This window comes from Scyliorhinus canicula, chromosome 20, assembly GCF_902713615.1.
Source record: "Scyliorhinus canicula chromosome 20, sScyCan1.1, whole genome shotgun sequence".
NCBI lineage: Eukaryota > Metazoa > Chordata > Chondrichthyes > Carcharhiniformes > Scyliorhinidae > Scyliorhinus > Scyliorhinus canicula.
Window position 1 is genome coordinate 42,960,422 of NC_052165.1, and position 268,999 is coordinate 43,229,420.

Consider the following 268,999-nt stretch of genomic DNA (forward strand, 5'->3'; position numbering starts at 1 on the left):
TGATTTCTAACGGCCAAGCACCTGAATGTAACAGCGACTAGCGGATTTTCACAGTAACTTTATTGCAGTGTTAATGTAAGTGGCACGCAGCACAGTGGTTAGCACTGTTCCTTCACAGAGCCAGGTTCGATTCCTAGCTTGAGTCACTGACTGTGTGGAGTCTGGACATTCTCCCAGTGTCTGCATGGGTTTCCTCAGGGTGCTCCTGTTTCCTCCCACAAGTCCCGAAAGACATATTATAAGGTAATTTGGACTTTCTGAATTCTCCCTGTGTACCTGAACAGGCGCCGGAATGTGGCGACTAGGGGCTTTTCACAGTAACTTCATTGCAGTGTTAATGTAAGCCTACTTGTGAAAATAAAGATCATTTTTATCATACTTGTGATACTGATAAAAATTATTATTGTTATTATCATTACTGTCAGAGATTCAGTAATCAGGGCATCCTGCGCTGTCAGAGGGGCAGTATTGAGGGAGTGCTGCACTGTCAGAGAGTCAGTACTGAGGGAGTGCTGCACTGTCAGAAACTCAGTACTGAGGGAGTGCTGCACTGTCAGAGGGTCAGTACTGAGGGAGTGCTGCACTGTCAGAGGGGCAGTACTGAGGGAGTGCTGCACTGTCAGAGGGGCAGTATTGAGGGAGTGCTGCACTGTCAGAGGGTCAGGACTGAGGGAGTGCTGCACTGTCAGAGGGGCAGTATTGAAGGAGTGCTGCACTGTCAGAGGGTCAGGACTGAGGGAGTGCTGCACTGTCAGAGAGTCAGTACTGAGGGAGCACTGCACTGTCAGAGGGTCAGTACTGAGGGAGTGCTGCACTGTCAGAGGGTCAGTACTGAGGGAGTGCTGCACTGTCAGAGAGTCAGTACTGAGGGAGTGCTACATGTCAGAATGTCAGTACTTGGGTACCTGGTTGGCACTGCTGAGTTGAAAGCTGGCATTTATTGTGTCCTGGTCAGGGGTGGTCGGGCCTGGGGTGCCCTGTGCAGGTGTTGGCTTGTCCAGTTATCCCTCATAATGCATTGGGGTTTGGGGGGTCACGTCGGGGGCCTCGCCATGCCAATCTCTCGCTACACTGAGGATTTCCGCCGAGCGGAGCTCCACGGTGTAGAAAACGGGGCTATGTACAGCCTCGGTCACGCATTCCTTGCTGAGGCCCCATATGTAATGTGATTGGCTGTGAGTACCAGAAAACACATGGCTAAACGCGCTCGCTATGGACTTTGTTCCCATTTAGTTGAATTGTGCCCATGGTGTAATTTGTTGATGGTTGTGATTGGCGGGGTGTTTCTCGACAGCTGCATTGGCAATATCATGCCCCGTATTTAACAGCACTTAGTTCCTGGAATGTGCCCCCATGAGCTTCTCGCCATTATTGGCTGTCTCTCCGTCTGATTCACCAGACTCGCACCTCAGTGGGGAACTGCTTTTAAACACTCCCTCAACACTCACTCCAGTCAACACACACGCAAGCAGCACGCAGGCCTGCTCCTCACTTTAGCAATGCCAACCTGGCCAGGTTTCTTGGCACTGTCAATGTGAGACGTGACATCCAGGTCCCCAAGATCACAGTCTAATGTAGGAAGTAGTCTATCGACCTGCACCAAGCTGTAAGGGTAAGGTATCACCTCTCTCCTAGCGCCAGCTCTGCCTGCCACCCCTCAGCCCCTCCCCCCAAATCACTGGTTGACATCTCATATCATCTCCGCATCTGATCTTCGTGCTTGCTCCTCAGAACCCAATGGCACCAACCAGCACAACCTCTTAATGCCCAGGTGCGGTTCCCAGACATGCCACCTGCTATAGAGCCTTCCCCGACCCATCCAGCGTGTGGCTCACAATGCCCTCTCTTTGTCCTTGCAGGAGAATATAGCCCATAATAAGCAGGAAGAGGTCAAGGCATGGGGGAGCGGAGTACCAAAGATTCAAGTTCTCAGCCATTATGAGGAACGGGAGGAAGAACTGGAGGCCAACTCAGGGCCTGCCCACAAGGAGACGACGGCAGTCTCCAGTTTGTCCGAATCGCCCCCTCCTGACACCAGAAAGTCAGCCGGGGCCCTCCGGCTGCAGGCCCTCAGAGGACATCCACCAAGGGCCTCAAATGCCACAGGGCGCGGAAAGCAGCAGACTGCCACCACCTCTGATGTACATCCTGGGGACACACCTAGACGTAGCACCAGATCATGCAAGATCAAGAACATTGACAATTACTCAGTGGGCAATGGGGTTCGGGAGAACTATCAGTTGCTAGGGGGAATGGAAATGTCAAATGTTCACAATTGAAACATGTTACACCTGATACATGTGCAGCCTCAGTCAGGTTATCCTGCACAGTGGGCCTGCCTGCACCCTCACCCCTGTTGCCCTCCGCTTCCCTAACCCCCCGCTCCCTGGTCACAGTGGTCCAAGATCAAATGCCCCGATGCAAAGTACGCTTTCAGCACAGAACCAAGAGCAGGGCTCTGTCCTGAATTGGATTGGATGGGATTTGTTTATTGTCACGTGTACTAAGGTACAGTGAAAACTATTCTTCTGCGTGCAGCTCAGACAGATCATTCCGTACACAAAGAAAATACATAATAGGGCAAACATAAAATACACAATGTAAATACATAGACACAGGCTTTGGGTGAAGCATACAGGAGTGTAGTACTACTCGGTAGAGAAGATGCGTGAAGAGATCAGATCAGTGCATAAGAGGGTCGTTTAGGACACAGATAACAGCGGAGGAAGAAGCTGTTTTTGAATATGTTAGTGCGTGTTCTCAGACTTCTATATCTCCTGCCCGATTGAAGACGTTGGAAAGCCTCAGCTGTAGTTGCCCCTGTTAAGGGTATCCACAATATTTAAAGATGGATTGCAGACCAAATGCCCCTCACCCCTCACCCCCACCCCCATCACCCCAGCCCAGGGCCATCCCTTGAACGTTTCAGCCCTTCCAGTCCAACCAAGCTTAACCACCTGAACGGTCCCCCACCCCCCTCCCCGAGCACTGGGGCAGCAACTGCAGTGCCCTGGAGCTGCATACTGGAAAATGCAAATGGCGACTAACCTCCTCAGATCCCCTCAGGAGTACTAAACGGGTGTGATGTCCAGCAGGGGAGGGCGGCTAATTCCCAGGAGACCGTTACGTTCGACTTCAATCTCGCTAATGAGATGGAAATTAATGCAAATGAGGGTTAATAGTATGGTCGCCATATTTGGGAGTGATCTGGAACTTGGCATCCCCGAATGGGCCGGTTAGATAGCAAACTGACCCGCGCCTAGCACGAATCTCGATTTTGACCTTTCCTGCTACTAAACCAACGAGCACAGATCCATGCCGGGCACGATGCCATGGTTAAATCACACCCATGGTTGGCACCAAAATTTGGTGATTTCACAAAATTAGCTAGGAAAGTAAGTTGTGAGGAGGATATAAAGGCTACGAGTGGAGAGTGGGCAAAGGTCTGGTAAATGAACTAATGTGGGTAATTGTGAAATTGTCCATTTTGGCAGGAATAATAGCAAAGAAGCTTATTACCTTAATGGTGAGAGATTGCAGAGCTCTGAGATTCAGAGGGATCTGGGTGGCCTAGTTCATGAATCACCAAAGGCTGGTAAACAGGAACAGCAAGTAATTGGAAAAGCGAAAGGAATGTTCTTTATTCTGAGGGGAATTAAATATAAAAATAGGGAGGTCATACTTCAATTCCACAGGGCATTAGTGAGATGGCATCGAGAGTACTGTGTCCAGCATTGGTCTCCTTATTTAAGAAAGGATATAAATACATTGGAGCAGTTCAGAGAACGTTCACAAGACTAAATCTGGAATGGGTTTATAAGGTTGTCTTCTGAGGAAAGATTGGTTAGACTAGGCTTATATCCGCTGGAGTTTAGAAGCTCCTGAGGGGTGTTGACAGGTTGGATGTGGAGAGGATGTTCCTCTTGAAGGAGACTCTAGAACTAGAGGTTACTGATTAGAAAGAAGTTGCGAGATAGATTTCTGATAAACAAGGGAGTTAAAGGTTACGGGGATAGGTGGGCGCGTGAAGTCTGATCAACCGTGATCTTACAGATTGTGGTAGTCACCACTGTTGTATATATCGCATATGAGGTGCATTACGGAAAGGCTCCTGTACTACAGGTAAGGGGGTAGATCCCTGCCTGCTGGCTCCGCCCAGTAGGCGGAGTATAAATGTGTGTGCTCACCGAGCTGCAGCCATTTCGGCAGCAGCTGCAGGGGGCTACACATCTCTGCTTAATAAAGCCTCAATTACACTGTACTCTCGCCTCGTCGTAATTGATATCCATCAATTTATTACGCAGAGAATTTCAACGATGGATCTCCGCATCAAACTTGATCGCCTGCAGCTTCCCCCTCAAGCAGACAACGCCAAGTCGGCCTTCGCACATTGGCTAGCTTGCTTTGAAGCCGACATCGGATCTGCGACAGAACCACCCTCAGAGGCACAGAAGCTCCCGATGCTGTATACAGGGCTGAGCTCCGATATCTTTCCCCTCATCCGGGGCGCGCCTACCTACGCTGAGGCCATGGCACTACTCAAGGAGAACTACACTCAGCAGACCAACAAACTCTATTCCAGGCACCTCCTCTCCATGCGGCATCAACTCCCCGGTGAGTCTGTGGAAGATTTCTGGCATGCCCTGCACACCCTGGCGAGGAACTGCGATTGCCAGGCCGTTTCGGCCGTTGAACATTCTGAACTCCTAATTAGGGATGCTTTCGTTACAGGCACAGGGTCGGTGTACATCTGCCAGCGCCTCTTAGAAGGGGCTACCCTTGACCTCGCGCCGACCAAGAAACTCGTGATCTCACTCACAGTCGCCTCCCACAATGTACAGGCGTATGCTCCCGACCGCACGCCCCCCCCCCCCCCCCACCGGACATCATGGACCCCACCAGCGAACACCCTATCGTGGACACCACCGGCAACCGGCCCCAGCCAACCCCAAGCCTGCGCCACACGGCAGACAACCAACCCCAGGGGACCCATGTGCTACTTCTGCGGACAGACAAAACAGCCCCGGCAACGCTGCCAGGTGTGGAGCGCGCTCTGCAAGGCCTGCGGCAAGAAAGGACATTTTACTGCTGTGTGCCAGGCCCGCTCGATCGCTGCTGTAACCAGACCCATTGTACCTGCACCCCCCCCCCCGTGCGACCTGTGGGCGCCACCATCTTCCTCGCCCCAGACCTCGTGCGGCCCATGGGCTTCGCCAACTTGCTCACCTCAGAACACGTGCAGCCCGTGGGCGCCGCCATCTTGCTCGTCTCAGGACACGAGCGCCCCGCGGGCGCCGCCATCTTTAACACCGCCCGCCACGTGCACCCCGTGGGCATGCCATCTTCCCCGCCTCAGGACCCCTGCTTGTCAGGCACCTCATCGGGCCGCTCATCATCTGCCCCCACTGCCGACCAGCCAGGGGCCTTCCAAAACCAGCCCTGTCTCCATAACGATCGACCAGTCCCGACAGCACAACCTCGCGAACTTTCGACCACAGTGAAGGTCGATGGGCACAAGACATCATGCCGTCTGGACTCTGGGAGCACTGAGAGCTTCATCCACCCCAATACGGTAAGGCGCTGCTCCCTCATGGTACACCCCATTAACAGAAAATCTCCCTAGCCTTCGGATCCCACTCCGTGGCAATCGGGGGGTACTGCACCGCCACGCTCACCATCCAGGGCGTAGAGTTCAGCCGCATCTGGCTCTACGTTCTCCCCAATCTCTGCGCTGCCTTGCTACTCGGCCTGGACTTCCAGGCAACCCCCAGAATCTAACCCTGAAATTTGGTGGGCCACTACCCCCCTTACTGTCTGCGGTCTCATGACCCTTAAGGTCGACCTGCCTTCTCTGTTTGCAAACCTCACCCCGGATTGCAAACCCGTCGCCACCAGGAGCAGGCAGTACAGAGCCGAGGATAGGACCTTCATCAGGTCTAAGGTCCAGCAGCTGCTATGGGAAGGTATTATCGAGGCCAGCAACAGCCCCTGGAGAGCCCAAGTGGTAGTTGTGAAAACTGGGGAGAAAAACAGGATGTTCGTTGACTACAGTCAGACCGTCAATCGGTACACGCAGCTCGACACATACCCCCTCCCACGCATGTCTGATATGGTCAATCAGATTGCACAGTACCGGGTCTTCTCGACAGTGGACCTTAAATCTGCCTACCACCAGCTCCCCATCCGCAAGGCGGAACGCCCATACATGGCGTTCGAAGCAGACGGCCGCCGTTACCATTTCCTTAGGGTTCCCTTTGGCATCACTAACGGGGTTTCGGTCTTCCAACGAGACCTAATGGTTGACCGGTACGGACTGTGGGCCACCTTCCCGTACCTGGATAATGTCACCATCTGCGACCACGACCAGCATGACCACGACGCTAACCTTTCCAAATTTCTCCACACCGCCAAACACCTCAACCTAACTTACAACAAGGAGAAGTGCGTGTTCAGCACTAACCGATTAGCCATCCTCGGCTATGTGGTTCAAAATGGAGTTCTTGAGCCCGACCCTGATCGCATGCATCCCCTCATGGAACTCCCCCTTCCCCATTGCCCCAAGGTCCTCATACAATTCCTGGGGTTCTTCTCGTACTACGCCCAGTGGGTCCCTAACTATGCGGACAAGACCCGCCCACTCACTCACTCCACCGTTTTCCCACTGACGGCCGAGGCTCACCAGACCTTCAACCGTATCAAGGCCAACATCGCCAAGGCCGCGATGCACACGGTCAATGAGACGCTCCCCTTCCAAGTCGACCAGGCAGGCAGACTCGTAGCATTCTTTTCACGTACCCTCCATGTCTCTGAAATTCGGGACTCCTCCATCGAGAAGGAGACCCAAGCCATAGTAGAAGCTGTGCGACATTGGAGGCATTACCTGGCCGGCAGGAGATTCACTCTCCTCACTGACCAACGGTCGGTTGCCTTCATGTTCAATAACACACAGCAGGGCAAGATCAAAAATCATAAGATCTTGAGGTGGAGGATCAAGTTCTCCACCTACAATTACGAGATTTTGTATCGCCCTGGTAAGCTCAACGAGCCCCCCGATGCCCTATCCCGAGATACATGTGCCAGCGCGCAAGTGGACCAACTCCAGACCCTGCACGACGATCTCTGTCACCCATTTCTATCACTTCATAAAGGCCCACAATCTGCCCTACTCCATCGAGAAGGTCAGGGCTATCACCAGAGACTGCTATGTTTGCGCGGAGTGTAAACCACACTTCTACCGGCCAGACCTAGCGCACCTGGTGAAGGCCTTCCGCCCGTTTGAACGCCTCAGCATGGATTTCAAAGAACCCCTCCCCTCCACCGACTGAAACACGTACATTCTTAACGTGGTCAATGAATACTCCAGATTCCCCTTCGTCCCATGCATCGATATGACGACCGGGGATCCTCATTCATGAGCGATGAACTACGCCAGTACCTGCTCAACAAAGGCATCGCCTCGAGCAGAACGACCAACTACAACCCCTGGGGAAACAGACAGGTTGAGCGGGAAAATGGAGGATCAAGTTCTCCACCTACAATTCTGAGATTTTGTATCGCCCCGGTAAGCTCAGCAGGAGAATGGGGCGGTCTGGAAGGCCGTCCAGCTGGCCCTACGGTCCAGGAATCTCCCGGCCTCCCGCAGGCAGGAGGCCCTCCCCAATGCCCTTCACTCCATTCGGTCGCCCCTTTGCATTGCGACTAATGAAACCCCCCATGAACGTCTCTTTGCCTTCCCCAGGAAGTCCACCTCCGGGGTTTCACTCCCAACATGGCTGGCAGCCCCAGGACCTGTTCTCCTCCGCATGCACGTGCGGCTCCACAAGGCGGACCCGTTGGTCGAGAGGGTACAGCTGCTCCATGTGAACCCGCAGTATGCCTACGTGGCGTACCCCGACGGCTGCCATGATACAGTCTCCCTCAGGGACCTGGCACCAGCTGGGTCCCCACACCCGCCCCCCCCCCCGCCCCGGTACCATTCTTCCTTCCCCCCCAGTGCACCTCACCACAGCCCCTGTTCCAGGACAATCCGTCCTCCCCTTAGTCCCACCCGGGGATGAAGATGAGGTTGACACGCTCCCGGAGTCACCAGCGACCGAACCGATGCATGCATCGCCATCAGGACTGCGGCGCTCGGAACGAAGGATCAAGGCGCCCGATCATCTGAATTTGTAAACGTTTCCTAAAATGTTAACATATGCATGTAAATAGTCTTCCACCACCCCCGCTGGAGTCTTTTTTTTAGCAGGGGGTGAATGTGGTAGTCACCACTCTTGTATATATTGCATATGAGGTGTAATACGGTAAGGCTCCTGTACTACAGGTACGGGGGTAGATCCCTGCCTGCTGGCTCCGCCCAGTAGGCAGTGTATAAATGTGTCGGCTCTCTGAGCTGCAGCCATTTTGCACCAGCTGCGGGAGGCTACACATCTCTGCGTAATAAAGCCACATAATTGATAGTGCATCACAGAATGGCAGAGCAAGCTCGAAAGGCCAAGTGGCCTCCCCCTGTTCCTATCTCGTATGTTGATATAGAGGCAATTTGATATAGATGAGATGTTAAACCAAGTCCCTTTCAGCCCTCTCAGGTAGAACAGGAGCATTCTCTGGTGTCCTAGCCAATATTTCTTCTTCAGCCAAAGCACTGGAATACAAATTATCTGATTATCACATCATAGAATTTTTTCATAGAATTTACAGTGCAGAAGGAGTTTCCGGCCCATCGAGTCTCCATCGGCTCTTGGAAAGAGCACCCTACCCAAGGTCAACATCTCCACCCTATCCCCATAACCCAGTAATCCCACCCAATACTAAGGGCAATTTTGGACACCAAGGGCAATTTATCATTGCCAATCCACCTAACCCGCACATCTTTGGACTGTGGGAGGAAACCGGAGCACCCGGAGGAAACCCACGCACACACGGGGAGGATGTGCAGACTCCGCACAGACAGTGACCCAAGCCGGAATCGAACCGGGGACCCTAGAGCTGTGAAGCAATTGTGATACCCATAATGCTACAGTGCTGCCCTTAACATTGTTGTCTCGGGAGCCTGCTGTGCATAAAATGGTTGCCATGTGTTACAAACCTCCCCCCCCTTTCCCCTTCCAGTGAACCATCCAGTTCCACGTGAACTCTACCCAGTACAAACTCCCCTGGTAACGGTCTTCCCCTTTAACAAGGAGAACCTGTGCGGTATAAAATCCATGACCTGGGTGAAGGTCTGAGCAGGAGAACCCATCAGGTAGTGGAGTAGTTTAATGTACATGATAATAAACCTGTATTGTTGCATTCTACCCTTGATTCCTTGTGATCATTCTGTGCGGATTCTACGCCATGTTTCCTACATTCCAACAGTGATTGCTCTTTAATGAGTAGTTCATTGGGTGAAATCCTGAGGTTGTGAATTACAGTGTTTCAATGCAAGCCCAATACCAAGGCAGGCAATAAACCATTTTGAGTTAGAAGACAAGAATATAAGAAATAGGAACCATTCAGCCCTTTACTAAGTTCTTCAGGATGGTGTCCTAGGTCCAACCAGCTGCTTCATTAATGACCTTTCTTTCAGCATAAAGTTGGAAGTGGGGATATTCCTGATGATTGCACAATGCTCATTCATGACCTCAGATACTGAAGTAGTTCATGTCCAAATGCACCAAGGTCAGGACAATATCAAGGCTTCAGCAATCACCATCTCCAACAAGAGAGAATCTAACCATCGCACCTTGACATTCAATGGCATTACCATCACTGAATCCCCCACTATCAAAATCCTGGATGTTACTATTGATCAGAAACTGAACAGGACCAGCCATATTAATACTGCGGCAAAAGAGCAGGTCAGAGGCTAGGAATCCTACACCGTGTAACTCACCTTCACATCTAAAAGGCACAAGTCAGGATGATGATGGATTACTCATCCCCTTACCTAAGTGAGTGTAGCTCCAACAACACTCAAGAAATTTGACACCATCTCGGACAAAGCAGTCCACTTGATTGCCACCCAATCCATCAACATGCACTCTCTTCACCATAAATGCCCAGTAGCAGCTGTGTGTACCATCTACAAGATGCACTGCAGGAACTCACCAAGGCACCTTCCAAATAGCATTACTATCTAGAATGATAAGGGCAGCAGATATGTGGGAAAACCACAACCTGGAAATTCCTCTTCAAGCCACACACATAGAACATAGAACATAGAACATAGAACAGTACAGCACAGAACAGGCCCTTCGGCCCTCGATGTTGTGCCGAGCAATGATCACCCTACTTAAACCCACGTAACCCGTATACCCGTAACCCAACAATCCCCCCATTAACCTTACACTACGGGCAATTTAGCATGGCCAATCCACCTAACCCGCACATCTTTGGACTGTGGGAGGAAACCGGAGCACCCGGAGGAAACCCACGCACACACGGGGAGGACATGCAGACTCCGCACAGACAGTGACCCAGCCGGGAATCGAACCTGGGACCCTGGAGCTGTGAAGCATTGATGCTAACCACCATGCTACCGTGCGGCCCCGAATGCTACCGTGCGGCCCCATCCTCACTTGGAAATATATCATTGTTCCTTCACTGTCGCTGGGCCAATATCCTGGAATTTCTTCCCTAACAGTACTGTGGGTGTACACCGCCACCTTCTCAAGGGCAACATGGGATGGGCAATAAGTGATAGCCTAGCCAGCAAAGCCCATATCCCTTGAATTAATATAAAAAGCTATCTCCATATCTATAACGCTTGCATTAAGAGAGATTGGATAAAATTTAGCAAGATTGTGTTAGATCTTTGTGCAGGGCGAGTGCTGGTGTCTGTTGCCTATAAATGTAATTGGGTTACCTAAACAAGTACCCATTGAACACATGGACTTGAAAACTAAAGTGACATCATCAACGATGCAACTGGAGACCAGGTGTTATAGCAACGAACTGACCTAAATAATAAGTCAGGTTCTCTGACCCTATTAAAGGAAACAGAAGCTTTCGTACTAATTAACTGAAGATAAGCAATGAAAAGAATTGCTTATCTCCTGCTTATATTACCTGAAGTGTGCCTTTGACTTTATTTTGTTCCCTCTAATTCAGCTGCCGTTGTATTCATGTGGCACTGTCTTCACACAGAATATTTCATTTTATTCTTTCTTGCTCTGTGACACAGTAAGTAGCAGCACTCTCCTCTCTGACTCTGAAGCCGCTGGGCTCAAGACCTGCTGCAAAGACTAGATTGATTTCTGGGCGAGGAGGCCTAACTATCAGAAGAGGTTGAACGGACTCACTCTACATTCACCGGAGATTAGAAAAATGAAAGGCGATCTTGTTGAAATGCGTAAAATTCTTCCAAAGGTTTAACAGAGCTAATGCCAAGAGCCAACGTGCCCCGGCTGGTGAGTCTAGGGGCGTGATTATCCGGAAACATTTCTAAGTATGGTAGCGAGCGGGAATTTCTGTGAGCTTCCCGGCGCTTGGCCCAGTGAGGCCGGAAACGCAATTCAATGTTAATTGGCCATTTAATGAGGCTTCACGGTTTCGCACTGCAAATGAAAGCGCGCCAGCTCATTTGCCGGGTCCGTGCTCGCCAGCCCCTCACTAACAAGGTTGAGCAGCACTTAAGCTGTACTTGCTCAGCCAACACCAGCCAGTTCGCAATAATGGTGCTGAGGAGGCCAGCCCCCAAGGTTTGGGGACGCAGTTCTGGGAAGGTTGCTAGTCGCCATGAAGTTCAGGAGGGATGGCCTGTTCCCCGAGGTCCTGGAGAGTCATCCACAAGGCAGCCAGTGCTCCCTGGGATGGCAGCTGTGGCAGCTGTGAGCTCGGGGAGTGTGACCAGGAGAACTGGCCTAGAGTGCCGAAAAAGGTCAATGACCTAAACTGGGCTGCACGAGTGGGTAAACACCAATGCCCCCACCCCAGGCAAGGGAACAACCACCCCCCAACTCTCCATGCAATCCCCTCCCTTCGAACGCCCCTTCGCACCACTGTGAACCACGCATGTGGCTAAAGGTGTCATCTCTATGTCTCCTCAGGAAAAGCTTGGGAGAGGGCTCAGACTGGCTGAGGGGCACCGGACTTAAGAATCCTCACCTCCTTCAAGGAGCGTGCCTGAGATGGACAAGAACACATCGGTCACCCACGTGGAGGCTAGCGGACGCTGCAGAGGTGAGGAACCACCGAGAGGAGTTGTCAAACATGAATAGTGGTTGCTTTACTGACTGACCCATCCCTCCCATTGACCACATGTACATTCTCCCGCAGGTCCACCAGCCAATTGCGGTGGCCCATCCCGGGCGTTCCCCTCTCCTGCCGTCCAGGAGAGCACCTTGGAGGAAAGCTCCGAGGATGCTAACATTATAGTCATGACACAGCTGCCATCCCCACCCTCCACCAGCACAAGTACACACCTCAGTGGGACATGTTGGTGGACAGGCTTCAGGGACACACTGCTGATGATGCACATCAGGTGGAGACAGGAACCTTCAGGCGAGACAGCAGTCGGAGGGCCTCGAGACGTGGCCTCATCAGAGGAGTGGAACTCGCATGTCCCAGGCTGATGATGAGCCTCTGGAAGTGGGTTACCCAAAGCTGATGGAAGCGATAGGGTGCAACCAGTACATTCAGAGGGAGATCTCAACGTCACTGCAGCAGGTCCATAGCCGATTGGAGGAGTCCAGAGGCTATGGACGTATATGTCGCTGGCAATGCATGACACCGAGGCCAACAGTGCTAGGGTGGCTACCAAGTGGAGATCCTGATGCACGACGTCGGCACCATTAGTGAAGATTTTGCGCAGTCAATGACAGCAATGGCTGAGGGTCCAAGCAGAATGTCTGGCTCGCTGGGGAATGTCAGCCAGTAACAGGCTGAGCTTGATAAGGTTCTGCAGCACATGACGAGTTCCACTCCTCTGATGAGCCTGTGACTCGAAGTCATCACACGGAACAGGGTCAGCACCATCGGGAGTGAGGCCATGTATTACGCATTAAATATCCTTGTGTACGACAAGTCTGATGCCTCTCTCACTTTCTTCCACAATGCGGCCCGACCGCCGAACCCTTTGCCCATCTCGCCTGGCATCTCTCTCTCCCTTTGGCACCCATCCCAACCTCTTGCCATGGACATATCCCCGGAGCTGTGTCCCATCCCCTGAGTGTTCAGATGTTGGCTGCTTTTTGGCAAATTTTTGGCAAATTTTCTTCCCTCAAGGACATTAGTGAACCACATGAGTTTTATGACAATAGCTTTTTGATTCCAGATTATTAATTGAATTCAAATTCTGCCAGTGATGGGATCTGAACACTTGCCCCCAGAGCATTAGCCTTGGCCTCTGGAGTATTAGTCCAGTGACATTATCACTGCACAACTATTTTACCCCATAATTTGCTTCTAGATTCTCACTGTTGCTTCACTATTGCTTTGCCAAACCCCTGGAAACAGCTCTGTGGGTGTACTGACAGTGCTTGGATTGCAGTGGTTCAAGGTGACGGTGTTCTCATGGGCAAATAGGGATGGGCAATAGATGTTCCTGGGAAAGAATAAAAAATAATAGTACTAAGTTACTAATAATTCCTCCTTCTCTGCATCACGTAATTTCAGAATTGTCCCAGTGTATGACACATTGCTTGTTTATTGTTATAATCACACCAAGATCAATAAATCCATATTTGCTCACATCAAAGTTCAATCAGCTTAACATCAATAATGGAATGTAAGGGCTTTACAGACACAGGTGGTACTGCAAGCCAATCAGAACACAAACTGTGATAATGTGCTGTCAACGTTAACATTACAGAATTCACTCCTGAAGTGAAGTAGTAACCTGCCTCCATTCTGAAGAGTCCCACTTGATTGCCCCACATTGCCAATTGTTGGTTTAAGCACAGTCAGTTTTGGGAACTGGTTTTGATATGGGCAAAGTCCGCCTGTTTTATTCACGTCTCTGGGTCATATATGACAACTTTGTAGCACAATATTTTTACAGGCCTGCATGGTCGTCTGCATTCAGGGTAGAGAGTGGCCTCATAGAGGTCTTTAAAGCCATGAAATGGTTTGATGTTAAAAATATGTTCCCACTTGAGGGCAAAACCAAAACTAGGGTCCATAAATATCATACAGTCACAATAGGGAATTCAGGAGAAATTTCTTTATCCAGAGGGTGGTGAAAATTTGGAACTCAATTCTGCACGAAGTTGTTGAGGAGAATAACATAGAGGCATTTCAGGGGAAGTTAGATAAATACGTGAGGAAGGAAAAATTAGAAAGATCTGTTGATCGGATACGATTAAATAGCAGTGGGAGGAGGCTGATGAGGAGCATGAATATTGGCACAGACCAGTTGGGCTGAGTGGCCTGTTTCTGAGCAGAATAATTTATGTGATGGAGCTTCCATCCAGGGCCAATTTATTTTATAATGTTTATAGTCACCAATAACGAATTGCACAATTTGAGAGAAGGCCATTTCTACCACTGCAATCTTTAAAAAAGGCCAACAATTTTTATGAAGTTGTTAAATGTAACATTTATAAGCCTTGAACCTTGATATTTAGTCACAGCATGTTGTCCAGATCACGTGATCTCATTGTGACTTATCTCGATAGTCTCCATTTTCACAATGATAACTGTTCTGATCTTCTAGCAATTCTTCATGTGCTTTTCCCCTTTTCTTCTTCCAGCTCTCTTTTCGGGCTCCATTGATTTGGCTTGTAGCACCATAGGACATCTTTTTCTTTGGACTGATGTAGCTTTCGTCATTAAGTTCTGTCTCCTCGGCCAGTTCGTCTTGGCTAATGATGCCACACTTGTCTTCACTTGTGTCCTCAGGGTCAGCCCAGTCCTGCTTCTCACCCGAAGCAAAGATTCCGTAGAAGATGACCCCACTGTAATGGACCACCGAGGCGATCACAAACACATTCTGCCACTCTTCACGGGTCTGAAGGCAATTAAAAATACATAAGAAAAACTTGATGGCATTAAATCAATTCAGAAAGAAAGAAGCTTTCTCAACCTCCCAAATCACTTCATAGGCAACAATGTTTTCATTGTAGTGTAGGGAAAGGAGCAGCCAGATTGAACATAGCATGCTCGCACAAACAACAATTTAATAAATCATTTGTTTATAGTTGTTCATTTAGGGTTAATTATTGGCCAGAGCTCCAGGGAGAACACCCTTGCTCTTCTTTGACCTTGATACCCAGCAGTGGGGACAAATGGGGGCCTGGATTTATCATTTTATTGAGAGGCTCAGCTCCACTGACAGTGTAACACTCCTGCACTGCATTGGCCATGTCAACCCAGATTTTGACTTAAGACTATGGAGTTGGGCCTGAACCCAAAAATTTCTGACATGGAAGCGAAAGTACTGCTAACTCAGCCAAGGCCATGTGAATGTGTGAAACAGAAAAGGATACTATGGCCCATGCAACTTGGATCAACTGTTCATTTCATATTTTAAAATTAAATTAAGATAACACATCAATAACGCGAAATCCCATTTAGCTGCCATGTTATCGCATCCATACGTCCGACTCTTCAGCCTCTTTAACCAAACAATAAAAGAATCAGCAGCAACGCTCTGCCTAATTAGTTTATTGAATCATAGGAGGCCATTCAGGCCATCGTGTCTGTGTCAGCTCTTTGGCAGCACTCCCCTCCTCTTTCCCCAAAGCCCAACAGATTTTATCTTTTCATTCATTTGTCCAATTCCATTTGAAAGTTACTAATGAACTTTCTTTTACCATCATTTCAGGCAGTGCATTCCAGATCACAATAACTTGCTGTGTAAGACAGTTTCTCCTCCTTTTCTTTTGGTTATTAAGCCCAATGGGAACAGTTTATCCCTATCTACTCTACCAAAATCCCTTAAAATGTTACAAGCCCTATTAAATCTCCCCTTAGCCTTCTCGTTTTTTGAAGGAGAACAACCCCAGTTTCTGCACTCTCTCCATGTCACTGAAATTTCTCATTCCCCCGCTACCATTCTTAGAAATCCAACATGGACTGCAACGGTTCAAGAAGGCTGCTCACCACCACCTTCTCAAGGAATCGGCAATAAATACTGGCCATACTATGTACACACCCCATGGAAGAAAGAATAAAAAGAGAAATCCCCTCCACACTCTCTCCTAGGCCTTTGATATTCTCCCTATGGGTGGGTGCCCAGACGGTGACATGACACTCCAGCTGAGAAATTAAAGAAAATTGTCATTCAGAAACAGACGGAATGTTTGGTTCTACCTTATTTATTGTCAATGCTCCAACGATTAATGGACAAATCATTCCTGACAGTGTTCCCACACCATTGGATATTCCCATCAGAATGCTGGCATAACGAGGGGCGATGTCCAAGTGATTTACATTGAACCCTGAATTTGACAACAATAGGATACAATCATAATCAGATAGGGATGGACTGTAGAGACATTTCATCATCATAGGTAACACAACAGGAGGTCTTGTGGTGAAGTGGTTAGCTCTCCTGCCTCTGAACCAGAAGCTCTGTGTTCGAGTCCCACCCCAGGACCTTGAGGAAGATGTGTTGACAAACGGCCAAATAGGTTAAGTATCAACTTGTAAATCCTTCCAACAATGGTACGAATGGGCAATATTCATGGACAGCCATGTGATGCAAAGACAATTGGAGCCTCTACCATCACTGGTAGTAGCTCCAGACTACAACATGTTTCCACAGCAACTCAAGCTCCTTGGATGGCTGGTGTGAATCAGGTTGGTTCCAACAGTGGAGGGTTCAAACCTGGTTCTGGGTGGGGTGGATTCAGGATCTGTCTCCTTGCCCTACCCATGGTGAAGGTTGTGACACTGTGGATTAGACCTGCCTGTAGGCAGAGAACTGAAGAAAATAGGCTTCCATTTGCTTCCCAGGATACCTGAACCTGCATTAACATTAACTCGCACCCATTTAACACCTTTAATTAAGTGAAATGTCCTATTTGATCTATTGATGATATTAGGACAGGTGACCAAAGCTTGGGCTAAAGGTAAGTTTTTAAGGAGCATCTTAAAGGAGGGGAGAGAGAAAGATGGGAAGTTTAAGAAAGGAATTTCAGAGCTCAGGACCGAGGCAGCTTGGATGCGATACTGTCACTTTGTGAGTCTGATTTCTGGGCAGAGTGCTGATGTTGCCAATATCTGACTATCCATGAGAACAAAGTGACAAAGTGGAGTGATTCAGCAATCCCAGCCAAGAGTGGAAATTTCAAAGAAATCTCAGATATGCCATCCTTAATTTTTTATCAGCCATGGATGGCAGTGGGAGGGGGTTCGGGGTAGCTGTCCCTGGGAGGACATGGCCGCAGAATCACCTGTGGTTTTCTCAGTCTATGTCCTGGTCCCCTCACTGTGTTGCAAAGCATGTCTGCGTTTCGGTGAGCAGGATGTCCTCAATTTCACATGTCCACTGAAGATGTTCCAAAATGCAATCTTAAGGGTTCTTGTTCACCCTCATACCTGTTCTTTCCTGCACCTCATTTGTTGCCTAAAATCAGAGAATGATGCAGCCCAGAAGGAAGCCATTCGGCCTATCATGCCTGTGTCTGGCTCATGCAACAGATAACCAATTGACCCCTCTCCCTGTACTCTTTCCCCACAGCCCAGCAAGTTTAATCCTTTCAAATATTTGTCCAATTGATTTTTGAATGTTGTTGCTGAATCTGCTTCCACCACCCTTTCAGGCAGCGCATTCCAAATCATAACAATTTGCTGTGCAAAGAAATTCTCAAAGTCAAGACTGGTTTTTCAGCCCTGCAGTCCTGGTACAGATTTGCAATCGCACAGGGTGCAGGTGCAAACAATTTGGCTGCACTGCCTGACTTGTCTCCATCACTGACCCATGCTTCATTCCAGTATGACTTTTCCACTGGGAGCCTTACAATTACTCTGTCAATCATGTGATTCATGTCACAGCCTCAGTTATTATGCACATTTCTGCCACTGTCCCAACACTGCTAAAACATGAGAAGTCATTTGGTTCATTACAGCACAGAAACAAACCATTTGGCCCATCCTTCTTGTGTCAGGTCTTTGTGAGATCTGGCCAATTATCTCCATTTCCCCACTCCACTTTTGCTCCATTGTCCTGCAGTTTCTTTTCCTTTTTCAGGTTTATGTCTCATTTGTTTTTAAAAGTTATTCTTGAGTCTGCTTCCTTTAGGCAGTACTCTCCAGAGGAAAGACCCTCAACCATCCTGCCCTGATTTGAGAAATTATGCAAAATTTGAGAGCACATCTAAGAAAAATGGTGTTACTACTGAAGCCACATACAGTACAAAAGAAGCCCTTCGGAATTTCGAGTCTCATGTCTTGCTTCCAGGGCAAGGCAGTGAGTACGTGGCTGTCACAATATTTGCATCATTGCATCCATAAAGAGGAGAGGGTGGATGGTGTTAATGTCACTGGGTAATCAAGAGGCCCAAGCTAATGCCCTGGGGGCATGGCTTCAAATTCCACTGTTGCCGCTGCTGGAATATAAATTGGATTAATTGATTTAAAAATCTGGAATATAAAGAGGTTCCAGTAACGGTGACCACAAAACCATCATTGATTGTTGCAAAAACCTATCCTGCCCTTCAGGGGAGGAAATCTGCCATTCTTACCCTGTCTGACCTACATGTGACTCCAGACCCACAGCAATGTGGTTGACTCATAACTGCCCCTCTGAAATGGCCGAGCAAACAAGACAGTCAGTTCAAGTCCAATTAGGGATGGGCTGCTACAAATGTTGGATTTGCCATTGGTGACCACGTCCCATGAAAAAAATGAAATAAAATCCAACTTCCTATCTGGCAGAGCCAAGGTGGTTAATTGGAGTTAGATACAGATCTAAATATGATCTAACTGAAGGTAGAAATAGGTTCAAAGAGCTAGATAGCCTCTTCCTGTTCCAATGTTCCTACACCAATCCTACTTACCAAGGGAAAACATGCCAAAGCAACCAGCCTATAAGAGAATCCAAGGGAGAAGCACACATCAAGCAATAAGAAACAATTAAGTTGATTGGAGGCAGATGATTATAATACAAGATAACCTACCAGAAATCGCAAATCCGCTAAATCCAACAGCAAGGACCAAGAAAGAGATTGCAACCCCTCTGGTGTGAGAATAACCAACAATTAGCAACAGGGTAGCCTCCATGCCGAAGCCTTTGGAAAATAAAACTTTACATTAGTGACTGGAATCATCATTTCAACTGATATCCAGAATTCTGCTGTGCATAGAGAGCTGTGGCATAATTGCATTATCACTAGACTAATAATCCACAGACTCAGGGTAATCCTCTGGATTCCCGGGTTCAAATCCCACTATAGTTGATGATAAAATTTGAATTCAATAAAACTAAATCTGGCATTAAGAAATGATGACTGTGAGTTGATTGTTGTAAAAATCCATCTGGTTCAGTAAGGAAATCTGCCATCCTTACCTGGTCTGGCCCACATGTGATTCCAGATCCAGAATAATGTGGTTGACTGTTAAATGCCGTCTGAACTGGCCTAGCAAGCAAACCACTCCCTGCAAGGGCAATTAGGCGTGGGCAAAAGTTGCTGGCCCAGCCAGCAACGCCCACATCCTGTGAACGTATAGAAAATAAATCCAAGTCTCATTCACCAAGCACTCCTGTGCTGCCAAAATTTAAAGTCTCATCCTTATCTTCAAATCCCTCCATTGCCGTACCTCTCCCTATCTCGCTGATCTCTGCCAGCCCTACAATCTTCCAGGATCTCTGCATCTCTGTGCTCCTCATATTCTGACCTCTTATATGTCTCCAATTTTAATCACTCCAACATTGCTGGCCATGCCTTCAGCTGCATGTGCCTGAAGCTCTGGAACTCCCTTCCGAAACCTCTCCATCTCTCTACCCCTCTTTCCTTCTTTAAAACGCGCCTAGAAAGCTGCCTCTCTGGTCAGGCTTTGTTCACTCCTCCGAATAGTTCCCAATGTTATTCTGTGTCAAACTTTGCTTGGGGTTGGATTTTAACCTCCACTCTTTCTTGCCCAACCTCGACCTGTTTCCCATAATATGGGGGTGGGGGTGGATAGGTCATCCACCAGGCCACCCACCCTTCGGCCTGTTGAGGCCCTTAACTGCCCTATTTATTGGCAATTAAGAGCCTCAATCCATTTTCACTTTCATAAAGCGCAGGGTAATGGCAAGTGGACCATTTTTGAATGGCTTCTTTGAAAAGGCAGAAAGGAAGGGGGACACATCAATCCGGAGGGTGAGGGGGGGGGGTTCCCTGAGTGCATCACCACCCCCAAGATGTCACACCACCCCCACTCTCCATTCCGACCCGCCTATCCACCAAAATCCACTCCCCGTCCCCTTTCCACTTTTCCAAGACTCCTCACTGTACCCTAAAAGCCTGTAACGCTGGTGGCCATCGTCCCTCTTCCTGCAACTATCTGCAGCCTGGGAAGCATCCATTACTGAGCCAAGGTGTGGCTGGGACTGCAGGAGCTGGCAGCCAAGCTCTCGACGTCGGGACTTGTTCCAGTACCAGTGTGGTATTACTTTTTAAAAGTCGATCCATTTGGTACTGACTTTCCTTCTGTAAGTTATCAACTTCGAACAGTCACAGATTCAAGACAATTGGAAAAGGAATCTGAGATGAGATTGCAAGAAAATAGAACCATAGAATTCCTACAATGCAGAGGAGGCAATTTGGCCCATTGAGTCTGCACCGACTCTCTGAAAGAGCTCCCAACCTAGGTCCCCACCCTATCCCTGTATCCCATAACCCCAACTACCCTGTGCATCTTTGGACACTGAGGGTCGACTTAGCATGGCCAATCCACCTAACCTGCACATCTTTGGACTGTGGGAGGAAACTGGAGCACCCAGAGGTAACCCATGCACACACGGGGAGAACGTGCAGACTCCGCACAGACAGTGGCCCGGGTCCTTGCACTGTGAGGCAGCAGTGCTAATCACTATGCCACCATGCTGCCAATGTTTTAAATCGTTAAAATCTTTAAGCGTAGCGGGTTGCTGTGATCTGCAATGCCCTGCCTGAAAGGGCGATCGTAGCAGAGACCTAATAACTTGCAAAAATGAATTACATAAATATTTGCTGGGTAAATAGCAGGGAAATGGGACTAATTGAATAGCTTTCTTAAAGAACTGATATAGACTGGATGGGCTGAATGGTCTTCTCCTGTTCTGAAAGAACTTTCAAATCTGCACTGTTGAACAAAGATGACAATACGATGACGTTGAATGCACAAAGTTGTAAAGGTCAATCCTCTCAGCATCAGATTGTCAGTGGTTGTCATGGTGAAGGCTGCCACAGTCATTGCCTTGTCAAAAGACTGTAGACATTTAACTATGGCTCAGGAATACTTAGCAGACCATTGCTGAGGGTAACTCAGAGATCTGAATGTCAGAGGGAGAATTTTACAAAGCTTCACTTCCAAGCTGACTCAGGAAGAGCGTGCATTGATGCATTTGGGGTAGGTCAACCCAGGGTACGGGTTGGGCAGGAAGAAACCCCGCTCCTGGTGAAATATCTGTCACATGATTGTATGGATTCAGCAGAATAGGCACGTGGAGAAGATATCGCCACATGGGGGCTGTCCAAAACTCAGGGCCAAACATATAAGAGAGTCACTACTAAATTCATTTTAGAATTCAGGAGAAACCTCTTTACCCAGAGAGTGGTAGGATTGTGGAACTCACTCCAACACGGGCTTATGTTGTGAGGAAAGTATGGATAGGTTGGGCTGAAACCCATTGGAGTTTAGAGGAATATGCGGTGGTCTTATTGAAACATATAAGATCCCGCGGGTAATTGATAGGGTAGACACTGGATGTATGTTTCCTTTTGTGCCGAAGACTAGAACTAGGAGACAGAATTTAAGAATAAGAGGTCTCCCTTATAAGACCGAGATGAGGAGAATGATTATCTCTCAGATGGTTGTTTAGTCTTTGGAATTCTCTTCCCCAGAGCACAGTGGCGGCTGAGTCGTTTGATTTATCCAAGGCCGAATTAGAGAGAATTTTGATGGACAACAGAGTCAAGGGTTATGGGGAGCAGACAGGAAAGTGGAATTAAGACCACAATCAGGTCAGCCATTCAAATGGCAGAGCAGGCTTGAAGGGCCAAATGGCCTCCTCCTGCTCCTAAGCCCTATGTCTCTATAAGGAGTACAGTAAGAAGTCTTACAACACCAGGTTAAGGAGTTAACCACTCTATAAGGAGTGGCTGAACTAAATAGCAGAGATGCTTTTAAGGGTAGGCTGGATAAACACACAAGGGAAGAAGGAATAGATGAATATGTTGCTCGGGTTTAATGAAGAAGGCTGGAAAGAGGCTCATGTGGAGCATAAGCACCAGCACTGACCAGTTGGGCAGAATGGCCTGTTTCTGTGCTGTAATTACAATGTAATTCAAATTGAATTGCACCCTCCTCTTCCAAATTCACTGGTCAGGAAAAGAGGGAAAGTGAAAACCCACTCACTGACCCATGGTAGCTCTACTCCAGTTTACATTTGTTGCCTTTCCAATGTTCCAACAAGGTGAGTAGTGTCTAAATGTAAACCCTGGAAGGCTGTATTGGGTGGGGTTGGTGGAGGTGGGATGGGCGGGATGTGGGGTGGGGGTGGGATGCGACTCTGGGGGATTGTGGCTCGGCTGATGTCAAGTCCATTGGAGAAACTCAGCTTTTGGAAAGTGCCAGAGTGGTTAGAAGTGTGCCTAATGTTCTGGAATGTTGTTGATGGCCCAGGAGAAGCAGGCAGCCTCTCTATTCAGAACAGCAGAAGAAATCCTCCCAACCTTCCCCATCCTCATTTTCTCGTCCCAATTCGATTCCTCTAGTCCCAGTTCCCACTCTCGTCCCAATTCGATTGCTCCAGTCCCAATTCCCACTCTCGTCCCAATTCAATTCCTCCAGCCCAATTTCCACTCTAGCCACACTTCAATTCCATTCCTCCAGTCCCAATTGCCAATCTCATCCCAATTCAATTCCTCAAGTCCCAGTTCCCACTCTCGTCCCAATTCGATTCCTCCAGTCCCAATTCACAATCTCATCCCAATTCAATTCCTCCAGCCCAATTCCCACTCTAGCCACACTTCAATTCCATTCCTCCAGTCCCAATCTCATCCCAATTCGATTCCTCAAGTCCCAATTCCCACTCTCGTACCAATTCGATTCCTCCAGTCCCAGTTCCCACTCTCGCCCCAATTTGATTCCTCCCTCAGAATTCACAGGGTTAGTCTATGTGGTGCCTTAACCAATCTTCCTAATCAGGTCCTGATTTCATTTCAGTGTTGAGGATGAACTGCATTCCCTCATCATTTGATAGAAGTATCTTTCACCCTGGGCGGTTATAGAGTTTCGACCTGTTTCTGTTTCCTTGTCTCCATTTGGATCTAAGTGGTATGTCCAAGGTTCCACTGGTTTCCTTCCCAATGGTACCATGTCTCTTTGATTATTTTTGATATTTCCCAGGTCCGTCTCAATTCTGTAAGATCCTGGCTGTGGAGCTCTTTCTATTCCAATGCCTCCTTTCTGTTGATCTCATATCCACACTCTCTGGGCTGCAACATTTACAAGTCTTATGCTATCTGTCTGAAGTTGAAATTAGGAGCTGACTGTCTCTTTGTTGCTCCACACGTTTCCTAACTTTCTCATAATCATCTGAGGTAATGTTAGGTGGTAGCGTTTGTTGTAGAGCCAGAAATCGTGATCACTGCTGCCTTCCCATCAAAAGTTCTGATGATGAGGATTTTTTTTACGGAGGTTCTGCAGTTAAGAAGGGTTAAGTTAATTTATCTTTGTTCCTTTTCATCAATTCCTTGATTGTTCAAACTTCTCCGACCCATGTTCCAACACTACTTTTGACCTTGCCTCAACAGCTGTCGTAATGACTTGTTGATTTCCACCAAGTTTGGTTAAAATTTGCCTACTTCATTGATCATCACCAGGAATCTTTGTAATTTTGTGATCGCTCTCGGATGTGGGAACTCTCTAATCACCTTGGGCGCGATTCTCCGACCCCCACGCCGAGTGGGAGAATCGCGGGAGTGCCGGGCGATTCCCGCCACACTGCCCCGGTACCCCGCCCGCGATTCTCCCACCCCCCACAAAACGGCGTGCCGCGTTTTACGAATGGCCGCTCGGAGAATCGCCACTTTCTAACAGGCGAGCGGTGATTCTCCGGCCCGGATGGGCCGAGCAGCCTGCCCAATCCGACGGGTTCACGCCAGTGCCAACCACACCTGGTCGCTGCTGGCGTGAACAGCGCGCGAACGCTGCGTGTGCGGCCTGTGGGGGGGGGGAAGGAAGGATCAGGCACCAGGGTGGTGCTCAGTAGGGGTCTGGCCCGCGATCAGTGCCCACCGATCAGCGAGCCGGCGTCTTTAAAGGACACACTCTTTTTCCTCCACGGCCCTGCAAGATCAATCCTCCATGTCTTGCGGGACGCCCGCGGGGAGGACGTCACCCGTGCATGCGCAGGTTGGCGCCGGCCAACCTGCGCATGCTCGGGTGACGTAATTTAAGCGCCGCCGGCCACGTCATTTACACGGCGCTGCTTTGACGCACCACCAAGGCCTGGCGTCCTAGCCCCCTGGGGGTGGGAGAATAGGGGGCGAGGAGTAGCGTCCAATGCCGGAGTGAAACACTCCAGTTTTCACTCCACCATCGGCACTTTGTCTCCCATTTGGAAAATTTTGCCCCTTGTTTTCTGTGGATGGGCTGTAAGTCCCCAGGTTTGCCTAAGAAATTTATCATAGGCTTTGAAAATTTGCATTTGTCATTCCATGTCAAATCTGCTTCTTGTAGAACTTTGAAGGCTGTTTCACCCAATGGTCATGTTCTTCCTTTGATAGACCCTGTACGAGAATGTCATCCAAATGGCATATCACTCTTTCCATACCTTCCAGTGTCTGGGACATCATACTTTGCAATTCTGAATGGTAACCTGTTAAAACAATAGTGACCAAATGGGATGCTAAAAGTAGTTAACTATCTGAATTCTTTTTCCAAAGGGAACCTCCAAAAGCTTTTTTATATCCAATTTTGTAAAAAGGGCGCTGTTTGCTAATTTGACAAGACTTTCATTCACTTCTGGCGGATCTCATGTGCTACTGACTTGTTTAATTGAGTCAAAATCACATAGTTTACGGAAGCACGTTAGCACAGTGGTTAGCACAGTTGCTTCACACTCCAAGGTCTCATGTTCGATTCCTGCTTTGGGTCACTGTCTGTACTGAATCTGCACATTCTCCCATGGGTTTCCTCCGGGTGCTCCGGTTTCCTCCCACAGTCCAAAAGATGTACAGGTAAGGTGGATTTGCCATGATAGTGTCCGAAAAGGTTAGGTGGGGTTACTCGGTTACAGGGATAGGGTGGAGGCATGGACTTAAGTGTGGTGTTCTTTCAAAGGGCTGGTGCAGACTCGATGGGCCGAATGGCCTCCTTCTGCACTGTAAATTCTATGATTTATGATCTATGATAGTTTCTAACTGAACCATTAGACTTTGGTACTGTGACCATTCCAGAACACCTCATCGTTGGTATCGTAGCTGGAGAGATGACTCCTTGTGTTATTTTTTTTTAATTGTATTTTTTCAATTAAGGGGCAGTTTAGCATGGCCAATCCACCTACCCTGCACATCTTTTGGGTTGTGGGGGTGAGACTCATGCAGATACAGGGAGAATGTGCAAACTCCACACGGATAGTGACCCGGGCCTTCGGTGCTGTGAAGCAACAGTGCTAGAGGTGACATCTTGTTATAACATGTACTCAATCTCACTTTGTCCAAGAATGGTTGAGGGATCTATCTCGCTGTGAAGAGATAAATGAGCTCGGCATCCACCCTTAAGGTTATATAATATTATCATTTCAGCTTTCCAAGGTCTGAAAATGGGGTGGAAATTAATCTCTGAATTCACTACTGTACTGCCTATCAAAAATGTCAACAACCTCGTAAATCAGCCCCAACCACAAGCATGATATCTGCTCAATAGTGATGGCTACTGATTCCGTATAACATACAGGAATTCAATCATTTGTTTATCCATATACCTTAATCTAAGATCTGGATCTGGACCTGCGTCAGCAGTTTGGCTTGTAGATTTTGATCTATACGCACTACAACTTGGATTCTAGGTCTGCATCCACTGCACCCAAGATGCTCCATTCTCAGGTGAGTCTTCAATTCTGTTTTTCCCTTCTTAACCTTTTTCCAAGGATTTGGAGGTCTTTCAGGTCTGCAGTATTCACCTGGAGTTTTTCTGTTTCTTTATGCTCTATCCACTGCCATCATATTTCGTCTTGCATTTGGCATCTGGATGGGGCTTCTTTAGGATGTGCCGGTTACCCCAAGAAGGCTCTTATAGACTATTATTTGTTTATTTACAGATCAATGCACACCTCAGTACTCTACACGAGGTAGTATTTCTGCTTCCCATCAGATCTCAGTTACTTAATCATGTTGTGACGAATGTAAGAAATTGGTATATATATATATTGCATTGTATGTATCTGGTGCAGTAAGTGTTTTAAACGCCTGAGTTAGGGTGTGTATGTATCTGCTGCAGTAATATCTGGTTTAAAAATAAGACAGACACTGGCTGCAGTAGGTACAATTAAGATGTCATAAAAGTGCAACCATCATTATTTCAAACCATGCTTATGTTTACAAGGAAAGGCCTAAAAGGTTTTTGTTATGATTTCTGGGGAGTAGACAATTAGAAACATTGGGTGGGATTCTCTGTCCCACCACGCCCATTTTCTGATGCGGTGCACCCACGCCGGCAGTGGGATTCTCCATCCCGGCAGCCAGCCGATAGGGTTTCCCATTGTGGGAACGCCTACGCCGTCGTAAAATCCACGGGCGTGAATGCGCTGCCTGCGAAACAGAGGATCCTGTCGACAGAGAATCCAGCCCCTTGTATTTAAATTTAAGTAATTAGGTCATGGGACTTGAGTGGGATTAATATAATGCAATTAATAGGAGGGGCTAGGTCTGTACCAGATCTCTGGGAATCAGTTTTGAGTTAGTGTTGGTGAAAGCTTTGAGCTGAACAACACTTTCTACAAAAGGCTGTTAGGTGAAGCAGTAGTCTGACACAGTCAAGTGTCTGCAGGCTGCTCCACACCAGATCTCGCTCTCTGACCCCCTGCACCCCCTCCTCCAAACCAGGACGGCCACTACGGCCCCGGGTCTGAGCTCCCACTGGGTGAAACCATGTTAGATCCACGCCGGCGGGAACTCGGCCTGTCACCCACGGAGAATTGTCGTGGGCGCGTTTCTCATTGGCCCCTGACTGGCACGGCGTCGACTGCACGCGTGCAGCTGACACTGATTCTCCAGTCGCCGGAGATTCACGTCCCGCCATTGGACTGGCGGCGGGGGCCGTCTCTGCGTAATCTCTGATTCTCCGAGCCGGCGCGGGCTTCGAGAATTCCGTCCCACGTGTTTGTTAACTTTACTTTGACCTGTGATGGTTTTGTTGCTTGATTGTAGATAAAGAAGGTCGCAGTTAGGAGTTCAAAGTGTTTCATTTTATTGTTAAGCATTGTTTAACAGGTAGTTTAATACTCTGTTAATAATAATGTTTTTTTTTAAAGCTATATCCCTATTTGTGCATGGAGGCACTCCTTTACAAATTAAAAAAAAGTGATTGGCGTTCATGTCCAGTATTCTGGCAAAATTTGGGGTCTGGTCCAGGATCGTAATAATGTGACATTGCATCATAGTTGCATCACCAGTTACATCAGCATCAGGTGCTTGTGTTGTTAACCCTTCACACTTAACAGCCTCAATGTCCTTCCTCTGGGTGCATAGATACCTCGGTTTGAGGCACATTACGTTTTATGAATGTCATCTTCTATACAACTCTTGTGATAAACCTAAGATTCTGTGAGTTCTTTATTTTTTAGGCAGCCTCATATTTAAAAACACACATTGAACATACACAATACTGAAACAAACAATTAGCTGACATCCTGTAAAAGCAAACGCTAAGAATTTGATGACCAAGTTACCTCCGCAATTCATGACTTTTCGGACAGTTGTTGTGGATAGAATATTTCTGCTCCTCAGGAAATCGGCTAGCTGTCCTCCAATTGGCACAACAATGGTCATCACCATGTGAGGCACAGCCGACAGTATACCCACCTGCCAGGAAGAAGGTTTAACATTGCAGTGATGTAATTTAAGAGATATAAATATTTAATGAAACTGGTGAGTTTGGTAAGACTAACTGTAACACCACCTGTTGTTACTTATTCTGCATGGATGTCACTGTTATACCTTGGGCACGATTCTCCGCTCCCCACGCTGGGTGGGAGAATCGCGGGAGGGGCCCCCAACTAATTTCACAACCCCCTGGCACCCCCCGCGATTCTCCCACCCCCCGCTCGGATGAATCGCCGATCGCCGCTCCGACCAGGATGGGCCGAATGGCCTGCCGTTCGCGACCGTTTCACGACGTCGGCAACCACACCTGGTCGTTGCCGTCGTGAAATCGGCATGAGATGCCCGTTTTGGGGCTTGTAGGGGCTTGAGACGTCGGGCCGGCGTCTCAATCGGAAGCACTATTTCCCCTCCGCCGCCCCGCAAGATCAAGCCGCCACATCTTGCAGGGCGGCTGAGGGGAAAGACGGCCACGTTCGAGCTGTCAGCCGTTGTGACATTAGCCGCGCATGCGCGGGTTGGAGCCGGCCAACCTGCGCATGCGCGGCTGACGTCACATAGGCGCCGCAGTTGCGTCACTCTTGGCGCGCCGCCCGGCGGCCGAGAGTTACGGAGCGCCACTCATAGCCCCACCGGGAGGGGAGAATAGGGGGCGAGGAGCGGCCTCCGGGGTAGTCGTGAAACTCAGCCGAGTTCACGACGGCCCTCCCGATATTTCCCGGGAGCGGAGAATTCCGCCCCTTGATTTCTAACCCTCCATTAACACCCTTTACTCCTTATTTCATCCGTTAATTACAGTTATGACTCCATGCTCTTTATTCTGGGCTTGGTGGAAAGGTTTGTTCTCATCTAGCCTATCACTGACGCACACAGCACAACAGCAGGCCATTCGAGCCATCATTCACTTTGAAGGAACAATGCAATTTGTTTCATTTCTTTGCTCAGTCCTTTGTGCCCTTCAAAATCTCTCCCCTTCAGTTCTCCTTTTGAAAGTTACGAGTGAATCTGCTTTCACTGCCATTTCGGGTAGTACTTCCCAGACAACAACTCGCTACAAAAAAAAATTCTCAACTCCCCTCCCGGGTCTTCTGCCAGCTAATTTAAATTCCTGTCCTTTAGTTATTGCACCCCCCCCCCCCCCCTTCCCCACCCCTCCACATCAGTTTCTCCTGATCTACCTGATAATTTTGAACACCTCTATTAAATCTCTACTATTGAACTTGCTTCTCATTTTAAAGATCTCTCTTTTAAAGTGAGGATATAAAAAAACAATCAACCCCTTTATATGCAAATTTCAACAAGCCGGTGGCATACTTTAATAAAAGAAAATTACTGCGGATGCTGGAATCGGAAACCAAAAAGAAAATGCTGGAAAATCTCAGCAGGTCTGGCAGCATCTGTAGGGAGAGAAAAGAGCTAATTTTGAGAGTCCAGATGACCCTTTGTCAAAGCTCCTTGGCATACTTTACTTGCCTCATAACCAGCGCCGGCCCTAGGGTTGCTGGCGCCCCGGGCAAGCAACTGGAATGTGCTGCCTGCGAGTGTGGTGGAGGCAGATTTAATTGAGGCTTTCAAGAGGGAGTTGGATTGTTATCTGAAAGCAGTAAGAGGCAGGACTACGGGGAGTAGGCAAGGGAATGGCACAAGGTGAATTGCCCCTTCGGAGAGCCAGCACACACAATCCGGGCTGAATGGTCTCTTTTTGTTGCCGTAACTATTCTGCGATTCATTCTCTGAGGTTCTGTAACCGAATTTTAACCCACAATTTGCCATGAGCACTACGTCTCCCACTCACTGAAACCATAATGTTAAATTCAGGAGTGAGTTGCAGTTGGCTGCAAGAAAGGGAGCTAATATTCAGATCCCGTACATCATCCTTGAGTATTCTAGTCAGGTTAGGTAAGTAACTGAAATTAAAGTAATGAAAGTTTTCAACTCATATCTGATTGAAGCATGGTCCAAGTGAACTATTTCATGAAAGCACTGTCCATTATTAGAACACCACCTGGCGCTTGTCTGATGGCGATATGAAGATGATGTTATCATGGACAAGGAGACAGGATATCTGCTAGAAATGTAATTAGTCAGGATGCTATGAAGCATGTAATGAAGGCCTGAAAAGAAGTGTCTTAGCAAATAATTTAGAGACAGTGAAAAATCAATGATAATAATGAGATCCGAGTTGAGGGACCATTGAAAGAGGAAAGTTAATTAATGCAGGAAAAAAGTGAGTAAATGGAGGGAAAATTTCTTAAAGTGAGGAGTAAGGAGTATATCGCTTGAAATGAAAGCAGAAAATGCTGAACAAACACAGCAGGTCAGACAGCATCTGTGAAGCGAGAAACAGAGTTGACCTTTCAGGTCAATGGCCTTTCAAAACTGGAAAAGCTGGAAAAACGTTAGAGATGTAAAAGTAAACAGAGACTCAAGGAGAGGGAGGAGGGGAAGGAAAGAACAAAAGGGATGGTTTATGGGGTAGAAGACAGGAGAGATTAAATGAAAAATGAAGATGCTGTAAGGCAATCATCTGCGAATATCCCCACTTCTGACCTTATGATGGAAGGAAGGTCATTGATGAAGCAGATGAAGATGGCTGGGCCTAGGACACTACCCTGAGGAACCCCTGCAGTGATGACCTGGAGCTGACATGATTGACCTCCAACCAACACAATCATCTTCCTTTGTGCCAGGTTTCACTCCAACCAGCGGAGAGTTTCCCCCTTGATTCCCATTGACTCCAGTTTTGCTGGGGCTCTTTGATGCCACACTCAGTCAAATGCTGCCTTGATGTCAAGGGCAGTCACTCTCACTCCACCTCTGAAGTTCAGGTTTTTGTCCATGTTTGAACCAAGGCTATAACGAGACTGGTGGAATCCAAACTGAGTGTCAGTGAGAAGGTTATTGTTAAGGAAGTGCCACTTGATAACACTGTTGATTACCCCTTCCATTGCTTTACTGGTGATCGAGGATAGACTGATAGGGCGGTAATTGGCTGGGTTGGAATTGTCCTGCTTTTTGTAGACAGGACATACTTGGGCAATTTTCCACATTGCCGGGTAGATGCCACTGTTGCAGCTATACTGGAACAGCTTGGCGAGAGGCGTAGCTCGTTCTGGAATATTGGCAGGGACAATAATCTTTGCAGTATCCAGTGCTTTCAGCTATTTCTTTATTTCATGTGGAGTGAATCAAAATAGCTAAAGACTGGCATTTATGATACTAAGGACCTCAAGAGGAGGCTGAGATGGATCATCTACTTGGCACGACTGGCTGAAGATTGTTGCAAATGCTTTTGCTTTAGCTTTATCTTTTGCACTGATGAAATGGGCTCCCCTGACATTGAGGATGGGGATATTTGTGGAGCCTCCTGCTCCAGTGAGTTGTTTGATTGTCCACAACCATTCATGGCTGGATGTGACACGACTAAAGATCATGGCCGGGATTCTCCGAGCCTGCGCCGGCTTGGAGAATCAGAGTTGACGCCGAGATGGCCCGCGACTCCGATCCGACGCTGGGCAGCGATTCTCCGGTGGCCAGAGAATCGCCGCCAGCCACGTGCGTGCACGTGGTTGACGCAGCGCCAGTCAGGAGCTGTTGAGAGAGGCCCCCGCGGCGATTCTCCGCATTCAACCAGCCGAGTTCCCACCAACATGGCTCTAGCATGGTTCCACCCGGCGGGAGCTCGGACCGCGGCCGCGCTGGCCATCCTGGTTTGGGGGGGGGGGGGGGGGGGGGGGGGGGCGGGATGATCAGACTCGGGGGGTGGCCTCCAAGACGGCCAGGCCCGCGATCAGGGGCCACCGATTCGCGGGCACGCACCTTCCGGGGGGGGGGGGGGCTACCTTCTTCCGCACCAACCCTCTGTGTGGCTCCGCCATGTTGCGTGGACCTGGTGCGGAGGTAGCCGCCACGCGCATGCATGGACCGCCTTTGGACACCGCTCGCATGCGTGGACCCGTGGCAGTGCAGGGCCGCGTATCGGCACCGCCGCAGCACTCTAGCGCCATGCTGGCCTCCTGTGCGCTGCGGAATCGCTGGGCCAGGAGGCCTGTTGATGCCGGCGTGAAACACTCCGGTGATTACGCCAACGTCAACATTTATGAGTTTCTCCACGATTTTTGGTTTTTCTTATTAATCTCACAGAAGCACAACTCTGGGAGAAATAATGAAAAATCATGCCGTATTAAAGAAACTTCTTCGAATAGTTTAATTTTTTAGTTATGAAGTATTAAAAACAGGGAAAAGAATTCTGTTTGACGCACAGTTGACTAGCATCTAAAGGGACTATTCATTTTCAAATTAGCCATAGGAAGGCAGGGGCTCTAGGATGGACATGCCCGGTGGTGGGACCAGGTTGCTGGAGACTTGAGGGAATCACAGGATTAAAATCTCCTGGAATATGCAAAACCAGAGTTGGCAGCACTAGGGTGGTGGTAAGATTGGACAAAGGAGAAAGAGGATTTCCCACTGTGATGCCGCCATGACCTTAATCAATTACTGAGATTGTCACTGGTCTCCTGGCCAATTCCCACCACCAAGAGGGAGAGTGTCAGAGATTTGTCATCCCAATACAGCATGCCCTGGGACAAAATGACATTTCAAACCCCAACATTTTAAGCGTTGTTCTGCGTCTATCGTAGAATTTACATGTAATTATCATGCAACCTGATCTCACTCCTGGGTAGGAGAGGTAGAAACATATCAGGCAATGTGATGGATTAGCATCTGGTTGGAAATGTGGGACACAATTCTTCCAAAACATTTCTAAGTATAGTTTCCAGCGGGAAAGGCAGTGTAATTTCTGCCGGCTGGGTCAGGGTGATCCAGATCGCAATCCACCCACACTTAGAAATTTCTTTGGGGAGGGGGGCATGTTTTGCACCATCAATGAGAGGGCGATGCTGAATCACACCAGCAAGTCTGGCTCCTTAGAGATCGGGGTTCCCTTTAAATAACGCCAAAGCGCTCCCTCCTTCTTGCCGGCACTGACCAGTCCCATCCCCCCCCCCCCCCACACCCATCGCCGGCAAAAATCCCTCCCCCCCCAATTGTTAGCAACAGGTTCACCCGCCAATAGCCAGTACCAGCGCCCCCTTCCCCCCAGGTGAGCGACCCCACTATCGGTTTGCCAAATTCCCAGCCCCCTTCAGGCCATGCCCCATGGCAGTGCCCTTTGACACTTGCCCATGGCACCCTGATTGGAACTGCCAGGGTGCCGGGGCAGTGATCGGCATGTCAGCGAACTCGCTGGGACTACAATGGCCCCTGATCACCATGGCATGGTCATCACATCAGGGGCTCAATTCAGCGATCCTGTTGCGCCCGGCTCAGATCTAGGGTGCTCAGGTGGCACTGCCAGGGTTTGGGCAAGGGAGGGGCCTTGCCAATTGGAGGGGGTGTGTGAGGGGGGGGGGGGGTTTCCCAAGGGCCTCAATGAGCTTGGGGGGTGTGAGGGGGTGGGTCGATAAAGTGCGGGGGTGGGGGTTCGGTCTGAAGGGGGGGAGCATTGGGGTTGCCGATCAAAATGGTGTCCCAATCTGCGAATAGCCACACTCCCCAGCAGGAAATCACTGTATGGGGACGAACACTCCGAGGCCCAGAAAAATGGCAAATTGCCGTTGAATAGCGGGTGTTTCTTGGCGCTGCAGCCGCCTAGAAATGTTCCCCTAAATACGGTCAAAAGCGGACTTTAACATGTGTCCGCTGAATTGCACCCGTGGTCTTCGTTTGTAAAGACTAGTAATGATTCGCGCCAGCAGGAGACGGAGAAGTTGCCTAAAAATTGGTCCTGCATTATTAAATGAAGATTTAAATATGCTAATTTGGTGCACGTCCAGCGAGGCCGTGGACCAGATTACATCCACTGGGGGGGGCCGGGAGAATCAGCAGCTGTTTAGCGCCCAGTCTGGTGGTATAACTAGGAGGTTTACGGTACCTATCTGCCATTGGTGCAGAGCACTCGCTGCCCATTGGCTCAGGTCGGTCATGTGCCTCTCTGCTGATTGGTTGAAGCTAGTCATGTGACTGCTCACCCATTGGCTGAGAGGCAAGTAGTCCCGCCTATGAGGCGGGGTATAAGAACCCATAGGACCCGGCAGTCGGCCTTTCTCTGTAAGCCGACTGCTGGGCACACAACTAGTTGATTAAAGCCTGATATACGGAACTTCTTCACAACTCGAGTCCAATTGATGGTACATCACCCGGCACAAATCCTGTTATTGGCCTCTCCCAGAATTCCCCCGACATAGCGGGAATTGCACTGGGCGCAACGTGGCCGAAGAATTGCCCCAGCTTCCAACAGTAAATTAATTCTAAATAGGGACAGGAAATGAGAAGTGCCTCTTATCTGATGCTCTCACTTACCTTGCTGATTGGGAAACCAAAAACCTCCTCAAAGTAGGCAGGCTGGCTGATGAGCAGTAGGTAGAAGGTCCAACTTCTGCAGAAATTGGCCACAATGATGGCATAAACAGGCATGGAGGTGAAGAACTTCAACCAGGGGGTCCTGAATTTCTGGGAGAGAACCAGAATGGGTGCAGTCAGTCTCAACAAATCAGGAAACATGAGAAACCAACGTTGGTACTCTGGCACCGAAGTTTCAATAGAACAAGAATAGCTTCCATTTAATAGGAAAAACACTGGAAAACAAAGAAAACTAATGGCTATAATCTTCAGACATAATGCATGGATTTTACAGGAACGCTCCATATGCGAGTTCCACCCAGTTTGATTATGCATCATGGATTGAAGCTCTAAATTATTCTGCCCTACGCAATCCATTTCAAAGGGTAGAAATGATCACGATCCACAACTGAAGCACTACTCCACACTTCAATCGCACAAAGTACTGAAGTACTTATAAATAATCTTTGTTAGTGTCACAAGTAGGCTTACATTAACACTGCATGTAGTTACTATGAAAATCCTCCAGGCGCCTATTCGGGTATACTGAGGGAAAATTCAGAATGTGCAATTCACCTAACGAGCACGTCTTTTGGGACTTATGGGAGGAAACCGGACCACCCAGAGGGAACCCACGCAGACACGGGGAGAACGTGCAGACTCCACACAGACAGTGAACCAAGCCGGGGATCAAACCTGGATCCCTGCTGCTGCAAGCAACAGTGCTAACCACTGTGCTACTTTGCCGCCCACTTGCTTATTTACAAACACATTATTACTTACATTGGGTTTTACAGTTACTTTGTGATATAGAACTTGAATCTTGTTGAAAAGGAGACATGTTGTTGAAGCTTTTCATCTTGCACTCATCAGGAGAAATGCAACAATTTCAAATGATGTCACAAATTTAAAGTGCAAATGGATGCTGATTAGCGCACTCCAGATTATTTGTAGGATGACACCAGCTACACTCAATGGGCAAGAGTCTCTAGCCTTCCCACGGCGTGTTTGTCGGCAGCGGGAGGCAGCCCGCATTTGGCCGGCGGTGGGATCTTCTGTAAGTGGGATTTCCCAAAAAATCCACCCATGTTGTTGGGATACCTACTGCAGAGGTGCGCTGTCAGCGGGACTGGAAGATCGTGCCTGCGTGAACAGCCGGAAGACCTCGCCCGTTGGATGTACCAGGATGGCAGCATTCTGAGCAAGGCACAAGACGCAACATATAACAAGCTTTTGCATTACTGCAGGTCTTGTGGCTCAAAAGGTAGTATACGTGCCTCTGAGCCGGATGTCCTGGGTTCAAGCCCCACTGGATGGCTTGTTGGTTATGAAAGCAGCATTCATGATGTGGAGAAAACAAATTGATACTCGACCTGCTAATCATTCCAACACTTCTGTACAATTCTCCAAAGGGGGATAAAGTGTGTATGAAGTTACAACACAGATAGTATTGCATGGAAGTGCCTACCTAGATTATAGGGGGAGACTTGGGCACGACTTCTCAGGTCCATGAGCCATAGGTGCAAATACCGTTATGGTTGTTAAATCTTGCCCATGGGCCATAACGAGATTTGGGCGGGAGAGGATCTCGGTTTGATATCTTCAGGCGCGAACCTGATATTCATAAATTTACATGCATGTAAATATCATTTATCGGCTTTACACCATAGCGTCCGGCCCCATGGAATGTTCCCTCCCTGGCAGCATGACGTCTCACCGGCACGAATATCTACTGGTTTCAAAAATGAAAACCAGTCGTGAAGACCACCCTGGGGGTGCAGAGCTTCCTGTAGGCCACAGGTTGAGAGTTGAGGCTGGGCATTGCCCCATGGCACCCTGGCAGCACCTTCTGACAGTGCCAGTGTCCATTTGGCACATTGACCAAAGTTAAAATCACCCTCAGAAACTTCTGGCCCAGAGGTCAGTGTTAAAACTGAGAAAAACTGTAACTGAGTTCTTCCGCCGCACTAATCTTCTCAATCTCTATTACCTCCTCCAGCAGCTCTTACAATTACCCAACATATCCCCACACCTCTAATTCTGGCCTCTTGAGAATTTCTGGTTTCCACCGCTCTATCATTGGCGGCCATGCCTTTAGTATCTGGGCCCTAAGCTCTGAAATACCCTCCCTAAATCTCTCCACTTCTCCGCCTTTAACTGCTTTTAAGATGCCCCTAAAACCTACCACTTTGACTGGGAATTTGGTCATGTGCCTTAACATCTCGATGTGCAGCTCTGCATCAAAGTTTGTCTGATTTACACTCCTGTGAAATGTCTTTGAGCATTTTACCATAGTAAAGGTACGATATAAATTATTATGGTTCATCCCAGGATGGTCATGACTGAGATTTTGTTGGCCGTGTCAGCTCAACTGGTTTGTACTTACTAGAGAGGCCCTTTCCCCAATACTGGACTCGATGTATGTTTTCTCTTCAATTGTTATTGTCGGGTGCTTTGCTGGACTCTCATAGGCAAAGAGCACCCAAAATATGTACCATATCATTCCAAACATACCTGCAAGATTGGAAAAGAGAAGTTACTGCATCACATTAGGCCAACTGCCTGCGAGGTTATATTTCCGCTTCACAATTTAAGTCAGCACAGACAACCCATACAGCCAGGTGTCAGTCATTGCTCAGCTCATGGCACTTTTACCTCTTAGCCAGAAGGTTGTAAGTGCAAGTCTCACTGCACTGACTTGTGTATTAAATTCAGGCTGGTATGTCTACTATAGGAATGCTGCACTGCCCTATATCAGATGAAGATCCAGTTTACCCTCATGGATGGCAGGATTTGAATTCACCTTTGGGTTACTGGTGTCAGCTGTCAGCAAGGTCTGAGAAGTAAACCTGGCATCCCTACACAGTCTGGCCCACCGATATCTCCAGGCCATTAATGAATCCAGATGGTGGCGCATACAGGTCGAGGTGCTGTTGTTGAAGAGGATCTGGTGAGTTACTGTTTTGCACCCTAACCCTAATCCCAGAGTGGGTGACAGAATGGGCCCATTTGTTAGTAGCAATTGCAACACAAGCTCTTGTTCTAGCGAAGCTCAACACCAGAGGGCAGGTCTTATAACGTTGGCCCCCTTTCTATTTATTCTTTCATGGGATGTGTTCATCACTAGCAAGGCCAGCATTTGTTGCCTATCCCTAATTGCCCTTGAACTGAGTGGCCATTTGAGCCATTTCAGAGGACAGTTATGAGTCAGCCTCATTGTTGTGGGTCTGGAGTCACATGTAGGCCAGACCAGGTAAGGATGGTAGATTTCCTTCCTTAGTAAACCAGATGTTTTTTCACGGCAATTGACAATGGTTTCATGGTAACCAGACTACATTTAGTTCCAATTTATTAATTGAATTCAAATTCCACAATCTGCCGTGATGGGATTTGAACCCATGCCCCGAGAGCATTAGCATGGACCTCTGGATAACTAGCTGAGTGATAATATCACTACACCACCACCTTCCCTTTGAACCCAAAGATAGGAGGCAGAATTCTCCGTTCCCCGTCACTAAGGTTGGGAAACCTGATGGCGCAGAGAATCCCGTATTGGCCCAAAAACATGTTCAGCAGAGGGCAACAGACCCGTCCTCAGTTTCCAGTCCATACCACCCGTGATAGCGGGATTCCCACCCTGCATCGGCAGGAACATGCAAACAGTCATATGCATGTATTTGAATGCAATTAACTGGCTGGTAGCCCAAATGTCCACCCCTCCGTTATGCACCAACCCTGCCAGTGGGAACTACACAAGGCTGTCCTGGTGTGATGGACCTTGAGGGGTCAAGGGGATCGGCCCATTTCTCATGGGTCCCTCTTTCACTGCTAGGTTGGAGAGGGGGGGTTCCCTTAAGCATCCTGCCAGTTGCATGGGCTCAGGCTGTGGTTAAGGGGTTAGTCCTGAGACCCCATCCCCTGGATTGGGGTCCCTTGTCTGCACTGCCCCTTCCAGCACTTCCTTCACTCTTAGCATGGTGATCTCAGGCAGCATGGTGATCTCATAGTGATCTCAGGATGTTCATCATCATCCTTGTCTGACCTGTTTAAACTTTGAAGTGGCCTTCCAACACTGAACTGCTCTGCTTGACAGCCAGTGAGCCGATCAGACAATTGATTGAAGATTCAAGCCATGACGACTTTCCCTTTCCTCACATCTGCCCCTTTTGCCCTATGCTTTTCAAAATGCTAGCTTTTCAAGTGTCAGAGTCTTCTTAGAACACCCACAACACTTGCAAAACTTTAAAATTCTCTGAGATAATTTGAAATGCTTCGCGTCCATTCAATTTCATAGTGCAGTGCCTTTAACTAGTCTTTGATTGGCGGCTTAATAGTTTAAACAGAGTAGGCAGGAGATTTACATAGTTAAATTTCCCCTCATGCTTGAATACATCTGATCCTAAGCAATGTTTATAAACATCATAAATGCTAAGGGCTTTTATTTCCTCTTTTCTAATGACAGAAAGCACTTAGCATTGTTGAAGTGGCCAGCAGCTGTCAATCAGAATAAGGATGTCAGAGAGTGGGGCCTGAACAGGGAGCCAGGGGGTAGGGGGATACTGAAGAGGATGGCTGAGGGGGGCTGGGGAAGTTCAGTTGTGAGGGATCATGTCACCCTCTCATGCGTGCATGGTGTAGGTGGGTGACTCTTTATTCCCGTGGTGGGGGTGCAACCCCTGTCAGTGGGGGAGGGGGAATGGTTCACAGTTGCATCGTGGGGGAAGGCGAAGTCTGTCTCTGCACGCATCGGATTGGGATACCATTTCAAAATGGTGACCCGAGAGATGTCCAGGGAAATCAGCATGCTCACCGCTATGCATAATTTAGCCTAGTAAAGATATGTGAATACCACCTGGGTGATGTTCCTCGCACCAGCAGGACACAGTCCTGATTCTCCACTGGAGGGAGCACTTAGTTTTGAAACCGAAGAATCATGCCCAGCGTCTTTATGTGTCCCAACACCCAGTTTGGGTAGCACAGTAGCACAGTGGTTAGCACAGTTGCTTCCCAGCTCCAGTGTCCCAGTTTCTATTCACGGCTGGGTCACTGTCTTTGTGGAGTCTGCACATTCTCCCCGTGTCTGCGTACGTTTCCCCTGGGTGCTCCGGTTTCCTCCCACAGTCCAAAGATGTACGGGTTAGGTGGGTTGGCCATGCTAAGTTGCCCTTAGTGTCCAAAAAGGTTAAGTGGGGGTTACTGGGTTATGGGGATAAGGTAGATACATGGGACTGAGTAGGATGCTCTTTGTAAGAGCTGGTGCAGATTCAATGGACCGAATGGCCTCCTTCTGCACTATAAATTCTATGATCTTGATCTATCTGAATATGGAGCCACCTTTATACCCTGCCTCACTACCTACTGAGGGTAAATTCCTTAACAATGGTACCTTGAAAATTGTAACATCTTGATTTACCTGGGTTCTTTGAAGGGGACTCACCATAAACATAGAAAACAGAAGACCAGCCTTTGTACTGGACCAACAATCCTGCGAGTGGCATTGCCACAACAGCCCCTGCGTAAGAACCTGTGTAGAACATAAAATTGGACAATGAGAGTCAGTCAGCTAGAACTCAGAGGCACAAACTTTGCACAATGTGACCAATTACCAGAGGAGAAATTGTTTCCACTGATGGAAGAATCGGGGAATACAGGTCTGAGATAATTGACAAAAGAATCAAAGCAAGACAATTTGTCTTTATAAATGCAGTGAGGTGAAACTGTGCTACACCTAAGATATCTTTCCATGAATGCTGGGTGCGATTCAACTAAAAGGGAACAAAGTCCCATAGTGAGTGATCATAACACATGGCTATACAACGCCACTCAGGTTAAATAAGGGGCTTCAGCATGTTTTCTACACCGAGGGGCTCTGCTCACCAGAACTCTCATGACCCTAAGAGCGGGGCCGCAGGAAACACTAGAGGAATGACGGCAAAAGCCCGCGACCCCCTGAATGATGCCAGAATGACACCCGAATGACGCCGCTCCACGTTGTAAAAGGGCGTGAATGACCAAAACAAGTGAGGGCCTCAAAATGACGGAGCCACGGAGGGCCGCCCTGAGGTTCGGGGAGACTCAATGAGGTGGAGCAACGGAGGGGCATCATCTGCCCTAGAAGAGGGCGTCGCCATCCTTCCAGCGTTGTGCGACGGGCCTGGCGTGAGGTGGGCACGGCAGTGAGTGCTGTGGGGCAGACCCCTCGGTCTGGGGAGCAGTGCCGGAAGAAGCTACACGACCTCACCAGGGCTGCCAGGGTAAGTGCCAAGAGGGTGCCCCCGGGTCACAAAAATCCCCCCCCCCCAATATCCCACATCACCCACATCCCCCCGGGCACGAGGGGGAGGGGGGGGCCTGAGTGAGTGGAGGGTGGTTAACAAAGTTGGCACAGACGCACATGAGTGCTGCGACCCCCTGGAGAGATGCCATGGTGTAGCTGCAACTGTCCCCCCAACCTGTGCCAATATCTGAACGCCCTGATGCTCCCTGCCGAATTGTGATGATCTATCCATGCCCCCCCCCCCACCCCCCGCAACAGGACAAAGCTGCTCACAACAACCGGAAGCGGAACAGGACCGGAGGGGGTCACCCGTTATGCACCCCCTGACAGTGTTCAAGCAGAGGGCACTGGACCTTGCTGGGGGACCTGGCACCCGGGAGGTTGCGCAATGCGAGGTTTGAGGTGCAGAACCAAGTGAGACACCCCTGCATGACAACCGCCCCCCCCCCCCCCCCCTTCCCCAGCCCATCCTCTGTCCCCTCACTCTACCCACTGGAACCCTATCTGTCCCCTCACACTCTACCCACTGGAACCCTATCCTCTGTCCCCTCACTCTACCCACTGGAACCCTATCCTCTGTCCCCTCACACTCTACCCACTGGAACCCTATCCTCTGTCCCCTTACACTCTACGCACTGGACCCCCCATCCTCTGTACCCTCACACTACCCACTGGACCCCCCATCCTCTGTCCCCTCACACTACCCACTGGACCCCCCCCATCCTCTGTCCCCTCACACTCTACCCACTGGACCATCCTACGCCCGGCCGAGCGTGTCTAACTTACCCCGTATTATTCTGTTCCCTAGGGCATGGTGACGAACGTCCAAGGCCGTCTGCTGCCACACACAGGCGCCCATCTGCCATGGCCACCGCACCCAGGGCACCACGCCAGAGGGTGGCAGGAGGTCAGCCAGGAGTGCCATCCTCCCAAACCCAGACCCTCGAGCAGGACGCACACAGGACGGTGACACACTCAACAGAGTCACCTGAGGGAGAACCAGACTTGGGCCGCATGCAGCCTGCGCTCGATTATGACTGGGATGAGGATTCTGCTGGTTTTATGACTGACGAGGACCTAGAGCTTGCGGCACTGCTGTCTCCCACACTATCCACCATCCCAGAGACACTCACCTCGGTTGGGCAATTAAGTGATGAGGCTCCTGCATCACGGTCTGGTGTGCACCACACAGCTGAGCCGGTACAGCAGTTGGAGGTCGGAGCAGCCGAGGGGCTGGACGGTCGGAGAGCAGCCCAGGCCCGGCATCCAGCTGCCGCCCAGACGTTTCCCGGGTTCCTGGATTTACTCGACCCACGTGGACAGTCGATGCATTTCGAAACCCAGGGACACAATGACGGGATGAGGACCGTCTTCCAGCAGCTGCAGACGCAGTTAGAGGAGTCAAACCGCGTCCAGGAGTAGGGAGTGGTGCCGCTCATGGCAGCCACCCAGGCCGACATCGCACGGGTGGCGGCCGCGATCGAGGCAACGGGTGAAACGGTTTCGGCCATGGGGCAGGTTCTGCAAGGCATAGGGCTTAATTTGCATGGCCCTGGACAGGGCTGCCCTCTCACAGGTAGCAAAGCGCCAGAGCCAAAACGACATTGCCGGCGCGCTACGGGCCCTGGCCCAGTCTCAATAAGGTCATGGCCCAGTCCCAGCAGGCCATGGCCCAGTCCCAGCAGGCCATGGCACAGTCCCAGCAGGCCATGGCCCAGTCCCAGCAGTCAGTCGCGGAGAGCATCGACCACCTGCCGCACGTGCTGGATTGCGTCGCGCACTCAGAGGTTGAGGTCGCACAGTCCCTGGCGGGAATGTCTCTGCTGACGCGTGGCCAGCCTAACCCCTGGTCACTTTCTGCGTCCAACGGGCAGTTAACAACACGTCCTCCTCACCGGTGCGTCAGTGGGCTGTGCCCATCAGCCACAGGGCAACCAGCGGCAGTGTCCTCGTTACCGTCTTGCCATGGCAGGGCGGCTGACATGTTGTATCGGGGGTGGACGACCCACTCCACTCCACTCACTCCCCCTCCCCCTCACCCCCCCCCCACTATTCGCTCTCCGCCTCCGCACTACTCGCTCTCCCCCCCCACTTCTCCCTCTCTCCCCCCACTACTTGCTCTCCCCCCCATTACTCGCTCTCCGTCCCCCCCACCTCCCTCTGCCCCCCACCTCCCTCTCCTCCCCCACTTCTCCCTCTCTCCCCCCCCCCCACTACTCGCTCTCCACCCTCCCCTCCCGCTCCTACTTTTCCCTCTCCCCCCCTCCCACTGGCAGCTGCGTTGCCGAGACTCCGGGACGGTCCGCTCACCTCCTCGCTCCTCGTCAGCCAGCATGACTGGCTAGCGACTTTAAAAACCAGGTGTGAACGGCGACGTCGGGACTTCGGCCCATCCGGGCCGGGGAATAGCGGGGGTGCCGGAGAATCGCCTTTTTGGCTGCAGCGGGCGAATTTCCGTGTTTTTGCGCGCGAAACACGATTACAAAAATTCGGCCGGTTGGCAGAATAGCGGGAGCGCATCGGACCGGTGTCGCGGGAAAAAACGGCGCGGCACGCTATTCTCCCAACCGGCGTGACATCGGAGAATCGCGCCCTCTGTTCCTCCACATTCCTCAGAACCCTGCCGTTGATCCTGTAATCCGCATTCAAAGTTTTTTCGACGAAAATGGATCACCTCGCGCTTATGAACTCCATCTGCCATTTGAGAGAACAACTGAGAATCTACGACTGGAGTCACATATACTCCCAGACTGGGTAAGGTTAGCATACTTGTTTCCGCTAAAGGACATTAGAGATCTCATTAGATTTTTCTGCAAACTGGCAGATTCATGATCGCTTTCACCCAGATCAGCCTTTTATCTGCACCTTTTAAAAATTAATTTAAAATTTCAATCTCCTGTGGTGGGATAAGGCCCCAGTCCGGAACACTACAAGACCCCATTTTTCACATGTTCCTCCGAACAGAATAACTAAGTAAATCTTCAATCTGATAGCATAAATTAGTACAATTGTTCATTATTATCCCACTATTCAACATAAATGAACTGGTTTACTGTTACAATCACGGAACAGTGGTTAGCACTGTTGCCTCACAGCACCAGGAACCTGGGTTCAATTCAAGACTTGGATGGATGTCTGTGTGGAGAATGTACGTTCTCCCCAGGTGGGCGTTGGTTTCCGCTGGGTGCTCCAGTTTCCTCTCACAGTCCAAAAATGTGCAGGTTAATTGGATTGACCATTCTAAATTGCCAATTAGTGTCCACGGGTGTCCAGGTGGGGTTACAGGGATGCGGCAGGGTGGGTGGGGGAGTGGATCTGTGCAGAGTGTTCTTTCGGAGGGTCAGCGCAGACTCGATAGGCTGAATGGACTCCTTCTGCACTATCGGGATTTTATGATCTAATACAACAAAGGAGGCATGGAGGCACGGAATGGTGGCACAGTGGTTAGCAATGTCTCAGCGCCAGGGACCCGGGTCAATACCGGCCTTGGGTGACGGTGTGGAGTTTTCACATTCTCCACGTGTCTGTGTTGGTTTCTTCCAGGTACTCTGGTTTCCTCCCACATTCCAAAGATGTACAGGTTAGGTGGATTGGCCATGATAAATTGCCCCTTCAGCTGTGTAGATTAGGTTAAGGGGTTATTGGGATGGGGTGGGAGAGTGGGCTTGGGTTGTGAGCTCTTTCACAGGCTTGGTGCAGACTTGATGGCCAAATGGCCTCCTTCTGCAGTGTAGGGATTCTATGGGTGCTATGGCTTATATGGATGCCATTCAGACTATTGTGGCTGTACCAACTCCTTGATAAAATTTCCCAATTAGCCCCGCTCACGCATCTTTCCCCATAGTCCTGCTATAATTTCCACTGAAGTATTTAGAAAGGTCCAACTGGATCTGCTTCCATCGCCCTTACAGGCAGAGTCTTCCGATCACAACTCTATGTTAAAAAACGCTCCCTCATGTCAACACAGGTTCCTTTCTCAATCATCTTAAATGGAATGCAGAGTACTGGGCTAATGGCAAGATTCTTGGTAGTGTAGATGAACAGAGATCTCGGCATCCAGGTACATAAATCCCTGAAAGTTGCCACCCAGGTTAATAGGGCTGTTAAGAAGGCATATGGTGTGCTAGCCTTTAGCAGCAGGGGGATTGAGTTTCGGAGCCACAAGGTCATGCTGCAGCTGTACATAACTCTGGTGCGGCCACACTTGGAGTACTGTGTGCAGTTCTGGTCACCATATTATAGGAAGGACGTGGAAGCTTTGGAAAGGGTTCAGAGGAGATTTACTAGGATGTTGCCTGGTATGGAGGGAAGGTCTTACGAGGAAAGGCTCAGGGACTTGAGGTTGTTTTCGTTAGAGAGGAGAAGGCTGAGAGGTGACTTAATAGAGACATATAAGATAGTCAGAGGGTTAGATAGGGTGGACAGTGAGAGTCTTTTTCCTCGGATGGTGATGACCAACACGAGGGGACATAGCTTTAAATTGAGGGGTGGTAGATATAGGACAGATGTCAGAGGCAGTTTCTTTACTTAGAGAGTAGTAGGGGTGTGGAACGCCCTGCCTGCAACAGTAGTAGACTCGCCACATTTAAGGGCATTTAAGTGGTCACTGGATAGACATATGGATGAAAATGGAATAGTGTAGGTCAGATAGGCTTCAGATGGTTTCACGGGTCGGCGCAACATCGAGGGCCGAAGGGCCCGTACTGCGCTGTAATGTTCTATGTTCTATGTTCTAAATCTCTATCCTCTGGGTTAGGACCCTTCTGCGACTGGAACAGTTTCTCCTCATTGGTTTTTATCAAAATCATTCAGAATGTTTAACACCTCTATAAAACTTCTTCTCAACTTTCTCTGATCTAGGGAAGAACAATCTCAGCTTCTTCAGTCTGTCCACACAACTGAAGTCTCTCATCCCGGCCCCTCAATATTGTTGGTGGAAATATGTGTCTTTGCCTCCGATGTTTGCCAAGCTTTGTGCAGTCTGTATATCCATCAGAGTCCTTTTCAAAATTGCACTGGAGAATATTAAATGTTTAAATTTGGTAGCTCATAACATCAGAATACTTTCATTGTTGTCTAATCTGACCAAGATGATTATATTGGAAGTTGCTCCTTGTTGAATGTGCAGGTCTATATTAAAAACTTCCGTTATGAGGCAACATTAATATGTTACCATAGCAACAGGCGTTCTTTCCCATCAGATATCAGTTACTAAATGAACATTTACCACATGTCTCTGCATTGTCTACAAAGAGCAATTAATTGTGCAGTCCCAACCTACCGTCAAATTGCTGCTTTGGGAGTGACAGAGCTGATAACATCATCAGCTTGCTGGTTTATTTGCCTCACAGCTCAGCAACCAAAATCTTCTATTCATGGGTTACATGAGATCATTCCCAGGGAGTCCTAGGTAAAGTTTGAATGCCCATTCTAATAAATTTCCACAATTATATCAAAACTGTTTGTACAGACGGATGTTCTGGTTCATCATTTTGGTGTCCGCTGTGTCTCAATGGGTACAGCACTCCCACTCAACTCTGAGTCAGAACCATAGAACCATAGAATGTACAGTGCAGAAAGAGGCCATTCGGCCCATCGAGTCTGCAGCGGCCCTTGGAAAGAGCACCGTACTTAAGCCCACACCTCCACCCTATCCCCGTAACCCAGTAACCCCACCTAACCTTTTGGACACTAAGGGGCAATTTAGCATGGCCAATCCACCTACCTGCACATCTTTGGAATGCGAAAGGAAACTGGAACACCGGAGGAAACCCAGGCAGAAACAGGGAGGAAGTGCACACTCCACACAGACAGTCACCCAAGGCTGGAATTGAACCCAGGTTCCTGGAGCTGTGAGGAAGCAGTGCTAACCACTGTGCCACCGTGCCACCGAAGACGGTGGGTTTTAGTTATACCCCAGAGACTCGAGCACAACACAACATCTAGGCTGACACACCTAGTGCAGTGCGGAGGGAGTGCAGCACTGTCAAAGGTGCTGTGTTTTGGGTGAGATGTTCAAATTGGTAAATCCTCCCAGGTGGGAGCAAAGGACCCCTCGCCACCATTTGGAAGAACAAGGGAGTTTGCCCCAGATTATCTCATTGTTGTTTGCTGGAGCTTGCTGTGTGCAAATTGACTGCCACATTTCCTAGATGACAACATTGACCATACTTCAAAAGTAGTTCAGTGATTGTAAAACATTTTGGAACATCTGGGGTGGGATTCTCCCGCAACAGGCTGGATGGCCTGAAGTCGGCGCCAAGAGCGCGGTGAACCACTGCGGCGTCGGACCGTCCGGCAGGTGCGGAATCCTCCGCACTTTCGGGGGCAAGGCCAGCAGCGGAGGGGTTGGCGCCGTGCCAACCGGTGCCGAAGGGCCAGCGCAAGTTGGCGCATGCACAGAACCGCCAGTGTGGTTCCACGCATGTGCCGACCGGCTGGCGTGTTTCCTGTGCATGCGCAGGGGGGTTCTTCTCCGCGCCGGCCATGGCGAAGCCCTATAGAGACCGGCGCGGAAGGAAAGAGTGCCCCCACGGCACAGGCCGGCCCACAGATTGGTGGGCCCCGATCCTTGGGGGCCCCCCCGGGGCCAGATCACCCTGCCCCCCCCCCCCCCCCCCCGGCACCCCCCGAGGACTCACCTAGCCAGTCTCCAAGCCAGATCCCACCGTGATGGACCTTGTCCATTTCACACCGGCGGAACTGGCCAGGAAACAACGGCTGCTCGGGCCATCGGGGCCCGGAGAATTGCCAGGGGGCCGCTGCCAACAGCCCCCGACAGGTGTGGCGTAAACCACGCCCCCGCCCAAAAACTAGCGCCGGAGAATATGGCAGCCAGTGTCGGAGCGGCGGGGCGGGATTCATGACCCGGGGTGGGGGGGGGGGGGTGGATTGGAGAATCCCGCCCCTGGAGTTTATGAGGCATGCGATGTTAATGCCTTTCTTCCAAGCCAAGGAGTTTCCCAACAATGAGGTAACATTGTCAAAAGTAAATGTCCAGGCCCTGGTAAATATTCAAAGCAACAAGGACAAAGTAAAATTTTTAAAATTACATTGTGGGCGTAATTCTCCTGTTTCGAGTCTAAGTACTCCCGCCAGTGTGGAATTAGGATTGATTCTCCCTGGCACTGGGAGCAATGTTGACGTGCTATTCAATGGCTCTTTGAAATTGCTGGCAAGCCCCCCTCAATTGCTGACAAGCAGCCACCCAAGAAAGCAACACCTCTTTATGGGCTCACCAAATATCCTCTTCTGAGCCCCCTCCCTCAGTCCCCTTAGGTCCCCTCCTTCCTCAGTCCTCCCTCAGGCCCTACCCTTGCACTCCAAGAGATGGAATGGAGATGAATACCATCCCTAAACTTGCCTCCATGATGCTGAGGAATGGTTGGGCTGGGCTGCAGGGGCTCAGGTTAGGGGTTTTTCCTGGGATGGGGGTTGTTTGGCAGGTCTTCCCACCTTTAAGCCTTGAAAATCATTGAACTGTCTTTCAGCATGTCAATATTAATGATCCATAAGAAGAAAGTGAAAGTGTTCTCGCTGCATACAGATGCTCTGTCTAAGTGCTGCCCCAGTACTTGGTCTTTCTAGGAACCTCTTCAGAACAAATACACAGCCTCTTTTAAAAAACTGTGGTTAGACATAATACCTGTTCAAAAAAGGAAGCACCAGAGTTATTGGACCACTCTAGATCTGTATAAATAAACAACGATTCTCCTTCCTTTGAAAGTGCTTGGACTTATCAATCAAGAGGCATGTGAAAGGCAATAGACGGTGAAATTGAATGTAAACAATGCAGTCCAAAGCTTTTTTTGCTTCTAAGCATGAAAAAGTTAAAGGGCAATGTGATAAAACAACTTCAAAGGTTTCTACCACATTAAAGAGAAGACTTTCACCTTCTTCACAGATCATTGATAATCACATGCTGAGAGATTCTAACACATCAGGTAGCAGCCCCGAAGAATTCTCCACTGTACCTTCCAAATCTTCAAGAAGATCTGATGCACCTCATAACCGTTGAATGTTTTTTCAAATGCAGTTAGACTGACACATGTTGGTAAGTAGGGTGTAAGTGCAACAATTTCTTGACACTATGAACCTCATTAAAAGCGTTGGTTTTGGGCACACCTTTGTCTCAATATGAATTTGAATGTTTACATTCCCAATGGGAAATCTCACCTGACATTAAAGTTTGCAATGAAAAATCCAAAAACCACTTAAGGTCACTAACTCTGGATATTCCTTGAGGCTTCATCAGAGATTACTCTGACCTCCAATTCCACAGCTCCCCAATCCTTTGCTTCCCTTATTGGATATGCCCAATACCTGTGCCTCGTCTAATGGGAAAAATCTCTTAATTATCCCATCAGATGAAACACAACTCTCAGTCAATCAGCTTATTTTCCCATATTCAATATTTTTACAACTAATAAACAGGAAAGTTCAAAGAAAATTAAGAAGAAACATTGGGCTGGATTCTCCAATTCTGGGGCTATGTCCCCACGCCGGCGTGGGAACGGCAGGAAAATTGGTGAAAACGGCCATCGATTTCCCGTTTTGCTGGGGGCTAGCAGGGAGGCAACATAGAGCGCCCAGCTCCAGCTGCCGGCACGGTCTGGAGAATTGCTTGGTCTGTGGCTGCGCATGCGCACAGCAGAGGCCTTCAGTGGCCGCCCCGTGCTTCATGGCGGAGGCCGCTCGCGGCCTGCAAAATAGTCTCTCCCATCGACCGGCTTGTGCGCCATGGACTGCCCCACCACAGTGCTCCTAGCCCCGAATATGTCCCCCTCTGCCTCCCCCGACTGTGGTGGCGCTGGACTGAGTTAGCAGCCGCCACACTGGGTTCCCGACGGATGAGACCACACGTGACCTGCGCCGTCGGGAACTCGGCCGTTCGGTGTGGAGCATCGGGGACATCAGCAAATGCCCTGAGGCTGGCGCTATGTTAAGCTGCGTACTCACAGGAGCGCCGCCCCGTTTCGCCGGAAATTTGGATTCTCTGGCCGTTTGTCGAAAACGATTTCGGCGTCAGCAACCGGAGAATCCAGCCCATTATTTTTATATCCCTTTATGGCTTTTCTCCTGGATATGAGCAGTGATTAACTCAGCAGGGTAGGCCTATATTCTCAGAATTTTAGAAAATTGAGATGTATTCTCAAGGAAACACTTAAAATTTGCGATGGCTTGAAAGGGCAGATGCTGTTTCCCCAGGGTGGAGAGAGATCTATTGGCCACATTGCTCCCAAGAAGCAGCACAGCGTAGATGCTGCAAGATCCCACATCCAGGATCCACCCGGCAAGCCACACCTCTCGAGAACTAATGCGATCTCATGAGACATTGCAATATGAATGGGCGGGGTTACATTCTGGCAATTCTGCATATTACAGTGAGACCGCTAGTTCCCAAGATATAACCAAAGCATGGGATCAAACGCCCTTCCTTAGAGGCCTTGGGCAAGCACCGTTCAGTGCTGGTCCCACAAATGGGAACTAATGGAACTGTACTCGTGACGGGTCTCCCATGGGGATTAGAGGCCCTCAGGTGCTTGCCTTCTGGGCAGGGTAGCATCCTGACACTGCTGGTCCCACCTGGGCACCATGGCACTACCTGCCTGACACCCTGGCAGTGCCATCTGGGTGCCAGCCTGGCAGTGCTAAGGTGCCACGGTGTCACTGCCAGCTAGCAGGAACACTGCAAAGGGACCAGGCTGGCATTTTTTGCGCGGCGAGGATCAGGCCGATTGTGCCCTGCGTGGGTGAGGGGGAGTGCGAGGAACCCCTTGCACATGAGTTGGGGCTTGGGATTTGGGGGTCACAAGGCCAATCTCTTTCTGCACAGGGGTTCCGGCGAGCAGAGCTTCTCAATGCAGGGAACAGGGCTAAGTGCAGCCTGGGCTGCGTGTTCCCTGCTAATGCCCCCCCGATCTACCTGGATGGATGTTAGATATCAGTGTGTTTCTCGACGCTCCGAACGCCAGGAAACAACTGGCTAATTGCGCGAAAAGACTCTGTCCCCAATCGGGTAGTTCGTGACCATAGTTTCAGCTTAAGTAATTGGCCATTTAGGACTGAGCTGAGGTGAAACCTCTTCACTCATTGAGTTGCAAATCTTTGGAATTCTCTACCCCAGAGAGTTGTGCATACTGAATCATTGAGTATATTCGGGACAGGGATAGGTAGATTTTTGGTCATTAAGGGAATCAAAGGAAATGGGAACACTGTAGGAAAGTGGAGTTATGTCAGCTGCTCAGCTATGACTTTATTGAATGGTGGAGCAGGCTCGGATTTCAGTAGGGTTATATTCCTTTTGCCAATCATTACCCAAACTCCACATCCAGGATAAAATATCACAATGTTTTATACTCTTTAATAAAAAAATCATTCTTTTCTCCATTAAGAACTCAGCGTATTCCAGTTCATAACTAATGGAAAACCTCAGATGACCAAAATCCTTCTAATCCACTCTTCCACCATTGGTTACCATATGTTACACTCAGTACATCATTGTTGATGAGGAGTTAATGGCTAGGCGTCCTACAAAAAAGATAGGTAGAATGCAGACACTAACCACAGAAAGATGTAGTAGCCAATCGACTCCTTTCAAGTGGTGGGGCCCACATGCTCCAGAGCCCATGGCATGCTGGGTAGGTGACACCCTGCAGGAAAGCAATGGTAATTTTTATTCACTTTTGAAATGGAGCACAACGAAATTAGAATTCACAACAGCAGGAAGTCACACAGCATCCAGACTTCGACATAAATTTACCATTCCTTCATTGTCACTGGGCCACAATCCTGGAACTCCCTCTCCACGTTCTTTTTGGATGTGAACGGCGCTGGTTAGACCAGCATTTATTGCCCATCCCGCGTTGGCCTTCGGAAGGTGGTGATGAGCTGCCATCTTGAACCAGTGCAGTCCCTGAGGTGTAGGTACACCCACGATGCTGTTAAGGAGAGTGTTCCAGTATTTTGACCCCGTGACAGTGTAGGAATGGCGATATATTTCCAACTCAGGATGGTGAGTGACTTAGAGAGGAACATCCAAGGGGTGGTGTTTCCAGGTATCAGCTGCCTTTTGTCCTTCTAGATGGTAGCGGTCGTAGGTTTCGAAGGTGCTGCTTAAGGAGTCTTGATGAGTTACTACAGTGCATCTTGTAGATGATACACACTGCTGACACAGTGAATTGGGGTGGAGGGATTGAATGTTTGTGGTTAGGGTAGCAGTCAAGCAGGCTGCTTCATTCTGGGTGGCATTGAGCTTCTTGAGTTTTGTTGGAGTTGCACTTGTTCAGACAAGTGGAGAATGTTCCACCACACTCCTGACTTGTGCCTTGTACAGGGCCGGTGCTAGGAATTGCAGGCCCAATTAGAAAAGTGATGGCGGGGCCCCTACTCTACAAAAGTAAAAATTTATGTATGTTTATATTTCGTGTAGTATGCTCGTCTTTAACCAAAAAAAAACATTAAATGCTTGATATACTAAAATGTTGAAACTTACTTACCCGGGCGGAAGGATTTGGCGGCGCAGGGCTGAAGGATTTGTCGACGGTAATGCGGTGCGTTCCCCAAAAGTAAAAACTACCCTATAGTTCCTCTTAGAATACAGAAAAGGCTTCAAATGGTAACTCTGTCGCCGCTGGCGCGGGGCCCCCTTAAGGTGCGGGGCCCAATTTGATGAAATTGGTCAAATAGGCTTAAAACCGGCCCTGGCCTTGTAGATGGTGGACAGACTTTGGGGCGTCAGGAGATGAGTCAATCACCAAAGGATTCCTAGCCTTTGACATGCTCTTGTAGCTACAGTATGGTTAGCCCAGTTCAGTTTCTGGTCAATGGTAATGTCCAGGATGTTAATAGTGGGGGATTCAGCAATGGTAAGGCATTGAATATCAAGGGGCAATGGTTACACCCTCTCTTCTTGGAGATTGTCATTGCCTGGCACATGTCTGGCAAGAATGTTACTTGTCAATTGTCAGCCCAAGCCTTCAAATTGTCCAACTCTTACTGCAGCCGGACAAGGAGTGCCTCAGTGTCTGAGGAGTTGTGAATGGTGCTAAACAGTGTGCAATCATCACTGAATTTCTCCACTTCTGACCTTATGATGGATGGAAGGTCATTGATGAAGCACCTGAAGGTGGTTGGGCCTAGGATGCTAACCTGAGGAACTCCTGGACTGATGACAGGGAGCTGAGACGATTGACCTCCAACCACCACAACTATCTTGCTTTGTGCCAGGTATTTTTGTTTTATAAATTTAGAGTATCCAATTCATTTTTTCCAATTAAGGGGCAATTTAGTGCGGCCAATTCACCAGCCTGCACATCTTTGGGTTGTGGGGGCAAAACCCACTCAATCACGGGGAGAATGTGCAAACTCCACATGGACAGTGACCCAGTGCCGGGATTGAACCTGGGACCTCGGCGCCGTGAGGCAGCAATGCTAACCACTGCACCACCATGCTGCCCTCCTTTCTGGCAGGTATGACTCCAACCAGCGGAGGGTTTTCCCCTTGATTCTCATCAACTCCAGTTTTGCTCAGGCTCCTTTATGCCATACTTGGTGAAATGCTGCCTTGATGTCAAGGGCAATCACTCTCACCTCACTTCTAGAGTTCAGCTCTTTTGTCCATGTTTGAACCAAGACTGTAATGAGGTCAGGAGCTGTGTGGACTTGTTGGAACGCAAACGTTCATGTGCAAGTTACTGCTGAGAAAGTGCTGTTTGATAGCGCTGTTGATGACCCCTTTCATCACTTTACTGATGAGCAAGTGTAGAATGATGGGGCAGTAATTGACCAGGCTGACCTTTTCTTGTGTATGGGACATACCTGAACAATTTTCCACATTGCTGGATAGATGCCGGCACTAGAACAACTTAATTCGTGGCATGGCACGTTCCGCAGCATAAGTTTTCAGTATTATTGCCGGAATATTGTCAAGGCCCATAGCCTTTGCCGTATCTAGTGCCTTCAGTCATTTCTTGTTTTTCATAAATTTAAAGTACCCAATTAATTTTTTTCCAATTAAGGGACAATTTAGCGTAGCCGATTCACCTATCTTGCACCTCTTTTTGGGTGTGGGGGTGAGACCCACGCAGACACAGGGGGAATGGGCAAACTCCACATGGACAGTAACCCGGGGCCGGGGTTGAAGCCCGGTCCTCAGCGCCGTGAGGCAGCAGTGCTAACCACTATGCCACCATGCTGCCCCCTTCAGCCATTTCTTGATATGATATGGAGTGAATCGAATGGCTGAAGACTGCCATCTAGGGACCTCGGATGAGGCGGATGTGGATCTTTCACTCAGCATTTCTGACTGAAGATTATTGTACATGATTCAGCCTTATCTTTGGCACTGATGTGATGGGTTCGTCCATCATTGAGGATGTGTGTATTTGTGGAGCCTCCTTATCCAGTGAGTTGTTTAATTGTCCACCATTCATGGTTGGATGTGGTAGGACTGCAGAATTTAAATCTGATCGGTTGGTTGTGGAATTACTTACTGCTTATGCTGTTTGGCACTGTGTTGTAGCTTGCCCGAGTTGCCACCTCATTTTTCGGTACACCTGGTGCTGGTCTTGGTATGCCCTCCTGATCTCTTCATTGAACCAGGGTTGGTCCCCTAACTTGGTGGTAATGATAGAGTGGGGGATATGCTGGGCCATGAGGTTACACATTGTGGTTGAGTATAGCTATGCTGCTGCTGATGGCCCACTGTGTCTCATGGATGCGCAGTATTGAGTTCCTAGATCTGTTTGAAATCTACCCCATTTAGCACGGTGGTGGTGCCACACAACACAATGGAAGGTATCCTCAATGCGAAGACAGGAATTTGTCTCCACAAGGACTGTGTGGTGGACGCTTCTACAATACTGTCATGGACAGATGCATTTGCTGCAGCCAGGTTGGTAAGGATGAGGTCAAGTATGTTTTTCCCTCGTGTTTGTTCCCTCACCACCTGCTGCAGTCCCAGTCCAGCAGCTATATTCTCAGTATAGCACTCTGACCGTTCCTGCAGCACGCGGACTGCAATGGTTCACGAAAACAGCTCGCCACCAGCTTCCAAAGGACAATTCAGGATTGGCAACAAATGCTGGGCCTGCCAACAATGTCCACATCCCAAGAGTGAATAGTATTTTTTAAGACCGGAGGTCGTTTTTACTACGCAGTAATATACACAATTGGCTCTTAATGTAAGAAAGGAAAGTGGTCACTTGTACTTCCTCTTGTACTTCAGATATTCCAAGTCAAGGAAAAACTTTCAAATGTAGTCATTGTTGTTGTACAGGCAACCAACTCCACAGAATCACACAGACGGAGGCCATGAGGCCCAGTGAGTCTCTTCCAGCTCTTCAAAAGAACATTCCAGTTATTCCCACATACCTGCTCTTGCCCCATAGCCTTGTAATTTGGGCATAGCAAGATCCCACAGAGAGTCTTGAACTGAAGGTGGTGGTGTACTGGTTTTGTGAACTGTTGCAGTCCACGTGCTTCAGGTGCACCTACAGTGTGTTGGAAGAAGTTCCAGAATTGTGAAGTGCAGTGGAACTTGCACATTTTCATGGATCCTGCATTTGCTTCAGGGAGCCACACTAAAGGGATGCGAGATTCAGTAAACTGGTGTTAAGAAATCGCAGTCTTGTCAGTTTATGCACGGACGGGAAAGTCAGTGAACTTACATTTAAATCTCAGGCCCAGTGGGAGGCCACTCAGTCCTTTGTGCTTGCGCTAACTCTTAGGACATATTCCAGATAGTCCCTGCACTCAACTACACTCTCCCCATAGCCTTGCAAATGTTCTCCCTTCAAGAAGATCTCAACAAGAATTTACTGATATCAGTTCTCAGTTTGACTTTTACGAGTTTGATCCTCCCTGTCATATTTTCACAAACTAGTTTAAATTAATATTCCAGATGTATCTCTCCTCCTACCTTTAATTGTGCATTTACCTCTATAAGATTGTCCCTCAGGCTGAGAAGCCCAATAACATGTCTCAGCACATTAGAACAGAGAGGCCCAAAGCGCCCCAAATTGTAGGGCCTTCTTCAAATACTCCAGGCAAGCTATCAGCCTCTGTGGAGCCTCCAGAGACAGCACCTCTATGCTTCAGGAGAACTTAACTTTGAATTATATCTTCCACTAGAATTCCTCACTCCTTCCCTCCCGTCACACACACCCCTCCCCCACCTTATAGGCATAATAATAGCCTACTCTCCTCTCCCTTTCCAGAGCTAGGTTAAAGACCCAGCACAAAGGAAGTAAGGAAGTTGGCTGTGGTTGTTGGAGGTTAATCATCTCAGCTCCCGGACATGACTACAGGAGTTCCTCAGGGCAGCGTCCTGGGCCCAATCATCTTCAACTGCCTCATCAATGACCTTCCCTCTGTCAGATAGTGAGAAGTGGGGATGTTCGCTAATGATTGTACAATGTTCTGCATCATTTATGACTCCTCAGATACTGACGCAGTCCATGTCCAAATGCAGCAACTCGTGGACAACATTTAAGTTTCACTAAGTGGAAAATAATGTTCGCAGCACACATGTGTCAGGCAATGGCCATATCCAAAAAAAGAGAATCTAATCAGGTCCCCTTGACATTCAACGACATTACCATCACTGACTCCCCTAGGATCAACTGCTGGTGGTTGCCAATGTCCAACAACTGAATTGGATCAGCCATATAAATACTGTAGCTACAAGAGCAGGTCTCAGAGGCTGGGAATCCTGCTGTGAATAATTCACCTTCTGGCTCCCAAAATCCTGTCCACCATCCCAAAGGCACAATTCAGGAGTGCAATGGAGTACTCTCCACTTGCTTGGTTAAGTGCAGCTCCAACAACACCATTCAGGACAAAGCAGCCTGTTTGATTGGCAACCCATCCACCACTTTCAGTATCCACTTTCTCCACCATCGACACACAGTAGCAACAGTGAGTACCATCTACAAGATGCACTACAGCAACTCACCAAGGCTCCTTTGATAGCACCTTCCAAACCGACAACCACTACTTAGAAGGACAAGGGCAGCAAATACACAGAAACACCACCAGCTGCAAGTTCCCCTCCAAGTCACACACCATCCTGACTTGGAAATGTACCACCGTTCCTTCACTGTCAAGAAGTCAACATCCTGGCACTTTCTTCCGAACAGCACAGTGGGTGTGCCTACACCACATGGATTGCAACAGTTCAAGAAGGCATCTCACCACCACCTTCTCAAGGGAAATTAGGGATGGGCAATAAATGTTGGCCAGCCAGCAACGCCCACAGCCCATGAACAAATAAAACAAATTCCAGCCATTAAATGAATGAGATTATGACATACAATTACCTGAATCAGATTACCCCAGAATTTGCAGCAGCAACTGATAACGAGACTGAGAAGAAGATAGTGAATGTTACCGTATCAAGCATTTTATTTTAGTGCATTTGGCAAGAACGCACATTTCGCTTTCCATTGCTTGTTGCTGCAGCCACTTCACATTCAGTTTAAACAGCCCCTAAACTTTACACAGTTTAACAATGATCTCAAAATAGAACACGGGACATTCCAGCCCTTCCCGTCAGTGGGAACATCCAGTCCTGCCGAAGGCAACCCTGCCGCGCTGGGTTCGCCGGCAGCAGGATGGGTCAGCCACACAAAACGGTGTAGACATCGGCGGAACCAGAATTTCCCACCAGCGGCCAATGGCGAATCGCTTCCGCTGCCAGAAAACACGCCATAGCGGCCTGGAGAGGGGGGGGGGGGGAGCAGGGAGCGCGAGAGAGAGGGGGGGGGGGGGGGGGGCTGCAGAAAATCCTGCCATTAATATGAGTTGTTTAATTTTTTTTAATTCATTTATTTGACCCAACTATAGTGAAGGAATGGGAGGTGAATTGGCCACTATATTTGACCCAACTACAGTGAAGGAATTGGTAGGTGAAGGTAAGTAAATTGGCCACGCTAAATTGGCCCTTTATTGGAACAAAATAATTGGGTACTCTAAATTTATTTTTAAAATAAGAATGATGTGTGCCTTGTGGAGGAACATGCAGGGGATGGTGTTCGCACAAGTCTCCACACATGTCCTTCTGGGTGGTTGAGGTCGTTGATTTGGAAGATGCTGTCAAAGGAGCCTTGCTGAGTTGCTGCACTGCATCTTGTAGATGATACACACTGCTGCTACTGTGTGTCTGTGGTGGAGGGGTGGATGGGTGCCAATCAAGCGCGTTGCTTTGTCCTGGATGGTGTCGAGCTTCTTGAGTGTTGTTAGAGCTACATCTCGGCAAATGGTGAGTATTCCATTACACTCCTGCCTCCTGGAAACATTAAGTTGATTATATTGCAAGGGAAATGCAACAAATTCAGCATTCATTTTGTCAAATCCAGTTATATTTCCCAAACCTCAGAATGTAAGTATAAAGGTGCTTGTATAATTCTTTCACTTCACCTCTTCACTTAAAAGGAAGTGAAAACAAGTCCACTTTGTTGTTTATCCAGGTATCTGCAACTCTATCATTAAGGTTATAACACACATGGCGGCCATTCCGCCCATTGCACTGTGCTAGTTCTCTGATGGACATATTATTTTATTGTTATTCCAGTTTCACTATTCTTTCACCATTTGACCCATTGCCCCTGTGCTATCACGCTGAATGGTCGATGGTTGTTGTCCCAGTCCCCTGCACTTTTATGTAGATTTAAAACATACCTCCACAAGGCCTTGAAGTATCCTTACAAACAAAACACAGCCAAAATGTATTCTTGCTGCTGATGGGATGAGCATGTTCAGTGTTGAGGTCAAAAATATAGCAACTCCAAAAACTCTAGGGTTAAAAGAGCACAAAGAAACTTGAAAAGTAACAGTAGGTAGATTGTCATTAACTTTGTTCATGACGAGTATGATCTTCACCAACAACTGTGCTGAATATAAAGCATCATTTTAATATTATCTTGTTCATTATGTTTTTCACTTTATTATTTGGACTGTTGTTTGAACAGTTGAAAGCTGATGACATTCTCAGCGCTACTAAGTCAGCTTGAGAGAGTGTCACCTTTTCTCCTTGTGTTAATTCAACTTCCTTACACTTGTTTTCGGTAAGTCTTTGCAAGCTAGTATCCTGATGATGTCAACCAGGTTTGGTGAAAAGAAAGGAGATTTGATCACTCTACTCATTGTTTTAATTTCACAGTGTGCGTCTGGTTGGTTTAGGTGGTTTAGCTCACTGGGCTAAATAGTTGGCTTTTAAATCAGACCAAGCAGGCCGGCAGCACGGTTCAATTCCCGTACCAGCCTCCCCGGACAGGTTCCGGAATGTGGCGACTAGGGGCTTTTCACAGTAACTTCATTGAAACCTACTCGTGACAATAAGCGATTTTCATTTCATTTTTTGCTGCAGCTGGCCTCCCACACTCAATGGTTGGGGAATGCTTCAGAGAGGTTGCAGTCCAGAAGCACGTAGGGAGCCTGCAGCCATATTAGTGGTATTGAGGGGTATGGAGGTGGGTCCAGATGTTGGGAGAGTAGTCACCAATCCCAGTGAATGTCTGATCTGCAATGCCAAGGGTAGGGCTGCAATCAGTCTTTGGATTCTAGGGTAAGGGGTGCTCATTGGGAAATAGAGAAGATGGGTCGGGGTGGATGGGGGTGGGTGCAGCAATCCTGCTTCTCCTGACCCACAAACAGTCCCGCAAAGACACTGTTTCCCTATTCCTTGCAATAGTAATTGCCTCCCTTCAGCCCACAGGCTTACCAATCCCTGGGAAAAGCACTTGCCAGGGATAAAGCTGGAAGGTAGGTCAAATATTCAAATTGCCAACCCGTCAGCTGAGAGAGGATTTGAGACTCAGTGCGTGACAATAGGCCAGGATTTCAGGAAGTAAACATTCTCAATCCCAGAATGCAGTCAACTGGAAAAACACACAAACAAGATAAGGGAATTCAGCGCCTCAAGCCTGTTCTATCATTCAGTCAGATAATAACTGATCTTAACTTCAACTCTATTTTCCTACCGTTGCTATATATGCCTGATACTCCCAAAAAGCTACCAATCACAGTTTTGAAAGCTCCAATTAACTGAGAGCATCCTCTTACAAGAAAGTAAGCATGGACATGAGGCCATCATGAGGCATTGTATAGATATGTGAAGATGCATAGAGATATCTAAAGGAAGTAGGTGATGCCCTTAATATAATCTCCTGAGTTCTCTCAATTTGGGAATTACTCCTATAGGTAAGAAAATTGTACATGTCAGCCTGCTATTTGACAAAGGCAAGAGCAAAGCAAGGAATTGTAGGCCTGTCATCAGGCAATTACTAGAGTCTATAATTAAGGTGAGAGTGAACACATTTGCATTTTTCAGCTGGTCAGAGAGAGCGAGCATGGATTTGTAAAGGTCTCTGGCAAAGCTGATTGAATTGTTTGAAGAGCTGACTCAAGTAGTGTACAGTAGTGGTGAATGTCTATGGATCGAATTTACATGGACTTCTAGAAGGCATTAGATAATGTCCCTCAGGAGGGACTGTCAGCTCAAGTTAAAACTCATGGAATTGAAAGCAATATGTTGAGTGTCAGGAAACAGAGAGTAGGGGGAATGGCAGGTATACTAATTGGCAGGATATGACTAGTGGTGTCCCACAAGGATCTCTATTGGGGCCTCAACTATTCTGCACATTCATTGACAACTTAATTAATGGTGTACAAACCAAACTTAGCAAGATTCCAATTCATCAATGGCACAAAGAGTAGCGGCATTCTAAATAGAGGAGAAGGAAGCATAAAATTGCAAAGAAATGTTGATAGATTAAGTGAATGGGAAAACTGTGGCAAATGGATGTCAAGGTTGCCAAATGTGAGGTCATCCACTCTAGACCAAAGGGGACTTTCTAAATGGTAAGTGCTAGAAACAGTAGAGGTCCAAAGAAACATGGGAGCCCAGGATCAGAGATCATTGAAGGCCAGAATTTTACAGCCGTTCACACCGGTGGGATTTTCTGGTCCCGGCGACAGCAGACCCCCATCGTGGGTTTCCCAGTGACGAGGGGTGAATTCATAGGAAACCCTATTGACAAAGGCCGAACCAGAGCCATGCCGAATCCGCCACCATTTTTTTTCCTAAAATTTAGAGTACCCAATTCATTATTTCCAATTAAGGGACAATTTAGCATGGCCAATCCAGCTAGCTTGTGGGGCGAAACCCATGCAAACACGGGGAGAATGTGCAAACTCCACACGGACAATGACCAAGAGCCGGGATCGAACCTGGGACCTCAGCGCCGTGAGGCCGCAGTGCCCGCCTCCGCCACCATGAAACACATGGCGGGTTGCAAGGAAAATCGCACCCCAAATGTTATGAATGGGCACAGAACATAATTTAAAAGACTAATGGACTTCTAGATGACTAGAATACAATGGGGTAGAAGTCATGCTGCAGCTATACAAAGCCCTGGTTAGACTGCACTTGGGAATTACTGTACACAGTCCTGTGCACCTCATTTCAAGTAGAATATACTGACTTGTATATGAATGCGATGTAGATTTAAAAATAATAGTACTTGGACTCTATTGGTTAAATTAATAGAAGCGTTGAAAGAATCTAGGATCTATTCATTAGAATTTGGAAGATTAAGGGGTTATTTGATCAAAGTTTTCAAGACATTACGGGGAACAGGGTAAACTAGCAAAAACATTTCCCCTGGTTGGCGAGCCTTTGGCCATGGGTCAATGTCTAAAAATTACAGCCAGTCCTTTCAGAATTGAAATCAGGAAGCACTTGGACACACGAAGGGGAGTAGAAGTTTGGAACTCTCTTTCGCAGATGGGAGCTGATTGATTGAAAGATTTCTATTAGCCAACAATATTAAGGAATATGGAGCACAGGCAGATATATGGAGTTAGGTCACAGAACCTCCATGATCTCATTTAATGGCAGAGCAGGCTTAGTTGAGGGGTTAAATTACCTCATCTTGTTCCTATGTTCACCCAGCTTCACAACACTGGGTTTGGTATGTCTCCCAAGTTATTTTCAACAGCAAGTGGGAAGCAAACTGTTAAAATAGTTTAGTCTAGTGATAACAAAGGCATGAATGAAGCTGTAATGGTATTGCCACCGGATTAGTAATCCAGGCGATGGTGTAATGGTATTGTCACCGGACTAGTAATCCAGGCGATGGTGTAATGGTATTGTCACCGGACTAGTAATCCAGGCGATGGTGTAATGGTATTGTCACCGGACTAGTAATCCAGGCGATGGTGTAATGGTATTGTCACCGGACTAGTAATCCAGGGGATGGTGTAATGGTATTGTCACCAGACTAGTAATCCAGGCGATGGTGTAATGGCATTGTCACCAGACTAGTAATCCAGGTGATGGTGTAATGGTATTGTCACCGGACTAGTAATCTAGGGGATGGTGTAATGGTATTGTCAACGGACTAGTAATCCAGGCGATGGTGTAATGGTATTGTCAACAGACTAGTAATCCAGGCAATGGTGTAATGGTATTGTCAACAGACTAGTAATCCAGGCAATGGTGTAATGGTATTGTCACCGGACTAGTAATCCAGGCGATGGTGTAATGGTATTGTCACCGGACTAGTAATCCAGGCGATGGTATATTGGTATTGTCACCGGACTAGTAATCCAGGCGATGGTGTAATGGTATTGTCACCGGACTAGTAATCCAGGCGATGGTGTAACGGTATTGTCACCAGACTAGTAATCCAGGCAATGGTGTAATGGCATTGTCACCAGACTAGTAATCCAGGTGATGGTGTAATGGTATTGTCACCGGACTAGTAATCCAGGCGATGGTGTAATGGCATTGTCACCAGACTAGTAATCCAGGCGATGGTGTAATGGCATTGTCACCGGACTAGTAATCCAGGTGATGGTGTAATGGTATTGTCACCGGACTAGTAATCCAGGCGATGGTGTAATGGCATTGTCACCAAACTATTAATCCAGGTGATGGTGTAATGGCATTGTCACCGGACTAGTAATCCAGGTGATGGTGTAATGGTATTGTCACCGGACTAGTAATCCAGGCGATGGTGTAATGGCATTGTCACCAAACTATTAATCCAGGTGATGGTGTAATGGTATTGTCACCGGACTAGTAATCCAGGCGATGGTGTAATGGTATTGTCACCGGACTAGTATTCCAGGCGATGGTGTAATGGTATTGTCACCGGACTAGTAATCCAGGCGATGGTGTAATGGTATTGTTACTGGACTAGTAATCCAGGGGATGGTGTAATGGCATTGTCACCGGACTAGTAATCCAGGGGATGGTGTAATGGCATTGTCACCGGACTAGTAATCTAGGGGATGGTGTAATGGTATTGTTACTGGACTAGTAATCCAGGCGATGGTGTAATGGTATTGTCACCGGACTAGTAATCCAGGCGATGGTGTAATGGTATTGTCACCGGATTAGTAATCCAGGTGATGGTGTAATGGTATTGTCACCAAACTAGTAATCCAGGTGATGGTGTAATGGTATTGTCACCGGACTAGTAATCCAGGCGATGGTGTAATGGTATTGTCACCAGACTAGTAATCCAGGGGATGGTGTAATGGTATTGTCACCGGACTAGTAATTCAGGCGATGGTGTAATGGTATTGTCACCGGACTAGTAATCCAGGCGATGGTGTAATGGCATTGTCACCGGACTAGTAATCCAGGCGATGGTGTAATGGCATTGTCACCGGACTAGTAATCCAGGCGATGGTGTAATGGTATTGTCACCGGACTAGTAATCCAGGGGATGGTGTAATGGTATTGTCACCGGACTAGTAATCCAGGCGATGGTGTAATGGTATTGTCACCGGACTAGTAATCCAGGCGATGGTGTAATAGTATTGTCACCAGACTAGTAATCCAGGGGATGGTGTAATGGTATTGTCACCAGACTAGTAATCCAGGCAATGGTGTAATGGCATTGTCACCAGACTAGTAATCCAGGTGATGGTGTAATGGTATTGTCACCGGACTAGTAATCCAGGCGATGGTGTAATGGTATTGTCACCGGACTAGTAATCCAGGCGATGGTGTAATAATATTGTTACTGGACTAGTAATCCAGGCGATGGTGTAATGGTATTGTCACCGGACTAGTAATCCAGGCGATGGTGTAATGGTATTGTCACCGGACTAGTAATCCAGGCGATGGTGTAATAATATTGTTACTGGACTAGTAATCCAGGCGATGGAGTAATGGTATTGTCACCGGACTAGTAATCCAGGCGATGGAGTAATGGTATTGTTACTGGACTAGTAATCCAGGCGATGGAGTAATGGTATTGTTACTGGACTAGTAATCCAGGCGATGGAGTAATGGTATTGTTACTGGACTAGTAATCCAGGCGATGGAGTAATGGTATTGTTACTGGACTAGTAATCCAGGCGATGGTGTAATGGTATTGTCACCGGACTAGTAATCCAGGCGATGGAGTAATGGTATTGTTACTGGACTAGTAATCCAGGCGATGGAGTAATGGTATTGTTACTGGACTAGTAATCCAGGCGATGGAGTAATGGTATTGTTACTGGACTAGTAATCCAGGCGATGGAGTAATGGTATTGTCACCGGACTAGTAATCCAGGCGATGGAGTAATGGCATTGTCACCGGACTAGTAATCCAGGCGATGGTGTAATGGTATTGTCACCGGACTAGTAATCCAGGGGATGGTGTAATGGTATTGTCACCGGACTAGTAATCCAGGCGATGGTGTAATGGTATTGTCACCGGACTAGTAATCCAGGCGATGGTGTAATAGTATTGTCACCAGACTAGTAATCCAGGGGATGGTGTAATGGTATTGTCACCAGACTAGTAATCCAGGCAATGGTGTAATGGCATTGTCACCAGACTAGTAATCCAGGTGATGGTGTAATGGTATTGTCACCGGACTAGTAATCCAGGCGATGGTGTAATGGTATTGTCACCGGACTAGTAATCCAGGCGATGGTGTAATGGTATTGTCACCGGACTAGTAATCCAGGCGATGGTGTAATAATATTGTTACTGGACTAGTAATCCAGGCGATGGTGTAATGGTATTGTCACCGGACTAGTAATCCAGGCGATGGTGTAATGGTATTGTCACCGGACTAGTAATCCAGGCGATGGTGTAATAATATTGTTACTGGACTAGTAATCCAGGCGATGGAGTAATGGTATTGTCACCGGACTAGTAATCCAGGCGATGGAGTAATGGCATTGTCACCGGACTAGTAATCCAGGCGATGGTGTAATGGTATTGTCACCGGACTAGTAATCCAGGGGATGGTGTAATGGTATTGTCACCGGACTAGTAATCCAGGCGATGGTGTAATGGTATTGTCACCGGACTAGTAATCCAGGCGATGGTGTAATAGTATTGTCACCAGACTAGTAATCCAGGGGATGGTGTAATGGTATTGTCACCAGACTAGTAATCCAGGCAATGGTGTAATGGCATTGTCACCAGACTAGTAATCCAGGTGATGGTGTAATGGTATTGTCACCGGACTAGTAATCCAGGCGATGGTGTAATGGTATTGTCACCGGACTAGTAATCCAGGCGATGGTGTAATGGTATTGTCACCGGACTAGTAATCCAGGCGATGGTGTAATAATATTGTTACTGGACTAGTAATCCAGGCGATGGTGTAATGGTATTGTCACCGGACTAGTAATCCAGGCGATGGTGTAATGGTATTGTCACCGGACTAGTAATCCAGGCGATGGTGTAATAATATTGTTACTGGACTAGTAATCCAGGCGATGGAGTAATGGTATTGTCACCGGACTAGTAATCCAGGCGATGGAGTAATGGTATTGTCACCGGACTAGTAATCCAGGCGATGGAGTAATGGTATTGTTACTGGACTAGTAATCCAGGCGATGGAGTAATGGTATTGTTACTGGACTAGTAATCCAGGCGATGGAGTAATGGTATTGTTACTGGACTAGTAATCCAGGCGATGGAGTAATGGTATTGTTACTGGACTAGTAATCCAGGCGATGGAGTAATGGTATTGTTACTGGACTAGTAATCCAGGCGATGGTGTAATGGTATTGTCACCGGACTAGTAATCCAGGCGATGGAGTAATGGTATTGTTACTGGACTAGTAATCCAGGCGATGGAGTAATGGTATTGTTACTGGACTAGTAATCCAGGCGATGGAGTAATGGTATTGTTACTGGACTAGTAATCCAGGCGATGGTGTAATGGTATTGTCACCGGACTAGTAATCCAGGCGATGGTGTAATGGTATTGTCACCGGACTAGTAATCCAGGCGATGGTGTAATAATATTGTTACTGGACTAGTAATCCAGCGATGTGAATGATATGTCACCGGACTAGTAATGTTATTGTCACCAGGACTAGTAATCCAGGCGATGGTTTAATAATATTGTTACTGGACTAGTAATCCCGGCGATGGAGAAATGTTATTGTTTACTGTACAGGATCCAGCGATGGGTAACTGGTATTGTTACTTGCTAGTAATCCAGGCGACGGAGTAATGGTATTGTCACCGTACTATAATCCTGCGAGGTGTAATAATTTGTTACTGGACTAGGATCCAGGGCGATGGAGTATTGTATTAGTCAAACGGGACTATAATACACCGGCATGGAGTATGGTATGTTACTGGACTATAATCCAGGTGATGGAGTTAATGGTATTGTCACCCCGCGGACTAGTAATCCAGGCGCTGGATTAATGGTATTTTTACTGACTATAATCCAGCGATGGAGTAATGGTATTGTTACTGTACTAGTAATCCAGGCGATGGTAATATATTGTTTACTGGACTAGTAATCCAGGCGATGGAGTAATGTATTGTTTACTGGACTAGTAATCCAGGCGATGTGTTTATAAATGTTACTGGACTAGTAATCCAGCGATGGTGTAATACTATTGGTACTGGACTAGTACCAGGCGATGGAGTAAATGGTATTGTCACCGGACTAGTATCCAGGCGAGAGTAATGGTATTGTTACTGACTAATAATCCAGTGCGATGGAGTAATGGTAATTGGTCACCGGACTGTATCCAAGACCCACTAGTTCAAATTTATGATAAATTTGAAATCCATAAAAAAATCTGTAATTAAAAGTATAATGATGACCTAAAACTGTTACAATTGCCATAAAAACCCATCTGGCACATGAATGTCCTTCAGGGAAGGAAATGTGCCATTGTTACCCGGTCTGGCCTACATGTGACTCTCAATCCACAGCAATGCAGTTGACTCTCATGTGCCCGCTGAAATGGAGGGCAGTTAGGCAATCAATACTGTCCCTACCAGCGACGCACACATCTAATGATGTACTCAGCTCAGTGTTGTTCCTGTGCAGCTATTGAACGAGTTCACAGTCAATCACCATCAATATAAAGCTGCACAGGATTAAATACCAGTGAGAAATTCAGTGCATGAAGCTAAATATCTGGTGGAGAGTGGAAAGAGTCTCTTCAAAAATGTTGAACTTATGAATTCCAAATTTCATTTCCAGCAGTTTTCAAATGTTGCCTTTGGGTGAGATAAAGGGAGAGAAAGTAATATTTACCAACCCTCTAACCTACATCAACCATTAGGATTTTCAGAACCCAGTAGCACTGGGCTATTTACTCCATTGCTGAAACATCCTAATAGAGAATATCGAATTAATGGGTTTTGAGTGAGTTACAATCAAGCCCAACGTGTCTGTTTATCTCTCATCTCCTGTCAAACATTGATATATTTATGCCCGCTTCTTACATTACTCAGTGAATAAGAGACTCGTACATTATTCTGAACATATTTCCTCATCAAACATAAACAGTAATGGATTTCTCAGTCAATAAATATTCCTGCTGACAAGCGGACTTCAGAAGAGATGGAAATTCAAAATTACATGCTGGGGAGATCATTAAATGGTTCAATTGATTGCTGATCATTGACTCGGCATCAGATATAAAACCAGAACTGAGAGATTATAATGACCAAGAAAGATTGAACAGGCTCGGGCTCCATTCTCTGGAAAATAGAGGGCTGGGGTCTTTAAAATAATGAGAGGTTTTGATTTGTTTGATGCAGAGAAGATATTTCAACTTGTAGGGGGAGTCAAAAGCTAAGATACATAAACATAAGGCAGTCACTAATTAACCCAGCAGGGAATTCAAGAGTCTTTACCCAGAAGTTGGTAAGGAAGTAGAACACATTTCCACTTGGAAAGGTTGAGGTGCATAGCATAGAGACATTTAACTAGAAACTGGCTAATCACAGCAGGGAGAAAGGAATGGATGTAATGAGGGGGCGAGCTGAAGAAGAGTGGGAGGAGGCCCATGTGGAACATAAACACCGGTATGGACTGGTTGGGGAAAGTGAGAGAAATTTCCTGCACTCCAACTGGTGCCATGGGACAAAAAATGTGCATCAAAATATGCAGACAGCACCTTGGTTTAACATCTCATCTGACGGTGCAATACTCTCTGTATCCTTGAATTTGGACAGAAATGGTGCCCTTAATGAATCGACCCAACCCAGTCTGGTCTCAGTCCAGGTTAGCCCTCATAACTAATCTATCAAAGCGACACGGCAACATAAGCAAAATCTAACTCATTAAAAATATTCCTGTGTTCATTTACTGTTCCTCCCAGGGTGTGAGCTGTTTAACATCCTTCTCAATAAATGTGACTTCAAAGACTCTGTTTAGCCCATTTACTGTGCATTCTCTAGACTTTCTCTGTTAACAGTACCATCTAGTGGGTATAATAAGATATGCTTCACCACATTCCAGGGTTTATTGCAAGCAAAAATGAATGGCCTCAACCAGTTGAAATGGCCAGTGTGACTGAGTTTGTTGGAAAGTGCCAGACAGCAAGGACACTGTTGCTGAATTCTGTACATTTGGCAATAAAGAATAGCAACTGTTTTCATTTATATAGCACCTTCGGCACAAGATAATATCTCAAGGTATTTCACAGCAGGATCATCAAACAATATTTGACACTGAGCCTCATGAAGAGATATTGGGATACGTTAACAACATCTTGGTGAGAGGTGGATTTTAAAGAGTTAAAGGAAAAGGGGGACATAGAGGTTTTGGGAGGGCATTACAGAAGTTAGGGCCTTGGCAGCTGAAGACATGGGTGCCAATGGGGGAACAATTAAAATTGTAGCTACGTAGAAGGCCAGAATTGAAGGAGCGTAGATATCTTGCAAGGGTTAATGGACTGGAGGAGATCACAGAGTTAGAGAGGAGGCAAGGCCTTTGAGGAATTCGAAAATAAGGATTAGAGTTTTAAAATTAAGCTGTTGTTTAACTGGGAGCATATGTGAGTCAGTCAGCATGGGGTAATAGTGAACTGAGAATTGGGCCAACAAAAGATAATCAGTCTCTTATTTTTCAGTAGCACAATCTTGGCATGAGGTGCGGGTACATGACCATTATTAAGAAACTAGAAACGATTGCACCTACATGAGATTACTGAGATAAACCTTAAATGTCTTTAAAGGTGGGGAACAGATTAACAATAAGGCAAATGGGATCTTTGGATTTGTAAGTAGATGCACAGATCCAAAATCAGAAAGTCACACTATAGAGGACACTAGTTCAGCCCAAGGTTAAGTATTCTGTCCAATTCTGGTCAAGGTGCTTTAGGAAGGATGTGAGGGCTTTGAAGAGGGTACAGAAGAGATTTGCTGGAACGGTTCAGGGCAGCAGGGTGGTACAGTGGTTAGCATGGCTGCCTCACAGCGTCAGGAACCCGGGTTTGATCCCAGCCTTGGGTGACTGTCTGTGTGGAGTTTGCACATTCTTCCAGTGTCTGCATGGGTTTTCTCCGGGAGCTCCGGTTTCCTCCCACAGTCCAAAGATTAGGTGGACTGGCCATGCTACATTACCCCTATGTGGGGTTGCAGGGATAGAGTGGTGGATTGGGCCTAGGCGAGGCCTAATACAGACTCAATGGGTTGAATGGCCTCCTTCTGCACTGTAGGGATTCTATGATTCTAAGAGGGATTATAGTTACATGGATAGAAACTGGGGTTGTTATCCTTACAGCAGAGAGAGCTATGAGGAAATTTGATAAATTTGTTCGAAATCATGAAGCGTTTTAACTTGAGTCAATAAACAGAAACTGTTTCCAATGCTTAACGGTTCGATAACCATAGGGCACAGATTTAAGGTAAGTGCCAATAAAAAAAACAACAGAAAAGCTTTTGTAGGCAATGCATGGTTATAATTTGGAATACACTATCTGATAGGGTGGTGAATAGAGGTTTTCAAAAGGGAATTGGAGAAATACTTGACAGAGAAAGAGTGGGGAAATAGGGCCATTCAGATTGCTCTTTGAAAGAGCCAGCATAGACTTGATGGACTGAATGGCCTCCCTCTGGGGTGTACTATCCTATGATTCTATGATTTGATGTCAGCTGGAATGTCCAAATCCCGACTGAGATAGTACATGGAGACTCAGATAGAATGACAAAAGAAGTACATACTGAAGGTTGAAGTTTGTCAGCCATTCCTTCAGAGAGAAAGAGGAATGAATTTCAGAATTGCTTGCTGTGCAAGTCTACAAATTATTGAAAACCAGTGGACAGCTGGTATTAGTAATCAAAAAGGCTAATGGAATGTTGGCCTTTATCTCAAGGGGTGTAGGTTTTAAAGAAAGGGTGGAATGAGGACGGTGGGGGTGAGGGGGGGGGGGACGATGAGGCTTCCAACTGTAGTTGAATGTAAGCCTGGAGATTTAATCACTTGACTTGCTCACACATTTCAGCCATTATTTGTTCAACACAACCATCCTTGTGACACATTGCCTTCCTACACCAATTGAAGAGCAAAAAGATTAATTGCCTAATTGGATAACGCTTGAGATCAGCAAACAAGCTTTTTTTCTCCCAGTTTCAATATTTTTAGATCTGGTGAAATGTCCAAAGAAAATGACAAAATAAATCCTTTTTTATGTCCAGATGATTTCTCTTCAAGGTTGAGCAGCAGCATCCTTGAGATTGATCTTCAATTCCTGGAGACGCCAGGCCAATTCTGGAGGGTTGACAGCCCTGGGGAGGTTGGGGGACGGCGAGCACAGCGGAGGGGAGTGATGCTTCCATATGCGAACACAGAGGAGGGAGTGATGCTTCAGTTGTATAAAACCCGAGTTAAACCCCGTGTGGAGCAATGTTGGGTTTTGGAAACCACATCTCAGAAAGGATATATTGGTCTTGGAAGGGGTGCAATGAAGATTCATCAGAATGATACCAAAGAGGTTGAGCAATGAGAACAGGTTGCATAGGCTAGGCCGTTACGCCCTTGAACACCAAAGATCGAATGGTGATTTAACCCCCAGTGCTTAAAATGTTTAAAGGGGGCGATAATGTCAACACAGATAAATTATTTCCTCTAGAACAAAGTTTCTCATAATCCAGTAATCCAGAGGCCCAGGCTAATGCTCCGGGAACATGGGTTTAAATCAATAAATCTGGAATTGAATGTTAGTCTCAGTAATGGCGACCATGAAACTATCATCGATTGTGGTAAAAAAACATCAGTTCACTGATGCTCTTTAGGGAAGGAAATCTGCTGTCCATACCTGGTCTGGCCTCCTTCTAACTCTAAACCCATAGCAATGTGGTTGACTCTTATCTGTCCTCTGAAATAGTCACTAAATTAGGGATGGGCAACAATTACTGACCCAGCCAGCAACACGCACATCCCATGAAAGAATAAAGGAAAAGAAATTAGAGCTAGCTCATTCAGAAATGAAACCAGGAAGCACTGCTTCACAGGAACAGCAGTAGAAATCTGCAAGTCTTGCTCCCAAAAGGCTGTGGATGCCAAGGGTTAATTAGAATTTTCAAGAGTGACATTGATCATTTTTGTTTGAGAAGACTATCAAGAGATATGGGGCCAAGGTGGATAAAGAGAGTTGAGATATAGGTCAGACATTCTCTACTCGAATCATATAACAGGCTTGAAGGGCTGAATGGTCTCCTCCTGCTTCTAATGTTGTAATTTTACTGTCGGCAATAACTGAACTTGCTGAGAAGTGAAATGAGTTTAAAGGATAGGAACTGCACAAATCTGGAAAGTATGTGAGACTAATCCCCAAAAATATCCTTATCGCATTTCTCGCTTTCAATGGTAGCTAATTAGCCAGAGATCGATTTTCTGACAGATAACTATCCCTTACCAAAGTGTAATGTGCTCTTATCAAATTTCTCCCTGCTCTTTATCGGGATATTAACCCTTAACAGCAAACATCAGAATATTTAGGAATACGCAGCAGGTCAGGCAACATTTGTGGAGAAAAACAGAGTTAACGATTCAGGAGAGTGTTTTCTCATCAGGACTGAGGAACATTAGCGATGTGATAGGTTTTGGGCAAATGAAAGAAGGAGAGACGAACAAAAGGAAGATTTGTGGCCGGTTGAGAGCAGGAGGTTTCATGGTACAAAAGCCAAAGGGACTGGTAATGGGTAAAAGATGTGTCCAGGTGAGATATGAACAGCTGGATAGGAGCCGTCCAAATGCAAAGCTAAGAAAAAGAAAGAAGAAATAAAATGAACCAGCTGGAACAAAACACAAAACATAATGGAAACAGAGGGTTTTGTAAATTGTTGAACTCAATGTTGTGTCCAGAAGGCTGAAGAGTACCAATTGGAAATGTGAGGTGCTGCTCTGCAGTTTGTGTGGAGCCTCATTTGAACACTGTTACAGGACAAGGACGGAAAGGTCAGGGTGGTCAAGAACCACATTAAGTAGCACGCATAAACATCAGGTAGAAAATACTGGATAAAGGATTATTAATAATACAGCATGTCTCCACTCCCCTCAGGGTCTCTCCCTTTGACCTGCACCCAGGTTGGGATTTTTGTACAAGTGACGGCTCTCCTTGTTAAGGGAAAGCCCCGCCCCATTACCAGGAAGTTCATATTCAGTGGAGGTTACAAGAAACTGGATGATCCTTATCCCTTGACCTCCATGGGGGTTATAACCAGTGGGAACAAGAGCAAAGTGGAGAATTGACAGGACAAGCAACAGGAAACTCAGGATCTTGCTTGTGGACTGAATGGAGGTGTCCTGGAAAGTGGTAACCAGGCCTGCGTTTACTCCCGTTTTTCTCTCCACAGATTCCGGTTGACTTGCTGAGTACTTCCAGCCTTTTCTGATTTTATTTCAGATTTTCAGCATCACAGTATTTTGCTCTTGAATCAGATCTACCTCTGTCCGTGTAAAGCTTTAGGAATGCTTTGAGAATGGTTGTAATATAGTGTGAAGTTTATCTGCATATTCTCTTTTTTATAAAGCAACCTTGAATGGCGGCTGCATATTCACAGTATAATCTGATATTGTGAGTACAGATCAAACAGCATTAATAATTAACTGCACTGACTGCATCCTTTGCTCTCTTTGAGATCCCGTTACAACAGACGTATCATTTGACAAAGAAAACCATTGCTAATAAATTATCTCTGTGCACATGGGCAGATATTTCCTGTCCTCTTCCTGTGTGGGCAGAAAAACGTGCGTTTAAAATTTAATCAGTTTACCAACAATAGCTTGCTCGGTGAAAGACTGAAAAGCTAATAACAGTGCTTTCCCAGTCCATGTACACACCAGGATCTAAAATAAGCAATGTGATATATTTTACTCTAACATAAGAGATCAAATGCAAAAGGCTTTCATATTTTCACAGATCTCTTTATTAGATTGCAAACAAAAAGATACCATTCTCAGACAATGGATGCAAGAATATTTCCTTCGTATATATTACGCAAAAGCTTGAGTTTGAGCGCAAGCTCATATGAGTTTTAGAAGCTGTGGTTATTGCTTTTATAGAAAACTTATATATGTCGAAATAGGTGACATTTCCATTCTGACTGCAGCACTCCAAAGAGCAATGTAGCTGACGCTTCATCACACTACTGAGGCAGCACAGTAGCATAGCGGTTAGCACAATTGCTTCACAGCTCCAGGGTCCCAGGTTCGATTCCTGGCTTGGATCACTGTCTGTGCGGAGTTTGCACGTTCTCCCCGTGTGTGCGTGGGTTTCCTCCGGGTGCTCCGGTTTCCTCCCACAATCCAAAGATGTGCAGGTTAGGTGGATTGGCCTTGCTAAATTGCCCTTAGTGTCCAAAATTGCCCTTAGTGTTGGGTGGGGTTACTGGGTTATGGCGTGAAAAACGGCGAGCGGCGATTCTTCCGAGCGGGGGGTGGGAGAAACGCGGGGGGCGCCAGGGGGGCGTGTCGTGAGTCGTCTGGCACGCCCGCGATTCTCCCACCCGGCGTGGGGAGCGGAGAATCGCGCCCTAAGTGTTGACACCGGGGCAGGATTTGTGGACTTCCACGACAGCAAAACTGACGCCATACCTTGACCAATTCAGCAAGGGGTTAGCACCGGAGCTACATGGAACACATGGAACACAAATGATTCCAATGAGAAAAGGTGCTGGATTCGCCGGATTCGCAATTGACACTCAGGAGGCCGACAAGCTGCAGCCACATATACACACTTCATTCCCCACACATACCATCCCAGCCAACAAGATGGCACTGGTTGTGCTGGAGCACGCACATATGGCTGATGGGTCAGCTGGAGCCAGAGGGCACCTCGGGGTGTGGCCTATATGACCTATGGCCCTAAGTTCAGAGTGGGTTGTTAGCAGTGGGCCTGCTAATGATATACCAACGACATTTACTGTACGTGCGTTCAGGAACGCATTGAAGCTGGTGCTTAGGTGACAGAGAATTGCGATTTGCCGTGAAATCACTGTGATTTTGGCGTTGGAACCAATTCTCCGCTCAATCACGTTTCTCGATTCCAGGTCAGCCAACAGAGAATCCCGCCCCAGGTGTTCTGTCTGTCTTTTGATGCCTAGCAATGAGTGCAAAATGACTGAATCCATACAATGACAGAAAAGGGAAAGACTGGCTCCTCCACAAAGCCTAGTCCCATAAGCATGATGGTTAGGACATTGTGACTTGACACCTCCTATCCTTCAACTTTCTTCCCAACTCCAGTAGCCATGTAATCCACACAAGAGACGAAATCTTAAGAGTGAAATAACTCCAGAAAATTCTCCTCAGATCCCAACAGAAACCACACAACAGACCACACTCCATGTTATCTGTTCTGATATCTCTGATGTAATCTCTACCCATTCATTCACAAACATTCATTGACTTGTGCTTTCAATATGCTCAATACGACAGATGGCAAGGCAAAAGGCGACAGACAAATGGAGCTGCAAATGCATGTGCTGGAACATCTTGGCCGGGATTCTCCCCTACCTGGCAGGGTGGGGGGGGGGGGGGGGGGGGGGGGGTCCCAGCGTACCGGAGTGGCGAGAACCACTCCGGCGTCGGGCCTCCCCAAAGGTGCGGAATTCTCCGCACCTTGAGGGGCTAGGCCCGCGCTGGAGTGGCTCCCGCTCCGCCGACTGGTGCCAACGGCCTTTGGCGCCCCGCCAACCAGCTGGTCGGGGCTGGGCGAAAGGCCTTCGCTGGTCGGTGTGCATCCACGCATGCGCCGGAGCATCAGCAGCCGCTGACGTCACCACCGGCGCATGCGCGGTGGAGGGGGTCTCTTCCGCCTCCGCCATGGTGGAGGCCGTGGCGGCGGCAGAAGAAAAAGAGTGCCCCCACAGCACAGGCCAGCCCGCCGATCGGTGGGCCCCGATCGCGGGCCAGGCAACCGTGGGGCACCTCCCCGGGGTCCGATCGCCCTGCGCCCCCCCCCCCCCCCCCCCAGGACCCCAGGGCCCGCTCGCGCCGCCGGCTCCCGCCGGCACCAGAGGTGGTTTAAGCCACGTCGGCAGGAGAGGCCTGACAGCGGCGGGACTTCGGCCCATCGCGGGCCGGAGAATCGCCGCGAGGGGGGCCCGCCGACAGGCGCGGGGGGCCCGCCAACCGGCGGGGCGCAATTCCCCGCCGATTCCCAGGTGGCAGAGAATTCTGGCCACGGCGAGGCGGGATTTACAAAGGCCCCAGGTAATTCCCTGACCCTACTGGGGGTCGGAGAATTCCGCCCCTTGATAGTGAATATTGGACTGATGGTGTGCCATCATCAGAGAGAGAGACCTTGCATTTATGTACATATAAACATCCAAATTAAGAGCAGCAATAGGCCACTTGGCCCCACGAGCCTGCTCCGCCATTGAATAAGATCATGGCTGATCTGATTGTAACCTCAACTCCACATTCCCGCCTACCCTAATTACCTTTCATCCCCTTGCCTATAAAGAATCTATTCAGCTCTGCCTTAAAAATGTTCAATGACTCTGTTTTCACTACCTTTTGAGGAAGAAACTTCCAAAGACTCACCACCCTCTAATAGAAAATCATTCTCGTCGTCTCTGCCCAAAATGGACGACCTCTTATTTTAACGTCACCCCCCTAGTTCTAAAAGCTTGTAGCACCTTGACATCCTCGAGAGATCCCAACCCGTTTCACAGCCAATGAAGCCTCTGCTACCAAGTCTCATTCCGAATTCTCCATCAGTATACCCGGACAGGCGCTGGAGTATGTTGACTAGAGGATTTTCACAGTAACTTCATTGCAGTGTTACTGTGAGCCTACTTGTGACACTAAGGATTATTATAATACAGGAGTCAATGCACAGCAAGATTCCACAGCTACAATGAGATAGATGATTGGATAATCTGCTTTAGTGATGAGATTAGCATTGGCCAGGATACCCGGGAGAACACTTCATTCCCTGTGAGCTTGAATCCATGAATCAAATTAAAACTAAAATACAATCTAAGATATCAATTGAAAAAGGAGTTTTTGTAAGGGCAATGAAGAGTCCACACCAAGTAGTTCAAAACATACAAAACCTACTTTATTTTACAATTACTATTATATGCAGCTCCAGTTGTTCCCTATTGGGTCTTCTCTCTCTAGCTGGTGACTAAACTGGCCGGTTTTATATTTGGTAGAACTGTATATTATTTACAGGTACCCCACTCATTTAATGGGGGAGCTCGTATTCAGCAAGGGGCACAGGAAAGTTAATTGTTCCCACCCGCAGGCTGCTTGCGGGCTATAAATCCCTCCCCCGCCAAAGTCCAAAGAATTCCCTAACATCTGCGGGGGAGGAGGGCGGCGGATTCAATTTACATTCGGCTGGGTGTCAAACACCCAAAGCACCCGGTCAGATGGCGTGAATTTCGAAGACGAATGATGCTTTTACTTGGAACGACACGGCAACTGTTCCGCTGGTGGTGGCTGTACTATGAGCTCATGAGACTTCGATGCTTGTGTTTCCATCTGTGTCCACGACCTCAGATATCTCAGCGTCCTGACTCCCTTGGGATCCCGTCACGGGTAGCTGCGGTATCAGAGGTGGCTGGATGAAAACTTTCTGCTCATGAAGACATTTTCAAAGAAGCAGTCACCTGGACCGAAGGTGGTCAAGGCGCTCCTGTATAACACCACCGTGGACTTCCCTGATAATAAACCGGCCCTGTCTTGCGAAGGATAATGCCGGAGATCCACTGGGCACCATCAGCAAAATTTCAAACAAACACCAAGTCACCTGGTACAAAGTGCCTGAAATGTCAACCTTGAGTGGGGCAACGCCCTTGCTGCTCCTGGCTGTGACACACTTTCACACCTATGTCTGGCAAAACCATGCTAAGGTGGGTATGAAGTCTTCGATCCATCAGGAGTTCTGAGGGGGCTACCACAGTCACTCTGGTGGAGTGGTCCTGTAGCAAAGCAAGAAACTAGCCAGCCTAGCATCCATAGATCCCGAAGATTGTTCCGTGAGGCCCTGTTTAAATGTTTGCACCGCTCACTCCGCATGGCTGGCAAGTGTTTCTGATGTTCTTGGCAAATGGAGCATTGTTGGACCATTGTCTCAATATCCATGTTTAGGCCCTGCCACCATATGTAACTGCTTGCCAGCATTTTAATCTTGAACATGCTTGGATGACTGTAGTGGAGTTCTTTCAAGATCAACTCTTGTGCTTTGTCTGGGACGACTACCCGAGTGCCCACAGCAGGATACCGCCCTCCACACTGAACTCAGACAGCTTGGAGGAAAATGCCCTGAACTCGCCTGGGTGCTGTCGATTCTGTCCACACGCAGAGCTTTTGATAGGATTGGATCCACCGTCACAGGCACAGTGTCCGTGAACTTCAGTGTCGCGACTACCTCAACATTCTTGGAGTCTATAAGGGGCCATTCGACAAAGGTGACCAGCTCAGTATGTTGGCATTTGTAATTTGAGTCCCCGGCCTGTGTTCAAAAGAATACCCGTAGGCAGATAGTAATGAGGCCCAGTGCTGAATTCGCATGAAAGCAATAGACAGAATTGCCTTATCCCTTTGAAAACCCCAAGCAGAGGCTTATGATCCGTAACAATAATGAAGTATCAGCCGTGGATGTATTGATGAAAATATTTCACTGAGAATACCACCACTAGACCTTCCTTCTCCAACTGCGCGTACTTCCTTTCTGCTGCTGCCAACGTACAGGATGCGAAAGCGATCGACCGTTCCCTTCCATTCTCCATCTCGTGGGACAGGATGGCCCCGATACCATAGAGGGAAGCATCATATGTGATGAGCAAGGGCTTAGAGGGATCTAAATGGTTCAGTAACCCCGGAAGACGACAACTGCTTCTACGCCCGCCGGAAAACCTTTTCCTGTAGCTGGCTCCAGGTCCATACATGATTTTTTTTTTAGAAGAAGGTGAAGGGGCCCAATGTGGTCACAAGGTTCGAGAGAAACTTTCTGTAATTTTATTTTTCAATATTTTTATTCCGATTTTTCATTTTATATAATCTAAAATAACAAAACAGAACAAAACAATGGAGGGAACATAATACCCCCAAAACATCACCTACCTCACTCCCCCTTTCCTTTTCCCCCCTCCCCTTAACAACAAGCATTGACCAACTCCTCAAAATAAACAATGAACGGCTGCCACGTTTGGTAAAACCCCTCAATTGCTCCCCTCACGGGCTACTTGACTTTCTTGAGGTACAGAAACTCCCATCAGATCTCCCGACCACACTGAGGCACTGGGTGGAGAAGCAAGGTGAATGCCAGGACATCAACCCCATCCCTGTCTGCATCTCCGCTGAGTCTGATACCCCATATATGGCCACTAAGAGATACGGCTCCAGCTCAATTTTCAGAATCGCTGACACGGTGCTAAAGAAAAAGACCCAGAAATCCACAAGCTTGGGGCAAGACCAGAACACGTGCATGTGGTTGGCTGGACCCCTTGAGCAGTGCCCAGACAGTTTCAAAGTGCTCAAGGCCGTCGCTAATGCCCTCAGACCAGACCCTCTACATGACTTCAATTCCATCTGCTGCCACGTGACTCGCATCACAACACCAACCCAACACCTTCTCCGCATTAGCTGTAATGCCAAAGTTGGGCAACGCCAAGCCCCCTGACTGTCTATCCCTTTAAAAGGCTGCCCTACGAATCCTTGCTGTCTTGCCCACCCACACAAAGGATGTAATTAACTTTTAAACTTTCCAAAAAAAGATTTAGGGAGAAAGACCGGAAAACACTGGAACAAATACAAAAATCTTAGCAAAACGTTCATCTTGATTGACTGAACCCTATCTGCCAAAGACCGGGGACAATTGTCCCACCTTTGCTGATTGGCCTTGATGCTGCCTAAAAGCTTGTATAGTGCAGTTTATGGAGATAGGCCCAATCCCGAGCTCCTTGAACCCCTAAATACCTAAAGCTAGAACCAGTCATACGAAAAGGTAGATTAACTCCCCTCCACTGGGGATTAACTATGAGCACTCACTTTTTCCCAAGTTTAACTTGTACCTTGAAAAGAGCAAAGCGTCTCAGCAGCTCCATTATATCGATCACATGGGGACCTGGTATGTCACATAAAGTAAGAGATTATCAGCATACAGGACACCCAACACGACACGTCTTATCTGAAGCCCTCAAGGCAATGGCCAATGCTCTGTTGCCAATGCAAAGAAAAGAGGACATAGGGCAAACCTGCCCTGTTTCCCTTTTTAATTGGAGGTGTTGTGTTTGGTCCTTTGTACTTCACAGAGGGTAACAATACTTATCAAAGTGCTTCATCACTTCATCAAATTTCTTGAGATCCTCCTCATTATCAAACACAAACGAGTTGTACAGTTCGAGCACTTGTGGACCTGCCACTGTTAGCAGCAATGCAATTTGCCTTTCATCAGGCTGGCCTGTAGGCCAATGGCCGCAACTTAAAGTTGGAAGAGCTGTTTGAACAGCTGCCAGTTCTCACCTATGTTACCGGACATCTGAAGCTGTTGGGGGACTCTCAGTCCATTCATCTCAAGCTTCATCATTCTCTTACGTGTTGGGCCGCCTCAGGCTGCAGTTCACCAGACTGGTCTTCAAGCTGAATGCCTGACATTATCACTGCCGTTGGTATCTTTAAATCTTCAGCACTTGTGGTACCATGTTGATGGAACCATCAATTCACCAGACACGTGTTTCCGATATGAATCTAGGCTTTAATCGACTTATTTCAGAGCCAGCCTGTTACCCGTTGATGAACTCTTAGTGAACTCAGGCTGACTCTGGACAAGGGTATTTATACAGCAGCACTAGGGGGAGGAGTCGTGGGCGGAGCCAAGGGTGGAGCCCAGTACAAGTTCGTGAGTACTCCCAGAGCTACACCCCTAGTGGTAGGATAGCGCTACTGCCCTTACAAAGACAGTGTGAATTATCATATATATATATATATATAATTACATTCACCACATTCACCCCTGCAAAAATGTCAAGTCCGGCAGGGGTGGTGGCCTACAACGCAGTCTGTCCGGTGGTCGAACTGTCCGGTGTGATCTGCGGCGCACCGGGGTTGCAGCCTCTTGCGGTGGCTGGACGGGTGCTGTGTGCTGGGGTACGATGGCGGACTCCAGGGAGGGTTGTATCCGAGCTTCATACTCTCCTGGTTCGACCGGGGACTGGGGGCGCTGGGGGCTGGCCGGCGCGGGTGCGCGGAACTGGTGGAGCGAGCTCGTGGGCTCGGGAGCGCGAGAGGGCGGCAGCATGGGGTATAGGGTGAGAGGTCCTTCTGTGGGGGTAGAGGGGGCGCTGGATCTGGCAGGTGCCAGATCCCAGAGAGATACCGTGTCCTGACGGCCGTCAGGGAACTCGACGAATGCGTACTGGGGGTTGGAGTGGAGCAGGCACACCTTTTCAACAAGGGGGTCGGTTTTGTGCACCCTGACGTGCTTCCTCAGCAGTACGGGGCCCGCATCCTCAGCCATGCCGGAAGTGAGACCCCCGTGGTAGTGCCCCTGGAAAAAATGAAGAGCCTCTCGTGAGGGGTCTGATTGGTCGCCGTGCACAAAAGGGACCTAATAGCGTGGAGTACGTCTGGGAGGACTTCCTGCCACTGGGAGACTTGGAGCTTTCTAGACCGGAGGGTCAGTAGGACGGTCTTCCAGACCGTCGTGTTCTCCTTTTCCATCTGCCCGTTTCCCCTGGGGTTGTAGCTGATAGTCCTGCTCGAGGCAATGCCCTTGTCGAGCAGGTACTGACGCAGCTCGTCGCTCATGAAGGACGAACCCTGGTCGCTGTGTACGTAGCTGGGGAAACCAAACAGGGTGAAGATGCTATGCAGGGCCCTAATGACTGTGTGGGAGGTCATGTTGGGGCACGGGATAACGAATGGGAAACGGGAGAACTCCTGTTTATATGGGAGTCACAGGTCATATGACATTGATCCAGAGACCGCATGGTGTGACTGTATCACCACCTGCTGGTTGGAAGTTGCATACCATCCACCTATGAAATAGCCCATAGGCATATCACCACAGGAAATAACCCAAGTTCATGGTATTGGTTTGAGAACTAGCTATTGGGACCTTGTACAACAGTCGTATCCACGACACAAATGTGGGACCCAACCCAAACTTCTCCAAGACCACAACAGATACCCCCATTCTACCCTATTGTATGCGTTCTCAGTATCTAATGTAACGATTACCTCTGGAACAGGTCCCTCTGATGGGGAAAGCACCATATTTAGCAATCACAGCATGTTTGACGACTACTGCCAGCCTTTGACAAAGCCCATCTGATCTTTCCCAATAACTTGAGGAAGACTAGGGCTGAGATTCTCCCCTACCCGGCGGGGCGGGGGGTCCCAGCGTATTGGAGTGGCGTCAACCACTCCGGCGTCGGGCCTCCCCAAAGGCGCGGACGTTCGCGCATGCGCCGATGCGTCAGTGGCTGCTGACGTCATACCGGTGCATGTGCAGGGAGGGGGTCTCTTCTGCCCCCGCCATGGTGAAGGCCATGGCGGGGCGGAAGAAAAAGAGTGCCCCCACGGCACAGGCTCACCCGCCGATCGGTGGGCCCCGATCGTGGGCCAGGGCACCGTGGGGGCACCCCCTGGGGTCACATCGCCCCTGCGCCACCGCCCCAGGACCCCGGATCCTGCCCTCGCTGCCAATCCCGCTGGCAGCAAGATGTTTTGATTATCGCCGGCCGGAAAGGCCTGTCAGCGGCAGGACTTCGGCCCATCGCAGGCCGGAGAATCGCCGCAGCGGGCCTCCGACCGGCGGGGTGCGAGTCCCGCCCCCGCCGATTCTCGGGGGCGGAGAAATCGGGACATAGCGGGGACGGGATTGACGCCGGCCCCGGGCAATTCTCCGACCCCCCGGAGGTCTGAGAATTCCGCCCATTGTTCCAGTCAGTGCTAACACTTTGACCAATATCTTGCCGTCTACATTAAGTAGAGAAATAGGGCAGTACGACCCACATTCCATGGGGTCCTTATCCTTTTTTAGTAGAAGTGAAATGGAAGCTTACATCAACGTCTCAGGCAAGGAACCCCATGTTACGAAGTCCTTGAACATCTCCACTTATAATGGTACCAACTGTCCCGCAAACATCTTGTAAAATTCTACCGGGAACCCATCTGACCTCGGGGCTTTACTTATCTACATCCGCCCGATTGCTGCCCAACAGCCCCACAAACTCTTCACACTCTTTCTCTCCCACATCAAGGACTCTGAGGTGGGGAGGAAGATTCTGCTTCTATGTCTTCTGGTCTTCTGGTCTCAGGAAACTTTGAGCCCTCCAAACACGCTAACATATCCAGAGGGTCTGACCTGTGAAGGTTGTTATGGAACATTTCAAATGCTCCGTTAACTTTGTCAGGAACGGATACCAGCCCGCTAGCAGAGTCTCTGATCTGGATAGTCATCACGGGAGGCTGCCTGTCACCTCACTGGCAAGCCAGGAGATGACTGGCCTTCTCCCCATACTCACACATATCCCACCTCGAGCTGATGCACTGCCTTATCCATAGATAACAGGTCAAACTGCATCTGCTTCCTGCTAGCCAGGTGCTCTAGGGTTGGATCTTTCGAGTGCCTGCGGTCTGCCTCTAAGATGTCCTTGACCAACATTTGATGTTCCTCCCTTGCCTCCCTAGCCATGTGCGCTTTATGCAAAATTATCTCCCCTCTAATCACTGCTTTCAGGCCCTCCCACAGAACGGAGGGCGAGACCGACCCGTTCCCTTTAAACCCCACATACTTGTCTATAGCTCTCGATATCCATCCATAGAACCCCAAATCTGCCAATAACCCCACATCCAGCCTCCATGCTGGACGCTAAACCAAATCTATTTTTAATACCAAATCTACTAGATGTGGCGCATTGTCTGAGATGACTATCGCTGAGTATTCAGCTTTCCTCACCAGAGGCAGCAGAAACTTTCCTATCATTAAAAATATATATATCCTCGAGTATACTTTACATACTGGGGAGAAAAAAGAAAATTCCTTACCCCAGAGTGCACAGCCATGGATCTGTTCCTCCAGGGCCCTACTATTGAGGCCCAAGTGAAACACCTGGCTCACCCAGCCCTTTTGGAGCCTAGACTGATCCCTCACCTGCAGGTAGTTCTCCTGTAGAAGCACCACATCAGCCCTTAAATTCTTCAGCTGAGAGAAAACTCTCAATGGTTTTAGCAGGCCTCCCAAACTACTCACGTTCCACGTGACAAGTCTGATTGGCGGTCTCTCACCCCCCTCCCTCTCAAGTCAGCCATTTCCAGCGCGAGGGACTATCCCCTCCTTCTTCCAAGTTCCTAGAATCGAGGCCCAAGATGGCTGCTAACCCCACCATGAATGACACCAAAAAAAATCCTGGTCACTGTAAGCAATCTACTCGCCCACCCGCACCCCCCCAACCCCATCCTGACCCTGAAACCTGCCAGCTATCTCCCAACAAACAATGTTTACCATCCCCTTCCCCCTACCAAACAAATCCTCTAGGCTCATCGAATCCCTGTCCAAAACTTGTTCAACAGGCCACAGCTCCTTCCCCCCTTAATCCCGCTCACTGGGTAAGATCTAACTGCCAGTGAGGTAGCCCCCTCCCCTTCCAGGGTGCACACCCCAAGAACAAAAAAAAGTGACAGGAACTTCCTCACCCCCAGTAAAAAGGAATAATCGAGACCTAAGCCTTTACGTTTCTCAACCTTCTATCTTGGGCCATATAGTATCTACATTACTGCCTTCATCATTACCCCCATCTTCTTTGTCCCGCCCCAATCACTCCCCAACAAAATATACACTCCAATACAGAACAATAAACTCCAGTTAATCAAACATATATACAAAAATGTTAAAACATCCCCAAAGAAACCCATCCATCAACACGCATTGAAGTCCTACTCAAAGCCACTCAGTTCAGTCCAAATCCTTGCTCTTTGATGAAAGCCTCCGGCTCCTCCTCTGTCTCGAAGAAATAAGTTATGTGTGACTCTCAATCTCACTGGGTACACCACACCAAAATGCACACTGCTCTTGTACAATGCTGACTTAGCCTTATTAAAGGCCGCATGATTCCTGGCAAGCTCTGCCCCGACATTCTAATAAATTTCAATGCTGCTGCCTTTCCACCTCGCATCCTGTTTTTGGAGCGGGAGAGGGGAATCCAGTTGTTGTGATCTATATTGGGAAAAACAACACAGGCAAGACAAGGAAAGAGGACCTGTTTGGGGATTATCAGAAACTAGGAACAAAATTAAAAATCAGGTCCTCAAGGTTTATAATCTCTGGATTATGACCCGAGCCACATGCAAATTGGCATATGGATGAGAAAATTAGGGAAGTAAACACGTGGCTAAAGGAGTGGTGTGGGAAAGAGCGGTTCCATTTCAAGGGCATTGGCATCAGTATTGAAGCAGGAGGGATCTGTATCGTTGGAACGGTCTCCATCTGAACTGATCTGGGACCAATGTTCTAGCGGAAAGGATAAATAGGGTGGTCACAGGGACTTTAAATCACAAAATGGGGAAAAGGAAGGGTAAAACTACAAGAAGTATAATAGTTAATGGGAACCATAGCAACAGGTCAGCATGTGAGAAGAATGTAGAGGTTAATAGGATGAACAGGCATGGCCATTCTAACGACTATGGAGGGGAAAGGAAACATAAAAAATCAAAATGTAAGATGACTGTGTGTGTGAATGTTGGGGCTAAGTGTTCTCAGAGATTTAAAAAGGTCAGAAAGTGTAGTGCACAAGAAAATCCTGCAAGGGAAAGACAGATCAGTAGGACATATTTAAAAACCATGTACCTAGGGTGGCACAGTGGCGCAGTTGTTAGCACTGGTGCCTATGGCACTGAGGGCCCGGGTTTGATCCTGGCCCCGGGTCACTGTGTGGAGATATCACATTCTCCCCGTGTCTGTGTGGGTTTCACCCCCATAACCCAGATAAACATGTGCAGGTTAGGATTGCCCCTTAATTGGAAAAAAATAATTGGGTACTCTATTTTTTTTTAAACCTTGTACCTAAATGCACATAGCATTTGGAATAAGGTCAATGAGCTCATGGCACAAATAGAGATAAATGAATATGATTTGGTGGGGATCACTGAAACATGGTGGCAGGGGGAGCAGGACTGGGAGTTGAATGTCCAAGGGTACTCCGTATTCAGAAAGGATAGACAGGATGGAACAGGAGGTGGAGTTGCTTTATTGGTTAAAGATGACATCAAGTCTATATTAAGAAATTATATTGGCACTAAGGGCAAAATGTTGAATTCATCTGGGTGGAAATAAAAACAAGGGGAAAAACTGCTTGGTCGGAGTAATTTACAGGCCCCTGAGCAATACTCCCAAAGTGGGGCAAGGCACAAACTAAGAAATAATGAAAGCTTGTGAGAAGGGCACAATGATAATCATTTGTGATTTTAACATGCATATTGACTGGATTAATCAAATTGGCAAGGGAAGCCTCGAAGGAGATTTTGTAAAGTGTATGATGGATTGTTTCTTGGAGCAAATGGTCGGCAGCAAGGTAGCGTGGTGGTTAGCATAAATGCTTCACAGCTCCAGGGTCCCAGGTTCGATTCCCGGCCGGGTCACTGTCTGTGCGGAGTCTGCACGTCCTCCCCGTGTGTGCATGGGTTTCCTCCGGGTGCTCCGGTTTCCTCCCACAGTCCAAAGATGTGCGGGTTAGGTGGATTGGCCATGATAAATTGCCCGTAGTGTCCTAAAAAGTAAGGTTAAGGGGGGGGTTGTTGGGTTACGGGTATAGGGTGGATACGTGGGTTTGAGTAGGGTGATCATTGCTCGGCACAACATCGAGGGCCGAAGGGCCTGTTCTGTGCTGTACTGTTCTATGTTCTATCTATGTTCTAAATGTTATGGAGCCAATCAGGGAGCAGGCTATTTTGCATTTAATATTATGTAACGAAGAAGGATTGATAAATAATCTTGTCATTAAGGATCCTCTTGGAAGGAGTGATCACAGCACGCTAGAATTTTAAATTCAGATTGAGCGAGAGGAGATAGGGTGCCATACTAGAGTTTTACTGTTGGGCAGAGATAATTATACAAGCCTGAGGAAAGAGTTGACCCAAGTAGACTGGGGGCAAATAATTGAGGGTAGGACAGTTGAAGAGCAATGGTGGATGTTCAGGGAGATATTAAATACCTCTCAATTAAAGTACATTCCTGAGAGGAAGAGGAATTGTAAAAGGGAGAAAAGCGTCCCATGGCTAAAAAGGAAGTCAAGGAAGGCATAAAGGCAAAAACTAAGGCATATCGTACTGCATAAGCTAGTAGAAAGCTGGATGATTGGGAGAACTTTAAGGCTCAGCAAAGGGGTACTAATCAAAAGAGCAAAGATGAACTACAAGAAGAAACTATCAGAAAACATAAACACTGATATCAAAAGCTTCTATAAGTATGTAAAGAGGAAGGGAATAGCTAAAGTAAATGTTGGCCCTTTAGAGGACCATACTGGTGAGTTAATAATGGGGAACACAGAGAGGGGAGGCACTGAACCAATATTTTGCTTCTGTTTTCACGGCAGAGGATAATTTAAAAATTCTAAAAACTGCAGTTAATGCAGAGGCACTTGGTGCAATAAACATCACTCGGGAGACAGTATTGAATAAACAATTGGGATTAAAGGCAGATAGGTCTCCGGGACTTGATGGCCTGCATCCTAGAGTATTAAGGGAGGTTGCAGCAGAGATAGTAGATGCTGGTTATGATAGTGGATATTGGTTATGATACCTCAGAATTCCCTGGATTTTGGAAGAGCCCTGGTTCATTGGAAACGTGCTAATGTGATACCCCTATTCGAAAAGGGAGAGAGGCAAAATGTAAGAAACTATAGACCTGTTAGCTTGACGTCTGTGGTGGGGAGGTTGCTGGAATCAATCATTAAGGAGAAGATGACACAACATTTGGAAAGACAGAGCTCAATCCACCATTGTCAACATGGTTTTATGAGGGGAAAGTCATGCTTGACAAACTTGTTTGAGTTCTTCGGGGATGTAACCAGCAAGCTGGTTAATGGGGAACCTATGGATGTGGTATATCTAGACTTCCAAAAGGGGTTTGACAAGGTGCCGTATAAAAGACTGATCCAGAAGGTGAGATCACAGTGGATTGGGGGGTCAAGTACTAGGCTGGATTGAGGATTGGCTGATTGACAGAAAGCAGAGGGTCGGGATAAATGGGTTCTTCTCTGACTGACGAACTGTAACCAGCGGGGTGCCGCAGGGGTCAGTCCTCGGACCTCGACAGTTTACAATCTATATAAATGATTTGCAAGCAGGGACAGAGTGTAACAAAGCAAAATGTGCGGATGATATTAAAATAGGTGGAAAAGCAGGCAGTAAAGAGGAGATACAGATTTTACAGATAGATATAGATAGGCTAGGAAATTGGGCAAAATTTGGCAGATGGAGTTTAATGTGGATAAGTGTGAGGTTATCTATTTTGGCCTAAAAAATAGAAAGGCAAATTATTATCTCAATGGAAAGTAGATTCAAAATGCATTTGGGCAGAGGGATCTGGGTGTTTTTATTCATGAATCTCAGAACATTGTATGCAGGTACAGCATGTAATTAAAAAGTTAGATGGAATGTTAGCGTTTGTTGTAAAAGGACTGGAGTATAAAAGTAGAGAAGGTTTGGTGTAAATGTATAGGGTGTTAGTGAGACCACATCTGGAGTATTGTGTCCAGTTTTGGTCTCTTTATTTCAGGAACAATGTGGTAGCATTGGAAACAGTTCAGAGGAGGTTCACCAGATTGATTCCGGGGATGAAAGGGTTGACATATGAGGAGAGATTAAACAGTTTGGACTTATACTCGCTGGAGTTTAGGAGGATGGGATCTGATTGAGATGTATAAAATACTAAAAGGGATTGATAAAGTAATTGTAAACCAAATGTTCTCCCTTGTAGAGCAATCTAGAACAAGAGATCAGAAATATTGGGATATACGTTGAGAAGTGGTAGATTTAGAACTGAGGTGAGGAGGAACTACTTCTCACAGAGGGTGGTGAATTTGTGGAACTCACTGCCCCATAGTGCGGTGGAGGCCGTATCATTAATTGGTTTCAAAAAGCAGATAGATATATTTCTGATGAATAAGGGTTAAAGGGATAAGCGGAACAGGTAGGGAGGTGAATTTGAGACCAGAAAGAGATCAGCCATGATCTGATTGAATGGCGAAGCAGCCTCACGGGCTGAATTGTCTACTTCTGCTCCTAATTCCTGTGTTCCTATATTTCCCCCGGGAACCGGGCTAAAAGGACCGGAAAACAAGGACTGGTGGCAGTTAGCTTATTAGTGGCCTTCTCCTATATGCCACCACCAGAAGTCCCAACTTCCCATAACAGTTAACAAGGTCAAGGAAAGAGCAAATTTCTGAGGTGTCAGTCGGGCCAGAGGCCTGCTGGATGGCATGCACCTTCTCTGCAATGGGGTGTAAGTTGTGGTCCACCCAATAGTCAAGGTAGACTATCTCCTTTGCACGAAATATGCAACTTGCTCGCTGCAGGCGGACACCAGCCTCAGAGAACCGCTTTCCACTTTAATACAGCCTTCAGGTTTCCACATGTTCTTGCTCAGAGACTCCCATGACCAGCACAACATCTAAATAAACAGTGATGCACTATCAATTACGACGAGACGAGAGTAGAGAGTAATCGAGGCTTTATTAAGCAGAGATGTGTAGCCTCTTGCAGCTGCTGCCGAAATAGCTGCAGCTTGGTGAGCACACACATTTATACTCCGCCTACTGGGTGGAGACAGCAGGCAGGGATCTACCCCCGTACCTGCAGTACAGGAGCCTTACCGTATTACATCTCGTATGTGATATGTACAACAGTGGTGATTACCACATTCACCCCCTGTTTAAAAAAAGAGTCCAGCGGGGATGGTGGAAAAACTATTTACATGCATTTTAAGGTTAACATTTTGGAGAAAGTTCACAAATTCAGCTGATCGGGTGCCTTGATCCTGTTGTGAGCGCCACAGTCCCGGTGGCGAGGCAGGCGTCGGCTCGGTCGCCGGTGACTCCGGGAGCGTGTAGACCTCATCTTCATCCCCGGATAGGACCAAGGGGAGGACGGATCGTCCTGGAGCGGGGGCTGTGGTGAGGTGCGCTGGGAGGAGGAAGGGTGGCACCGGTGCAGAGGGGTGGTGGGGAACCAGCTGGTGCCAGGTCCCTGAGGGAGACTGTGTCTTGGCGGCCGTCGGGGTACTGCGGGTTTGAATGGAGCAGCTGTACCCTCTCAGCCAAGGGGTCCGCCTTGTGGAGCCGCACGTGCTTGCGGAGGAGAACGCGTCCTGGAGCTCCCAACCACGTTGGGAGCGAAACCCCGGAGGTGGACTTCATGGAGAAAGCAAGGAAACGTTCATGGGGGGTTGCATTAGTCGCAGTGCAAAGTAGCGATCGGATGGTGAAGGGCATCGCGGAGGATCTCCTGCCAGCGGGAGGCCGGGAGATTCCTGGACCGTAGGGCCAGCTGCACGACCTTCCAGATCGTCCCATTCTCCCGCTCCACCTGCCCGTTTCCCCGGGGGTTGTAGCTGGTCGTCCTGCTCGAGGTGATGCGCTTGCTGAGCAGGTACTGACGCAGCTCATCACTCTTAAAGGAGGATCCCCGGTCGCTGTGGATGTAGGTGGGGAAACCGAACAGGATGAAGATGGTGTTGAGGGCTTTGATGACTGTGGCAGACGTCATATCGGGGCATGGGACGACGAAGGGGAAGTATTCGTCGACTACGTTAAGGAAGTACGTGTTTCGGTCGATGGAGGGTAGGGGCCCTTTGAAATCCACGCTGAGGCGTTCAAAGGGGCGGGAGGACTTCACTAGATGCGCACGGTCTGGCCGGTAGAAGTGCGGTTTGCACTCCGCGCAGAACTGGCAGTCTCTGGTGATAGCCCTGACCTCCTGGATGGAGTAGGGCAGATTGCGGGCCTTTATGAAGTGAAAAAACCGGGTGATCCCTGGGTGACAGAGATCATCGTGCAGGGTCCGGAGTCGGTCCACTTGTGCGCTGGCACATATACCTCGGGATAGGGCGTCGGGGGGGCCCGTTGAGCCCCCCCGACGTGGCGATACAAAATCTCATAATTGTAGGTGGAGAGCTCGATCCTCCACCTCAACATTTTATTATTTTTGATCTTGCCCCGCTGTATGTTATTGAAAATGAAGGAAACCGACCATTGGTCAGTGAGGAGTGTGAATCTCCTGCCGGCCAGGTAATGCTTCCAATGCCGCACAGCTTCTACGATGGCTTGGACCTCCTTCTCGACGGAGGAGTGCCGAATTTCGGAGGCATGGAGGGTGCGTGAAAAGAATGCCACAGGCCTGCCTGCCTGGTTGAGGGTGGCGACCAGAGCAGCATGTGATGCACCGCTCTCAACTTGGAAGGGGAGCGTCTTATCGACCGCGTGCATCGCCGCCTTGGCGATGTCTGCCTTGATACGGTTGAAGACCTGGTGAGCCTCGGCCGTCAGGGGAAAGCGGTGGGTGAATGTGTGGGGCGGGCCTTGTCTGCATAGTTAGGGACCTTACCTTACTGTATCGGGGTGGATGAAACTCTCTGTGCCCCCGGAGTCAAGAAGGCTTGTGCTCATCGACCTTTACCGTCGTCAACGCGGTTGCGAGGTTGTGCGGCCAGGACTGGTTGATCGTGATGGAGGCGAGCTGTGCCTGGTGTTGGAAGGCCCCTGGCTGGTCGGCGGTGGTTGCAGGTGATGAGCGGCCCAATGAGGTGCCTGACAAGCAGGGGTCCTGAGGCGGGGAAGATGGCACGCCCACGGGGCGCACGTGACGGCCTGCGTTAAAGATGGTGGCACCCACTGGCCACATGAGGCCTGATGGCGGTGCCCATGGGCCACACGTGTTCTGAGGGTCGCACATGGGGCGGTGCAGGAACAATGGGTCTGGTTACAGCGGCGATCGAGCGAGCCTGGCACACAGCATCGAAATGTCCTTTCTTCCAGCAGGCCTTGCAGAGTGCGCTCTGCGCCAGGCAGCGCTGCCAGGGGTGCTTTGTCTGTCTGCAGAAGTAGCACCTGGGTCCCCCGGGGTTGGCAGGCTGCCGCGCGGCGCAGGCTTGGGGTTGGCTGCGGGCGGTTGCCGGTGGGGTCCACTATAGGGTGTTCGCTAGCGGGGTCCATGATGTCCGGGGGGGGGCATGCGGGAGCGTACGTTTGTACATTACGGGAGGCAACCGTTAGTGAGATCGCGAGTTTCTTGGTCGCCGCGAGGTCGAGGGTAGCCCCTTCTAAGAGGCGCTCCGGACGTACGCCGATCCTTTGCCCGTAACAAAAACGTCCCTGATTAGGAGTTTGGAATGTTCAACGGCCGAAACGGCCTGGCAATCGCAGTCCGTTGCCAGGGCGCGCAGGGCATGCCAGAAATCTTCCACAGACTCACCGGGGAGTTGATGCCGTGTGGACAGGAGGTGCCTAGCGTAGAGTTTGTTGGTCTGCTGGGTGTAGTTCTCTTTCAGAAGCGCCATGGCCTCAGCATAGGTGGGCACGTCCCGGATGAAGGGAAAGATATCGGAGCTCAGCCGTGTTTACAGGACCTGGAGTTTCTGTGCCTCTGAGGGTGGTTCTGTCGCAGATCCGATGTAGGCTTCAAAGCAAACTAGCCAGTGGGCGAAGGCCGACTTGGCGTTGTCTGCTTGAGGGTGCAGCTGCAGACGATCTGGCTTGATGCGGAGATCCATCGTTGTAAAATCTCTGCTTAATAAATTGATGCACTATCAATTACGACGAGACGAGAGTAGAGTGTAATCGAGGCTTTATTCAGCAGTGATGTGTAGCCTCCTGCAGCTGCTGCCGAAATGGCTGCAGTTCGGTGAGCACACACATTTATACTCTGCCTACTGGGCGGAGCCAGCAGACAGGGATCTACCCCCGTACCTGTAGTACAGGAGCCTTACCGTATTACATCTCGTATGTGATATATACAACAGTGGTGACTACCACAAACAGCTACATGTGACAGCCCTCGCAGGATGTTCATTACGTGCTGATAAATAGCACAGGCGGAGGACACTCCAAAAGGCAGCCGCATATCCTCATACAGGCCCCGGTCTATATTGATGGTTACAGGAGGCAGGATTCAACTAGAGCTGCAAATAGGCGTGGCGATAAATTGTTTAGAGGTTCCCCGCCCCCTTAACGGAGGAGATCGTATTCTGCAAAGGCCACGGGGACGTTAATTGTTCCCACCCTGTAGGCTACTAGTGGGTTATAACAGAAGTGTACTATTATAGTTCAAAAAGTTCCAACCTGCTGTCCAGTACCACTCTGCTTGATTCTAATTCATAATGGGCTATTAAGCACAACCGTCCCAAAATCTTAACCATTATTTTGAACAGAATTGAACTTTCCCACTGACCTGACCAACATTTCTGCCTTGAAATACCATCATAAAACAATTTAATGGCTCACATTCATCCAGTTGTCATTTGGAGGACTATGTTGGTGTTAACCTACGTAACATTCTGGTATTTTTAATTCATTGCATGTGAAATACTTCATGATGTTTCTGAGTGATGCGATTTAATTTCATTGGGTAAAATGATGGTAAAAGTTGCCACCATGACATTTTCCAGTAGGGGAGCACACATTGCAAATCCACACACTCCCAGTCCATAGTTTCCTGATCCACTGTTATGTGCCAAGTCCATACCAAAAGAACACAGTCAAAAATGCAACCAATTGAGTCTAGCACTCTAGTATAATGCTGAGGGATTCCTGCACTGTCAGAGCTACCTGACGGAATCCCCCCCCCCCCTCCCCCCGCCCCCCGCATAGTGTTTTCATACAGTTTGCCATTGGCTGCCGACAGCATCTTCCGGTCCTACTGATGTTTAGGGAATTTTGTGTGCCTCACCCCTCTCACCGTGGCAAAACTCGCCGCAGAGGATGACCTTTGGCGGGGCTGCATGATCCCGCCGGTGGGAATGGCCATAAAAGTCCACCCATGGGCGGACTCCTACGGCCCAATCGTAGCAGGAGCGGGACCATAACATGCAGCGAGTCATTCAAAAGTCCATTGACCTGGACATGACCGGAAAACCCCACCAATGTCCGGTAGGAGGAATCATACAATCCCGTCCACTGTCTTAAGGATGAGACATTAGAAACAGACCCCATCTGTCCTTTCAGGTGGATGTTAAAGATCCCATGGCACTGTTTTGAAGATGAACGGTGGAATTCTCCCTGGTGTCCTTTCCAATGTTTGTCCAACATCACTAAAACAGATAATCTGGTCATTATCACAATGCTAACGGTTGGAGGTTGCTGTGTGCATTTTGGCAGCTGGGTTTCCTACATTCCAACAACTTTGACACTTCCAAAGTATGTTCCTGGTGGTTAACGTCTTGGGTCATCCTGAGGTCAATTTCTGCATCGGATTAATGTCAATCTTTTTTCTTGCTTTAATTATCCATGTGCTAGAAATCACTGAAACATTGATAACATCGAGTTGTTTTCAGCCCAGCTTCAACCACCCATTGAGATACAATTAGAGAACATTACTGCACAGAAGGCGGCCGTTCAGCCCCATGTGGGTTGCCAGATTTTTGAAAGAGTAATCCAATTAATCCCACTCATTGAGTTTCACAAACTAACTGTTTAGGACTGAAATTAAAAGAAATTTCTCCACTCAAAGGGCTGTGAATCGTTGAAATTCTTTACCACATGGGGATGTGGATGCTCCATTATTTAGGATATTCAAGCCTGAGATCGATGGATTTTGGATACCAGGGGCAGGATTTTCTGGCCTAGACAAGATGGGTTCCCTTTTGACAGTGCACAAGTGTTCAAATATCTGTTGACTTTGGTGGGACCAGAAGATGCTGCCAATGAGAAGGGCTGGAAATCCTGCTCCAAGAAAATCAAAGGATACGGGAACAGGACGGGGAAGTGCAGCCGAGGTAGGTGGTCAGTATCAGATCTTAAAGAATGGCAGAGCAGGATTGAAGGGCTGAATGGCCTCCTCCATCTTCTATTTCTTACGTTCTAATGTTCTTAGCGTTCTTACCTGTTTGCAGCAAACTTGTTGGAGATAAATCCCCCTGGGATTTGAGTTACAATATAGCCCCAGAAAAAGGACCCATGAATCAACCCTACAGTCTCAGGGTTCCAGTTGAATTGAGGTTTCTGGGGAGAAAAAGAGAAAGGGACAGAACTACTGTGGCTCTTGTCATATCTGCTCACAATGTTATTATGTTTAATGAGATCTTTGTTTGAAGCACTGTTATTGATATAATGTACAGCATTACCAAAGAGCTTCATCTACACATCAAACAGCTGCTCGCTCACCCACAACTCCAGTTAAAACACAGCAACTCCCAACAGGCAGCCTTTAGTTCCTATAGCATTTCAGCAAATCTTATTAAAGCTAAAGTAAATGAATTAAAGATTCAGTGAAATTGAGAGTCACTGCCCAATCCCCGCTCTTGCGTTGTATTTTTTACAAACACACACTTGCACACTTAGATACACAAATGATTGGGATACTCGGGGTTTTTCATTAACTCCTCTCACGGGCTGCCAACTTGCAATGAGATTATTGCCTTTTTTCATATTTGGCAGATGACAGAGTCAACTTTTTGAAATCTCTATTACATTGCACAAATTAGATTGTGTGAATCACTTCCTACACATGTTACATTCAAAATGAGTTCAGATTTCCTCCAGGAACAGCCTGTCAGAGACGCATAATACATTTTGTTGTCCATTATGGGGATGTGGGCGTCACTGGCAAAGCTAACATTTAGCACCCATCCCAATTTGCCCTTGAGAAAGGGTAGTGAGCTGCTGCAGTCTGTGGTGGAGGCACATCCCCAATGCTGTTAGGAAGGGAGTTAGGAAGAGGAGACGGTGACATAGTGGTAATTGTCACTTGCCTAGTAATCCAGAGGTGTGAGAAAATGGGGGAGGAAATAAAACTTCACCCCGCCACTTTATGTCCCTCCACTTTTCCTACCCACTTTGAGAGGTTGGGTGCTACTTCTATTCAGCCACCCTCACTACATCTTATTTTGTGGCAGCACATTTGGTGCAAATTTGTGGGTTCTCTTATATGACCCCAGGAAAGTTGACAGGGGCATTACACAGATGGCAAAGCATTTACAGCATGGAACCAGGCTACTTGCCCCAGCTGGACTACGCCAATATTGACCCTTCATGCAGGTTTCCCCAACATTATGTAATCTCACTCTCATTTGCTTCTCCCTTATGTGTTTATCCAACTTCCTCCAAAATGTGTCTATGATGATGGGAGCCACTGGAATCTCAGTCATGCTGAGAGAAGAATTTGGTTCTATTGTGGGGCCCAGATTGGGGTCGAACAGTGAACGACTCTTTGACCTCTGTGACCCGTACAACTTCTTGCTCTTCACTCAGGAGTTGTTCGTCAGTGAAATATGGAACAGGCAGCAAAGCAGCTGGTTTAATGACACCTCGAGTTTTCAACTGACTTCATTTTGGGGTCACATTGGCGCCAATTGAAGTTAATGCTCTTTTACATGAGAATACGGCTAAATGTTACACCCAGAAAACAATGCATTATGCATTCCCTATTTTTTCTGCCCTTCTCTCTTTGTTGGATGACCATCTGTAAGTTCACTCGTGTGAAAGACACCTACCTCAATCTCTGCCTTGCCATTCACATAGACGGTGTTGTTGTTGACCATTTCAACTATTGCCACGCCCAAGTTGCACCTGATGCCGAAGGAGATGCAGAATCCAAGTCCACTCATGATGGCAATCATGTAACGCTTGGGCATCCCAAAGCAGTGACAATCACATAATGGCTGCTTCAATACTGCCGTCTTCACCGGCTGACCATCTTCATTCAACTCAATTTCCTCCTCCTCCTCCGTGTTTGTGCCATCCACAGCTCTGTGGGGGGGTTTGCGGGTGGGGGGGGGGGGGGGGGGGGGGGGTGACAGCAATCGTAAAGGATCAAAGAGCAAATCATGGAAAGTTTGACATTGTCACAATTAGAACCAGGCATAAAATCAAGGTCATTCTGTGTATGAAGCAATGAGACACAATTTGCAAAGGAAATTTGCATTTGTATCCACAGCTTGCTTAAGCTGGTCATTCCATTCATTCTAATTCAATTAATCATTTAGCAGTCCAATAGGATATGGGATACAGTCCTTAGGATGTGACTTTGGAAACTGTGATGACACAGGAACCTAAAGTAGGCTTATAACAAGTGCTGCAGAGTTTCCGAGACAATGTAAGGGAGATTTATTGGCCACTGCTGTTCCTTGACAAATATATCATTTACACTAGATCCGACCGCAACCATTTCAGTACAGTCAGGTTAATGGCTGCATTGGAAAAGCTCAGAGTGAGATTTTGCAAGAACGCTTGAAGCGATGGTAGGCGAACGGTGATGGTTGGAAATAATCTCTATCATTGTCTATAGAAAGAATAGAAAAACAGAAAATAGTATACTATTTACATGGAGAGAGTTTGCAGAACCCAGTGGTTACAGCAGAACCTGAGTATTCTGTTACATGAATCACAAAACGTTAGTCTGCAGGTACAGCAAAATGATTAGGAAGGCAAATGGAATGTTGGTGTTCATTGCTAAGGGAATGGAATATATGTAGGAAGGGTTTACTGCAGCTGTACAGGGACTTGGTGAGACCACATCTGGAATACTGTGTCCAGTTTTGGACTCTTTTTTGAAAATTAGTATAATTGCATTAGAAGCAGTTCAGGTAGGTCCGCTCGACTCATTCCTGGGAGGAGAAGCTTATCTTATGAGGAAAGATTGAATATGCTGTAAGAGTAAGACTAAGGTAAGAGTAGGGCCAGTCAAGAACAGTAGTGGGAAGTTGTGCGTAGAGTCCGAGGAGATAGGAGAGGTGCTAAATGAGTATTTTTCGTCAGTATTCACACAGGAAAAAGACAAAGTTGTCGAGGAGAATACTGAGATACAGGCTACTGGACTAGAAGGGCTTAAGGTTCATAAGGAGGAGGTGTTAGCAATTCTGGAAAGTGTGAAAATAGATAAGTCCTCTGGACCAGATGGGATTTATCCTAGGATTCTCTGGGGAGCTAGGGAGGAGATTGCTGAGCCTTTGGCTTTGATCTTTAAGTCATCTTTGTCTACAGGAATAGTGCCAGAGGACTGGAGGATAGCAAATGTTGTCCCCTTGTACAAGAAGGGGAGTAGAGATAACCCCGGTAACTATAGACCAGTGAGCCTTACTTCTGTTGTGGGAAAAGTCTTGGAAAGGTTTATAAGAGATAGGATGTATAATCATCTGGAAAGGAATAATTTGATTAGAGATAGTCAACATGGTTGTGTGAAGGGTAGGTCGTGCCTCACAAACCTCATTGAGTTCTTCGAGAAGGTGACCAAACAGGTGGATGAGGGTAAAGCAGTTGATGTGGTGTATATGGATTTCAGTAACGCGTTTGATAAGGTTCCCCATGGTAGGCTATTGCAGAAAATACAGAGGCATGGGATTCAGAGTGATTTAGCAGTTTGGATCAGAAATTGGCTAGCTGATAGAAGACAAAGAGTGGTGGTAGATGGGAAATGCTCTGACTGGTGTCCAGTTACTAGTGGTGTGCCACAAGGATCTGTTTTGGGGCCGTTGCGGTTTGTCATTTTTATAAATGACCTGGAGGTGGGCGTAGAAGGATGGGTGAGTAAATTTGCAGATGACACTAAAGTCGGTGGAGTTGTGGACAGTGCAGAAGGATGTTACAAGTTACAGAGGGACATAGATAAGCTGCAGAGCTGGGCTGACAGGTGGCAAATGGAGTTTAATGCAGAAAAGTGTGAGGTGATTCATTTTGGAAGGAATAACAGGAAGGCAGAGTACTGGGCTAATGGTAAGATTCTTGGTAGTGTGGACGAGCAGAGAGATCTCGGTGTCCATGTCCAGAGATCCCTGAAAGTTGCCACCCAGGTTGAGAGGGTTGTTAAGAAGGCATACGGTGTGTTAGCTTTTATTGGTAGAGGAATTGAGTTTCGGAGCCATGAGGTCATGTTGCAGTTGTACAAAACTCTGGTGCGGCCGCATTTGGAGTATTGTGTGCAGTTCTGGTTGCCACATTATAGGAAGGATGTGGAAGCATTGGAAAGGGTACAGAGGAGATTTACACGAATGTTGCCTGGTATGGAGGGAAGATCATATGAGGAAAGGCTGAAGGACTTGAGGCTGTTTTCGTTAGAGAGAAGAAGGTTAAGAGGGGACTTAATTGAGGCATACAAGATGATCAGAGGATTAGATAGGGTGGACATCGAGAGCCTTTTTCCTTGGATGGTGATGTCCAGCACGAGGGGACATAGCTTTAAATTGAGGGGAGATAGATATAGGACAGATGTCAGAGGTAGGTTCTTTACTCAGAGTAGTAAGGGCGTGGAATGCCCTGCCTGCAACAGTAGTGGACTCGCCAACACTAAACGCATTCAAATGGTCATTGGATAGGCATATGGACGATAAGGGAATAGTGTAGAGGGACTTTAGAAGGGTATCACAGGACGGTGCAACATCGTGGGCCGAAGGGCCTGTACTGCGCTGTAATGTTCTATGTTCTATGCTGAGCCTGGACCAATTGGTGTTTAAAATAATGAAAGATGATCTTATTGAAACATATACGGTCCTGAGGGGACTGGATAGGGTAAATATCAGGAGGATGTTTCCTCTAGGCCAGAGCCAGGGGGATCAGTTTAAGAATAAGAAGTGTCCCTTTCAAGACAAAGGTGAGAAGAATATTGGGGCCTATGGGTTGTTAGTCTGTGTGATTGCCTTCCCCAGAGAGCAGTGGAGGCTGCATCATTGAATTTATTCAAGGAAACGTTAGACAGATTTTTGATTGACGATGGAGTCAATGGTTAAGGGGGTTAGACAGATAAGTAGAGTTGAGCCCACAACCAAATCAGCCATGATCTTATGAAATGGCTGAACAAGCTCAAAGGGTCAAATAGCCTACTCCTGCTCCAAGTTCCATATTCCTATAGAACATAGAACAGTACAGCACAGAACAGGCCCTTCGGCCCTCGATGTTGTGCCGAGCAATGATCACCCTACTCAAACCCACGTATCCACCCTATACCCGTAACCCAACAACCCCCCGCCCCCCCCCGCCCTTAACCTTACTTTTAGGACACTACGGGCAATTTAGCATGGCCAATCCACCTAACCCGCACATCTTTGGACTGTGGGAGGAAACCGGAGCACCCGGAGGAAACCCACGCACACACGGGAGGACGTGCAGACTCCGCACAGACAGTGACCCAGCCGGGAACTGAACCTGGGACCCTGGAGCTGTGAAGCATTTATGCTAACCACCATGCTACCGTGCTATCCTATGTTTCTCTCAGAATCTATTTCTGCCTCCAGCTTCCCGATCTATCTTTTGTCTGGATCTCCAAAACTATCTCTACCAATCTCCATCTATTTCTCTCTACCCAAGTCTATTCATCACTCTATCTAAAATTCTATCAGTATCCATTTTGAATTCCCTGTCCGAAACCATTCCTACTTCTAGTTCCTTCATCACTCTATCTAAAATTCTACCAGTATCCATTTCTAACTCTGTCTGAAACTATTCTGACTTCTAGTTCCTTCCAGAGATGACTTATTGCTCTTCACTAAGCAACATCAGATCAGAAAGCTCTTTGATTATATCAACTGAAGCATCATGAGGTAATATAGAAAAGTACAAGCAAGCACAGAGTAAGTAAACACTGTACAGCCTAATGTTGAGATATAGATCAGCCATAATCTCAAAGAAGTGAGGTGCAGACTGATGCCCTCCTGCTCCTCAGTCTGTTTCTTCCAAAGGAGATTTGGAATCTTTCCTCTAAAAAAAACTTTGTATGACCACCTGAGGGAATGCTCCCAAGATTTCTCTTAGGATATATTTAAAACCCAGGAATGCTAATCTCATCTCCCAATAGTGTCCTATATCTCAGAGGTTTGCTGGAACAATATCCGTGAGTTTTCAGTTTGCACCATTGGCGAGAGAGATCCCAAAGCTACCAACGCATGTTTGGAAAACCCTCAGTGCTGTTGTTAGCGTTGTTGCAATCTTACACGGAAACTGACACTGGAGAGAACCAACAAGGCTCCAGAAAGAAGCTCTGTTCAGGATGTTCCATGAAGTACAGTTTCCCAGCAGGTGTACAACATGGTCCAGGAAATCCTTTGGAACTCCTCAGTGCATTTCACACTAGCTGTTAATATTTGGATTGTTAGTGGGAAGATACTCCGTGCAGTATCTTTCTATGATTCTATGATTCACTCTGTTCCTCCACTCAGTTTTCCCACCAGCTGTCTTTAGGAGGTTTGCAATGATAACAGAGATGAAAATTATGGGGAACTTCATCTACCTTATCGTAGGTTGGGATAAGGCCACATTTCAGCAGAAAACAGGAGCAACTCCTTAGAATTCATCCAAGACAGTTTTCTTAATCAATATCTGGGTTGATTGGTTGAGTGCAAGTTGTTGAGAAACAATTCAGGTGATGTAGGAGCTTTTGAAAGGATAAGTACTGAACCGGGTTAATTTGCAGGGCTGTGGACCAAAACTGGGGTGTGAGACAAAATTGGACAGCTCTTTCAAGGAGCGAGCATAAGCAGGGAAGGCTGAATAGCCTCCTTCTGTGCCATAAGGTTCCGATTTAATGCTGCAATTACTGAACTGTAAAGCCCTTCTGGATGGCCCCGAAATTAGGAGTGGCCGAGCAGGCTATTCAATTCAAGGGCAATTAGGGATGGGCAACAAATGCTGACATAGTCAATGTCCTCCACATTCCCTCAATGAATAAAAAAAAATGTACAAAATTGTACCCTGGATATTGTATAGTCACCAGAACAGGCAGACAAGACCGCCCTTTAACACCTCAACTGAAAGCTGTTGGTGCGGTCTAATGGAAAGGTTTCAAAGAGTGCTATTCAACTAATTGGGAACAAAGTCCCATAGCAAACCCATTTAGCTGCATGTTTCCCGGCACTATTCAACATGGCTATTCAACGCGACTTGTGTTGTATAAGGGGCCTCAGTGGGAATGTGCGGCCAAGGATTTTTAAATGCCATCTCGATCTCTTGGCAGTGCCAACCTGGCAATGCCCATGCTAGATGGCAGTGCCACCTGGACACCTTGGCAGCCCTAGGCTGACACTGCCAGGGTGCCAAGCTGGCACCAACAGCACCGGACACTATCCTGCCCAAAGGGCATGCAGTTCAGGGCCTCCAATCCCCTGGAGTGTCGTTCCATCTGGTCCACGCTTGTGGGGACCAGTGCTGAACGGCACACACCCAAGGTCTCTGATCGAAGGGGATGAATCCCAAAGCCTCAGGTACCTCAGTTCTCTGCACATTAGAGTGAAGCTAGCTGTCTCACTCTAATGTGCTGATTTGCCAAAAAGTGATCCCACCCACAATGGGTGGGATTTAAATTGCATTGTCTCACGAGATTGCGTAGGATCTCGCCAGGTGTTGCAAGCTGGGTAGATCGCGGGAGCAGGGTTTACCAGCTTTTATTGGCCCTGCTGTGCTGGGGCAAGATGCTTTTCGGATGGAGCATGGCCGTTGGATCACGCCCTTAGTATCATTTATGGCGGATTTTGCTGGGAGTTTTTCCCCGGCTCTGTCGCCGAGTTCCCCACTGCTATCTAACCAAACGTAGTCATCTTTTGGGGGAGTTTCTCTCCGGGCTAATCCATAGAATTATTTTCGTCACTGGGGAGCTGATTCACTGGCCAGACTGGCTCCTCAGAGATTGGGCCATCATTTTGAAAGGGTGTCCCGATCTCTAATTGGACTTGTGGGTCGCCCATACTGCCCACCCATGGGCAGTGCTGCCCCCACACACATGAGCATTACCCCACTGCCCCCAAGTTTTAATATCCCTCTATGGGGTCGCTGAGGGCCCTCCGTTTTCAGGCCTTCCTGTGCCCCCTTTCAGTAGCTCCCCATTTCCAGGAACCCCACCCTTCACCCCTCCAATTGTCCAGAGTCCCCTTCATACCTGCCCTACACCCCCCTCAACCTTCATACTCCCCCTCCACCCTCCTTGCATGGCCATGGACCCCCCTCAGGCCCTGACCTTTGGCTGTGCCAGCCTCGCACCCGGACACTCTGGCACTGCCACTCTGATACCCTGGCAATGCTCCTGCTGACTTTGCAGTGCCATCCGAACACATTGGCAACACCAGGGTGGCAGTGTCATGGTGCCAGATTGGCAGTGCCAAGGTGCCAGATCAAAGGGAAGTGCCAGGGGGCCACGCTGCCCTGTCTCTGACCATCCAGGTTCCTCCGATGGCCCAGGAGACCATCCACTTGGGCCACATTTGTGTGGACCCGAGTAGGCAGGTAGATGCCAGCCCAGATATATCCTGGGTCAGCATGCCCAAGTGGGTTTTAATCCTACTCAGGCATGCGAGGCTTGGTTTCACCAATTGTTGGCGGGATCCTGATCACGACGCCTCAGAAGAACTGGGTAGATATCGTGAGGCACCCTGGCTGTCAGGAAGCCAACGGGAGACCTCTCCTGGCATCTACCGACCGTGTTGCACTCCCGTTTGCGGGCAACATAGCTGGTAGATCAAGCCTGATATCTAAGACACTGCAGCACTCCCTCAGGACCAGACTCAAGTGTCAGCCTAAATTGTCTGCTTTGCTGTGGTATATATAGCAATTCAGAGATATAAAAACAAGGAAACATTTCAAAAAGTTAGTCCAACTTGTGTTTATCCTTCACATGTGTAGCATCATAATCCCATGTGCAATTTAATCCAATACCACTTCATTCCTCTTGCATTAAATCATTTATTCTTAAATGTTGGCATGGACATTGCTTCAATATCTAACTCAATCATGGAGGCCATGAATTCGACAGCCACAGAACCTGGAGTGAAAATGTTTCTTCTGCTCTCTTTCCTAAATTGTTTACATTCAGTTTTACCCTTTGCAACCTCCACCATTGGTAGGGAAAGGAGGCCGGTCCTGGGGTGGGGGGGGTGTCAGTTAGCTGGGCACCAATCTGATCCAGACCTGCAGCCCAGCTAACTGACACCTCCCCCCTCTTTCCCCCCCCCCCCCCCCCAAGGAGTCCACGTTGCTGTGGTAACATATCCCCTTTACAAGCATATTGCAGTCCTGGCATTTGTGTCTTGATGGGTGAGGCTCCAGTTTATTTGGATCACCTGGATGAATGGGAATCTCTCTCACTCTTACTGCCTGATATTGCTGCATGTTGGAGCTCCGGTGGCAGCTATGAGGTGAACAGTCACATAAGCGGTGGCTCCCCCCTGGGGATTTGGTTTTTTTGGCCCTTCCTGCCTAGATACCAGGTGTTTTGATGAAGAAATAGGAGCAGTATGTTGGAATAAGCTCCACTCTTTCAAGTGATGTCTGGTGGATATAACACAAGGGAGATGTCAGGCAAGGGATCCTCCTCAGATTCAGAAGGTCCTCGAGCCTCTTGTGACGAGAAAATGGCTTGGGCCTCTGTGGCGTTGTTGCCCCCTTTGTGGACGACCGAGAAGTTGGTAGACTTCTTAACAGGTGAATTTTAGAAGCAGTGGCAGGCGGTTGCTGAGGATCTGCCAAAGGTGATTGAGGGGTCCTCGGCACCTACTCAGGTATCCTTTACAATTTGGAACAGCGGATAGAGGTATGGGGTAATGATCAAAACATTTGGCCTATTGAGTTTGCATAGGATCTAATGAAGTGTAAACCAAATTTGACTCACACCTTATCCCAACCTTTTCCCTACAGTCCCATATTGTTTATCTCCTTCAAGCATTTATCCAATTCCCTTTTGAAACTTGCTGTTGAATCTGTATCCACCATCCTATCATTAGATTGGATTTGTTGGATTGGATTTGTTTATTGTCACGTATACTGAGGTACAGTGAAAAATATTTTTCTGCGAGCAGCTCAAACAGATCATTTAGTACATGAAAATAATATAAAAGAAAAATAAAATACATAATAAGGCAACACAAGGTACACAATGTAAATACATAGACACCGGCATCGGGTGAAGCATGCAGGATTGTAGTATTCCTTGTGTTACCTCAAGTTGTTTTGTTAATCACTATAAATCTCTATCTTCTGCTTATGACCCTTCAGTCATCCAAAGCAATTTATTCTTATTTACTCTGTCAAAACCCTTCACGACGGAAACACTTCTATCATAACTCCTCTTAACCTTCTCTGTTCCAAGGAGAACAATCCCAATTTGCCCAGTCTATCCATATAGCTGTAATCCTTCATCCCTGGAATAATTCCAGTGAATCTCTCCTAACTCTCTCCAAATCTTTCAGTCCTTCCGAACATGTGGTGTCCACAATGGGACACAATCTGTTATTTCAGTATTTTGGGACCAAATTAGTATTTTGTGTTAAGTTCAGCATAATCTCCTTGCCTTTGAATAGGGCTCCAGGACTCTGGGAGAACTTATCTGCTCTTTTTCAAAATTGTGTCAGGGGATCTTTTACATCCACCTGATAGGACAGCTAGGGTCTCCGTTTAATGTCTTAGCCTAAAAAAGGGCCTCTAAGGGCAGCACGGTGGCCTAGTGGCTAGCACAACCGCCTCACGGCGCTGAGGTCCCAGGTTCAATCCCAGCTCTGGGTCACTGTCCGTGTGGAGTTTGCGCATTCTCCCCGTGTCTGCGTGGGTTTCGCCCCCACAACCCGAAAATGTGCAGAGTAAGTGGATTGGCCACGCTAAATTGCCCCTTAATTGGAAAAAATAATTGGGTAATCTAAAAAATATTTTTAAAAAAGGGCCTCTAACAATGCAGCACTCCCTCAATACTGCCACTGGGAGGTAAACCTGGCTGGAGTGGGGCTGTTGACTCAGAAACCAGACTGGTAAACACTGATCCACTGCTGACACCTTATCCAGCTATGAATTATCAATAATATAGTTAGAAGTAGGTCTCAAGAATGTAACACATTCACAGGTTTGGATACCATTGATAGAATTGCCGCAGTTTTATCTCAGCAAGTCAGTCACTTGACATATTAGTTTTTCCATAAAACATCTGTTGCTAAGAACAGCAATTTGAATTTAAATAACGCCTTGAATGTAGCAAGGCTGCCCCAAGATGTTTCAAAGGAGCGTTATCAAACACAAACATACGAATTAGGAGCACAATTAGGCCATTCAGCCCTTCGAGCCTGCTTGACCATTTGATGAGAGAAAGTATACTGCACGTGACATTCCCAGTATTAACCAAGTCTGAATCTGTTTAGTTTCTAAGATCAGGCATTTGCAGATTAGCAGTGCCACAGACAGGCACATCCAACGACGAAATCTCAGTCAAAGATTAGGGTTACAAGGAGCCTCTGCAAGGAAGTGAGAGGAGTAGAAAGCCAGAGAGGGCTGGGAGGGAATTCCAGAGCTTGGGATGCAGGCAGCTGAAGACACTGCCACCAATAGTGGAACAATTAAAATCAGCCATGCTTAAGATTTGGAGGGTGGCGGGGCTGGGCATAAATGACAGAGATAGGAAACGGGAGAAGAAGCCTTGGAACGATTTGTAAAGAAAGATAAGAATTTATTTTTAAAAATCCAGGTTGGTCTGTGAGCACAGGAAGTGATGGGTGAATAGGATTTGGTGTGAGCTGAGACATGATGGGAAGTAGTCATGGGCTAGAGGTTAATACCAACAGAGTAGGAGGAACAACAGTCGAAAATATCTAAATAACAGAACCCATTTAAAAATAAGCAATCACTTCACTTTTACGAATCGATTTGCCATTAATTCATTTAAAAACACCTGTAAGATCGCCTTACAATTGCACATTTATCTTAGTACTGCACAGTTCGCGATGCATCAGACTGCGCAGTATTTAGATAAATCAATGTGTAGAAGCAACATTTAATTTACTAACTATAAACTCTCGAGAGAGAGACTGATAGTGGACAACAATGGCAAAAAAAAACTAAGTTTCGTATCATGGCCAAGAGCAAATCCCCGGTAAATCATTGCAAATGAGGGATTCCTTTTTCTATTTATAGGCTTGCGATGCCATCTCATTATAAACGGCACTGGAAGTGCATTCCATTTATATCAATTAACAAGGCGACACCAATTGATTTGCAGTCACTGACAGCGCAAGGGAGTTTTAAGTGGAGTTGATGGCATGGTTTCTGAATGGGATTGCAATGGGTCTTTCAAACTAATCACATTAAAATCAGGGGAATGACTGCTATTGAAACCTTTCAGTTAAACAATACATTATGAACGCTGCTGCATAATAATGAACATAGTCACAATGGGATGAAAAATACTATGTGTAGCATCTTAATAATAATCATCTCGAGTAATATTACTTCTGAAACAAAAAGGGAAAATGCTTGACAATCTCAGCAGGTCTGACAGCATCTGTGGAGAGAGAAGGGAGCTAACGTTTGGAGTCTGGATGACTCTTTCATAAAGTCCTTCACAGACACTTCATTAATGCCTGTTTGTGTAGGTAGGACATACCCTGACATATAATAAAAAATATCATTCGCGCGGGATATAATCCAGCCCTTATCATCTCATTGAAGAGATCACGGTCCAACCAAACTGTTGACTTTTTTTAAATGACTTCCTTTAATTGAGAAAAATCTGAGCCAAGATAAATTGAGCGACATCAAATAATCTACATTTGACGACGTAAAAAGGTTCGGGGGCTCTGTGCAGATTAGGTTACTTAATTAGAGAGAAAGAAAAATAGCATTTGTGGGAAGGTTTTCTTTGATTTTGGTCGAGATTGCTGAACAACATGGTCTTGGACAGACATCTTTAAAAGCAAGATAGGTAAGGGTTATTAACCTGTAACATTCCTACCTTTTTGTCTCAGTGTTCTAGTTTTTTTAAATGTTGTTAAATTTATGACAAACACTCGCAATCACATTGTAACCTAGCCAAGTCTTGTCCCTGCATCATCCCCTAATCTGCCATCTCTACAATAGACACTCTACACTGTATTCTATAGCTGAGTGGAGCGACTGCTAACTCCTCTGCAGAAACTTCCAATATTAGGATACTTGTGAAAATTTTACAATATATATCTTTCTCTCCCTCTGTACCTTCGGATATGACCCAGTGAGTCTCCCACCGCGTACTTGGCTTCCTCTTTGGCCGGTTTGAAGAATGTGTCCTTCATGGTGGCAAATCCTTCGAAAGGCATCTTTGCTGGAGAGGACTTTACTCGCCTCTATCTCCTTCCCAGTTACAAGTTAGACTCTTATCAGTATCTATTACACCAGGGACACCGCTGTCCTCGCATTGTCTTCCATGGCCACTCTGAGAGGACGCTGCTGCGGGAGATAGTTTGTTCTGAGGTGAGGTGTTTTGTTTTAGTCCCTCTCCACCTGGCTCGCTCTCTGTCTCTCTCTCTCTCTGCTTCCAACCAGTTGCTGCGAAAGTTGCGAGGCAGAACCCCAGGACTCTCTGGCGATCTAGAGAAGACACCAAGTGCAGGTTTTGCCATCCATGACACACTCCCTGCTGCTCCTTGGAGGCGTGTTCCTGTTCTCGAACAGAGAATAGATTTCCACCGCCCACTCCCTCCCACCAAAATATCAAAGAGTCGGTGACATTGCAACCATCACTCACAATCCGGCATTCACTTGAGCTGCGGGCAGTTCTCGCTACCTGGTCACCTCCCCTTCAAATGGTTCACAAACCTCTGTCACAACGCAAGAGGCAGTGCATGGAGAGAGAGAGAGAGAGAGGAGGGAGAATTAGTTTATTAAAAATTGACAGCTTCAGTCTGAATGACGCAGACTGTAGTCCAATGCTAGCAACCCTGGCCTTATTGCAACTGTTAACTGATAGTGAGGATAGAAGCTCATTGTTCAGAACTCTGCACCCCGTTAGATAGAAGATGCATGAATCTTTTGGAACTTAGAACACCTCATCCTGTAGCTTCCCTCAGCAATTATTCATTCCACTCCTTTTATTTATGCAACATTTATTTTCAGAACCAACGCAGCCTCTGATGAAGATTCATTTACATACATTACATTATTAATATCTTCCATTCTTTGGAAAAACGTGTGAAACAAAAGGTTTCTCAGCGAATGGGAAATAAGGCGAAGTCTTATTTCCGAGCCTGTATTTAATATTTAAGGCAGTCAGCAATCCATTGGAATTCAAACACAGCTGGTGAATTTAACAATGCTAGCATTATTTGATTTTTCTGAGTGATTGTTGCAAGATACACTTAAGTTAAGGAAAGGAAATGCAAATTAAATCGAGGATTTTCGCTGTCTCTTTCCTGAGATCTAACCTGACATTTTTTCGGAGTGCATATTCCAAAGAAACCTTACATTTCTATAGTGCCTTTCCAATTACCAAACATCCCAAACTCCCTCACAGGAGAATAACCTAGCATCAAGTTCCAAAAGGAGATATTAGTTCAGGTGACCAAAAGCTTGGTCAAAGAGGACAGGTTTTAAAGACTGTCTTTAAAGGGGATGGGCTTAGGGAGTGAATTGCAGAGTTGAGGGACTGGACAGTTGAAGAGGCCACCACCAGTGGTTGTGTGATTCAAATCAGTGATGGGCAAGAGCCTAGAATTAGATGAGCTCCGGGGCACAGTGGTTAGCATGGCTGACTGGCAGCATTAGGGACCCGGGTTCAATTCTGGTCTGTGCGGAGTTTGCACGTTCTCCCCGTGTCTACGTGGGTTTCCTCCATGTGCTCCGTTTTCTTCCCATGATTCAAAGATGTGCAGGTTAGGTGGGGTTACAGGGTTATGGGGATATGACAGGAGAGTGGGCCGAGGTGGAGTGCTCTTTTGGAAGGTCCATGCAAACCTGATGGGCTGAATGGTGTACTGCACTTTCAGGATTCTATGATCTGGGTAGGTTGTGCAGCTGCAGGTAATGCGACATGGAGGGGTGGGCTTTACAAAATAGTGAATAATTCTGTCAATTTTTCCCATACAATATAACCAACACAATCCTGTACCCATGAAATGGTATCACGTGTTAGTAAAAGGTAATACTGAAGATTAACACAGTAATTAAACTGTTCATTTCTGATTTTCACACCCAGCTTCTGATGGTTATTTTTGTCCAGTTTGGTCCAATCTGTCTCCTGCTCTTCTTTGCTGCCCCCTTGTGGTCCATAAGGTACCTTACACCAGGAGCTTTTAAACTTATCTGACCCTGTAATGAATCGATCTTTGGCAGGATATACAGGTAACTCCTTCAGCTTCCGCAATGCTGCTCCCAATAGCTGTTGCAAGGCTGGATATCTGGCAAACAGTTTAACAGGAAGATGCTGTGTAGGGGGTCAAGAGAGGTGATGGAGAAGAGGTGGGGTGGTTTTGAAGTTGTTTTTTAATATTAGAGTTTTATAATTTTTTTCAAGTAATGCAGCAGAATTTTCAAGAGCTAATGGTACAGTACAGAACAAATTTTCTGCAAATGTTGGAACAAGCAAGGCAGGAAACATTCAGAACTGCGGTGCTTTAAGAACTAATGCCTCCAATGGAAGAGAATCCCGCTGAGGATTTCTGCTGAGCCCAAACAATTTTTTTCAATTTAATGTTTTAAAATAAATTTAGAGTACCCAGTTCATTCTTTCCAATTAAGGGGCAATTTAGCGTGGCAAATCCACCTCCCCTGCACATCTTTGGGTTGTGGGGTGATACCCACGCAGACATGGGGAGAATGTGCACACTCCACACCGATAGTGACCTGGGGCTGGGATTCTCAGTGCCGCACTCCCAGTGCTAACCACTGTGCCACCATGCTGCCCCAGGAGCCTGAACAATTAATGAGCAAGTTTTATTTTTGTTTTCATAAATTTAGAGTACCCAATTATTTTTTTCCAAATTAAGGGGCAATTTAGCATGTAAAATCTACCTAACCCACACATCTTTGGGTTGTGGGGCGAAACCCACGCAGACATGGGGAGAATATGCAAACTCCACACGGACAGTGACCCAGGGCTGGGATTCAAACCCGGGTCCTCAGCGCCGTTGTCCCAGTGCTAACCACTGCGCTACGTGCCGCCCATGAGCAAGTTTTATGATAACCTGTATAAATCATAGTCATTGAATCATACAGCACAGAAAAGGCCCTTCGGCCCATCGCATCTGCACTGTTGAAAAACAACCACCTAACCACTCTAGTCCCATTTTCCAGCACTTGGCCCATAGCCTTATATGTCCTGCAATCGCAAGTGCACATCTAAATACTTCTTCAATGTTATGAGGGTGTTTGCCTTCACCACCCTTTCAGGCAGCAAGTTCCAGACTCCTACCACCCTCTCAGCAAAAATGTTTTTCCTCACATCCCCTCTAAACCTCCTGCCCTTTCCCCAACATCTATGCCGTCTGGTCATTGACCCCTCCACCAAGGAGAAAGATTTGTTCCTGTATATTTTATCTATGCCCCTCATAATTTTTTACGTCTACACTAATAATAATAATCTTTATTATTGTCAAAAGTAGGCTTACATTAACACTGTTAATGTGTTACTGTGAAAAGTCTTTAGCCGTCATATTGCAGCGCCTGTTCGGGTACACTGAGGGAGCATTCAGAATGTCCAATTCACCTAACAGCGCGTCTTTCGGGACTTGTGGGAGGAAACTGGAGCACCTGGAGTAAACCCACACAGACACGGGAAGAACGTGCAAACTCCGACAGACAGTGACCCAAGCAGGAATCGAACCTGGGACCCTGGCGCTGTGGAGCAACAGTGCTAACCACTGTGTTCCAGTGCAGTCCATTTTCATTCATCTATTACGCCTAGAATGAGGCACCAAAGGGATAGCAACAGTATCCGCAACCCTTCTTGTTCAAAAAAGCCAAGTATTTACTTGGCTTATTCCCAAACTCATACAATTTTTGCTTTGCGAACTCTAGACTCCTCCCAGTGTCAGCGGGGAATCAAGGATTGCCCTAGCTGCATTAACTTTCCTCAACAACTACCTGCCAGGAACCCTCCTTTATTCCTCTTTGACTATAGACAATCTAACCTCCAAGCGATGCTGATTTTCCAGCATTCTCCACCTTTTGTTGACTGCATAAGAAATAACCAACACCCGACCATAAGCTTTTCAGGCCTTCCCCAGAGTAGAGGGGGTAGCATCCGAAGGGGAATGAACCAAGTATAACACCTCAAACTCCTTCTTAAAATACATAGTAATTTATGCCCAAGCAGGGGAGGTATTGAAACATCATGACTTAGATTGAGGGGGCAGGACCACAGTGCTCCCTATGGAGCAGGAGGACACCAAATGTAGGATTGCCTTGGGCACAAATAAAATAGTAAATTCTAGTATAACACTAATGAGAGGCTGAGCAAAATGTAAATTCTTTATCTTTAAGATGTAAGATGCTCCACACATCCAGGTATCCCACCTCCCCACATACTGATGTGAACGCCCTGACTTGTAGAGTGGGAGGATTTCTAGTTACTGGGAGCTTGTCCATCAAGGGGTTCAGAAGACAATTAAAGTCTCCACCCACAAAAGAATTGGCCTGAAGCCAACTCTGCAGAGTCCATAAAGACTTTAGTGACAAACTCCAGGGAGTAATTCGGCAAGCTATATACATTCATCATGTACAAGGCCCTTAACAATCACATCAATAAGTAGTTTTTCACCAGTAAGGGAACTGTGGGAATAAGGCAGGAAAGTGGAGTTGAAGATTATAACATCAGATCAGTTATGATCTCATTGAATGGCAGAGCAGACTCAATGAGCTGAATGGCCTACATCTTATGGTCTCATGGAGGTAAAGCCAGGAGTTAGCATGTAAGTACGTAGTTAGCCCTATGTTAATATTAAAGGAGTGTGAGGGTAGAGAGTCCTGGGGATGTGTATGCACAATCTTTGAAAGTGACAGGACAGGTTTACAAAGTAATTAATAAAGTACATGGGATCCTGAGCTTTATAAGTAGAGGAGTAGAATACAAAAGTCATGAGGTTATGCTGAACTAACATAAAATACTAGTTTGGCCACAGTTGGAGTATTGTGCCTCATCCTGGGCACTACATATTAGAAAGAACGTGAGGGTTTTGGAGACGGTACAGCAGTGATTTACGAGAAAGGTTCCAGGATGAGGGATGGTTGTTTGGCAGTTACATGGAGAAACTGCAGAAGCTGGAATTGTTCTCCTTAGGACATAAAAGATAAAGAGGTGATGTGATGGTAGCTTTTTAATTTATACTGCCCCAATGGCTAATTTAAAGAGATTGTTAAAAGAACCAGAGGCAGCATTAGAACAAACTCCATTACACAATGTGTGCTTCCTATATTAAGCTCTGCCTGATAGGCGAATGGATACGGATTCAATTTGAAAGGAATTCATTCATGGGAAGTGGGTATCACTGGCTGGACCAGCGTTTCTTGCTTTGATAGGCCACAAACGAGTTTGAACCAAGTTGGTCAGAAGAAAACTTGGTTTATTGCAGAGCAATTATATATCAGATCCCAGCTGGGTCTGCTTTGTCATTTCCATACCTGGCTGACTTTATACAAATCTCAATCATGGGGCCCTTGGGCTCCACGAGTGGGAGCTCGTATTTGGCGAGACTCATGGGGAGACTGATTGTTCCAACTCCGTAGGTCTCGTGTGGGTTATTACATCCCCCCATCAAAGTCTGAAGACTCTTCTGATAACTGAGGAGTAAGAGAGCATTGGACTCTCTTCGCCCAAGGCTGTGCTTCCTGCACTTGCAGGGCTGGATCAGAGAATCCCGCCCATTATCTCTACACCATAACGGATGGTTTAGGTTTGAAGAGTTGTCCCACTAGGGTCACCAATTGTTCAAAAGCTCTAGTGTCCAGAGCTGCAGGATGTGCCAGGCTTTATATCACTCCATAAGTATGCAATCCACAGGCAGTCAGTAATATCAGTGTCTTGTCAGTCAACATCTGTGATAGTGAACACACGGAAAAAGTAACACATGCGTTCTGCATACTGTGTCCAATCTTCTCAGCTTGTATCAAATACGCCCAATCTTCTGAACAAAGGCATATCTGCAATAGAAAAGAAAGTCTCCAACCTTAGTCCAGCGGTGGAAAGGAAGTGGCTGTTCACTATACGGTGAATCGCAGCATCGACAGTAATCCAGTGTTATCCTCATCGCCAATTTAGTAGGCTACAAACGAGTCGGTCAAAAGAAAGCTTGGTTCATTGCAAAGCAATTATATGTACAATACATGGAAGGAGATCATATTACCATTCCCTGGCCATAGGCCAGAGTGCTATACAGACAACTTATATTATGGTGACTACATTCACCACATTCACCCCCTGTTATAAAATGAAGTCTAGCGGGGGTGAAGTGGGGTCATCATATGTTCAGTCTGTCTGGAGGCTGGATAGTTCTTTTGGACCTCCTTAGCTCTGCGGTGCGGTGGGTGCGGACGTTGTAATTGTTGACTCCGAGAGGGTGTTGACATGGGAACTAGGTCTCGGAGGGAGACCGTATCTTGCCGTCCGTCTTGGTGCGCGACGTAGGCATATTAGGGGTTGGCGTGTAGCAGCTGGACCCTCTCGGCCAGGGGGTCGGTCTTATGGCTCCTCGTATGCTTCCGGAGAAGGACAGGTCCGGAGTTGTCAGCCAGGATGGAAGCGAGACCCCGGAGATGGACTTCCTAGGGAAGAGAAACAAACGGTCATGAGGGGTATCGTTCGTGGCTGTGCAGAGGAGCGATCTAATGGAGTGGAGCGCGTCAGGGAGGACCTCCTGCCAGTGGGGGGGGGGGGGGGGGGGGGGGGGGGGGGGTCAGTAAACTTCTAGACCGGAGGGCCAGACGGACAGCCTTCCATAACGTCGCATTCACCCTCTCCACCTGCCCGTTTCCCTGCGGGTTATAACTCATAGTGCTGCTTGAGGCGATACCCTTACTGAGCAGGTACTGACACAACTCATCGCTCATGAAAGAGGTGCCCCGGTCACTGTGGACGTATGCAGGGAAACCAAACAGGGTGAAAATGCTGTGCACTGCCTTTATAACAGTGGCTGAGTTCATGTCGGGACATGGGATAGTGAAGGGGAAGTGGGAGTACTCGTCAATGACGGTCAGGAAGTATATATTATGGTAGGTGGAAGGGAGGGGCCCTTTGAAGTCAATGCTGAGGCACTCAAAGGGCCGGGAGGCCTTTACCATGTGGGCCTTGTCTGGCTGGTAGAAATGCGGTTTCCACTCCGCACAGACTTGGCAATCCCTGGTCATGGCCCTGACCTCCTCGATGGAGTAGGGCAGGTTGCGGGTCTTAATAAAGTGGATAAGCCGAGGGACCCCCGGGTGACAGAGGTCATTTTGGATAGCCTGAAGTCGGTCGGCTTGCGCGCTGGCACATGTGCCGCAGGACAGGGCATCTGAGGGCTCTTTCAGCTCCCCAGGACGATACTTGATATCGTAGGTATAGGTGGAGAGTTCGATTCTCCACCTCATGATTTTGTGGTTTTTAATTTTGCCCCGTTGTGCGTTGTCGAACATAAAGGCTACCAACCGTTGGTCGGTGACGAGGGTGAACCTCCTACTGGTTAGGTAGTGCCTCCATTGCCGCACAGCTTCCACAATGGCTTGCGCTTCCTTCTCGACAGCGGAGTGTCGAATCTCGGAGGCGTGAAGCGTTCTAGAAAAGAAGGCTACTGGCCTGCCCGCCAGGTTGAGGGTGGGCGGCCAGGGCGATGTCTGGCGCATCGCTCTCTACTTGGAACGGGATGGACCCATCCACCGCATGCATCGTGGCTTTGGCAATATCTGCCTTGATGCGGCTGAAGGCCGCGCAGGCCTCAGCCGTCAGGGGGAAGATAGTGGCCTTGGTAAGTGGGTGGGCTTTGTCCGCATAGTTGGGGACCCACTGGGCATAGTAGGAGAATAGCCCCAGGCAGCATTTGAGGGCCTTGAGGCTGTGCGGAGGGGGAAGTTCTTTGAGGGGGCGCATGCGGTCGGGGTCCGGCCCGAGAACCCCGTTTTCCACGACATAGCCGAGGATGGCTAGCTGGGTTGTGCGGAAAATGCATTTCTCTTTGATATATGTGAGGTTGAGGGATTGGGCGGCCTGGAGGAACCTCTGGAGGTTGGCGTCGTGGTCCTGCTGATCATGGCCGCAGATGGTAACATTGTCCAAGTGCGGGTATGTAGCCCGCAGCCCGTACCGGTCCACCATTCGGTCTATCGTTCTCTGGAAAACCGAGACCCCATTAGTGACGCCAAAGGGGACCCTGAGGAAGTGGAAGAGTTGGCCGGCTGCTTCAAAAACAGTGTAGTGGTGATCTTCCGGGTGGATCGGGAGCTGGTGATAGGCAGACTTCAGATCTACCGTGGAGAACACCCGGTACTGTGCAATCTGGTTGACTATCTCCGCTATGCGGGGGGTGGGCATACGCATCAAGTTGCGTGACCCGGTTAATGGTCTGGCTATAGTCCACAACCGTCCGATTCTTTTCCCCGGTCCTGACAACCACCACTTGTGCCCTCCAGGGGCTGTTGCTGGCCTCGATGACGCCCTCCCTCAAGAGTCGGTGGACCTCCGACTTGATAAAAGCCATGTCTTGTGCACTGTACCACCTGCTCCTGGTGGCAACGGGCTTACAGTCAGGGGTGAGATTCGCAAAGAGGGAAGGGGGGGTGACCTTAAGGGACGCGAGGCTACATATTGAGGGGGGGTAGGGGTCTGCCGAATTTTAGGGTCAGGCTTCGGTGACTGCATTGGAAGTCGAGTCCAAGCAGTAGAGGGGTGCAGAGGTGAGGGAGGTCATACAGTTTAAAATGGGCGTACTCAGCGCCCTCTATCATGAGGTTCGCAACACAGCACCCCCGGATCGGTACCGAATGGGATCCGGAGGCAAGGGGGATTGTCTGGTCCACGGGATAGATGTGGAGGAAGCAGCGCCTTACTCCCGGAGTCGAAAAGACAGGGGATCTCGTGCCCATTGACCCGGATGGCCATCATCAAATTCTTTAGATGTTTTGGCCGCGACTGGTCAAGGGTAGTCTGCGTGGTCGGAGGTATCGGGTTTGCAAGAAGGCGGCTCCCAAGTGTCGCACGTGTCGGGCCGGGTTGAAGATGGTGACCAAGATGGCCGCCCCCATCGGTCGCACGTGTTGGTTGGTGCTGAAGGTGGTGGCCAATATGGTCGCCCTCAGGTCGCACGTGTTGGGCTGAGTTAAAGATGGCGGCCCCCACGAGCTGCACAAGGCGGATGACGCGTCTGAAGGGCGTGGTGCCGGCAGGCACGCAGCCACATTGTGGGGTCTGTGGGCCTTTGAGTCCGTGGATCGGGCCTGGTATGCTTTTGACTTTGGGACTTTGGATCGGGCCAGACAGACTCTGGCGAAATGTCCCTTTTTGCCGCAGTCGCTGCATGTCACGGTGCGGGCTGAGCAACGCTGTCGGGGGGTGTTGGCCCTGCCCACAGAAGTAGCAAAATGGTCCCCCGGGCTGCACAGGCAGCTGCGCAACACAGGCCTGAGACGTAGTCGGGTCTGGTGAAGGCCGTGTCTGTGGTGCCCACAAGGGTTTCACTGGGTCTGGCGGGAACACACGGAGGCTCTGGTAGGCCACCTCTAGGCCACCATGTCCTGTAGATCAGTGGCCCCATTTTCCAGCAGTCGCTGCCGGATGTAGTTAGACCGGACCCCAGCCACGTAAATGTCCTAGATCATCAGGTTCATGTGCTCATCGGCCTTCACATCCCTGTAGTTGCAGTTGCGGGCGAATAGAGTCAGGTTCTCTAGATATTCGTCCAGCGATTCCCCGGCGCATTGTCGGCGGGTAGTGAGGAGATGCCGCATGAACACTTCGTTCACAGGCTTCACGAACTGTTTCTTTAGAATCGCGACCGCTGCTTCATACGTGGCTGCGTCCTCAATCGTTCCCGAGATTCGGTGGCTCACCCGGGCGTGGAGGAGGCGCAGCTTGCTGGCGTCGGAGGGAGGCATTTCAAAGGAGTCGAGGTAGGTCTCAAAACAGCGGAGCCAGTGGGAGAAAATTTCTTTAGCTTCTGCTGCTCGTGCGTCGAGTTCCAGTTTATCAGGCTTCAGAGCGGCCTCCATAGTGATGTCATAGAACATAGAACAGTGCAGCACAGAACAGGCCCTTCGGCCCTCGATGTTGTGCCGAGCAATGATCACCCTACTTAAACCCACGTAACCCGTATACCCGTAACCCAACAATCCCCCCCATTAACCTTACACTACGGGCAATTTAGCATGGCCAATCCACCTAACCCGCACATCTTTGGACATCGTTGGATAATAAATTGGTGTACCATCAATTCACTACAAGACGATGAGAGCGAGTGAACATAGGCTTTATTATCCAAGAACTTGCCTGCCTGTGACAGCTGTAACAACTGAGCGCCGCCCCTAGGCGGCCAGACTATATACCGTCCGGGGGGGGGGGGGGGGGGGGGGGGGGGGGGGGGGGGCCACCAGGGTTCCACTACAATACATGGAAAGAGATCACATTACCATTCCCTGGCCATAGGCCACAGTGCTATACAGAAAACTTATATTATGGTGAATACATTCACCACATTCAACTTCCAGAGTACCGTTTCTGTGTTAGCTGCCTCTTTAGGAGGACGGAGAAAAATGTCTCTCTGGAGCAGATGCCCCTGCAAAAAGGCAGCTTTTATATCTATAGATTTGCATTCCCATGCCTTTGTGGCCAATAGAGCCAAGAAGATCTTTAAAATAACCTTTCCTGCCATAGGTGAACCCTTAAATCCTGATCTTCTAAGTTTTCTTCAAATCCCCTTGCCACAAGCCTGGCCTTTGCCTTATAAGTTCCATCAGGAAGAACCTTTTCTGTGCAAATCCATCTGTGGGATAGAGCTCTTTGTTCCCTATCTGGTACTTCTGTGTATACCCTAAATTCACTCCCACTATGCAGTTCTTGCTGTTTGGCATCTTTGATAACTTTTTCATCTAACTTTTTAGAAGCCACCAAAATCTCACGTGCTTGCAGGCTTCTACTCCTATTAGTACACTCATGTTCTGAGATCTTGATAAACTACATCCCCTCTCGTTCTGTACTGCTACTGCTTGATCATTCCCTTCTGCTGTGAGATGTCCATTCAATAGTTCTCAACCTTTTCCTGCGGACCTATTCACTATCCAATGTACTATCCAAACTGGCACTGCGTTTCTGCGCCCTCCATTTTTGAACTTCGTGTTCCCAATCCATTGTCTTGACTCCTTCCCCTGAATGTTGTACATTCAACCAATGTTTGTACTTTCCAGTGGCCTTCCCTGCTCTGCTAATAATAGTTGTATCCTTCCATTGACTAGACGCTTCAGGCAGGTATGTCACTTTTGTACCAACTTTTGGCAGTTTTCCTTTCAGAAAAATGGCCTGTTCTAATTCATCAGAAGTGTTGTGTTCCTCTAACTATCTATATCAGTTAACTGGTCCTCATAGTTCTGTAACATGTGCGTACCAGATGACTCTGGTTCCTCGTCCTGTCTGTCTGCTCTGTCTAAATTTGAAAATTTGTAATCTGTACCCATTATCCTTGACGAATGAACCCTAACAGTTTGATTGCCATGTTACAAAATAATTGTTTTGCCATCTATGCCTATCATCTTCCCTGGGCCTTTCCATTCATTAGAATTGTCTCTCTTATAGTATACTATGTCTCCTTGCTGAAAAACGGTATTTGATGGCCGTACATTATGTCTTAAAGCTTTGCGAATTCTTTGAGACTTCTGCTTCCAAAACAGCTTTTCTACTGATATGTAATGCATTTAAATGCTCGGCAAAGGCAGATCTAATTGTAGTCCCTTCGGCCCTCGATGTTGTGCCGAGCAATGATCACCCTACTCAAACCCACGTATCCACCCTATACCCGTAACCCAACAACCCCACCCCCCCTCAACCTTACTTTTTAGGACACTACGGGCAATTTAGCATGACCAATCCACCTAACCCACACATCTTTGGACTGTGGGAGGAAACTGGAGCACCCGGAGGAAACCCACGCACACACGGGGAGGACGTGCAGACTCCGCACAGACAGTGACCCAGCCGGGAACTGAACCTGGGACCCTGGAGCTGTGAAGCATTTATGCTAACCACCATGCTACCGTGCTGCCCTTACCTTAGTGTATAGACAATGAAGACATTCTAAGTGTCCTGTCGCAAATGGGGGCCACGTGCTCAATTGTAAAATTGCCAAATTTCAAATTTGACATCCATTCCCTTAAAGATCTGACATCACCAAAAAAAAATACATAGTCGGTGGCAAAGAGTTTAATATCTTGAGTTGTCTTTCAAATGTTGCTGAAATTGTGAATTTTAGCTAAAATGTAAATAAAAGTAAAAAGCTTGTGAAACTTAATATTTCAAAATAATTTAATGACTCACATAAAACAATTAAGATTCAAGATTTGGGAGCCAGGAAAGAGGCCATCTGTAGATTACCTGGGGCACAGTGGATTGGAACTTGAACCCTGTGGCTCAGGGGAGAGAGAGAGAGGAAGAGTGTGAGTATGTCCTCTCCACTCTTCAACATTTGAAACTCAGATATAGTGTGCAAAATGAAACCTTTGTCGGAAACACAAATGGTTTGGAACGGTTTCATCTGATACTCAGTGGAGCATACATCGCAGAGTAATGCGGGTGTTTATTGGGTTTAAAAATTACACTTGCATCTATACACTAAGGTAAGACAGCTTGCCTCTTGAAGGAGATTTGTCATCCTGTAGACAGCTTTAAGTGTGATTGTGCCTGGAAAGACCCCATTGCATAATGGTTCTGGACGACCGTCACCTTGATGGCCACCAGGAGCAGGTGTCCTCCCCCATTCCCCCACGGTGCCAGGTGCGCCATGATCTGGTAGATATGTCACACTGTCTCCATGCTCAGCCGGAGTCTCGACAGCATGCCAGGACCGGCAGGTCTCAAATAATAGGCGCTGCTGGTACATGCGAGGCCTCATGCGGTGCATCCTTTTCACCTCCTCCCCTCGGCCTATTGGGTGGCCTGCTCTCCATCCTGGACCACTGCCTCTTGTTCCACTGCTGCAGCTTCCTCTTCCTCAAGCAGCTCCCAGGGCAGCGGTGACTAGCAGTAAGGCCACCATTGCTGGTTGAATTCCAATACTGAAACTGGGAACAAAGCAGTATAAAAATTATTTCTTGAGGTGTGGTTTTGTTAATTGTGCCAATGCAAATCAAAATTCAAAGTTACATGCGGGGACGTACAGACAAATGAAAGTTTAAATCCCTGAAAACTTCAAAGGCATTTGAAGACTAAGCATGGCAGGTTCAAGTACAAACCTCTTAATGTTTGCAAAGGATGCAAGAAGAACTTAAATTATCAGCTGAAGTCCTTAGCAGAAATGTAACATTGAATGACAAAGCAAGTGAGATCATGAGAACCAATCAGGCTCACATGTCGCATTAAAGGTAAGAAAAGGTGGGTCGCAAAGGTCAGCTGGATTGGGTCCCAAAGGTTGACCAGTTAGAATCATAGAATTTACAATGCAGAAGGAGGTCATTCGGCCTATCGAGTCTGCAATGTCCCTTGGAAAGAGCACCTGACTTAAGCCCATGCCTCCACCCTATCCCCACAACCCCACTTAACCTTTTGGACACTAAGGGGCAATTTAGCATGACCAATCCATCTAACCTGCACATCTTTGGACTGTGGGAGGAAACCCACGCAGACACGGGGAGAACGTGCAGACTCCGCACAGGCAGTGACCCAAGCCGGGAATCGAACCCGAGACCCTGGAGCTGTGAAGCAACTGTGCTAATCACTGTGCTACTGTGATGCCCAGTTGGTAAAAGTGGGTCGGGGGGAAAAAAGTTTGAAAAACACTGCTCCAAACCTCTCACTTTGAAGGCCAATGTACTATTTGACTTCTTTGCCACCTACTGCATTTGCATGTTGACCTTCAATGACTGGCATACAAGGCCAATCATGTCTCATTGCACATTTCCCTCTCTCAATTTATAGCCATCCAGATAATAATCTGCCTTCCTGTTTTTGCTACAAAAGTAGATTACCTCGCATTTCTACGTTTTATACTATACTGCATCAGCCATGCATCTGCCTACTCACTCAACTTGTCCAAATCACATCAAAGCATCTCTGCATTCTACTCACAGTTCACCCTCCCACATAGCATTGTGTCGTCTGCAAAATTGGGGATATTATATTTAGTAGTAGTAGCAGTAGATAACGGGGAGCCGATGGATGTGGTATACCTGGATTTCCAGAAAGCCTTTGACAAGGTGCCACACAAAAGGTTGCTGCATAAGATAAAGATGCATGGCATTAAGGGTAAAGTAGTAGCATGGATAGAGGATTGGTTAATTAATAGAAAGCAAAGAGTTGGGATAAATGGGTGTTTCTCTGGTTGGCAATCAGTAGCTAGTGGTGTCCCTCAGGGATCCGTGTTGGGCCCACAATTGTTCACAATTTACATTGATGATTTGGAGTTGGGGAACAAGGGCAATGTGTCCAAGTTTGCAGATGACACTAAGATGAGTGGTAAAGCGAAAAGTGCAGAGGATACTGGAAGTCTGCAGAGGGATTTGCATAGGTTAAGTGAATGGGCTCGGGTCTGGCAGATGGAATACAATGTTGACAAATGTGAGGTTATCCATTTTTGTAGGAATAACAGCAAACGGGATTATTATTTAAACGATAAAATATTAAAGCATGCCGCTGTTCAGAGAGACTTGGGTGTGCTAGTGCATGAGTCACAGAAGGTTGGTTTACAAGTGCAACAGGTGATTAAGAAGGCAAATGGAATTTTGTCCTTCATTGCTAGAGGGATGGAGTTTAAGACTAGGGAGGTTATGTTGCAATTGTATAAGGTGTTAGTGCGGCCACACCTGGAGTATTGTGTTCAGTTTTGGTCTCCTTACTTGAGAAAGGACGTACTGGCACTGGAGGGTGTGCAGAGGAGATTCACTAGGTTAATCCCAGAGCTGAAGGGGTTGGATTATGAGGAGAGGTTGAGTAGACTGGGACTGTACTCGTTGGAATTTAGAAGGATGAGGGGGGATCTTATAGAAACATTTAAAATTATGAAGGGAATAGATAGGATAGATGCGGGCAGGTTGTTTCCACTGGCGGGTGACAGCAGAACTAGGGGGCATAGCCTCAAAATAAGGGGAAGTAGATTTAGGACTGGGTTTAGGAGGAACTTCTTCACCCAAAGGGTTGTGAATCTATGGAATTCCTTGCCCAGTGAAGCAGTTGAGGCTCCTTCATTACATGTTTTTAAGGTAAAGATAGATAGTTTTTTGAAGAATAAAGGGATTAAGGGTTATGGTGTTCGGGCCGAAAAGTGGAGCTGAGTCCACAAAAGATCAGCCATGATCTAATTGAATGGCGGAGCAGGCTCGAGGGGCCAGATGGCCTACTCCTGCTCCTAGTTCTTATGTTCTTATGTTCCCTCATCTAAATAATTAATACATATTGTAATAGCTGGAGTGCAAGCACCAACCCCACTAGTCACTGCCTGCCATTTGGAAAAAGTGTCGCTTATTCCTACACTTTGTTTCCTGTCTGCCAAACAGTTTTCTATGCATCTGAATACTCTACCCCCAATCCCAAATGCTTTACTTTTACACATTAATTGCTTATGTGGGACTTTGTCGAAAGCCTTCTAAAAGTCCAAATAAATTACCTACCCTGGCTCTCCTCATCAACTATACTTGTTACACTTTTGAAGAATTCCAGTAGATTTGTCAAGCATGAATTATCTTTCACAAATCCATGCTGACTCTGTCTGATTTTGCCACTGTTTTCCAAGTGCTCTGCTGTCAAATCTTTTATAATGGACTTTAGAATTTTGCCCAGCACTGATGTCAGGCTAACTAGTCTATAATTGCCTGTTTTCTCTCTACCTCCCTTTTTAAATAGTGGGGTTACATTAGCTACCCTCCAATCTGTAGGAACTATTCCATTATCTATAGAATCATGGAGGATGACCACCAACGCATCCCCTATTTCTAGCGCCACTTCCTTAAATACTTTGAGATGGAGATTAATAGGCCCTGGAGATCTATTGACCTGCAATCCCATCAATTTCCCCAAAACAGCATTTCCTTACTAGTACTGATTTCATCCAGTTCTTCCCTCTCACTAAACCCTGGGTTCCTCAACATTTCTGGTATTTTATTCATGTCCTTCCTTGTGAAGGCAGAGCCAAAGTGTCTATTTAGTTGATCTGCAATTTCTTCGTTCATCATTATCAACTCCCCTGTTTCTTACTGTAAGGAACTTACATTTGTCTTAACCAATCTTTTTCTCTTCATATACCTATAGAAACTTTTACAGTTAGTTTTTATGTCCTCATAAGCTTACTCTCATACTCTATTTTCCCTTCATAATCAATCTTTGGTTTTTTTCTTTGCTGAATTTTAAACTGCTCCCAATCCTCAGGTCTACTGTTTTTCCTGCTCAATTTGTAAGCCTCTTCTGTACTATCTCTAATTTCCCTTTTAAGCCATGGTTTGGCTACTTTTCCACCAGACAGGAATAAACAATTGTTGCAGTTCATTGGTTTATCCACCATCATTCGCTATCCATCATAACAAATTTGTGCCTTTTACCATTCTCGTATTATGATTCAGGACCCAAGTCTCAGACTCAACTACTTCACTCTCCATGTTGATGAAGGCTTGCATCATATTATGGTCACTCATCCCCAAGTGGCCTCGCACAAATTGATTGCTACTTATTTCTTTCCCATTACACAGTACCCAATCTAGGGTGACCTGTTCTCTTGTTGGTTCCTCAATGTTTTGGTCCAAAAAATCATCCCGTATACACTCCAGGAATTGCTCCTCTGCGGTATTGTTATTAATTTAATTTGCCCAATTTATAGCTGATTAAAGGCAATCAAAATTACAGATGTTCCTTTATCGCATGCATCTCTAATTTCCTGTTTAATGCCATTCCCAACATCACCACTACAGTTTGGGGGTCTATATACAACCACCACTGAAAGGTTTTGTCCCTTAGTGTTTCTCAGCTCTACCCATACAGATTGCACATTGTCAGAGCGAATATCCTTCCTTCATTAATTTCCTCTTTAACCAGCAAAACAACTTCACCACCTTTTCCTTTCTGACTGTTCTGCCTAAATACTGAATACCCCTGGGTGTTCAGTCCCCATCCCTGGTCAAGTTGCAGCCATGTCTCCGTAATCCTGACTATATCATACCCATTTACATCTATTTTCTCCATTAATTCATCCACTTTATCGTTCACATCACAGCAGTAATGCGCTGGTGCAATCATGTGAATTTAGACAGCTAAAAGGTTATCTGATTAAAGATAGATTGATCCGAGGAGATACCACAGTGAGAGCAACTCTACTGAAAGATGAGAATTGATGCTAAAGAAAGCAATACAAAAAAATTGTGAAACATCAGCGCTGGAGTATACGTATGGGAAGACCAGGAGATATATTATGCTGAGAGACAGTGCAGGCCAAAAGAGCTTAGAAAACACAGGCAGGATGCAAATGCTGTGGAACGCAGCATGCACGAGAATAGAAGGATTGTCCAGCATGGGGAAAGCAGTGTTTCAACTGCAAGAAGCAGAATTATTTCACACACAAATGCTTTGTCAGCAAAAAAGAAAAACGTGCCAAAACAGGCAGCCACAGGAGAACTATCAACAGATTAGTCTGATTAAGAGTTACACACATTATAACAGTCTGGTCCAGTCAAGCCCAGACAACAAATGGTAAGTGACTGTCACCATAAGGACGCAGAAGGCTATATGAACAGAAAGTGTCAGATAGACATTGGTGAGTCACGCAATACTTTCACCAATCTGTGGGAAGTGGCTCAATCTGGCGATACAAAAATGAAGCCTTTGAAATTAAGATTCAGGCTAAATTATAGCATAAAAATAATAGCGAGAGGATGGGTTCATCTGACAGCCTAACGTAATGGCAAGGACGATTTTGGCAGAAATTTTCCAGCCCCTCACACCAGTGGGATCTTGGGCTGGAGTGGGGGAGGGGGTGGTGGTTGGGGGCTGGCAAAGTTGGGAAATTCCAGCCCTCAAGTTCCACATCATAGATGTGATGAAATGCCCACTCATCCTTGCTGTAATAAGCATAAAGCTTGGGCTGGTAACCCAGAACATGCCAACAGAGGAAGGACAGAGAAAAACCCCAGAGAAAGGGAGACAATATTCAAACAACCACAACATGGCTGCCAACCGCATCAGTGCAATGAGCCAAAGTTTTTAAATGTCGGCAGGAAAATATTCACATCAGAGCTGGGCAAGATTCCAGCTGAGTATGAACCTTTGAAAATGCACAATGAACTAGAGTCTTCAATGACCCAAGATGTGCGAGATCTGATCAAACAAATTACAGGGACAACACAAGATGCCAGAAGGAAAGAATGTCACCCAATTCTATAGGAGGCAACTCAAAAAGCAGGAGTTGAAAATACTTAACCAGATATACAGGCGAAAACCCCAGGAATATGCACTGACTGAACTAGTGAAACTACTCTTTCACAGAAATTAGGCAGTCAAGAAGAGATCTCACCAGCTGCACTGAGTACAGAACTACCATCAATCCCAGAGGTCCATTCCCACAGGAACAACAGTCACCAAAGCAACAAGAGCCATAGGAACGACACTGTCTGGACAAGGGACATCACCCAGACATATAGCCAATGCCAACACGCACAAGGACCATTAAGAGACCTGTATGATTTAAAGACTAAGGATGCAATGTGTAATAAGCCCACAGAGGCAGATGTCCCTTCAGAATCCCTTTTATTAAAAAAAACCAACAGCAGTATTCATGGAACCATCAATTCACTAGACACGTGCTTTAAGATATGAACAGTGGTTTTAATCTACTTACAACAGAGCCAGCCTGTTCCGCATTGAACTCTCGATGAACTGAACGACTGGCTCTGAGCATTGGTATTTATACAGCAGTCCAGGGGGAGGAGTCGTGGGCGGAACCAAGGGTGGAGCCCTGTACAAACTCCTAAGCATTCCCAGCGCTACTCCCCCTAGTGGTCGGGCAACGCAACTGCGCTTACAAATGCATGGTCTCATGTATATACAATAGTGTGAATTACGGAGTTACATTCACCACAAGTATAACCATGTACATTCCATTTGCTAACTGGGAGTACAGAGGATCTGACACTACCTATTATATACAATAAGAAGTCTTACAACACCAGGTTAAAGTCCAACAGGTTTGATTCACACACGAGCTTTCGGAGCACAGCTCCTTCCTCAGGTGAAGGAAGGAGCTGAGGAAGGAGCTGCGCTCCGAAAGCTCGTGTTTGAATCAAACCTGTTGGACTTTAACCTGGTGTTGTAAGACTTCTTACTGTGCTCACCCCAGTCCAATGCCGGCATCTCCACATCATAATATATACAAAGAAGAGGTTCCCTGATTGGCCCACTAACCAGGGAACTCGTATTCCAATTGGCCAATCTCAAAAACCTGGTCTCGATCATTACGCAATGCATGTGCGTTAACTGGCTAGCAGAACAAATGGCGTTAATGCATGAAAACAGTGGGTGTTGAGTGGGAATGTTGGGTCAATCAGTCGCACAGCATTGTGCATGCAAATGTATCTTTTTTGTTCGCAAGGTTAAAGATGTCTGTATCTTTAGTTCAAATGAAAGGCGGATGTTTGCGCTTTGAAATGCAACCAGTCTGATTGAGCACCTCAGGCTTTCTGCAGTCAGGTGGCTATGCCATGTGTCTGACTCTGACCATGATGTGGAGATGCCGGCGTTGGACTGGGGTGAGCACAGTAAGAAGTCTTACAACACCAGGTTAAAGTCCAACAGGTTTGTTTCAAACACGAGCTTTCGGAGCACGGCTCCTTCTTCACCTGAAGAAGGAGCCGTGCTCCGAAAGCTCGTGTTTGAAACAAACCTGTTGGACTTTAACCTGGTGTTGTAAGACTTCTATCTGACTCTGACAGCAGACCTCTTAAGATCAGTTGAATAAAGCCCCTCGCAGAAACACACAGAAATGAAGACGGCTGTCCTTATACTTGCAGCAAATATATTGATGTTGGGTTAAGAGTGGAAGGAGGCTTGTGTGGGACATGAAGACCCATCTGGACGGTAGGCTTGAACTGTTTCTTTATCGGATCACTGGGAATATAGGAGCAGAGACCATTTAGCCCCTTGAGCCTGTAGTGCAATTCAATGAGATCATCACTGATCTGCTCCATAATTTCAACGCAAACAACATTGCTCCGGTCTCCTGAACTTCTATTCCAGTTCCCGCCACTAACCCGCAGGTCACAGCGCCACCTCTGGCCCAGAAGGAAAAATCCTCGAGCCTCGCGCACGCGCACCGTAAGGAACAACAACACCCGGCGATCACCACGCAGTGCCGTGGGGAGGCGGCTCGCTGCGTTTCCGGTTCCGGGTAAAGGCTGTCGTGAGCTTCATGGAAGTGGCCGCCAAATGAGGTGAGCCCGGCGGCAGAGCGGGTTTCGCGGGGGGGAAGAGAGCGGGGCGGGAGGGAGATGCCAACTCAGGACACCACCCGCCGGGGTCCGGAGCGAAAATGGCGCCTCGGTTGAAGATGGCGCCACACGGGGTGTCCCGGGCTGCGGTGCAGGGAGACCGGGGCCAGAGGGTGCCGGAGCCCCCCGCCCGCCCTGGAATTCGCCCCATCCTCCTGGGACACATCCCCCCCCCCCCCCCCCGACTCCTATTTCCCCGGGAGCCGCAATACCCAGGGCTGCCCAGGAACCTACAGTACAGAAGGAGGCCATTCGGCCCATTGAGTGTATACTGACCCTCTGAAGGAACACCCTACCTAGGCCCACTCCTTCACCGTAACCCTGCACATTGATCATACCCAATCCACCTAACCTGCACATCTTTGGACTGGAAGGGATTGGAGCACCCAGAGGGAACCCACGCAGACACTGGGAGAAAGTCCAACCTCCGCACAGTCACCCGAGGTCGAAATTGAACCCGGGTCTCTGGCTCTGAGGCAGCAGTGCTAACTGCTGCCCAATACCCTCCCCTACCCCCTTCCCAATCCCTACCCCCTCCCCCCCCAATCCCTACCCCCCTCCCCCCCCAATCCCTACCCCCTCCCCCCCCAATCCCTACCCCCTCCCCCCCCAATCCCTACCCCCTCCCCCCCAATCCCTACCCCCCTCCCCCCCAATCCCTACCCCCTCCCCCCCAATCCCTACCCCCTCCCCCCCAATCCCTACCCCCTCCCCCCCAATCCCTACCCCCTTCCCCCCCAATCCCTACCCCCTTCCCCCCCAATCCCTACCCCCTTCCCCCCCAATCCCTACCCCCTTCCCCCCAATCCCTACCCCCTTCCCCCCCCAATCCCTACCCCCTTCCCCCCCAATCCTACCCCTCCCCCCCAATCCCTACCCCCTTCCCCCCCAATCCCTACCCCCTTCCCCCCCAATCCCTACCCCCTTCCCCCCCAATCCCTACCCCCTTCCCCCCCAATCCCTACCCCCTTCCCCCCCCAATCCCTACCCCCTTCCCCCCCAATCCCTACCCCCTTCCCCCCCAATCCCTACCCCCTTCCCCCCCAATCCCTACCCCCTTCCCCCCCAATCCCTACCCCCTTCCCCCCCAATCCCTACCCCCTTCCCCCCAATCCCTACCCCCTTCCCCCCAATCCCTACCCCCTTCCCCCCAATCCCTACCCCCTTCCCCCCAATCCCTACCCCCTTCCCCCCCAATCCCTACCCCCTTCCCCCCCAATCCCTACCCCCTTCCCCCCAATCCCTACCCCCCTTCCCCCCAATCCCTACCCCCTTCCCCCCCAATCCCTACCCCCTTCCCCCCCAATCCCTACCCCCTTCCCCCCCAATCCCTACCCCTTCCCCCCAATCCCTACCCCCTTCCCCCAATCCCTACCCCCTTCCCCCCAATCCCTACCCCCTTCCCCCCAATCCCTACCCCCTTCCCCCCAATCCCTACCCCCTTCCCCCCCAATCCCTACCCCCTTCCCCCCAATCCCTTCCCCCCCAATCCCTTCCCCCCAATCCCTACCCCCTTCCCCCAATCCCTACCCCCTTCCCCCCAATCCCTACCCCCTTCCCCCCAATCCCTACCCCCTTCCCCCCCCAATCCCTACCCCCTTCCCCCCAATCCCTACCCCCTTCCCCCCAATCCCTACCCCCTTCCCCCCATCCCTAACCCCTTCCCCCCAATCCCTACCCCTCCACCCAATCACTACCCCCTTCCCCCCAATCCCTACCCCCTTCCCCCCCCCAATCCCTACCCCCTTCCCCCCAGCCCTCCCCAATCCCTACCCCCCTTCCCCCCCCAATCCCTACCCCCTTCCCCCCCCAATCCCTACCCCCTTCCCCCCCAATCCCTACCCCCTTCCCCCCCCCAAATCCCTACCCCCTTCCCCCCCCCAATCCCTACCCCCCCTCCCCCCCAATCCCTACCCCCTTCCCCCCAAGCCCTACCCCCTTCCCCCCAATCCCTACCCCCTTCCCCCCAATCCCTTCCCCCTTCCCCCCAATCCCTACCCCCTTCCCCCCCAATCCCTACCCCTTCCCCCCCAATCCCTACCCTCCCCCCCAATCCCTTCCCCCCCAATCCTTCCCCCCCAATCCCCACCCCCTTCCCCCCCAATCCCTACCCCCTTCCCCCCCAATCCCTACCCCCTTCCCCCCCAATCCCTACCCCCTCCCCCCCAATCCCTACCCCCTTCCCCCCAATCCCTACCCCCTTCCCCCCCAATCCCTACCCCCTTCCCCCCCAATCCCTACCCCCTTCCCCCCAAGCCTACCCCTTCCCCCCAATCCCTACCCCCTTCCCCCCCAACCCCTACCCCCTTCCCCCCAATCCCTACCCCCTTCCCCCCCAATCCCTACCCCCTCCCCCCAATCCCTACCCCCTTCCCCCCCAATCCCTACCCCCTTCCCCCCAATCCCTACCCCCTTCCCCCCCAATCCCTACCCCCTTCCCCCCAATCCCTACCACCCCTTCCCCCCCAATCCCTACCCCCTTCCCCCCAATCCCTACACCCTTCCCCCCCAATCCCTACCCCCTTCCCCCCCAATCCCTACCCCCCTTCCCCCCCAATCCCTATCCCCTTCCCCCCCCAATCCTACCCCCTTCCCCCCAATCCCTACCCCCTTCCCCCCAATCCCTACCCCCTTCCCCCCAATCCCTTCCCCCAATCCCTACCCCCTTCCCCCAATCCCTACCCCCTTCCCCCCCAATCCCTACCCCCTTCCCCCCCAATCCCTACCCCCTTCCCCCCCAATCCCTACCCCCTTCCCCCGCCATCCCTACCTCCTTCCCTCCATCCCTACCTCCTTCCCTCCATCCCTACCTCCTTCCCTCCATCCCTACCTCCTTCCCTCCATCCCTACCTCCTTCCCTCCATCCCTTCCCCCCCAATCCCTACCCCCTTCCCCCCCCCAATCCCTACCCCCAATCCCTTCCCCCCAATCCCTTCCCCCCAATCCCTTCCCCCCCATCCCTACCCCCTTCCCCCCATCCCTACCCCCCTTCCCCCCATCCCTACCCCCTTCCCCCCCCATCCCTACCCCCCTTCCCCCCCCATCCCTACCCCCTTCCCCCCCATCCCTACCCCCTTCCCCCCAATCCCTAACCCCTTCCCCCCAATCCCTACCCCCTTCCCCCCAATCCCTACCCCCTTCCCCCCAATCCCTACCCCCTTCCCCCCAATCCCTACCCCCTTCCCCCCAATCCCTACCCCCTTCCCCCCAATCCCTACCCCCTTCCCCCCAATCCCTACCCCATTCCCCCCATCCCTACCCCCTTCCCCCATCCCTACCTCCCCAATCCCTTCCCCCAATCCCTACCCCCTTCCCCCCAATCCCTACCCCCTTCCCCCCAATCCCTACCCCCTTCCCCCCAATCCCTACCCCCTTCCCCCCAATCCCTACCCCCTTCCCCCAATCCCTACCCCCTTCCCCCCAATCCCTACCCCCTTCCCCCCAATCCCTACCCCCTTCCCCCCCAATCCCTACCCCCTTCCCCCCAATCCCTACCCCCTTCCCCCCCAATCCCTACCCCTTCCCCCCCAATCCCTACCCCCTTCCCCCCCAATCCCTACCCCCTTCCCCCCCAATCCCTACCCCCTTCCCCCCCAATCCCTACCCCCTTCCCCCCAATCCCACCCCCCTCCCCCAATCCCTACCCCCCTCCCCCCCAATCCCTACCCCCCTCCCCCCCAACCCCAATCCTCCCCCCCCCCCCCCTCCCCAGAGCAGCTGATAGTGACCAACTCCTTAAAGTAAAGAATAAAGTAATCCTCATCTCTTAAGGAACCACTCAATCAACCCTCCTCAAGTTGAACTTAACCTTCTTAAGTTACAATGTGGAGATGCCGGCGTTGGACTGGGGTGAGCACAGTAAGAAGTCTTACAACACCAGGTTAAAGTCCAACCTGTTGGACTTTAACCTGGTGTTGTAAGACTTCTTACTGTTCTTAAGTTACAGTAACACCATCCGATCCCCCAGCCACACTGAGCAGCAGGGTAGAGAAGTTGACCTCCACCCCAACAGGACCTATCTGTGAGCACTCAGCGAGGTGAGCATTGGCAATATTTTGCTTGTCACATTTATAATGGGTGGAGGGAGCTCGGTGACCCACGGGCTCAGGTGGGGGCAAGACCTCAGCTAAATGAGGGCTTGGGTGGACAAGTGTGGGGGTTCAGTTGGATGAGTGGGCTGGGTGGGGGGCCCAGCGGGGGTGGCAGGTGAACAAGTGGGTGGGGGAGGCAGGAGAGGGGGTGGGGGCCCCGGAGGGTGAGAGAAAGGTTGGGGGCGCCTGGAGGCTGGAATTAGACCCAGGTCCCTGGTGCTGTGAGGCAATAGTGTTAACCACTGTGTCACCTCCTGCTCACCTGAGCCACCCCTTCACCCAGCCCACACCCCTTGACCTGGACACACTCCTACAACCTTCCGCATGTGGCCTCTGCACTCACCCAAATTCACTCCCCACCCAAATGAAAGTAGGAGATGCGATCAATAAGTTTGCAGATGACACGGAAATAGCAAAGAGGAAAAGCCTTAGATTACAGGACAATACTGTGAGGTTCGTCCAATGGGCAGAACAGTGGCAAATGGAATTTAACCCTAAAAATTGGGAGGTGATGCATTTGGGAAGGGCTAAGAAAGCCATAGAATGCACAATGAACAGTAGGACGCTTGGAAGTACAGAGGACCTGAAGGACCTTGGGGTGCATTTCCAAAGATCCCTGAAGGCAGCAGGACAGGTTGATATGGTGGTTAAGGAGGGATCATTGCCTCTTATGAGCCGAGGCATAGAATACAAGAGCAGATAGGTCATGATGGAGCTGTAAAACTATATAGGCCATACTGGAGTACTGTGCAGTTCACCAGGAAGGTGGTGATTGCCCTCGAGATGGTGCAGAGGTGGGCTGGTGCATTTCAGCTATGAAGAGAGGCTGGTTAGGCTGAGGTTGCTTTCCTTAGAGCAGGGTAGGCTGAGGGGGTCCTGAAGAAGCTGTACAAAATTGAGGGATACAGATCGGTTAAATAGGAAAGGTAAATAAACAGGAAAAATTTACGATGAGGGGCGAAGACTTGAGGAATAACTTTTTTATCCAGAAGGTGGTGGGAATCTGGCACTCAGCCTGAAAGATTGGTAGAAGTGGGAACCCTCACAACATTTGAGATGCATTTAGATGAGCACTTGAAATGCCATAACATTCATGGCCAGGGACATGGTGCTGAAATAATGGATGAGAATGGATCGGTTCTTGATGGCTGGTGCAGACCTGATGGACCATAGAGCCTCTTTTTGTGCTGTAAAACGCAATGACTATGGTTTAATGAACCTCACTGGAACTCCTTGCCCGAGACCCCAGTCCCTTGGCAAAGCATCGCCCAGACAAAAACCCTCTTCTTCCAGTGCCCCAACCCCCTGCAGCCTGGCCCCCTTGTCTGCCCAGCTCATCCCCATTCTCCCCCACTCCCCCCCCCCCCCCCCCCAAACGCACGTCCGGGCACACCCTCCATCCTTGCTGACCTGGGCCCACCCACTACCTCGTCCACCCAGGATCGCCCAAGCCCAATTGACTTGCCTGTTCGGCCCCCCAGCCCTTTTGGCCCGCCCTGGCAACGAAAGGAAGAAATAAAGGGTCGCACACTGTTCCCGTGCGTGTGTCGTACCTTTTCCTCTTGGAAGGCGCGAATCGGTTGCACCTAGGTTGCAAATCTAGTTGAACCCGGTACCTGATGCCCTGTCAGGAGGAAAGCCGCATACCCCCCCCCCCCCCCGTCAGACTCCCGCCCGCCCAGGCCCCTCCCTTTTCAACCCCCCTATCCCCACTTTCGCCCGCTGAGGCCACCACTTTTCATTACTTGCCCGAGGCCAAAATCCACAGGGCCTAGCCCTGATCTTTGGCAGCCCAACTCCTGCCTGCCTGGGCACTTCCCTTGCTGGCCTGGGCATCCCTGTCCACTCAGCCCGGGTTTAATTCCGACCTCGGGTAACTGTCTGTGCGGAGTTTGGACTTTCTCCGTGTGTCTGCATGGTTTTCTCTGGGTGCTCCAACTCTTTTCCCCTCCCACCTTTTCGCCCACCCGGCCATTCCGCCCTCGCCATTTTCACTCCCCAGCTGGCCGCAGCCCCTGCTTTTCGCAAAACCGCTCTCGCCTGCTGTGGGGCCTCTCGCCTGCTTACTCCCATTTACCCTCCAGGGCCCCCAACCTGTCTGTCAGCCTCTGAGGCCCCCCTCTTGCCCCCCCTCCCCTGCTCTCTTGCCCCCCCCTCCCCTGCTCTCTTGCCCCCCTCCCCTGCTCTCTTGCCCCCCCTCCCCTGCTCTCTTGCCCCCCCTCCCCTGCTCTCTTGCCCCCCCTCCCCTGCTCTCTTGCCCCCCCTCCCCTGCTCTCTTGCCCCCCCTCCCCTGCTCTCTTGCCCCCCCCTCCCCTGCTCTCTTGCCCCCCCTCCCCTGCTCTCTTGCCCCCCTCCCCTGCTCTCTTGCCCCCCCTCCCCTGCTCTCTTGCCCCCCCTCCCCTGCTCTCTTGCCCCCCTCCCCTGCTCTCTTGCCCCCCCTCCCCTGCTCTCTTGCCCCCCCTCCCCTGCTCTCTTGCCCCCCCCTCCCCTGCTCTCTTGCCCCCCCTCCCCTGCTCTCTTGCCCCCCCTCCCCTGCTCTCTTGCCCCCCCTCCCCTGCTCTCTTGCCCCCCCTCCCCTGCTCTCTTGCCCCCCCTCCCCTGCTCTCTTGCCCCCCCTCCCCTGCTCTCTTGCCCCCCCTCCCCTGCTCTCTTGCCCCCCCTCCCCTGCTCTCTTGCCCCCCCTCCCCTGCTCTCTTGCCCCCCCTCCCCTGCTCTCTTGCCCCCCCTCCCTGCTCTCTTGCCCCCCCTCCCCTGCTCTCTTGCCCCCGCTCCCCTGCTCTCTTGCCCCCGCTCTCTTGCCCCCTGCTCTCTTGCCCCCCCCTTCCCCTCCCACCAAAGCGCCCCATCCAGCCCACTCGTCCAACTGAGGCCCCCCCCCCCCCGGCTGAGCTCTTGCCCCCGCCTGAGCCTCTGGGTCCCCGAACCCCCTCCACCCATCGTATGCACTTGCAACTTGTTATAAATATGACACAAGCAAAATATTGCTAATGCTCACCTCGCTGACTGTTTACAAGCTGGGGTGGTCAGCTTCTCTGCCCTGCGCTTCAGTGTGGCTGGGGGATCCGATGGTATTTCTGTATCTTGAGAAGATTAAGTTCACCTTGAGGAGGGGCGATTGAAGTATTCCATAAGAGATGGGGGTCTCTTTATTCTTCACTTTAAAAAGTTGGTCACCGTTAGTTGCTAAGGGGAGGAGGGGGCTTGGGAGGGGCTTTAGGGATGAGGGGGTGGTTATTGGGTGGCACAGTGGCAGTGGTTAGCACTACTGCCTCAGAGCCCGAGACTTGGGTTCAATTCCGACCTCGAGTGACTATGTGCGGAGTTTGGACTTTCTCCCTGTGTCTGCGTGGGTTTCCTCTCGTTGCTCCAGTTTCCTCCCACAGACCAGAGGTGCAGGTTAGGTGGATTGGGTATACTAAATTGCTCCTAGGTGGGGCTACAGGGGATAGGGTGGGGAATTGGGCTTGGGTAGGGTGCTCTTTCCGAGGGCCTGTGCAGATTCGATGGTCTGAATAGCCTCCTTCTGCACAGTAAGGATTCTATGATTCTATTTTGTGAGTCATATGTATGGGCTGGTACAGTGGATGGGGTGCTTTCTTTTGTTATTCATTTTTCTTTGTGTTTTGTTTTATGTATAAAATATTTAATACCGAATAACACAATTTTCAAAAAACAATATTGCCAATGCTGGGATTCTGAAAGGAAACCAAAGTGCTGGAAATACTCAGCAGGTTAGGCAGCATCTTTGGAGAGACAGGTCCATGACCTTTTATTAGTTTGTGAATGGTTTGTGAATCACTGCTGCTGCAGATCTAGTGCAAAACAGCAGCTGTCTTAGCCGTTTAAATGACAACACGGTTTAATTGGAACACAAAATTAGGTCAGTGCTGCAAAACGTGTTATTAAAATGTGTGGATGTTTGCAACCACCCTCTCTTTTCTCTTCCCCCCCCCCCCCAATCCAAAGTTTAAAAAAACTTATTTTGGTTCAATCATTCTCTGAAGCAATTGAAGGATATACTTTCATCGCAATCTTGCCTGTTTATGCTGCCATCATTGAGACCCTTGCCTGCAAGTGCACTGGGTTCAAACACTTGGTCAAAGCCTACTGCTCCAATGCAGTATTGAGAAGGTGCTGCGTCATCAGAGGATCTCTCCATTGAAATAACCAAAGACCCCATCTGACTGTTTTATGGTTATGGTACTCTTTAAAGATCCTGTTTTATAACCGAAATTTCACATGCGACCAACTCTACTGAAAACTGACCAGTTCACCCAGTGAGACCTTGCCTTGCATGAGGCTGATTCCCATGCTTACCTATACAACACAACTACACATAAACTCAATGTGATCTTTATACTTAAAAAGGAACGTTTGCAGGGACATGGGAGAGAATTGGACTAATTAGAGAGATTTTTCAAGGCTCGGCAGACAAGATGTGGTGAATTTACTCCCTCTGTGCTCTTTAATTTTACACTCCAAAGCAATCTGTTATTCTTGCAGTGTTTTGGCATCTTCACTGAATTGCAAGCAAAGGTCCCCATTAAAGCCATCTTTCCTTTTGCAGAAATGAGTTGTACTATAGAAAAGGTTCTGGCTGATGCAAAAGCGCTGGTGGAACGGCTGAAAGAACATGACAGTGCAGCAGAAGCTCTCATTGAACAGACCACTGCCCTTAACAAAAGGGTGGAGGCCATGAAACAGGTGAGTGATGAACAGCAGACACTCTGCAATCATGTTCATCTCCCACTTCCACTTTTCGTCTTTGGAAAGAAATTAACTTTATTAAATGCAAACGGCAAAATTAAAAGTACCTCCTTAAAAATATTTTTAAAGGGAACTGTACCGGTCGGAGCCAACGGGGGAGAGGAGGGGAATGAAGAGATTCCTTGACAGGCTTTCTTTCCCGAAGGTGCAGGAGGAAAAGGTGGAGGGGCTGGGTGCGCCGATTGAGCTGGAGGAGCTAGTTAAGGGGATCGGGCAGATGCAGTCAGGGAAGGCACCGGGGCCGGATGGGTTCCCGGTGGAATTTTATAAAAAGTTTGTGGACCTAGTGGGCCCCTTGCTGGTGCGGACACTCAACGAAGCGTGGGAAGGGGGGACTTTGCCCCCGACGATGTCACGAGTGCTGATCTCGTTAATTTTAAAGAAGGACAAGGACCCCCAGCAGTGTGGTTCATACAGGCCCATATCTCTCCTCAACGTGGATGCTAAGGTGCTGGCAAAAATCCTGGCCACCAGGATAGAGGACTGTGTGCCAGGGGTTGTGCATGAGGACCAGACAGGTTTTGTGAAGGGAAGGCAGCTGAACACGAATGTGTGGAGATTGCTGAATGTCATTATGATGCCGACGATTGAGGGGGAGGCAGAGATAGTGGTGGCGCTGGATGCGGAGAAGGCCTTCGATAGAGTGGAGTGGGGGTACCTATGGGAGGTGTTGGGGAGGTTTGGATTTGGTGAAGGGTTCATTAGATGGGTAAGGCTGCTATATGAGGCCCCGATGGCGTGAGTGGCCACGAATAGGAGGAGGTCGGAGTACTTCCGGCTTTACCGAGGGACCAGGCAGGGTTGCCCCTTGTCCCCCTTGTTGTTTGCACTGGCAATCGAGCCGCTGGCGATGGCATTGAGAGATTCAGAGAGGTGGAGAGGCTTGGTGCGAGGTGGAGAGGAACATAGGGTGTCGTTGTATGCCGACGACCTGTTACTGTATGTGGCGGACCCGGTGGGAGGGATGCCGGGAGTGATGGAGTTACTAGCCGAGTTTGGGACCTTCTCAGGTTATAAATTAAACTTAGGCAAGAGCGAGGTGTTTGTGGTGCACCCTGGAGACCAGGAGGAAGGAATTGGTAGGCTCCCGCTTAGGCGGGCAGGGGAGAGCTTTAGGTACCTGGGGGTGCAAGTGGCCAGGGACTGGGGGACTCTCCACAAGAATAACTTTACCAGACTGGTAGATCAGATGGAGGAGGAGTTTAGGAGGTGGGACATGCTGCCATTGTCGTTGGCGGGGAGGGTGCAGTCCGTCAAAATGACAGTGCTTCCAAGGTTCTTGTTCCTTTTTCAGTGCCTGCCCATATTTATCCCCAGGGCCTTCTTTAGGAGAGTGACCGGCAGTATTCTGAGCTTTGTGTGGGCACATGGGACTCCGAGAGTGAGGAGGGTGTTCCTGGAGCGAGGAAGGGATAGAGGCGGGCTGGCGCTGCCCAACCTTCTGGGGTACTATTGGGCAGCCAATGTGTCAATGGTGCGTAAATGGGTGATGGAGGGGGGAGGGGCGGTGTGGAAAAGAATGGAGATGGCGTCATGTAGAGGTACGAGCCTGGGTGCCATGGTAACGGCACCGTTGCCGCTCTCCCCTAAGAGGTTTACCACGAGCCCGGTGGTGGCGGCGACCCTAAAATCTGGGGACAGTGGAGATGGCATCGGGGGGAACAGGGGGCTCGATGGGGGCCCCACTGGGTGGCAACCATCGGTTCATCCCGGGGAACACGGATGGGGGATTCAGGGGGTGGCAAAGGGCGGGCATCAGCAAATTGAGGGACCTGTTTATTGGCGGGAGGTTTGCGGGCCTGGGGGAACTGGAAGATAAATTTGGCCTTCCCCAGGGGAACATGTTCAGATACCTGCAGGTAAAGGCGTTTGCTAGGCGACAGGTAGAGGGATTCCCTTTGCTGCCCTCGCAGGGGACGATGGACAGAGTGCTTTCGGGGGTGTGGGTAGGAGAGGGGAAGGTGTCTGATATCTATAAGGTAATGCAGGAGGTGGAGGAGTCGTCAGTGGAGGAGCTGAAGGCTAAATGGGAGGAGGAACTCAGGGAGCAGATAGAGGACGGGACTTGGGCGGAGGCCTTAGAGAGTCAACTCTACCTCCTCATGTGCGAGGCTTAGTCTCATCCAATTTAAGGTGCTGCACCGGGCCCACATGTCCGGGACTAGGATGAGTAGGTTCTTCGGGGGTGAGGACAGGTGCACCAGATGTTCGGGGAGTCCTGCGAACCACGCCCATATGTTCTGGGCATGCCCAGCACTGGAAGAATTCTGAAGGGGGTGGCGAGGACGGTGTCGAGGGTGGCTGGATCCAGGGTCAAACCAGGGTGGGGACTCGCGATTTTTGGAGTTGCGGTAGAGCCGGGAGTGCAGGAGGCGAAAGAGGCCGGTGTCCTGGCCTTTGCGTCCCTAGTAGCCCGTCGAAGGATTCTGTTACAATGGAAGGATGCAAGGCCCCCAAGCGTGGAGACCTGGATCAGTGACATGGCGGGATTTATAAAATTGGAAAAGGTCAAATTTGCCCTGAGAGGATCAATACAAGGGTTCTATAAACGATGGCAGCCTTTTCTGGACTTCCTGGCTCAGAGATAGGTAACTGGGTCAATAGCAGCAGCAACCCGGGGGGGGTGCATTATTGTAGTGTTTATTCTGTAACTTTATAGTGTTAATTTGCGTTGTTGTTAAAATGCTGGGTTGTTCATGGGGATGGGGCGAATGTATATGATTGTTAATATTATTGTTATTTTCGGTATTTTACTAAGGTGCGTCAATGTTGTATAAAATCAAAATTTCTCAATAAAAATTATTTTTTAAAAAATATATTTTTAAAAACATAACATGATAAAGTTATTTGCTGATGCTTGCTGACCCAGATTAGAAAATTGTTCAGATTTGCAGTTCATGGATCCTGGTTACTGAATTGCCCTATTGTATGTGCCGTGGAGGCCAACACAGCATTGTAATTTTGTCCTTTTCCATAGGACTGCGCCATACAATGTTAATTCCTTGTGGAATTTTGAGCAGACCATGCAGCTGAGGCCATATATATTTTCCAATCCTGCTACACTGAGAAGGTGGCATTGGACCTTCAACGTCTGCAGTCTGTATGATGATCCCCCAATATTTTGTTAGAATTGTAATCAAGCAGTGATGATGTTATGTCCGGAGTGGTCTACAACTTTGTGGAGATGGGATAATTAGGGAAACTGGATGCTCCCATGATTCTGCAGCTCATGTGTTCTCTGCTAGAGGTTACAAGGGCTGGGAATGCTGTTCGTAAGTTTAATGAATTTCTGTAGCACATCCTGTAGATAACGCACTGCAACCACAGTCTGCTGGTTTTGAGGATGGAGAATGTGTCTATTAATTCAATCTCAGCCTGTGACTAAATTCATACTCTATACATGTTACAATACTTAGTATTTACTGGGTTATAAAGCTCATGATGATCAGAACCCATTTATTCTTTACCTTGTCTGCACTCTGGCTCTCAATTTGGTTTTGTCCTGCACCATTGGCTTTACTCTCTTTGGTTTCTCAGTTAAAATATGATATTGCTTATCATTATAAAAGTTATGGGGGAAATTTCTTTCATCCAGAGGGTGTTTGCAGTTTAGAATTAATTTCCTGAGAGGGTGGGGGAGACGGTTTGATTGAGGTATTTAGAAAGGAATTGAATTGGATTGCTATCTGAAAAGTAAGAATGTGCAAGGTTACAGGGATAAGGTAGGAGAGTGGGACTAGGTAGGATTCTCCTTCAGAGATCCAGTGCCAACGTGAGGGCCAAATGGCCTCCTGCACTCTAAAGATTCTGTGATTATATCTGGTACATTGTAAGCGATATGTTCTGGGTAATGGAAAGTGTGTTGATAGAAGTTTTACCACTTGGGTGTGAGATCTAAACTGGCACCATTAGTCTTTGCATTTCTTGAATCTTAATTTGGAGTGTGGCTTTCTTTAGGAAATCTCACTTGCCTAATTTACTAATCATGGGCGGGATTCTCCAATAATGGGGCTATGTCCCCATGCCGGCGTGAAAACCGGCACCAACCACCGTCGTCAACAGCCCCCCGAAAGTGAGGAATTCTCCCCTTTCTAGCGGGCTAGGTTGCCGCCGGAGTGGTTCCCGCAGCTCCAGCCAGTGCCGAACGACCTGCGCATGTTTGCGAAACGGCCGCCGTATTTCCGCACATGTGCGGGGGTTCATTCTCCGTGCCGGTCCCAGGGCAATATGGCGGAGCCCTACAGGGCCCAGCGCGGAGTAAAGTAGCTCCCACAGAACCAGCCCGCCCACGATCGGGAGGCCCCGATCATGGGAGCAGGCCACCGTGGGCCCCTCCCCCCGGGTCAGATTCCCCCCCGCCCCCCCCCCCCCCCCACCAGGACGGCCTACGAACACTTACCTTCCAGGTCCCGCCGTGTGGGAGGTGAGTAATCCATGCCGGCGGGACTCGGCTAAACTTGTCAGCCCATCTGGGCCCGGAGAATTGGTGGGGGGGGGGCTGTCAACGGCCCCCGACAGGCGCGGCGAGAGTCCCGCCGGGCCCGAAAAACGGCGCCGGATAGGAAAGCCGGATAGGTTTTGCGCCTGCCCCCTCGGGATTCTCCGACCCGGTGCAGGGTCGGAGAGTCCCAGCCCATGTCTGTTTGAGTGGATGAAGTTTAGTGAAGTGATAAGTAGCATTATGTGAAGCAGATTAGCATAAGGAACTCGGAAAACTTTGAACAGCTGCCATTATGAGACACATAAAAGGAAAAGTATTCCTGCCTTGCTGCAAATAATTGCAAGGGTTTACTGTTTTAGTATGAGTGTGCTTTAAATAATAAACATTCAGAATTTGTTTAGTGCATATGGTGAGTTGAATGGAATCTATCTTAGAATCCTAGAATAGAGTTGTTATATAAAATAGTCTTAATGTGGAATTACTTCCACAAATCTGCCCACGTTCACTGTCATTACTGCATTCAAAATGACAGATCAATTCAGGAAGTTGTTGCTAGTATATTAGCAAAGAATAGTGGTGAACATTTGAAATGTTCAAACTGTTTACACTCAGTGTAGAACAGTGTATGTATATACATTTAACTCTTTGATCGCGAGTGTATTTTGAGCAGCAAAACAGTGGTAAAATAGAACATTGAACATACAGTGCAGAAGGAGGCCATTCGCCCCATCGAGTCTGCACCGACCCACATTAAGCCCTCACTTCCGCCCTATCCCCGTAACCCAATAACCCGCCCTAATGCTCAGGGGAAGAAGCTTCTAACAGCTGCTGATAATGGGAGCATTCAGATAATAGATTAAAAGGAAAGGAATAACTTGCACAGTAACTTATGTCTCTTGGTAATAACCAAAGCACTTCATAACCTGTAATTTATTTTCATTCCAATCACTTCTATTATGCAGGCAAAAACAGCAGCCATTTTGTGCATAGCAAGATCCCAAAGTCAGTAAGGAGGTAACTGACTAGTTAATTTGTATTAGTATCAATACAGTAAACTCAGTGTCAATGTTGCACATGGTTATCACAAGTTGATGTTCTTTATTGAAATATTGTGAAGACCAAAGCTGTTCTTTTTGGTCCTCACTCCAAATTCCCTTCCCTTCCCAACTTCCTCCCTCTACTTGACAGAACTTTGAGATTAAATCAATCTGTTCACAACCTTGCTGTCACATCTGATCCTAAGATAACCTTCCAACGTCATTCGTGCCATCACTAAGTTTGCCTATTTCCACTTGCAGAACATTGCCCAACTTTGCTCCTGTCTCAGTTCATCTGCTGCTGATATCTGTGCTCCACTAATTCTGGACTCTTGTATATTCCCAGTTATAATCACTCCATCATTGGTGGCTGTGACTTAGGTTGCCTAGATCCCAAGCTCTGGAATTCCCTCACTAAACCTCTCTACCGTCTCTCGTCATTGAAACTTACTTGTTGATTACGATTTTGGACTTCTGACCTACAGGACGCGATTCAACAGACTCGAGTTAAAGTTTGCTGAACAGAGTGTTTAGCGGAGAAAGATCCGACTATTCAATGGCACTTTGTGGGTGTTTTTTGGGCTCGGTGAGGAACTCCCCGTTGAGGTCACTCGTTAAGACTACTTTTTTTTTTTATAAATGTTTTTATTCAGTTTTCGTATTTTATATTGAACAAATTACAAATTGTTAGGAGAGAGAAAAAAAAAACAAACAAACACGCAAAAATTAACATACATATTTACAGTTAAGCATCTTCGTAGTAGTAACTGCGCCCCCCCCCCCCCCCCCCCTCCCCCCCTCAACATGTTTATTTAGCTTGGTTTTGGGCCTTAGCTAGCCATCGAACCCCCGTAACGAACCTGTAGCCCCCCCCCCCCCCCTCCCGCTACCTTCCCCCGACTATTCTTCCTCTTGTACATTGGCCACAAATAGGTCCCGGAACAGTTGCATGAATGGCTCCCACGTTCTGTGGAAGCCGTCGTCCGACCCTCGGATGGCAAATTTGATTTTCTCCATTTGGAGAGATTCCGAGAGGTCGGACAGCCAGTCCGCAGCTCTGGGCGGTGCTGCTGACCGCCAGCCAAACAGGATTCTACGGCGGGCGATCAGGGAGGCAAAGGCAAGGGCATCCGCCCTCCTCCCCAGGAATAGATCTGGCTGTTCTGAAACCCCGAAGACCGCCACTATCGGGCATGGCTCCACCCTCACTCCCACCACTTTGGACATTACCTCGAAGAAGGCTGTCCAGTACTCCACGAGTCTGGGGCAGGACCAGAACATGTGGGCGTGGTTGGCCGGGCCTCTTTGGCACCGTTCACATCTGTCTTCCACCTCCGGGAAGAACCTACTCATATGGGTTCTTGTTAAGTGGGCTCTATGTACCACTTTTAGTTGCGTCAGGCTGAGCCTTGCGCACGTGGAGGTGGAGTTGACCCTATGCAGTGCTTCGCTCCAGAGTCCCCACCCGATCTCCATCCCCAGGTCGTCCTCCCATTTCCTCCTTGTTGCGTCCAGTACGGTGTCGTCCCTATCTACCAGTCGGTCATACATGTCACTACAGTTCCCTTTCTCTAGGATACTTGCGTCCAGTAGGTCTTCCAGTAGTGTCTGTCGTGGCGGTTGTGGGTACGTCCTTGTCTCCTTTCGTAGGAAGTTTTTGAGCTGCAGGTACCGTAGCTCGTTCCCCCCAGCTAGCTGAAATTTCTCTGTCAGTTCGTCCAGTGTTGCGATCCTGTCGTCCGTGTATAGGTCCCTGACTGTCAGTGTCCCCCCGTCCTGCCTCCACCTTTTGAAGGTGGCGTCGGTCAGTGCTGGTTTGAACCTATGGTTGTTGCAGATGGGAGCCCTGTTCGACATTTTGGTCAGGCCAAGTTGCTGCCGCAGTTGGTTCCAGGATTGGAGGGTGGCTGTCACCACTGGGCTGCTGGAGTGTTTTTTGGGTGGGGATGGGAGTGCTGCCGTGGCGAGGGCCCGGAGGGAGGTTCCCATGCAGGAGGCCTCCTCCGCACGCACCCACTCAGCTTCTGGCTCCTGGATCCATCCCCTTACTCGCTCGGCTGTTGCTGCCCAGTGGTAGAATTGTAGATTCGGGAGGGCTAACCCTCCCCTGGTTTTTGTTTTTTGTAAGACCTTCTTTGGGATCCTAGCATTTTTACCCCCCCCATACGAACGCCATGATGAGTTTGTCCAGCGCTTTGAAAAAGGCCTTGGGGATGTAGATCGGAATGGATCTAAACAGGAAGAGGAACCTGGGCAGTACGTTCATTTTGATCGTCTGAACTCTCCCCGCGAGGGAGAGCGGGAGTGTGTTCCATCTTTGCAGGTCCTTTTTAACTTCCTCCGTCAGGCTGGTGAGGTTCCATTTGTGGATCCCTTTCCAGTCATGGGCTATTTGGATCCCCAGGTAGCGGAATTTTTGTCGGGCTTGTTTGAACGGCAGCCCCTTTAGTGCTGCCCCCCCCCCCCCCCCCCTTGCGGGTGTAATGGGAAGATCTCACTTTTGCTCATGTTGAGTTTGTAGCCCGAGAAGGCTCCAAACTCTTTCAGGAGCGCGATGATTCCGTCCATGCTGCTTTGTGGGTCCGAGATATAGAGGAGCAGATCATCCGCATAGAGTGAGACTCTGTGCTCTCTACCTCCCTTCGGATCCCCCTCCAATTTTTTGCTGCCCTGAGCGCGATTGCTAGCGGTTCGATTGCTAGTGCGAACAGCAGCGGGGACAGTGGGCATCCTTGTCTGGTGCCCCTGTGCAGCTGGAAGTATTGGGAGTTGGTATTGTTGGTCTGTACACTCGCCATGGGAGCGTTGTACAGGAGCTTTACCCAAGCTGTGAACCCTGTTCCAAGCCCGAACCGCTCCAGTACCTCTATGAGGTATATCCATTCGACTCTGTCGAAGGCCTTTTCTGCGTCCAGGGAGACGATCACCTCTTGTGTTCTCTCCCCGGAGGGGGTCATTATCACGTTCAGCAGGCGCCTGATGTTCGCGGTCAGCTGTCTACCTTTGACAAAGCCCGTCTGGTCCTCTGTGACCACCTCAGGTACACAGTCTTCTAGCCTTTTGGCTAGGATTTTGGCCAGTATTTTGGCGTCTGCATTCAGCAGAGATATGGGTCTGTATGACCCACATTCCGTTGGGTCTTTGTCTTTCTTAGGTATCAGCGAGATTGAGGCCTGTGCTAACGTGGGTGGCAACGTGCCCCTAGCTAGCGAGTCTGTGAACATCTCCCGCATGTGCGGGGCCAGCGCTGTCGCAAATTTTTTGTAGAAGTCCGCCGGGAATCCGTCCGGTCCCGGCGCCTTCCCCGCCTGCATGGAGCTAATGCTCTCCATGATCTCTCCCAGTGCTAGTGGTGCTTCCAGATCCCGTTTTCTGCCCTCTCCCACAACTGGTATGTTCAGTCCGTCAAGAAACCGGTTCATCCCAGCCTTCCCCGTTGGGGCTCTGAGGTGTACAGCTCTTGGTAGAAGGCCTTGAAGGTTTTGTTAATCTTCTCTGGTTCTGTTTCCAACGTGCCTCTGGTATCTCTGATTTGCGCAATTTCTCTGCTGGCTGCCTGCTTTCTCAGCTGGTGGGCCAACAGGCGGCTGGCTTTGTCTCCGTGTTCGTATAGGGCCCCGCGTGCCTGGCGGAGTTGGTGTACTGCTTTCCTGGTGGAGAGCAGGTCAAAGTTCCTTTGTAATTCTTTTCTCTCCGCCAGGAGTTCTACAGTCGGGGCCTCGGAGTATTTATGGTCTACCTCCAGTATGGAGTCGACCAGCTTCTGCCTAGCCACCCTTTCCTCCCTATCTCTTTGCGCTTTGTAGGCTATGATTTCCCCTCTTAGTACGGCCTTAAGCGCTTCCCAGAACGTGGAGGGTGAGACCTCCCCGTTTTGGTTGATCTCAGTGTACTCCGCTATGGCCTGCGCTATCCTTTCGCTGAAGGCCTTGTCAGCTAGTAAGGCACCGTCCGTTAAGACTACTTGTGGATTGGGGTGCCATTTGTAAAGGCAGCCCCGATCTTCCGACACCCCCTCTGCATTCCCCACTGCGACCTCAGGACTCTTCTTCCCCCCACTTCACCCACTTACCTCTTCCGGGGTTCTGAACCTCTTTTCTTCCCCACAGCTTCACCCCACCTCTTGTGGGCAAGGCCCCCCAGGCCGAACCACTGGCATGGGCAACCTGGGCACCCTGATGGTGCCAGGCTGGCAGTGTCACACTGACAATGCAAAGGTGCCACCTTGTCCTGTCCCCGACAACCCAGCAGCCTCAATTCCCCAGTGAGACACCCCCCTGTTCTCCCACCCCAGAGTGCCATCACAACTTTGTGAATCAGTACGGTGCTTGGTTGAGGTCTCGCTGGCAAGGCCGGTGAATCCTGGACCCCAGGTGAATTGGTTGAGCGCATATTTAAATGAGCCTAATGGATTTATTTATAATGGAAATGTTTAAATATTCCAGAGAATATAGGCTCATTTTTCCCAATGTAAACGGGAGTCTAAGCTATACAGACTGGGAATATACTATGTTCCACTCCAGCCCATGTGGTGTTGGATAGTCTTTGCTGGGCAGCTGATATGGATTCTATAATTGACTTTGGTCTACCTGGGATAGGGAGGAATGAATTATCCCTTCAATTTGTTCAAACTCAACTAGCCAAGGGGTACAGAAGAGAGCTGGAGCCAAGACTTTGTACACTTTTATTTACAGAGCTGCACATTGCCTTTGTGCTTCACCAATCCAGTAACCAGTGTCATATATAATCCCAATTAATGTCCCACCATTTGAATAGATCTAAACACTACTATGTGCAATTTATTTCCTTATTTACCTTGTGTCTTTGCATAAATTCGGGATAGAATGTTCATTTAACTTTCTTTGATTCATATTATCTTAAAATGGAAATATCCTTTTTAATATGTTATTTATTCAGCAGTACTAGCTGTGCCTCTTGGCTCTCAGCAAGTGTGATCCTTGTTGGCAATGCTGGAAGGTTTCAATGTTCTCCCACTGTCTGAAGGGGAGAATTTATTTGAGAACAAATCATTGGAGAGAGGAGCAAAAAGAGTGCAGGATTGGCTGGAGGTAGAAAGTATATCCATCCTCATTAAGAAGTGTTAACGGCAGTTTACAATTGTAAATTTAGGTCAGAAATTTGTCAAAATCTATTACTTTGATACTTGTGAATTTTGCGATGACCTGATAGATATCTTTAAAATTATGAATGCAATTATGAATCCAAAACCAAGGGGCATAAAAATACGATAAGTTACAAATACATCCAATAGGGAATTGAAGAGAAATTTCTTTACCCAGGGAGTGATTAAAATGTGGAGCGTGTTACCACAGTAGGTGGTTGACACAAACAGCTTAGATAATCTAGGAAATAGGGCCACAATTTGGCAGATGGAGTTTGATGTGGCTAAGTACGAGGTTATCCATTTTGGCTGAAATAATTGTCAGGCAAATTATTATCTAAATGAAAAGCAGATTGAAAATGAGTCTGGGAAGAGGGGCCTGGCTGTCTTTGTTCATGAATCGCAGAAAGTCTGTATGCAGGTACAAAACGTAATAAGAAAGGCAAATGGAATGTTAGTGTTTATTGCAAAAGGATTGGAGTATAAAAGTAGAGAAGTATTGTTGCAATTGTATAGGGTGTTGGTGAGACCACATCTGGAATATTGTGTCCAATTTTGGTCCCCATATTTGAGGACCTGTAAAGATGCTACCTTATGTGGTAGCATTGGAAACAGTTCAGAGGAGCTTCACCAGATTGATTCTGAGGGGTGAAAGGGTTGTCGTATGAGAAGAGATTAAACAGTTTGGGCTTTTGTTCGCTGAAGTTTAGAAGTTTGAGAGGGGATCTGATCGAGGTATATAAAATACTAAAAGGGATTTATAAAGTAATGTAGACCAGCATTTTAGATTGTGGCGTAATCTAGGACAAGAGGTCACAGATATAGTTTGAGAGGCTGAGATAAGGAGGAGCTACTTCTTGTAGAGGGTGGTGAATTTGTGGAACTCGCTGCCCCATAGTGCGGTGGAGTCCGAATCATTAAATGGTTTCAAGAGGGAGATAGATATATATTTCTGATTTTTTTTTTTTTTAAACTGTTAAAGGGATATGGGGAAAAGGTAGGGAGGTGGCTTTGAGACCAGGAAGCAATCAGCCATGACCTGATTGAATGATGGAGCAGGCTCAAAGGGCTGAATTGCCTACTTCTGCTCCTAATTCCTATGTTCCAATGTTATCAGAAGGAAATTAAACAAGTCATATGAGAGAGAAGGGAAAGGAGGTAGGTGGAATGGGAAAGACTCATCTGGTTCATAAACACCAGCACAGACTCGCTGGGCCAAATGGTCTCTTTCTATGCTACAGATTCTGTAAGAAAAAGTTGTTAGTTAGAAGCCTACTGTTTAGAGTTATGTCCAGTTAAATGTCAAGAGTTCCATCAGATGATAGATGAGACTATCTTTGCCCTCTGAGGGGATGGGCAATAAATGCTGGCCCAGGCAGCCTACATTCTGTGAATGAATAGGGGAAAAAACTACATTGGGAGAACACAAGTTCTGTTGCGTCTTTACAGGGATTCACATGTTTACAGCAGAGACCAGTAGAATTGAATTTAAATATCATCACTATCTAAATGATTTGTGTTTTAGTTACAACTATCACCTCTATTTCTTTGATTGCAAATAACAGTCCAACATACTCTGCTCTGCAAAAAGACTGGGATGGTCTGTTAAGAGACATCTCTAAGATCATTATTAACTCCTCTCAGTCATCAATCAGCAGGAAACGTGACCTTGATAAAGCAAGATCATACCAGTTGTTCCTTGCAAGATATCACACTTTTCTCTTTCTCTTACTATCCTACTTCCTACTGAGAGAAGCAGACCGCACAACTCTTAACTTGCTGTTTCAGACTCTTACTCAACTGCTAACTAGCTTTTGGAGCACTGCTCCTTCCTCGGGTGAATGAAGAGGTATGTTCCAAAAACATATATGTAGACAAAGTCAAAGATGCAAGACAATGCTTTGAATGTGAGCATTGGCAGGTAATTAAGTCTTTACAGATCCCGAGATAGGGGTAACCCCAGGTTAAAGAGGTGTGAATTGTCTCAAGCCAGGACATTTGGTAGGATTTCGCAAGCCCAGGCCAGATGGTGGGGGATGAATGTAATGCGCATGAATCCAAGGTCCCGGTTGAGGCCGTACTCGAGTGTGCGGAACTTGGCTATGAGTTTCTGCTTGGTAATTTTGCGTTGTTGCGCGTCCTGAAGGCCGCCTTGGAGAACGCTTACCAGGAGATCAGAGGGAAAGCCCTTGACTGCTGAAGTGTGCCCCGACTGGAAGGGAACAGTTCTGCCTGATGATTGTCGCGTGATGTCCGGTCATCCGTTTTTGCAGTGTCTGCATGGTCTTGCCAATGTACCACGCTTCGGCACATCCTTTCCTGCAGCGTATGCGGTAGACAACGTTGGCCAAGTCGCACGAGTATGTACTGCGTACCTGGCGGGTGGTGTTCTCACATGTAATGGTGGTACCCACGTTGATGATCTGGCATATCTTGCAGAGATTGCCATGGCAGGGTTGTGTGATGTCGTGGTCGCTGTTCTGAAGGCTGGGAAACTACAGCCTTCAGAACAACAACTACGACACCACACAACCCTGCTATGGCAATCTCTGCAAGACGTGCCAGATCATCAACATGGGTACCAAAATTACACGTGAGAACACCACCCACCAGGTATGCGATACATACTTGTGTAACTCGGCCAATGTTGTCTACCTCATAGGAAAGGATGTCCCGAAGCGTGGTACATTGGCAAGACCATACAGACGCTGCGACAACAGATGAACGGACATCGCGCGACAATCGCCAGGCAGGAAAGTGCCCTTCCAGTCAGGGAACACTTCAGCAGTGAAGGGCATTCGGCCTCTGATCTCCGGGTAAGCGTTCTCCAAGGTGAGCTTCAGGACATGCAACAACGCAAAATCACAGAGCAGAAATTTATAGCCAAGCTCCGCGCACATGAGTACGGCCTCAACGGGGACCTTGGATTCATGTCGCATTACATTCATCCCCCACCATCTGGGCTTGCGAATTCCTACCAACTGTCTGGCTTATTCGGGCCCAGAGGGTGACTGTCCAAAGGCTGTCAGCCGTCCAGTGTCAGGTGCGCAGGGTGCACGAGACGCTCTGTAGCGGGGTGCGGGTCTCACTCGTGCCTGACACTATGTCGCCCCTCACCCCCTCTGGGGAAACTCCCGGAACCTGACACATCATAATTGAAGGTTCTTTTGTTTTTCTGCCTCTGTAGATAGTTCAGGTAGTGCCCTATTGGGCCCCCCTCTTCACCAACACTCCGACTCCCTCCCTCCCCACCACCCGCCTTTCCCCTCTCTCCCCACCAACTCCCTTCCTTTCCCTTCTGTTGATACAGAGGCGAGGGTATCTGATCTGGTCTCTCCAGCGCAAAGGTTACTATTTGTACCATTTGTTTTTTTTTGTTGAAACGTGTTGTGATCTCCCCCCCCCCCCCCCCCCCCCCCCCGTACATCGGTACTGAAGGGAGGGTACACTGTTTCTCCAACACAAAATTAATGTTTGTATCGTTTGGCCTTGTATATATTTTTTACTGTTTTAATAAAAAGATATGAGACAATTCACACCTCTTTAACCTGGGGTTACCCCTATTTCTGGATCTGTAAAGACTTAATTATCTGCAAATGCTCGTATTCAAAGCATTGTCTTGCATCTTTGACTTTGTCCATCTATATATATATGTTTCTGGAACATACCTCTTCATTTGCCTGAGGAAGGAGCAGTGCTCTGAAAGCTAGTGATTTGAAATAAACCTGTTGGACTTTAACCTGGTGTTGTAAGACTTCTTACTGTGCTCACCCCAGTCCAACGCACCCGGTATCTCCACATAAACTGCTAACGTAAGATGGTGACCTATTTCTGTGTACAGGGTAATCAGAACAAAATACTGTGGATTTGTTCCTGCTTTTTGTTATTCTTTCTGAGGAGAATTGCAATCCTTCTGTTATTCAGTATCAGGAAGACATTCAGGAATTAAATGAAGTGGCCAGGCACCGACCCCGCTCCACCCTTGTGATGGGAATCCAACAAGAGAACAGGCAAATCCGAGACCTACAGCAAGAAAATAAAGGTAAATCTTCATTGTGTCTATTAATGAAATTAATTGAGAGGCACACACTGAATGTGCAGGTTCTCTCCCTTCAAATCATTTGTGATTGAGACAATTTAATGAATTCATTTTAGTTCTGCGCATCAAAACTCTTGTAATCAAAATATTGAAAATGCTGATGCAATTTGCATTCACAGAAAGAAATGTATTTTATCTGGTGGGGAACAGGTAACGATCTTAAAATCAAAGCTAAGCTATTTAGTGTCAAAATTCTTATAGCGAGTTGGTGAAGGCAGAGACCAGAAGTCAATCTTTACTCAGTTTTCGATTTATTCACAAAGTGACACATTATCGATGTATATCTCCTCTTTAACTTTTGAACCAAATAAAATAAAGCAGTTAACAGTGGTGACAGCCAGTTAAAAGGACCAAGTGTCTCTCTACATGTGCAAAAGTCATTATCTAATGAGTAACCCACCACACCTGTAAACACCTAATATTAATTTATGCCATTAACATTCAGGAGTGAAAGGAGGAAGCATTTTTTAGAAAAACGGTAGTGGAAGTCTGGAATTCTTCTTCACCACTTTGCCTCATTCCTTTTTCCTCAACCCCGCCCCTCACGAAAGACCTGATGGTGGAGGACAATTGACATTTTTAAGACTGCAATCGATGGATTTTTGTTGAAAAGATATAAATTAAAGAGATAAGCCACTAAGATTGAATTCTGGAACAGGCTGAAAGCTGCCTCCTCTAGGCGTCTCTCCTTTGGTCTAAATGTGCAAAACATGGTAACAGAAGCTAGGGCACTTAAATATTCAGTTTAGTCTGTTAATTCTTTTGCTAATAGTAATACTAAAATAAAATGAGACTTTGTCGAGTTTTCCCAATCCTGTTTCCGAATACAAAAAGGAGCAATCTGCATTGAACAGGATTTGTTTGAAATATCTTAATATCTGAGTTTTATAAGCTGCCCCAAGACAAAGCTGTTGGAACATTGTTAAGGAATCTGTGGTCAATTTACGCTGTCCAGGTTTAAGCGATGTGAAGCCACAGCCACCTTCCACTGACACTAAACTTGTACATGCAACTATTTTTTTGACTATTGACCTATTGATGAATTGTACGCTTCCTAAAGGTTTTGCCATTTTCTTTTCCTGTTGAAATGTTTGCACTCCTAACTACCACAGCAAATTAAATACACAAATGCTTTATTGGAATTTTGCCTGTCATTCATAAAGCAGACAGCTGGTAACTCATGTCCGCCTTTCTTCAATCTGTCAATTCTGAAAATCCAGCCAGTTGGCGCCAAATTGCTTTACTGTATTTTGTCTGTACACAAGTATTAAATTCATCAGTGTAGTACGTTAGAACATTCTGTATTCTCATCGCATGTTTCAGTGTATTCCAATAATCTAGGTTAGGAACATAGGCCGGCTCCCTAGTGCAGTACTGATGGAACACTCTATTGCTGGAAGTCGTTAAACTGAGATCCCATGTTGCTGATATGGTTGGACATTGTGTCCCATATCTAATTGAAGAATGGGGAATTCTCGGCTGTTTGCAGTTGATGTTTCCTCTCAGCCAACAGGTTTTTTGGAATCCTGCTATGCACAAAATGGTTGCCTTTGTCACAACAACTCATGCAGTTCTAAAACAATCCATTGTGAAACACTGTGGAACATTTCCGAGGGTCCTCTTGGGGTAGTTTCTAATTGCAAGGCTTTTCATGTTCAATCACTTAGAAAACCTTGTCTTAAATAAAGCTAAAACCTGTACAATAACACCTGTGTGTCTTAGCCAAAAGGTTTAGTTAAGGAATCCTATACTATGTGAAATTCCATGGAATCCCTCTTTCCCTCCCACCATGCATATTATAAAATAAAACTGAACACAAACTAAAACAGTATTGAATGATTATTTTTCATTCAATGCAAGAACAATCTATTTTGAAAAAGTTGGTACAATTTTAAATGACCTTAAAATTGCACGGAACCTTTTAGGGATGCTCAGGGAATCCTGCTTGAGAAACCCTGGTCGAAGTCCATTGTGGCTACATATTCAGAAGCCCATCCTGCTACCACATATTGCGCTTGCAGGTCCAATTTGATTCAGGCTTTGCATTTGTTTTGTGAGCGTTGCTCTTAATGTTAGTATTGCATAGAATCTTAGTGAAACCTTTTGATAAGACAGTGCAAAGCATTTTCAAGAAACATTGGCAATGAGTTGTTATTGGAATCTCTTTATATCCCTAGAACTACGGACATCACTAGAAGAACACCAATCTGCATTGGAGCTCATAATGAGTAAGTACAGGGAGCAGATGTTCCGCCTGCTGATGGCCAGCAAAAAAGATGATCCTTTGATGATTACAAAATTAAAGGAACAGCATTCCCAGGTTAGTGACCGGATCTCCTCCTCCTTCTTTCATTGTGTTCTGTGTGTTACGGCTTCCTTGTATAATGAACATGATGCACCAAGGAGGAATTTACTCTTGGATTACACCAAAATAGAATCGTAGATCATAGAATTTACAGTGCAGAAGGTGGCCATTTGGCCCATCGAGTCTGCAACTGCCCTTGGAAAGCGCATCCTACTTAAGCCCACACCTCCACCATATTCCCAGTAACTCCACCCAGTCTTTTTGGACACAAAGGGCAATTTAGCATGGCCAATCCACCTAACCTACACATCTTTGGACTGGTCACATATTGTATTAAAAGCTCCTGAGCCACTTCAAGGATTACATTTTTTTTTTTACAATTTTTTAATTAAAGTCTATTAAACAATTTTTTTTTATGTTGGCAGTTATGATGATCTAGAATGCGCTGCCCGAAATGGTAGTGGAAGCCGATTAAATTGCAACTTGTAAAATGATTTGGAAAATTACATGGAAAGGAAAGATTTTCAGGAGCTTGGGGAAAGAATAGAGGGCGTGAGACTAACTTGGAAAGCTCTGTCAAAGATCTGGCACAGGCATGACGAGAGTCAGATATATTGTAGTGCCACTTACCTCTTTCAAAAGGACATGTAAATGCTCATTTTAAAACTGCAATACTATAGGCAGAATTGTTATTTATAATATGTTGGATTTGTTTTAAAACTCAATGCTCCAGTATTGCAGTGGCATTTGATTCAGTCCGCTGGCAAAAACAGGAGAGTAATAATTATACATCAAAACAGGTGAATTGGGATTGTTGAGCCTTGCAAAGGACTAGTGCATAACCTATACTTTCAGCAGTTTGGAACTGACTCCAGCCTGATGTGACTGCCGTGGTCCCAGAGTAAATTAATTTTAATAGGGTTGCCTTGTTTGCGCTACAGAAAATTCACACTGGTGCATTCCTGGTGCTAGATAGAAGTCTTCATTAAAGGAAATCTCGAGGGTCATCTTGGGTCTGGAGCACAGTTGCACTGTTTAATTATTATAGACCTTTAAAAGCACTGGCGTAAACAAGCAAATTTCAAAAATTATAACAAGCAAAATACAGTGGATGCTGGAATCCAAAACAACCGAATAGCGGGAAAACTCAGCAGGGAGAGAGAGAAACAGTTAATATTTTGAGTCCGTTTGGCTCTTCATCAGAACAGAGAGGAAATATTCTTATTATGCTGTAGCTAGAAGAGATTGCAACTAAAGTGTAGCAAGCCTAAGAACTAGAGATTGATGACCACGGGTGGGGTTAGGAGTGTTTTTGCATTGATACAATATTTGGGAAATAAAAAAGTTTAAGATGGAGGAGAAAAGTCACAGTCTAAAGTTGTTGAATTTGATGTTGAGTCCTGAGCCGGGTTCAATTCCGGCCTCGAGTGACTGTCCGTGTGAAGTTTGCACTTTCTCCCTGTGTCTGCATGGTTTCCTCCAGGTGCTCTGCATTCCTCCCACAATCCAAAGATGTGTAGGTTAGGTGGATTAGCCATGCTAAATTGTCCCTTGGTGTCCAAAAGGTTATGTCGAGTTACTGGTTTACGGGGATAGGGTGGCGGCGTGGTCTTAAGTAGGATGCTCTTTCCCAGGGTAGTTGCGGGTGGCCTCCCTCTGGACTTTAAATTTTGTGTAAATTCTGTGTGACGTACCTAATCAGAAACTGAGATGCTGCTCCTCCAGCTTGCATCAGGCTTCATTGGAGCATTGCAGCAGGCCAAGAACAGACGTGTGAGTATAAGAACAAGGCGCTGAGTTAAAATGGTGAGCAACAGGCAGGTTTGGGGTCATACTTGCAGACTGAATGAAGATATCTGCAAAGCGGTCATCCAGTCTGCATTTAGTCTCCCCAATGTAGAGAAGACCGCATTGGGAGCAGCAAATACAATAAACCAAATTGAAGGTGGTGCAAGTGAAACTCTGCTTAACCTGAAAGTAGTGTTTGGGGCCTTGATTAGTGAGGAGGGAGGAGTTAAAGGGGCAGGTCTTGCACATTCTAAGATTGCAAGGCAAAGTGCTGTGGGAATGGATGGGAAGTTGGGTGTGATGGAGGAGTAGACCAGGGTATCGCGGAGGGAATGGTTCCTGCAGAATGCTGGCAGACTGAGGGTAAGATGTGTTTTGTGGTGGCATCATGCTGGAGTTAGTGGAAATAGCGGAGGATGATCCTTTGGAAGCAGAGGCTGGTGGAGTAGAAATTGAGGACAAGTGACTCTGTCATGGTTCTGGGAGAGAGGGGAAATGGTAATGGCAGAAGTGTGGGAAATGGGTTGAACGTGGTTGAGTGTCCTGTCACTCACTGTGGGAGAGATACCATGGCTAAGGAAAAATGCAGCCATGTCAGAAGCGTCATTGTCAAAGGTGGCATCATTGGAACAGATGCGACGGAGGAGGAGAAACTAGAAGAACAGGATGGAGTCCTTGCAGGAAGTAGGGTCTGAGGCGCTATAGTCGAGGGAACTGAGAGAGCCCGTAGCTAGTAATGAATATTGGTGGTCAGGCTATCACTGGAAATGGAGACAGAGGTCAAGAAAGTGAAGTAGCAGAGATGGACCATATGAAGGAGAGAGAATTGGAAGCAAAATCGATTATTTTTTTTTTAAATTCCAGCTCCAGACGAGAGCATGAAGTGGCACCAATACAGTCATTGATATAACAGAAAGAGAGTTGTGGTTACAGTCCAAGTAGGACTAGAACAAGGGATGTTCCACATATGTCACAAAACGGCAGGTGTAACTGGTACCCATGCAGGTACCCATGACTGCATCTTTTATTTACAAGTGAGACGGGTTAAAGGAGAAATTGAATGACAGAACTTGTTCATCCAGGAGGAGGAGAAAGGTAGTGGATGCGATTGTTCGGGCCTCCGCTCGGCAAGATGCGGAAAGCCCTCAGACCCTCCTGGTGGGGAAGAGAGAAGAGAGGTGTAGAGGGATTGGATATCCATAGTGAAGAGGCAGCGGTTAGGCCAGTAACTGGAAGTTATTGATTTGAGATAAGGTATCCGAGGAATTACGAATGGGAAGAGACTGGACAAGGGGAGAGAGAATGGAGTTAAGATAGGAAGAGATGAGCTCTGTGGTGCAGGATATGGTAGATCTACCAGAGCAGCCCCGTTTGTGGATTTTGGGAAGGAGGTAGAAGTGGGTTGTGCAGGCTTGGGGGACTGTGGAGGGCAATGAGGTCAGTGACTGCACTCAAAACTGGTTTTATGTTCGGTGGTGGGGTTATGGTCCAGGGAAGGTAGGAAAAAGTAAAAGTTTTAACTGCTGATTAACCTCAGTTTATAAAAACAATAATTGTAACTTTGTAAATTTCAGACTCCAGGGCAGCACGGTGGCGCAGTGGTAGCACTGCTGTCTCACGGTGCCAAGGTCCCAGGTTCGATCCCGGCTGTGGGTCACTGTCCGTGTGGAGTTTGCACATTCTCCCCGTGTTTGCTTGGGTTTCGCCCCCACAGCCCAAAGATGTGCAGGCTAGGTGGATTGAACATGCTAAATTGCCCCTTAATTGGAAAAAATGAATTGGATACTCTAAATTTATTTTTAAAAATAAAACATTTTGGACTCCCTGTTATCCCGGTTAGTGACATTTTGAATAACAATGTTTTGCACCTGCTGTGCTGGATCTGTGATCTCTATTTAACAAAACTGGTATCACGTTTTTGAAATGTGTCTGAAAGGTTTTTAACATGCACAAACAATCTCTGTTTCTGGGCAAAAAAAAAACCCACGGTCGTTCATAACTTAATCATTTAATAATTCATAAATTAGTGCACCGCACAAAACAGTTTAGATGGAGAACACTTTTTTTTAAAAAACAATACATGAAAACAATTTGGGCTGCATTTTGTGGTAGGCGTAATGGTGAGGCTCGGTGCTCATTACTCTTAAAACTAATTGGTCAACAACTTCCAACAACCATCCATGTAGAGTTGAACATGAAAATCCGGCAGTTGCTGTCCAATTTGCCTTGCATCTTTAGAAGCTGCACTGTACTGGTATCTCATTGAGGGATTTGGCAGTGAAACACATGGAACAGTGCACCTGTGTGTTGATAGCCATTGTAATTATCTCCAGAAAAGGTTATGGCTTCTTTGTTCTTGCATAAGTTTTTTTTAAAATAATTTTTATTGGAATTTTTTACAGAAAATATAAAAATATAACAACAAGTATAGCAACAAGCAGTAATATGCAACTAACAGCCCCATAACACCCACAATTCCCCCCAAACCGTAACATCACATGTATCATACTCCCTCCCCCCCCCCCCCCCAACAAGAGAACTTAACCATAAATTAAAATTAAATAAATCAAATTTAAATAAAATAAGCAAACATAATCAACGTTTCCCCGCCCCCCCCCCCCCCCCCCCCCCCCCCCCCCCCCCCCCCCCCCCCCCCCCCCCCAGGTTGCTGCTTCTACTGTCCCAGTACCCTATCGTTGAGCCAGAAAGTCGAGGAAAGGTTGCCACTGTTTAAAGAACACTTGCACCGATCCTCTCAGGGCGAATTTGACCTTCTCAAGCTTAATGAAGCCCGCCATGTCATTGATCCAGGTCTCCACGCTTGGGGGCCTCGCGTCCTTCCGTTGTAGCAAAATCCTTCGCCGGGCTACTAGGGATGCAAAGGCCAGCACACCGGCCTCTTTCGCCTCCTGCACTCCCGGCTCTACCCCAACCCCAAAGATCGCGAGTCCCCATCCTGGCTCGACCCTGGATCCCACCACCCTTGACACCGTCCTCGCCACCCCCTTCCAGAACTCCTCCAATGCCGGGCATGCCCAGAACATATGGGCATGGTTCGCTGGACTCCCCGAGCACCTGACACACCTATCTTCACCCCCAAAGAACCTACTCATCCTTGTCCTAGTCATGTGGGCCCTATGCAGCACCTTGAATTGAATGAGGCTAAGCCGCGCACACGAGGAGGAAGAATTTACCCTCTTCAGGGCATCAGCCCATGTCCCGTCTTCGATCTGTTCCCCCTTCCACTTCGTTTTCAGCTCCTCTACTGACGCCTCTTCCACCTCCTGCATAAGCTTGTAGATATCGGATATCTTCCCCTCCCCGACCCAGACCCCCGAGAGCACCCTGTCACTCACCCCCCTCCCTCCACCTGCCGCCTAGCAAATGCCTTTACCTGCAGATATCTAAACATGTTTCCCGGCGGGAGCCCAAATTTCTCCTCCAACTCCCCCAGGCTCGCAAACCTTCCGTCGATAAACAGGTCCCTCAGCTGTCTAATGCCCGCTCTATACCATCCCTGAAATCCCCCATCCATGTTCCCCGGGACGAACCTATGGTTCCCCTTTACCGGAGCCTCCATCGAGCCCCCCACTTCTCCCCTATGTCGCCTCCACTGCCCCCAAATCTTGAGGGTAGCCGCCACCACCGGACTCGTGGTATACCTCGTGGGAGGGAGCGGCCATGGCGCCGTTACCAGGGCCCCCAGGCTTGTATCCCCACAGGACGCGCTCTCCATCCGTTTCCATGCTGCCCCCTCCCCCTCCATCACCCACTTATGCACCATCGACACGTTGGCCGCCCAGTAGTACCCCGAGAGGTTGGGCAACGCCAGCCCCCCCCCCATCTCTACTCCGCTCCAAGAAGACCCTCTTCACCCTCGGGGTGCCATGCGCCCAAACAAATCCCATGATGCTGCTGGTCACCCTTTTAAAAAAGGCCCTAGGGCTAAAGATGGGCAAGCACTGGAAGAGGAACAAGAACCTCGGGAGAACCGTAATTTTGACGGATTGAACTCTGCCCGCCAGCGATAGCGGCACCATGTCCCACCTTTTAAATTCCTCCTCCATCTGTTCCACTAGTCTAGTGAAGTTAAGCTTGTGAAGAGCCCCCCCAACTCCTGGCCACCTGCACCCCCAGGTACCTGAAACTCTTCACTGCCCTCCTGAAGGGGAGCCTCCCAATTCCCTCCTCCTGATCTCCCGGGTGCACTACAAATGCCTCGCTCTTTCCTAAGTTTAGCTCTGGACCTCTGGGTCCGCCACATATAACAGCAGGTCATCCGCATAGAGCGATACCCGGTGCTCCTCCCCACCCCGCACCAGACCCCTCCATTTCCCTGACTCCCTCAACGCCATGGCCAGCGGTTCAATCGCCAGTGCAAAGAGCAGGGGGGACAGGGGACACCCCTGCCTGGTCCCACGATAGAGCCTAAAATACTCTGATCTCCTTCCATTTGTGACTACACTTGCCATCGGCGCCGCGTAAAGCAGCCTCACCCATTTGATGAATCCCTCCCCAAATCCAAACCTCTCCAGCACCTCCCCCAGGTACCCCCACTCAACTCTATCAAACGCTTTCTCTGCGTCCAGCGCCACCACTATCTCCGCCTCCCCCTCCACTGCCGGCATCATGATAACATTGAGCAGTCTCCGCACATTCGTGTTGAGCTGCCACCCCTTGACAAATCATGTCTGATCTTCATGAATTACCTCTGGCACACAATCCTCTATCCTGGTAGCCAGGATCTTCGCCAGCAACTTAGCGTCTACGTTAAGGAGCGAGATAGATCTATATGATCTATCTTCTTACTGCCATAAGTTTTTTAATGGCATGCTGAGTCTTTATTGCTACCAAACAACGTCCATGTACTGAAAATTAACGTCAACAGATGTGGAGTTAAATTCCATCAGATTTTAATTAATTGTTTGAGATTAACAAAGTTTTTCCTTTTATCTCTTTTAATCCCATCTTTCTTTCCATCTCTTATTTTGCTTTCTGTCCCTGATCTGACATTAAATTATTCTACCTGACACTTCCTAGTTCAGAGTCTGCAGTGCTCATTAACAATTCGTCACTTTGGTTAAGGAGACACAGTTGTTGCCCTGTTCATAAATGTCCCCCCTCTTGGGAAACACCCTACCATTTTGATTGTCTGAAAACAGCCTCCAATGCAAAATCTATGGGCAAGCATAACCAATGGCTGATGTCATTTGCTGACTGCAAAATCCTGTGTGTGTCACTGAATCGGCAAATGTGCAGAAATGGAGTGGTACAATAGAATTCTGTGGTTGGTTAAGAGTCAATTATGATCATTCAGGAGCAGTGGTTGCTCTATGGTGCAGAATTTATTTGTTGACACTGTTCCCTACAGGAACTGCAGGTCCATGTGGATAAGATTAATGAAATGGCCACAGTGATGAAAAAAGCAATTGAGATAGACGAGCAACGCCTGTTCAAGGAGCAAGAAAGAATTGTCCAATTAGAAGTGAGTAGAATACAAGAATGAAAATATAATTGGTCACCTTGTTATTGAAGGTTACTTAACATTAAAATGTTCGGCTTTACCCTAGTAATTACATTGTTTAATTCAAATAAATGTAATTCTCTACATTAAAAATGAAATATCCAGTCATCAGGAGGAGGCTATATCAGAGACCTGGCGTGGCTTAATGTCTGTTGTTTCATAGCTTCTGCATATATAGTCCTGTTTACAGTTTGAAATACTATTTGAAAAATTAGCATGCTTATTCTCCATGAAATGGATGCACGGTGCACAACAGGTTCAGCAAGCATAGCCTTTTTACAGAACCTTTCAGAGCTGACATAGACTTCGCCTCCTTTACCTTTGCAGATGTGGGGAGATTTAATTTCTGACATTTTGAATACCTGTTTCTAATTTTTGTTTAGTAGTATTACACTGATCTGTTTGAACAATTGCATGCCCATTTTCAGGTTAATATGACCAACAAAAATCAGCATTCTGCCATGTATAATTGCAATGTTTCTGACAAGGGAGCTATGGAACATTTTTAATTCTGCTATAGTTTAAGCTGACCTGTTTGCATTCATCCCTCTGTTTGGTGGCATTGTCAAGGCTGCTCAGTTGTATCAAAGCTCTAATTGTTTCTTTTGCAGTTTGAAAATAAAGGCTTGAGAGAAGTGCTGCAGATAAACAAAGAATCTTTTCTCTATCTGAAAGAAGACCTCGCAGAAAATGCATTATCCAGCTTAGTGACAAATGCCAACCTCAGCATGCGGAAGAGCTGAAAAACTGCTCAAATCCTCGAGCTTCCACTTATTAATCTGTGTCAGCACGTGTTAATGTTCTATCCAAACTGACTGAGCCAGTCCATCAAATAGGTACAGTTTACTGTCAATTTTTGCAAGTAAATAGGGGTTCAAGGTAAGCTAATTAAACTGACAGAAGTCGCTTACTATTTCTCATTGCATGATTGACTTTTTTTTTTAAAGTGTACATATTTTTGTTTAATGCAGCCAACATTTTACGTTCAGTTTAGGGTCCAGCCTCATTCCTATCTGGTTGTCTGCCGGTGAGTACGATTAAAAATCAACCTCCATCGCTGCTGCCACCAGAACAGGCCTCAGGGAAAATAAAGCAATCACTAGTTTGCAATAACCCTTTGCATTTATCGATGAAACCCCTGTGTATATATAATAAAGAAAATTAAATGGTGTAATTTATAATGTTGATAGATGGGGGAAAAGAGTATTGTGCCAAACACCTAAACATGATAATCACAGTTGGAATTGGATAAATATTTTGACCAGGGCAAGTGTGAACAGTGAAGTACGTGCTCCTAGTCACTGCTGTATAGAATAAGTTCTATTTTTTACCATGTTGATTCACAATGTGAGATCAGTAACTGATTTGGCGGTTAATCCTGTAATTTCTGTACAATATGTCTGTGGATGTGTATATTTTTGTTTTAATAAAGAGATATTAATTTAAAGTCTGTTGCCTTGCGCTCATGCATTGAATAGGTTGATAACAGCACTAAAACTGAGTGTTACAATATTGTTGACCAATCCTCCCTTCGACACAAGTGGGTTAAGTTTAATGACTAGTTTCTCTTGGAGAAACTGCTTACATAAAGGTAATTGAACCAGACTAATCGGCATTTGCCCAGCCTGGTTCAGGAGGCTGCATTGAGTGAAACTACAATTTGGGGTGTTCAGAATATCTAAATGCAAGTTCTATCAGCTGTAGAATTTCATTTTTCTTTGTTCCCTCATCAATATTTAGTCTTGTAACAAATGGAGGATTTTAGGAATATTGACTTCTAAATATGACAATTTAAGGATTAAAAGCCTAAGGTGTTTGACTGCAGTGGTCATGTTTTTTTTTAAATGATTTTGTTTAAGGCCAAGGGAGCTTCAAGGAACCAGAAGGTGACATTGACCACAGTACTGTGGTTTGACGTGCTTTGCAGCCTGTAGAGATAATTCAGTTCAGGGAGAGGTCATTGCTGGGTGGAGCTAAGGAATGCAGAGAGGCAGTTACACTTTGAAGGTGGCAATGGGTGAGAAGAGGTGAATTCTCTCACAGAAGGATAGTCATAAAGTAATAATCTGTTGTCTGGGGACAAAGAAGCAGCTGAAATATGTTGGGTGAACAAGTTTGAATATTCTTTTTTAAAAGAGGGGCAGCATGGTGGTGCAGTGGTTGCCACTGCTGCCTCAGTGCACCAAAGACCCAGGTTCAATCCTAGTCACTGGCGTTTGCAGTGTCTGCGTGAAGGTCTCCCCTACACCCCAAAAAGATATGCAGAATTGGCTATGCTAAATTACCCCTTAAGTGGATAAAAAAAAGAGTTGGGTACTCAATTTATTTTAACATTCAGCCAGGGACTGGATGAGGAAGTGAATGTACTTATGCCATGTTTGCAGGTAGCAAGGCAAATGGTGAGGATGATTGCCTACGGTGGGATTTATAGATGGGTTGAGTAGGCAAAAATATGGCAGATAAATGTGAAGTTATGCACTTTATTATTCTTACCAATTGAGCTGAATATTATTTAAATGGAGAAAGCTGCAGCTCTGGGATTTTGGGGTCCTCCTACATCATTCACAAAAAGTTAGTTTACAAGTAATGTGGAAAACAAAGGGAATGTAGTTTACAAAAATTATGCAGCATGTGATATACTATGAACAGATTTGTTCCCTTTATTCAAGTTATACTGGCATTGGTGGCAGTCCATTGAAGATTCACTCAGTTGATCCTGCGTACAGAGGAATTTTGGTTAAGTAGGCTGGGTCTGTAGAAGTCAATATTTTTCCTGCTTCGGGACTGTAGTGGAAAAATAACGACTTTATTTACGAACAGACAGCATGCAGTATGGCTGAAACTTGAGGCCAGAGCAGTTAGTATTACTGCCAATTCCTTCCTAAGTTCACGCTTTCACAGAGTATCCGCTCCGTATTTATACATCAGGAATTCGATCAGAAGTATAAACAAAAGCAATATCATAAAACAGGTGTCACCTTGCTGACCTTCCAGGACTCTTTATCTTGTCCTTTGATGGAATATTAAAAGGTCAGAGGAGACTTGTTCCTTCCTGACCTTATCTAGTCTTATTTAGACTGCCTTGGGTTATGACGAGTTAGTCTGATCAAAAGTTGCAGAGGTCAGGCATTTCGGAACAGCTTGACCTTCTCCAATCTTATTCAGGCTTTAAGTCATGTGAAGTCAGCTTTTCTTACATTGTACCAAGTAGTTGACCAGTTTTCCCATCATGCCATTACTTATTTTGTACAACATCACAGGTCTGGAGTTAAGAATAAAAGTCAACCTTATTTGAGACAAGGGGGTTCAACAGGGTAGACGCTTATAGTTGGTTTCCCCTTGGGTGGGGGAGGAAGAGAAGGAGGCGAGGACCAGAGGGCATAAGCTCAGAGTAAAATACCACCCATTTGAGAAGGAATTTCTTCCCAGTGTAATAGGGCTGTGGAGGCTGGGCATTATATTCAAATCAGATATATATTTTTAACCAGTAAGGGAATAAAGGGTTATGGGGATAAAGCGGGAATGTAAAGATCATATCCATAGAATCCCTACACAGTGCAGAAGGAGCCCATTCGGCCCATATAGTCTGTACCAACCCTAGCTGCAGAACCTCAACATGCACATCCTTTCATCCCCAATCCAAAGATGTGTGGGTTAGGAAACCCACACAGTCACCCAAATTAAATCTGGGACCACTGTGCCACAATCTCATTGAGAGCAGAGCTCACTGGACTAGATAACATTGCTGCTCCTACATCTAGGGGGAACCTAGCTTTATCAATGTCCTCACTGCTGTACAATGAGTACCCCTGTGGTCTCAAACAAAAGAAAAGTACAGCACAGGAACTGGCCCTTCAGCCCTCCAACCTGCACCGACCACGCTGCCCGGCCAACCCAAAACCTACATTTCCAGGGTCCATAATCCCTCTATTCACATATTTGTCAAGGCACCCCTTAAACATCACTATCGTACCCGTTTCCACCACCTCCGGCAGAGTTCCCACTACTGTGTATATTTAAAAAAAAACTTCGCTCGCACATCTCCTCTAAACTCTGCCCTTATACCTATGACCCCTAGTATTTGACTCTATCCTCCAAAAATCTTTCGACTGTCCACCCTCAATTTTATAGACTTCTAAGAGGTTGCCTCTCAACCTCATTCCAGTGAGAGCAAACCAAGTTTATCCAACCTCCTCATAGCTAATGCCCTCCATACTAGGCAACATCCTGGTAAATCTCTTCTGTACACTCAAGCCTCCACATCTTTCTGGTATTGTGGCAACCAGAAGTGAACACTATGTTCCAAGTGTAGCCTCACCAAGGTTCTATACGGCTGTAGCAATTTGCCAATTTTCATACTCTATGCTCCAGCCGATGAAGGCATATGCCATATGCTTTCTTGACTACTTTTTCCAACTGCGTTGCCACTGTGACTTGTGGATCTGTACACCCAAACACCTCTGCCTGTTGTTAGTACTCAACAGGTCTGCCATTTATTGTATATTTCCCACCTGTATTATTAGACTTTCCAAAATGCATTACCTCATTTGCGGATTAAACACTATCTGCTATCTCTGCCCAAGTCTCCAATCGATCTACATCCTGCTATCTTGAAGTACTCATCACTATCCACAATTCTACTGACCTTTTTCACCCACAAACTTAATCAGATCCATTACGTTTTATGTGTACTACAAACAAAGATCCCAGCACTGATCTCTACGGAACACTAGTCACAGCCCTCCATTCAGAAAAGCACCCTTCCAGTTTGACTGAGCCAGTTCTGTATCCATCTTGCTAGCTCACCTGTGATCCCATGGTACTTCATCTTCTGTACTAGTCTGCTATGAGGGACCTTGTTAAAGGTCTTGCTGAAGTCCATGTGACAACATCCACTGCCCTACTTTCAATCATCCATCTTCATCACTTTCTCAAAAACCTCTTAGAGACGCTGCCTCTCGCTAATACGACCATTTGCTTCCAAATTGGATTAAATCCTGTCTCAACAAATCCTCTCCATTAATTTCCCTACTATTGACATAAGGCTCACTGGCCTATAATTTCCTCGATTATCCTGGCAACCCTTCTTAAACACAGCTATTCTCCAGTCCTCTGGGACCTCACCTGGAGCCTTAGGACACAAGGATTTCAGTCAAGGCCCCAGCAATTTCCTCCCTCTATATTCTGGGATAGATCCCATCAGGCCCTGGGGACTTCTAAAAGACACCCAACAACACCTTTTATCTCAGTATGACCCAGATTATCTACACACCCCTCCCCAGACTCAACCAAGTCCTTCTCTCTGGTGAATACTGATGCAAAGTATTCATTCAGTACCTCACCCATTTCTTCTGGTTCCACACACAGATTCCCTACCCTGTCCTCAGGTGTACTGTCCTCCAACCCTAGCCACTCTTGCTCTTTATATACACATTCATCTCAGCCCTATTGACTTAAAATGCCTGCCATTCTCACTTGGACCCGTTGATTTTCTAACCTTGCAGTCGGCTTCAGTTTAATTTAACCACACGCACACGACATCCCACAAGCCTGCTTCACAAATTACAATAAACTCCATTAAAGTAACATCTTTGCACGTTCATTGATTGGGACAAAGTTGCCAAATGTAAATTTCTTAGTGAAAGAGGCAAGGACAAATAATTAAAACTCACCAACAAATATATCAAATATTTTAATCATATCCACAGTAGAAAACCTATACAATACAAACCATTGCTTCAAGTGTTAAATATATTTTATTTGCATTATTCACTATAAAACATGTGCATTCCCAATTCTAGAATACACTCCAATCAGTACCACAGCTATGCTCACTTGTTACCCAGGTTCACTGCAAGGAGGGCACATAATGAAGGTACTTTATGTTAACACTTTCCAGCTGTGTGCTGGGATTCAAATAAATTTTAGAATAGAATCTTTTTCAATCATTTCAGTGGAGATTAGAAACAACAATGCATCAAATGCATCATTTGCAACATTATCTCCGTTTCCCATCCAATTCATCTTAGGTCGAATTAAGCCAGGCTACTGGAGGGTTTAAAAAAGGGAAACTGTTCAATATTTTTTTAATATAAATTTAAGAGTACCCAATTCATTTTTTCCAATTAAGGGGAAATTTAGTGTGTTCAATCCACCTACCTTGCACATCTTTTGGTTGGGGGGAGAATGTGCAAACTCCACATGGACAGTGGCCCAGAGCCGGGATTGAAGCTGGGACCTCGGTGCCGTGAGACTGCAGTGCTACCACTACGCCACCGTGCTGCCCTACTGTTCAATGTTTGACCGATGCAAGCACCTGATAGCTGACAAGTTAATACTGGGTAAATAAGAGGTGAATCCTTAGTTGAAGAAATCTATGGCATAATTAATTTTAATTTAGCCAAAATTCACTCAATTATGAAGCTGAGTACAAAATAGTTAAGTCACATGATAATAACTTCCCAAAGATTACAATTAGGACTGAAAGTGAAAACAGAATAAAGTTTGATTTTAAGAACTTTCAGAGGACTAAATTTTATTAAAAATTTGTAGATCAGAAATTGTTCTAGAACTCAATGAGGTATTTAAATGTGCATTGCACTGTGCAAGTCTTGAATTTCCTTGACTACATACAAACCCTAACAGCTCTTAAGTGCTTGGTTATCACTAGTTAAGAGTGACAAACGTGAATCCTTAGAAGGACCGACTTTTCCCCAGGATATCCTAGATTCTTGTTTCTATTAAAAACATACTAATGTGCAAATAACCAGAGGCGAAAGGAAAAAAACATCTTGTACAAGCTCCATGCAGCCAGCCAACCACCACCACCCATTATAACTGGTTTGCCATTTTCAAAGATGAACTTGATACTCAAATGTTCTCAGGATTCAGTGCAGTTTTCATGACCATTATGTAGCCAATCACACAGTTCAGCCTAAAATCAGGTTACAAGATAGGACTAATTAATCCTTTGAGGCAATCCAATAGATTTTAGCACACTGAAGATTGAAAATTAGTAACAAAATTAACACTGCTTTAGGAATGCCTACTTTTTGGATTCCCAATTCAAAACGTGAACTGGCAGGTCGGCACTGATTTACGGCTGTAAAATACAAGGAAAAGACAGCCACATCCTGAATGTCTGTGCTTTGCAGTCTAAAGGAGCAATGGTGTCTGTTCACCCGCTGGCTGCTGTTTAATGAAGAGCTGCTTGACATCAGTCAGCACGCTCTTCATCCGATCCTTGATTGGAGGAATGTGGTGACTGGGATCCAAGACGTTAGTTTGACGGCGCTCCCTATCACGTTTCCAGGTTTGGTACGGATTAGATGGGAAGATGGGCTGGTCCTTTTCACGGTGAAACTGGAACACTATTCCACTTACCAGTAAGACCACCCATACGGATATTAAAATATAATCTGAATTAGAAACAAAAAAAAAGGTGTTTACAATACAGAGGAGAAATGTACAATCAACAGCAATTCCATTCAGCCTAAGCTCACTTTGTATGGCTAAGACGACAGCAGGGAGTAGGACTAATGGATAGCTCTTTCAAATTTGATCCCATTTTCCTTTTGAAAGTTACTATTGAATCTGCCACCACCACTTCTGGCAGCACATTCCAGATTATAACTATATAAAATATTCTCATCTCACCCATGACTCAACGTATGTCTACTGTATAATTCTCCAAAGCTGTTGATACAACATTAACACCATCAGTGCAATTAGAAAACAATTTAATTTCAATGTGTATTTTCAGCAGGATGATCTAATATCGCAAGCAAATCTGGACACTAGATGGCAAAAACAGGCCAGTTTAAGAGGAAACCAGTGCTTTGAGTAATTTAAAAATATGTAGACACAGGAGGGGCCATTCAGCCCATTTACAGCTATATTACACCAAAGGTGTAATTCTGCTCTTTCATTTCTTTTGAAGAACATCTCCCAATTTCTCAGGTTCCCTGCTTGCTCCAACATCCTTCCTGAAAGAGGAAACTGAACTTCAATCCCACCAATTTAACAGATGCCTCCCATTCTAAAAATCTAAGATACATTCTGTTCCCCCAACTCCAAACAAATTCTCCATACAAAACAAAAAAATATTTTTAAAATTTAGAGTACCTAATTATTTTTTCCCCCAATAAAGGGGAAATTTAGCATGGCCAATCCACCTAACCTGCACATCTGTGTGTTGTGGGGGTGAAACCCACAAAGACATGGGGAGAACCACACGGACAGTGACCCAGGGCTGGGATTCAAACGCAGGTCCTCAGCGCTGTAGTTCCAGAGCTAACCACTGCCACCCCAAAACAAAATCTGTTCTAATGTTCATCTCATCACACATCTTTCAAACATCATCTTGCTACAATTGTGCAGGGCTTTGCGGAGGGAAAAAAGTGCAATTTTGGTTTCCACATCTAAGGATAGACTTCCACACGAGATGATCCAGTAATGGTTTACTAAATTGGAATTGGTTCCTGGGATGGGTTAGGTTGACCTATGAGAAGATGCTGAGTAAAGTATGTTTATATTCTCTGGAGTTTAAAAGAATGAGGTGATCGCATTTAAAATGAAAGATTCTGAAGGGGCTTGGGTAAACATGGGAGGTTCTCTCTTCCCCCGCCCTCCACCGCTGGGCATCTAGAACACATCAGAAGGGGTTGATCATTTAGGACTGCAAGGACCACATTTAGGACATGGGACAGCATGATGGCACAGTGCTCATCACCATTAGCCTCACAGCACCAGGACCTGCGTTTGATTCTGACCTTGGGCAACTTGTGTGGAGTTTGCACTCTCTCTCAGAGTCTGTGTGGGTTTCCTTGATGTGCTCAGATTTCCTCCCAAAGATGTGCGGATTACCCATGCTAAATTGCTCCTTCATGTCGAATGGTTAATTGGGGTTGCAGGATTACAGGGATAGGGCGAGAGAGTGGGCCTAGGTAGAGTGCTCTTTCAGAGGGTTGGTCTCCTTCCCTATGATTAGGATGAAGAGAAATTTCTTTACTCAAATGCATTGTGAATCTTTGGAATTCTCGATTCCAGGGTGTTATGGATGTAGTATTGTTGCATATATTCAAGGCTGGAAAGGACAGATTTTTCATCTCAGGCAATTAAGGGAAATGCGAGAGTGGCAGGAAAGTACTTGGCTTATGGGGCCATATTGTCTTCTAATTCATGTTCATGTTCTAATTTTTATCAGCTGCAAGTTGATAGTGTCCCACAACCAGAAGAATCATTATTCCTCCAGCTTGAAAACCCCCCGATGCCTGTATTTTTATATTCATATCAATAATAATTGTACATGAGCAAGTCTCCTGTAAAACATCCTTTGACAACCCAGCCACACATCGAAGTGTCTTCAGAAGACAAATTTTATTTTATTAAAGCCTCTGGAACAGATTACTATGGGTTACACGTTTTTCTCCTTTGTCAGATTGAACACCATCTTTTAATCCCTTTTAGTTTATGTGGCTGCCGCATTACAAGTCACAAATGACAACCTCCCCAGCCCATACCATCCTCCCAATACCTCACCATGACTGTCCAGAAGATTGGGCCTGTTCTCACTACCATTCTTATCCAATAGCCAGAATCTCATTTGCAACGGCTTCTCTTCCTGCTCCTGCACAGTTAGCTCTAGTCGGCCAAAGATTTATCCTTGCACCCCAATGCCCCCCCCCCCCCCCCCTAATTTCTCATTTAAATACTTCCCTTTGAAATCTGAAATTTTTCATATGTTTCTGTAGGAATGCAGATAACACCAAGCTGACCACCACCTCCTCCACACTGGCATGGAAAACTGCTCATTTGACATCCAGCACTCAAATTAGCAGAAATCTCTTCAACATGGGGAGGCTGGAGTAATAATTTGTAAACTTTTACTCCCTAGCTACCGACTCCATTCCTCACGTTGTCATAGAATTTGCAGTGCAGAAGGAGGCCACTCGGCCCATCGAGTCTGCATCAGCCCTTGTAAAGAGCACCCTACCCAAGCCCACAGCTCCATCCTATCCCCATAACCCCACCTAACCGCAGGCAATTTAGCATAGCCAATTCACCTAACCTGCACATCTTTGGATTGTGGGAGGAAACCAGAGCACCTGGAGGAAACCCACGCAAACACGGTGAGAATGTGCAGACTCCAGACAGTGACCCAAGCTGGGAATTGAACCTGGGACCCTGGAGTGGTGAAGTAACTGTGCTAGCCATTGTGCTGCCAACTGAGACTGCACCAGATTGTTTGCAACCTTGGTGCCATTTATACCAGAAGTGAGATCCTGACCACATATCTGCACCATTACCAAGAGCTCTTACTTCCACCTCCATAATGTGACCCAATGCTGCTGCTAAACCTTTATCCATGGCTTCATTACCTCCAGATTTGACAATTCCAATGCACGCTTGGGTAGCCAGTTTAGATCATGAACAACTCTGCTACCTGTGCCCCTGCACTAAGTCCCTTTCACACATCTCCCCCCAATGCTTGATGACATTCTCTGGCTCCTGATCAAGCAACACCTCAAAAGAATTCTCAATGGTTTTAAATTCCCTCCAGCCCCACAGCCTTCCAAGATATTGGTGCTCTGACTTCCGGTGCCGGTGGGCGGGAGGCAGCCGCACACTGGAGGGCTCCCGCTTGGGAATAGGAATTTCGGAGTTTCAACACCTGGTCCCGAGGGCAACGGAGGCTGACAAGGCTGTAAGGCACAGGGAGGAGAAATGTCCAAGTTTCGGAGAAAAACGGCCGTGAAAAAGGGGGTCAATGAAAGTCTGCCGGGAAGTGAAAAAGTCAGCGCAGGAACTGTAAGGAAAGCGGAGGCTGGAACACATGAAGTGATGAAGAAGGCGGCGATGGGGGCGGTATTGAAAGTGCTGGTGGAGGAGGCGATTGCCCCGGTGAGGGCAAAGGTATCAAGCACAGCAGCGGAGGTGCAAGAGCAAGGTGAGACACCGAAAGAAGTGGAAGAGGCATTATCGCAGCACAGTGACCAACTCACCTCGATGGGGAAGGAGTTATGGAGGGTGATAGAGACCAACAAGTATCTGCCAGCCAAAATGGAAGACCTGGAACAGATCCAGGCAACAAATCGGAGGATTGTGGGTCTGCCCGAAGGCCGACAAGAGTATTTTGCCATGATGTTGGCAAAGCTATTGGGGGAGGGGGCTGGTTTAGCACAGGGCTAAATTGCTGGTTTTGAAAGCAGACCCAGGCAGGCCAGCAGCATGGTTCAATTCCCGTACCAGCTCCCCAAACAGGCACCGGAATGTGGAGTCTAGGGACTTTTCACAGTAACTTAATTTGAAGCCCACTTGTGACAATAAGCGATTTTCATTTTCAGGGGAATGATCCCTCCCAATATGAACTGGATTGAGCTCATCGGTCGTGGAGGCCTATACCAAAGGTAAGTGAGCCGCCAAGAGTAGTAACTCTGTTTCCATAGGTATAGCGTGAAGTCGAAAGTCCTGTGCTGGGCAAAGCAGAAGCGGGTGGTGCAGTGGACTGGAGCTGGTATACACATACCAGGACTTTACGGTGGAGCTGGCGAGGAGACGTGCTGCCTTCAGCCGGGTAAAGAAGGCACTGTACATGAGCAAGATGGTGTGGCATAGTATATCCAGCTAAGTTGAGGACTTTTATTTTGGGACAGTGAAAGAAATTGAGGAGTTTGGGAAGGCAGAAGGACTGTGGCAGAATTGAGAAATGGTTGTGTACCGATGTAGCCTCATGGAACTTTATTTTTTCACTGCGTGTTGGTGCATGTACTAAACGAGTCGACGCTGTACATATTTGGACAAGGGAAGAGATGGGACTTTCATTTGCAATGATGGTTCTTTGGGACTTGGGTGTGTATGCTTGGAGACCCAGGCAGGGGTCTCCACGCTGGCCGGTTTAAGACGGCCAGTGAATGGGAGCGAGGTGGGGGTGGGGGGCTGCGGCCATTGGAGCCTGGTCGAACAGGTTTCAGAGAGTCTAGCCGAGGTGAAAAGTTGGGGGAAGGAGTTTACAAGAGGAAGTGGAGGGGAGGAGTCTGGGGTGTCTACAATTCATGGGTGCCATTCATGGTACTCTTTCGGGAATTGGATGGGATTGAATATTTGGGGGGGGGGGGGGGGGGTGGACTGTACATGTCAATGGTGACAATAGGCGATTCCCAATTCCTTTTTCTTTTCCCACCTTGGGAGGTTTGGTTTTATTTGATGCTTATATTGTCAGATGGGTCGTCGTTGTTGATAAGGGGATTGACATTGTATTCGTAAATGTTTACGGTTTGTTGGTGGGGTGTAAATTCTGAAGAAAATGTGAAAATGGACAATAAAAATATTTATAAAAAAATATATTGGTGCTCCTAATTCTGGCCTTTCAATTATCCCAGATTTTAAATTACTCTATGATTGGTAGCTTTGCCTCCAGCTGCCTGGAATCCAAAGCACAGGAATTCCTTCCCTGCCTCTATTCCTCTCCTTAGAGACTCCCCAAAACCCAACTTGGCGATCAAGGTTTCTCACCTGCCCCAATAGCTTCTTGTGACTCAGTTTAGTTTCATTGTGCCCATGGAGCACATTGGGGCATTAAAGATGCTGCTGCACACAAATACAAGTTGAAACATTGGTATTCCATTAGTAACCTCTTAGTAGTAACCTTCTTTTAAAGTGTGCCTTGTTACAGTCCTAGCATGCCTCTCGACTTTCCTCAAGTTACATAGGATCATCACAATGATGGCTGAGCACTCCACCTCCATTCATTACAACCATCATTCTAGGATTTAATGAGTGGTATGGGTGGTTTTACCTTTATTTGGCTGGTGACAGAGTCCTTTCTTAGCCAACAAGTCCTGTTAATTTTATTGCTCAGAACAATTCCTGGGAATGTGCTGGACGTGTGCCTCCAGCTTCCCCATGCCCACCCAATGGGCATCCCAAGTCTTTATTTCAATCCGCATCTGAAGTGCCAGCCCAGATTAAGTGATCAGGATTTTAGAGTGGAACTTGAATCTACAACAGTTTGACTCAATACTTGAAGCATATGCTATTGCTGGTCCAATTAAACTTTTGTGCACTATGTTCCCTCACCCCCTTTGTTGGCCAAGCCTCAGCCCTACTCTCAGCTCCCTTCTTGAAGCCCTTTACTATTACCACAACCACCTTTAAAAGCCTCTTCAAAGTTTCAACCAGGCCTTCAGACATCCTGCCCCAACTCTCCCACAAAAGGCTTAGCATCCACAGTTTCTCTTCAGAGGAAGTTTCTTGCAATAACTTTTTCTTAAAAAAATGGAACTTAGTGAATTTACCACCAAAGCATTACCGAATTCAGAACAGGTTGAAAAGCCAAACTAATCACGAGACTAAAAATCTTTTCATTCTCAAGTTCTATCAGAATGTGACTTTCTGGTAAAAAAGGTTCTCAAAAATTACAGCCCTATTGCTGCATCTCAACACTTACCATTCATCTGGAAAGGTACATCTGTGTAAGCGCTGTTGAAGTTTTCATTGAGTGCTCGTTTAAGAATGTTTAGTGTGATGTAGGCAAGGCTGGTATACACAAAGTTATGGACTGCTAGGATCACTGTGTAGGAACCAATGAATCCGCATGTCATTATGTTCAACTAGAAACAAAAAAAAAAACAATTAAACACTAAAAATGTGAAAAATATTTAAAAACCTTCCAATGTGCTGTGGCATGCATATCAGTGAGATTTTTGGAAATTGGTTGGGATATCTTACAATTTGAGATGTAGTTAGTGAATTAATGCAACTCCGGTAATTCAGGAACTATGGTTCCTGAATCTCTCCTCCGCTCGGGATTTTTTTTTCCTCACTTCATGTCTGGATCTGTTGTAGACATATTGATGGAGATCACGTTGTCAACTAATTGCAGTCAACCAAACGTGGAGATGTCTGAAAAAGAAACGGGGCAGTGTGGTGACACTGTCCGTGTGGAGTTTGCACATTCTCTCAGTATCTGTGTGGGTCTCACCCACACAAACCCAAGATGTGCAGGATAGGCGATTGGTCACACTAATTGGAATTTCTTTTTAATGTTTGCCAAGATTTAATATTTTAGAGCAACTTGGGAGGTACCAGAGCCACAAGACAGGCCAGATGGGACACTATTTGGTCTATAGTCGGGAGAGACATTTATGGATGATGGCATAGAAAGTCAGATATCCAAATTTGATGACAATACAACGTTAGGCTGCATTGTATGCAGTCTAAAAGATAGCATAAAATTGCAAGCAGATTTTAACAGACTAGGCAAATGGGCAAAATTGTGGCAGATGTAATTTAATGTAAATCAAGTGTGAGGTTATCCATTTTGGACCAAAATAAGAGAGCAGAATACTTTCTAAATGCAAAGAGGTTAGGTGACTTGGGGGCTCAGTTTAACTGTGTTCAATTTAATGTTTCAGTATCTGGCAGGATAAAAACCTATAGTTAGATTCATGCTGGACAAAGGTGTCCCTATGTGTGGGGGCTGGTTAAGTTGCAACTGCGATTCTATTGCGCTTTGAGGACTACGGCAAGAATAAACAAGCCAGTAGTGGCAGCTTAGCAACTGGAGCCTGGTAAAGTAGAGAAGCTTTTAAGTCTTAGTTCATCTAATTTGACTGCAGTTGGAGATGGGTAGAGAGAGAAGGCAGCACACAATAGAAGCAGTTGGTTCAGAAGGCTAGAGGGGGAATCTCTCTCCCAGCTGGAGGGATACTAACAAGAAATCTACAGTTACTAGCTTGAGCTCAGAGCAGATGTTTGTGCATTTGACCACAGTATAAAGAGAGGAACCTACTGGTCTTGGGCAGCTGAAGAATATCAGAGGTACAAGTAAAGTCACACTTGTAAAGGTCACCCAGAAGACAGCATCATTATTGAAGACTTTAATGTTTCCTGAAAGGCAAAAGAAAAAAAAAAGAAAACTGTTGAAGTTTCGACACCAAAGCAAACTTTACAATCAAAATTCTGTATCTTGGATAAAGATCAGGCTCAGCTAGATTGTTCTTGAATTACTCACCCAACGGTGTAAAGAAGATCAGAGATGACAGCAAAAATCCCAGCACGAGCCCAACGACCATCATGCAGAATACAACAGAGCCGGATCGCCACCAACAAATCACCAGTAAACTCCCACCAAAACATCCCGTGACTGCTACCAGGCCCAAAACCACTGAGCAAACAAAAACAGAGAAGGCTCTTAAATGAGAACTACACAATCAATAGATTTAATTGTGCTGTATTAACAAGGTAAAATGAAATTTCGGCTAGCTGGGGGGAACGAGCTACGGTACCTACAACTCAAAAACTTCCTACGAAAGGAGACAAGGACGTACCCACAACCGCCACGACAGACACTACTGGAAGACCTACTGGACGCAAGTATCCTAGAGAAAGGGAACTGTAGCGACATGTATGACCGACTGGTAGAAAGGGACGACACCGTACTGGACGCAACAAGAAGGAAATGAGAGGACGACCTGGGGATGGAGATAGGGTGGGGGACTCTGGAGCGAAGCACTGCATAGGGTCAACTCCACCTCCACGTGTGCAAGGCTCAGCCTGACGCAACTAAAAGTGGTACATAGAGCCCACTTAACAAGAAACCGTATGAGTAGGTTCTTCCCGGAGGTGGAGGACAGATGTGAATGGTGCCAAAGAGGCCCGGCCAACCACGCCCACATGTTCTGGTCTTGCCCCAGACTTGTGGAGTACTGGACAGCCTTCTTCAAGGCTTTGTCCAAAGTGGTGGGGGTGAGGGTGGAGCCATGCCCGATAGTGGCGGTCTTCGGGGTTTCAGACCAGCCAGGTCTATTCCTGGGGAGGAGGGCGGACGCCCTTGCCTTTGCCTCCCTGATCGCCCGCCGTAGAATCCTGTTTGGCTGGCGGTCAGCAGCACCGCCCAGAGCTGCAGGCTGGCTGGCCGACCTCTCGGAATCTCTCCAAATGGAGAAAATCAAATTCGCCATCCGAGGGTCGGACGACGGCTTCCACAGAACGTGGGAGCCATTCATGCAACTGTTCCGGGACCTGTTTGTGGCCAACGTACAAGAGGAAGAATAGTCGGGTGGCCAAGAATCAGGGGAAAATGGACGGGAATCGGGGGAAGGTAGCCCGGGGGGGGGGGGGGGGGCCTACGGGTTTGTTACGGGGGTTTGATGGCTAGCTAAGGCCCAAAACCAAACTAAATAAATGCCAATAAACATGTGCCTCGGCCATATTGGGGAATGTAAAATATGTATGCCGGCTAAAGGGGGGGGGGGGGGGGGGGGGGGGGGGGGGGGGGGGGGGGGGGGGGGGGGGGGGGGGGGGGGGGGGGGGGGGGGAAAGAGGCCACAGTTATTATTACGAAGATGCTTACCTGTAAATATATATGTTAATTTTTGCGTGTCTCTCTCTAACAATTTGTAATTTGTTCAATATAAAACATGAAAACTGAATAAAAAACATATATCAAAAAAAAACAAGGTAAAATGCATGTGGATAAATTCTAGTAAAGCATTAGATTTAATTGACTCTTAGGGTGGGCAGAAGGCAAGAAGTGGGCGAGGAGTGCAGAAAATTGAGCTTCAGGGACTTGTATCCAAAACAATTCCAGACTGATGTACCTTTATATCAGCAAGAGAAGCACAATTCTGAAAATTATTGCACTCATACAGTCAAGCTCAGTGGATCAAGGCATCTACTTTATTGTAAATGACAAAATAAGTGCATGTTCTTGCACACTTTTTAAAAAATAAAAGCAGATAAATGGGATTAAGATAAAGATCAGTTATGGAAGAGCAGACTTGAGGGACTGCAAAGCCTCAGCCTATCTCCAAGGAGTGGCGTTGCTCAGAGAGCCAGCAGACATAATAGGCCAACTTGTGCTCAACTATCCCCTGACAAGAGTTTCATCTGGAATAGTGAAAGAGCAAGTCTTAATACAAACTCCTTCAATGTGATGATTTAATAATTCTTCAGACAAGGATCCACATGGGCAATTAATGGCACACAAGGACCATGCAGCTATTTGATTAGTTTGGTATTCTGTCTCAGCAGCAACAGTCAAATCCCGATTGAAGATAAAAAGCCGCCATGAAAGGTCAGCTTCAAATAAAACAACCAACTCACCCCAGGTCAACTTGGGTTAACGGCACCAAGTTCAGCTCTCTATTAAGTGTACGATATAGGACAAGGTTTTGTTTTGCACCCACATTAGCTGTTCAACCAATTTGTGCATTTTAGATTCAAGACCATGAAAATGATTAGCGATAGCCTTCCAGACTGTCTTGCGAGCTCTAGGGTAGAGCAATCCATTTATTTCATCAAAATTTTTACCACCTCTGCTCTAAAATGAGAGCAATCGCAGTTGCTCGAGTGTCTCAGTGGAAGTGTAGGCCCTCATCCCTGGCACCATCCTAGTACATCTCCACTGCACAGTCCTCCATCCTTCTGAAAGTTGTGCCCAGAATTGGACACTATGCCAGCTGAGGCTGAACCAGTCTTTTTCTTTTTTTTTAAAAAAAAGTTTAGCCCTTTTTTTAAAAAACCTAAGGCTTTCAAGAACACTAGAAAAGACAAATGGCCTTTTCAATCTGTCCTGCCACGCAAGATTTGTGTAAACACAACCACCTCTGTTCCTGAACCTTCTTTAAAAAGTGGACTATTTAGATCACGTTTCCCCTCATTCCACCTGCAAAACATACCTTTGTCTCTGGTGTATTTTGCATAAACTCTGTTTTGTATGTAAAACAGAAGACTGTTCAGTATTCCCCACTGGCGGGTGACAGCAGAACTAGGGGGCATAGACTCAAAATAAGGGGAAGTAGATTTAGGACTGAGTTTAGGAGGAACTTCTTCACCCAAAGGGTTGTGAATCTATGGAATTCCTTGCCCAGTGAAGCAGTTGAGGCTCCTTCATTACATGTTTTTAAGGTAAAGATAGATAGTTTTTTGAAGAATAAAGGGATTAAGGGTTATGGTGTTCGGGCCGGAAAGTGGAGCTGAGTCCACAAAAGATCAGCCATGATCTAATTGAATGGCGGAGCAGGCTCGAGGGGCCAGATGGCCTACTCCTGCTCCTAGTTCTTATGTTCTTATGTTCTTAATTCACTTACCATCATAATCCAGCACAAGCAATCGTACAATAAGAATGAAGGCCAGAAATCCCAGGAAAATGAATCCCATGAAGAACAATTCTGTAACACAAACACGTTATTCAACTTGGAGACCCAGAGGTTAGCTCGCTATAAGCAGTGCCCCTTCAGCTCGATATGGTCTGGTGGAAAGCTGGGACTTGTATCTGCATTTAACCGGTTTAAAATTAGTGTCCAAGATAGAAACTAGCCACTTGACCAAAGAGGTCTAGGCTGAGTTCCATAACTCTCATCCTGTCCCCATATCCAGAAATAAACAGTCTTTGGAAAAGAATGTTCCAGATTTCCACTCCCTTTTCTGTGAAGTGCTTCCTGACATCAACCCCGAGCAGACTGGCTTTCCTTTTAAGGTTCTGCCTCTTTCCAGAGGGAATAGTTTCTCGAACGACCCAACCAAATACTTCAAACAAACATTCATCATGAACAAATAAATAAAATCCCCTCAAATCTGCTCTCCTTCCCCCAGTTTATGCAATGGCCCTCAATCATCCTGGATCTCTGCCATTACATCTCCTTCAAAGTCAATACACCTTAACAAGGTGTCAAGCACAAAATTGAGCACTTGCTATGTGAAAAGTGAAGGACACCGCCTAGTGTCCAGGCCAGTTACCCTGCACCCTGCAGAAGGAGCCATGTCCAGGCCAGTTACCCTACACCCTGCAGAAGGAGCCATGTCCAGGCCAGTTACCCTACACCCTGCAGAAGGAGAACGTTTGCATCATTCACACTGGTCATTATTTTATTGCTGGCTGAAGCAACAGTCCAGCAGGTGGCAACCTTCAAAGCAGAACCCAACTGATAGCATTCACTCTGCAACAGAACTAGAACTTACCTATTTTTAGATATCTATGCCCAAAGAAGCAAACAAATAATCCAACAAGCCCGGCAGAAACAAAAAATATTTTTGTTGAAGTTCGTTCTAAAAAAAAACAAAAAAAAATCATGAGGACAGATAATTGCAGAGTTTCCAAAGTGAATATTACAAGCCAAATACTACACACAACACTTTCCCCAATGGCAATTATAATGTCCCCAGCCTACCACCAAACCAACAAGAGAGAGTGAACACAACGTTGATCTCATTTAAGCTTTATTGGGGGCAGCACGGTAGCATGGTGGTTAGCATAAATGCTTCACAGCTCCAGGGTCCCAGGTTCGATTCCCGGCTGGGTCACTGTCTGTGTGGAGTCTGCACGTCCTCCCCCTGTGTGCGTGGGTTTCCTCCGGGTGCTCCGGTTTCCTCCCACAGTCCAAAGATGTGCGGGTTAGGTGGATTGGCCATGCTAAATTGCCCGTAGTGTCCTAATAAAAGTAAGGTTAAGGGGTGGGGGGTTGTTGGGTTACGGGTATAGGGTGGATACGTGGGTTTGAGTAGGGTGATCATGGCTCGGCACAACATTGAGGGCCGAAGGGCCTGTTCTGTGCTGTGCTGTTCTATGTTCTATGTTCTATCTCAAGACTAGGCTAGTGCTCTCCAGGCAGAACTGCACCCAGACTTGTTTATTCATCACCTTGGGACTTGGATACCCACACTTTCCAACCCGCAAGCTGGAAGATTAAATTTACAAATGCACAAACGGTAAAATCAATTGGAACCATGTCATAACCTTACCACTGAAGGTTCTAGTCTGCTGTCGTGCAGAGTAATGTAGTAATTAATCTGGTCACCTGACTCCTTCGTACACAGCTGAAGGAACCTTTGAACTATTTCACCCATGTGTAGCAACATGTTTTGGCAGTTTCCTGCTTGTTAAAACAGGAATTTAGCAGGGAGGAAGGAGGAGCAACTGAACCAATCAGCTGGAAGTAAAAATCAAAGAAACAAAAAACTTCATCCACAGGTCATAACGATGGCTACAAGAGCAGATCAGAGGCTGGGAATCCTGTGGCAAGTAACTCGCCTCCCGACTACCCAAAGCTGATCCCCCATCTATAAAATGCACAAGATAAATGGAAAACTCTCCACTTGCCCAAGACACTCAGCACTCCAAATAACATTAAACCAGCAGATACGGCACGGAGAGCATGGTGTTTTAAAATCTGGTTCTCAGTATCAGGAGATAACAGATCTGGCAGTTAGAATAAAGATGAATATTTAATCTGCATCTTTATCAAAGAAAAAAAAAAATCATCCTGCTTTCTCCAGCAGTGGTTCTTCTGCCAAAATGCAACCGGCCGAGGAGGGTACTCAACTTTGCATCTCTGGGAAAGAAGGATGAATGGAGAATGAGGACAAATCATTGAAAAAAAAAACACTGCTTTGATGGCATGCATGTGCAGTTTGAACAGGGTAAAGGGGCTGAAGGGCCTCATATTTCCTAAACATGCCATGTTAGCATTGACACTGGCAGGACCACAGATCTACCTGCCATGGAATGTTTTTGTGCAAACACAAGATTTAGGAGCAGGAAATGTTTCGGAAAATTAGGACAGGACTAAAAAATGTTAATACCCACATGAATTTTTATTTGCAAAATTAAACAGGGCAACGACAACTCCCAGCATAAATGATTAAATTTGACGTCCAATGATCTTGTATACTTCATCCCTTCCAAGCGAACTTGCGGTGAAGTATGGAAAAGAGGCCAGCCCGGAAATGTTGTCTGGAGTTTGAAATGCTCAGTAACCGCACAAAGGAAGTGGCGAGGCAAAGCAGCTGCTGTCGAGATCCCCAAACTGAACTAGTTCTCTGAAAAGACCAGTATCAACAAAGGAAAGGAGATTGGAGAGCCGGGTGAAAGAAAGAGCAGTTTAGGAACTTGGTGGATGAAAATTTGCCATCATATTCCTACAGCACAAAGTAGTCCGGTAATGGCTGCAAAATGCTTTGGGACATCAAGGTGCTGAAAAGTTTTATATAAAAAGAGTCTTTGAGGTGGTGCAGTGGCAGATGACCAAAGGGAAATGAGAGGGAGGAGGAGGAGTAGGAACATAGATCTACTCCTAGCTAAAGATAGAGGTTACAACCAGCTAGAGATTCAGTTAAACTGGAGTGGTTCAAACCATTAGCCAAGTAAACAATTTCAGTACTTACTCAAAGTGTAGCAATTGTCCAGTTTGTCAGTGAAGCTGCAGCCATATGTATGAGCAGGGGTGTAAGCTGCTGATGTGTTCAACTCTAGATCCTTAACAATAACAGTGTAAATCACCCCTTGGCCGGCTATGGAGGATACAGCTACACTCGCATAAGCTTGTGCTCCCAAACTGAAAACCTGAAACCAAAAAGATAAAATGTTGTGAAAATAGGTCATGGCACAGTCTCCAACCACAAGGGAGCTCACTTCCCATCAAGAAGATAATGCCCTTCAACCGTTTTAGTAAAGTAGACTTCAGCTCAATTTGATATACGGCAAGAGTTTCTTACTCCCATTTGTTTTAATTTATTAAACTACACTCATTTGTTCCAAAATTAACAACTGGTTTAGCTGGGCTGGTAGCACACAAGGTTAAGAGGTTAACTCAAAATCCAGTACGATTATTTTGTTGTTTCCCTACGGGGATAAAAAAAATGCAATTTGATTTTACTTCCTGGAGAAGAATTAGATTAATTTTCATTCACAAGAGTTCAAAGAATCCCTATAGTGCAAAAGGGGGCCATTCAGACCCTCGAGTCTGCTCAGACTCTGAAAGAGCATCATACCTAGGCCCACTCCCACAAACCAGTAATCCCACCTAACCTTTCGAGCACGGAAAGACAATTTAGCATGCCCAAACCACCTAACCTACACATCTTTGGACTTTGAAGTGGATGCAAGATGGCAGATGAGAGTCAGGCGGCATGGGGCAGAGCAGGTGAAATTTGGACAAGTTTGTGTTCTGTGCCGGAGCAAGCAGCCTGGAAAAAAGCCTTTACAATGTGATGCCAGCTTCAAGTCTTGTAGACAATTAAAAACGAATGAGGGCCGAGGGCAGGGAGGGTGTCCAAGAAAACTAAAATTCCACCAGGACTAGGCAGGGTAGAGGCAAGAAGTACATTCCCGATGGTGGAGATGTCCAGAAACAGGATCTGAGGATACGGGGTAGACCATTTAGAACAGAGAAAAAAGGAGCAATTTCTTCACCCAGAGTAGTGAGCTTGTGGAATTTGTTACCACAAATGGTGATGGGGATGAACAAATATGGGGGGGGGGGGGGGGGGGGGGAAGAAATGGGGGAAGAGAAAAATTGGGTGACCAGCCATGATCAAAATGAATGGCAGAACAGACTTGGAAGGGCCAAATGACTTCCTTCTGTTCCTATGTTTCCATGTTTCTCTGAAATATACTGACATTTGGCTTCAACCACCAGCTATATCTTCTCCCCAGCCACCACCATCCCAGCTTCTACTATGGCTTGGGCCTCCTTTTCAACGGAGAAATGGCGGATTTCGGAAGCATGGAGGGTGCGTGAGAAGGCGGCCACGGGCCTGCCCAATTAGTTGTGTGGCCGCCAGAGCTACATCGGATGTGTCGTTCTCGACTTGGAAGGGAAGGGATTCATTGATTGTGTGCATCGTGGCCTTTGCGATGTCTGCCTTTATGCAACTGAAGGCCTTGCATGCCTCTGCCGACAGGGGGAAAATAGTGGATTGGATTAGTGGGCAGGCCTTGTCCACGTAATTGGGGACCCAACTGTGCGTAATATGAAAAAAGCCCGAGGCAACGTTTCAGGGCCTTGGAGCAGTGTGGGAGGGGGAACTCCATGAGGGGGCGCATGCGTTCAGGGTCGGAGCCTATGACTCCATTGTGCACTACATAGCAGAGGATGGCTAGACGATCGGTGCGGAATACGCATTTCTCCTTGTTATAGGTCAGGTTAAGGAGACTGGCAGTATGGAGAAATTGGTGGTCCTGCTGGTCGTGGCTGAAGATGGTGATGTTGTTGAGGTACGGAAACGTGGCCCACAAACCGTGCCGATCAACCATTAGGTCCATCTCCCATTGGAAGACTGAGATCCCATTTGTGACACCAAAGGGAACCCTTAGGAAGTGGTAGAGCCGCCCATCTGCTTCGAATGCAGTGTACTTGCGGGCGTCCGGGCGAATGGGGAGCTGGCGGTAGGCTGATTGGAGGTCCACCGTGGAAAAGACCTTTTATTGTGCAATCCGATTGACCAAATCAGATATGCGGGGGAAGAGGGTACACGTCGAGCTGCGTATACCTGTTGATGGTCTGACTATAATCGATGACCCGTGCTTCTCCCCGGTCTTTACAACCACTACTTGAGCTCTCCAGGGGCTGTTGCTAGCCTCGATAATACCTTACTTCAGTAACTGCTGGACTTCCGACCTAATGAAGGTCCGGTCCTGGGCACTGTACCATCTGCTCCTGGTGGTGACGGGTTTGCAATCAGGGGCGAGATTTGCAAAAAGGGAAGGCGGGTCGACCTCGAGGGTCACGAGATTGCAGACAGTGAGGAGGGGTATAGGGCCGCCAAATTTAAAGGTTAAGCTCTGGAGGTTATATTGGAAGTCCAATCCCAGGAGTGTGGCAAGCACAGAGGTGAGGGAGGACATAGAGTCGGAAATTCTTAAAAACTTGTAATTGTAATTTAATTTTGAATATTGCAAGCACAAAACACAAGTATAAACCTGTTGGGCCAAATGGCCTGTTCCAGTTCTATAAATTCTATACAGAGCAATTTTGCCAATATTCCAAAATTAAATGCAATAAGTCATAGCTCCTTGATTAAAGCTGCTGGGTGAAACCTGTACCGTATGCACTACGTGAATATCATAAATCTCCAATACTTAGAGCAGCACGATGGTTAGCACTGCGGGCCTAGGTTCAATCGCAGTCCACTGTCTGTGGACTTTGCACATCCTCTCCATGTTCGCATGGGTCTCAACCCTTATAACCTAAAGGTGTTTCAGGGTGGGTGGATTGGCCACGCTAAAATGAAATAAATAAATCTCTAAATATTTTAAAAGATTGATGAACTTTCCATCCAGAGAATTAGAAATATCAAACCAATCTATTCACTGGTCAGTTAGATAATAAATCTTTATTAGTGTCACAAGTAGGTTTACATTAACACTGCAATGAAATTGTGAAAATCCCCTAGTCACCACACTCCGGCACCTGTTCGGCTGCACTGAAGGGGAATTCAGAATGTCCAATTAACCTAACAAGCATGTCTTTTGGGACTTGTGAAGGAAACCAGAACACCCAGAGGAAACCCACAGAGATGAGGCGAACGTAGACACTCCACACAGCCAGGAATCGAACCCAGGTCTCTGGCTCTGTGAAGCAATAGCGTTCCCTCAAACTTTTTTGGGTGGTGAAAGTTCAATTTCATCATACCTGGATTCCGTTTGCTTCCACATGTGGTATCGCAGCCATCTTTTGAAGAGCAGTAAAGAGGACCTTTTCATTCAGGTCAGTCTCTGGTAGAAAATACTGGTAGACATCGTATCGAAGTCGTGATCTGGACTCTTCGCCAACATAGTCACACGAGGGTGGAACTGTCCCCCTGTAATGAGGACAGTTCCCAAATTCAACAATTCTACTTTTGAAAACAAGCAGCACAACTGCATCCATTTTGTCTCATTAAAAAAGGGACTGATCACCAATCTGAAGCACATATACACCTTCAGGCAAAATAAAGTTACTCATCAACATTCCAGCCATTAATCAACTTGGTCTTGCAACAAGTTGCACAAGTCTCCAGATAGGTTTTGTTGACGTGATACGGAATTCGTTGAAGCTAAAGTTGGTTATTGGGAATGTCAGGATTAGACAATATTATTCTTTCATTCACCTTTTCAAAAATAATTTAGGAAATCAGCAATTAATGCATTATTACAGACAGTTATTAAATTGGTAGAATCATGAAAACTATACAACAGGCTGCTATTCATATAGTCAACTCCAGTCTATATGTTTCCACCAATACAAAATCAGTGGACGAGGATCAGTTATATTCAGGTAATGGAAGACTTCTTCAATCAATAGAATGAAGCAGTTTCTTTCATCAAGTTCCCAAAAGGGTAACCCCAACTATTAATAAATGAAGGCTGGATTAAGACAAACTGGCATTTATACAAAACCTTTCATATCCTCAGGTGTCCAAGACCAATGCAATTAACTGTGGTGTGTAGGGAATGCCTCAGCAAGGTCTCAAGTAGTCATGTAATATTGACCATATTTTTTGGTCAAGATTAATATTGATTCAGGTGCCAGGAAGAGCTCCCTGCTCATCAAAAGCAGTCACTAGAGCCTTAGTTCAGCACCTCATCACAAGAGAAGGCAAACGAGTACCACTGAGAATATCACTGGATTGTGTGCTCAGGTTTCTGGAGTGGGTCTTGAACCTACAACCCAAGACTCACCTCACTGTACCATTACGGATGGTGTTTAGTGGATAATCTGATTACCTCCAAGGTTGTATCTGGTTCACAGATGGCCAGTGAAGATGAACTGATTCATAGATGAATTCTCAATCCTGCTACTTTTCATTTCAGGCCTTCCACTGCCTCAAGCCCACCCCACCAGCACAGCATCAACACATCCATTGTCCCTTGTATAAACCTTACTTGGCTATTCAACAACACAACTCTGTTGTATTATATTGCCACTCCTGGTAGCATATTGTATTACTTGGTTAAAGTAATATCTGTTGTTACTGATTGCACTTGATCTTGAAGAATATACTAGTCTTTGATGTAAAATAAACAAATTAAAACTAATAAATGAGTTTGACACTCTACTGAACTAACTGTAGAACAAAGTAGAGAGATATAACTATATAAATGGTATCTGAACTATACATGGTGTCTAGGCTATGATCCAACTATACTACTGTTGTCTAGCTACTCCTGCGTGGAAGGAGAGCAAGACCCTTTGGGAGCTCGTTATCTAGTGTGATCTGGTGGTGCCCACTACTGGTAGAGCCACAGCTAAATTATTGTGATTAACCCTTTAGTTACATGTCTGTCTATATATCATTACAAAGATAACATGGGTAAGCCCTCTGTAGTCAACAAATGACAATTCCAGAATTGTGGAACAGCCACCATTGCTAATTCCAAGGCCAGCTTAAGCCAAGGAATGGAGGGGGGGGGGGGGGGGGGGGGGGCAGTGCTGTGGGGCAGCATTGCTAACCACTACTTTCCTCAGATTTAGTCGAGATCTAACGTACTCAGTCAAGAATCCAAGTTGAGCCCATGCTACAGTCACCAGCATTAAACCATTAATGCTTTGTCATCATGTTTCATTAAAAATAAAACGAATCCAAACCCACAAAACTGCTAGCATGTAGAAGGACAATGGCAGTAGATACCTAGAAACCCCAGCACCTAGAAGCTCCACTCCAAATCACTCAACATCCTGGCTTGTAAATATAAAATTAAATCGCTGTTCCTTCACTGTCGCTGGGTCAAAATCTTGGAATTTCCTCCCAACAGCAGTGGTTGTACCTACACCATATGGACTGCAGCGGTTCAGGAAGGTAGCTCATCCTCGCCTTCTAAAGCACAATAAACGCTGACCCAACCAATGACACCCACATCCGGAAATAAACTTTAAAAATATTTCTTGGCATTTTGTAGCCTCAAAAAAGCAGTGCAAATTACATTCCGAAGAGATGAATCATTCCATCAATATATAAACACATACACAATTGTATATTAAAGTACCCAATTCTGTCTCCTCCCCCCCCCCCCCCACCTAAATTTAGCATGGCCAATCCACCTAAACTGCACGTCTTTGGGTTGTGAGAATGAAACCCACGCAGACACGGGTAGAATATGAAAACGCCATACAGACAGTGACCCAGGGCCAGGATAAAACCCAGGTCCTCGATGCCAAGAGACAGCAGTTCTATCCACTGCACCGCCATGCCACCCTTAATCCGAACTTAAAATTATAGAATACCCAATTGTTTCCTGGTATTCCAATCAATTAGAATGTCAATTAGAAGCCCCGGCTTGTAGGTCAAGCTGGAATATTCCTTTTAGAACTAGACAAGAAAAATCAAAAATCAATGTATTTATTTCAACAGTCCTATAGACATTACCTACTCCAGAGACGGAACACTTTTAGTAGTATAGAACTTCAATATTGCTGAAAGAATGTCATCTTGCACTCGACAGTGCAAACACAAACAACCAATTGTTCAGATCCTGCTATCCTGATCAATTGCTCACCGTGTTTCGCACATGCAAACAGGCCAAAGGTCATGACTTCAGCCCCCTCTACTTCAGTTATCCTGGAAAGGCAAAGAACTCCAAAATTTGCAATAAGTTAAGCAAACCAACTCAGGCTCTACTACGCATTGGCTACCAGAGTGGCATTTTCCACTAACAGGATGCTGCAGTCAGTTAAAAACATTCTGCCTACCAAACAATTAAGCAACATGTATGAATTTCAGTGCCAGAGATGCCAGGTACATATAGGCCTACATACCAGCAATTGCTAAATTAAACAGCATGTTCCTTCACAAGAAATAGGAGTGGGCCACCAGGCCCCTCATGCCTGCCCTTCCTTTCAATGTGATCATGGCTGATCTATGCCAGCCACCTTTTTGTGCCATTTCCCCATAGCCCTCTATTCCACAATCAAATATTTGTCCACCTCAACTTGATCCAGCCTCCACCATCCCCCAGGGCAGAGAATTCCAGAGATTCACCACTCTGCAGGAAGAGATTTCTATGCACTTCAGTTTTAATGAACGACCCTTTATTTTGTAGCTATGTCTCCTTGCTCAAGACTCTCCCACTAGTGAAAACATCTCACCATCTACCCAGTCAAGCCCTCTCAGGGACTTGTTTGAATAAGGTCTCACTCTTTCAAACTCTAAGCAAATCAGGCCCAGACTAATTAGTGTCTTTTGATAGGACAACCCTCTCATCCCAGGAATGAGCCATTTTTAGAAGGCAAGGCTACATGGAGCATTTCAAGCAAGGCCTCACCAACATCCTGTACAATCGCAACAAAACCTCCCTATTTTCAAACTTGAACCACTTTGCAATAAAAAGTCCAAAATGCTGTTTGCCTTAACTACCATTGGATCTGCTCACTAGTTTTTTGTAATTCATGCACCAGAACACCTAGATCCCTCCAAGCCACCTGCAGTCTCTCCATTTAGATTATAATCTGTCTTTTTATTCCTCCCTACCATACCATCACTCTTTCCCACATTAAACTCCATTTGCCAGGGAGTTTTACCTAGTCACCCAATCTATACCCCGTTGCAGAATCATTTACCACAACATGCTTTTCATATACTCGGCAAATTTAGAAACCGTCCTCCAGGTCATTAATGTAAATAGTGAACAATTACAGATCAAGAAATAATCCCCGAGGTACTCCATTAGTCACACCGTAAGGACCCATATGTTTTCTATGTGATAGCCAGTTTTCAATCTATGCCAACACACTTCCTCCAATTCCATTGGCTTTTACTTTATGCCACAGCCTCATATGTAGCACTTTGTCAAATGTCTTTTTGAAAATCTAAATACACTACATCTACAAGTTTGCTGCATTCTCAATGATACCTTCCATATACCCACATTGGCTAGGTTTGATTCTATTCATCTTTGATTATATTCATCTTTGATTATATTCATCTTTCCCAAGTGGTTAGCTATTTTCTCTTTGATTATTGACTCCAGCATCTTGCCAATAATAGATGTTAAATTAACTGGTCCACAGTTATCTGCCTCCCTCCCACTTTAAACAAGTCAGTCACATTGGCAGTTGTCCAATCTTCTGGTACCTTCCTGGAATGGGTCCACTATCTGCAACCATTTCTATTAAAATCCTAGTGTGCAGTTCATTGGGCTCTGGCGACTTGTCAACCTTAAGCCACTTTTGTAAGTTCTACCAATTTGCTTGTTACTTGAAAATCAGCCTATCTGATATCTGAAGGATATTTACAATCGCTTCCAGAGTGAAGACTGCTGCAAAAAAATAATTGCATATCTGCCATTTCTTTGTTTGCTGTTATGCATTCAATATACACACTTTATATTTATATATACATAGAAACCTACTGTGTTTTTATACTGCATGCAAGTTCTCTCAAAGTTTATTTTCTCCCTTATGAACTTTTTAGCCTATTGCTGCTGGATCCTAAAAACTCCCAATCCGCTGATCTACCACTATCCCTTAGCACTTTGTACAAGTGCCCAATTTTTTTCCCCCACTTAAGGGGCAATTTAGCGTGGCCAATTCACCTACCCTGCACATCTTTGGGTTGTGGGGGTGAGACACAGACAAACAGGGAGAATGTGCAAACTCCACAAGGGCAGTGACCCAGGGTCAGGATTGAACCCAGGTCCTCAGTGCTGAGCTAGCAGTACTAACCACTCTGCCACATTTCCACCCTCCTACTTTTCAAATCCTTGACCTTTTGTTAACCATGGATTTTGCCTTTTTTGTGGCATCCCTCTTTTTGATTGGGATAAACTCCTAGAACATAACAGCGCAGTACAGGCCCTTCGGCCCTCGATGTTGCGCCGACCTGTGAAACCATCTGAAGCCTATCTGACCTACACTATTCCATTTTCATCCATATGTCTATCCAGTGACCACTTAAATGCCCTTAAAGTTGGCGAGTCTACTACTGTTGCAGGCAGGGCGGTCCACACCCCTACTACTCTCTGAGTAAAGAAACTGCCTCTGACATCTGTCCTATATCTACCACCCCTCAATTTAAAGCTATGTCCCCTCATGTTGGTCATCACCATCCGAGGAAAAAGACTCTCACTATCCACCCTATCTAACCCTCTGACTATCTTATGTCTCTATTAAGTCACCTCTCAGCCGTCTCCTCGCTAGCAAAAACAACCTCAAGTCCCTGAGCCTTTCCTCGTAAGACCTTCCCTCCATACCATGCAACATCCTAGTAAATCTCCTCTGAACCCTTTCCAAAGCTTCCACACCCTTCCTATAATGTGGTGACCAGAACTGCACGCAGTACTCCAGGAGCGGCCGCACCACAGTTATGTACAGCTGCAGCATGACCTTGTGGCTCCGAAACTCAATCCCCCTACTGATAAAGGCTAGCACACCATATGCCTTCTTAACAGCCCTATTAACCTGGGTGGCAACTTTCAGGGATTTATGTACCTGGATGCTGAGATCTCTCTGTTCATCTACACTACCAAGAATCTTGCCATTAGCCCAGTACTCTGCATTCATGTTACTCCTTCCAAAGTGAACCACCTCACACTTTTCCACATTAAACTCCATCTGCCACCTCTCAGCCCAGCTCTGCAGCTTATCTATGTCCCTCTGTATCCTATAACATCCTTCAGCACTATCCACAACTCCACCGACCTTAGTGTCATCTGCAAATTTACTAACCCATCCTTCTACACCCTCTTCCAGGTCATTTATAAAAATGACAAACAGCAGTGGCCCCAAAACAGATCCTTGCGGTACACCACTAGTAACTGAACTCCAGGATGAACATTTGCCATCAACCACCACCCTCTGTTTTCTTTCAGCTAGGCAATTACTGATCCAAACCGCTAAATCACCTTCAATCCCATACTTCCTTATTTTCTGCAATAGCCTACCGTGGGGAACCTTATCAAATGCCTTACTGAAATCCACATACACCACATCAACCGCTTTACCCTCATCCACCTGTTTGGTCACCTTCTCAAAAAACTCAATAAGGTTTGTGAGGCATGACCTACCCTTCACAAAACCGTGTTGAGTATCGCTAATCAACTTGTTCTTTTCAAGATGATTATAAACCCCATCTCTAATAACCTTTTCCAACATTTTACCCACAACCCGAAGGCTCACGTGTCTATAATTACCAGGGTTGTCTCTACTCCCCTTCTTGAACAAGGGGACAACATTTGCTATCCTCCAGTCTTCCGCCACTATTCCTATCGACAAAGACGACATAAAGATCAAGGACAAAGGCTCTGCAATCTCCTCCCTGGCTTCCCAGAGAATCCTAGGATAAATCCCATTTGGCCCAGAGGACTTATCTATTTTTACACTTTCCAAAATTGCTAACACCTCCTCCTTGTGAACCTCAATTCCATCTAGCCTGGTCGACGGAACCCGAGTATTCTCCTCGACAACATTGTCTTTCTCTAGTGTAAACACTGACGAAAAATATCCATTTAACTCTTCCCCTACCTCCTCTGATTCCACACAACTTTCCACTACTATCCTTGATTGGCCCTAATCTTACTCTAGTCATTCTTTTGTTCCTGATATACCTATAGAAAGCCTTAGGGTTTTCCTTGATCCTATCCGCCAATGACTTTTCGTGTCCTCTCCTCACTCTTCTTAACTCTCCCTTTAGGTCCTTCCTGGCTAACTTGTAACTCTCAAGTGCCCTAACTAAGCCTTCATGTCTCACCCTAACATAAGCCTTCTTCTTCCTCTTGACAAGTGCTTCAACTTCCTTAGTAAACCACGGTTCCCTTGCTCGACAACTTCCTCCCTGCCCGACAGGTACATACTTATCAAGGACACGCAGTAGCTGTTCCTTGAAAAAGCTCCACATTTCGATTGTACCCATCCCTGCAGTTTCCTTCCCCATCCTATACATCCTAAATCTTGCCGAATAGCATCATAATTGCCTTTCCCCCAGCTATAATTCTTGCCTTGCGGTATATACCTATCCTGCCCATTGCTAAAGTAAACATAACCGAATTGTGATCACTATCACCAAAGTGCTGACCTACATCTAAATCTAACACCTGGCCAGGTTACCCAGACCAAATCCAATGTGGCATCGCCCCTTGTTGGCCTGTCTACATACTGTGTCAGAAAACCCTCCTGCACACACTACACAAAAACTGACCCATCTATAGTACTCGAACTATAGTATTTCCAGTCAATATTTGGAAAGTTAAAGTCCCCCATAACAACTACCCTGTTACTCTCGCTCCTGTCGAGAATCATCTTTGCAATCCTTTCCTCTACATCTCTGGAACTATTCAGAGGTCTATAGACAACTCCCAACAGGGTGACCTCTCCTCTCCTGTTCCTTACCTCGGCCCATACTAGCTCAGTAGAGGAGTCCTCAAACGTCCTTTCTACCGCCGTAATACTTTCCTTGATTAACAATGCCACACCCCCCCCTCCCCCCCCCCCCTCTTTTACCATCTTCTCTGTTCTTACAGAAACATCTAAATCCTGGAACCTGCAACAACCATTCCTGTCCCTGCTCTACCCATGTCTCCGAAATCGCCACAACATCGAGATCCCAGGTACCAACCCATGCTGCAAGCTCACCCACCTTATTTCAGATGCTCCTGGCATTGAAGTAGACTCACTTCAAACCAGCGTCTTGCTTGCCGGTGCCCTCTTTCGAACTTTTAACCCTATCCCTGACCTCACTACTCTCAATATCCTGTACACTGGGACTACAATTTAGGTTCCCATCCCCCTGCTGAATTAGTTTAAACCCCCCTGCTGAGCATTATGGACCAACTGTTTGAATATCTGCCACTGCTCATCTAGAGCTGTATCTTAGCTTGTTTACCCACATCTTAGACAATTCCTCCCATTATAATTGCCCTTATTTAAGTTGAAGATACTGGTTATGGACCCAAGGCAAAATCCAAAACCAAACGTCTGTTAGATTCAATTTCCCAATGGGCCAGGCTGAACAACCAATTTAAGATCATTCGTCAAGCTTGTAAAGTGACAGTCAAACACAGGGACTCTTACTCTGCAAATAAAAGGAACATGTTCAAGCCTCCACTTTACAATTACTCAGGAGTCGAAGGTTCCTCACTGCTTTCTCAGTGCCAGGGACATGTGGATAGGTGGATTGACCACTCTAAAATGTTACCTAGCGTCCAACGGTTAGGTGGGGTCAGGCAATAGAGTGGACCTAGGTAGGATGCTCTTTCAGTACAGGGGAGTGCCATACTGTCAAAGGTATCATCTTTCAAGGAGATGTTAAACAGGGGCCCAATCAGTTCTCTCTGGTGACGTAAAAGAAGCCACACAATTTTGAACAGGTGAGCTATGACAGTGCACTCATCAATATTTATCCCTGAAACAAATTAACTATTCTTTCCTATTACTGTTGTGGGACCTTGCTATGTATAATTGGCCAATATTCACGATTGAAGCACTTCGGACAAAGTAGTGAAACATACGTATTGCAAATCTCTTCAGCAATGTTAGATCAAAAGACAAAAACAAAAAATGGTGAGCACTGTACCTTGCATATCCAATATTGGCTGGTGCAAAACTTATTGTGGCTTCATACAGGTTGTACTGCAAGTATACATTTGTATCAACAGTCAAGTTAGATTCCAGACTGCATCCACCTGGTACAGGATCTGCCAAAGGCAAGATGCAAGAAAGTTAGTGTCGGAATTCTCTCCTGACATAAAAATACAAAGTTGACAAGTCTGGACGATCAAAAATAAATTGCACCATCGAGTAGTGGGGGAAAATCTTGGATTTGTAGGGTTCATATGTTGCACACAGCTAGCTGTTGCCTTTTTGATTGTAGACCAGTTGGTAATAACCTAGTAAAGCTTTCGGAGCCTGGATTTGTTGGCTCATGTCAGCAGTGTGAGATTCAAATGGACTCTGGCTTCTGAGTGCTAGACAGTGTGGAAAACAGTTGTAGAAAGAATTGTTGAGACATGTTGTCAAAACTGTGTGTCTTGGACTCATCAGACCAGGATGCAAAAATACCAAATTTGAAAGGAAGCAACAATTTACTGTGCAAGATAAGGGGTGGTGATTGGTTGAGGCGAGCCGAGCTATTTTCCCCTATGCTTGTAATTTTAAGGAAGGTGCAATGCCTGGACATGTTCTTCTGGCCTCAGATTTCCAGCATCCTATTTGATTATTCTGGTTGCCAAAGCAGGCTTGAAACATGTAGAGGTCCTAATAAGATTGCATCAGTTTTAATGACGCGACAGTAATTCATTTTTGTCAGACGAATAGTTTAAATGGATCTGTAAAGTAGTAATTTACACAATGTCGATTGAGCAAACTTCTGTAGCACCTATATTCACCATTTTGGAGCTGGGTCTTACAGTAGGACAGTGCCGGAGAGAGATTAGGAAACACAGAAAAGTGTGGAAGTTTGGAACACTTTTTTCCACATTTACTGCACAAGATATGAGCACATGGTGTAGAGGATAACGATACATGGACAAAGGATTGGTTGGTTAACAAGACCCAGAGCGTAGGAATAAATAGATATTTTTCAGATTGGCAGGCAGTAACTAGTGGAGTCTGCCATAAGGATCAGTGCTGGGGCCACAACTACCTACAAATCTCTAGTCACTTGGATGAAGGGACTAAATATGGAGGAGCTATATTTGCAGAGGACACCATGATAGGTAGGAAAAAAGTTGCCAAGAGAGGCAAGACTGTGCAAAGGACTATAGACGCGAGTGGACAAAACAATGGTGGATGGGTAATTGTCAGCTTATCCACTTGGCGGGAAGAATAGAAAAGTATTATTTAAGATGGAGAGAGAGATTGGAGAGATTACAGAAGAATGTGCATTTCCTGGTACATGAATCATAAAGTTAGTATGCAGGTACAGCAAAGTGATTAGCAATGTTAGTCTTTGACAGGGTCGAATGAAGGAATGGTTTGGGCCATGGTTCACCTGGGTGAAACTACTGTACAGCACTCCCATGGCGACCATATGGACAGACATCACCAGCTCCAGATATCTCCGGCTGCACAGAGGCACGAGACAGGGATGCCCAGTCCTCACTGCTGTTTATTTATTTATATTTAAATTTTTAATTAAGGGACAATTTAGCGTGGCCAATTCACCTCCACTGCACATCTTTTTGGGCTGTTGGGGGGAGGGGGGGGGCAAGACCCATGCAGACACAGGGAGAATGTGCAAACTCCACACAGACAGTGACCTGGGGCCAGGATTGAACCGGGGTCCTTGGTGCCATAAGGAAGCAGTGCTAACCACTGCACCACCATGCTGCCCGCCCTGGCAATTAAACCACTGCAATCGCCCAAGTTGGTCAGGCAAGTCGAAATATTGTGAAGACTTACAGGATCCTTGGCTTTATAAATAGATGCATAGAGTATAAAAGCATCACCCTCAGAATGAAGTTGGGTGATGCTACATCTCTACAAGTCATTCATCAGACTACATTTGGTGTATTGTTCAGTTCGAAGCACCTTTTTTTAAGGAAGTGTGTTAAAGCCCTGGAGAGAGTGTACATACAGAGTGTGAGGAGATTCACTAGAATGGTACAGGAATGAGAAATTCTAGATACAAGGAAAGATTGGAGAAATTGGGCCCGTTCTCCTTGGAGCAGAGAAGATTAAGAGGTGACCTTATTGAGGGATTCAATATTCCCAACAATTTTGACGAGGATATTCTGTTTCCACTAGTTGGTATGACTGGGGGGGGGGGGGGGGGGGGGGTCATAATTTCAAAATGATCAGCAAGAGAGATAGGAGAGAGAGAGAAGAGGAGAAAGGTACGGGGGTAGGTACCTGCCTGCTGGCTCTGCCCAGTAGGCGGAGTATAAATATGTGTGTTCCCTGTACAGCAGCCATTTCGTCAGCTGCTGTAGGAGGCCACACATCTTTGTAATAAAGCCTCGATTACATTCTACTCTCGTCTCGTCGTAATTGATAGTGCATCAATATATAATTGAAAGGGTTACAGAGATGGGGCTAGAGATCCAGATACATATTTGAAAGGGATTCATTTAGAGGGTTACAGAGATAGGGCTAGAGAATGGGACGAGCTCTTTCAGGAGCCGGTGTGGACACATGGCCTCCTTTGTGCTGTAAAAATTAATATTGGTGGTGGGGGAGGGGCAAATGTCAATTGATGCTGGCGCTTCACTTTAAGAATCTGATTCACCAACTCTGTTTACCCTCCGCTTCCTTTCTCCACTTTGATGGCCATACCAGAAATTAGACACTTGCGTTTCTGGTTTCAACCTTCACTTGGGTTTAAAAAAAAAAAAAAAATCCTCAAATGCTTGCTCACATCACCCTTAGCACAGCATCCATAATTTGGATGATTTTGTACCAATTTTCAGAGCTGCTATTGCTGCAGAAGAATTAAGTATCCCAACCTCTCTTTTTGTATGGGAGAATGACAGACGTTGCAGAGGTGTTTTCAGTCAGTGAGCGGAGGTGCCACATCGATGCATTTTCCTCTGGCTTCAAACTTAGCAACAAACCAGGATCTTGGCCACTTGTTGATGTTCTTCCTGTGGGAATCTGAAAACATGGAAGTTAAAGTTTCAAAAGCAGGGGAGAAAAGCTTCAATGTATTAAGTTAGGAAATTATGCCAATTACTGACGTCACAAGAAGGGTCGTATTCTTTTGGTCTTGGATTGTAAAGAACAATACGTCCTCCAAATTGTTTGAAAGCAACAGTTATGCAAAATAAAAATCACAGGTGCTGAAAAATATTTTTTAAATTCTAAAAACACTGGTTTGGCAGCACGTGCGAGAGGGAGAAACTGGGTTAATGTTTCAGATCAATATCCTCATCCGAACTGAGGAAAGGTCACCCAAAACATTTCCCTCAAACAGGCAGATGCTACCAGATCAAGTGCCATCATTTAAAGTTCAACTGGTTAAAAAGACATTAAATACAATTAATACCCTTCAGTTGATTTTAGGACAGTAACCTCAGTAGGTCAAATGTCACCTCATTTTGAGAGATGCATGCTTAGGGTCCAAGACAACGTCCAGCACAAATCCACACTTCAGCCCATTAAAATCAAATGATTTATTTCTTTAAACAATGCCTAGAGAGTTTCAAAAATGTGCAAGCTCATTCTTCACAATTTCAGCTTCACTTATGAGAAGTTGTTCTGCCTTAAAATGAAGCTGTCAATCAAATTAACATGACTTGGCTGAAACAAGAGAACAGTTGTGGACCAAACTGGTGTGAAAAAGAACCTCAAGGTCTTAAATGTCTTCAAAATTAGCAAAACAAATCAGCCACTGATCAGGAAGGAGTCTAAAGTAGGTGTTAAAGTATTTTTGCTTCTATTTTGCAGTGGAGTGTTATGCACAAGGTGACTCTTGGTTCGCATTGTGCCAAGAGTGACCACACTTCAAGGAGTACATCATTAGCTGTAAAGAACATTGGTATGTCAGAGGTTGTGCAAAGCATTGCAGAATTGAAAGCCCTTGTGGTAGTTTTATTCCTGCTCGCAGAAAATCTATTCTGGGCAATAGGGGCATCAACTACAAAGTAAACACTGGGGTTTTGAGGAATTTACCACAAGGCCGACCCATCAGAAGTGTATGACTCAGCCTCCAAGTGACATCTGGAGAAGCAGAGCTGGTGGTCAACAGCTGATATGCACCATCTGAAGACTTGGTAAAGCAGTTGACAGAAAAACTTTTGGTCAAGTATTTTTATTGATTTTGTATTTATAACATTGCAAGCGACATAAAGATGCTTCAGATGTTCTTGCGGATCCTAGGGTTCTTGGCAACCCCCCTCCCCCACACAAACGTCATGATTAATTTGTTAACCAAGAAGTCAGTGTCCTGTAAGTGAGGGGTTGGAAAGACATACAGATTGAAAACCTCTAGATATGGGACCAAATGTCCCATATGTGGAGAGTGCTCATTCAAAGGGTCGGTGCAGACTTAATAAACCGAATGAACTCCTTGTGCATTGCAAGGATTTTATGATTCTATGACGACAAGTGAATCCTCAAAACCCAACTAGAGGAACAACAATGCATCAGAGGCAAAATGGAAGATCCCAGCCATACTTTCTGGAATGCATCAATGGGCATATCGGGCATATCAGTAATTTTTAAACACAGAAGTGTGGCAGTCCTGTCTAGAATCTTGGCCGACAAAAATGGTGGCAGCTGCAACATTTGTGGCCTGGGAGGACTACCAGTTATAGGGATATTTCAAAATTGCTCCAATATGGGAGCAAACATACTGGAGGCTGGTATATTCATATTTATTCCTAGTTGGAACAAGGTCATTTTGATCAGGTGATACCAGAAGTTTGGGCAGACTAACAGTATAGTTTAGCAGCCTGTAGAGAAGACACCTTCCCAATAAAGCTTTGTTAAGCTTGCAGACCATGAGGTTCAAACTACGCTTTAAAAATACCATAGCAATATTATACAATTCAAGAGTTCTCTCTACTGGGCCAAGATGCCCATGTTTTCCACACAATAAAGCAGGAGAGTTTGAGTAGGTTGGGTTTGTACTCATTGGAGTGCAGAGGTGACCTTAATGAGACACAGCATTCAACGGGCTTGACAGGTAGTTGCTGATGAGTTGTTTCCCCATTGTGGGAGAGTCTAGGACCACAGGGCATAACCTCAAAGAGTTAAGGGACGCCCATTTATGATAGTGATAGGGAGGGAATTTCTTCTAAGGGTAGCGAATCGATGGAATTCTTTACCAGAGATGGTTATGGAGGCTGTGATTAACAGATTTTTAAGGCAGGAAAGTGGAGTTGAGGATTACCAGATAAGTCAATGAATGGCAAGAGCAGACTCTGATATGAGCCGAATGGCCTAGTGCTGCTCATGTCTTATAGTCACACATCTGTCAATCCACATCTATCCAATTGCCAGAACTTGGCGGCCCATAATTTAAAAAAAAAAAGTTCAGAACCAGAAATAAGTCAGGTTATGTCTACCTCTTCCAAATAATAGATGAAGACAATGGGAGGTACTTCAAGATGTTAATTCCCTACAGTGCAGAATGAGGACATTCTGCCCATCAGGTTTACAGCAAAGCGCTGAAAGAGCAGCCCATCTAGGCCCAAACCCCACACTATCCCCGTAACTTGACCTAGCCAATCCACCCAACCTGCTCATCTTTGGACTGTGGAGGAACCGGAGCACTTGGAGGGAATCCACACAGGTGTTCCTCAGTTTCTAGTCTTGCCGACAATTACCTCCAGAAAAGTACGAGTCACAAAAACCTCAGGAATCAGATGGTTACAAGAGTCATCATTCCAAAACAAAAAACAAAAAGAAAACGAACAAAAATCATTAAAGGGAACAAACATCTCAGATGAGGAACAGTCACCACAAAGCAAGGGATAAACCCATCGCATCCAACGACAAACTGGAAGCTATGGATTGAGAAAAAGTACAATAGCAAGGAGGGGAAAGAGGTTCACATCTAGATTCAGTTAAGAAAGATTTCTCACATTTGGATGAGCCAGTTGTTGAAACTCAAAGCAATAATACACCAGTTAGCTGTTCTACAGTAGGAAGTTGAGGTTGAAGTTAAGCCAGAAGGATGTCAAAGAGGAGACTATTGATCCTCCAAACTTCAAGAAGAACACACATTTGTACTGAAGACGCCTACGATCTTCTATATCCAAAGATATTGTTCAGACTATACCTCAAATCTACTCAGTCCATCACAGCCAGCATTCAGCAATATAAATGCATTAGTGAGAAAAAAGTGGGGGGAAGAGATGGTTATTGAAAAAAGGGAGGTGGCAATTAAAACATTTAAGGCCATAAAACAATAGTCAAATTTTCAGTACACATTTAAACCAATCACATACCTTATGAAAGGATAGAAGAGCATGAACATATTTAGTGTGCACTTGAATGATAATGAATGATATGTCCTCCGGAATGTTCCGCAAAAAGGCATCAAATGTTTGGTTCTCAAATAATGCTATTTCTTGAAATCTTCCAAGTTTAAATTCAATTTGATCTGTACAGGGAGAATTACATGCAATTATACCACTTGAACCAGTGAGCCAAACTTACACTACAGCATTGTTTATATCGTGACTAAAACCACCTCATGACATATCATTGCTTTACAGATAATGACATCCTCTGTGATTGGTGATGTAATAAGTATAACTAGCTCCAACAAACATTAAGCAGATAATTAACCAGATGTCTGTTTTATCAGGGTTACTCGAGGACTAAATATTAGATGGGATACCAATGAACGCTCCTGTAAAAAAGGTGCCATAGTATTTTCTTTTTTAAAAACTCTTTGAAGAGGGCAGACAGATCCATGTTAACATTTCATTAATGGGGCCACTAACCATTAATGGGGCCACTAACCATGTAGAGTGTTCACTGTGATCCTGTATTGATCACTAGAATTCCATAAATTATGGTCTGGTCAACATTTGTCTCCCAAGATTAGATAATCTGGGTGTGGGAGCTTGGCTGTGCATTAATTGGCTCCCACATTGCAACAGGAGATGCACTTCAGGGTGACCCGAGAGTTGCAAAAAGAGTTGCATAAATGCAAAAATCATTACCCAAATAAGTGGTTTATTGATACATCTGCCTCCTTCTCACCACCCCACCCCACCCTCCTTGCCACCTGGAAGGTCCTACTGTTGGGAATAGCCAAAAAGCTCCAGCCATTTGTTTTTCAGTGAAGGGGCTAGGACATATTCCTGAAGGTTATTGTCATTAATGACCCTGTGCCTTGTTCTCTACACACTCATTGGCCACCCAACACTCCAATCATTGTGGTGCCCCACCTTCCCATGGTCCATCAGAAAGTGAATGATTTCAGACAGTACAACATTCCTTTTTCCTGCAGCTCCAATATTTGTATATTTCAGGGGGCGGCAGCAAGTCCAGAGACCCAGGCTAATGCTTTGGCCTGGGTTTGAATTTACAGCAGTAAAATTTGAATTTAATATAAAAATTTCTCCAACGATGACCATGTAACCATTGGTGGTCGTAAAACTCATCTGATTCACTAGGGGAAGGAAATCTTCCAACTTTATCCCGTCTGGCCTGCCCGACTCTAGATGGTTGACTCTTCCCTCTGAAATGGCTTAGAAGTCACTTAGTTCAAGAACAATTAGGAATGGGCAATGGCCAGCCAGTAACACCCACATCCCATGAATTAATGTTTTTAAAAACCAAAATGTCCAAAAGCTGTTCTTGCTTTTTGTCAAGCATAGAGTAACTGGACTAGTAATCCAGATGCCCAAGCTAATACTCTTCGGACACAGGTTCAAACCCCCACCATGGCTGCTGGTGCTGGCTATTTCCTTCCAGGAAAGAAAATCTGCCACCCTCAACTTGACTGGTCTGGCCTACATAAGACTCCAGGCCCACAACAACATGGTCGCTTCTAAGCCACACAGTTCACGGGCCTTTAGGGATGGGCAACAATTATGTTGGCCTTGGCAATGACGCACATGAAAAAATAAAAATGCGACAAGGAGATACTCTAATTCTACACACAGAGGGGCTCAGAAGGCTGGCAGCAGGATAGAGTTGGAATAATAAAGTATAAATTGCATGAGAGAATTTGAGAAATTTGAAAGTTTACTTCGGAAAACATTAGAAATCATCAAAGCAGAGAAACTGAGAAAGACAAAATGATTAAATAGAAAAAAAAAAGAGAAATCACGATCAGATTTTCCACTAACATTCATTACTGCTTCAGAATGCACAGTAAAACTGCACTTTCTTTGAAGCTTGTGGTTAGAGTTGGAAGAGTTTTAAAAAAAAATAGTATCACATGAATGACCAAGTGCAGAACAAGATAGCACAAAAACTCTCCTTCAGTGCAGTTGAAAATCAGATTATGGATTACTCGGTGTGGCAGAACCATCATCTTCCAAACATCAACTCTTACTGTAGAAGGGTACAAGTTGAACCTAGTGTATATCTTTTCCAAACTCTGGTGGCAAATTGTGAAATGCTGTACAATATATTAGGCAGCCATAAATAACAACGTTAGCACGAGAGAGATCGAACACCTCCACAAAAGGCACCAACTCCATTGCACTTTTAATCATCACCAATTTTAATCACACCATGATCACAGCATCAGGGGGACACGGGTTAGATTCCAATGTTGGGTGAGTGGGTCTGCGCAGTGTCTGCGTGGGTTTCCTTCCACAGCCCAAAGATATGCAGGTTAGATAGATTGGGCATTCTAAATTGTCTGTGTGTCCAGGAATGTGCAGGTTATGTTGGGGAGATAGGATGGGGGAGTGGACCTGGGTAGAGTGCTCTTTCGGAGGGTCAGTGCAGATTGGTTGGTTGAGCTGAATGGCCCTCTTCTGCACTGCAGGGATTCTATAATCAGCGGCCATACCTTCAGTTGCTCAGGCCCAAGCTCTGGAATTCCCTCCCTACATCTCACTTTCCTTCTTTAAAGCACTTTTTAAAAATACCTCTTGACCAAGCTTTTTGTCATCTGACCTAATACTTTGTTCTGTATGTTTGCTTAACTTGGCATTTTAACGAGCACTATTGGCTCACCTAAAACTCCTTGCATTCAAACAGAGTTAGTTGCCTCATGCAATGCCGACTTTCAAGTACAGGATATGGGGGCTTGACTCGAGCTTGAATAAAAGCAACACTGTTTGAAACATTCATTAATGCATGGTGTAACAAATCAGATTGTTATTAGATCAGGAGCGCTGTGTAATTTTATTTGCATTAGATCAGGCGGTGTAATTTTATCTGCAAAGATAAAGATTCTATTGATAGCCAATCCAATTAAAAAAGGGTGGGTCTCAAACCAAGATCACAGATGTCCTCCACACTATTTGAAGAGAGGGGAAAGTGTCCCCTGGTATCTTGGCCAATAGTAATCCTTCCACCAGCACCCAAAGAGATTCAAAAAGAAATAGACTGCTGGTCCTGGAATTTTGCAATATATTAAAAAAAAAACCAGAAAAATGCTGAAAATATGCAGCAGATTCAACAGCACCCATTACGGAGGGAAACAAGAGTGAACATTTCCCCGGTCGATGACCTTTTAAAATCAGAACTGGGAGATTTGTCTTCAACATATGAAAAGGAGAGAGTGAGGTCAAGGAAGAATGAAAGGCTCCGAGACAGGGTGGAGGGCAGGACAGAATATGAGAGAGAGACAGTGATAATGAGATAGTACGCAGAGGCAGTGAGTATGGTAGAATCCAGAAGGTGTGCAAGTAAAGGAATCAAGAGAAACCATCAACCACTTTCATCTACATTAGTCACTAGACCTGTGGCTGCAAAGCTGCTTTGAGACATCCAGTGGTCATGAATGGTGCCTTGAGGCTCTATCTACACATTCCATTGTGCTGCCCAAGAATAGCAGTATAGGAGCTGGAAGGACAAATTAACAATTTAAAAATTTGCGACCGTTTTTGATTTTCATAAACGGATATATTTTGAAAACAAACCCCGAGTGGGTTCTTCAAGAAATCATTCAAGTCAGACATTATAAAGCAACCGATTGAAACAAAAAGTCAATTAACATGGGACACACATGAACTAGTATTGTCCTTTATTTTTCTTTCAGTAATCTGAGTGGTGAAAGTCAACATCAATTTGAACATTTCTGATTGTCCTAGGGTGGGGGTGGGATAGAGTGAGCTTTTGAAGAGATTACCATGTTGTTAAATATTCTCTTTTCCATACCCTTCAAAAAGAGCATTAATAAACTTGATGTGGCACATCACTAGCCCAGTTGAGACACTCCATATTTGGTTAATTAGCCTCAGGCAATTTCATAGCCACAGAAAAACAGACTTATTTTAAATAACTAGATTTCAAGCTTTGACTTCCCGATTCCAAAAGGAAACATCAATTTCTGAAAATGGAATTCTCAAACATCTTGGGCGAGGTTCTCCGACCCCCCCTGGGTGGGAGAATCGCCGGGGGTCAGCGTGAATCCCTCCCCCGCTGTCCTCTTTTTCCCCCCCCCCTCCCCAAAACCGGCCCAGCGTGAGTCGCGTCGCCTGCCTCGGAGAATGGCGTGGTCCAGCGCGCCTCAATGGGTGCCGGAGCTGCCCGAAATCTCCGGCCCGCGATGGGTCGAAGTCCTGCCTGTCTGTTGCCGGCCCTGCAGCCGTAGGTCCCTTACCGGCGGGACCTGGCGGCACAGACAGGCTCTGGGGTTCTTGGGGGTTGGGGTCTGGCCCCAGGGAGTTGCCCCCACGGTGGCCTGGCCCACAATTGGGGCCCACCGATCCGCAGGCGGGCACGTGCCGTGGGGCCACTCTACTGTTCCGCACCGGAGGGTGTGGTCCTCTGCCATTCCCGGTGCGGATGAGAATCCCTCTACGCATGCGCAGGGATGATGCCAGCATGCGCTGGCGCTCCCGTGCATGCGCCGACGGCGGAGGCCCTTCGGCGCCAATTGGTGTGGCGCCAAGCCCCTTTCCTGCCGGCCGGCAGGGCACCAACTACTCTGGGGCGGGCCTAGCCCCTGAAGGTGCAGAGGATGCCACACCTTTGGGGCAGCCCGACACCAGAGTAGTTCACGCCACTCCGTCCCGCCGGGACCCCCCTTCGTAGGGGTGAATCCCGCCCCTTATGTTTCATTGAAAAGTCAAATTACTTTTTTTGGTGAAAGGGAGGAAGGTTGAGTCTTGAACCAAAACCTTATTGTCAAGCCATGGAGTACAGATTTCTCCTTTAGAAGGGTAGAACGAAACACCAGTTCAACAACAATGCCAAACAATTCAAGCAGACAATGCCAAACAATTCAAGCAGAAGTTAATATGCCCTCGCGAGATCATTCAAAACGAAGAAAAATAACTCATGATAAATTTACACATGATCAGGATTATGGAATGAAGTTAAAATCTACAGCATCAACAAGTCATATCATGCATGGTTGTGAATATTACACAATGAACTGCATTATATACAGGTCAATAGTGTGAAGATTTAAAAAAATATATTTACAGTAAAATGCGCACCATCACACTCAGATGGAATGTCTTCTGGAGCACGCCAGACTCTTGCCTACAGATTTAAATACTGAAGAATAGTGTCATTGCAGCATATAAGCATCAGCTGTTGATAAACCAGAATAGTGTCATTGCAGCATTTAAGCATCAGCTGTTGATAAACAGGTAGCATTCTTGCCTCAGCCAAAAGGTGGTGGGCAAGTCCTACACCATAGGTCTTTGTCTTCCAGAACTTAGCGAGTGCTGCACTATCACGGCTGCTGTACGAGTGAGACATAAATGCTGTCAGTTGGTGGTGCACAGCTAGATCCCACAAACAGCAAGATGATCATTGACCATATTTCTCTGGAGGTTGGTTGAGAGAACTAAGGCACGGGTCTTTGACAAAGTAAATATTACAAACCAGAAGCTGGTTTCAAAATAAAATTAACTTGGGAACAACCCCGAAAAAAAAGAGTTTCAACGATTAACATCCTGAGCTGTTTACAGAAATATGAGAAAAGGAACTTTTCTGGAGTCAAGCTACAGCTTTATCCAATGTCACTTTTTTTCCCCCTCCCAAATGCAAGACTTTATAAAAATGGTTTGTTTTAAACGGTCTCCTTTAGTCAAATGTAAAAGATCACTGGAGTCAAGCCCATGTGATCTAGTTGCCATAGGGACAGGGGCCCCAAGTTGATATCTGTTGAAAGCCAATTTTAACACCAGACCAAAAAAAGATGCCAGCTATTAATGCCAATTGCAGACAGACTTGCGGTATTCAGAGCAGGAAAATTGGGGGGGGGGAGGATGATGATCCATAACAGGTGCTACTATTCCAAACATTAGGACTGCTTTAAACATTCACTTGGTTTGTAACTTTTATGTACTGTATTTGCATAGTGGCACAGTGGTTAGCACTGCTGCCTCACGGCACCAAGGATCTGGGTTGAATCCGGCCCACTGTCCGTGTGGAGTTTGCATATTCCCCCATGTCTTTGTGGGCCTCACACCCACAAATCAAAGATGTGCAGGGTAGGTGGTTTGGCCATGCCAAATTGCCCCTCAATTGGAAAGAAAGTGGGCAAACTCCACACGGACCGTGACCCGCGGCCAGTATCACACCCGGGTCCTTGGCGCATGAAGCAGCAGTGCTAATCACTGCGCCATCATGCTGCTCTAACTAATCCTCATTGTTATGACACCCTGGGCCAGTGTCCATCCTAGAGTCCCAACGCAAGTGAACTAACCAATAATTTGTATAAAGGATCTGAGATGTTTGCCCATTGACTGCTCCAATGATTTACAGGCACCAGATTTGTAAGTGAAACAAAACTGTTTATTTGTAACAAACAGATTATATGTGCAACTGGAATAATGGCAATCTCATCTACTGCACCCTCCTCCGTGACACACAAACATACATAGAACGATATGAAAGAGGATTAATGCAGGATAGCAGAGGAGTGCCCTCGTTCTGAATGTTTTAAGTTGTTTCTTCAGCAAACATTCCTTCCAGGATGCAGAATGATCTGGAACATTCATTTCAAATCCCCAGACTGCAGGACTCCCTCTGGGGCATCATTTCCACTTTTATTAACCTGGGCCTTCACCAAGATCCACCTCCGGTCGGTGTAAATTTTGTTTTTACCCCCAACTCCACCAGAATGTCCCCTAGTTTTACTGAGGAAAAACAGAGTTCCCCCCTGGAGATTTTTTTGAAAGAGTAAACTGACCCTGCCTGTAGCTGCTATTGGACTGAACTTCCTTGCAGGTCAATCGGAGTACAGAAAGAGAAAGGTTTTCAAACTTTGAACCTTCCATCAGGTAAGAGATTAGGGCTTGGACCTTCCAGCTTCTTGATCAAAAACTGAAACTAAAACCCAGAGCAAGCCTTCCAGTCCCTGGCAGAACATTCCAAAATGGTCAGCACCAATCAGCATTGCCCATCTTAAATGCTTGGCAAAGTAAACAGCTCATACAAATGAGTCATCACCGATGCCTGCATATCTGCTGGAATCCTTTTTAAATTAAAGGTGAAGTCCATTTTAAAGGTGTAGGTCCTATTAATTGTTCAGGTGTTAAAATTATAAAAGCCAGAATAACAGAAAATAAAGGAAATGCACAAGGAAAACAGGAATTAAACAGGACAATCCTTACATCAAAAAGCATTTTTAAATAATGGGACATTGTCCGCTCTGATGTGCTGTTATTGGAGTGTTGAAAAATTATCCTCAGCATTTGTTATTTACTCCCTAGCTTCCTTTAACAGTCTGAGATACAATCCAACTTTATCATCATCAGTCCCTCCACTTTTTCCCACCTCATTATACTAATATGTCACCCTCTTGCTCAATGTATTGGGTCAAACATTGCTGGAGGTTATATCTGCATATATTGTATTCTTTCTTTGCTTTCCTAATTTTTTTAAATTCCTATTTTCTATACTGCTAGGTTTTTTTAAAAACATTGTGACCATCAAAAGCTCTCTTTACTGGTATACTTCTGGATAACCAGAGGGCTCTAGATTTGGCAGTACCACCCTTTTCCTTTGTGGGGACATGTCTACACTGTGCCCATAGTCTTGAATGCCCACTTTTGAATGCCTCCCACTCATTTGACAGTCTGTACATTCTCCCTGTGTCTGTGTGGGTTTCCTCCCACGTCCTGAAAGATGTGCTCGTTAGGTGAATTGGACATGGAATTCTCCCTCAGTGTACCTGAACAGGTGCTGGAGTGTGGCGACTAGAGGATTTAAAACAAAATCAACTTTACGGTCACAAGTAGGCTTATATTATCACTGCAATGAAGTGACTGTGAAAAGCCCCCAGTTGTGGCGCCTGTTCGGGTACACTGAGGGAGAATGCAGAATGTCCAAATTACCTAACTGCATGTCTTTCAGGACATGTGGGAGGAAACCGGAGCACCCGGAGGAAACCCACACAGACAGAGAACGTGCAGATTCTGTTGCTCGTTCTGGGCGAGTGTGCTTTACACTCAATTTGGCTCTGTTTTATTCCTTAGCCCTAGAGTCGCCAGGTATCGTTATGATACCGCCACAAGATTCAAGTTCAAGTTCAGACCTATAACTCAATACACCAGTTAGTAAGTTCAAACAAGACACGTTTATTATAATACAGTTATCTACTACTTATGCATATAAAACTAAAAGACTAGGCTATTCCTACCACTAACAGGCCAATAATTATCTGGAATAAAGGAACTGCCGGATCAGGGAACAATGGCCTCTTGCTTTGTCCTGGATCCGCAGGCTTCCAGTTGGTGTGGACTAAAGGGGTCAGGAGTGTCTACTCTCGTAGCGTGCGTTGTATGAAACTTACTTGATGGCGGCTGCTGACCAGGCCTCTCCTTCTCAAGGTCTTCTGCTGCAAAGGTGTTCTGCTGGGCGGGCTGGCTGGTCAAGAAGAAAGAATCAGTCCTGGGACCTGACTTTTATAGGTCCCAGGGGCTTTGTGTCCTTCTGGGCAGACCCTCTTTAAGGGCAGCGTGGTAGCATGGTGGTTAGCATAAATGCTTCACAGCTCCAGGGTCCCAGGTTCGATTCCCGGCTGGGTCACTGTGTGTGGAGTCTGCACGTCCTCCCCGTGTGTGCGTGGGTTTCCTCCAAGTGCTCCGGTTTCCTCCCACAGTCCAAAGATGTGCGGGTTAGGTGGATTGGCCATGCTAAATTGCCCGTAGTGTCCTTAATAAGTAAGGTTAAGGGGGGGTTGTTGGGTTACGGGTATAGGGTGGATACGTGGGTTTGAGTAGGGTGATCATTGCTCGGCACAACATTGAGAGCCGAAGGGCCTGTTCTGTGCTGTTCTATGTTCTAAACCTGCAATCGATTGGGTCTCTTCCCAATCGATTGATTTGAATTTCCCAATAACGGGACTGTCACCAGGCGGTTCCTTCCACCCCGGTCTGACCTATAGAATGTAGCGATTGCAGTTAACTGTTGTGTCCATTGTGCCTGGGAATCACCGTGAATCGCTCACGTAATATGCACAGCTCGTTAGTTACAATTCTGTCTGGTTTCTTTAGCAGCTAGAATACAGGGGATTCTGCAAACTGCTTGTTTCTTTGCCAATGTCCATTTTTCCCTGTAACCTTTGTGTTCTTCCATTTTGTGTGAGGAAATGGCCAACCCAGGTGGCTACAATTCCACACAGACAGTGACCCAAGCCGGGAATCGAACCTGGGACACGAGCTGTGAAGCAACTGTGCTTTTCACAGTAATTTACTTGCTCTGTTAATGCAAGCCTACTTGAGACACTGATAAAGATGGTCAAGGTGAGGAAATGGCTCGTTACTTTATCCAAAGTGCCCCAACTGTTCGAACAAAGAGGTTTTTTCCTAGAGTGTATTGGCCAGCAAGCATAGGATTGATTCAGGAAATGTTTTTAGCTTCAAACAGTCTAATTTGTCCTCCATTCAATTTACTTACTCTCCCAGCTAGCCCCAATTTTGGGCGCAATTTAACAGAAAAAGTTCTAAGTGCATATCAGGCACGACTGGAGTGTTTCCTGACAGCCAAGCCGGCGAGATGGAGACCTGTATTTGACGGCAATTTGTGCTGTTAATAATCCCTCACAAGCTTCATGCCGAAAACTAACTGTCCCGCCAGACTCACACCCAGCAGCTTCCCACTAACAAGGGGAGTTGCTCTTAAACATCCCAAAGATGTGCAGGTTAGGTGGATTGGCCATGATAAATTGCCCTAAGTGTCCAAAAAAAGGTTAGGTGGGGTTACTGGGTTACAGGGATAGGGTGGAGGCATGGCCTTATGCAGGGTGCTTTTTCCAAGAGCCGGTGCAGACTCAATATGCCGAATAGCCTCCTTCTGCACTGTATATTCTATATTAAATGCCTCTTCTGAATTCAGACCCAGGCAACACACTAGGATGCCAACCTGGCGAGGCTGATGGATGCTGTGGAGGCCAGGCAGGACATCCCATTCCCCCAAGGGGGTCGGGGACCAGGATAGCTAGGCTGGCAACTCACAACCCCCCCGCCATGATCACCATGCTGTTGCCAGAGTACAACCTGGCACCCACCAGCACAACTATTCCATGCCTAGATGCAGTGCCCACATGTCACTTGCCATAGATCTCCCTCTATGCACAAAATGCATGGCTCACAAAATACATGGCTCACAAGGCCCCTCCATAGTCCATAATAGGAGTGAAAGGGTCTGACAGGCGGGCAGTTCCTCACCGAGGAACAGGTGCTGGAGAAATCAGGTTGGTTGAGGATAGACGTGGCCTGCACCGCAGAGGTGAATATCCACTGCACCCAGGAAGAGTTGTTCATGTCAAACAAAATGATTCCTTGCTCCCACTACTTCTTTATTCTCAGCAGGTTGCCACCTGATGGTCAGGTCACCCCACCCCACCTGACAGTGGAGAGAACACCTCGGAGGAGACCATCAAGGCGTCAGCTATCATCCCCACCCTCCACCAGCGCAGAGACGCACATCTACTCAGTGTTGCACTCCTGTATGCAGCCCCTGATGCCTGTGTCCATGTAGTTATATTGTGTATTTATGTATGCCCATGTGTTTTTTTCCACATATGGAATGACCTGTCTGGACTGTACACAGAATACTTTTCACTGTAATGGACGGGGAAGGGGCAGCATGGAAGAGGATGGAGGTGGCGTCCTGTGTGGGCACGAGCCTGGAGGCGCTGGTAACGGCGCCGCTGCCGCTCCCTCCAACGAGGTATACCACGAGCCCGGTGGTGGCGGCTACCCTCAAAATTTGGGGGCAATGGAGACGACATAGGGGAGAAGTGGGGGGCTCGATGGAGGCCCCGATAAGGGGGAACCATCGGTTTGTCCCAGGGAGCATTGATGGCGGATTTCTGGGCTGGCACAGGGCAGGGGTTAGGAGGTTGAGGGACCTGTTTGTGGAGGGGAGGTTCGTGAGCTTGGGGGAGTTAGAGGGGAAGTTTGGGCTCCCCCAGGGAACATGTTTAGGTACATGCAGGTGAGGGCATTTGCCAGGCAGCAGGTGGAGGGGTTCCCCTTGCTGCCCCCACGAGGGGTGCGGTATCGGTTGCTCTCGGGGGTGTGGGTTGGAGGAGGGAGGATTTCGGACATATACCGGATAATGCAGGAGGTAGACGAGGTCTCGATGGAGGGTAAATGGGAAGAGGAGCTGGGTGAGGAGATTGAGGAGGGGACGTGGGCGGATGCCCTGGAAAGAGTGAATTCCTCCTCTTCCTGTGCGAGGCTTAGCCTCATACAGTTCAAGGTGCTGCATAGGGCCCACATGACTGGGACGAGGATGAATAGGTTTTTCGGGGGCAAGGACAGGTGTGCTAGGGGAGCCCAGTGAACCACGCCCATATGTTTTGGGCATGCCCAGCACTGGGGGAGTTTTGGAAGGGGGTAGCAAGGACGGTGTCGAGGGTGGTAGGATCCAGGGTCAAGCCAGGCTGGGGACTCGCAATTTTTGGGATTGCAGTGGAGCCGGGAGTGCAGGAGGCGAAAGAGGCCAGTGTTCTGTCCTGTGTGTCCCTAGTAGCCCGGCGGAGGATCTTGCTCCAATGGAAGGATGCGAGGCCCCCAAGCGTGGAGGCCTGGATCAATGATATGGCGGGGTTCATTAATTGGAGAAGGTGAAATTTGCCCTGAGGGGATCAGTACAAGGGTTCTTTAGGCGGTGGCAGCCTTTCCTGGACTTCCTGGCGGAATGGTAGGGAAATAGGCCGGCAGCAGCAGCAACCCGGGGGAGGGAGAACTGAATACCTGGGTTTGTGGGATGTGGCAGGTGTTATCTCTTTCCCTTTTGTTGTTTGGGTGTTCTTTTGTCTTTTTTTCTTTTGAAGTTGGGTGGGTATTGTTCTTGGGGTGTTACCGCGGTTGTTTTGTTAATAGAGTTGAGATGTTTGTATTTTGTAAAAATTATTTTTTAAAAAGAATACTTTTCACTGTACCTCAGTACACATGACAATAAATCAGTGGGCCACACAAGTGGATAGGCTTCTGGGGCACAATCTGGTCAGCACCACACAGATGTTGATGCACAATTGGGTGGAGGGACAAACATTCAAGGAAATCAGCAGTTGGAGGTCTGCTGGATCCTAGGACAGATACCGAGCCTCTGGGCAAGGTTATTCCAGAGCCGATGCAGACTCTAGGGCACAGATTCAGAGAGGCCGTCAGTGACACTCTGGCAAGTAGATAACTGATTGGAGGAATCCCAAAGGCTATGGGCACAGGGGATGGGGCTGGCAATGCATGGCAGCACCAAGGGCCAACACTGCTAGGGTAGCGACCCCAGTAGAACATAAACTAGTACAGAACATAGAACAGTACAGCACAGAACAGGCCCTTTGGCCCTCGTTGTGCCAAGCATTGTTCGAAACCAAGATCAAGCTATTCCACTCCCTGTCATTCAGGTGTGCTCCATGTCCTATCCAATAACCGCTTGAAAGTGTCCAACTCCACTAAAACAGCAGGCAGTCCATTCCACACCCTAACCACTCTTGAGTAAAGAACCTACCTCTGATATCCCTCCTATATCTCCCACCCTGAACCTTAATAGTTATGCCTCCTTGTAACAGCTACATCCACCCGAAGAAATAGTCTGTGTGATGTGTTGGGTACTCTGGATCTGAGAGACTGCATTTACCTTAGCAGTAACATGATAAAATGATAATCGCTTATTGTCACGAGTAGGCTTCAAATGAAGTTACTGTGAAAAGCCCCTAGTCGCCACATTCCGGCGCCTGTTCGGGGAGGCTGTTACGGGAATCGAACCGTGCTGCTGGCCTGCTTTCAAAGCCAGCGATTTAGCCCTGTGCTAAACAGCCCCTGGTATACAGGCGACCAACACTTGTAATAGTACAACACTATTTTATTAAGCTAGGAACTGCTGAACATACTTGCACTGTGGGTAGACACTATGTTAGATTAAACTGAAGACCTATGCCTATCCTGACCAGTCTAAACTGTTAGCACATGGTGAAGATCTGTGCTACAAGCTGTGAGCTCTGTCCTTCTCAGAGGCGGCATCCTGAATGAGCTGGAAAACTAATGCCCTCTGGCTTTATAGTGAGTGTGCTCTAACGGGTGATTGGCTGCTGTGTTGTGTGTGTTGAGTGGTCTTGCAGTGTGTCAATCAGTGTGTGTCTGCACCATTATATACTGATGTGTATATTATGACATTCTGAAAGTCCACTCTATCTATCCCCCTCATCATCTTATAAACCTCTATTAAGTCGCCTCTCATCCTCCTCCGCTCCAAAGAGAAAAGCTCTAGCTTCCTCAACCCAAGACCTATCCTGCAAACCAGGCAGCATCCTGGTAAATCTCTTTTGCACCCTTGCCAATGCTTCCACATCCTTCCTATAGTGGAGGTGACCAGAACTGCACACAATACTCCAAATGTGGTCTCACCACGGTCCTGTACAGTTGCAGCATAACCCCGCGGCTCTTAAATTCAAGCCCCCATTAATAAACGCTAACACACTATAGGCATTCTTCACGGCTCTATCCACTTGAGTAGCAACCTTCAGAGATCTGTGGACATGAACCCCAAGATCTCTGTTCCTCCACATTCCTCAGAACCCTGCCGTTGACCCCGTAATCCACAAGCAAGTTTTTTCTACCAAAATGAATCACCTCACACTTGTCAGGGTTAAACTCCATCTGCCATTTTTCAGCCCAGCTCTGCATCCTATCCATGTCTCTTTGCAGCCTACAACAGCCCTCCACCTCATCCACTATTCCACCAATCTTGGTGTCATCAGCAAATATACTGACCCACCCTTCAGCCCACTCCTCCAAATCATTGATAAAAATCACAAATAGCAGAGGACCCAGCACTGATCCCGGTGGTACACCGCTGATAACTTGTCTTCAGTCTGAAAATTTTCCATCCACCACCACACGGTCTTCTATGTGATAGCCAGTTACTTATCCAATTGGCCAAATGTCCCTCTATCCCACACCTCCTTACTTTCTTCATAAGCAGACCATGGGGAAACTTATCAAACACCTTACTAAAATCCATGTATATGACATCAACTGCTATACCTTCATCTACATACGTAGTTACCTCATCAAAGAATTTAAATTTGTGAGGCAAGATCTACCCTTCACAAATCCGTGTTGACTGTCACGGATTAAGCTGCATCTTTCCAAATGGTCATAAACCCTATCCTTCAGGACCTTTTCCTTACCGACCATTGAAGAAAGACTAACCAGCCTATAATTACCAGGGTCATTTCTATTCCCTTTCTTGAACAGAGGAACAACATTCGCCACTCTGCAGTCCTCTGGCACTATCCCCATGGGCAGTGAGGACCCAAAGATCAAAGCCAGAAAGGCTTTGCAATCTCATCCCTTGCCTCCCAAAGAATCCTTGGACAATCTCATATCTTGCCTCTCAAAGAATCCTTGGAAAAATCCCATCTGGCCCAGGGGTCTTGTAGACCCTCAGGTTTTTTAAAATTGCTAATACATCCTTCCTCAGAACATCTACCTCCTCCAGCCTATCCACCTGTATCACACTCATCCTCAAAAACATGGTCCCTGTCCTTGGTGAACACTGAAGAAAAATATTCATTCAACGCCTCTATTTCTTCTGACTCCATGCACAATTTTCCACTACTGTCCTTGACCAGCCTTAACCTCCCCCTCCATTCTTTTATTTCTCACAAGAGTAAAAAGCCTTGGTATTTCCCTTGGTCCAACCTGCCAAGGACTTCTCATGCCCCCTCCTAGCTCTCCTAAGCCCCTTTTTTAAGCTCATTCCTTGCTATCTTGTAACCCTCAAGCGACCCAACTGAACCTTGCTTTCTCATCCTTACATATGCTTCCTTTTGACAAGACATTCAACCTCCTTTGTGAACCATGGTTCCCTCACACGGCCATTTCCTCCCTGCCTGACAGGGACATACTGCGTGTCCTTGATGGGTATCTGTTCCTTGAACAAGTTCCACTTTTCATTTGTGCCTTTCCCCCTGACAGTTTCTATTCCCATCTTATGCTCCCTAATCGCATCATAATTACCCCTCCCCCAATTATAAACCTTGCCCTGCCGTATGGCTATCCCTCTCCATTGCAATAGTGAAAGACACCAAATTGTGGTCACCATCTCCAAACTGCTCTCCCACAAACAAATCTAGCACTTGGCCCGGTTCGTTACCCAGTACCAAATCCAATGTGGCCCCCCCCTCCCTCTTTTCGGCCTATCAGGAAACCCTGTACAAAAAATGCCCCATCTGAACTGTTTGACCTATTGAGGTTCCAGTCAAGATTTGGAAAGTTAAAGTCGCCCAAGACCTCCACACCTATCCATAATCGATTTTGCCATTTCTTCTTCCACATCTCTATTACTATTTGGGGGCCTATAGAAACTCGTAACAACGTGACCACTCCTTTCCTGTTTCTAACTTTGGCCCACATTACCTCAGTAGGCAGATCCCCTTCAAACTGCCTTTCTGCAGCCGTTAAACTATCCCTGATCAACAATGCTACTCCTCCACCTCTTTTACCACCTTCCCTACTCTTACTGAAAACATCTATACCCCGGAACTTCGAACAGCAATTCCCGTCCCTGTTCTAACCATGTCTCCGTAATGGCCACAACATCGTAGTGTTACAATCCACGCTCCAAGTTTACCTACCTTATTCCGGATGCTCCTTGCATTGAAGTAGACACACTTGAACCTACCTTTGTCTGTCGGTACACTCCTGCAACCTTGATACCCTCCTCAGTACCTCACTACTCTCAACATTGGCTTCTGGACTACAGTTTGTTTTCCCATCCCCCTGACAAATTAATTTAACCACCCCACCCCAAAAGAGCCGTAGTAAATTTCCCTCCCAGGATATTGGTGCCCCTCTGGTTCAGGTGCAAACCGTCCTGTCTGTACAGGTCCCACCTTCCCCAGAATGTGCTCCAATTATCAACGTAACTGAAACCCTCCCTCCTACACCATCCCTGCAGCCACGTGTTTATCTGCCCTCTCTCCCTGTTCCTCACCTCACTAGCACGTGGCACCGGCAACAAACCAGAGATGACAACATGGTTTGTCCTGGCTCTTAGCTTCCACCCTAGCTCCCCAAATTCCTGTTTTAAATCTCCATCACTTCTTATCTATGTCATTGGTACCGATGTGTACCACGACTTGTGACTGTTCCCCCTCCCCTTAAGGATTCTGAAAACACGGTACTAGACATCACAGACCCTGGCACCTGGGAGGCAACATACCATCCATGAGTCTCTTCGTTGCCACAGAACAGTCTATCTGTCCCTCTAACTATAGAGTTCCCAATAGCTATTGCTCTCCTGCCCTCCCTCCTTCCCTTCTGAGCCACAGGGACAGACTCAGTGCTGGAGATCCATTCGCCGTGGCTTACCCCTGGTAGGTCATCCCCCTCAACAGTATCCAAAGCGGTATACTTGTTACTGAGGGAAACAACAACAACAACAACAACAACAACAACAAGAGGATCCCTGCACTGACTGGTTCCTCCCTGCCTCTCTCACCGTCACCCATCTATCTTGATTCTTTGGAGTAACTACATCCCTGAAGCTATGACCACCTCTGCCTTCCAAATGATCTGAAGTTCATCCAGCTCCAGTTCCCTAATCCTTTTTCGGAGGAGCTGGGTGCACTCCCCAAAGGTGAAATCAGCAGGGACACCGACGTTGTCCCTCACCTCAAACATTCTGCAGGAGGAACATTGCACTGCCTTCCCTGCCATCCCCTCTAGATAAAACAAGAAAGAGGCAGCTTACCTGTTATTCACTCTACCCCTCAGGTTAGAGGAGGTGGAAGGATGGGGGAACACTACAAGTGTATTGTCTAGGGTCTAGCCCAACTTAAATACAGGTAAAAATAAGCAGACCAAAGCAGGCCAGCAGTGTGGTTTCAATTCCCGTCCCAGCCTCCCCGAACAGGTGCCAGAATGTGGTGACGAGGGGCTTTTCACAGTAACTTCATATGAAGCCTACTTGCGATAATAAGAAATTATAATTTCATTTTTTATTTCATCCAAGGCGTGGCTCGGTGAGGTCCTATGGCTGAGGGTCTTGACACCATGTCCCAGTTGCCCGAGAAGCAGGGGAACATTACGGAGGCACTCAGTCGCTGAGGGCATTAACACCATGGTTCAGACAACAGGGAGGACCAGCTTACCCTCCAAGCACTGTCTGGGAATGCACTGTCTGGGAGAAGGAAGTGCTGGAGGCAGACCTGGTGCCTGCCACCAGAGACACAATGACAGCTTCACCTCACCCAAATGGCCTAATTTCATCGGAAGCAAAGCTCGCTATCCACATGTTCCACTGGCATTACAGGTGCACTAAAACTGCCTCGACGGCAAGCATGCTTGACTCGCGACAAAGTGCTAGTCAACATGCAATCACTGCAAGAAAAATTTCTTCAACACCTTAACAGATTGCTCATTTGGATCAATCCACCTCTTGCTCCTCTAGCTCCCAGCAGTAGACTCCCTAACAGTGGAAAATCGCACCAATAAAACCACACCAGGGAAAAAGTGCTCCAGTTCTTCAGCCCAGGCACATCATCATCTTCCTATCCTCCCATTTCCTTATCCCAGGCTACAGAAAGAGTAAACAGCAATTTCGATGCATTTGCAACTACAATCAGGAGCAAGCAGACACAACAAAGCTGTGCCTTGGAAGTGTTTGGTAGGACAGAGGCAGCAGCTTAAGCTATACACAATATTGGATGATGGCTTGTAGGCCCCACAGGTGCTATGCACCTCACTCCTCCAGCCCATGGCAACACTGACCTGCAAAGCCCAACTGCTACACCAATGTTCTTTCTTCAAACAGAAAAGTGAGGATTTTGCCGATGACTGCACAATGTTCAGTACTGTTAGCAACTCCTTACATATTGAAGCAGCCCATGCAGCAACACCTGGACAATATTCAGGCTTGGGATGATAAGTGGAAAGTAACATTTACACCATACAAGTGCCCGGCCCTGACTAAATCCAAAAAAAGAGAATCATTACCCTTTGACATTTAATAGCATTACTATTGCTCCCAAACATCTTAAGAGTTTACTTTTACCAGAAGCGAAATTGGACAAGCCATATACTACTGTGGCTACACAAGCAGGGTAGTTATCCTATGCAGAGTAGCTCACTTCGACTCTCCAATGCCTGTCCATCTACAAAAAGCACAAGTCAGGAGTGTAATGGAATATTCTCCATATGCCTGGATGAGTGTAGATCAGTTTGACAACACAGAACATAGAGCATTACAGCGCAGTACAGGCTCTTCGGCCCTCGACCTGTGAAACCACTCTAAAGCCCATCTACACTATTCCCTTATCGTCCATATGTCTATCCAATGACCATTTGAATGCCCTTAGTGTTGGCGAGTCCACTACTGTTGCAGGCAGGGCATTTCACACCCTTACTACTCTAAAGAACCTACCTCTGACATCTGTCCTATATCTATCTCCCCTCAATTTAAAGCTATGTCCCCTCGTGCTAGACATCACCATCCGAGGAATACAGTAATTGACATATGCCAACATATCACTGAAGGCATACATCCACGCACATACAATGCACACACGCTCAAGATTGGGCTGATAAAAAGCGAGTCGTATTAACACCTCAAACCACATATTGCTGAATGCTTTATAAGGCACTGTTTGTATCATAAGGTGAAGCAGTCCATGTTCAAATGCAGCAAGACCTGGACATTATCTAGTTTTGGGCTGGTAAGTTATATTGGGTCAAACAAGTGCCAGGTAATGACCATCTTCAACAAGAGTGGATCTAACCATCGCCCCTTGACATTCAATAGCATCAACTGTCGCTGTATTCCACACAATCAGCATCCTGGGGGTTACCATTGATCAGAAACTGAACTGGACCCAGCCTATTAATACGGTGACTGACGGCAAAATTAGGTGAGAGGCTGGGAATCCTACGGAGTGTAACTCACGTCCTGACTCCAAAGCTTGTCCACCATCGACAAGGACACAAGTCAGGAGTGTGATGGGATAGTCTCCACTTGCCTGGATGACTGGCTCCAACAACACTCGAGAAGCTCGACACCATCCAGGACAAAGCAGCACCACTCGATCGATACCCCATCCACAGACATTCACTCTCTCCACCACTAACACACAGCGACAGCCGTGTGTACTGTCTACAAGATGCTCTGCAGCGATTTGCCAAGGCTCCTTCGGCAGCACCTTGCAAACCCGCCACCTCTACCATCTAGAGGGACAAGGGCAGCAGACACATGGCATCTAGGATAGGTTTGCAAGGAGTGGCCAGGAAGCTTCTTGGTGGAGGGGAAGCTTCTAGAAATAATTTCAGGATAGAATTAGTACGCACATGGAAAATTGTAGGCAATTAGGAAGAGCCAGCATGGATTTCTAAAGGGGAAAACGGGTGATTTAAAAAGAAATAAGGGTTGATGTGGCGTACATGGACTTTTAAAAGACATTTGATACAGTTCCGCACAACAGACTTGAACATTTATAGTTTATGGAATAAAAAGGAACAGGAGCAATGTAGATACAAAAATGGCTCAGTAATTAGGAAACAGTGAGAAAGCAATGGATGTTTTTCCAGACTGGAAGAAGATTTGTAGGTGGAGTTCCCCAGGGGTCAGTATTGAGACCCTTGCTTTTCTTGATATATAGCTCGTGGGCAAGGGATAATTTCAAGTTTATGGGTGACATGAAACTTGGAAGCATTGTAAACTGTGAAGTGGACAGTATAATTGGTAGCAGGTGGAGTTCAACGCATAGCGAGAGATTATGCATTTTGGTCGGAATAACCAGTTTATTGCTGTTGCAAGAGTGCTCAACATTTCTACTAGCAATCCCAGATCCACCCACCCTCTACCATCCATAACAATCTTGGGCAACCAGTGGCCTGAAAACTGTCAGGATCACCCCATTCTGTGCCACAAACCATTGTAGTTCAATTATCCACACTAGATGTTCTACTTCAAATTTCATACCAACATTTGCCATCAAGGGTCGTGCAGAGTCTGGGCTCTATTAAGGATGAGAGAAGGTGCACAAAAGATTAATCGAATTAGAGAATCCCTACAGTGTAAAAAGGCCATTCAACCCATCCAGTCTGCACAGATCCTCCCGAAAGAGCACTCTACTTAGGCCCATCCCCCCATCTAACCGTTGCACACCAAGGGACAACCAATCTAACCTGTACATCTTTGCACTGTGGGAGGAAACCAGAGCACCCGGAGGATATCCACAAGACTGGAATTGAACCAGAGTCCTTGGTACTGTGAGCAGCAGTGCTAACCACTCTGCCATGCCACCCATAGTACCAGAACTGGGAGGTTACAACTATGAGGAAAGACTGGACCTTTAGGCCATCCTAAAATTTTATTTACTTCAGGGGATGTGCGCATTGCTGATAAGGCCAGTATGTTGCCCATCTCCAATTGCCCTTCAATTGAGTGGCTTGCCACATCATTTCAGAGGGCAGTTAGGGGTCATATGTAGGTCAGAAGATTTTCTTCCTTAAAAAGGACATTAGTGAACCAGGGTGGATGACAATTGACAATCGTTTCATCGTTACTTGGTTACTAATACCAAAATTAACTTGTTCTGTTAGGTCTAACACTGGCTGCAAATTAGATCAGAAAGATACTCCAGACCTTGAAGCTAGTTTAATCAGGTTTATTGAATTAATACCAGTTAGCACAGTTCTGCGAGTTCAACTTCCTGCTAACTTAAGTGTTGTTACTCTGTCTGACTGAACCAGACTAGCTCTTAGCCACATGGTGGAGGTGCGAGATTGTAACAACACCCTTGACTGACTAGGTGTTCAGTGGAAAGTGGTGGAGTGCGTGTCCTGCCTGCTTATTGATCATGTCCTGTTTCCATTAGCTGCATGCACTTTATGTGAGCGTATTTACAAGAATAGGCCAATATTAATGCATGTTCATATCCACTGCATGTATATATATCATAGATATCATAGAATTTACAGTGAAGGAGGCCATTCGGCCCATCGAGTCTGCACCGGCTCTTGGAAAGAGCACCCTACCCAAGGTCAACACCTTCACCCTATCCCCATAACCCAGTAACCCCACCCAAAAAAGGGCAATTTTGGACACTAAGGGCTATTTATCATGGCCAATCCACCTAACCTGCACATCTTTGGACATATATATGTATGTGAAAACAGCTGTCTAATGCGAGAACACAGAACATAGCAAACAGAACAAAATGTTCATAAGTCCAGTCTGTGGCTTTTGTCTGATCCTGGTCGACCACCGGAGAGGTGGAGGAGGAGATGACAGCGCCTTGATGAGCGGGATTGAAGCCTATTGGTGGCCTCGTGAGTAGAGGATCAGGAGGTGGCAAAACCTGTCTGTTTCATCGCACAACAGAACCATCAGCCAGACGCACAACATATGAGCAGCTGGGGGGGGGGGGGGGGAAAGCTTATTGAACAATGCCTCCATCAGGGATCTTGACTCAAGCATGGGCCATTGTCACTCATGACAGTGAGAGTGGGATACCATGCCTGGAGAACATCTCCTTACAGATGACAGTCCAAGATGAGGTCTTGAGCTTCACAACTTCAAGGTAATTGGAAAAGTAACGATCCCGGACCAGTAGACAGCCTGCCTGGCTCTGCGTCTGCACTGTTCCACACCCAGGTGACCCTCGTGGATTTGACTGAGCACGAAGCTCTGGAGACTGTGTGGAATTACAATCTGGTCCAGTTTGAGTGGGGGGGGGGGGGGGGGGGGGGAAAGAGGATACCATCAACCACCATCAGGTCGTTCTTTACATTGAAAAATTGAGGGCACTGGCCTTTTTGCCAGCCATTGGCTAGATGTTGCATAACATGCTGCAAAAGTGTCTCCTTAGGGATACAAATCACCTTCTCATCAGATGCCAGGAGGGTGCTAGCACACAGCTGCACCTGTGACTCAATTTGCCAGCTGATATTCAGTGGTTCACTAGGCACGATGATGGAGCGGGACAGTCGGCAATGATGAGCTCCTTGCCAGGAGTCTAGACCAGGTCAAAGTCGTACCTTCTGAGTTTAAGAAGGATGCGCTGCAGCCAAGGAGTCATGTCATTAAGGTCCTTGTGGAAAATGTGGACCAGGGGCCTGTGATCCAACTTTACTGTGAATGTCGGGAGGCCATAGACGGTCATGAAACCGAGAATACCAGGACTCCTGGCTCACATCTGTCGAGATCTTGGTTTCCCTGTCTGGGTCAAAAAATGCCAATACGGGTGCAGTGGTGAGCTTGGCTTTCAGCTCCAACCACACTGCCTGACGGGCCGCCTTCCACTCTTAAGGCAGTGGATTTCTTCACTAGGTTTCATCGGGCTATGCTGTGTGAGGCCATGTTTAGGATGAACTTGCCCCATGCCCAGGAAGCGCAATCCGCCTTCTTGTCTTCCAGGACCTGCATGGCTGCGATGGCCTTGACCTTGTCTGTGTCAGGGCACTTGGCCTACTGAAATCTGGTCTCCTAGGAACTTGAGTATCGACATACCAAAGCAACATTTGGCCCCGTTCAGCTTCAGGCCATTGGTGTGGACACGGCGGAATACCTGTTGGAGATGGGAAACCTGCTCCTCAGGGGTCACGGACCATATGACGACATCGTCCACATACATGCAAACCCCTTTGATGCCCTCCATCATCTGCTCCATGATGCGATGAAATCTCCGATGCAGAGCGGCATATGGTTATAGCAGTACCTGCCAAACGGTGTGTTGAAGGTGCAGAGCCTTGCCAGAATCCATGTGATGCATCTAACTTTGTGAAAAACCGTACATGTGCCATCTCACTGGCGAGTTCCTCCCACATTATATTCTGATGGAGATCCTTGGTCGCCAAAGGGGTTTTTTTTTTTTTTTTGTTTGTTTTTTTGTTTTTAAAACCACCACCATAGAGCTGACCCAGTCAGCCGGTTCCTTGAGCTGTTCCTTCAGGCACTCCTCCAGTGGAGCCTGGTCCTGGCGTGGTGCATGGACCACTGGTTTGGCATCAGGTCGTAGTAGGATCTTGTACCAATATGGCAAAGTGCCCATACCATCAAACACATCTGGATACTGAGCAAGGATGTCATCAATATCAGCTTGAAGATGCACGTTGGAGGATGTCTTTGAATAAACCCATTGCACCAGGTTTAGCTTTTTGCAGGCACGCGCGCCCAGTAGGGATGCCCGGTCCTGCTTGACAATTTCAAACCTTAAGCTGTGCATGGGTACTCCTCCGGTTGAAGAAGAGTAGATGGTAGGACCCCAGTGCCCTGATGGCATGACCGTTATAGTCCAGGAGCTGGCAGGACCTTGGGGGGCTTCTTGATGCGTTTCAAGTCTGCCTGAGAGAGGAGGTTGGCAGAGGCATCTGTGACCACCTTGAACTGGATGGAGCAGCGGTTGATCTACATCACCGCACGCCATTTGTCCTCCGAATCCACAGTGAGGATGGACTGAATGAGAGATGAGTTAGGTGTGGCATGTTCACGTGTGGTAATGATGTCCACACAGTAGGTGGACACCAGGCACTTTTCCTCTGGATCTATTGTGCTGCCAGGATCAGAATTCTGTAATTGTCATTGCACAGTCTGGACGCGCGTCATCAGAATTGGAAGCGCTGGCCTCTGACTGGTGGTGCAGACATGCGCAAGGCTGCATAGTGTCCAGGCTTCCTGCAGTTTAAACATTGCCTGCCTCTTGCAGGGCAGTGCCCCTTTAAGAGAGAGTTGCCACAGTTCGGGCACATCATTATGTGGGTGTTGTGATGTGGTGAACATAGTCATACATGCGCAGTGTGGTCGGCAGACATCTGCACCAGTGCAGTGTGGGTGTCACGTGTGGGGCTCCGGGAAAATCACGAGATGGCCACTGTCTTCAATGCCAAGGCGCTGCATCCAGGAGATGGTCTGCACACTAACTGCTTCGTGGGAAGTTTCTCATTTTCAGCCGATTTGTATTGGGAACACCGTTTTTTTGCATGCTCGTACACGTTTCAATTGCAACTGGCAGGGTCATATGCTTTAAGAGCTGCTCTGAGGATCAGAGTGAACTCCAACACGATTTGGTCTCGGATCATGGAGTCAGCAATATCACCAAAGTTGCAGGACAGCGCGAGCAGGCGGAGGCTAGTTAAGGCATTGAAAGATTAATCTTTACCTTGAAGTTGTTTGAATATGTAGCACTTGGAAGATTTCATTGGTGTCAACTTCACAGTGACTTGTCCAGGATAGTCTGAAACTTGGTCTTGTCCTGGCCTTCGCTGAAGTTAAACGAGTTGAAGAGTTCGATGACTTGATCACCCGCTGTTGAGAAGCGCAATCTTTCTTGCATCAGACACACCCTCAAGGTCTGAGGCTTCAATGTACAGCAGAAACTTTTGCTTTAATATCCACCAGTTGGCACTGAGATTGCCAGAGGTCCTGAGCTGGTGAGGAGCCTGAATCTTCACCATGGTGCCAGGATACATTTGCCAGTTGTCACAGAATGGCACAGAACAGACTGAGGTCAGCCACCTTAAATTAGTAATCTCCTGGTATCATGTCATGTTAGGTACACTTTATAACACTGGCTGCAACTGGATGCAGCATAAATCACAAAGATACTCCAGACCTTGAAGTTAGTTCAATCAGGTTTATTGAACTAATAACAGTTAGCATAGTTCTGAGAGTTTGACTGTCTGCTAACTTTAAGTATGGTTACTCTGTCTGACTGAAGAGACTGGCTCTTAGCCACATGGTGGAGGTGAGAGATTGTAGCAACACTCTTGACAGACTCTCTAGATGTTCATCAGTGGAAAGAGGTGGAATGTGAGTGCCTTGTGTCTTTTATAGTTAGATCCCACCCCCAAGTGTCCTGCCTGCTTATTGGTCATGTCCATTAGCTGCTTGTTTGTATATCATTAGGTGTGTGTGCATATCATGACTTACTTTTCAATTCTGGATTTATTAACTAAACTTAAATTCCACCAGCTGGCATGGTAGGATATACCCATATCCCAGAACATTAGTCTGGGCTGGTGTATCACTATTCAGTGACACCACTATCTCACCCAAATAGGAGGTTTTCAAGATTATGAAAACGTTTGATGATGGGGACGGGCAGTTTCTGCCGACTAGGGGACACGAGTCATATTTCTTCCTTCCCCAGTTAGAATCCAAAGGAGTAGCGCAGGAGGCCATTCAGCCCATCAAATCCCACTTTTGTCCACCAATTATCTCTTTACAAGCCAGGATTGGCTACTTCACACACACAGGAAAAGCATTCCACATCTGCATAATCGTCCCGTCAACCTTGGTTGTTTCCTCAAGCATCTCCGACTCTCGATCCATTCACCGAGAACATTATCTCCATATTTACGTGTCCAGACCCCTCCCGTTTTGAACAGCTCTATTAAATCTCCCCAATCGGTCCTCAGAAATAAAGCCCATCTGTTTTTTGTGAATAATCTTTCCTCCCATGCCGTGCAATACTTCATCGTAGCTTCCATGCTCTTATGCATCTTTAGCTACAAATGTTCAGAAGCCAAGCACTTTATTATTAACCTTCGACTTGTCCAGCTCTGCCCTGCAGTGCCTTTAGAATTGCATTTTTAAAATCATAATACTAGACCGTTGTAACTTATCGTAAATCAGGACAGTGGATACAATGTTTCTTATCAAAAGGTTATTTACTAAGCATAATAGTAATTAATAGTCTGTCATTAGAGATAGGAGTGTTCAACCAGAAACACTCCTTGGTAACAAATTCTACTCCAGAAGTTGCTCCTGGATTTGCCATGAATAGTTACGTAGGAGAGAGAGAGAGGAGACGAGATAGAGACAAGGATAAATAATAAATAAAAAGCGTAGCACTTTAAAATCATCTTCATTCACATCCAGCGGCACTTTAAAAAGCAGCAGAGAGCCTCTCTAACCGAGGGAATAACCGCAGTTGAACCTACTGGGGTGAATGCTCACCTGATGGGGGCTGGAACTGGGACAGGGCGAAGCGTAGAAGCAGCAGAAAGGGAGCAGCCTTCACCCCGTGGAGGGACATGTCCTGGCGGTATCTCTCTCTCTGTTTCTGCATAGGTTACCGGCTCATGCTGCGTCTTCTCAGCTTCAAGACTCTGCCGCTGTTACTCCGTGGATTCGGCTCAATTCTCGCGCGTCCCAGGGCAACACTCACAAAGCCAGCTGAAACTTTCTCCTCATCTGGAATCCTGACCCTCACCCTGACCCCTCTCCCGCAGACAGATACTCTCTCGAGCTGAGCCCGAAAGTGACAGCGCCTCAATTTCCGCACATGCCCTCCTCCTCCTGATTATATTAACTACTCGTGATTGAACTCTTAACCAGCCCCGGCTGGATTAACCCTTCACAGCTCAATGCAGCTAGACTTTAACTAGTTCCAGACACAGCAAGGGAACCATATTCTATAAGGTTCTCATGAAACGCTTTAGAACTCTTATTACATTGAAGCCCTTAACTGGAGATTGTTGTGGTTGCTTGGGTTTCACCAATGCAGTTGTGTCCTACTATAAAAGGGTAATCTTTCTGTTTAAAGACCGACTCTCATGACTGTCATGAATAGTAATCTTAATGTCTTGTCCTATTGCTAGTTTAACCAATCTCTGCTAGCCAAACTTTAGTCAATAGCTTTGACCATTTGCATCCATCGACCCTCTCTAATCTCCTTGCATTGCGCTTTATATAGCATTGTTTATGGTTGTATTATTTCCCTAGTAAAAGTGAAAAAAGCAGAAGTTCCTGTGCATTCAGAAAAAGTGATACTGGATTCGAAACGTTAACTCTGTTTCGCTCTCCATAAAGACAGCTGAGTTTCCCCAGCTCATTCTGTTTTTAATTCAGATTCCAGCATTTGCACTGTTTCGTTTCTTTTAAGTTTTATTTCCCATTTTGCTTCAAACTTCCTCAGTATTATTTGCATCCACTCTGAACGCTTAATGGACATCTAATACTAGGCAATCTCCACCTTTAATTTATTTTATCTTTACAGCTTAATATTTGTACCATATATGTAATCTTTATTATTGTCACAAGTAGGCTTATATTACACTGAAATTAAGTTACTGTGAAAAGCCCCTAGTCGCCACACTCCGGTGCCTGTTCGGGTACACTGAGGGAGAATTCAGAATGTCCAATTCACCTAACAGCACGTCTTTCGGGACATGAGGGAGGAAATAGGGGCACCTGGAGGAAATCCACGCAGACTCTGGGAGAATGGTGCAGACTCCACACAGACAGTGACCCAAGCTGGAATGGAACCTGTGACCCTGGCGCTCTGAAGTAACAATGCCAACCACTGTGCTACTGTGTAACCCAACTATCTCCGGAAACTACTGCACAGAAAGAGGCCATTCATCCTTCATGTTTATGTGGGATTCATCCCCTTAACTGGAGCCATCTGAGCTAGCGCCATTTCCCTGTCAGTCATGGTTCAACGTATAAAGCTCACACCTCTGAATCAGATTATCAGTTCAAGGCTGACTCCAGAGATTTGGTCAGCTAATTCAGGCTGACAATCCCAGTGCAGTAATATGCGAGTGCTGCCCTGCCAGAGGTACCATCCTTCACATGAGGTGTTAAAAAAAGTCCCAGCCCTTCCTCATCTTGTGCCAGGCTTAGCCTGGTTCAGTTTAAGGTGGTGCACCGGGCGCATATGACAGTGGTGAGAATGAGCAAGTTCTTTGGGGTGGAGGACACGTGTGTGAGGTGTTCAGGGATCCCAGCAAACCATGTCCATATGTTTTGGGCATGCCCGGCACTTACAGAATTTTGGAGAGTCTTTGCAAAGGCTATGTCCAAGGTCTTGGACACCCGGGTAAAGCCGAGCTGGGGGATAGTGATATTTGGGGTTTCAGAAGATCCGGGAGTGCTGGAGTCGAAAGAGGCCGGAGTCTTGCCCTTTGCCTCCTTGGTAGCCCGGAGACGGCTCTTGTCAATATGGAGGGACGTGGAACCCCCAAATGTGGAGACTTGGGTCAGTGACATGGCTGGGTTTCTAAGTTTGGAAAGGATAAAGTTTGCCTTAAGAGGGTCCTTGCAGGGCTTCTCACAGAACGTTAAGTGGAGGTCAGCAGCAGCAGCAAACCAGAGGGGGGGGGGGGGGGGGGGAGGGGAGAGGTGGGGGGGGGGGGCGGTATGGGTGGTACATTGATTTTACTTGTAAAGGGCATATACCCCACCTTGCTTTGTTACTTTGTTAATTCGTGTTTCTTTATTATTACTATTATGTTTTTTGTTGTTTTCTTTCTGTAGTGGTTTGTAAAATTTTGTAAAAATTTTGAATAAAAACAAATTTTTAAAAAAAGGTCCCAGCCTGCCCTATTACCCAGGGCACTATTTTGAACAAGAACAGGGAATTTCTCCCTCGGGTCCTGTTCAACCATCACCTAAAAGGCAGATGATCTGGTCATTTATTTAATTGCTGTCTGTCAGATCTTGCTGTATGTAAATTGGTTGCTGCATTAGTACCTGCGACATTAGTAACTGCTTTTCAAAAGCACTTCATTGACTGTAGGTGCATTGAAATATCCTGAGAATGTGGAAGGTGCATTATAAATGCAGGTTATTTCTTTTGTTTAACAATGTAATCAAAACAATACACTGTAAGTTGGGGAGGTAATGATCATACTGCTGTAGCCACCTGGGGTGACCATGTCCTGATTCCAAAATGGACATTCGCAAAGAGTACAGGGAAAATTGGTCAGTACTGGGAAAACAAGCAGGTGCAAGGTTTGCCTGTGGATTGGAACTTGCAGGTCCCAGACAGAACTGATACTACAAGCCATTAGCATAGTAATGAGCTATCTCCGGGGACAAAAGAGAAACATTTAAACAATCAGTACCAGGGCAGACTCCCCGGCGCCAGTGGAGACTAAAACAAAGGCAGGCCAACGGTTACCTAGGGCCCGCCCAGTGATCGAGGAATGACCCCGTTATTGGAGAGAATTGATACAAATGATTGGGACATGGTATAATTAATTGGGACCAAGTCCAGTGTCCGCCCAGAAGGGCGCGAAACCCTTTGGGGTATAAATCAGAGTCCCCAAGGTCAGAGCGCTCTCTTAAGAACTCTTGAACTCTTCATCTTCACCTTGGTCTTTGGCTCTCAGTGATGAGAGACCCGCCAAGCACCAGCTTGAACTTTGTGGTGGTATCAGAACGATACCTGGCGACTCTTGAGCAAAGGCAATTAAAACAGAGCAAATTAAGGAAAGCATAACAAGCAACACTGCATAGTGTCCTGGTCAAACTGCAGCTTGGATAATGCATCTAGAGTTCTGTTCATCAAGAACGAATGCAGATATTCAAATGCTGGAGACAGATTGGATATAGATAGGCATTTGGTGGCTGACACATATATGATGGATCACAGGCCCTCTTTCTGTGCTGTAAAACTCTGACTCTGTATGAACCTTGCTGTCAAAAGCTGGAGTAAATGCTGAAAGATTGGACAAGTTGTCTTTTAGCCTGGGATATAAGAGATGCTGTTACAGAGATACAAGGGGCGCGATTCTCCGCAAATGCGGCGAGTCATAAAGGCTGCCGTGAAACTGGCCGTGTTTCACGGCAGCCTCCGCGCCCCCTCCCGGAACCCGATTCTCCCCCCCCCCCCCCGGGCGGGGCTAGCAGCGGGGCCCCGTGAACCACAGCATCGCGGCCTTAGCAAACCGTCGCTAAGTCCGCGTGCCAAGCGTCACGCCGGCTGACGTGCACGATGACATCAGCCGCGCATGCGCGGATTGGACGGCTCCAACCCGCGCATGCGCGGGGCCGTCATCTCCCTCGGCCGCCCCGCGGACTGATCCTGCGGGGCGGCGGAGGGAGAAAGAGTGCGTCTGTTACGGACGCACTGCCCGCAATCGGTGCCCACCGATCGCGGGCCCATGCCCCCCTTGGCACGGCCGTGGTACTGCCATGCCAATCGGGGCCCTGGATGCCCAGAACGGGCATGTTGCGGCCGTTTTTACGACGGCAGCAAGCAGGTGTGTTTGCTGTCGTAAAAACGGCCGTAAAGGCCTGGGAACTCGGCCCATCGGCCTGGGGAGAATCGCTGTTCGCCGTAAAAAATGGCGAGCAGCGATTCGTGTCATGGGGCAGCCATGGGGGAGGGGGGGAGAATAGCGGGAGGGCGGTAAAAATGTCAGGGACGCCCTCCCGCTATTCTCCGACCCGTCGTGGGCAGCGGAGAATCGCGCCCAAGATTGTTAAGAGAATAAAAAGATTAACCCAAAATTTTACTTTTATATCAAACTCTGGGCATGGAACTAGATGAGACTGTCTCAAACCAGTAAAACTGATATTAAGAAATCTCAAAATTTCAAGATAGAGAAATGGAGGCTGAATGCCTGAATTGATTCAATAGGGGGTACAATATCATGAATTAGGTAAGCCAAATGGCCTATACTCATTTTGTGGCCTTGAGTTGATCTTGGCTCGCCCAGAGAATTATCAGTTGGATGTGGTTGGGGGAAGTTGTAGAAATAGAGACGGGAAGAACAAGTGTATGGAGGGATTTGAACATGAGGATGAAAATTTGAGGCATTGCTAGATGAGGTCATAAATGTAGGTCATAAAACACAGGGTGAACAGAACTTGGTTAGGTGCAGGTTAGAGCAGTAGAGTTTTGGATGAGATGAAGTTTACAGGGGGTGGGAGCAGTGAGACCAGGTAGGAGAGCATCAGAATAGTTGATTCAAGAGGTAACAATTAATTATGAATGTGGGGTTCAGAAGCAAATGAGCTGAGGCAGTGGTTCAGATGATTGATATTATGAAGGTGGAGCAGATGATGGAACGGATATGAGGTTGGAAGCTCAGCTTAGGGTCCGCTAAGATGACAGGACTGCAAATGGTCTAGTGCAGCCTCAGACAGCAGCCGGGGGAAGGTATGTTGGTAGCTGGGATTTGGAGTCAGAGAGACAATTAAACTGGGGAACAGGTGGTGGCTCAGGGGTTTATCATGGGGACCATAAGACCATAAGACATAGGAGTGGAAGTAAGGCCATTCGGCCCATCGGGTCCACTCCGCCATTCAATCATGGCTGATGGGCATTTCAACTCCACCTACCAGCATTCTCCCCGTAGCCCTTAATTCCTCGCGACATCAAGAATTTATCTATCTCTGCCTTGAAGCCATTTAGCGTCCCGGCCTCCACGGCAATGAATTCCACATGCCCACCACTCTCTGGCTGAAGAAATGTCTCCGCATTTCTGTTCTGAATTTACCCCCTCTAATTCTAAGGCTGTGCCCACGGGTCCTCGTCTCCTCGCCTAACGGAAACAGTTTCTTTGCGTCCACCCTTTCTAAGCCATGTATTATCTTGTAAGTTTCTATTAGATCTCTCCTTAACCTTCTAATCTCCAATGAATACAATCCCAGGATCCTCAGCCGTTCATCATATGTTAGACCCGCCATTCCAGGGATCATCCGTGTGAATCTCCGCTGGACACGAAGGTCAGGGGAAAGGTCAGGAGTCTTTGGAGAGGGAGCATGCAGTGGCTGCTAGAGCACTTGAAACTCTCTGCAAGAGGTGGGCGAAGGGGGAGATGGGTGGTTGGGATAAGTTCATGGATACAAAATTATAATTTGAAAAGGTTTCATGCTATTTTTATCGTAATTTTGAATTCATTGTTCGTGCCTTTTTAAAAAGTGGCATTTCTGTTATAAGTGTTTAAATGTTCCCAATTATTGTTAATCATTCTTATTGATTAACCAGAAGATTTATTGTGACTGTGATTGTGATTGGTCAAAGTCTTGTTTTGGTTGTTTGTAATTGGTTACTTTTCTGTGTTTCTGATTGGTTGAATGACTTGTTCGTTCCCTCTTCACCTGACTGGGTGAGAGCCTCAGATTCTCATTTTGATAGGATAAAGAGCGCTGATTATGATTGGGTGGCTCTGAATACCTGTTTGCGATTGGTCGGCTCTGCCACATTGCAGTGAAGGTAGTACTGATTAGCTGTTCGTTGTTACGCGCCTACTCCAATGGCGGAGCGGCTTGTTGTTTCTGGAAGATGGCGGACCGGCTCACTCAGCTGCAGGATGCAGTGAACTCGGTGAGTCGTGTGAGTGGCTGGAGTTTGGATTCACTCGCAGCATGCAGCGGCTCCGCCAAAATCCCAGGGCGGGGAGGAGCTGAGGCCCAAGGGCTGAAAAACTGAAGCTGCATTTCTGAAGCGCCTTTCCCACCCTCAGAACGTCCTAAAATGATTCACAGCCAATTAAATCGTTTCGAAGGATTGTAGTACAGGAAACCCGGCAGCCAGTTTGCGCACAGCATGATTCCACAAACAGCAATGTGGTGATATCGCGGATGGTTTTGGTGATGTTGATTTAGGGATGATTATTGATCCCAGGACACAGGGGAGAATACCCCTGACTGCCTCACCTTGGGCATGTGGCATTTCCTCAGTACTGCAGTGGAGTGTCAGTCTAATTTTTAAAAAATAGAGTCCCAATTACTTTTTTCCAATTAAGGGGCAATTTAGCGTAGCCAATCTACCTAACCTGCACATCTTTAGGTTGTGGGGTGTAGTCTAGTTATAGCGCTCAAGCATTTGTCTGTGACTTGAACCTACTATCCTCTGACTCAAAGGTTCTCTTAACTAAGCCATGGTTGAAACAATCTGAAAAAAATTCACAAAAATAGTTTGCATTTATATAGCACCTAATGTAGAAAAAGAATCTCCCAAGGTGCTTCACTGGCGCAATTGTCAATAATAATTTCACACTGAGCCCCCTAAGATGATACTGGAACAAATGATTGAAAGCTTGGTCAACGTGGTGGATTTTGAGTCTGAAAGAAGGTGAAAAGTCTGAGGCAATTCCAGAGCTATGGATACGAGTGGTTTCATCTCTTTCTATCAAACTCTCCGACTAATAGTGTGTCTTATTATTCAACTGAAATTCTTTGCACTCCCAATTACTCTGTTCGTTTGTTACATTTTTTTCTTTTCTACTGAAACAGAGCATCAAAACTGAGTTATGGAATTTATAAGATGGTCAGAGGCTAGGAGTCAATCTCGTGGTTATTCTGTCAAACTTGTAAATCAATTCATAATTAGTATTGTTTGTATCGGGCTTTGATTAGAATAAATTCAAGACAGGACATTCATTCCCTTAAGCTTGTTCCTTAATTCATTTAGGTCATGATCAAACAAAATTAAAATACTATGGATACTAATAATTGAAAATGAAAACAAAATGCTGGCAATACTTAGCAGATGAGGCAGCATCTGGGGAGAGGGAAAAACAAAGATAATGTTTTGAAGTTGGTGATTTTTTTGTCAGGACTCTAAACATTTAGGGATATAACGGTTTGCAATCAACTTCCGAGGCAGTGAACAAGGGGAAAAAATATCTAAGAAAGGCAGGATTGATTAAGTGATAGATGGAATGATGGTACAAAGCACAAGTGGGTGGCAGTGAGATGAGTGAAGAAACATGGCTGATCTATATCTTAACTCCATTCATCTACTTTGGTTCCATTACTGTAAATAATCTTGCCTAAAAAAGTAAATAATTGTTTGAATTAAAATATTTTTTTCTGTCTAGCTAGCAGACCAGTTCTGTAATGCCATCGGTGTCTTGCAGCAGTGTGCTCCTCCTGCATCATTTACAAACATCCAAACTACCATAAACAAAGACCAGCCATCTAATCCAACTGAAGGTAAGAGCTATTGTGTATGAATATCCAGATCCTGCTTTATTTCAAAAACAAGTTATTGCAATTGACACACTGTAATTCATGTGGCCTAATTAAATCATGTTTCACGCTTCAGTCACTGACCAAATTGGTAACCTCCTGCGTGACCTGGTGTGAAATTTCTTGATTGCACTCTTGGCAAAGTACTTTGGTATGAATATTTTTAATTATATTGTTAAGATGGGTATTACGGACAGGAAGGGAGTTTAATTTAAACAGCTCTGATTAGTTCTCCCACCAACTGTCTGTAAACAGAAATGTGTTTTGATTCTGATTGACCCTTTTATAAGCAGTGGCATATTTCCCAACCCCCTCAGCTTTCATATGATTGAATTTCTGTTAACTCCACATCGAGCTTGAGATGTTGTAAACTCAGAAGGTTAGTTTATTTGCATGCATTCAAATACGAGAGAAAAGTCGCAACATAGCCTTCTTTTCATTCATACAATAAAAGAGGGGATGGAGAAAGATGCAGAGCAATGAATTATTGTGTTTACTTGAGTTCAAAGTCCAATGGTGTATTCCTTCACAGCGTTCGGTAGGTTGAAGACTGATGCTGGATAATTTTTCCAGTAGAGATGGGGCAGCACAGTAGTCCAGTGGTTAGTACTGTTACTTCACAGCGCCAGCCAGGGACCCGAGTTTGATTTGCGGCTTAGGTCACTGCCTGTGGTAGTCTGTACTTTCTCCCCATGTCCGCGTGGATTTCCTCCAGGTGCTCAGGTTGGGGAATGGGGTGCATGGAAGGCATTCAAACCTGGACAAACCCTTTGTCTGTGCTGCTGCTTGGTAGGTGTAAGATGGCAGACTGCCTTGCAGTCCAGCAAGACAGTATAATTGTGTTCTCAGCTGGGATCATGATGTTGCATGACTTCCATCTTGTCAAAGGGTGTATATTTCTTTGACTGGGTTCCTGGGGTTGCTAATGTTCCAACCATTAAGAATTTGAAAGGAGGTTTCAGGGTCCTTTTGTCCTAGCAGACTAGGAGACTCCGGTGGCCAGGCCTGGTTGTCTAATGTAGATCACCTTACTATAATTTCTTTTTAATGTGGTCTCTGCAGTCCACATGGTCATTAATGTCTCTTCAAGGGCAGCAGTGTGGCGCAGTGATTAGCACTGCTGCTTCACTGCGCTGAGATCCTAGATTCGCTCTGGGTCACTGTCCATGTGGAGTTTGCACATTCTCCCCGTGTTTGCGTGGGTTTCGCCCCCACATCCCAAAGATGTGCAGGGTAGGTGGATTTGCCACGCTAAATTGCCCCTTAATTGGAAAAAATTAATTGGATACTCTAAATTTATTTATTTTTTAAATTAATGTCTCTTCAATGATAATGAGCTGTCAGCTTCTCTGATAACTGCCAGAAAGTTAATTTTGTTCACGGCTGCAGGCAGACATAGCTTCAGCCTTTTTAAAGTATTTATCCAGTTTTAAAAATTTTAGAAATCCTAAGTACGTGGAGCACTATACATCGGCCCCCAAAACGACATTTTAATTAAATTTGGTGCAGTTTCTTTGAATCGTTTTTAGTTATGGTAACCTTTCGGGTCTATTATTTTAATTGAATTTGTTATTTGTTAATTTGACAATTTGTTATAGGGAGATTGCGGAGACAGTGAGTCGGTAGGTAGGAAGCAGGCATGCACTCTGTGAATAACCCATTATCAGGCAAAGCATTAGTCTCTAGTTTCATAATCCACCTAGCTTGGATTCAAGTTAACACTTGGGATGTTTTACTATGTTAAGGGTGCTATGTGTTTCTGAAACGCTCTGTCACCAGAGCTGTCTTCCCTTGACCCTGCCTTCCAATTCAAACGTATCTTTTCAAGCTTTTGCTAACCTACCCAAACTCTATTCTTTGATGTTCCTTGTCCTCTGTAACACCTGCGATGCTCATTACTTTAAAGCTACAAGCTGTCTCTTGCTGAATAGCCACTTAAAAAAAAAATAATAATATTTTGAGATGTGGGCATCGCTGGCTAGGCTAGCATTTATTCCCATCCCTAATTGCCCTTGAGAAGATAGTGATCAGCTGTCGATTTGAACTCCTGCAGTCCATGTGGTGCAGGTGCACCCACAATGCTGTTAGAGAGGGAGTTCAAGGATTTTCACCCAGCGGCAGTGAAGGAATGGTGATATATTTCCAAGTCAGGCTGGTGAGTGGCTTGAGAGGAATTTGCAGGTGGTGGTGTTCTTGTCTGTCTGCTGTCCCTTGTTCTTCTAGACGGTAACAATCGTGGGTTTGGTAGATGTGTCATTAAGTAAGCTGTTACCTCAAGGCCCATCTGCCTAAGTCTAGTATAGAAGTTTGCAGATAAGTTCTGTAATAGGCGTGCACAGATTTATGGTACTTTGTTGCCTTTTAAAAAAAAAACAGTGAGTTGCTATGACCTGGAACGTACTGCCGAAAGGGTGCTGATTACAAAAATTGTTAGGTGAATTGGATATTCTGAATTCTCCCATATAATAACATTGACAAAGAGTCATCGGACTCGAAACATCAGCTCTTTTCTCTCCATACAGATGTTGCCAGATCTGCTGAGATTTTCCAGCATTTTCTGTTTGGTTTCTGAATTCTCCCTCCGTGTACCCGAACAGACGCCGGAATGTGGCGACCAGGGGCTTTTCACAGTAACTTCATTGCAGTGTTAATGGAAGCCTACATGTGACAATAAAGATTATTATTATTATTATTATTAAAATTGAAGGGAAAACAATTAAAGGGTTATGGACAAGGTACAGGGTGGTTAAACAAATTGGATAATTCTGTCAAAGAATCAACACAGTTATGAAGGGCTGAATTACCTCCTTCTGTGCTGGAAGATTCTATGTTATGGGCTGCTACATTTACCCATATGTAATCTATTGATTGTAAAGTCCTTTAGAAGGACATGATGCAACATCTTGTACGTGTACGTTTTGCCCCTTTCCCCCTCCCCTTTCATTAGTCCTTTTTGTACCAGTTGTAGTTTTAAAATCCTTTCTCCTTGTGTTCTCACCGGGCCCAGTGTTTTTCCCCACAGAGTATGCACAGCTTTTTGCTGCATTGATTGCACGGACTGCAAAAGACATTGACGTGTTGGTTGACTCACTGCCGAGTGAAGAATCAACAGCAGCACTGCAGGTAAGAGTGTAAAATTCTGTCATTGAGAGCTGAAGTAATGGTGGAGCAGGGATATTGTTTGTGGGGACAAACTATTTGCGCACACCCATCTAGAATTGTTGGTTCTGAAGGAGGCAATTATTTTATAAAGTTCAAAGATGTGCAGGTTAGATGGGGTTACGCGATAGGGCAGAGGAGTGGGCTTGGTAGCATGCTCTTTGCGGTTTGGTGCTGACTTGATGGGCTGAGTGGCCTCCTTCTGCACTGTAGGGATTCTGTGGATTCATGGGTCAGAAACAGATCAATCATTCCAGTTGGTCATTTCTGCTGTTTATGCTTAACAGGAGCCTTTCCCCATTCTTTTCATCTGACTATTCACAAATCCTTCTATTCCTTTCTCCCCTGTGTTTATCTAGCTTCCCCTTAAACATATGCAAGATATTTGCCCCAATTATTCTCTGTGATAGGGAGTTTGACATTCTCACCAAATTCTGGCTAAAGAAGTTTCTCCGGAGCTCCCTATTGGATTTAACAGTGAATATTTTGTATTTGTGACCCCAAGATTTTTCCCTTATCAATGTCACATTTTATGTGACTGTTGGTAAACGATCCCTCATGATCCTTGCTGATGTATGGGGAACTTTTGACACAGTTGACCGCACCATCCTCCTTTAGTACTTATCCCCTGTTCTCCAGCTCAGTGGAATTGCACTCGACTGGATCCATTCTTATCTGCTAAATGATACCAAGAGAGTGGCCTGGATGGTTTCCCTGCATTGTGCATTGTTGCCACTGGAGTCTCCAATGATCTTGCCTTGGTGTCTTTTATTGTGCACCTGACCCCCCCACCCATGGCATCATTTGATCACACAACATCAAATTCTGTGCTCATACTGACTGCCCTCAGCTCTAATTCATATATCTGATTTGTCTTGGGTGCAGAGGTATTTCCTACAACTAAATGTTGGGAAGACTGAAGCCATTGTCAGTAGTCGCTGCCACAAGCTCTACACCTTGTCACTATTTCCATTCATCTTCCTGGTAATTGTCTGAAACTGAGCAAGACCAGCTTTGGTTCCAAGATGGGTTGCCAAGGTTGCCAACTTCATCTCCGTCATATCATTCAACTCTGACCCTGTCGCAACTCAGCTGCTGAAGCTCTCATTTATGCCTTTGTTACCTCTTTGCTTGACTATTCCAATGCTTTCATGGTCAATCTGCTATATAGCACTTGAGGTGCACGTGTTTATCGAAATCTCTTGCTGACATATTGTGACTTGCTCCAAGTCCCATTCACCTATCACTCCTGTTCTCGCTGATCTACATTGACTCCTGATGAAGCAATACCTCAAATTTTAATTTTCATCCTTGTTCTCAAATCCCTCTATGGTCTCGCCCACCCCTACCTCTAACTTCGTCTAGCCCCAGAATTTTTGAAAAATGTGTTTCTCCAATTCTGACCACTAGAGCAACACCGATGCATATTATTGCTGATGTTACATCCTGAATGTCATGAAAATCACTATACGAACGGTCAAGACTTAATTATTTCCTTATTTCCCTCAGTGGAATTTTTTTTTTTTTTTTTGGAGCTACCTTCCTTGAGTGAAGGCGCAGTTCTGGCACAGCAAAAGTGATATCATGCCGAATCAGGACCTATGATATGAAGTCAGCGGTAGTGCCCTTACCTCTGGACGAGAAACTCCGGCTTCAGGTCCAATGTCAGAGCTTGTTGGCTATGGATGGAGTGTTTTTTAAAATCAATTTAGAGTACCCAATTCTTTTTTTTTTCAATTAAGGGGCAATTTAGCGTGGCCAATTCACCTACCCTGCACATCCTTGGGTTGTGGGGGTGAGACCCACGCAGACACTGGGAGAATGTGCAAACTTCACACGGACAGTGACCCGGTGACATGATCGAACACGGGTCCTCTGCGCTGTGAGGCAGTAGTGCTAACCACTGTGCCCGATAAAGGGGCTGATGACCAGCTTGGGAAACCTTTCAACGCTTCCTCATTATTCCCCAATGGGGAAAAGTGTGTGAAGATACATTTACAAAATTATATTGCTGTATCTTTGAAACATGTGGCTTGTGCCTGAGCAATGCCTCTTTGGTAGCCATGAAGCAGCAATCAGGCTTATCCTTGTGGTCGGAGGCAGTTGTAACTGGGTCACTGGTACCTCACTGATGGTGACAGCTTTCAGACTGGTTTTGACGTTGACTCGGATGATTGCCTCATCAGCAAAGAATATGGACAGCATACTATTTGTATTTAGTGCAATAATGTAAAGATAGTTTAATCTTTACTGAATATTTTATGTGGCAAAACCGGAGATATAATGCAATGTGATTTTTATTTTGGGGCACTTTTGCTGTCAAAATGCCAGATATTAACAAGTTAATTATAATAAAGGACAAAAATGCAGTGGTTTGGAGGATAGGTGGGTAGAAAGTGTCAAGTATAAAACCACCCACACAAGCTTCCTTTAGTCGTGGCTGTTAAAAAGCAGTTGAAAAAGCGCATCCTGTTTCGTAACAGTTCAATGCTGCGGTTCAGATCTGCAATGCAATGTTTGGACGCAGTGAAAAACAATTAACACACATCTGATGGGTTTTTTGTTTCCTCGTGCGTGTCCCATTTGTTCTGCCGATCCCTCATTTGTTCATTGACATAGGACCACAAAATCTTTATGGTGCAGAAAGCAGCCATTCAGCCCATTGTGTTTGTGCCGGCCAAAAAAGAGAATAAAGTAACACCCCACTCATTTTAATCTAAATTTCCAGCACCTGGTCCATGGCCTTGCAGGTTACAGTACTTCCAATGCAGATCCAGGTACCTATTAAATGAGTTCAGCATTTCCGCCTCAACAATCAGCTTAAGCAGTGAATTCCAGATGCCCACCATCCTCTTGAGTGAAAAGGTTTCTATTCTTGTCCCCTCTCGTTCTTCTACCAATCGCCTTAAATCTGTGCCCCCTGGTAACTGACCCCTCAGCCAGCAGAAACAGAACTTTCCTGTCTACTCAGTCTAGGCTCCTCAATTTTGAATACCTCAATTAGTTCCAACAGCCTCCTCTGTTCTAAGGAAAACAACCCGAGCATATCCACCAGGCAATGGTGTAGTGGTATTGTCACTGGACTAGTAATGCAGAGACCCAGGTTAACACTCGAGTGGAATTAAAAGTCAAATTTTGATTGTCCCTTGGAGAAGAAGATCTGATGTCCTCACCTGGCCTGCTTACATGTGACTCCAGTCCCACAGTGATGTGGTTGATTCTGAAATGGACTCAGTTCCTGGACAATTAGAGATCAGCAATGAATGCTGGTCCAGACAGTGACGCTCATATCCCATGAATGAATTAAAAGCTTTTCAAGCCCTGACAGTATTCTTGTGAATCTCCTCTACTTTCTCCAGAGCAATGATGTCCTTCCTGTATGGTGACCAGAACTGTACACAAATCTCCAGCTCTGATCTAGCCAGTGTTTTGTACAGATCCATCATTACATCCCTGCTTTTGTATTCAATACCTCACCCAATAAAGCAAAGCATTCCATGTACTTTCTTCACCACCTTATCCATCTGTCCTGCAACATTCAAGATTTTTTGGACATGGCCTGCAAGGTTCCTCAACCCTTCTCGATACCTTACCATTTATTGAGTATTCCCTTGCTTTGTTTGTCGTTCTCCAATGCATTACCTCCCAGGTTTCCAGAGAGACCATTAATATTATTCTGGAGTCAATAGCTACCCTTTTCGCTATTGACTACACGGCCAAGGTATTTTATCTGAAAATTTCCCAATTATGCCACCCACACTTAAGTCTAAATAATTAGTATGTCCAACGGACAGCAAGGTCCCAACACTGACCCCTGTGGAACACCATAGGAAATTGCTTTCTATTCACAAAAAACTTCATCAACCATTACGGGCAGAACGGTAGCATTGTGGATAGCACAATCGCTTCACAGCTCCAGGGTCCCAGGTTCGATTCCGGCTTGGGTCACTGTCTGTGCGGAGTCTGCACATCCTCCCCGTGTGTGCGTGGGTTTCCTCCGGGTGCTCCGGTTTCCTCCCACAGTCCAAAGATGTGCGGGTTAGGCCATGATAAAATTGCCCTTAGTGTCCAAAATTGCTCTTTGTGTTGGGTGGGGTTACTGAGTTATGGGGATAAGGTGGAGGTGTTGACCTTGGGTAGGGGGTAGGGTGCTCTTTCCAAGAGCCGGTGCAGACTCGATGGGCCAAATGGCCTCCTTCTGCACTGAAATTCTATGATTACCTTTTGTTTCCTGTCACTGAGCCAGTTTTGGATCCAACCTGGCACTTTTCCCTGTATCTCCTTGAGATCTCACTTTTCTGACCAGTCTGCCATGTGAGACTTTGTCAAATGCCTTAATGAAAGCCAAGACATCTTTGGGATGTCCCTCCACATTCTTTCATTTTACATAGAGCACCATTAATTGCTTCTTTCTGTGCTGGGTCAGAAGTGAACATTTATTTTTAAATTTAAAGTGCCCAATTTGTTTTCCAGTTAAGGGGGCAATTTAGCCTGGCCAATCCTCACCCCTGGGTTGGGGCGAGGCCCACGCAGACTTGGGGAGAATGTGCAAACTCTACATGGACAGTGACCTGGGGCCGAGATCAAACCCAGGTCCTAACCACTGCGCCACTGTGCTGCCCAGAAGTGGGCATTGTGTTGTTTTGTAGGTCTATGCCAGGTCTATGCAGAGTCTGCTGCTACAAGCTTTGGAAGCAGCCCATTTCTTCTCTGAGATTAGTTACTTGCTTGGGCTGAAGAAAGTGCCTAGCTTATGACCAGACCTGCCGGTGAATAATAACATGGTGACTGCCCGACCCTTTGATTCAAGTTTAGCGTGTTTGAAAAGAGTAAAGTGTCCAAGTTCTATTGTTTGATTTGCTAACTTGCATTCAGATTCAGTTAAATGAGAATGTTCAAAGTTAACTCGTTTCAACAGCAGTGAATGGCAACAAAAAAAACGACACTCAGAACAAGTGTTTGGCCACTGGCACACCTTACTGAGATGAGAAACGAGCAGATTAACATTTTTGAGTACAAATGTTTTTGAAACTTGTAACCTTGTTAACCGCTAAAAATTATTTTCCCAGTCTGATGCTGGGTGTTACTAAAGGTTGCTGGGAGAAATGAGCAACTGAACCTGAGTGGTGCACCTCAAATTATCTGCAGTTGATATTGTGATGATAAATGACAGTGAGTCACGGAACCGGAAAATAAAGTTGCAATACTTGAGGCAGTTTGGTTGGAGAACTGAATCCCAGCTTTGTTTCCACGAATAAGATTGATGCAATCACTTCATTTTCTCCAAGTTTTCTATTCTGAGAGGTTCTAACTATCAGAAATGACATAACAGACTGGGGATGTCTTCTTTAGAAAAACAACAGACCGTGGTGTTACCTGCTAGCGATGTTCAAAATATGAAAGAGTTTAACAGGGTAGAGTGGAGGAGATGTTTCCATTTGAGTGGGACACCAAACTCATGACCATAAATATAAGTCACTAATAAATCCCAAGAGGGAATTCGGAAGGATGTTCACCCACAGAATGGTGTGTTCCCAACATTTTCTATCTTTTTTTTTTCTCCTCGTACTTTGATTTTGTTTTTGAATGGGCAGCTCCCATTGAGCTGTAAAGTCACAGAATTTGTTTTTAAAGTCTTTGCAGTTTCTCCCTCTAAATGCCACTTGCAGTATGTGTATGGGCAGCAGTCTGAAATGTTTGCAAACCTTGCCAGACTTCAGTGTGAACTCCTCCCTTCACTAGTCTTGCTCTGCATTGGGCTGCTTCTGCTGCTTTGTGCTCAGTGCAGCACCAAGTGGCAAGCTCAGTGACAGCAGCAAAACTTTAAACAAAAACTTTCCCTGCCCGCTACTTGAGGAAAGAATTTGTATTTATGTAGCGCCATTCTTTTTTTTAAATTTTAGAGTACCCAATAATTTTTTTTTCCAATTAAGGGGCAATTTAGCATGGCCAATCCATCTAACCTGCATATCTTTGGATTGTGGGGGTGAAACCCACGCAGACACGAGGAGAATGTGCAAACTCCATACGGATGACCCAGGGCCGGGATTCGAACCCGGGTCCTCAGCGCTGTAGGCAGCAATGCTAACCACTGTGCCACAGGCCGCCCCCTTATAGCACCAGTTGTGACCCTGCAAAGTGCTTCCAGCCAATGATTAATTTTTGAAATGTAGTCACCGTTGTAATATAGGAAACACAGCAGCCAGCTTGTGTACAACAAGATCCCACAACAGCAATGAGATAGCACCAGATAGCTGTTTGTGATGTTGGTTCATGGATAAATATTGGATCCAGGATTTTGTGAAGAACTCCTGCTCTTCAAGATGGTGCTGTGGAAACTTTAACGACTAGCTGGGAGACCAGAAATAATTTCTGTGTCAGAATATTTTATTGCAAAAATAAATGCTTGTGGTCATGGCTTTGTCGTACTCTGGTTGTCTAAATCTCTGTTTGACTCTCTCTCACTTCCTGGCCCCTACTCATCCATTCAGTACTGCCACAAGCCTCACAACCAACCATATCTTTTCAGAAATGATCTGTTTTAACTTCTACCCATAATCCTGCTGTGGTGCTGCCATATCCTGTTACTGAGCTGACAGTTTGCAGCACGTGGTATCGACGGGCAACATTTTCACTGGACTCCAAAAGTCATGGTCCCACCCCCGAGATTTGTGTCTATAATCCAGGCTGATGCACTGGGTCAGTGCTCGGGAGAGCAACACTGCAGAGGAGCTACCTTTCAGATGAGATACCTTTCAGATGAGATGTTAAACCAAGGCCCTATCTGTCCTGGGTGGCCATAATAAACCCATAAGATACAAGAGCACAATTAGGCCTTTCGACCCATCGAGTACGCTCCGCCATTCGATCACGGCTCTTCCCCATTCTCCAGGCTTCTCTCCATAATCCCTGATCCCATTATTAATCAGGAACACCAGATTTGAGCTTGAGGTGCTATTACCTACAGGGCGATGGACCAAGAGTTCGAAGGTGGAATTAGAATTGTTCTTTCTGAGAACATAACTAGGAGTAGACATTTTCACCACTGCTCCATCATTCGATTTGATCATGGCTGATCTTATTATGGCCTCACTCCACCATCCTGCCCATTCTCCATAAGCCTTCAATCCATTACTAATTTAAAAATCTGTCCAACTCCTCAAATTTGCTCACATTCTGGGTAGCGAATTCCATAGATTCATAACCCTTCGGGCGAAGTAGGTTTTCTTTATCTCTGTTTTAAATTTGCTGTCCTTATACTGAGACTCTGTCCTCTTGTTCGAGAATTCCCACAGGAGGAAGCATCACCTTGTCAACTTTATACCGTTTATCATCTTGTATACCTCACTTTAATCTACCCTCATTCGTCTAAACTCTGGCGAGTATAGGCCTAAACTGCTCAATCTCTTCATAAGACAAACCCCTCACCTGGAATCAATCTAGTAAATCTCATCTGAACTGCCTCCAATGCTACTACATCTTTCCTCCAAAAAGGGGACCAAAACTGCACAAGTATTCCAGGCACAGTCCCACCACTGCCTTGATGAGTTGCACCAATACTTCCTCACCTTTTACTATTTTCCGTTAGCTATAAATGGCAACATTCCATTTGCTTTCTTTATTACATGCATGCTTGTTAGCTATCTGCAACTTGTGAACGAAGGCACCCAGATCCCTCTGCACCTGAGCACTCCAAAGTCTCTTCCTTTGTAAGTTGCCTTTATATTTTTCTGACCAAAATGGATGACCTTACACTTGCCTACTAAACTCCATCTGCCACATTTTGGCCCACTCGTCTAACCTATCTATATACATTTGTAAGGTTCTTATTTCCTCATTGCAAAAATAAAATGCTTTGGCAGTGGCTTTGTTGTACTCTGGTTGTTTAGATCTCTGTTTGACCGTGGCTCACTTCCTGCCCCCCTGTACTCATCCATTCAGTACCCGCACAAGTCTCACAACCAACCACATCTTATAGCTGGTGGGAAGAGTTTGAAGAATGGAGGGGAGTTGGCAGACCACCTACTGGTACCTTTGGGGGAGGGGGGAGAGGTGCGCATTCCTCAAGGGCCCTATTTCCACATCGGGCACCCTGACTCCTGAAGTCTTCTCCCCACAGATGCCTTCTCTTCCTGTTCCCCGGAATCAATTCCTCCTGCCATGAGATCCCAACACTTGCCTCGTCCTGGATGCCGAAATTAGAATCTAGGGACTGCTTGTAATCCTAGTCCTTGACCACTGGTGATGCTAGGGCTTCAGAGCTTTATAGCTAATTGGTCAGCTCTTTGAGATGGGACCTCCACCTGAGTGAGGGGTGGAAATCCTATCTCCTTGGAGCATGACATGGCTGTGGTGCTGTTGTGATCAGCGGGGATGCATTTCCCACTGGTTCTTTGGGTGGTGGGGCAGGAAGCCCCACAACCTGAAAAATCCTACCCACAATGAAAGAAGGAAAAGAGAACATGAAATAACAGGAAGCATGGCGAGTAACTTCAGGTTTATAATAATCAGGGTTAAAGATGTGGTTGTGTCATGGAGAAAGGAGGGAAGGAAAATATGTTTGGATAGAAGACTGAAAGAACAATTCTGGTTTTGGGTGCAGGGAGGTCAATGGTGACACAGAAGGAGGGAGCTGAGAATTGTAATGGCAGTATGAAAGATAAACCCAGTTGGAAACAGCAGAGGGAGTTGTCCCAACCTTGTGTGCATTTTCTGCTGGTTTTCTACAGTCACCTCACCTACACTAGCCCTGCTTTCAAAATCATTTTCAAATCATTCATTTACAACTATATATGTGTATTTTCTTTTAAATTGTTACTGACTTAAGAGTTATTATTTCCACCACCCCTAGTGGTTGTCTGAAATAGTAAGAGAGTGAAGTCCAAACTTTAACCAGTAATTGAGCCTGTTGATTTGTGTCTTGCTATTTCCTGACTAGACCACTGCATGGCACTACTTCCCTGCAAACCATTCATCCTCATAAGACACGAGGATATCTTGACCAAGCCAATGAGAGAAAGTCAAATTGCTGCAGAACATATGAAGAGTGCAAATAGGAGGGAGATTTCAAGTTGCAAAGACCAGGTTTATAATTAAATTAAAAGTTGCAAAATTTGAATTCGAGTTGCATGGAACAGCTTGCACCCGATGAGGAAAGGCTGAACGTGCTGGGGCTTTTTCTTCAATAAAGAGTAGGCTGAGAGATGGCTTGTTGAAGGCCTTTAGAATTCTAGAAGGATTTGTGGAGTAGGCATCGGGAAAATCTTCCCACTTGTGGAGGTGACCAAAACAGGATAAGATGGTCATTAATAAATCCAATGGGGATTTCGGGAGAAACCTATTGACCCCGAGAGTAGTAAAACTCTGGACCTTGTTACCGCATGGAGTAGATGCATTTTAAAATGAAAAAATATTTGCGCCACGACAACCTGTTTGGTTGAATTGTATAAGTCAAAGTCTAATCTGCTTGTTCACTGGATGTTCAAAGATCCTGTGCCAGTAATTAAAGAGAAACCGTTTGCTCTTTAGCCTGGTTCTCATTGTTTACTCAAGAACCATATATGCTCCTGGTGCCGGGTTGTGTAGTTTTAGAGTTTTGGAATGGCTCCTGTGATTATCAGTCACTGTTTATTGCATTATGTGCTTACTAATAATAATAATCGTTTACTGTCACAAGTAGGCTTCAAATGAAGTTACTGTGATAAGCCCCTAGTCACCACATTCCGGCGCCTGTTCGGGGAGGCCGGTACAGGAATTGAGCTCGCGCTTCTGCATTACAAGCTAGCTGTTTAGCCCACTGTGCTAAACCAGCCCCTGATAATAATTGCTTATTGTCACAAGTCGGCTTCAATGAAGTTACTGTGAAAAGCCCCTAGTCGCCACATTCCGGCGCCTGTTCGGGGAGGCTGGTACAGGAATTGAACCCGTGCTGCTGGCCTTGTTCTGCATTACAAGCCAGCTGTTTTGCCCACTGTGCTAAACCATCCCATAGGTTACATCTGGCATTCCTCCCTGGATGCCTGCCAGCAAACAAAGCAAATTAGCTGATTGTTCATCGCATTGCTGTTTATGGGACCTTGGTGTGAAAAGAATCACTGAATTATACCTACATGCTAATTGTTGCACTTCAAAAGTGCTCTGTGTATTTTCAGTTCTGTTTCAAGGTACTATAAGTTCTTCAGGTCTGGCAGCATGTAGAGAAAGAAACAGTTACAGTTTTGTGTTGAATATAATTTGTTTGGAACTGTTCCGAAATGAAATGAAATGAAAATCGCTTATTGTCACAAGTAGGCTTCAAATTAAGTTACTGTGAAAAGCCCCTAGTCGCCACATTCCGGCACCTGTTCGGGGAGGCTGGTACGGGAATCGAACCGTGCTGCTGGCCTGCCTTGGTCTGCTTTTAAATCCAGCTCTTTAGCCCTGTGCTAAACCAGCCCCAGGAATATATTTGAAGAGTCATATTTGACTAAGTACTCCAATTTCCAGTATCTGCATATTTTGTTTTTATGATCAATTCTGTCTTATCAATGAGCTAGCCTTATAATTATCATTCAAACTGATTAATTTAGAGTCTAGCAATATCACAAATATTTACTTATTTACCATGGAAACTGCAAATTATTTTCCTGTGAAATAGTTTGGATAACAGGGCAATCTGTGGTGTTACATTTTCCTAACTGACACACCTCGCAGTACAACAGTCTGGGAGACCCAAAACAGTTTCACATCTTTCATGGTGCTCTTGTGTTTGAGGCAATTAAAATTGCCATCTAAATGTATTCCACAGAAGCTTGGTGACTGTTTGAGCCTTTAAAAGAAAACAGTTTTATAATAGCTTGTAGACGAACCCTTTCCTTGTCCGTGAGTCGTGTTTTTAAAAAAGTTTTAAATTCCTGTTTGTGCAGAGTGTCTACTCTCAGTTTTTATCACTGCTAACCAATCAGGATAGGCCTGGAGTTTCCAAGAGTTAAAAATTAATCTTCAGGTCGCTGTTGCAAGAAACCCAAGTAAAGGGCATTTTTAAAAGCTTTGATTTCAATTTTCATTAAAACCCTGGGTGGTTTGGTAGCACAGTGGTTAGCACTGCTGCCTCACAGTGCCAGGGACCCGGGTTCAATTCCGACTGTTGGTGACTGTGGAGTTGCACTTTCTCCCCACGTCTGCGTGGGTTTTCTCCCACACTCCAAAGATACACAGGTTAGGTGGATTGGCCATTCTAAACTGCCTCCTAGTGTCTTGGGTGTGGTTACGTGGATAGGGTGGGATATTTGGTCTCGGTGGGGTGCTCTTACGGGTGTTTGGAGCAGACTCGATGGGCTATCTCCTGCACTCAGGGATTCTATTCTATGAAATTTGAAATCCGAAATGAGTATTTTAAGATCATGGTATTGCTAGACTGGGAACTAATATAGGTCAGAGATCACAAGGGTTATGGCTAAATGGAACCTGTTCTGAGTTGGGATATGGGCAGTTTTGATATTCTGAAGTATAGAAAGTACAAGATGGGAGGTTGACTACGAGAGCAAACTGTATAAGCAAATGCCATGGAAGGTCGGTTATGTTCAATATAAGCTGGTTATAGACCGAGAAATTAGGATCCAAAAACCAAACACTGCATTTAAAAAAAATAAATAAACCCAGACCTTTAACACGGGAAGCCTCTGATCTGAGTCAACAAGGCCTTGAACCAGGCAGCACGGTGGCAGAGTGGTTAGTATTCCTGCCTACGGCGCTGAGGACCTGGGTTTGAATCCCGGCCCTGGGTCACTGGGAGTTTGCACATTCTCCCCGTGTTTGCGTGAGTTTCACCGCCACAACCCAAAAGATGTGCAGGGTAGGTGGATTGGCCACTCTAAATTGCCCCTTAATTGGAAAAAATAATTGGGTACTCTAAATTTATTTTAAAAAAACAACAAGGCCTGAACCTTGGCAATTGCACCAGTCCCTTAGCGCAGGGATGTCTCGACACTACATTTCTCACCTGCAGGATCCCAGGTGGTGCCATGGGCAGAAACTTCAGGTACCCTGTGTTTATTATTCAGTGACACATCTTACTTTTCCAGCTATTTTATTTACTTTAGCTGGTCTCAGCTTTGGACATTATAAGGTAAGTAATCTGAGTGCTACATGCCATATCCTAAAACCAAAATGATCTAAAATCCAAAATATGGTCAGCCCCTGAAAATTTTGGTTCTTGATGTTATATAAATTGCAAACTCTGCTGCCATAAATGAATTAAATATCTCTGTATAATATGAGCCAGGCAAGAGAGAATGTACATCAAAATTTCACAACTTCCAGTGCTGCAGTATGTCAGCTATTAAGCAATTCACTTCTAGAGGATAATGTTTAAGAAGACTTTTACTGTAATAAATGAAGAAGTTAAAAACTTGCATTTATGTGCCACCTTTCGCAACCTCAGCACATCACCAATAAATAGCTTTTCAAGTATAGTAACTGTTCTAATGTAGAAAATGCAGCAAACAACTTGTACAAAATAAGGTCCGACAAATGGCAAAATGTTGGTTAAGGAATAGGTATTGGTTCCAGGAGAACTCCCTACTCCACTTTTTCCCAGGAGATATATTTATCACCGCCTAATCAGCCCAGGCGGGACCTTGGTTTAATGTCTCGTTCAAATGAGGGCACCTGTAACAAAGCAGCATTCCCTCAGTACTGCTTGACTTGCTATATTTCTGTCTGGTCATGTGCAGCGGTCTGGTTTTAAAATGCTTGTGCAGGATAAATGTATTGAGTGTACATTCCCAGCACACTAGGAATAATCCTGATGTGTCTCCCACCATCTAGGCTGCAAGCTTACGTCAACTGGAAGAGGAGAACCATGAGGCTGCAGCTCTGCTGGAAGAAGTTGTTTACCGGGGCGACATGCTGTTGGAGAAGATACAGAGTGCGTTAGCGGACATTGCCCAGTCACAGCTTGGGACAAGAAGCAATGGTCACAGTCAGCAAGTCCCTGAATCATAACAGCAGGAGGCAGTGCACTGCTCAAAAACTGATGGTGATCTACACTTCTATGAAATAATAAGTGTAGTGTTTATTTCATGGGTAGCAGGAAGGGAAAAAAGAGAAGGACTTTTGTATGAAATGTCAGCACCAAAGTTAAAATTTATCAATTGTTTCCCGGGAGCTAAAAACAAAACATTTTTTGTTGTGCAAATTAATCTGGAGATACAATTCCAAGTCAGTAAAGTTGGTGTATTCCTTCTCTTCCTCATTCACCCCCTCCCTGCCTATTTTGGTCAGCATTCAAAATTCGGGGATATATATTAGATACATGATTGACGGTGTCTCCCGTTCTTGGGGGTTCTGATTGCAAATGGATAAATTAAGTTCTTCCATACTGTGTGGTCTTCCCTAATATCTTTAAGAAACTTGACCTTCCAGAAGTTTTATCCCCAGTTTTGAATCTGGATGCTGCTCAGTGGGTGACCTTTATCCTTGTGTTGTAAAACAGTATCGGACGTAAGCACGGCATTGTCTAGGAATCTGAATGTTAAAAGTGGCTATGACCATGTAATTAATAGTGACTTTAAAATTGCAGCATGCTTCCGGGGAAAGTGAGTCGTTTTTGAAGTGGGGTTGTCAACCCTCCAGGATTCACCTGGACTCTCCAGGAATTGAAAATCAAGCTCCAGAATGCTCCAAGCCTGGAGAAAAATGACAGGGACTTGGAGAAAAGAAAATTGAACATTCCTCCTCTATACCCGATATTTAAAAAATGGGTGTTTAGCGGATAGTCAAACATCATCCAATTGGGTCATTGAGTTTTTCTGAGGGCCTTCCGGTTGGTACAGTAAGGCAGTGCGTCACACAGATAGATGTGTTGGTCGACTAATGGCTGGTGCGAGAGGTAAAACCTCCAGGAATACATTTAATCACAGTTGGCAACCCTGCCCGTAGTTCTGTTATCTAATGGTTTTCATGAACCAATGCTGCAGTTGTGGTGGGGGGGGTGGGGGGGGGGGAGGAGGAGGAGGAGGAGAAGGAGAGAGAGAGAGAGAGAATCAATGCATGTAAATTAAACTATCAGTAACACCATGGACAATGCACAGGCAGAGTATTGCCTCACTGACAAGTTAATGGCCCCAGTGAAACCTTTCTTGCTGCTGGCAAGAAGCAATCTCCCTTCGCCTAAGGGAGCTGGCAACAAGTCTGGCAAACACTGGTACTTAGCAGAACCCAAATTTCACTCTGGCACTGGTCCATGCTTTGTGCTGTCTTTAGAATGGACTTGCTGATTTAGGTGGTTGAGCTTTGGTTTAATCAGGTTGTGGATATGCATTGGGCGGGAGTTGTTACATTTGGAGCTAATGTGACTATGTGGCTGCTTTTGAATTTTATTTCTCCTCTCCTCCCACACTGTTAGCTCATGGGGGAATAGTTCCAGATCGGTTACGTTGCGCAGATGACACATTCTGTAATCCGCAGTTGTACTTTTGTGGCACCGTGACATTTTGTTGAAAAGAATTCAAGTTAAAGATTAAAGAAACCGTGTAGTGCTATAAATTACACCTGACTTTTTTTTTATGGGATGGTAATTACAGGCACTAAAATTATTATTCTTTGTTGTCATAAAATTATTATGCCCTTGTTGTCATTCTGCGACATGTTCAAAGCCATCCAGTCAACTAAGCAGATGGTCTGAATCTGCAGTGCAAATTTACTAGAATGATACTGGGACTAAAAGGCTTGAATTATGAAGGCGGGTCACAAATTAGCCCTGTAATATAGTAGATTAAAGGACGATATAATTGAGGCGTTGCGATAGATTGTGTGTTATATTGCACTCGGAGCCTGAGTTGCTGTGGCAACAAACGCTTTAAAGTGCATGTTACAGTCTGGATCTATGGACAGTTATTGTAGAGGTTTCAACAATCTTTCTATCATAGCTGACCACAAAATTCCCCCCCACCCCTTGTACCTGCCATTGGCATGTGTTGGAAGAATTTGTAGGTTGATATTCAACCTGTATGGCTGCGTTGTGTACACGAGTCCTGAAGCGGGGCTTAAACCTGGAGCTTCTGGTTCAGAGTTAGGATACTATCTCCACTGCACCACAAAGACCTCCTGATTGAGTATTTAGAAAGAAACAGTTTCCTCTGGTGCTGAACAGGGGAAATTTAGAAATGAAAATGAAATGAAAATAGTGTATCATCACAAGTAGGCTTCAAATGAAGTTAGTGTGAAAAGCCCCTTGTTTGGGTTGTTCAGGGATGCTGTCGCTAAGCTAGTGGAAATCTGAAATCCCTCTTTTCCCCCCCCCCCCCCCCCCCCTCCCCCATTTCAGACAAGGAGTCAATTGAAAATTAAAATTCCTTACTGAGATTGAGAGATTCTTGTTGAGCAAGAGTATTATGGGATACGGAACTAAGATGCATATATGGAGTTGAGATGCAGATCAGCCATGATCCAATTGAATAATTGAACAGACGCCTAAGAGCTGAGTTCAGTTCCTCCTGTTTCTCTAGGATCATTGAAGACACCTCTGCTTGTGGGGAAGTCCCAAACTTGGCCATTTCTGTAATAGTAACAAAATGAGGAATTCGGGAGAAACATCTTTCGCTGGAGAGAGGTGAGGATGTGGAACTCACTACTACATGGAGTAGTTCAGACACATGGTGTAGATCAATTTAAAGAGAAGTGAGGTTACGTACGAGGGAGGTGTAGAAGGTTATCGGCTGAAAGGCCCACTCGTGCCTATGTTATGCTGATTGGGTGAGATGAAGGGTGGAAGGAGGCTTTTAAGAAGCATAAACACCTGTGGTGCAGAGTGGCCTGTTTCTGTGTTTCCTGTTAGGAGTACTAGTCTCTGCATTTGTCATGAAGTTAGCACAAATATTCAGCTGCAGTTTCAATTTTGTTTTATCTCGATCAAACCCAGCACATCCATGATCAGAACAGTATTATCCAGGAAACATCCTGCATGGAATTCTTTGACATTCAGGCCTCTGAGTTGGAATAACTGCCGTCAGGAAAAGACATTAACTGCTGGCCCCCTCTTTTATGACGGCTCTGTGTTCACTAGGCTAGATTTACACAGGCTACTTAGGCACAAGATAGTTTGCTTCAGCATGGGTGGCACAGTGGTTGGCACTGCTGACGCACAGCGCCAGGGACCTGGGTTCAATTCCGGCTTTGGGTGTCTTTATGGAGCTTGTACTTTTTCCTTGTGTCTGCGTGTTTCCTCCGGGTGCTCCGATTTCCTCCCACAGTCCAAAGATGTAGAGGTTCGGTGGATTGGCCATGCTCAATTGTCCCTTATTGCCCAAAAGGTTAGGTGGGGTTACTGGGTAACGGGGATAGCGTCAGAGCGTGGGCCTAGGACCTCTTTGCAAGGGTCGGTGCAGGCTTCATGGGCCGAATGGCCTCCTACACTAAAGATTCTATAATTCTATATTACAATTCTATGAGCTTGCATTTCTATAATACCTTAAAACACCCTGAGGTACTTCACAAGAACAGAGTCACTACAGAAGATTTCAAGAGATGACCAAAAGCTTGGTAGGTTTTGAGGTGCATCTTAAAGGTCAAAAGAGGTGGAGAGCTAAAGGAAAGGATTTCCAAAACCTGGGGTCATGGATGCTGAAAGCATGGCAACCAATGGTGAAGCGAAGGAAATTAGTCTACGTAATAATCCAGAATTGGAGAAATGCAAAGATCTGTAGGTTGCAGAGATGGGAGGGATTAAGTCACTCCTCGGTCAGTCAGTGTGTCTGTAATGCAGTGTAGAATGTACAGATTCCATTCTGTGTTGAGTGTTTGTGTCTTTATCCATGGTGAGGCCAATGGTGTTCTGACTGGCGCAACAAAATGAGCCTACACCAAGAATCAATCTGGAGGCATTCAGCTCTGTATTAGATGCATATTGTGCCTTTGGATGCTGCCTTGATTTCAGCTGTATGCAACCTACTGACTTCTCTATAATCAGGATATGACTTGCTAAAATTACAGGGCTCCATTCATCGTTTCACATTCAGCAGAGAACACCTGTTCATAACTTGGGTGTTAGCACAGTTGCCTGAGTAATTATTCAGAAAGGATAAAGGATTCTTTGATGCCTGGAGGATATTTTGATGTGTGCTGATTTGAATTTGTGTAAAGATACCAGGAGAACAAGTTTGAAATAGGGAAATGCTCCACACATGAGCAGTGTCTGTGGGACTGGACAACTGTTTGGCCCTTTAAGTGGATGCATCAAGTGTAATCTTAAAACTGCAGTGCTTTTAAGATTGCTTTTAAGCTCCGAAGTTTAGTAACGGACCATGGTGAAGCGGACTAAGATTCTGAGTCATTGCAACAGTTAGAATTAGAGAATCTCGCAGCACAGAAGGAGGCCATTCGGCCCATCATGTCTGTGATGCCTCTTTGAAAGTATTGTGCAAGTTAGTCCCACATCCATTTAACTCAAGTGAATTCCAGATCTTAACCATTTGTTTGATCAAAATTCACCCTCCTTTTCCCTCTAGTTCTTTGCCACTTATGTAAATCAATGACCACTTGTTCTTAAAAGCTGTCAGGATTTTAGAAAACCTAACTGGTTTATTAGTATCCTCCAAAGAAGGGAATCTGCAACACAAATCTTGAAGCTTCCAGTGACGTGGGGACTACAGCATTGTCAGAAATGCTGCCTTCTGGTTGTGACAATAAGTCGATGCCCGCCCGGTCTGCTCTCTCTGATGGATGTAGAACATACAGTGCAGAATGAGGCTATTCGGAACATCGAGTCCGCACCGACCCACTCAAGCCCTCACCTCCACCCTAACTCAATAACCCCTCCTAACCTTTTTGGACACTCAGGGCAATTTTAGCGTGCCCAATCCACCTAACCTGCACATCTTTGAACTGTGGGAGGAAACCGGAGCACCTGGAGGAAACCCACACAGACAGGAGGAGAATGTGCAGACTCCACACAGCCACTGACCCAGCAGGGAATTAAACCTGGGACCCTGGTGCTGTGAAGCCAAAGTGCTAACCACTGTGCTACCATGCTGCCATAGAAGTCCAAACCATTGTGAAGAAGAGCTGGAGGGTTCTCCCTGATGTCCTAGCACTCGCGTATATGACTAAAAACAAACATCTGGGCATTCATTAAAAACAAACATTATCTGGCCATTATCACATTACTGTTTATGGGAGCTTGCTAAGTGCAAATTGGCTGCCATTTTTCTTACAGTATTAATAATAATCTTTATTGTCCCAATTAACACGGCAATGAAGTTACTGTGAAAAGCCCCTAGTTGCCACATTCCGGCACTTGTTCGGGTACACAGAGGGAGAATTCAGAAGGTGCAAATTACTTAACAGCACATCTTTCGGGACTTGGAGGAAACTGGAGCACCTGGAGAAAACCCATGCAGACACGGGGAGAACATGCAGATTTTGCACAGGCAGTGACCCAAGCCGGGAATCGAACCTGGGATCCTGGTGCTGTGAAGCTACAGTGATAACCACTGTGCCACCTTGCCGCCATATTTCATTTGGCTGTGATGACTTTTGGTCCTTAGGCTGTGAATGGCGCTATATAAATGTAAGTTTATTTTTCTTCATACTATGTGGTTCAATTAATGATGGATAATAAATACCGCTGTCCTAGTGTTGGCTAGTAAAGAAATTCCTCCATTGTAAAGAAACCTTGGGTAGTGTTAGAGTGGAGTTAAAACTAGCTTAGTTGGTAGTATGCTCAGCTCCAAGGCAGAAGGTTGAGAATTTGAGCTCTAAAGCCAAGACTTGAAACACAGGTAATGATGTTCCCACACTATTGATGCTCTCCTTTTTGACGGCAGAAGGTCATGGGTGGGAGCTGCTGTTGAAATAAGGTTGGTGAGTTGCTGTAGTGCTTCAATACACACTGCAGCCACAGTGCGCCAGTAGACAGGCACCAATCAAGTGAACTGCTCTGCCCCATGCTAAGATTCTTGCATGTGGCATAACTACCTTCTGGCAAAATGCTGATTGTTACATTGAACTCTGGTTTGATCCATTGAGCAGCTATGGGATATATCACTCCTCCCTCGTGTGCAGTAGGATTTAAACACATGGTTATGGTACTGTCACATGAACCAAGACTAGGTAGAGAAGGTCTTTCTTTACAAGGTAAACCAGTTGTCAGGGAGAACCCGCCAGCTGCTCTTCACAGTGGTTTGGAATCTTCTACATCCACAAGAGAGCAGACCGGTTGGGCCTTGACATACTGTCATAACCAGAAGGCAGCATTTTCAACAGTGCTGTAGTCCCTCACTACTGTGGTGTTCACATCTCTGGAAGCTTCAAGATCAGGTTTGTAAAGTAGACTACACAAGGGAAACTGAGATGCTCCAGCCCAGGCAACATCCTGGTTAATCATAGGCAGCACTGTGGTTAGCACTGCTGCCTTACAGCACCTGGGACCCGGGTTCTATTCCGGCCTTGGGTGATTGTGTGGAGTTTGGATGTTCTCAGTGCGTGGGTTTCCTCTGGATTCTCTGGTTTCCTCTCACAGTTCAAAAATGTGCAGATTAGGTGGATTTGCCCTTTAGTGAACAGGTTTGTGCAGGCTAGGTTATGGGGAAAGAGCAGGGTCGACAGGGTATGGGCCTGGGTCGAATATTCTTTTGGAGGGTCGGTGCAGACTCGATGGGCCGAATGGCTTCCTTCTGCACTGGGGATTCTATGAATCACCTCTGTACCCTTTCTAGCGTAATCACATCTTTCCTGCAGTGTGATGACCAGACTATACACAATAGTGTAGCTGTGGCCTAATGAGCATTTTATATAGCTCCGTCAAAACCTCCCTGCCTTCTATGCCTTGGCTGATAAAGGCAAGCATCTCATATACTTCCTTAACCACTTTATCCCCCTGTCCAGCTGCCTTCAGGTATCTAAGATCCCTCTGATCCTCTGTACTTCCTAGGGTCCTACCATTCATTGTGCATGCCCGTCTTATTCCCCCAAAATGCATCACCTCCTTTTCAGGGTTGAATTCCATTTGCTACTGTTCTGCCTGTCTACCCAGTCCAACTATAACGTCCTGTAATCTTAGGCTTTTCTCCTAGCTGTGTACCACAGCAACAATTTTCGTCTCATCAGTATACTTATTGATCATACCTCTTACTCTCACATCTAGATCATTAATGTACACTAGAAACAGAAAGGGAGCCAGCACCAGTCCCCGCGGTACACCACTGGACACAGGCTTCCAGTCACGAAAACAACCTTTGGCCATCAACCTCTACATCCTGCCAATAATTTTGGATCCAATTTGCAAAATTGCCCTGAATCGCATGGGCTCTTACCTTGTCAAACCGAAGTTCATGTAGATTGCATCGGGTGGCACAGTGGTTAGCATTGTTGCCTCACAGTGCCAGGACCCGGGTTTGATTCTAAACTTGGGGGGGGGGGGGGGGGGGGGGGGGGGGGCTGTCTGTGAGTAACTTGCACATTCTCCCCGTGTCTGCGTGGATTTCCTCTGGGTGCTTCGGTTTCCGCCCACAGTACAAAGATGTGCAGGTTAGGTGAATTGGCCATGATAAATGTGTGCAGGTTAGGGGGATAGAGTGGGGGCTGGGTCTAGATAGAGTGCTCTTTTAGAGGGTCGGTGCAGATTTATTGGGCCGAAGAACCTCATTCTGCACTGGAGGGATCCTATGGATCAACTGCACTGCTCTCATCTGTACACCTAGTCACCTCCTTAAAATTCAATCAAATTTGTTCGACATAATCAAATTTAATGATGATACTGCTAAAATTTCAGAACAGAAACATCTTTCTGTATTTCATTTTGACTAGTGCCTGAATAAGAAAAATCCCATAAATATTCCAAAGATTCAAAAACCTTTGCAGATGTTGAATTGGCAAATGCCAAGTACAGCTTATTGTGTACAATAGAAACAGGAAATGGGCATTCGACTCCCAACCACAGTAAAACCCTTTACTGTATCTCATTTTTTTCCCTACAAATGTGCATCAGTTTCTCTCAGGAAGCAATTTATACTGCCCATCTCATGGATAACTTCTGAAAACATCAGCATCCTCCACACAAAAACCGTCCGCCAACGTTCCTTGAACTATCTCCCTAATGTTGGCAACACAAGTGCACCATGATAATTATCCATCGATTCCCTTTGTACTACTGAATATCTCAATTAGGTCACCACTTTTGCAAAGAAAACATTCCTTAACCTTTCTTCATTCTTTAAAGATTTTTACCCCCTGAAGAAAATTCCTTGTCCTTTCTGTGCGCTCGGGTAATTACTGACATGGTTCATAGGTATATGCTTTCATTTGTGCATTATACCCTGACCATATAGTATAAATGTTCATTCTTTAAATGCATTACAAAATTGGCACATAAAACCCACCTATTAAACAGTAACACTAATTTATAAAGCAGGATATATCACATTATCCAGTTACAGCCATCACCGTCCTATTGCCTAGGCCAATGCTTAATCCCCACCCTATTACAGCTCATTTAGCTCTCAACTGTTGGGTTGTTTCATTTTCTCGTGAATGGAAAGATTAATCAGACAATTCCCAGCGTTATTTACATAAAGGGAACTGCTATTAGGAAGCTGACATTCTGATTAAATCCAATTAACCTATTCAAAAGACCTGTGGTGAAATCACTTTTCTATTCATGGCTATGAGGTAATATTTAGCGTACAAATATAACTCGTAAAAACAAGCTTGCAAACCTCATGAACTGCTATTTGCAATCCAGTGCCATTTATAATGATCAGGGAACTTCTCAAAATACAGTATTACATTATAACAGTACCAGTTCATCACCCGCAGAGTGGCATGACTGTGAGAGAAGTTTAATTCTGTTACTATCAATGTTCACCTCTTGAGGTTTTGGTTCAATATCTCACCTTAAAGACAGCAGCTTTGGCAGTGTAGCACTCCCATGACAATACACTGACGTATCTGTCTAGATTACAAGGTCAACAATGTCAGCTGTCGTTCAGTGGGTGGCACGCCCATCTGGGTCACAACGTTGTAGCTTCAAGTCACATTATTCCAGGACTTCAGCACAAATATCAAGTTTGATATTTTTTGTTCAGTATTGAGGACGCGCCACACCGTCAGAGCTGCCTTTTTTCGGATTAGATATTAAACCAGGGCCCTGTCTAGCCCCTCATGTGGGCAGCACGGTAGCACAGTGGTTAGCACTGTGGATTCACAGCACCAGGATCCCAGGTTTGATTCCCGGCTGGGTCACGGTCTGTGCGGAGTCTGCACGTTCTCTCCGTGTCTGCGTGGGTTCCCCCTGGCTGCATCGGTTTCTTCCCACTTGTCCTGAAAGACGTGCTGTTAGGTAATTTGGACATTCTGAATTCTCCCTCTGTGTACCTGAACAGGTGCCAGAATGTGGCGACGAAGGAATTTTCACACAAACTTCATTGCAATGTAAGCCTACTTGTGACAATAAAGATTATTATATTATGTTATATGAATATAAAAGATCTCTCCAGTGACACTATTTTGAAGAGAACCACAAAAGTTCTCTGCAATTTCCAGGCCAATCTTTATCCCTCAATCAGCATCGCAAAACAAAAAACATTTCTGATGTTCACCACATTGCTGTTTGTGGAAGTTGCTGTGTGCTAATTGATTGCTCCATTTCCTGCATAACAACTGACTATATTTCAAAAGTACTTCAAAGACGGTAAAGCACTTTGGGACATCTGGTGGTTGTGAAAGGCGCTTTATAAATGCAAGTCTTTTTTATTTCAAGTCTTGGCTGTCGGGCTCAAATTCTCGACCTTCTACATTAGAGCTGAACATATTGCCAACTGGGCTAGTTTTAACCTTATAAAGCAACTTCACTAACACTACAAAGGTTTCTTTGCAATGTAGCCAACACTAGTACTATGTATTATCCATCATTAATTGAACCACATAGTACGATCAAAAACACTTACATTTATATAGCCCCTTTCACACCCTAAGGACCCAAAACTCTTCACAGCCAATGAAATACTGTAGATAAAAATGGCAGCCAATTTGCTCCCATAAACAGCAATATGGTAATGGACAGATAATGTTTGTTTTTAATGATGTGAGGCTATTTGACCCATCATGCCAGTGTTGGGAGCAAACATCCTGAGATTTTTCTTTGCTTAAATGAATTACTATTGTTCACATTCCTTGTACAATGCAACCAACTAAAACATCTGATTTGAAAATCCTCATTAGGATTATTTCTCTTGGATGATCTTGTGGTTTATTATCTAAGCCACCTTATACTTATGAACCTAACTGCATATGATCTGAGCTGTTTTGTCAGCATCTTGAACTGTACTAATGGGGTTTAAGTCCACTTAAAGGCATGTATAATTGTGAATTCTGTTTTTTTTTCTATAAAGACTTGCTGCTTTTGAAATTGCAGTTTCATTATTTTTTTGCTCATCCATTTCCTCAGGGAAAGACAAAAAGCTTGGATACAGTCTCTGGCAGTCAGCATTCCCATTAATTTTCAAATGCATGCTAACAGGCCCTGGGAATTCTTGTCTCTGATTGATTCACCAATGCAACAAAAGTACTCAAAGCAGCCATTTTCCAACCTCCAGGGCCACATGGGGTAAAGCACTGAGCAGGAAACAAATCTAATTAAAACTGAGCTTTGCGTCTGCCAGGCCTATGAGCACCTTATCAACACATAAAATCATTAAATTTGGGTGTGTTTTGCTTTTGGCTTGTGGAAGATACAATACATGTCTTTCATTTAGCTGGGGCTGGTATAGCACAGTGGGCTAAATAGCTGGCTTGTAAAAAAAAGCAGACGAAGGCCAGCAGTGTGGGTTCAATTCCCGTACCAGCCTCCCCGAATAGGCGCTGGAATGTGGCGACTAGGGGCTTTTCACAGTAACTTCTTTTGAAGCCTACTTGTGACAATAAGCGATTTTCATTTCATTTTCAATTGACACACAGCTATTTGAGTACTTTTTGAAATGTCACTGTTTGTAACATTGAAAATACAGCAGTCAATAGCACACAGGATGATCCACAAAGAACAGTGAGGTAATTAGCAGATAATTTGTGTTAATGATGTTAGTTGAGAGAGGAATATTGACCAGAGAGTTACAGTATGAAGCAGGTCATGTTGCCATTTATCTCCTGCTCATGCGGTTAAGAAAGCAAATGATATATTGGTTTTTATTGCAAAGAGATTGGAATATGAGTAAAATAGACAATTTTGTTATTTAACAGGTTCCACATCAGGTTTATTCCCCACCTGATTAATGCAGGTATTTATCTGAGGGAGCTTTAGCAAAAACTACGTAACATGGAGGTGAACTTCTTTCCAAAATACTTTGTGCACGATGGCAATCTAGCCTTGTAAAGGCACACTACCTCCCTCATTAACCGGTTTGGTCCTGAATTTTGCTCAAACGACCCTTTCTCTTTTAAAACAGGTTGCACCAGTACAATACCTGAAATGTAGTAGAATCTCCCCAGACACTTCAAGAGTGTCATTAAATAATACTTGATTAAGATTTGATGGGATGGATAAAGAGAAAGCTGGGCCAGGATTCTCCCCTACCCGGCGGGGCGGGGTGTCCCGGCGGGATGGAGCGGCGTGAACCACTCCGGCGTTGGGCTGCCCAAAGGTGCGGATTTCTCCGCACCTTTATGGGCCAAGCCCTAACCTTGAGGGGCTAGGCCTGCGCTGGAGTGGTTGACGCCCTGACGGCCGGCGGGTAAGGACTTTGGCGCCATGCCAGTTGGGGCCGAAGGGACTTCGCCATCCGGCGGAAGTCCGCGCATGCGCCGGAGTGTCAGCGGCTGATGACGTCATCTCCGCGCATGCGCAGGGAAGGGGGTCACTTCAGCGTCCGCCATCGTGAAGACTATGGCGAACGCGGAAGGAAAAGATTGCCCGCATGGCACAGGCCCGCCCGCTGATCAGTGGGCCATGCCACCATGGGGGCACCCCCTGGGGCCAAATCACCCCCCCCCCTCCCCAGGACCTCGGAGCCCGCCGCGCCGCCTGGTCCCACCAGTAAGGTAGGTGGTTTGATTCCCGCCGGCGGAACCGGCATGACAGCAGCGGGACTTCGGCCCATCACGGGCCGAAGAATCACCAGGGAGGGGGCGCCAACCGGCGCGGTGCGATTCCCGCCCCCGCCGAATCTCTGGTACCGGAGACTTTGGGAGATGGCGGGGGCGGGATTCAGGATGCGCGACAACACAGAATCGCCGAACAGGAACTTATAGCCAAGTTCCGCACACATGAGTATGGCCTCAACCGGGACCTTGGATTCATGTCGCATTACATTCACCTTTCCCTCCCCCACCATCTGGCCTGGGCTTGCAAAATCCTGGCGTTGAAAGACTTCTTACTGTGCTCACACTAGTCCAACGCCGGCACCTCCACAACATGGAGGTTCGTGAAATAACAGCGAGACCATTCAGAAGTGAATCCAGGAAGCACATATTTCACATGCCCATTAATGGAAATCTGGAACTCTATTGCCCTAGAAAGTTGTGGATGTTAGTGGTCAATTTGAGCTTTCAGCATTGATATGGATGGATTTTGGTAGGGTAAGGGGCATGGAGTAAAGGTGGGTAAATGAAGTTAAGATAAAGGTCAGTCAGGATGATGAAATTTTGGAGCAGACTTGAGGGTGCTGAATTTGTTCCTCTGTACCTTGCGCTGCATGCAGAGGTTGAAACCAGGAAGGAGAACAAATCAGCCACAAGTTTAATCGGTTTCTGGAATTTCACCGCAGCTGATGAAAGATTAAAGGGACCAAATTGTTCCTTACCCAATCCTGGAAGATTGCGTTGAGCCTGAAATTTGCATGCCTCAGCATAAGGAGTAACACCCAACACTGGCAATGGAGTTGGTGCAACTTTAATTGCATTTATTATGCAGTTGTGGAAGTGGCTTTATTGTATGTCAAAGAAAAACAACTAATGTTGAAAAGAAAGTGAAGGGCCGGATTTATATAGTGCTTCCATAACCTCAGGATGTCCCATAGCCAATAGTACTGTTGAGTGGTGTGTTTGTAATGCAGGAAACTCATTATACCTGTACTGATTGTGCTAATGAATGTGTGCATGGGTGACTTATGCAAAAGCAGTGATTACGTAATTTTTTTTTCTGATGCCGGTAATCTATTCTGATACTTATGCAGCAGGACTTTATTTTGTGACTGGTTCTCTCTGTCCTTTCTCCTGGATGAGATTTCAAAATAAAGCGGCAATGATGATCGTTCACTGTAGAAAATAGCACCAATTTTACCCCTCAATCCCACTAGAGATTAATGTTAGCTCATCTAAAGACATTGAGTTTCCAGTTAGCCAGCTGAGCGACTGAGCCATTTTGTTTTTGAACATATCCTAACATACAGGAGCAATGTTGGGATTGGTTCATTAATAAAGTTAGATTGTGGAGCCTCTGCAGAATCAAGTTATTTGAAGGATTGGTTCAGAATCTCATGAGATGAGCAGCTATTTGAATATGATTTTCCTATTCTGCAACACATCATCATGACGCATGAAAAATGTTGGTGAAAGAGCAAGGAACTGAGTGAACTGAGTAAGGAACTGAGGGCAGCAAGGTAGCACAAGTGGATAGCACTGTGGCTTCACAGTGCCAGGGTCCCAGGTTCGATTCCCCGCTGGGTCACTGCGTGAGTTTCCTCCGGGTGCTCTGGTTTCCTCCCACAGTCCATAGATGTGCAGGTTAGGTGGATTGGCCATGATAAATTGCCCTTAGTGACCAAAAAGTTTAGGAGGGGTTATTGGGTTACGGGGATAGGATGGAAGTGAGGGCTTAGGTGGGTCGGTGCAGACTCACTGGGCCGAATGGCCTCCTTCTGCACTGTATGTTCTATGTTCCATCTGTAATCTGTTACATGGTTTGTCCAAATTCATCTCGTTTTCAGATTCTTAAAGCAGTGAATCATTATTAAATGTGCAACATTTAGAATCATACTTATATTGGAATAGAGGGAACACTAGACAGATAATTCACCTTCTACCCACCTGGGGGGTACTGACCAACAACAGTGATCAATTTCTATTAATGAGTCTATAAATGACCCAGACATGAGATCAGAGGAATCCCCAGTGGTGGAGAAAAGTAGGGACCATGGGTCTAAAGTTACTTGTTCCTCTCATGCGTGCTGCACTCACCAAACATTCATTTCTCTCACATTACTCAGATACCAGATCCCACAGTGATTTTTGTTGAAGAAATCTCTCCAATTTCTATTTGAACAAATCAATGCTAACTGTTTCCATCTTATTTAATAAGCAAACTACTTCAGAAGCTGGAACCTGAAACAAGAGCAGAGAACGCTGGAAAAACTTTGCAGGTCTGCCAGCATCAATCAGAAATGTTAACTCTGTTTGTTTCTCTCCCGATAGGTGCTAGCAGACCTGAAGTTTTCCAATGCCCTCTGTTCTTGCTTCCACCCTCCCTTTGGGATCTGTTTCATAGATTGATGACTCAATCATTGAAATATTGTTTCTGCAGATTAACTTTGATATAAAACCACAAAATTCTGGAAACACTTTAACAGGTCTGGCAACATCTATGGAGAGAGAAACAGAGTGTTTCTAGTTGATGACGTTCCATCAAAGATCTTTGGTGGAATTCATCATTCCTGAGACTAAGGGGGCAGGATGCACGCACTTCTATGACAGCGGAACTGGCGCCGCAGCTGGAATGATTCAGCGACTGTTGAGGGACTACCACCGGCACCACGAGGAATACAATCGATTCTGATGAGAAACAGCGCCAGATTCGCGATTGACACTCGGGAAGCAGACAAGCTGCAGCTGCATATTAACACACTTCACTCCCCATACACACCATCCCAGCCAACCGGATGGCAGCGAGGAGAGTGGCACCAAGGTTCACAGACATCGAGCTTGAGACGCTGCTGGACACGGTGGAGCAGAGGCGGGGTCCCTGTACCCTGGCCCGGGAAGGAGGCTTCCAGCCGCCGCCGTTTGCCGTGCCTGAGTGCAAGTGGCAGAGGCCGTCAGTGCCACGGGCAGCACCATCCAGACCGCCCAGCAATACAGGAAAAAAAACTGCACGACATTGTCGGGACGGCCAGGGTGTGTAGGCAGCACTGTGTCCCTGTCACCCCCACCCCCCACCCCCCACCCGGAGGGCAACCAAACACCCACCCTGAATCGTGCCAGCAAACATATCGGCCACCATAGCCGATGCCCTGGCCACTGAAGCCACCAGCTAGTGACCCAGCTAGTGCATTTTCTGTTTCCTCCGCCCACCAAGGAAAAAGCCGTCCATAATCACCGGGAGTGAGAAAAGACTGAAGGAGGACCGCCGGACCTGCGACCCCTCACCGCGGGAGAGCAGAGTGCCCTGGACATGGTCGGCCGGCCTGAGGAAAAGACAGTTGCCGGGGTGGAGATCGGCATTGGGCGAAGAAGTGAGATCCCATTGAGTTTCGGTTCCCCATGACGTGTCACCACCCCCTCAATAAACAACACCCTCACACCACTCTCACCCCCACACTGCCCTCATCCCGCTCTACACACCCCCAAACCCCCCTGGCCCGCGGTCAAACCATTCCCCCTGTCTTGCAAGAGATGCTGGTGATGGTGATGGGGTGGGCCCTTCTGGTGTTTCCCTCTCCTCCCAGCCACAGCCAAAGCACAAGGTGCCGAGCAGCAACGAGGACACCAAAACAGACAAGAGCCATAAACCTGAGACCCAGGACACCCAGGAGCTCGAGCCCAATGGTGACATTTATTTCCCATCACAGCTGTCTCCATCCCAGAGACACTGACCTCAGTTGGGCATGTTCGTGAAAAGGCTCCTAGGGCACTATCTGGTGCGCAGCACACACATGCTACAGTTCTTCAGGTGGAGGTAGGAACTCCAGAGGGGATGAATGGTCAGAGGGCGCGTCGACCCCAGGGACTAGCTGCCGTTCAAATGGATTTTGGGCTTCTGGAATGGACTGTCCCATTGATAATGGAGATGCAGTCGCAGGGCCAGGGACTGCATGAGGGATTGTCGGCGAACATCCAGCACCTGCAGATGCAGGCAGAGGAATCCAATCGCGTGCAGGGCAAGGAGGTGGTGATGGCCATGCATGGCACCCAGGCTAACACCACCGGTTGGGGGGGGAAGGGGGGGGGGGGGGGGTGGCGGCGAAGGTTTTGGCTATGGATCAGCATATCCAAGCCCAGGGGCAATCTGTGCAGGTGGTGGCCGAGACCCAGGACAGGGCTGTCCTCACATGTGCCATGTGCCAGAGCCACCTGGACATTACAGCGGCGCTCCTGAGTGTGGCCCAGTCACAGCGGGCCATGGCTGAGCGTGATGGTGGCATTGCCCAGAGGGAAGTGGCCCAGTCCAAGAGGGAGATGGCGTAGACACTAGCTGATGTGGCACTGACCCAGAAGATGGTGGCATAGTCAATGAGTGATGTGGCGAAATCCCAGATGGAGGTGGTCCACTCCACTCCTGGTCGCTGCATGCGTGTCGTTATAGCGGGTCTCCGCTTTGATCTGTGGCTTCCGTATAGGGGTCTTCAGCCACGACCACAGTGGATAACCCCTTTCACCCAGGAGCCAACAAGGGGTGCACCTCGAAGAGGCCACAAATCGTAGAGTGTGCCAGGTTGAAGGCGTCATGCACGTTCCCCAGATATCGGGTGAGACATTCATGATGTCACGACGGTCACACACCAGCTGCACCTTCATCGTGTGGAACCTCTTTCGGTTTGTGTAGAACGGCCTGTCATCCACAGGTACTCGTAGGGCAACATACATCCCGTCGATCACCCCTTGGACCCAGGGCATCTCTGCAATGGTGATAAACCCCACTGCCCGGACATCCTGGTGGGCTCAGGCCACATTGAAATGGATGTACTGTGCCAACTGGACACATACTGTCTCCGTAATGACGCGGATTCACCTGTACACCGAGCTCAGTGAGATTCGGGGCAGGTCCCACTTGGTGCCTGGAAGGGTCCTGTGGTTAACACTGCTGCCTCACGGCACCGAGGACGCTGGGTCAATCCCAGTCCGGGGTCACTGTGTGTGGTCTGCACATTTTGCCCATGTTTGCATGGGTCCTACCCCCACAACCCAAAAAGATGTGCAGATTGGTGACGCTAAATTGCCCCATAATTGGAAAAAAATAATTGGGCACTCTAAATTTATTTTAAAAAGTAATGGAAGGTTCCCATGATTCCCAAATGACAGCCACCAAGAGCGGGTGTCCTCCCCCATTCCCCATCAGTGCCCAGCACTGTGGGGGCCTCAGATGCCCGCCCGTGCAGCCAAGGGTACCATCAGCTGGTGCTGCTCTTGCCAGCAGTATGCTCTGCGGCCACCGTCCAGCTCCCCCATGTAGGGGCTACTGTGGGCCTTGCCCTTGAGCGGGCCCCGTGATACCCCTCCAGTGGGTGACGGGGGTGGTGATATGCTGGAGGAGGGGTTCTGGGGGTGATAGCGTGGCAGTTGGGGTCCAGGGTTGGTGGGGTGGGGGCACCCATACAGCCGGTCACACTCCACAGAACCAGGGGCCAAGTTGAGTAGTCAGTGGGGTGCAAGATGGCTGCCTTGCAGGCTGCAGCAATGGCAGTCCGTGCCTAGACATCGCCCCAGTCCGTTGGCGGGTCACTCCGGCCCCACGTCCCATCTCCTCGTCACTGCCCCCCCCCCCCCCCCCCCCCCTCCCCAGTCAGCCCGGCCTGTGTCCATCCCGGCAGTCCATGGTCATGCCTCTCCGTAGACTGCCTCCTCTCTCTCCCCAACAGCCACAGGCCTGTTTCTCGATTTTTAAAAGCACAAGTTAACATCATTGTCGGGAATTCCCCCAGTGGAGGCGGAGAATTGCTGAGGCCCCAGAGAATACCGGGTCAGGACCGCTAATGATATGGCAATGGCGTTTACTGTACATGCAGAGTGGAACGCATTGACGCCGCTCTCGAGGCACCAGAGAATTGCGATTTGGTGTGAAACCGGCACCTGCCACAATTTTGCCGTCAAAACCGATTCTCCACCCAGTCGTGGTTCCTGATTCTGTCGTCAGCTGCAGGAGAATCCAGCCCCTTAGTTTTGAATTTCCCTTCCAGGCTATGGTCTTTATCCTCTGGTTCTGCTGTTCTGGACAAAATGAAACAGCTCGTCATGGGCAACATTATCCATTCGCTTTCTAATCCTAATCCAGTAATCGTATCACCATGCAACTTTTGCTTTTTCACATAAACACTT

General features: G+C 46.8%; 4 protein-coding genes across 6 annotated transcripts; 2 read left to right on the plus strand and 2 right to left on the minus strand.

Moving 5' to 3' along the window:
* Window positions 1-13,604: 13,604 nt before the first annotated feature.
* slc17a8 (solute carrier family 17 member 8) lies at window positions 13,605-108,168 on the minus strand. Its single transcript, XM_038781017.1, has 12 exons — window positions 107,652-108,168; window positions 96,221-96,476; window positions 94,612-94,730; window positions 58,513-58,627; window positions 51,398-51,485; window positions 39,994-40,080; window positions 36,943-37,070; window positions 34,518-34,667; window positions 28,004-28,136; window positions 19,041-19,151; window positions 16,231-16,358; window positions 13,605-14,926 (listed from the first exon to the last, which is right to left on the minus strand). The coding sequence occupies exons 1-12, from the start codon at window positions 107,750-107,752 to the stop codon at window positions 14,573-14,575; spliced, it is 1,770 nt and encodes a 589-aa protein (XP_038636945.1). The 5' UTR covers window positions 107,753-108,168; the 3' UTR covers window positions 13,605-14,572.
* Window positions 108,169-127,861: 19,693 nt separating this feature from the next.
* On the plus strand, window positions 127,862-162,675 carry fgfr1op2 (FGFR1 oncogene partner 2). Its single transcript, XM_038780936.1, has 6 exons — window positions 127,862-127,997; window positions 136,713-136,849; window positions 151,437-151,554; window positions 153,789-153,931; window positions 161,076-161,189; window positions 161,840-162,675. The coding sequence occupies exons 2-6, from the start codon at window positions 136,715-136,717 to the stop codon at window positions 161,969-161,971; spliced, it is 642 nt and encodes a 213-aa protein (XP_038636864.1). The 5' UTR covers window positions 127,862-127,997; window positions 136,713-136,714; the 3' UTR covers window positions 161,972-162,675.
* Window positions 162,676-166,907: 4,232 nt separating this feature from the next.
* tm7sf3 (transmembrane 7 superfamily member 3) lies at window positions 166,908-227,173 on the minus strand. The gene is made up of 12 exons (XM_038781173.1): window positions 226,871-227,173; window positions 200,809-200,963; window positions 197,362-197,509; window positions 194,493-194,613; window positions 185,642-185,810; window positions 182,394-182,571; window positions 180,192-180,278; window positions 179,321-179,401; window positions 176,242-176,394; window positions 176,020-176,117; window positions 174,676-174,838; window positions 166,908-168,646 (listed from the first exon to the last, which is right to left on the minus strand). Exons 1-12 carry the CDS (start codon window positions 226,980-226,982, stop codon window positions 168,384-168,386), a joined length of 1,728 nt encoding a protein of 575 aa, XP_038637101.1. The 5' UTR covers window positions 226,983-227,173; the 3' UTR covers window positions 166,908-168,383.
* Window positions 227,174-232,841: 5,668 nt separating this feature from the next.
* Window positions 232,842-251,542, plus strand: med21 (mediator complex subunit 21). Of its 3 annotated transcripts, XM_038780785.1 has the most exons (5): window positions 233,012-233,346; window positions 234,475-234,589; window positions 237,648-237,748; window positions 250,592-250,802; window positions 251,346-251,542. In XM_038780785.1, the coding sequence occupies exons 1-4, from the start codon at window positions 233,260-233,262 to the stop codon at window positions 250,766-250,768; spliced, it is 480 nt and encodes a 159-aa protein (XP_038636713.1). In that variant the 5' UTR covers window positions 233,012-233,259; the 3' UTR covers window positions 250,769-250,802; window positions 251,346-251,542. The 3 variants fall into 3 exon arrangements, with proteins under 3 accessions (XP_038636714.1, XP_038636713.1, XP_038636712.1); XM_038780786.1 differs by lacking the exon at window positions 233,012-233,346 and adding an exon at window positions 232,842-232,976 and having other exon boundaries at window positions 250,592-251,542; XM_038780784.1 differs by having other exon boundaries at window positions 233,014-233,346; window positions 250,592-251,542.
* The last annotated feature ends 17,457 nt before the right edge of the window (window positions 251,543-268,999 follow it).

What these genes read in the sequence shown, in the direction of transcription:
- slc17a8 (XM_038781017.1), bottom strand. Translation starts at nt 107,752, where the DNA reads ATGCCTTTCGAAGGATTTGCCACCATGAAGGACACATTCTTCAAACCG. An exon ending in GGCTACTACATCTTTCTGTG is followed by an intron (nt 40,081 to 51,397) that starts GTTAGTGTCTGC and finishes TGTTCTACACAG; the next exon opens with GTTCTTACGCAGGGGCTGTT. An exon ending in TTGGGGAAAGGGCCTCTCTA is followed by an intron (nt 34,668 to 36,942) that starts GTAAGTACAAAC and finishes GTTCTCTCCCAG; the next exon opens with AAATTCAGGACCCCCTGGTT.
- fgfr1op2 (XM_038780936.1), top strand. Translation starts at nt 136,715, where the DNA reads ATGAGTTGTACTATAGAAAAGGTTCTGGCTGATGCAAAAGCGCTGGTG. An exon ending in GGGTGGAGGCCATGAAACAG is followed by an intron (nt 136,850 to 151,436) that starts GTGAGTGATGAA and finishes TCTGTTATTCAG; the next exon opens with TATCAGGAAGACATTCAGGA. An exon ending in AAAGAATTGTCCAATTAGAA is followed by an intron (nt 161,190 to 161,839) that starts GTGAGTAGAATA and finishes TTTCTTTTGCAG; the next exon opens with TTTGAAAATAAAGGCTTGAG.
- tm7sf3 (XM_038781173.1), bottom strand. Translation starts at nt 226,982, where the DNA reads ATGCAGAAACAGAGAGAGAGATACCGCCAGGACATGTCCCTCCACGGG. An exon ending in TCTCCCATACAAAAAGAGAG is followed by an intron (nt 194,614 to 197,361) that starts GTTGGGATACTT and finishes TGCCTTTGGCAG; the next exon opens with ATCCTGTACCAGGTGGATGC. An exon ending in TGGAAGCAAACGGAATCCAG is followed by an intron (nt 182,572 to 185,641) that starts GTATGATGAAAT and finishes TTTTGGTTTCAG; the next exon opens with GTTTTCAGTTTGGGAGCACA.
- med21 (XM_038780785.1), top strand. Translation starts at nt 233,260, where the DNA reads ATGATTATTGATCCCAGGACACAGGGGAGAATACCCCTGACTGCCTCA. An exon ending in GCCATCTAATCCAACTGAAG is followed by an intron (nt 234,590 to 237,647) that starts GTAAGAGCTATT and finishes TTTTCCCCACAG; the next exon opens with AGTATGCACAGCTTTTTGCT. An exon ending in AATCAACAGCAGCACTGCAG is followed by an intron (nt 237,749 to 250,591) that starts GTAAGAGTGTAA and finishes CCCACCATCTAG; the next exon opens with GCTGCAAGCTTACGTCAACT.